This window comes from Rhinolophus sinicus, linkage group LG02 (assembly GCF_036562045.2).
Source record: "Rhinolophus sinicus isolate RSC01 linkage group LG02, ASM3656204v1, whole genome shotgun sequence".
Taxonomy (NCBI): domain Eukaryota; kingdom Metazoa; phylum Chordata; class Mammalia; order Chiroptera; family Rhinolophidae; genus Rhinolophus; species Rhinolophus sinicus.
In genome coordinates, this window is record NC_133752.1 from 171,107,035 (window position 1) to 171,388,651 (window position 281,617).

General features: G+C 37.2%; 1 protein-coding gene and 1 pseudogene across 3 annotated transcripts; one reads left to right on the forward strand and one right to left on the reverse strand.

The window, feature by feature from the left end:
• Positions 1-14,291: 14,291 nt before the first annotated feature.
• Positions 14,292-212,743, reverse strand: PTPRO (protein tyrosine phosphatase receptor type O). 3 transcript variants are annotated; one of them, XM_019744758.2, is made up of 27 exons: positions 212,300-212,732; positions 113,363-113,636; positions 101,900-102,058; positions 99,954-100,106; positions 97,742-98,185; positions 96,080-96,241; positions 93,427-93,623; positions 86,496-86,616; positions 85,807-86,000; positions 84,757-84,868; positions 81,282-81,433; positions 79,997-80,117; positions 58,547-58,686; positions 56,301-56,433; positions 54,249-54,369; positions 49,909-49,977; positions 47,389-47,472; positions 42,060-42,095; positions 39,368-39,449; positions 30,021-30,111; positions 28,855-28,931; positions 28,083-28,217; positions 27,731-27,853; positions 25,966-26,120; positions 21,520-21,655; positions 16,780-16,900; positions 14,292-15,518 (listed from the first exon to the last, which is right to left on the reverse strand). In XM_019744758.2, the coding sequence occupies exons 1-26, from the start codon at positions 212,372-212,374 to the stop codon at positions 16,796-16,798; spliced, it is 3,651 nt and encodes a 1,216-aa protein (XP_019600317.2). In that variant the 5' UTR covers positions 212,375-212,732; the 3' UTR covers positions 14,292-15,518; positions 16,780-16,795. The 3 variants fall into 3 exon arrangements, with proteins under 3 accessions (XP_019600317.2, XP_019600318.2, XP_074182081.1); XM_019744759.2 differs by lacking the exon at positions 47,389-47,472 and having other exon boundaries at positions 212,300-212,606; XM_074325980.1 differs by lacking the exon at positions 113,363-113,636 and having other exon boundaries at positions 15,379-15,518; positions 212,300-212,743.
• LOC109454287 (ATP synthase F(0) complex subunit g, mitochondrial) lies at positions 166,853-167,147 on the forward strand (annotated as a pseudogene).
• Positions 212,744-281,617: the final 68,874 nt, after the last annotated feature.

Sequence of the window (281,617 nt, forward strand, 5' to 3'; positions counted from 1 at the left end):
CATTTATTTTAAGTATTAATGTCAATATATTTATATTTAATTATATATTAATGTTATTATTTTATAATTCAATACGTCCGTTGTGTGTTGCAGTGGAAGTACTAAATGTGTCTGTCTGGCTGACGATCTTAACTAGGGCTTATTTTGGGGGTATGGCTTATATTACGAGCATTCTGAAGAATCATGTGAGGGCTTATTTTTCGGTTAGGTCTTATTTTGGGGGAAATATGGTAGCATATCTGATATTTTTAAAATTTGTATAATTTATAAGTATATCTCTATGCTATAAAATTTGAAAGGAAAATGTCACAGGGGTGGTATTTGTAGGAAGAAGTTACCTCCATCAGAGTTATGGGGACAAAGAGTTGGGATTAATGGAATTCAGAATCTTGAGGGAGAGGCACCACAGAGTTTGGATTCTGACACCTGGATCCTAAGGTACCACTTGGTCACTGGTACCTGAGAAGTTTGGAGGAAAGTCCCCACAGCTGGTAAATAAATTTCTGAGAAGGGGACACAGCCTAACTGGTGCTGTTGCCTCAGGAATTCAGAAAAGAATTCATGTGAGAGAATAGTTCAGTAGGTTGATGGAGCCGGGACCCAAACCTCTGGGGAGAGCATGCCAGCCAGCTGGTACTTGAATTTCTAAGGCTGCTTCTGGGAGTGTGGAGAAAACCAAACATGCCTGGGACATACTGGGAATCAATTATTACTTAATATGTTAAAGAACCGTTATTAGGGTGATGTTGATAGGAACAGGAATTAAAACAGGAGGGAGCAAGTCTTTCATTCCCCCTCTAGCTTCCCATTTCTCTGTTGTACACTCTTTAGGCAGCCTCTATTGGACAAAGCCCCACATCACAAAGATGAGAATAAAGGGGTGGATTTGAAACAGAGAAAAGCTCAATAACGCATTCCAACTCTGTCTACTTAACCTATATATTTATTCTTCTATACACATTTGAAATGACATACAATAATAAAATGTGTGCTTTTACCTAACAGGATGCAGTCATCCTCTGTTATTTAAACAGTATTTAACGTAAAGACTTGATTAAACAGGTATAAAAAGAGCACTGAGACATCACAGAGGTAGTCTCCTACCCCTCAGGCTGGCAGAACGCAGGGAGGGGTTGGGTGTATCATTATTTGGAAGGGTCATAGGAAGCCTGGACTCAGACTCTTTGGAGGAGGCACTGAGGAGCACAGAGGAGAGATACTCTGTTCAGCTGGGACAGACCCTGGAAGAGAGGAATCTGCACAGTTGGGGCTGGTATCTCTGAGGGGGTGAAATGATGGTGGTTCTGAAAATGTAGAGGAAAAACATGGAAATTAGAATCACCTACTGTTACCAGAATCAACTACCACTGCCAAAGTGGACATCTCTTCACTAGTGTTAAGCCATGTGATTATGGTGTGGCCTTTGTATGGTTTTCTTCGTGTTTCTTGTTCTTAGTGTTTATTGAGCTTCTTGGAACTGTGGGAATACAACTTTTATTACATTTGGTAAAATTTCAGCAATTGTTACTTCATTTTTTTTTTTTCTGTCCCTCCTGCCTCCTAGCCTTGGGAGACTCCAATTTCATCTGTATTAGGCCATTTGATGTTTTCCCAAGTTCTTGATGCTCTGTTAATTGTTTACTCAGTCTTTTTTCTCTGTTTCATTTTGGGCAGTTTCTATTTCTGTCTTTAATTTCACTAATCTTTTCTTCTGCAGTTTCTAATCTTTTAATCTCTTCCATTGTATTTTTCTTCTCAGATTCTAGAGTTTTCATCTCTAAAGGTTTCAACTGATTTTTAAAAATATCTTTTATGTCTCAACTGGCTCAGTATTTCTTTGACTTTATCAATCATATGGAATATAGTCAAAATATCTGTCTTAATGTTTTGTTTATTAATTTTCCATCTTCATAACTTCTAGGTCAGTTTTGATTGATTTTTTTTCTTCATTATGGGTCTATTTTGTTGCTTCTTTGTATGCCTGGTAATTTTTAATTGGATGCCAGACATTGTGAATTTTCCCTTACGAGGTGCAGGATACTTTTCTATTCCCATAAATATCATTGTGCTTTGTTTTAGAATGCTGTTAAGTTACTTGGAAAGAGTTTGATCCTTTCTGATCTTGCCTTTAAACTTTGTTAGGTGGCACCAGAGCAACATTTACATTAGAGCTAATTTTATCCCACTGTTGAATACCCTTCAGAAAACCTTTCTGAATACCCAACCTATTGTTCCATGAATTATGATATTTTCCGCTCTTGCAAGTGGTGATAAGAACTATTCCTGGTCCTGTGTGAGCTCTGAGAATTGTTCCTCTAATCCTTTCAGGCGGTTCTTTCCTCAGCTTGGTCAGTTTTCTCATGCCCAGTTTTCACATGCACTGATCCAAACAGCATCACTCTCTCTGGGGACCCTATGCAGATCTCCAGAGCACTCTCTTCATGCAGCTTTCTCCTCTCTGTTACTCTGTGCTGTGAATTTTAGTCCCTTGCCACACTGTAAGCTTTGTCTCCTTCACTCAGGGAGTCTGCTGAATTCCACATGGGTTCTCCTTGCCTGCATTGCAGCTTGGAAGCTATCGCTAGGCAGAAAACTATAGCAATCATAGGGTTTTTCTCAATTCATTTTCATCTTTCAGTGATCGCTGTCATTAATTGCCCAGTGTCCACAATCTTGAAAACTATTCTTTCATATGTTTTGTGTTGTTTTTCATTGTTTCAGAATAAAGGGTAAATCCAGTCACCCAGACTCCATCTGAGCTCAAACTTGGCATCACCTTGCTTTTTAAAGTATATTTTTCACTGAATATGGAACTCTAAGTTGCCCCTTTTTGTTCTAGAACTTTTAAAGTGTCATTCCATTGACTTTTATTGTTCCTGATGATAAGTTAGTCATTATTCATGTTTTCCTCTCTGGCTACTTTCTAGATTCTTTTCTATAGTTTTCATTTTCAGCAGCTTGATTATACAGATGTAGTATTGTGAAAAAAAGATAGATAGATAGATAGATAGATAGATAGATAGATAGATAGATAGATAGATAGATAGATAGATTTCTTGGTATTTATCCTAGTTGAGATTCAATGAGTTTCTGAATTTGTAAGTCAACCCTTACTCCTCCCAATATTTTTTTCTGCTCCTTTCAATTTTTCTCTCCTCAGGTTCCTATTACATGTATGTTAGGCCAAATGATATTATCCCAAAGATTCCTGAATCTCTGTTAATTTTTAAAAAATAATTTTTCCCATTCTTCAGATTGGAAAATTTATGTTAATATGTATTCAGGTTCACCAGCTCTTTTTTTCTTCCCTGAGATCTGTTTTCCAATATGCTATAAAGTTAACCCAGAGAATTTTTCTTTTCAGTTATTTTATTTTACCACTTATAAAATTTACATGTTGTTCTTTTATTTAGCTTCCATTTCTCTGCTAAGACTTTCCATCTGTTCACGCATTAAAATAACATTTCTCTTTAATTCTTTGAACAACTTTCATTTCTATAACACACAAAGGTTACTTTATAACCTTTATCTGCTAAAACCAGTATTTGGGCCATCTCAAGCTCTGTTTGTATTGATTGATTTTTTTCTTCCCCACTCTGGGTCCTAGTTTCCTCTTTTTTGCATGTGTAATAATTTTTTTTATTATATACTTGACATTGTAGATATGTTTTAGATACTCTAGAATATGTTATCTTCCTTTGAAAAAAAAATCTTCTAATAAGCAGTTCTGTACTGGCTGATCATTGTAGATCTTTGGTTTTATGCTTTGTTAGGATGAATCATGATAAGCTCACTGTGTTTTATAAGGTTTTCTATCTTGATGGGACTCTATCTACAAACTCTCTATCCTCTGCATATCTGGTCAGGCTTGTCTTTTAGGCTTTGTCTATATGTGTCAAAAGTGGTTTTCTTACTGTGGAGTTCTTACTGAGGGATACCTTTTTTGGGGTGAATTCCCGGAATATGTTGTATCTCATCTGGATGCCTAAGGTATTAAAATGTGCTAAACAGGTCTCTTCACTTTTGCTGGACTGGATCTCCACTGGTCCCCCAACTCAGCTACCTCTGGTAGCTCTAGTCCACGTTCAAGCTTGTAGCAGCCACTCTCTGGGAAGCATTGGGTAATTTTGCCCTATGTGAACTGGGTGGATTCACCAACAGATTTCTGTGGCCACTCTCCACACAGATGCGTCCACTGGTGCCATTAGCAATCCCAGCCACTTTAAGTGCCCTGAACTCTGATGTTCACCTCCCCAGTCCAGCAGGATTAACTTCCTCTGCTTGGATCGAATTCCTGCACTGTAGTCGGGGAATTATCCCCAAGCAAAGAGCTGGTGAGTGTCCTTATCCCAAGGTTGTAGTATCGTATTGCTTATAAAAGGTGAGCAGTAAATTTTATTCCTTTCCCTCCCCACCTGAATAGTCACTGGGTTATGGGAAGCTAATTTAAGAAATACTTAAATCACTTAAAACTCTTATACTTTTCTCTAAGAAAATTTGTAGGAAAATGTGAAATCCGCTTGTTTTCTAAAATTAAATTTATAGAGGCTACATTGGCGATTGGGTGCAGCTCTCACCAGCGTTGGGTCTTTTCAGTTTCTTCTCAACACTTGCATAAGGAACAATATTAGAAAGTTGTACAGACTCACTAATGGGGTTTTTATAAAGATTGGTTCTTCCTGAGTAGGAGAAAACAGCGTTCATTCAATTAACATTTAGTAAGTGTCTATTTTAAGAATTGGTGTTAAAAGAGAATCCTAGACATATCTTCTGCCCGTCAGGGAACATGCAATCTAATGAACTACACAGCTTTCCTAATTTTTCCCTGGAGCTAGCCTTCTTGATCTGGGGCAAAATTACACACCAAAACCAGCAGGGCTGATTTCCCAGAGGCTATGATTTTATACTTGTGATAGTTTTTCCCAAAGGAAAAATGCCTTTAACAGTTCTGAGTCCCAGACAGGAATTTCAGTCCTATTTTCCTATTGCTTCCCCCCACCCACTCTCTTCCCACCATCCTGCTTCCTAATCCCCTCTTTTCTGCAGGCCTCTCCAAGACCTACTCCCCCATCACCTGACAGCCTCCTTTTCTGGATTCTTTGTTTCTTTCTACCTTTAGAGTTGAGGAAAGGGAAGAAGCCAGTGCCCTAAGCTCAGTTTTATGAGAAGTACTCAGTTTTTGTTTTTGATGGAGGGAGTCATAATTATCAGGGGGGAAAAATCTAATACCCAAATGTTGAGGTTCATCTCATCACATTTGTGAAAGAAAGGTTCTAAAATGAAAAACTAGTAAAAGTCTGATATGATAAAAGACAGTACTAAGAACTATCGTATTAGGCTAAACTGAATTGGTGTAAGTACACTGAACAGGTGCTCTGAGGGAAGTAAGGTCCTGAATCCGGATTTCTGTATTAAATGGGATATGTTAACAGCTCAGATGCTCCCTGAAGAGCCTCAGGCAAACCATCTTTAGTTGGTGCTGGGATGAGGTGGGCAGTGAACCAGGGTTCCTGCCAGGCCCAGATGGCCTGGTCTAGGCTGGTCCCACGGCTTTTTCCTTCTTGACTGTAGTCCCAGGCACTTGGCCCAATTCCTGCTTCTTTTTAGGGCTGCCCTAGGTAGCCCTGAGCCTTCAGCCTTGTCCCTAAAACTAGTGGTAGAGTAGAACAATTTCTCCAATTTTAGTAATGCCAATTATCCCCTGAAATGAACACACAGTCTCATATAATGGAAAAACGGGGAATAATACACACACACACACACACACACACACACACACACACACACCAAAACAAAACAACAAAACAACAAAACAAAACAAAAAAAACAAATTAATATCTATAGAGGTCTTTCACAGCTTGTGTTTTTTATTCTGAGCTAATGTGATATACTAAGACCTCCCATCCTTTTATTTTCTTAAGACTTTTATAGCTAAATTCTGGTTTGGTGCCAGTGCTGAGCCTGGAGCTACTCAGCAAAAGTCTCAGAGCACACCAAGGCCAGTTGCCGCCTGCCTGGGGCCCACGGACTCCAATAATTTTCCAAAAGTGCAATGCAGTGGGGGCTGGCTACTGGCCAAGAAAGTGCCCCCGGCATTGGGGGAGTTAGGTCGGGAAGTGTCCCAGCAGAGCTCACCAGACCAATCAGATTCAGATTTGGCTGTGTGGGGGAGGGCACAACACAGGAAAGATGGCACCTGCCTGCTAGCTGAATGGGATGGACCCCCACACACTGAAAATGGCTACTGTCCTCCAGCCCTCGCTTTCAAGCCACACACCTCAGTCTTCCCCCAGTAAGTTTCCAATGCCCCCTCCCCCCAAGTCACCATCTCTTCATCAGGGTCCAGGGTGAGTGCCTGTGAGTGTGTGTGGGCACTTTAAGAGGAAGTCTGGGTTTCCTGCAACCTTCTGTCCCACCTAAATGGTCGGAATCCCCCATTTAGGGTGGCTGTTTTTCACAGCCAGATGTGGGGGCTCCTCTATTCTGGGCTGGGGAAGCCATTGTGGGGCTGGGTCTCTCACTCCTATGGGGGAACCTCCACGGTCGAGATAGCTTAACCTCCTGATTCTCAGCCGCCACACAGAGGTGTGGAGCTAGCCCGTTTCATGTCTCTGCTCCTCCTACAAGTCTTGCCGTGGCTTCTTCTTTATATCTTTAGTTATTAAACTTCTGTTCAGCTAGACTTCACATGGTTCTCCAGGTTGATTGTTCTATAATTTATTTGTAATTTTACTGTGTTCATGGAAGGAAGCGCGCACAGCATTTATCTTCCCTGCCATCATGGATCTGACTCCCATCCATCGTTAAAGAAATGGAAACGAGTTATGTGCTGAGAACTTTCACAGATATCCCCACTTTATCAATGGAAAAAATTGAAACTCAGATATAAGTTAAGTAGCTTATACAAAGTCACAGAGTAGGTGGAACACCTAAATTGGGACTCAGCTCTCTTGAACTTCTATATATCCTGCAAATCTTTTCTCTCAGATATCATAGGACAGTGTATAAAACAATTTTCAAGCAGATAAAGCACTTTTTTAAATCATGAAATTTTATATAGTGTACCACTGTACAAAATAGTTAAAACTCAAGAGCTTCTCTTGTTGAAACAGCAAAGACTGGGCTTGGAGCCTCATTTGGAAATCACTCGTCCAAGTCTCATGGATTGCCTGCTCTATGAAAGCCCTTGCAGGTGAACATGAAGGTTGTTTGGGAGCTGATCATTCCATGGCAACAATTAGACCAGGAAATACAGTTCTCCATCTCAATAGTCATTTACATCTATGGGGAATTTCAGAGGACTGACACTCCTTAGTTTGGATAGGAAAATGATCTTTGGCCATCATCGCAGAATTCCACATTTACACTTTGGAGTAGAAATTATATAAGATACCAACATGTCTGGACAAAACTTAGCTGACCCCAGTCCCAATCTTCCCAGTGAGAGCCAGGCCAGAACCAGGAATAGATATATATAGGCTGAGTTAATCTGTGGTGTTGCTTATTCAGTAGAGGTAACAATGACAGGGTCCTTTCCAGCTCCCAGAAGGCATGTGGTAAAAGGATCAATTGTTGGGTGCTAGTGAATGAATGAAAGTGGCAGTGCTATTGCCACAGGCTAAGGCAATTGCCATGATCTATTGTCTAGCTTACAAAAATTCAGCCCTTTGCAAAGTGAGAAGGTCTAGAGTATTAACTGGTAGCAACCCATTATCCTGCAGCCAGTAACTGAAGACACATTTCAGGTTAGAAAACGGCACAAGGAAGTTAGTTTATTGCCTCAGCTCTGCAGCCAATCTTAGTATAGGGCAAAATTTAGACATTTGGGTGATTTATTTCATTTGTCTTGCAGCAATAGAAAAAAAATGAGGAAATGACTTTTTATTTTATGCTTTGGTGTCAGTGCAATGGATGTACAAAATGCAAATTAAAATAGCGATCTGGAATTGCTTAGATGCTCCCCACCCCACACACACACTTCTTTCAGTATTTGTCAGACGGAGTTTCCCATATGCCTGTCAGACGTGTGTGCAGATCAGGCCTCTTACAGAATTGCTGACGCCAAGTTTGGCAACACTTCTCATGGAGGGCTGTTACCACTATTCTGGGGAGTGGGCCTCATGGATGGGGTGCTTGTGGTGAGTGCGCTCATGGGGTATCCTGGATCCAATGGGCATGCTCACTCTGGAGATGTCTTTGTGCCAGAATGAGTGGGAGGGTTGGGTGGTCCAGATATGCTGCGAGTGAGAGAGAGATTCAGAGAATCGTGCAGCATTCTTTCTATGCCGACTCTGCCAGGCCCTCAGCTAGCGCTTTACGTACTCAGTTCTGTGTTTTACCACAACTCCACAAGGTAGATGTCCGTGTGTGTGTGTGTGTGTGTGTGTGTGAACACTTAGTCTCAGAGGTAGTAGGTGCCTTCTCAAGGGAACACGGCCACTAAGGGTGAGAGCATGGGCTGCTATGACCCATGATGTCACTCTGCATCCCCAACCCACCAGGTACCACACCAAAGACTTCACATTCCATCTCAACACACCCCGTGGAGGAAGCACTTCTTTTTCCCACTTATGAACAAGGAAACTGCTCACAGAGGGAATTAGGTGATTGTCACAGGTGGCGCCAGCTCATTCTAAGCTTCTTTTCTTAACTCTACCCAGGCATACTTACATATTGCCATTTGTACACATTGGCTTGTTTGTCTTTGAAGAAGCAGGCTGCTTGTCAGACATAGTGTTAGTGCAACATTTTTGCACAGATTGCCTGCACAAGTGCAGACATTTTCACTGAATATGAATCAGGCCCTGGCATTGCTTTGCTGGGAAACCCTCTAGTGTGGGTTACGTGCATGGGATACAAAACACACATGTTGCTGATGTACTTGTTAATGAGGATCGAAGTAGAAAGCCCGACCTGGGCACCCCAGGACTCTGATCTAGAGGGTCAGCTCCTGCTTTGACACTGTATTCCTATGCTATGACACAAGAGTCCACACAGGGTCACAGACTACACCTCCTTTCTAGTCCAAGGTCTGTGTGACTGTGTGTTTGGAGGGGGGTGGGGACTGCTGTCACCCTGGGGAAACTGAGCCAGCTCAGCTCAGGAGCCAGTTGCAGATGCTCTTATCAAATTGAAGAATTCCAAGATGGCCCTTGGAGACCGTGAGAGGTTTGCTTGTACTGGGAGCCATATAACATACTAAGTTATTCCAGGTATTGTTTCAGCCCCTTACAAGTGTCTTTTTTATCTTCTTGAATCCCTGTGAGTAAGCTACCATCACTGTGTCCATTTCAAAGATGAGAAGACTGAGTCAGTCAAGTGCAGAGGCTTAGCTCAATTCTCTCTCCATCCACAGTCCCTCTTTCTAAACTCCTTCTGCTCTCCTGCTGGGCCTTGTGCTGTACTGCTGCCCAAGTTCAATGGTTACAGGAAGATGCAATCTAGTTTGGTTTTGAACATGAAGGAACCTTTCCAAGACTATTCTGTTTTGTATTTGTAAAGGCAGTAGCAGTTGCAGTTAACTTTTCCTACTTCAAACAGCCCTTTGGACTTTCTGATGTTCTTAGAACTGCACAAAACTATTTTGTGTCAGCTAGCTTTGAACTCCTATCCGCCGCCCTGGAACTCACCGTGACACACACAAGGCAAAGGCTTGCTTAGCATTGCCCACCTGCCAAGCCTCATGGCCTCTTGTACGATTGGGCTTTTATTGATGTGAAACACTGTGGGGCCTATTGTTCACAGGAATCCAGGATTCTGAGTCAGAGCCAATAGCCTCCTGTACAGCTAAAACATGCTAGTGGGTTTCCTAAGTAATGGTCTTGTTATGGAGTTTGGAAAGGAGTAACAGAGAGAAAAAGAGAGAGATCTGACTTGGAGGAAATCCACGTCTAAAGAAGAATGCCTATGTTTTCATAGAAAAGATTATTTATGAAAAGAACCATCATTGTCCTGTGGCCTTTTCCTGAGTCCTTGTTTGCATTGTGGGTTAACCTTGCTCTGATCTGTTTCATCTTTAACCTGTCTTCTGGGAATTGTATTGAGTAGTCACACACCACCACCCTGAAAAACTCCGATTGTAACCGAGATGGAACAGGGTTGTTAAGGTTGTCCTTGTGCTGCCATATTAGTCAAGGGCAGGTTCACTGCCACAGCTGACGATACCCAAATCTCAGTGTCAACACGACATTAAGTCGTTACTTGATGACATCATGGGCCAATCAATCAATTCCTCCTCCTGGTGGTGATTCACAGACCCAGGCCCCTTCCAGCTTTTTGGCCCCACCATCACTGTCGGGGGTTGGAGGGGAGGAAAGATAAATGAAAAGTTGCTCCTGAGTGATTTCAGGGACCAGGGACTAGGGAATGAACTGTTACTTCTGTGCACCTTCCATTTGCCAGAAGTGATGGCAAGTGGCTGGGAAATGTGCCCCCATGTGCTCTGTTACATTTACAGGAAATCCATTGACTTCTGCTGAGTAACACATGAGCTGGAGTGATCTGGGGAGGCCTGGAAAGAAGTTGTCACTTTGGACACAGCCAGGAAGAAAAGTTTCAGAAGGCAGGGCTGGAGGTTTGGTCATCCACGTGGGCCCCAATGACCGAGGGCATGGGTGTTTCATGAATGTTTGCTGAATGCAGGAACAAGTATACACCATTAGTATTCTTTAATGTGACTCCAGAATGTTTAATACTTCAATGTGGTGGTAGAGTCTTTCTTGACACATCACCTGGTCTTCTCTTGGGCTGCGTACACTGGATAATTTATGTATTTCTGTCACAGCATCTGTATAACACTTGGTTGCCCTTACTTTCCCTTACGATTTCCACTACTGGGATGTCAACACCTTGATGCAGGGACCTTGTTTCATCTATCCTCATAGCCCCAGCCCCTTCCACAGGGCCGTGGGATGTTAACAAATAAATGATTTCCTTAGAGGGTTAGAAATGTGCTATTCTCACATCAATAAGTTACCCTCTATATTAAATGCATAACCTAAAAAATATGAAGCTATTTATTCTATGTCACTTTATCAATAATAAATATGAGTGAGAAGCAGCATGAAGTGGTGGGGAAACAGGGCTTCTGGGCTGGACAGAACTGGGATCAAATCCTGCTTCTATCACTATAGACCCCAGTAGTTGTTACAATTTACTTCACTAACTGCTTCTCCATTTCTTCACTGTTAAATGGGTGTTCTTAAGAAATTAAAGGAATATGCACATAAACAACTTAGCATATTAGTAAAAAAAAACCACCACTACTCCCGTGGGTGTCAGGTATAAATGCCTAAGAGAGAAACCAGGCTCTGTCTAAAGCTCTGGACAGATTTAATTTAATTATTATGTTTCATGCCCTGGGTGGTAGCGTGCACACGGTGCCTGCCATTTTACCAAAATGGGGAAATAGATTTTGGCGTCAGGCCTATATCCATGAGAAGCATAGACTCATACATCCTTAAGGTTAGTGAGGTCCGAAGATGTATAAACAAACAGAAGACAGACATTCTTTCTGACAAATGAAGGTACGGGATGCCTCGCAAGGCGGCAAATCCACATGCTGGAAGTGTTCAGTAGAAAAGAATTAGCCATCCGCCAGGGAGGTGGCTGAGGAGGGTGCCGTTTTGGGTAGGAGAGTAGGCTTAGCTTGGTGCTTCTCATCAAGGAAGACGGACTGAGTCTTGGAAAAGACTTGACTCGTGTTTTCTTGGTCCTTCCAAAAACAACACTATGATTCCATAACATAGTTTTTAAAATCAGCCTATAGCACCATTTTTGCTTAGCAGAGTGGGTAGGATATTGCAAGTGGTCAAGAACTCCTTCACCAGTTGATTGAGTCAATCAACATGATTAGATAAATGAACATTTGTCAAATAAATGAATGACTTCCTTTCCTCCAGGCTTCACAGCCCCATTTTTCCCAGGTGTTGTTACTATGACTTGTTGTGTTCGACATCCCTCCCGGTTCCAGTGACTCTGTCCTGGACAACCTCCAGCTTGTTAATGTCCCTCTTATAATACGACGCCCAGAGCTAAACATTATACTCCATCTTTAATCAAGTGACCCACTAGGATCAGGCCTTGTGATAAGCGTCAGCTGAAACTGAAAACAAAAATCCTGCTGTTCTGGAAGGCGAGGCCTCAGAGATGTCATGGCTTAAGTTTCCTTCAAACGTATCCAAGAGGGGCTGTTAAAAACCGGGGGTAGAAGTTTGCAGTTTTCACATGTGTTATGTTTTTGTTGCTTTATAATCCCTTTGGCCAAAGTGGATGTTATGTGCAGTCCTGGGCATGGCCTCTGGACTCTGAGCCTGTGCCAAGCACCAGACTAGAGATCTGTGAGCTAGGAACCAAGCCAGCTCATTTGAAGCACATTACATCAGACATTCCCCGAGGTGGAGAGGAAGGCCTCCTTGCTAGAAAGCAGCGAGGATTTTGGCTCTTAGAGATTGGATTCAGTAACTTTAACCCCTTGGCTAAGGGCCAACTCTCTAGTGAGCAGCTATCATATGGTCTGCAAAAAAAATTCAGATGCAAAGCTTCCAGCCCTTGCTTTACATGTTAACACCACAGCCTTCTTTGAAAGATGCACACCTTTGGGGGCCTGAGTCAGCTTTTAGAAAAAGAGAAACATTATAAAATCTGATTAAAGATTTTATGAGAGATTAAATAGGTTTCCTAAGACATTTTTAAAAATCTTACATACTTTTCTAATTGTAAATTTTATTGGGGGTGGGGGCAATGCTGACTTTATAGTGGAAAATTATAAACCCTGAATTAGAATCCTATCCCCCCAAAAATGTTGTCATCCATCACTTTCTTTCTTTTTCCAGTTAAATAAAATCATATGATGTGCAGTGATGGATATATTGGTGTTAACTATTAAATTTATAAATCGGACCCTAATGGAAGTTTTTCAATTAACTTTAGAAATTGACTTTGTAACATATATGGTACCATCTGCACTATATAGGCTATTATGAGTTGCCGGTGCTAATGCCTCTGTGTTCAGTAAAAAACAGTACTGAGATAATTTAAAAAATGAATCAATAATACAGAGGCCCTGGCAGCTTCTCCTCTGAATGCTCAAAGTTGAGTCCTAGAGTAGAAATTAAGCTGGTTAGAGTGGCCTTATGGTCCATGAAAGAACAACATGCAAAGCACCTTTGACTGAATTATCGTATCTGACACAGCTTAGACCTACAAAACGTGGAGGTATTATTAAGTCTTTCCATAGACTTTTATTGCCTGAGACTCAGGAGAGATAATATCCAAAGTCATCTGTCCAGATTAAAACCCAAGTCTTCTGACAGACTGACACTTTTCCTATTATAAACTCACAAACTGAGTGGACCAATGTACCAGTGAACAATGTGAGAGAGACTGAGGAGTAAGACCCTGAAGGAGGGACCCACGAAAGTGCTTTAGTGTGACTTTCTGTAGTCTAAACTCTGAGTCTTCAGTCCGAAGTCTGGATACTTCATCTTGTCTTTTGGGAAAATTGATCTGGTACCATTTGATCCCTACCTTGAAGGGGTGCTCAAGAAAAACATGAAATATTTATGAAGTGCTTTAAGTTTCAGGGGAAGTAATATTCCAGTCTAAGAATATTGGAAATGTATTCTGGCATTCCCATGGATCTTATCGGCTCATCCAAGGCTGCACACTACCCTCCTGACCTGTCCCAGTGTGAAAATCTAAGAATGTCACCTTTCTTTTGCCTGCGTGCTCTTGAGAATGGAGTGATACGTTGTTAACATGGGCAAGATGGGAAATAAAGGGCTGGGAGTGAGAAGAGGAGGGGGCAGCAGGGAGGTGAGAAGGGGAGGGAAGGGAGGTGAATAAAACTGACAATGCCTGAGGAGCCCAAGCTGTTAACCTCCAGGCTGTGGGTATCCTCTGCCATTCCTGCAAGGGGAACCTGAGACTCACTGGCCAGGACTCACAAAGAACTGTGCCAAGGTCTGCTGTGGCCAGCTCTTCTCAGTGACGAGAGACAGTGGGGTGCAGAGCTGTTCACTTGGCATCCTTTACCATTACTAAGGTCACCGATAAAATATTAAACTGATCCTATGTACATGGCTTCATGAAGATGATCAGGAATGGAGGGAAGCCAGGGCAATGGGCAGCGATCAGATATACAGAGGGGAGCAGAGGCTTCTGAAGCACATGACAGCCACACTGCCACAGTGAAGCAGCCAGCTTGTGTTTACTCTCCGCTCAAAGCATTTTCCTTTGTATATCCATTCCATCACTTCTTATTTCTTAGGAAGGGACACAAAGTAGCAGGCTTCAAGGTGCCATCAATATCCATTTTGACAGCATTCATGTCACAATACACAATCATGTACTGTAATTATACAAAATATAAAGAATAGAATACAATGTTACTAGTTACACTGGTTAAAATGAAACTGACAACCAAAACACAAAAACAAAAACAAAAATAAAAAAATTTCTGTTGAAATTTATAGACACTTGACAATTTAAAAAAAAAGAAAAATAGCCAAATAATTGTCCTAGCATGCTGCAGTTCACTGCCGTAGCTTCACAAATTCCCAGCTCTTTAGGGGAATGAAAGTGTATTTTCACAGCCTAAAACACAGCCTATATAGTTCTCAAACGAATAGTTTTCGCAGGTATGCAGGTCAACAGAAAAAGGAATGCAAAGTCTGGGCAATAACATTGCTCAGACAGCTGTGGAATCTGAAGAATCAAACTTCAAACTCTGAACGAGATCTGGTTTGTTGAAAAAGAAACTGGACGATGACTTTAGTCCAAGAGGGCCAAAGAAGAAACACTTAACTGTTAATAAGGAAGAAAATCATCAAAAACTAGAACAATTAAGACTTAAAATTTTTTCTACTCTACTTTGAAGCTGAATGACGGCTTCTCATATTTGGAAAAGATAGGTGTTTGATCTGTGGGTAGAACCCCTCTCTCTTCCCCCACCCACCCTCCTTACTCTGGATCCAATAACTAAATGCTGGAGAACAAATATTTCTGGTTCAATGTTCTTGAAGTAGAATTACCATTTCTTCATATGTGGCCTTGCCCCTGTTTAACAATGACATATAACTTTATACTAACAATGCCTATTCCTTCCTGGGCTATGGGCTGGATCAACTGTATGGGCAGAAAACAATTCAACTTTTCTGATAAAATCACATACATACAAAAATTATTGCACTTAAAAACAACAACAACAACAAAATACTCAGCCCAACCAGCAAAGGGCCAATAAAACTCTTCTGAAGGGGCTGTGCTTCCCGCCCTTTGCAGAGTGCCTGGACCTTTCTGGTGTTCAGTCGGATTTGGTCCGTTATAAAATGTCCAGCAGCGAAAGAATCCAAAAGACACTGTAGGCTCTTTAAGGCTAAGTCTTCCTGGTGCTTCTATGAGATAAATTATCTCCTTGGCCACATATTACAAAGCGGGGGCACCTTTTAGCAAAATAGCTAGCAGGACCCCCAAAAGACTCAGGAAGCAAGGGAGGATGGGTGCACAGGTGTCCTGTCCTGTGAATAAGAGAGAGAGACAATAAGCAGCATGGGAGGGCAAAGCCACACATCAATAGCCCCGAGGCTAGAAGTACAGATTGACTCCACCCTGACTCCACCAGTAGCTTTCATTACATTCATTACAGCCCAGGTGGACATGGGTTTATCTGGGCATCTTTCTCTGTGCAATTCCTCCTTTCTGTGGGTCGGAATGTCTTTCCTTCTACCTGCAGACTTGTCTCTCTTTCCTTCTTCTTTATCCTTCCTGCATCCTTGTGATTTCTGTCTCTTGATGGATGGATGTAAAGGCACAATGCTGGTTCTATCCTGCTACCCACTGGTCCATATGCGACTTCTTCCATATTTCTCCCACAATGCACCCCTGTCCTCTCACCACCATCAATGTCCTCCCCCCTCAGTATATTCAGAAACATTCCACACTATCTACTGAGTTGAATGAGCAGTTAATTGTTACTGCAGCCAAGAGTATTTATACCTCCAGAATCTGATATTCTAGTCAAAATTTGAGCACATGGCATTGAATATGTTACTAATGTTTCCATGAAATTCTCAAGTAAATGCTCAAGGCATTTCTAGATTCTGCTATTCTGAACTTCTACCAATATTTTCTTCTTTGGGTTGTTGACTTTAGCTCATGTCTTCTTTGCAACCCCTTTACGACCCTTTATAAGCAATACCATATTTCCACAAAGTATCTACAGAGGGTGCCAAAAAATGCATACACATTTTCAGAAAGGAAATAACTATTAAAATTGTAATACTCAATATATACCAATAACAAAAGATGAATACAAGTCACGTTTGACTTCTGCAATTGCAAGAGGTGCTCAAAGTGGTTACCATCAGCATCCAGACACTTCTGATTACAGTGAACTACTGTTTGCACGATGCTAACTGAAGTGTCCATTTGTGTACATTTTTTTGGCAGCCCCAGTAGATAAATAGGGTGGATGGTAATATCCTGATGTTGCAGGCACAGAGCCAATATCAGAATAATTTAAGGTTCAGGGTAGAAGGAATGAAGGTCAAGTCATCATGAGGTACCAAAACTCCTTCATGTCACACCCACCAACCAAGGTGCCCTGAAGCTCTTAAGATCTGCTACGGTATTTGTCTCTCTCTGTGCCCATCTCCCTGTGACCACCTCTGCGGGGTCAGAGTCAGTACAAATGGCTTCTGCTCCCTTTTTTGTGTGTCCTATCATGTCCCCTCCCATTGTTCGAAGACCACACCCCATGATGGGTTCTTCCCTACTTACTGCTCTAGATTCCGAACTAGGACTTGCTGACATTCTCGTAGATGACGTCACTGATGCAGAGCTGCTTCCTTTTCTTCATCCACATCAGTTGCACACACTGGTGGATAAAAATGTACTGTTCCTGGAGCAAAAGACCAAACTAGGTTTCAGAGCAAGATATTTTTGTACAAATATATGCAAAGAAACACTATTTTAATATGGTGACAGTATTAAATATAATGATCTGATGTCACAGAAAATAATTTTCATTATTATGAGATAATTTAATAGCTAGCAGATCCAACTGTAAAAATGTTTTGAATAAGAATAGAGCTTAGACCATCATTACTTAATGCTAAAGGCAATGAACATTCAATCTATAAATCATGGGGCTATTTTGAAAAAAAAAAAAAAAAAAAAAAAGTCTGTCACTTCATAATACTCCAAAATAAATTCCAGGAAGTTAAATGAATTAAGCCATAAAAACAAAAAGGCAAATATAGGCTAATTCCTCTCTGATTAAGAAAAGATTTTCTAAACTTCGAAACAATGTAATAAATTACAAATAAAAAATTCAAACTACTGTATGTAAAAAAACAAGTGAAAAGACTAAAATAAAGGGCAAACCAGAAACTGGTAGGGAAGAATATTTTGTAGAATTATGACAAAATGTTGATACTTTTATTTTTGTTCAAAATTCATTCGAAGCAGTAATGTGCACAATTAAATTGACAAATATATAAATAAAAAACATCAACCACTAACCCAAATATTCCTGGAATCCATTGACTGTGCCTTTTTTATTCATAATGCCTAGCACTTAATTTGTGCTTATTAAATGTTTTTTGAAGGAAACTGAGGAAATAGTAAAACGTATGGAAAAAGGGCCAAGTAATCATAAATGTAAATTGAAACATTTTTTTCTTATAAAGTGAGCAAAGCTAAAGGAAAAAAGTAAAATTCAATAATGACTTGAGTTTTCTGAAGCAATCATTTTTTAGCTATCATTGGTAGAAGTATAATAAATAAAGTGCTAATAAATGACACTGTGGACACAGATAATCATAAAAAAGTGGAAAGGAATACAATTTACTATCCTATAAAAAGAAGAATGGTTTAAGTGATCAATGGCATATCCATAATAAAACACTATTCAGTCTTTTAAATGAGATTTATATAGTTTTGGGCAATTTGGGATAATACACATAGCAAAATTCTTAAGTAAAAAATTAGAATTTTAAGTTAGCATATATATGTATAGCATACGAGCAGAATTATGTTAAAGTTATAACTGAAGGAAGGCTGAGATGACATATGCCGAAATATTGAGAGTAGCTATCTTTGTACTATAAAATCAACGTAACTTCATGATTCTTTCTCCTTTGTTATATCCCAGACTTCTCTATAAGTAATACCATTAGAAATAACCTTTAAGTAAGAACCAGTCAAGATATCCACAGGAACTTAACGAACGTTTTGCATGCCACCTTTATACAAAGGAGAAGGTTAACACTTCAAAACTTACTGGGTTGATTCCTAAGCTTAACCTATATTTTTCAACAAGATTTAGAGAACAGATATGCCCTTATTTTGTGATAGTATCACATCATTAATGAGCTACCCCTTCTTATCACACATCACTCCATTGTTTCCTGTATTTTGTCAGATAAGGACTGAGACCGCCTGGTTTCTCAACCCAGAACTACTACTCGGTGGCCAAACTCTGCGTCAAAAAAAAAAAAAAAAAAAAGTAGGGAGACCACAGGAAAAGTAAATAAAGACTACTTGCGGACAGGTCCCTGAGAGGTCCTGAGCTATCCAACCTGCCCATCAGGAGGAGGAGCTACTCAAAGCAAATCCCTAACTGACCTCCAGGGAAAGCCTATTAGAGGAAAATCAAACAAAACATTTTCTAAAAATAGAAGACAGCCCCAGAGAGGCGAAGCACTTTATGGTTTCAAAGCACTTAACTAGATTTTATCGTTTCATATAACGTGTATTTTACCGCAGTTATGAACATTGTCATTCATATTTTACAGATGAGGAATGGCAGCTTTGAGAGGCAAAGTGACTTTTACGGTGGTCATGCTGGGACCCAGACCTTCTCCTAGGGTCTGGTCTGACGACATCTACTTTCTCTGACCACCCTTTGCTGCTCTTGTGGACCAGCCCATAAGGGGGATCTGATCAGGTGAGAAAGGGGAAGAGGGCACATTAAAAACAACCCATGCAGCTGGTTGCAATGACCTAAAATGTGCATCTGAGGACATGACCAATTTAATCAGTTCTATTTTTATGTTTTTATTTGTATTTTTTTGGGGGGAAGGATGGGGTCTCCATGAGCCTGAGTGAGGCTATGCATCTTCTCCTTGTGCCAGAGGACTGGAAGCACTTAACCTTTCCCACCATTTTTAGGGGGGGATTTGGGTGGTGGAATCCAGGTGATGGGCAGTCAGGAAGAGGTAGGAAAATTAGAAACCAGCCAGGGGAAGAAACCTGGTACACAATACACAGGTGGCTGATATATACACTCGTACATAGAGTCAGAAATCAGCTGGAGAATCATTCTGACCTCTTGAAAATCATTAGTGTCAAAGGGGTATGAGATGATGAGGCTGAAGCAAATGTTTCACTCTGCTCTTTACTTATTAATACCAGTAAAGCAGAAGGCAGCAGGACTGGCACGTGCGTGGGCTCAAGGAGTTTGGTTAGAAAATCCTAACATTCAATATACAAGTTGTATCACGAAACGTCTAACAAGAAAGGACAACAAAGGTAAATGGACAAGATGTTCCAGACATAAATAAGTAACTCAAATTACAGAACATCCACTGTAAAATCCTGAGGGAACTCAAGAGTGAAGCTCAAAGGTTGGGAAAACTACTAGTAACCTGTGGTGACCTCGCCTCATTTGCTGACTTTTGCTTTTCCCACAAGAGTTCAGGGAAGGGATATGGTGCTTTAAAAAGACTGTTTCCCTGGAGATGTCAACCTAAAATGCTGCTATAAACAAAGAAGTCAAACAACCAAAATTTGACGCAAGAAAGTTAGGGAGAAAACAACATTTTTGTCAGCTTTGCAAAGAAGTACATGGTGGCTCTTCTAGTTCTGCGATTACCACACCTGAAGAAAGATCGCGGCACTGAATTGAATGAAGGGTCTGCCCTGTGAAGGTAGTATTTAAAAAGGGATTAAGATTCTGTATCGGGAAAATCAAAAGCAAACAGGCTATAATCAAAGTCTATAAAAGTTATAAAAGGTATAAATTAAGTTAATGTGGTAATTTATCAAATCCAAAATGCTTAAAACAACGAGTGGCCCTTTGAAGGTTGGGGATTAATATATATAATGGGGAGTTTTAATCACATATTAGGATATAAATTTATGGAAGTGAAAGCCAAAAATATGGACCGATTCATAAAGCACTGTTTAATCATTAGGTAGTGGGCTTCTCTGGGAAAGTAGGCCATTTTAAACGTGTAAGAAGGCAATGTCCACCGCAGTAAATTACAAGGCAGCAGGCAGGACTGGGATGAGAGTGGGCTAAGGAAGTGAGGACACAGATACATGACTTACTTCCCAATCAACCATGAGACATCTAAATGTGGATGGGTTACTCTTTCCAAAGTGGTACGATCCTGCTTTGGCTCAGAAATAAACACATTGGAACGTCTGTGCCAAGACTTGATCAGATGAGAATGAGGAGGAGGCAGGATAGAAAAGTCAAAAGGGCCTAAAGGAGAAACCTCAGAAGCATTGAGACAGAAGCCATTCCTGCAGCCTTTTTGAGTTATACTGACATCTAGTGGTGCTTCATAGAAAAAGCATGAGGAAGACCAAGGTAGCTTTTAATCTCTTAGAACTTTAGTAACAGGTCAGGTCAAGCTGTGTTTTACTCTGTTCCTCCCACACATACTCCTTGGAAAAAAAAGGGGGATTATCGTATGCCCGAAGCTAAGAAACCGCGAGTATGGCTGGGTGACTAGGATTATGAACAAGCTATTGTGCTTAGGTTTTGGGACCCTCACAGGTACACACACACTGTTGCCCTGAGGCGGTGTGATGTTGTCTGTTGGCTCTGGCCCAGGCTGCCACTGGCCCAGGCTGACACTCCAGCCTGAGTACATTCTGAGATTTCAAGAAGGGCGGAGAGGACTTGGGAGAAGAGGAGGAAGAAGGAGCACATAACACGGCTGGATATTTCTGGGGATGCTCCCATGTTGTTATAATGTTAAGTACATAGATTTAGATCGAGAGAACTGTCAGCGCTGGTAGGTTGGGGGCTGGAAAGTCTTAAATCATAAAGAGAACAGAAAGCATAAATCCAACCCGTGATCATCATCTAAAGTGAATTGGGGCAGAGTATCACACGGAGGACAAACTAATGACAAATTTTGAATCAAATATAGCATTTAACATTAACTCCACAGTCTCCACTTGGTGGCATCTACCCAGATTGGCTGTTACCTGCACCAAACTCTCTCTCTGTTCAAAGAGGTTTTATTCTTATAGATATATCTATGTGCTACTAAAGGGCATATGAGGCTAGTAACAGTGCAAGTAGTATACAGTGAATAGATGTCTAGAAGCTAATATCTATTTCTTTTACACCTTGAAGCAGTTTGAACGTGCACAAGAAGAAGCTGGGGATAGCAGATGCACACAAGTTTTAAGCCGATTGTTTTGAAACAGTAGATGGAATAATGGGACGTTTTTCTAGTCAAGGACAAATTTAAAGATACATGCTGATGACATTCCTACCTCTGTCTGTACCATGGACATCCGGTATGACCGCATTTCTGACACCAGCCCTAAGATGTCCACAAACTCATGATCCCGAATGTGCTGCAAGAGCCTGTCCAGGGCGATGAATGTTCCTGTCCGGCCGACACCAGCGCTGCAAGAGTGTTCAGACAGCACATTACTCAGACAGTGCTTCTGCACTGTGGAAAACAGATTGGTGATTTAAAAACACCCACTCAGGTAGTACCATTGAGAAAAACAAAGACTAAAGTCCTGGCAATATTTTCCACTTAGCTGATTTTTTACGTATGCAATTGTGGTAGGTGTGTCTTCTAATGGCATATTTCTGACTATCACTGCCACTTCCCTTAAAGAGGTTGTGGGTCTGCATGGCCTTGGCCAAAGCCTCCCCTGCTCTGTCTGGGGTTTTCTGCTTCAATCTCCCAGTGATCTTTTAGGTAGTTACTTCAAAATCAAATTTTAATATTTGGACTCAGTCTCCAAATCCCAGTGTTCAGAGAATAGAGGGCAGTGGAGTGATTTGCACTGACCAATAGCCCACCACAGTTTTACATGTTAAAGTCAACTTTGCTTTTCTTCTGATCACTCATAGATTGAAATGCCAACTGGTTCCAAACTCTGAATTACTTGTATGATGAAATGTGAGGAAAAAGGAAGTAAAAACTAATTTATATGCAGAATTTGCTGTGAGAGAAATCCAATAGTAAAGGCCTGTAGTTCAAAACCCTAATTTGCTTTTCCTACTGGACAACTCTTTCCTCCTAGAACTTATCTTCTTGGATACAATGTCCTGCCCCTGGGTGAACACCTGTAAAGTCACATCCAGAACAGTTCCTGCTACCCACTGTGAAAGGAACCATTAGTTTGACCACGTGGTTGAGCAGCTTTATTTTCTGCTCTTGGAAGGAACTGTGTGATACTAGATAATTTCATCTAGTGAAGCAAATTTTTAACCTGTGAAGGCCTAAGGTGGACTGACAGCAACGATACCCTCCCTGATCAGAAAGTTGACAGCTTATAAAGCATTTTTCTTTCCTGGGAGACACATACTTCTCTCCCTGTCTCTTCCATCAGTGGACATTCAGGCTGCCCCCACACCTTGGCCATTGTAAACAATGCTGCAATGAACATATGGATACACATGTCCCCTCTAATTAGTGTTTTGAGTTTTCTTCGGGTAAATACACTGAAGTGGGATTACTGGGTCCTTCACTGTCTCTTCTTATAGACTTTGTTTTAAAGTTTATTTTGTCTGGTGTAAGTATTGCTACCCCAAGTTATTTTGTTTTTGTTTTTGATTTCCATTTTCATGAAATATCTTTTTCCATCCCTTTACTTTCTGTTTATGTGTGTCTTTCAATCTGAAGTGAGTCTCTTGCAGGCAGCATATGTAAGGGTCTTGTTTTGTTATCCATTCAGCCCTCCTAAGTCTTTTGATTAGAGCATTTAATCCATTTACATTGAAAGTAATTGTTGATAGATAGGTAGCTATTGCCATTTTATTATTTATAATTTTGATTTTTTTTTCCATCTTAAAGAAGAAACTCTAACATTTCTTGTAATACCGGTTTGGTGGTGGTCAACTCAGCTTTTCCTTGTCTGGGAAGCACTTTATCTATCCTTCAATTCTAAATGATAGCTTTGCTGGGTCAAGTAATCTTGGTTGCAGGTCCTTGCTTTTCATCACATTGAATATTTTGTGCCAATCCCTTCTGGCCTGCAAATTTTCTGTTGACAATGTTACGGGAGCTCCCTTTTAAGTTATTAGTTGCATTTCTCTTGCTGCTTTTAGGATTCTCTTTGTCTTTAACCTTTGCCATTTTAATTATAATGTGTCTAGATGTGGGCCTGTTTGGGTTCATCCTGTATGGGACTCTCTATGCTTTCTGGACTTGTATGTCTATTTCCTTTGACATGTCAGGAGAGTTTTCAGTCATTATTTCTTCAAATAGGTTCTCAATCTCTTGCTTTTTCTTTTCTTTTACCCCTGATTGAATATGTTACACTTGATGTTGTCCCAGAGGTCTCTTAAACTCTTCTCATTCTTTTTTCTCTTTGCTGTTCCAATTGGGTCTTTTCTGCTCCCTTGCCTTCCAAATCACTGATTCGATCCTCTGCTTCATCTAGGTTGCTGGTGATTCCTGCTAGTGCATTCTTCTTTTCAGTTATTGTATTCTTCACTTATGACTGGTTCTGTGTGTTTTTTTAATGCTTGCTATCTCTTTGTTGAAATTCTCACTAAGTTCCTTGAGCATCCTTATAACCATTGTTTTGGACTCTGTTTCTGGTAGGTTGCTTGTCTCCACTTCGTTTAGTTCTTTTTCTGTATTTTTCTCCTGTTCTTTCATTTGGGATGCATTTCTTTGTTTCTTCATTTTGGCTGCCTCTGTGTGTTTGTTTCTATGTATTAGGTAGATATGCTGTTTCCCAGTCTTGGCCGGGTGCCTTATGTAGTAGGTGTTTTGTTGGGCTCGGTGGCACATTCTTCCTGGTCACCTGCTCCGGGTATTCCAGGAGTGTTTCTTGTGTGGTTGCATGTGCTCTCCTGTTATAGTTGAGCCTTGATTGCTATTGGCACATAAGTTGGTGGGACTGACCCTCAGGCTGACTGGCTGTGGGGTTTGGTCATGTACACAGCTTATGGGCTGCTGTGCAGGAGGCTTATCCCACTGAGTGATATTTGCCCCAATGGACTCTGGTACCTGTTTAGACCACTCTTTGTGTGTGCCACTTGTGGGGCTAACTGGGCAGTCCTCTGTCGTGGTCTGAAGCAAATCTCCAAGTATGTTGATTCTGGGGCCTCTTGGGAGTTCTCCGGTGCAGACCCAGGTCAGCCACTGCCTGTGACTAGCCTGAGGCTACCTGCTGAAAGCTACAAAATGATCTGCAATTGTTTGCTGCCTGTGCTATCCCTGGAGGCACAAGGGAGAGGCCACACTGTGAGCCAAGAATGGCTGCCACCAATACTAGGGCTGAAGTAACTCTGCAAAAAGCCAGGACACCTGGTGGTCTGCTGCCACCTGCTGGCTCCCTTAAGGGTCAGCCACTGATAGAGTCTCATGAGGTACTCAAGTGGGCAAGGCAGGGTGTCAGGGAGTCACTAGAAATGGGAAGAGTTGTGGTTACCAGGTTAATACAGACTCTGTTTTGGTGCTGGTACTGAGCTTGGAATGACTCAGCAAAAGTCAGACAGCACACCGAGGTGAGTTGCTGCCCCCCCTGAGGCCTGTGGACTCTGATAGTTTTTCAGTAAAGACTGCAATGCAGGAGTGGCTGGCTGCATGAACTGAAAGTGCCTCAGGCAGTGTGGGAGTTTGTTGGGATGGGGTCCCAACTAAGTCAGCAGGGAAAAGCAGCTGAGCTCACCAGACCAATCAGATTCAGATTTGGCCTGTACGGGCGGGCTCAACATAGGAAAGATGGCGCCTGCCTGCTGGCTGCATAGGAGGCGGACCCCACACCATGAAAATGCTGACGGACCTCAAATCCTTCTCCTGAAGCCACACACCTCAGTCTGCCCGCTGTATGTCTCTGAGGCCCCCTGAGTCACCGCCCCTCCGCTGGAGCCCAAGGTGAGTGCCTGCGAGCAAGTGAATCTGTGTACAGGCTATGTTAGAGGACATCTGAGTTCTCACAGCTTTCTGTCACACCCCACGGTCGGAATCCTCACTGTTTTTCGCAGTGAGATGTTGTGGGGGCTCCTCTCCCACAACCAGTACTCTAGGCTGGAGAACCTGGCGTTGGGGGTTTGGGTCCCTCGCTCCTCTGGAGGGAAACTCCATGGCTGAGATCTCTCTTCTGATTCTCAACTGCTGCAGGGAAGGTTGGGGCGTGTTCCGTGTCTCTGCCCCTCTTACCAATCTCGATGTGGCTTCTACTTTATACTTTTAGTTATAGGAATTCTGTTTGGCTAGACTTCAGATGGTTCTCCAGGTTGATTGTTCTATAATTTAGTTGTAATTTTAATGTGTTCACGAAAGGAGGCAGGCACAGTGTTTATCTACTCCTCCATCTTGGATCGCCTATCTTTAATTTGCCCTTATATTTGGTGATGTTTCAAGCCACTCAGAGTCGTTGATAGGATAGGGTAATATCACATAGTGCTTAAAGGCATGGCCATGGAGACTAGTGTGCCTGGATTTGAATCCCAACTCCTCCACATCTGAGTCGCAAGAATTTGTGTTAATCCCTTAACCTCTCTCCTCAGTTTTTTTAATTTGAAAATGGAAATAATAATATCTATCTCATAGGATGTTGGATATTAATAGCCATCTTATAAGTAAATCATGTATCTAGAAGACATCAGTTAATTATACATTTTTAAAAGTCATAATTCATTTAATTGTTAATTGAATCTGATCAGGGGTTTATGAAATGGTGGGCTGTTTCCTTTATGAAACAAAGCTCATGGTGCTGAACAGACAACGCATTTGGTTAGGTTACCTGCAGTGCACGACCATGGGGCCTTTGCTCTTAGTAGCTTGCTGTCGGACCACATATACAAACTGTAGAATACTTTCTGCAGCATTTGCTGTAGGCACGCCGTGATCAGGCCATGCAGTGTAGTTAAAATGCATCACATCTTGCATCTCATCAGCCTTTAGGAGAAAAAGCCAAAACAAGCATTAATCTCTCAGTTCACTGTTAGGATGGTCCAGGCCTTCCACAGCAGCTCATTAATGGCGTAAGAAGGTAAAGACACATTTTATTCCTGGTCTGTATACTTCCGTTTCCAGCTCTGAGCACTGTGTCTGGCACAAAGCAGAACCTGAAAGAAAAAAAACAACTAACTGTCTAAAGCTTCAAATAGTAAAATAAATAGGTGAAGCCATGCCTCTGTAGAGATAAGAGCTTAAGCAGATTAGGGTTTGCTTCCTGGCTCCATCCACTATTTAGCAATTGCACCAGCTTTGGCCAATGAAGTAAATACTGTGGCAGGTACTGTTGGTGCTCCCTAGGGTCCCCTTTGCCAGGCTGCTGCACCCTTTTCCCAGCTGCTGCCAGCAGCAAATAGCTATCCCCTTCTCCTCTTAGTTGCCTTCCACCAAGGGGAGCCGCCTTGCCTAAGAGGTTGTGTTCTCCTGCTGAGGGCAGGCCACAGCTAACCAGTGACTGATACTGGAGTCATTTTGGTTGCCCAGAAAAGTTCATGAAAATGATCACTCTTTTCAAAGGCTGATGGCCAGCTTTGCACAAAGACTTGAACATTGTACGATATGTGTATGTACACATTCGAGCGCAGTTGATCTGAAAAGGTATCCAGCTAAACTACACAAGATGGTTCAAAAACAGGAAACACTTAAATTGTCATTAGTCTTTCTGTAGCTGCAAGGCAGAAGTCTTCGTAGCAGCATGATCCCTGTCAGCTGGATAGAAAGACATACACACGTCAAGGGAACAAACGAGTTAGTGTTGTTTTTTGTCTCCATCTCTTACTCAGTTCCTGCCAAGTTTCAAGTAGTAGAAAATGAAAAATTGTGTGTTATGGTCATTTTTCTGCTTTTTGTTAAATGAGAAAACTTCTCGTTACATCTTATTTAGTCATTCCAAAATTTCTCTTACCCTCATTTCTTCATTTATGTAATTTTACCTGGTTGTATTCTAAAGGTTTCCACATATCAATATGGAGGGAATAAAAAAAAGATATAAACAGAAAAGGAAATAAATAGAAAAACTTATTCATTAGCACACCACAATCTTCTTTTCGCAATTTAACCTTTATGGAGGAACTTAAATTTAGATTCCGTCTGTTTATGACCAAAAGGGGGCACTGTGGGACCAGGTGTTGCTTGTAACTATGGTATAAACACCTTGCCAGAAAACACTATTCAGCTTTTCATTCTTATGTCTCAAGACTTTCACATTGTTGTCATTGAAAGGTTAGTGTAAGTAACGAGAACGTGTTCCTCCTCAGTCAGGCCTGATGAGAAATGATTCACTGTGTCTTCTAATGCCCTGGACTAATCTGAGATGGAACAGTGTAGTCATTTTTTGCATTTCCTCAGGCCTGCACGACCAGCCATTTCATCCACACCGTTCTCGATGACACGGGACACAAGCACATTCAAAGTGGGATTTTTCTCTTGAAGGTAGAAGTGTTTCAAAGCCCAAAGTGTTCATGATCTTGTGTGATGATGGGTTGGTCTCCTGGCACCTGGGGGTTCCCTCAGCGTGAGAACAGCACCTCAACTTGTGCTTCATGACTTACATAGTTGATCCGGAAATGTCGACAGGCCCAGTCATCCTGCTCTTTCTCTGAGATCATTTCCACAGTGATGTCTCCGTATGCTATGGGGTCTTCTGTGAACGGCCAGTAATGGTCACATTTCACCTGAGGTGAAAGGAAGACAACATGTTCAAACAAACAGGCTGGGGAAGACGTGAAGTCTGTGCTCACTTAGGGCAAACAAAAGTCCTTGCGTCTGAAGAACTGTATATGATTATTGTGACGATGAAAAATGAAGGAAGGAGAATAGTTTGTGATGTACAGTGCACACCTGATCCATGGTAGTGTCTGATATGGGTTTTGCTAAATGGGGACCGCCCCATTACGTACTTACCCTCCTTTTCTCATTGCACTGGGTGAGCATGACAATAATCTGAGATTTCTGTTGTAGGACCATCTTCCAAAAGTCATTTCTGGTTTCAGGCAGTGGCCCCTGTGTGGCAATATATTCCTGGGGTGAGTTGTAGCCCTGAAAGATAGGTGACAAAGTTCTCACTTAAGGAGCCACTGTCAACACCAAATGGTGTTCCACACAAATAAGAAAAAACCAAAAATTTACTGATGATAAACCTGGCAAAGGATCACAAACCTATGTAATGTATTCTCCTTTTCTCTGATGGTGGAAAAGGCCATCAGAGTAACTAACCATATAGGTCTGTGTGATTTTAAGCACGGTTCTGGGGAAGCCTATAAAATCACACCCACACCATTTTTTTGGTTTGTTTGTTTGTTTTTATGATAACAACCACTATCTTCTATCGGTATTTTAAAAACACATGTGCTCAGATAAAACCCTTTGAGATTGGTTGCTGACAATATTTAAATCTTTAAATCCAAGAAAGAGGATCTTTAGTATAACTGTCTACTTTCACTTTCACTAGTCCTTTACAAGAAGTATGAAGACTAATCTCTGGGCTCTCTTTCCCTACCCCCCTTCTTTATTCTAAAATAGAATAATGAAAACTGGTTGTTTGGTAGGCGGATGGCTCTCTTTTTAACTCTTTGACACATTCCTATAGTCCAAATTGTCTTCCTCTGCCTGGGCTGGAATTTGAATGTCCGTGTTTTCCAATTTTTTTTATTTTATTACTATTTTTTTTACTAACAGGGATGTAGTTGGCATTGATGTAGTCTGCTCCTTCCTCTTCATTCATGGAGATTAATCTTACTCGACTAAAGTCATCTGTAAAGAATAAGAAAAAAATTATTAAAAATCAGAGTGGAAGAAAGAATTGTCTTGATCCTCTCTTCTGAATATCAAGTAAAATTGTCAGTGATAGAGTAGATAAAGTTTATTTTAGCTAGATATTTTAGCCATATGTCAATCTTACTTTCTTGCTTAAACAAATATATAAATATCTCCCAATCACTATTTTCTCCCACTAGCTCTCCCGTCCTTGGAAATATTATGTCCAGGTTTTGGGGGAGATTGTGCAAAATATTTACAGAAACTAAAATTCTGGTAGATTGTATGGAAGGCTATGGAATGGAGCCTAAATATATGATTTCCATTTCACGTAGGGACATCTAGAGAATGCACTACCTCTGGGAAACCCAGAAGAGAAGATGGAGTTACATGGGTGTTTTTGTAAATAGACTTCAAGTAAGAAAATTCAATTCTGAAATGTGCACAAATGTAAGGTGTTATAATGATAATACTAATCATCATTAATATTTTCTCAAGAAACCTTATTGAGGAAAACGTTCTCATCCTAGAGCTTTTTCAGCTGCCGTCTTTCTACTTTTCCTTTCTTTCTCAGCTCCCCGTAGAGTGTGACAGAGAAGAAAGTTAAATCTATATTGAAATATATTTTAATTGTCCTGTTAGTAATCTATATTATTTTCTTTAAATATTGCTTTTATTACAGAATGCTAAGCAACAACAGAACTTTCCAGAAGTTAGAAAGTAGAGATATTTTAATGCATTACACCTCTTTTCCATTTGCCTCCTTCTGATGTCAATGAATTAACTGAAAATATTGTATGAGGACACAAATTATCTTATCCCTAATTTAGTTAAGACTTTTTGATGTCCAATGGGCCAAATGGTCAGTGTTTCCTGTTCTTGTAAAATTCATTTAAAAGCATAATAATTATATCTTCCTACATAAGATAAAATCTAATGCCATCAAAGAACAAATATAATCAATGCAATTGTAGAGTCCAGACCACAACGGGTCTGGCCAGAGATTGGTGAAATTGAATAATTTGCAATAACAGTCCTTCAACCTTTGAAAAACATGAGTCGGATTGTCACTATTGACCATCTTACATGGTAGGATGTTTGTGTAACGATTTTTACATCGGTTCAGTGGTAGGTCTGCAGCAAAGTGTGGAATATCCAGTCCAATCAATTTCAACTCCTGTAAATGACAGAGAATAGATTTGAGATTTCTGTACACGGTGTGGACTGGATTATCGTTCAAATTGGATTGTTCTAACTGTAATAGAATTATAACCCCCTACCCCCTTGTCATATGATGTTGCAGTGCTCCCTTTTGCATTAGAGTGTGCTTCCTCCCAGTCTTGTCTACTTGCTTTGGCCAATGAACTTGGGTGGAACTCGTGTCCCATCAGAAGCTTTAAATATGCTTGTTTGGTTTAGTTTGCCCTCTTGTGCTTCTGCCATCTGCCATGAAAAGAACATGTGCAGAGAAGCTGCAAGTCCCTAAATGAGGAGACACAGGGGCAGCCATGACCTGACCCATGGCCTGAAGCAGAACTGTCCCTGCTACCCCACAGACCCACAAGTGAGAAAAATAAAGGTCGTAGGTCACTGAGATTTTGAGGTTGTTTCTTATATAGAATTATTGCAGTCATAGCTGACCAATATAATACATTAATACCTTGGATAGCTTAGTGATCATTTGCAGAAGGTGTATAACACTATTTGTGTAATAACATTCAGGGTGTGTAAAATTGGAAAACCAAAATCCATTTCAGATTTTTGGAGGTACAGGATAACTGAAATGTATGCAGTTTGCATAAATATTTCCTATTCTATGAGGACATGTAGGTCTTTCTCTTTCAGGCAATGAGCCTTAGAGAAGGTAGTAGAAGAGAGAGTGAGGAGCAAAGCAGGAGTATTTTCCATGTAACAAGACATAGGATTGACAGTCACTAAATATATGGCAAAGAAACCTCAAAAATAAGCATGACTCAATAGTGGGTAGGCAAACCCTTCAGTGAAAATAAGAACATCCAGATATCTGCCTGCCTGCGGGTATCAGTACACTTAACATCCTATTATCATCAGAAGATGCACTGATAGGAAAATTTTTATATAAACAGACAATCATCATACTTCACCAAGTTTACGTTACTGGAAAAGAGTTGCTCTCTCATGTGTATGACAGGAAACAAGAGGTTGAAGTCAGGCCACATGGATTTCCCTGGGGGCTTTTTTCACACTGAGGTCTAGGTGAATGGTACAATTCCCTGGGATTGTACAGTGCACGACAAATGCAACAGTTTTAGTTAAATTCCTGGATGCATTTGAGGGAAATATTAGTAAACAGCATTATAACCACCTATAAGTGGGGTTACCTATAGAATGCACTTTTCTATAAGACTATTAAATGAGGCAGTAGAGAAACCACTTGTAAATTTTACTTATATAGGATATTAATATTGCAAACAAGTTTTACTCTTCATAATTCCTCCCCATTATGACTTCACCGAATCATTAGCTGAAGGAATATTTCTCAGAGGGAAGACTTTTTGAGAGTCTGAAAGACTTTTGAAGGGAGTTGGAGAGACATTTGACTGTGTTATGAGAGATTGAACAGTGATCTCTCTTTCATGCCCTGTGTGTCTTGATTCAAGGGCTCTTTGCAAAACATATGCTTTAGAGGTCTCGTTCCTGGGACTTCTGCTGCTTCCACATAGAAGCTCCTTGGTAGCTCAGTGCGTGTGCTTGATGGCATGAGGGTGCAAGCCTGCAGTCAACATGAATGAACTGACATCAATTAATTGTTCAGATTGCACTCTTCCTTTGCTTCTGCATCACTTGGCTTTGCAAGCTCACAAAATCTCAAGCTCTTTGGCCTAAATTGAAGCCAATTGTAAGGCTAAACTATGCGAACTTTGATCCTCAATTCACAAAATTAGAAGTTTTTCCACGTTAGGCAAAACCTTTGCTTGCCAAATGCCTTTAAACAGAAACGTGCCGCTGTTACTTTATTACTGTTTTTTTTTCCATTTTAAAGGGTTTTCAACTACTGACTATATGGTTCTTGTAAGAAATGAAACTTAGTTTTAACAACTTGAACCAAATTAGTGTCATTTTTATGTTAGTCCCTTTTGGCAGCTATAAGCATATTTAAATGATGCTTCCATTGCTTAAAATATTTTGGAAATCTACCTCTTTTAGAGAGTGCCTTTATAGATAGTGTGTGACAACATCTGACTTATTTTGGTGTGCCACCTATAAATTGTATGGTCTTGGAAAAGCAGTTCCAGTCTCATTAACATCAGTTTAATTATTTGTAAGATAGGGCTGGTAATGTCTCCATACTTCACTGGTGTGTAGTGAGTATCAAATAGAGTGATTAAACTCAACATTTGATAACAGTTGTGAAATGTTTCTGTTATGATTCCTTGTTTGCTTTGCTTTGCCTGGCTCCATATTTTCTCCTTCCTTTGCCATTTGTACTAACAGACCAAAAACTCTCTCCCTAAGTCCCCAGCTTTGAGGACAGACTGATAAGCCACAGGAAAAGGCCTCAGATAAGAAAAAAAGAAACGGTGGAAACAGATTGAGGCTGAGAGCTGGAGTACATATGGAAACTGACTAGCTGATAGAACTTTAATTGTGTGTTGCATCCCTGCTGTAAAAGCCCTAAATTGATAAGAGGGATTTAATTGGCTGAACACTGTAAATGCAAATTGCCAAAGCAGAATTGCAGCAAAGCAGGAACTGCATGTATATACAAAATGCCTTGCAATCTTTTGTAATTCAGTCTGTCACTAACTGGAAAGTCGAATACAGAGTTTCCAGTTCAGTAGCTTTGCAGTTATTTTCTTTCCAACCATATGGAATCTCCAGAGGCTTAAATCTTCAGAATGTCAAAATATGAGGGAATGGCCTGAAACCAACATAAATCGTTTTTTAATTTTCTTTTGCCAGTTTCGTTTCTAATATAATTTATCATCGTGTTATTTTTCTAGGCCATGTAGTCATCCATAAGAATGGTGGTCCCCCAAAAGATATGTCCACATCCTAATACCCAGAACCTGTGAATGTGGCCTTATTTGGAAAAAGGATTTTATTCAGATGTAATTAAGTTAAGGATTACGAGATGAGATCATTTTGTGTTATCCATGTAGGTCCTAAATCTAATAATGAGTGTTTTTATAAAAGATAGAAGAGGAAGGGGTCATTTAAGATAGAGGCATACAAGTAGATCTGAGATATGCAGCTGCAGGCCAAAGAATGCCTGGAGCACCAGAATTGGAAGAGGCAAAGCAGGAGTCTTTCCTAGAGACTTTGGAGGGAGCATGGCCCAGCTAACACTTTAATTTTGGACTTCTGGCCTCTAAAATTGTGAGAGAATAAACCTCTTGTTTAAAGTCGCCAAGACTGTGGTAATTTGTTATGGCAGCCCTAGGAAAATAACACCAAGGTCCACTGGCAGTCTATGTCGTGTGGCTATGTTTGAAGCATGAAGATCTTGAAAAGCAAAGCACAAACATATGCTGTAGTAATCTGCTAGGGCTGCCATAACAAAGTCCCATACACTGAGTGGCTCAAACAACAGAAATTTATATCTCATAGTTGTGCAGGTTGAGAAGTCCAAGAACAAGTTGCTGGCAAGATTTCATTCTAAGGCTTCTCTTGGCTTGTAGATGGCCACCATCTTGCTGTGTACTCATGTGACCTCTTCTTTCTGTGCTGCTGGTGGAGGGGCCGGGGAGGAGAGAGCATGCTCATTGGTGGTTCTTCGTATAAGGGCACTAATCCCAGCATGAGGGCCCCATTCTCATGAACTTATCTAAACTGAACTGCCTCCCAAAGGCCCCACCTCCAAATACCATCACGCTGGGAGCTGGGGCTTCAACATATGCATTTGGGGGCACAGCGTCAGTCCATAGCATGTGCCATCACCTTCTGAGAAGAGCACAAGCTGTATTCTAGCTTCAATGTCAGGAAGTGACAAGTGCTCAATGTTTGCTTTGACATAGGTTGGACATCAGAGTCAGAGGAGCTAAATTACTAGATTATAGAACAAGTGAGTAGAAACAATGTGATCAGGGCCATTGACAGAAGAGTTTCCATCTATGGCAAATAAAAGTCCAATGGAATTGGGCAATGTCCGGTTATGTTTCAGGTAAACACTAAGGGAGAAGAAAGGATTTATAAGCAGGTGTTTAGTGAGGTTCTTCATTAGTTTACCATTCTGCCATAACCAAGTAGCATAAACTGGGTGGCTTAAAACAACAGAAATGTATTGTCTCACATTTCTTGAGGCTAGAAGTTCAAAATTAATGTGTCAGCAGGGAGATACATCCTCTAACCTATGTGGGAATCCTTCCTTGCTTATTTCAAGCTTCTTCCTATCTGGTTTGTTGGCAATTTTTGGTATTCCTACACTTGCAGGTGTGTCTCTCCAATCTCTCCCTTTGTCATCATATGGCAGTCTCCCTGTTTGTCTCTTTATCTTCACATGGCTGCCTTTTCATAAGGACACCAGCCATATTGAATTAAGAGCCCACCCTACTTCAGTATGACCACATCGTTAACTGATTACATCTGTAAGTGAGCTTATTTCCAAATAAGGTCACATTCTGAGGTACCAAGTGGTTAGGGAGTCAACATACTTTTGGGGGAACACATTCAAGCCTAATAAGTACTGTAATAGAAAAATGGGGTGCAGTAGTGATGGCAGTCTTGGGCAGGTGAAGAAAGATAACTAAGAAGAAAGTCAATCTCAAGAAAGTTTAGGAATAGCTCTAGGATGAGATTTAAGGGCAACACTCCAATCAATGAACCAATTACTAGTACTGGCACTTAGAAACAGAGACTAAACCTAGGAAATTAGAAATGAGAGGAAAGAAAATCAGGTCTGGGAACAACATAAGACCCCTGGTGTGAGAACCAGTGGAGAGGGTTCTAGACGACTTATTTCAACAAGGACTACAGGTAGGTCTCCAGTGAAATGGACTGAAAAACAAGTAAAAACAGCTGCAAATGGAAGCTATTACCAGAAATCAGAGGTCACCTCTTGTGAACTATGTGGCAAGTAGTATAGTTTTGTTTTCATCTTTGCAGACATATTTCTCAACAAAGATGGTGAGGGCTTTCACTAGCTTTCTGATCAAACACAAAGCACAGAAATTAATGGCAGAATGAACAGTGTATGTCATGGGCTCTCAAATTTCAAGCTCTAAAATCTGGCTTTTCAAAACCTTTCCCACAGGAGACAAGAAATGAGGAATTGAATCTAATCCCTGTGTCCAAACTTCCTTAAAAAAAGATGTATATTTTTGTGAGGATAATCAGTTTTTCTAGTAGATGCAAAAACGGATGCAAAATAAAAGGGGAATTTTTTCAGTGAATGCAAATTAGCAACTTGTATAGCTTCATGTATAACTTAGAGCTGTATTGGTAATATATGTAAATCCAGATATTAGTTTTAATTTACATAATGCTTATTAATGATGTAATTTCTCAATATGGGTGTGATATTTCAATGTCAAAATCAAAATGAATATAAGTATTAAGCATTAATATAAACAGAACAAATAACTGTTCATCTGCTGAATTTAGCTAGACCGGCTGATTCAGCCATCTTAACTAACACTCTGTTGGATTCCCATTAGAGGAAGAGATATTTTTTTCTTAAGCCTCAATTAATTATGAATTTAAGGAAAATTTGAGGGCTGCCATGTGAAAGGTCTGACATACACCCTGAAATCAGGTATCAAAGATGTACAATGCATCTTTGTAAATAGATGAGGATACCCTGACACTGAACCTGAGGATGTGGGGGCTGGTAGGGTTAGGGATTGATAATATCTGGGAACCTGTCAAATGAAAAAGGAAATGAGTCAGACCAGTGGGTCACTGCTGGAGCAAATGTTAGTCCTAAATAAACAATCTGAGCTTGTGATTTAAATAAAACAGACTTCCGGAGAGTAATTTGTATTTTCTTAACCCAACAAGAATGTACTATCAGGACTTGGCGCCAAATAAATTACATACAATGGTAGGCTGAACTAAATCAATGGTTCGCAAATCACATATGACCAATATTGTTCTAAGAACAAAGATATATGAAAAAGCTCCATAAAATAAAAATATTAAACACTTATTCAAATCATGGTGTGATGGTTAACTTTATGTGTCAACTTGGCTAGGCTATAGTGCCAAGTCGCTTGGTCAAACATCAAGTCTTAATGTTACATGTAGGTATTTTTTTAGAAGCAATTAACATTTTTAAATCATTAGATTTTGAGAAAGCAGATTACCCTCCATAACGTCAGTGGGCCCCATCCAGTCAGTTGAAGGCCGTCAGAGAAAAGACTGAAGGAATTCTGCTTCCAGACTGCCTTCAGACTTGAGCAGCAACATCAAGTCTTACCTGGGTCCTCAGCCTGCCCTGCAGACTTCAGACTCGCCATCTCCTACAGTCATGTGACCCAGTTCCTTAAAATAAATCTCTCCATCTCTCTCTAAATCAAATTATCATCTACCTATCTGTCTGTCTGTCTGTCTGTCTGTCTGTCTATCTATCTACCGTGTTTCCCTGAAAATAAGATGTAGCCAGACCATCAGCTCTAATGAGTCTTTTGGAGCAAAAATTAATATAAGACCAGGTCTTATTTTCCTATAATATAAGACCTGGTCTTATGTAAGACTGGGTCTTTATAATAATATAATATAATATAATATAATATAATATAATATAATATAATATAATATAATACTGAATCTTATGTTAATTTTTTTGCTCCAAAAGACATATTACAGCTGATGGTCCAGCTAGGTTTTATTTTCAGGGAAACAGGGTATCTATTATTTCTTATTCTGTGTCTCTGGGCAATCCTGACTAACACACATGAGTTATAAAGCTTGGATGTATCCTTGTCCCATAGTTAGTCCACTGTTTCTCAATGGAATACTATTGGCTTGGGACAATTCTTTGTTGTGTGGGACTGTTCCACTTATTGCAGAACATTTAACATCCCTGTCACTGTCCTCATTAAATACACTAGTAGCTTACTCCCAAGTCATTATGACAACCCCAAACACTCCCACATATCCCCAAACCCCTCCTAGGGAACTGCCTGGTACAGGCCCAGTTACAAACTACTGGGTTAGTTCAATCTGTATAGATGAACAAACTGAGGTGATGAGAAATTGTGATTTTTTTTCCAATTTTAATTAGTAACACAATGGTAGTGAGGACCCAGGTTTTTGGATTCCTAGTATAGTACATTCCTACCTCCTTTATAAATCCTATGAAATAAACCTAGATGTGTTCATTTATACATCGAATGTATAAACGCTCTCAGCATATTATAAACTGAGCATTTAGTAAATAAAATTTATGACTCTACTTTTCACATTTTTGAAGCATCTGCAGCTACGATATAATCACTTATTGTTTGGTTCTCCCAGTGTTCTCTCTTTGAAAATTGAGTTTGAGTGGACATCATGGCCCAGGCCAGCCAATCAGAACCCTCCCCTGTGATTTTTCAAACTATGAAAAAGAACGAGAGCAACTATAGGATGTGACACTCCGGGATTGGTGGTGGTCATGCTTTCCACTATGAGACAGAGGTTGGTTTGTAGAGAAAGAAAGAGAAGGCCAAGACAGAGTAAGAAGCAGAAATGAGAACTAAAAAGAGGGGGTTTCTGCAAGGGTCGTGGCCCTGGGTCCAGTCATTCTCGTGATGCAGCTGCTGCCCTACCCCTCTCCTGGTTTAGCTACTCATCCCTTTCTTAGATTATATGACATATATCTTGTTTATTTTTTTTTTACCAGAAAATAACTCATTGCATTTTTTAAAAATATATAATGATGCGATTTAGAAGCACAGAAATAGTTACACTGGGGTTTCATGGCATACACTGGGCAGTACACCTAATCCTCCCAGCCAGGGCAGTGACCTAGTTGTGCCACCAAGGTCATATAATCTTGTAGCAATTAAGAGTCTGTGGCTTCAGTGAGGTTGAATGTGCACCAACATCACAATTTTCATCACCATCATCAGAATTATGTAAATTTTTTTTTCCTGAGTTTTGGCTTATTTTTCTCCTTTCATTGATATACTTTTCTGAAATGCCGTCTTCACCATAGATCTCCAATTCAAATCAAATGTCTATTCTTTCAGATAAAGCATTTGGTGTAGCATCTATAATTCCTTATGTACCCGCCTGCAATGGGTAACTGAGCAAGGCTCTATGTGGAATTTCTCATGACACAGGTAGTTGTTAGGGGCTTTGTATTTGATATGTGTAAGTTTCTTCTCATCCTTAAATTCCCTGTTAGAATTTCCACACCGGGATTCCTGCTGTTTGTTACAGACCAAAGCTTTCCTTGGCTGATGGGCAGAAAGAAGAAATGAATATGAGTAATGAGGAGACAGCAGTTACATTCTATTAGGTTGGTACAAAAATAATTGTGGTTTAAAAGGTTTTAAAAAATTGCAATAACCGCATTACTTCTGCACCAACCAATACAACCTGGTGTTTCAGAGGAAAGAGCACCTTTGAGGGTTTTTAGAAAAATTCCCAAATATTTAGAAAAAAATCACTTTATTTGTCCCTTTTCCTTGGTTTCCCTGAATCACGAGCCGCTATATAGAAATCTGAAGAATGTGAAGCCATCCAGACTCTGTTATGTGCTGCGAAATATGTGTGATGGAAACCTAGGCCCAGTTGTACTCCTCATACTGCTGAGATCCTAGATTTACCCAAAACCATCTACTCTGACACATGGTCTTGGGCTCAAAAAAATATGTGTGCTTCAGAAAAAGCAGGTGTTGCCAATTGTTTCCTTCTACACAACCATATGTAACTCTCTTTCACAAATTTCTCTAAGAACACAAAACCTCACAAAGATTTTGCTTTGTCTTGTGCACCTAAAACTAATTAAAAAAAAAAAAAAAAAAAAAAAAAAAAAACCTCACAAAGAAATATTAAGTAGAATGCTGAGAGTCCCATAGCTATAAGAGCCCTACCTCAGACTTATATACCCAGAAGATACAGCCGTCCATTTCATCCACCCTTGCTGTAGCCTAAGTGGCATGAAAAACACACTAAAAAATCCCCTGAAAGTAAAATTCTGTTTCAGATTTCATTCCTCAGCTCGCTTTCCCCTGCACACTGGATCGCCTTGGTTTCCAGCAACGGCTTCTCCTATAACTACGTGTGTTCACCCCGGTACCTGCATCTCCTTTCCTTCCTTGGTGCCACCCAGGCCCTGACCTAACTAAGGGTTGACATCCTATCTCTGTACCAGCAGATTAGACACCCCTGAACCCAATTACCAAACTGCTCGTTATGCATCCACAGCACAAGCACTGTCCAATGAGCAGGGAAATGACGCCGATATGAACCTGCCGATTCCTATGCCCTATCCACCAGAAGGCAGAAACTACTTATTTACTCACCTCAAATTGAAGAGAAAATTTATAGTCAGAATCTTTGGCCATGTCCTTGATGTAGGTGTCAAAGTCATCCAGTTGAACTGGGCTTTGTTGGACACAAAGAAATGCATGTTTAAAAAATTCTGTTGGTTAGTGTTATATCTTGTTTAATTTCTCAAACATGAGCAATTTTCTTGGAGAGAATAGAAGTTTTACTTCTTAAAGGTTAGCATTTTTTTTCCCCCTCCCTCCCTCCCTCCCTCCCTCCCTCCCTCCCTCCCTCCCTCCCTTTCTTTTTTCTTTCTTTCTATCTTTCTTTCTTTTTGGTTAAAGTTACCAGTCCTTAATATATTGTAATTTAAAAGAGCCGTATAGAGAGGGTGCCAATAAAATGTATACAATTTGAAAAACTGTATTAAAATTATGCTGATGGTAACCTCTTTAAGCACCTCTTATGATTGCAGAAGTCAAACATGATTTGTGTTCATCTTTTGTTATCGGTATATATTGAATATAACAATTTTAATACCGTTTTTTCCTTTCTTAAGATGTGTATACATCTTTTGGCACCCTCTGTATATTAAACTTCCTTGAGACAGAAGAAACACACTATCGATCACAAATATTTGCATATGTCATCTTGCTCCATTGATGGCTGGGGTCCACGTGGCCAACATAATGTCATGCTCCAGACAAGAGAGCCAAGGCTAAGAGAGTTAGGTGAGTGGTCCAAGATCACGTGGCTACCGAGCCGTAGAACCATGGCCAGAACCCAGGGAAGATGATTCCTGGTTAAAAGCTTTCTCACTTCAAACTTGCCATCCTTCCAAAAATTGGCTAAATGTGGGACTCCCGTCCTGGAATGAACTCCATGAAAACTGCACTCACTGGGTGCTGTCTTTGAGCAGTGAATTGACCTTAAAGCCAGATTTAATAATTCTAGTTTTCATCTCAATAGCAGGAAAATGGGAGCATCCATAGGGAAAGCAAATGAGAAAATATTTATAGGCTAGAAAAAAGAAAAAGCAGAAAGAAGAGAAAAAAGGGAGACAGGGGAAGAACCAGGAAATAAAAGTATGAATGTCAGGGAGAGAAGGAGAACGGTAAGAAGGAGAAGAAGCAAGCTGCAAGAGAGCAGAGATCAGTAGGACAAAGATTTAGAGGGGAAAGAGGAAAGAGAAGGTGAATGGAAAGGTTGGTGGGGGGAAGGGCGTAAGCCCCTCAGAAAATGGCTTTTAGAGAAGGAGGCAGGATTAGAAAGAAAATGAGAGGAGGGAATGAGGAAGCTGTTTGACATGAGGTTTTGGCTTGTGGCCAGTTTCCATCACACTGCGCCCCACCCAAATTTTGTCCACATCCTGCTTTTCTTTTTTCTCTCTGCCTGGGTCTTGGGAGGAACAAGCCCCGATAGCGTATCCTCTTTTAGCCCCCAGAACCGATCCTTTACTTGCTGTAGTCTCTCTACCTCACTTAATAACCCAACCAATAATTTTGGGCAATAAAGTTTTTCTGTTCCTGTCAAATCACTTTTTCCAGGTGAGAATACCTCTCTCCGTTTAGTCTGGTCTTGTCTCTCTACATCACTTGATATATGCCAGTGGAATGTGTACTGATTTGAAATAGATTTTGGAAAAATATTATTCTGTTATCCATACACATACACCAAAAACTGTCATAATAAATTTCTATTTGTCAAGGATAAATAGAAATATTTTTGCATCAACTTTTCTTTTGTATTATGTACTTGATTTGCCCCCCATTAGCATAGGTGCCATAGATCTAGGTGGAACCCCTAATTGCCTCATATTAATTCACCAATATTCTATCCTAGGCAAGTATCAAGGATGAACTCTATTTATAAGAATGGTTCACTCTTCATATGTAGAGTTTTAACTACATGGTGGTGATAATTACACTTTTGAAATCAACTGACAGTTAATTTTCACCCATTAGAATCTTAATTCTTATGACTTAACAGTTCAGGAGATAAGTGAGAATACAGGACAGCAAGAGTAATTGTCTTTTTCTATTTACTATAAATATTTCCTGAGACAGCATTTCTCAAAGGGTTTATTATAACATCTAATATAGTAAAAGCCTTTCCTTGCAATAAGCACAGAACTTGGAAATACAAAATTGGCAAAGATTTTTATACAATTTTGATGTAACTAAAAATTAGATTTTTTTGTAGTTTCGAATAACAGACTTCCTTCTTCAAGACTTTTATAATTTTGAACAAGCCAGCTTTTCTCAGATTTCACATGGTGATCATTTATGTTATTCCGAGTTTCTGTGATACACTTTCTTAGTACTCATTGCCATCCATGTGTGTAAACACACCAACACATAATAGCTTAACTCTTTTAATATGCATCTGCCTCTTTCTTAAGCATCCCTTCTACTTAAATACAAGCAATCTTTTTGATTTGGAAAGGTAAGATCATTATGGAGAACATTTTTAAATACAATATTTTACAATAAAATAGTAAGAAAAACTTACTGTATTTATATACTTCAAAGTTGCTAAGAGACTAGCTCTTAAATGTGCTCACCACAAAAATAAAATGATAATTATGTGACGTGATGGAGGTGTTAGCTAATGCTTGGTGGTAATCATATTGCAATATATAAATGTATCAAGTCAACACATTGTATGCCTTAAAATTTACACAATGGTAAATATCAATTATAGCTCAATAATAAAAAAAAAACTTACTTAGTCAGTTTTCTCTTCTTTAAACCATTTTTACTCCTGAGAATTAAAAAAAAAAAATAAGTTTATCAGGGCAAAATAATTGATTAACATATAGATTAAAGTTGAAGAGTTTTAAATAATTACATCAGACACCTCAATTTTATTTAATTTTCATTAAACATATCTCAGGTTTGTTTACTTTTCCTTAAATAAGAAAATGATAATTTCAGATTCATTTTTTAAACTCTATTAGATTGCAGGAACATATCTTTCCTTTATATTTAATGTTTACCAAAAACTGAATTCTGAAAATATAATTTCCTGCTACTAGTGATTAAGTTGCTAAAGCATTTTGTAAATATATAGAAGTATCTACTGCGTGACTACTTCAGTGTCTACAGACAAGAAGTAAAAAATAGGGATAAAAATGAGAAATAATGGTGGGAGGATGGATATATTGGTCTCGTAAGGATTCAATTGACTGTTTTGGACGTTTTTGTTGGGCATGTGAATTTGTGCTATCAATGTTGCTTGTATCTTACATAATTCTACTATGGCATTGTTCTTACTCAATTTTGAACTAGTTTTTAAGCAATTTGAACAACTGGACCTACTACATGCTTGTTCTTCATTCATTATTAGTTTGTAAGCACAAATACATGTAATGCTAAGGTCTGCTTCAGTTAATTTAAGGGGGTATTTAGGGTAATTTCAACCAACAAGTAAGGAAAGCTAGCTAATGTTAAGATAATATCTGCTGAAACACTTTATTGTTGTATTATATTGTTTTATATAAATAACACATATTGAAACATGATTGTGTGTGAGTGACAATTTCATAAGTAATTTTCAAAGGTATTTAAATATGGATGGAAATATAAACAATAAACAATCTATAGTAAATAATTGGTTGTGATTTGGGTACTCTCATGTGCCAAACTATTTATAATGCAAATTATGAGTGTTTTGGATACCTCAAGTTCCAGAAAGCCTTTAGCAGAATGAAGCACTACTTCCTCTGTGCTTTCATAGCACTTGTGGAGTATTTCTCAGGTTGTCTGACTGTCAGGTTCACACACGCTCCCTGCAAGACCATTCTTTTCCCTTAGAGCTGAGCACAGATAATGGAACTCATAGTGGGTGGCCAAGAAATGCTTATTTAATTGAATTGAAACAGTTCAATGTTTGCTATGTTACCCTCATGATTACTTAATGATTCAATTAAGAATTTGATGCTAGACTTGGGCTTGTGAGGTCCCATTGGGGAAATGGGACTTGTGGCTGGAAAGGAAGTAATGCAGGATAGAAAATGTAGGGAAATACTATCCATAAAGGCAAGTCGTGTTTCTGGTTTTCATTTTTCCGATTTCCGGTAGTTTTTATATCTTCCCAATTCTGAGTAAAGACAATCCATTCAATAGTTTCTGTCTTATTTTTTTCTCCCTCATCCTCTCACTGTCTTCCATACTTGGGAATTAGAGGGAGTAGATATTCCAGTTTTTACTTTGCCTCTCCCTCATCCCCTCAAAACAAAACAAAACACAACACTGTGATATTGGACAGAGCTGTAGCATATAAACATTTGGGAACTTAAAGACATGACTCTTGAATAATTTGTACTCAGCTCTTGCAATGACAATTTAGTTAACTTTTGGAGTCCCACATTTACTTCGTGTAGCAGGAGTCAGTTACTTCAGTGCTTTATGAAAGCAGAATGTTAACATAGATAACAAACAGTTTTTGGTCAAGTCAGTAGGCTGCCAACATGTTTTGATATTGAGAGTGAATTAAAAAGAGAAAAAAAGAAACATTTCCTATCCAAAACAGACTTTAAGGGAAACTGGGAAGAAACGAATGTATGTGGGAGGGTGACAAAGAATAAATTCAGTGCTGAAATCTTAAGCTGCTACTATTCAACAGCTGTGTAGAAATCTGATTTATGGAGGAGAGGCACTTTTTTTTCTTTCAATCTCATGAACTTTAAATACAATATAAAATATTACCACACATTTTATATGACTTATTGTCATGTATTTATCGTCATAAATGTATGCCTTCATGATTTGTGTACAACTTTCATTGTTCTGATGACATTTTGCTGAATTCCTATAGACCCCGAAAGGTTCCTGTATCCTAAGGCTGTGGGCCATGACAGGGCTGAGTTATGAGACTCCACAGGAATACTGATAGAATTTCCTATATTTTCAATTGCTGTGCTAATTCTAAAACTAAAATCGGAAAATTCACTTTTAAACATGTAAGTTAAGGCTTCGCTAACAACTTTAGCTTCAGCACATTATGGAAAGAGCTAATGTATGTGTGTGCATTTGACAGTGAATATTTTGGGTGATATTTAGGGTATCATGTTGTCATTACAAAAGCTTTTCTGAATAACTGATAAATAACATACATCAGACATACAGTATATATGGATATAATATCATGCACTTCTTTTAGTTTTTCCCTTTCACTTATATTAGGTAAGGCTCAAAACCCAAATGACTTCAAGAAGTAAAGATACATTCTTCATAAGTTCTTCAGGGTTATGACACTCTTAGAAAGCCAGCCAGATTGGAATTCATTGCAAAGAAGAATATGAAGCAATGGCAGAGACATGGGACTTACGATGGTTAAAACAAACAAACAAAAAACAGTGTCCCCTCCCCGAAAAAACTCTAGATGTCCCCAATTTTGTAAGCACTACTTATTTTCTCATGAGCTAAATGGAAATCATCCCCAAATCTTTAAAAGGGTCTTTAGCGTTATGTCATTCTCCGAATAGAATGTGTAATAACCGTGAGTAAAGTTGTGCATTTTAAACTACGTGTTGCTTCATGCTTAAAATGTCAACTGCTGAGGATTTAAAATAGGCAGATGAATACTTGAGTACAACATGAGGGTGATTATGTTCGTAAGAAGGAGGAGAATAGTGACACTGAATCTAGATAGAGCTAGTCCAAATAAGATGGTTTTCCTTGAACAGGAAATAGAGTCTGAGATCATTCAAGTCAGAAATCCTGGCAGAATACAGTCTTAGACTAAGCCAGTTGAGCACTAGTGCTCTACACCGATTCTGCTACCATCCCAGGAGAAGATACAAGCAACAACAAAAGGGAAAGTCTCTTGATTTCCACATGAACCACTAAAGGCATCAGGAGGATTTTAGAAAGTCAACAGGAGCCTATCTTTCCAAGAAGTTGACAGTTTAGAGAAGCTGGGCAGTGCGTTAGGAAGGAGGTGGGTGGGTGGCTCTATTATTTGTGGCGGTTGTTAACAGGGTAGGTGAAATATAAAGACAAACACATCTAAAGGAGGGTTAAAAATGATTATTTTGCAAATGAATGCAAGGGAAAATATCCCCGAGTTATTCGATAAAAAGTAGCAAATAGGAAATCCGAGTGGCTTTGTGTGTACTGAGCTGAACTTGAAGGAGAGGGACCATGAATTGTACTTCTTTTATATCTGTCATGGCACAAACCTAGTGCTGAAAACATAGATTATGTTCAGTATGTTTTCATTGGTGGATATGTGTGGTTTACTGAAAGTGACAGAAAGCATGGGGCTCTGTTTTGCCTTTTTTTCTCACCTGGAGATAATCATTTACAGTTTCAGGACTGTTCTAAAAACTACCAGAGGTTTTTGTTTGTTTGTTTGTTTGTTTTTTACCTCTAACTTGGGTCTCATGTTATTTGATTAATACTATAAATAGTGGACCTTGAAGGGGTTGTTGAAACTGGATCTCGTGTTCATCAGAGGGACCTATTAAAAAAGACATGCAAATAAGCACAGGCCCACCTGATAGAAGCTTAAACTGAATGGTGGAAAATGAGACAGTGAGAGAATTAAGCAGCGAAATGAGTATAATATTATATGCATCTTTTTTTATTTTGTTGAAATTTGTGGAGGGTACATTACGAGTATTTGTTACAAGTATTCTAATGATAGTTAGAATATTGGAGGATGATCCAATGTTGAGTTAAAAGTAAATTTATATTTTGAAGGACAAAATGGAATTTGTGAGCATTTCTTATACCTGAAAACCATCTGATGTTAAATATTTAAAATATTGTGTTGATGACGGTGAAGCCCTATACTGAAAACTGTTATTAAAAACAAACTTGAAACAACATCGAATGGGTCCTCATCATCCAGTACACTCCTCTGACTTTATTATTTACACATTGGTGTCCACCATGTTTCAAAAGCTTTCCTCTAATCTCTCTTTTTAAAAGAAAATACAATTTCTAGTAATAATAATCTTGATTGTGAGGAAATTCTTTTTTATATTTCTTCAATTGCAACATCAAGTCCTAAACTTTGCCCACTGTATTTATTCTGTCCTCAGAGGAGCTGAAAGACATTTGATCAGTTGTGTTTTTGGATAAATAACTCTTCAGATTGCTTTTCATCTTTTCCTCTTCTGTCTCATTGGCCATTTTTTCCAATCCATGAACTATTTTCTGAGTCCTTTTCAAGTTGCCCACATTTCTGGATCTGTCTATACATAATCTAGTACCTAAACACCATGGACTAATACTTAAGGACAATATTTTTTTTGTCAGTTCTCTGGGAAACCACTACTTTTTTTTATGGCTTTAAGAAATAGTCCTTCTAGACACTTCCATCTCAGAATTCAAGATTATGATTATTATAATTTATAAAAATTGGAAAAAATACTCTTCAAGATTTGATTATTAAAATGATTTAAAAGCCAAGAAAATAAAAATTTAAAGGAGGCTGCTCTTTATAGTGGAAAGAGTATGTTTCAGAAAAACTTAGGTTTGGAACCTAAATTTTTTATATAGTATGATGTTAAAACAGTTGCTCTCCTTAAGCCTCTATTTCCATATCTCGAAAATGGAGTGATAATACCCTCTGCAGAGTTTTGAGGCCAATTAAATAATATAATTATACAGAGAGGCTTGCACATCGTCAGTTATTCTGTATTCATTGGGTTAGCATTATTATAAAAACATGGAGGCCCCAAGTACAGGGTATAGTACTCTGGGTTTCACTCTTTTAATGCAGTGAAACTCTCAAATAGATGGAGGTGATACGGAAAATGGAAAGCATCATTTATAAAGACGAGGGTCCAATGGATTGACTCAAAGAGAAACAAATGACTAGTAAAGAAGCATGCCAAGAACATCCCAAGACAAAAATTTAATTGGAAAACATTGTTAGCATCTTGGTACCATGAACTGCTTTAATCCATTTCAATGTATGATTAATAATTTTAGATGCTGCCAACACATAAAATAATTAAAAGAATTTTTCAGTTTTGTTTACTTCCTGAAAGCTAATTTTTAAAGACTTTGTGTTAGGTAAACATTTAAAAACAATCACTTACCAAGGATTAATATAAAATGCCAAAAGATAATCAGTCCAAAGACATGAGGGTAGCAGGGTTAAGAAAGCAAATATACTCCTACGCCTGTGAGCATTAATAGATAACAGATGTAAAGATGAAAAAGTGGCAAGAGTTAGTAATATAAACTGTGAACAGATATCAGTAAATTACTTACTGGGATCAATTAAAATAAGCACCTTAATTATAATCACATATTATTCCATTCTGTGAAATTTAAACCCGAGGGCTTAAGTGCTATAATATTGCCAAGAATCAGCTTTATTCACACACAGCCTTATTGTAATCAGATATATTTTTTTCAACTTATTTTGTGTTAATTAGTCTGCTATTAGGTGATTACATTTGCATTCAGCTAAATGAGGCTCTTAAGTGCCTCATTAGTTATCTCGAGTCTTATTCTTAGGTATTATCTTTGCAATGCTTATTTTAAGGAACCTGTATAACATCATTTGATAGCTTGTGGGAGGAAATATAAATGGCCAGTTTATACCATGTTTCCCTGAAAATAAGACCGGGTCTTATATTGATTTTTGCTCCAAAAGATGCATTAGGGCTTATGTTCAGGGGATGTCATCCTGAAAAATCATACTAGGGCTTATTTTCCAGTTAGGTCTTATTTTCAGGGAAATATAGTATATACTGATTCCGGTGAAAATTCTAAGTTTTTGGGACACATTCATATCATATAAAGCTGCACTACTGTGACTTTCTACATTAATTTTATTTTGACTTATACATCATTTCTAAAAAATAACCCTTAAAACAGAGTTATGATATGACACTTGGGTAACATTCACTCAAGAAAAGTAGCTCATCAACTGCCTAGTCTATAATACCAATATTTAGATGAGTGGAAAAAAAATTACTTAAGTTTCACTTTAATTCTAATTCAGACTGTTGACTTAAAATGCATGGTTTGAAACCAATTTCAGACATACAAACCGCTTGTAAAATAGAACATTCATTAATGCAGATTTAAAAACATCCCATGGCTGCATCTATAGTCATTCTGAGAATTAGGAGGAAAAATGCTATCTCTTGTCATTTCAGTTATGACAAATCTCTACTGAGACACCCATTCTCAGCCAGAAAATGCTGATGCTGACAAAACTGTCTTTGCCAAGAGCTGCAGGAGAATTTTCTTGATTTTATAGAAAAGGCCTGAAGTGAATTCTCTTTTGTTTCAGTTCTTTCATAACTGGTCTTCCATATTTATATAAGTTGTGACTGGTGTAGTTGGTCAATACACAGCTTTCCCAAGTCACAAGTATAAATGAATTATTTCCTACATGGGTCACTCATCACGACTTTGTGACTAGGCCTTTTATAAGGGTGGGCCAGACAAGAAACAAACATCAGTGTACTAGTCTTGGAAAAAGTGCTAATATATTTGAACAAACCTAGAAATATTTCCTAATTTTTTCACTATCAAGGGTTTATGGGTTTCTCTTTCTTCACAGTCAGATTACTTGTATTTTAACAGCAAAATTATATTCAGGTTAAAATTAAAAGTAGCACAACTTATTGTCCTGTTAAAAATAATCCTATTTCAACTAGAGTGAGCATCAATTTAGATGCCCACTTAGGGAAGTAGAATTTATATTTTAAATAAAGCTCTCCCTCCCATTGATTCTGTAGAGTAAAATTTCCAGTCTCAGATATCTATTTTTTTTTTTTAAGATTAACCATTTTGGGGGATTAGGAAAACAGAAAAAAAAAAAAAAAAAAGATTACTTACCAAGGATTAATATGAAAGGTATATATTTAAATGTGCTTTACGTGGTTGCTTGCCAAAAAGCCAAACTAAATCATGTAAGCAGTGCTGGTTTCATATTAAATGGTTACTTAATTAGCAGTTTTGTTGGGTATTGATTTTGATGTATTGTTAATTTTCATGTATCACCTAATTTAATCTCCTGACAATGCTTTTTTAATTCTCAAAATACCTCCTCCCTCCAGGTCCTTAATGCTCCAGCCATGTTTTCTTAGGGGACTTTCTTGGGTTTCCTTGATATTTATTTACCCCTGAGTATAAGAGTTGTGGGCACTGGGCTACAAACTTCTACTTGCCTTTTGAACAGAAGTGGTGGCTCATATCCCCAGGTACTGAAATGTGAGTTCTAAGTAGAGATGCTGTTCTGTGTAATGCTGCTTCAATGCTCTCCTGGTGTCTCAGCCACCACTTACTTGTTCAGTATGATACCTGCATTTAAGCCTTCATTGGCACAGTTACAGGCTATTTGAATAACTGATGATTTAGTCCTTTGTTTAATGTAGTAAATACAGAACAGATTATACAACATGTTCTCTACCTCATAATTGTATTAAACTAATATATACGAATGCACTCTGTGAAGATCTAATCTTCAAAAGCCCACTGCCAGAGAAATTATGAAAGGATAATCAGACAACCCCCCCACCCAAAGATAGTAAAATAACATTTGAAGCACACTCAGCATAGCTAAGATGTATAGAGGCTTGCTCCAAAAGAATACTCACCAGTTGTATGGAAGCTTTCCATCCCTCTCTAAGGATGCAAAATTGACAAAAGTTCCTGCTCCACATTCCCTGTTTGAAAGGAACCGAAAAATCAAGGTTACTACTTGATGGAGCACTCTTTTACTTTGATGTAATAGTCTTTACTGGCTTAACATCACAACATTAGATTTTTAAAAACACTGAAATAAGTTCCACATGTTCCTCTTGCACATACTATGCAAAATATGAAAATAAAGCAAAACAAAACAATTATTCACGAGGTCACACATCCCTGTATCAAGTTATTTGAGTCTAAAAGGTTTCGGTTCACAGTCCTTTCTGAAGGGCACTTATGATCCTAAATAAATCTTTGAACTGTTTGGGGTATAATATTTTTTTACAAAGTAAGGTGTAGAAACTCTCCTAGATAAACCGAGGGTTTTCCATTTTTAACAAATATTCTTTGTAGGGTTCTGTTTTTATAGCATATTGATTTCCTGTCTATAATTATTATGGATCAAGCTGGACTGTTTTCTTGCTCCAAAATTTTTCCCTCATGTTGGGATGCCCATATTATTCATCACTTGAGATGAGAATAAAAGAATGATACATATTGAAAAAGATTGGCTTTTGATAAGAGCTTCTTATCCAGAAGATTGCTTATTAACCTGTCATTAGAAAATACTGTTAAAGAAGTGAAGGAAAAAGGTGAACATATTCTCATGCCTTCTCCACCTCTTGCCTAATATCATGCATAAACAACATAGCTCACTGGGGCTCATAAATTTCATTTTTTCCTCTATATGAAATTGAAACAGATTTTGACAGGATTGGCACAATGTGCTAATTACTTCAATTATCTGCCAGTTGTTATTAGATGTTCTAAGAATAGTTTTCTTCATTTGAAAAATTAACTAATATATTATTATAGCCTATTGTATTTAAGTTACACATCAATTAATTTTCCTATGTTGATTTCCTATAACATATAGGAATTTATTTAAATTTAAATTAGAGGGATTTATTTTACTCTCTACTCTGGGGTCCAAGGATAGAATCTAGTGCTCTATGAACACATATGGGAAAAAGTTCATCTTTATTTTCACAACTTCTCACTGAAATTGAGCAGTTCCTTCAATTATTAAAGTAGACAAGAAGTCATAATATCATCAGTACTGGTGAAATTTGCTAACAACAGAAATTGCAGATATTTTTCAATAATAGACTTGTTGCAGGCATTGAAATGTTGTTCATATTCATCCCTATGGCGAAATATGAGAGTTATCAGACACCCTACTAATTATTGTTAGCTAATGTAGTAATCAAAAAGCATATAATGCATTTGGTTTTTAAATACTTTGATGACCATGTTTTAACATAATTAGTTCCATTTTCAATCCTATGTATTTTATTTTATGCCCTTGAAAAGAAAGCATTATTCTTGAAAGAGAGCCACAGGTTTCGTCAGACTACTAGAGAGAAAAGATAATGGCATAAAAAATGTTGAGAATCTCTGTTCTAAGGACCAGCTGGTTGAAGCTGAATCACTCCTCCTAAATATTTTGCTGTATGCACCACAGAGAACGCACCTGCAAAAACACCCTCATGAACACCACTACTTCCATTAGTGTATTACTACACCCCACACACTAATACTACTATGAGCCAACATTTAAGGCACAACTTCCTCTGAGTCGAGTATTATGCTATTACTGAATTATTGCTCCCCACTCTCCACTAATGCAGGGGCTCTTATCATCATCTTGATATCCATTCTTTCCCTGGCTTCCAGGCTACCTCAGTCTTAGTTTCCTTCCATTCCACTGGATCTCTCTTTAGCCACTATCTTTTTTATTTTCCATGAAAATTTTAGTACTAGATTGTTCTGGTGCTTAATCCAGGGCCCTATCTCTTAATTTACACTTCCTAGATTTCATCTAATCTACAGCTTTAAGACTATTTGTATGCTGATAATTCTCAAATTTATATCTTCAACCCAGACTTCTCTCCCAAACACCAGACTTCCATGTTCAACTGCCTACTCACACCTGCACTTGCAGCCATCTCTAGCTTAACATTTCCAAAACTGAAGTATTGATGTTCTCCCAACTCTGAAGCCCTTTCATCTGGAATCCTATTTTAGTTGGTGGCAATTCCATCTTTTAAGTTGCTAGGGCTGAAAAACCTTGGAGTTATCCTTGACTCTTACTCATATCGATTCAACATGCAATTTGTTAGCCACTCTCGTGGCCTCTATTTTCACAGTAAAGCTGGAATCTGATCATTTCTCCCTACTGCCATTGCTATTGCTCCAAACTGAACCACTGCCATCTCTTACCACCTCCCCCAGTTCATATGCCTGCTTTTGTCCTTGCCTAATTACAAACTGTTTTTCACATAAAAGTCAAAATGGAAATGTTAAAATGTAAGTCAGATATTGTTAATCTTCTGTTCAAACTCTGAAATGGCTGCTCATTTTACTCAAAGTTAAAAGTGCAAGTCCTTGCATGGGCTTATGAAACCCTACATGATCTGACATCATCTCCTGTTGCTAATCCCTTCATTTCCTCTGCTTTAGTGACTTAACTTTCCTGCTCTTCTGTGACCATGCTAGTCACGCTCCTGCCTTGGGGTCTTTGCACTGGCTGTGCTGTGCTCTCTACTGGGGACACACTTCCCCAGATAACGCATGGCTCACCCCTTCATGGGCAAGTCTTGTCTCAAAAGTCGCCCTTTCAGTGAGACCTACCACCTCCCAGAGCTTCTCTCTCCATAGTCCCCATACAGGTACTGCCAGCCTCCCTTACTCGGATTTATTTTTTGTTCTAGTACTATCTGCTAACATATGGTGCAATATTTTAACTTTTATCTTTATTATTTATTGTCTATCTTTTCCACTAGAATACAAGCTGTATGATGTTTTATATACTGTGATATCCCAAGCACCTGAAGGAGTCTTGCACAGAACAGGCATCCAGTAATATCTGTTAAATGAATGGAGGAAGTTTCAGTAAACTGCACAAGGTCACCTAGGTTGTAAATTAGGATTTGACTCCGAGGAGGGTAATTTCAGAGCTTTATACTGTAGCCATAAGGCAGTACCACTTCCCTCCATATCCTCTAAGATTTGTTCAAATGCCAACATTTAAGGAGCCTGATTTTTATATTCAGAACTGATTTCTTTTCTCTACTTTCATGGTATCTCACTTTTATCTCCTTCCTGGTACAAGTCAGTTTGTGCCTTTAAATACATTGATTTCTATACATCTCTCTAGCTAGGTTCTGAGTTCCCAGTGTACAGCTTGGACGTCTGATTTTTCTTTATACCCTATAAGACACATCATATACATTCTTATTGGGTGGATACATTTATTTATGAACAGGTGAATGACAGAACTCTGAGAAAGGGCAGAATATTGACTGACAATGCAGCAGGCTAACACTGGGCAAATATAAATTCGAACCAAATTTCCCAAACCCAGTAGTACTGAACTAGGCCAACAGTTTTTTGAGAGACTTGATGATTGTTCTGATCTTATAATGGACCACAGAAAGTTCTTGACAATGTGCTCTGGTAAGAAATGCATCAGTGGTCAAAGGAGTATGGAATCACCAAAATCATAAATCAAAAGGTTTTCTAACTGCAAGAAAAATGAAACTGCCTGCAAATCTGATCATAGCATCAAAACTAATAGGAGAACCTCTAACAGACCTAATCATAAACTCTACAAATCCTTTCTGATAAAACAGCTTCAACAGAACTAATGAGGACATGGATTTTTTTTCTTTCTTTCTTGTGGTCTCCATATATTTTAACTCCTTTTATTAACGATACTGAGTAGGCATAGATCAGGGGTGTCCAAACTTTTTTCAACGTTTTTCACCAAGGGCCATATGCGGTAAAATACACAAACAGCCGGGCCACTCACTCGAGGTGAAGTACGTATTGCCTCACCTGGTTTATTTAAGTAAACTACATGTATTTTTGGAATTTGCTGCAAGCCAATTAACAATGGATTGCGGGCCACAGTTGGCCCATGGGCCACAGTTTGGACACCCCTGGCATAGATCTTTCTTTTACTCCAGAACAAGTGTGAAAGTATCCAAATGTCAGGAATGGATGCCTGTGTTAAGAGGCCTGACTATATATAAGCCAGCAATCCTTTGCTTTACCATTTCAGTGATAGTGTTTTCTAAACTAATATTTCAAATCATCTTAGGAAACACATAAAATAGAAACAGACACTGAAACCTGATATCAAACTCACTACTGTACAATGTAGATCTGCAAACACATACATGTATGATAAATAAGAATATTTTAAAGGCTGTGGGGAAAGGATCAGCCACACTTCACTTACCTAGCCATCTGCAGATGCTTTTTCCTGAGAATGACCAGGGTAATGAGCAGCAGGCCAATCAGCAGCGTGCTCAGGATCGCCAGCACGGAGATGACCACCACATTGGGGTTCATCTCTGTAACTAAACAGATACGCCACACATTTTCATTACAGTTCCCATGACACGGACACTAACAGAACCACTCATTGTTCTCCATCTGATTTCGAGAGCAATGGACTTAGGAGGATGACAAGCAGCAACAATGATGTTTCTCTAAGATGACAATGACCTCTTCCTGGTCAACTAGAAGTTAGTAAAGTAGATTGAGAAACAGTATTCAAGGCTGACATTCGGGATGTTCTTGTAAAAGGAAACTATAAACTGTGACTAATTCCTGGGACATCGTTTAAATGAATTTGAAAACAAACAAACAAAAAATCTAGAAGTCATTGTCGTGTATTTTCATTCTTCAATATGTTCAGAAGCTTAGAGAGGGGCAAGTTCTTATTTGATGCCCATGACTTTAAAGTCAGAAAGCACAACTGTATATTTCGTTCACAACTAGTAATGTATATGAAAAAGGCATTAGCAAGCGACCATCTGCTGCAGCACTTAACACATCACTAGAAACAGGCATTCTGATGATCTGTAACCATATGTGGAGAGGTTTTCCATCCGTACAACTCAAGAGATTAAACCCATTAATAAATTGCAGGGCCCTTAAGAACAGGGGTTGTGTCCCTTTTCATTACTTTATATAATGATTCGTTTGCTATGGCACTTGCACATTGCCTAGTTCATCCTACTTCATGGAAGAGCATTAAAGGTGGCATTATATGTAAACTGTTTTATAAAACTCTTAGCAGTGGACCAGAGGAGAAAAGGAGAATGATATCATCCTCCATATTGATCATAAAATCATGGGACTAGCTGGCACATACAGTCCCTAAGCCTTTGGGATTTGTCACTTTCCATTTGGGACAACGTGGCTCCAGTTCATAGACACGGTACTTGAGTGGAAAGAACATTAGATGAGATCGGGTGCATTCAGGGTGGTATGGCTGTAGACAAGAATATTAGACTCATGGTCAGAAGAGCTTGTTTAAGTTTACTTGACTACCACCTGCCATTTGGGGAGGCTATTGTATCTGTCTCTCTGGGCCTCATTTTCTTCACTTTGCAAATAAGTTTAATAATATCATCTGCTTCACTGGCTTGCGGTAGAGATGACAAGGAATAATAAATGTTGAATTATGCTTAGTAAAATGTAAAAGGATAAAGAAATGAAAGACCACTGATATTCTTTTCAGGTCCATTTTTGTACTCTCTTCTGAAAAAAAAAATTGAAAAAACAAAAAACAAGACACAAAAAAGTCCATGCTATTCATCGTTGATATAGTGGCTAAATATATGACGAATGTTACAGATATCAAAATGAACCCAGTAAAAGGTAATGTGATAGTAAGCATGGCGTTATTTTAGGCAGTTTCATAAAAGATCTCAGATTGCAGAAACAGATTCTAACAAACAGGGGAGTAAAACCTATACCTCAGAGAAACAATATTATTCTAGATCTTTCATTAATTTTAAATTCCCCCACTTATTCTTTGTGCTTGATTGGAAACTTTTCTGCTTTGACGCAGCAATGGAGGCTTGCCAAGGCTTGATCAGTGACAGCTAAGGGCCAAGGCTGAAATAGATGAATCTGAGTTGATTACGATACTGTGACTACTACTGACAAGGGTGAAGAAGATGATGAGTTGATGATAACGACTAGCATTGTTTCTAAGGCGCAAAACAACTCAGCAGGTACATATTATAATTCTAGTTTTACAGAAGAGAAAAACAAAGGTTCAGAGGTAGCAAATATCTTCTCCTAAATCACACAGTCGGTAAGTGCAATTTGGGATTGAAATTAAGTGCTCGCTGACCTCAAAGCTTGGAATTTTCCAACAGAATAAACATGGTTTCCATTAAAAGGATAGATTGTATATATTTAAAAAGGAAACATAAGAAAATTTGGAAAGATATAACTTTCAAAGACATCAGCTTCCACTAATGCAAGTAATTACCCATTGTTGAGACGGCTATAAATGTAGGGACGCTAGGGCTGTCGTGGCTAAAGCTGGTGACACTACAATTGTAGGCAGTGGCAGGAAGAAGGCTGGAGATGGTCACAACATGAGAAGACACAGAAATCGGTTCCTGGAGATGCAAAAAAAATGAAATAATTGTTATGTAATCTTCATCTATTTTGATTTAAAGGTTTTTCATAGTTGAGTAGGTAATATATGGACAGAGTAAAAAATATAAATGACTAAAAAGGATAGGAGAAAAAAATAAGTTACAAACAATGCTACAGTGAACACAGTTTCACAATTATGGAAACATATATATATGTCTGCAAACACACTTAATATATGTATGTGTATATATAAACTTGTGTGTGTATATATATGTGTGTATATATATGTATATATTTCTAGCAGTTGAATTGCTGAGTTAAAAAGTTGTATATTTTTAATTTTGAAAGCTATTCACAAAGTGTCCTCTGTAGACATTTCCAAGTAGTTATTCACCTGCTATCAGTGTCTGACAGTGCCTGTTTGCACATACTCCTTCTAACACAAAATACTCTAACTCTTTGAGCTTTTCCAATCTTATTAGTGTAAATTGTACCTTATTTTACATTTCTTTCACCATGAGTAAATTGATCATCTTTTCATATGTTTAAGAAACTTTTGTATTTATTTTCTATGAAATATTTGTTTTGAGTTGTTGGCCTTTATTTTATTTTATTTTATTTGTAGTAGTTCTTTGTATATTAAGGACACTACTCCTTTTGTCTGCATTCTCAGGTTTTAGATAATATCCACCAAAGGCATAGGGACTTTGCATTCTTAGAAACATTTAATATTAAACTATTCTATGTAGAACAAATTGTTAATTTTGTGAGCCAATAGTCAATTGTTAATTTTGTGAGCCAACAAGTACAACAATGTAAAAAGTAGTGACAAGTACAATATAAACAGATGAGCCAGCAAAACACTTTTTCAAACTAAAGATCTGAAATACCCCTGCCTAAAGAGCTGAGAGGCATCAGCATTGGTTGTCCACTCCCATCTCTTTCACTATTCTGTAAAAGAATGCTTCTAAGGAAAGACTTTTGCTGGCAGGACGCAGTTGTAGTAAGTAGCTGCCTAACCATTGTTTTCTTAAAGGAAGATGAAACTGCAGTTGCAAAGAAGAAAATCCACTACTGGCAGAGCAATTATATTCAGAAAGGATTCTTAGAACAGAAAAAACAAAACAAAACGAACAACAACAACAACAACAACAACAAACAGCTGTTCCGTATTGATCAAAAAGAGGTAAGTTAGTAGAGGGAATGTTAAAAGGGGAAAGGAATAAAGCAAATGATCTTAACACTCAGTATGGACAGATTTGTACTCTCAGCAATCCTTATCGTTCTTTCTTCTCAATGAACTTCATTATTTTAAAAGCATCAATGACTCATGTTCATAGCACAAGTCTATACACTGTATTTCATGATATTCCCTCACAAACTTGCCCTTTTTCTTCCATATCTGATTGTGAACTTTTTTTTTTTTTCCCTTGCGCTTTGTTACCCTGAAAGCTACTGGTTCATCTCTTTCCTTCCATTCATTTTGACCGGGCAGACAACTCAGTTTCATCATATCTGCTATTTGTGATTCTAAACCTTTAATAGTCACCTCAGCCTTCATTTTCCCCAAACAAAGTTGTCCTCCTACTAACTAGATAGAGACAGTTTTATAAATTATCTTAGCCATACAGGTCTCTCCTGTGGCACTTATGTTTTACTTTAATAATTTCTAGACTAATGCAATATCCACAACTGTATGAAAAAAATTTTTCAAGGCCATTACTGATTCTACTATTTGTGTTCTTGTATACAGTGACTTTCACATAACTGGCAATTGGTTCATATTTGTTAAATTACGTTGTATATAACAGTGTCTTCATCTTCTCAATTAATTTAATGTCTAATAGGAAAAACAAACTACTTTAATTCTTTAGTATAAACTGGAGTGGCTAAGGATTAGGGACAAAAGATAAATATAAAGATGAAAATAAACTTAGCAATTTGGCAAGTTGGTTCTCATAACATATTTTTGGCTTATTCTAAGCATATTGTTAATGTCTATCACTAAAGCACAAAAGCATAAATGAAGAGTTTTCATTTCTATAGTTCAAAGAAATAAGAGATTTTCACTTTGCTCAGATAATTAACCTTGATCAAAATGAACTCAGAAAGAAATATCAAAATGTACAGTACCTGGAGTTTTGTTTCCTGACTAGAGCCAACTTGTTGACAGAAGACTTCAAAGAAATCAGCTACTCCCTCTTCCACCCACAGCAAAGTCACCGAAGTCTGGGTTTTATTCACCGCAAAGAGTGACTTTGGAGGAGCTGGTTCTGAGCAAAGAAAAAGTTTTTAAAACTAAATTCAATTTAACACATTCTCTCTCCTTTCATTAAACAGCAGGATAAAGATTTTATATTACTTTTGAAATCTGTACTTTCACAAAGGCAGTCATCTAACTAGAAAGGTAGAACATTTTTTCCTCCCCTTCTCTCTTCTATTGCACACTTCTCTTTTTGGAGCACTTCTGTTTTCTACTTCAGCTTTAATAGGCATAATCTATTAATAGTTTTTATGTCATCTATGTTGCAGTTAGCATTGCCCTGATAATACAGAAGTTTATGGGTGAGAAACATAAATCTGTAATTAAAAGGATGAGAAAAATGAAAGTGATGTGCTCCCTTCTAATGGAGTCTGGTGCTTTTCCAACAACCTGTCTTCCTCTCCCTGGAGACAATTTAAAATAATTTCATTAGGAATGGTTTCTTGAAAATATAGTCAAAATTAAAAGGGGTAAAGTTAAAAAGATGATATGATTTTTTTTTTAAGAAAAAGGTTGATGGAAGTGGATTGGATGTTTAATAAAATGTTAGAGGACCCATTTCTTCATCTTATTGTTTTAGACATTTTATCTTGATCAATAAGTTATTAATCCATTAGTCAAAGAAGCCATACTGTCCATGTTCAGTAGTTGAGTCACTGAACTTGTTGGCTTGAGACCAAACCCATGCCTGTTCTCTGGTTCTAAGAAGTGGTCTGCTGTCTTGTCCCCTGCTCCTGAATCTCAGCTGATGACCTCCCTGTGCCTCTGTCCTTGGGGTGTTCCTTTCCTTTGACATCCTCCAGTACACACAGTGTTATGCCTGAACCCAAGTTATTAAACCAGGGTCCCTGTTACCTGCTGTTAGACCTCCTTGACATTGCTTTTTTGGACATGTCATATCTTGCTGTTTGGTTCACATAACAGCATACTCTGCCCACCTGCATGGCGTTGTCAGGCAACTACTCATACTGTTTGTTTGTTACTTGGATTTCTTTTTATTCTCTTCCCCAGTCTCCCAAGTCTGTCTCCAGTTCTTAGCTTTTAGAAGTGCTTGCATGCAAAAGCCCTGGAGGCCATTTCACTTCTTTGACAGGTGTATATCTTTATGTAGGAAGATTTGGCCATCTTTGTAGAATAGCATCGTCATGGCCCTGCCCAGAACCAAGAAATATGTCAGATTCATCCTTGACGTGATTTATCGCAGGTAACTTAAATTTGTCAACTAAGGAGAGGCTTTTTTCTTTCCAGAAGCAACTTGACAAGGTTAGGCAGACGAGTTGAAGGAGCAAAGAGATCCATTAGTCTTGGGCAACCATAATTCACACAGATGTCAGGACCCCTTTTTCATTTCCAATGAAATGTTGACTCCTCCAGACATTGTATTGCCTCACTTCCCTTCTGATGAAAACTCTTGGTGAAACACAGAGGTTAACTTCCATTTGCCACATCCTTTATAACTGTCACTGGTAATAGGATTACGTGTCAGAGATGAGTGCTCCAGTGATTCTGACTTGGGCAGGACTTGGATCTTTGGAAGAAAATGTGAGGTTGTCTGGGGCAGAGATGAAGGATTTGTTAGGCTGAGCCTGGCTATCTCTTTTAAAAATACACACCACTGAATTGCTTCTCAGAGTTTGCTAGACAATGATTAGAATCCCTGGTCATTTCTCTCTTTATTTTTTTCTGATGGGTAAATAATATTAGTTTAATTATCCAATATGAACATTGCTCAAATCCTAATCTCCAGATCTGAGCTTTTCACACATGTATTTCTAAACATCTATCAGTTGTGCTTACTCAAATATCCTACTATTACCTCAAACTCCACATAGTCCAAATGGAATCTGGAGTCCTCACCTTCCTACAAATCAATTCTACTTTCCAACTACTCCTGATTCTCTCAGGAGCACCACGATTCTTTCAGTTGTCTAAGCCAATAATTTTGAGGCTCTCCTCTTCTCAGTTCCAGAAGCATCTTTTAATTATTCTTGTCATCTCTTTCTTTTATCTCTTTTTTTTATTATCTTGCATGTCCGGGGTTTTGTCATCACACTTATCCATCATTACAATGGTCCCTTACTCCTGTTCCCTGCCTCTAACTGGCTTTTTCTTCATTTGCCAATGATGGCTTAACTTGTCTTAAAACACCACTTTGCTCATGTTATGTTCTATCTGTACCATGATCTATTGTGATCAATGCCTATTGTGTCAAGTCCAAATAGGCCAAGTTTTGTAAAGATCGTACTTACACTGGCCACATGCTACCCATCTAGCATCACCACTTTTCCTCCTGCACAGATATGTTGCCCCTGGGAAAGCCAGTCTTCTCACTGTATTCTTATTTTGGAGGGGGTGGGGGGCAGTCCACATAGTCTCCTTTAATTGAGGGCCTATAAATCTGCAATGGAACTTCATGTCTTTCCTTGCCTGTATTTCTGTTAAAAGCAAAAACTTGGGTAGAATTTAAAATTTACATCAAATACAGATGCCCAGTTAAATTTGCATTTCAGATAAACAAGTATTTTGCATTATTTTTAGTATAAGTAGCCTGAAGTAATATGTCTTAACATGTGCCATAGGAACACACTTATTTTTTAAAGAATTTTATTAAAAATATAGCTAACATACAATATTACATAAGTTTCAGGGGAACACCATAATTATTCAACATTTATATAACAAAAGAAATGATCACCATGATAAGTCCAGTAACAATCTGACACCATACTATGTTATCACAGCATTATTGACTATATTCCCTATGCTGTATATTACATCCCCATGAATTATTTGTTTTATACCTGGAAATTTGGACCTTTTATTCCCCTTCATCTTTCCCCCCTTTTAAATCTTTCGATTACAGTTGATATTCAGTAGTATTTTATATTAGCTTCAGGTGTACAGCATAGGGGTTAGACATTTATAAATTTAAGAAGCGATCTGATCCCCCTGACTAGTCTAATACCCACCTGGCACCATACATAGTTATTGCTGATCTTTAACTATATTCCTTATGCTCTACCCTACATCCCAATAACTACTTTGTAACAACCAATTTGTACTTATTAATTCCTTCCCCTTTTTTCACCCGCATCACTAAACCCCTCCCATCTGGCAACCATTATAATGTTCTCTGTATCTATGAGTTTGTTTCTGTTTTGTTTGCTTATTGTGTTCCTTAGATTCCAAATATAAGTGAAGTCACATTGCATCTGTCTTTCTCTGTCTGACACTTCATTCAACACAATTTCCTCCAGGTCCATCTATGGTACCCCAGATGATAAGAACCCATTCCAATCCATGGCCGAGCAATATTCCATTGTATATATGTACCACCTCCTCTTTATCCATTTTTCCGTCGATGGACACCCAAGCTGTCTCCACATCTTGGCTATTGTAAACAATGTTGCAATGAACGTATGGATGCACATGTCCCCTTGAAGTAGTGTTTTGAATTTTCTTCAGATAAATACCCTGAAGTGGGGTTACTGGGTCTTTCATAGTCTCTTCTTATAGCCTTTGTTTTAAAGTCTATTTTGTCTGGTATAAGTACTGCTACACCAGATTTTTTTTGTTTTGTATTTGCATTTTTATGAAATATTTTTCCCATCCATTTACTTTCTGTCTCTGTGTGTGTTTTAATCTGAAGAGAATTTCTTGTGGGCAGTATGTGTAAAGGTTTCATTTTCTTTTCTTTTCTTTTTCTTTAAGAAGGACATTTAGAGGAACCAAAGTCCCCTCCCACCCGCACAAGTCAGGGCCTGGCATCACTTTACCCCAGGAAGAAGCGCCTTCTGCCTGCCTCCTTGAAATCAGGGCAAGGTAGCTCTACTTCTCACACAGTCGGTCTAGAGAGCCTCTCAGTTCCCCCTTCTACCCCCGTTTACCCTTTCCCCCTCTTCCTTCTTCCTCTCTTCTTTACCCTTTATCCTCTTCCCCCTTCTAGCCCCTTCCCATTCCCCCCTCACACCTCCATGCCCTTCTACAAGGTTTTTCTGGCACTGGGTGGGGGACTATAGTAGGAAGAATGGGCCCTGAGTCAGAGGGGTCAGGTCTGAATGCCTATTATTGTTGCTGAACTTGGTTCTCCATTCATTCAAATAGACAATAAACAGGATATGCCTGGCAGGACTACTTTAAGGACTAAGTGAGATGTGTCAAGAGCCTGCCCCCTGCATCTGGGAGGTAACAATGCAGATTCTCAGTACTCCTTAGACTTTTCCTTGTCCTGTCCCAGTCCTAGCATCCCTATTTCTTCCCAGCTGGGGCTGGAAAAGTACGTAGTCCTTGCTATACAAAGAAAACGAGGTGCTTTTGCCCCTAGAAGCTTTTTCAAAATGAAATTTCCCTACAGTTTCATGACTCCTGTTAACAAAAGATTGCTGCCACCAGTCTGATGTCAACAGGAGTGGAGAAAAAGGAGAAACTTTATACACATGAACAGTTCTCAAACCAGGGAAACACAACCTCTGATAGAAACCAAAAGTGCCAAGGTTTGGTTTTGTTTTCTTATCTATTGAACCCTCCTATGTTTTTGACTGGAGCATTTAATCCATTTACGTTGAAAGTAATTGTTGATAGATATGTAGTTATTGCTATTTTATTATTCATAATTTTGATTTTTTCTGTCTTAAAGAAATCCCTGTAAAATTCCTTGTAATACTGGTTTGGTGGTGATGAACTCCTTTAGCTTTTTCTTGTCTGGTAAGCTCTTTATCTGTCCTTTTCATTTTAAATGGTAGCCTTGCTGGGTAGAGTAATCTTGGTTGTAGGTCCCTGCTTTTCATCACATTGAATATTTTGTGCCAATCCCTTCTGGCCTGCAAAGTTTCTGTTGAGAAAGCAGCTGAAAGTATTACTGGAGCTCCCTTATTAGTTACTAGTTGCCTTTCTCTTACTGCTTTTAGGATTCTCTCTTTGTCTTTAATCTTTGTCATTTTAATTATAATGTATCTTGGTGTGGCCTGTTTGGGTTCATCCTATGTTGGTTCATCCTGTGCTTCCTGGACTTGTATGTCTGTTTCCTTCACCAGGTTAGGAGAGCTTTCAGCCATTATTTCTTCAAATATGTTCTTAATCCCTTGCTTTCTCTCCTCTTTCTGGTACCCCTGTGATTCAAATGTTGTTATGCTTGATGTTGTCCCAGAGGTCTCTTAAACTCTCCTCATTTTTTTGGATTCTTCTTCTTCTTCTTCTTCTTCTTCTTCTTCTTCTTCTTCTTCTTCTTCTTCTTCTTCTTCCTCCTCCTCCTCCTCCTCCTCCTCCTCCTCCTCCTCCTCCTCCTCCTCCTTCTTCTTCTCCAATTAGATCTTTTCTGCTATCTTGTTTTCCAAATCATTGATTTGTTCCTCTGCTTGATTTAGTCTGCTGGTGATTCCTTCTAAAGCATTCTTCATTTCAGTTATTGCATTCTTCACTTTTGACTGGTTCTTTATTTATGGTTTCTGTTTCCTTTTTTATGCTCACTATCTCTTTGTTGAAGTTCTCACTAAGTTCCTTGAGCATCCTTATAACCATTGTTTTGAATTCTGTCTCTGGTAGTTTGCTTTTCTTCATTTCACTTAGTTCTTTTTCTGGATTTCTCGCCCATTCTTTTATTTGGGACACATTTCTTTGTTTCCTCATTTTGGCTGCCTCTCTGCATTTGTTTTTATGGATTAGATAGATCTTCTGTTTCCCAGTCTTAGTAGAGTGGCTTAATGAGTAGGTTGCCTGTGGAGCCCTGGCACAGTCTTTCTGGTCACCTGCTCTGGGTGCTCCAGGAGTGAACCTTGTGTGGGTTGTGTGTGCTCTCTGGTTATAGTGGAAACTTGATTGCTACTGGCACATAAGTGGGTGGGATTCACCCTCCTGCTGAGTGGCTGTGGGGTTCGGTCATATCCACAGCTTATGGGCTGCTGTGTAGGAGGCTTACCCCACTGTGAGATTTGCCCCAGTGGGCTCTGGTGCCTGTGAGACCACCCTCTGTATGTGCCACTTGTGGGGCTAATTGGGCAGTGCTCTGCTGTGGTCTGAAGCAAACCTCCAAGTATGGTGGTTCTGGGGACTCTTGGGAGGCTCTTCAGTGCAGGCCCAGGTCCGCTACTGCCTGTGACCAGCCAGGGACTACCTGGTAGGAGCAACAAAGTGATCCAAAGTTGTTTCCTGTCAGTGCTATACCTGGAGGTATGTGAGAGAGGCCACGCTGCCAACCGAGGACATCTGCCACCAGTACCTGTCCTGGGGTAGCTCCACAGAAAGCTAGGACACCCTGAGGACTACCAAACTTTGATAGTTTGTCAAGGAAGAGTGCAATGTGAGTGGAGCTGGCTACTGGAGGAGAAAGTACCTCCAGTGTTGTGTGAGTTGGGTAGGGTGGTATCCCAGCAGAGCTCACCAGATCAGTGAGATTCAGATTTGTCCTGTGGGTGAGGCTCAACACAGGAATGGTGGCACACATCTGCCAGCTGCACAGAAGAAGAACCCCTCACAGGGAAAATGGCAACTGTCCTCTAGCCCTCGCCCAGAAGTCTCTCACCTCAGTCTGCCTCCCATATGCCTCCAGAGCTCCCTGAGTCACCGTTCCTCCACTAGAGCCCTAGGTGAGTACATGTAAATGAATGAGTCTGTGTGCAGGCTGTTTAAGAGGACTTTTGGGTTTCCTACAGACTTCCATTTCACCTGGATGGTTGGAATCCCCACTGCTTTTCACAGCCAGATGTCGTGGGGTCTCCTCTTCCCAGCACCAGTACTCCAGGTGGGGGAGCCTGGTGTGGGGCTGGCGCCCCTTGCTCTTCGGGGTTGAGATAGCCCTTCTGATTCTCAACTGCCACATGGAGTTTGGGGGCCCTTTCCGTGTCTCTGCCCCTCCAACCAGTCTTGACGTGGCTTCTTCTTTATATTTTTAGTTATAAGACTTCTATTTGGCTAGACTTCAAATGGTTATCCAGATTGATTGTTCCATAATTTAATTGTAATTTTAATGTTTTCATGGAAGGACAGGCACAGGGTTTATCTACTCCGTCATCTTGGATCTCTCTGGCATACTCCTTTTAGCCCATGTATTTCCCCTCAGTGTACTCTTTCTTTTATTCTGATCATCCTAAGGTCAAGATAAAGTCTTGATGCCTTATCTGATGACTCTGTCTCTTGATGACCCATGCCTTCTCTGACCTTCTATTGCCCTTACTATTTCCTATTTGATCTATGTGTGTGAAGTCCTGATTCTAGGAGTCCTACTAGATTCTTTAAGAACAGGGGCCATATTTTATAAAAAAAATTACATTGTTTTCACCTTGAATGAGCCACCTGTAGGAACTCATTATATCTTATCTATTAACAGATTTAAAACATAAATCAAGATTCATTAATCAGAGATATTAAGATTCAAGCCTCAGTCAAGACTAGACACACTGGGGTTGAATTTTGATAGTCTTTGCATTTTTATAGTGATCATGTTTATAAAAATCATCAGTTTTTGAATTATAAGTATTCTCAGTGCTCCAAGGAAAATGACTTGTATACTGGAATAGGAGTTTCTTTTGGTCTGTTTGGGAATGTGGATGTAGGTGATAGCTAAATATTGCTTAGGTAGTTTCATATGATAGGGGATACAATGACACAGAAAAATTTTTATAATGGTCTCTGTCTTCCTTACCTGTGTTCCCCAAAGTTCACATGTTGAAGCCCTAAGCCCCAGTATCTCAAAATATGATGGTACCTGGAGATAAGGCCTTTCAAGAGGTGATTAAGTTAAAATGAGGCTGTTAGGGTGGGCCCTAATCTAATATGACTGGTGTCCTTATAAGAAGAGGCTATTTGGGCAAAGAGGCACCATAGATGAACAGGTACAGAGAAAATATCATGTGAGGACACAACTAGAAAAAGGCCATCTAAAGCCAGAGAGAGAGAGACCTCTTAAGAAAACAAACTTCCAACATCTTGAACGTGAAGTTTGAGCTTCTAAAACTGTGAGAAAATAAATTTTTGTTGTTTAGGCTGCCTAGTCTGTCATATTTTGTTATGCAAATGCTAGCAAACTAATACAGTCTCTTATTATTCAAAATATCAAATACAGTCTAGCTCATAAAGGATATGGAAGGATAGGAAGACCTTCTTCATGTTATAAAAAGTAAATGAGCTTTAAGATAATGTATATAAAATGCTTTATATAACATAAAAAGTCATGTAGATCTTAGGTATAGAACATCTTCTAATATATATTTTTCTATCTCTCTATATCATATTTTAAATCTTAACTTCTCCAAAATTCCTCTACTTCATAATGTCAGATTTCCTTTTGGTTAAAATAATTTCAGAGTCTATGATATTTGATGTGAGAACCTATGGGTACGTGTAAAAGAGATAGACTATTTTTATAAAATGAGGTATAGATATAGGGTGTTTGCTTTTAAATACTCTCTAAAAGCTTTCTAACATTGCTGGTGTTGTAATCAACTTTTCGGCCCTCTCTATTTTCTTCTCTTTTTTCCTATTCAATGCCTCTCCTATGCATCTCCTATATGAGTTGGAAATCCCAGCTAATTTTATAAGGAAATCAAGTACCACTCACAGAGCACGGGCAGAATGGAAAGCCGAAAAGCTCTCTCTGCCATTTAATTTAGACTGGATTAGGAGGGGCTCAAGCTGTTGCCCAGTATCTCTGGAGAGAGAAGGTGACCTTGGATGAAGTACAAGCTAGTATCTGATTCTTAGTCTCTGCTCTGACAGCAAATCTCTTCCTTTCCCAGGGAATTCCAAAGGGAGCCATGTGGAATATTTAGCCTTGGAGCAGAATAGAATATATTTATTGTCTAAAATTCATCTTTCTCTGACAGTTATTACCTTATTTCTAATGTTAATATGACCCATTAGTTTAGCTGCCAATAGAATGATGTTAATGAGGTCAAGATTATATCCATAAGGGCCAAGCAGATTCATTCACCCTATATTTTATATCTCTAAACTTGGTAAGTTGTTTTATAAATGTGTTAACATTGGTAATAAGGGGAATTTAAAAGAAAAACACTTTAAAAACTGATCGACATGGCAAAATCTATTTTAAATCCTTACCCTCATTGATAGCAATTTGTTACTATCCTCTTTGTGTACAAAGGATGGTCTTTAACATCTATATTATATGTCTTTAAAATCTGTTTTTATTTTCCTCAACTCAGGCAATTCTACCTTAAACAGAGTCCATATAACATATTCGACTTGACCAAAGAGAACATCTGTGACTTAAGCAGTGTAAACTGCATAAATTATGTTCAGCTTGGTTAAAAACACCATCTGCAAAAAAAAAAAAAAAAAGCACTATTTGAAAGAAAAAAAAAAGTAGAGAAATTATTGAGGATGAGTTAATATTAATATGCAATGAAATTAAGAAGAGGCAAATTTATATTGAAGAGCAAGAAACCTTTGTTAGACCTAAAGTTTATTAGGAATATCCTCTTGTTGACTTTGGGAGATTCTTTTCAAGGATAAATTTAATAAGTAATTATACCATTTAAAAAAAAATTGGGAAATAAAAAAAAAAATTCAGGCAAATATTTAGCATTAAATTATAATTAGGCCTTATTCATAAACAAAACAAAGTTTTTTCAGGAATTAGAAATGCCTGTCATTTCCTTTAAATAAATTCTGTACGGCTTAATGATAGCGAATGTAATATCCCCTATGTGAGTCAGTGGGTGTGTTTATGGTTTTACCAGCTCATGTAACTTCTAAAGATTAGTAGAATTTTTCAGAAAAAGCTCTCATGTAACTTAGTTTTAAAACAAAATGTCTAACTTCCTCCTTTTTCTGGTTCCAGGAATATGTGATTTACTTAGCTTTTTTATTTAGTTAAGAGTTACATACTGTGCAATTCTTACAAAATGATTACTGCTTTTATTGTATCACTAATCTTGTTGCCTTTACTCTGAATTTAGTATGAACTAAATTCTAAAACTTGAAGGAAACTTAAAGATTATTTAGTCCAGACCCACATTTTATAGATGAAACAACTGAAATCCAGGGACCTGAGCCACTTTTCTAAGGTAACATAATTTGTCTGTGAGACTAAGAACTGGGATCCAAGCCTCTGCACCTCTGGTTAAGAGTCCTTCCTGCACGTGGCTTCCTCCCTAAAAATATGGGTGTTTACTATTAAGTTCCATATTACTGTGGATGATGAGGCCTCCTGAAAAGTTCTTTTGCTCAGAAGATCAACTTATCCAGAGTGGGCACTTGCTTGTGTATTTAAATCAATGCCAAACATCACAGCCACTGCCCTGTGAGTCCATCATTCAAGTTCTTCCAATATATTGAAAAGAAACTTGCAAAACATGCAAGTCACTTTATGGTGGGCAGGAGAAATGCTTTTAAGGAAGTGCTCAAGTTGTGTGGCATGGCTGTGGGCAGCTGGGAAATTGCAGTGAAATTCGAAAGACCGCAATGGGAAATGGGGGAGATGTATATTGAGAGGAGGTATCAGTTAGCCTCAAGTTCAGGAATGGAGCTATGGAACGGTGACACGTCTGGCAGCCTAACTGAGAAACCAATACTTGCATCGGGATGCTGGCCATGCAGGTCTGAATAGGAGGAGTAGCACAGCAATTACGATCCTCTGCAAACCTAAGGAGTATGCACATGTTTATAACAAGTAAATAGAAAAATCTTCCACGAGCTCCCATCATCACTTCCATCTTACTCACCTACCCTCATTCATGCCCATATACTCTATCATTCATCATCACGCTACAGATTTACCCAGCCTCAGGCCACCCTCTCCGCTGGCACCCTGGGTCCCATCTCCTCTGGCCCAGTCAAAGACATCACTCTGACAAGTCTCACCTATAACTATTCTGCATCATCAATTTTTCCTGCTCTGTTGAATCATTCTCATTAGCTCATTGACAAGCTGTTTCCATCCACATAAAGGAAAAAGAAAAAAAAAGAAAGAAAAACAAAACAAAATCCAACCAAACAAATTAATACTCTTGGATCCTTTCCTTCAGCTTCTGCTCATTTCCTCTCCTCTTTGTAATAACATTCCTCAAAAGTTTTGTTATTCCAGCTGTCTTCAGTTTTTCTCTTCAATCTAGCTTGAACTTTCAATTATACATTTTTTTCCTCACCATTCCATCCAAACGCCTCCTCCCCAAATCACCAATGACTTTTGGGTTGCTAAGATCAGTGGTCAATTCTCACTCCTCATCTTACTTGACTAATCAGCAGTCTTGACAAGTTGATCACGGCTACTCACTTAACTTTCTTTGTTTGGCTGTCAATACATCACATTTTCTGTGCCTCTTTTTACTTCGCTGGCCATTCCTTCACAGGCTCTTTTGTTGGTTCCCTCTCAGAACTTCCACTTCTTACAGTTGGAGTGCTGCTGGGCTTAGTCCTTGGATAGCATTCTTTTTTTCCTTATTCATTCCTCAGTAACCTCTTCAAGTCTATCTCCTGACTACCTTCATATTTATATTTCTAATCCTAAAGTGTCCAAGCTCCTACTGCCTGCTTAGTATCTGCTCTTTAATGTTTAATTGGTACCTTCCGATGATGACACATCCAAACTTGAACTTCTGATCTTTCCCCAAAACCTGCCTCTGCTATAACCTTTACCATCGATAAACAGCACCTCTAGCCTTCCCATTGCTCAGGCCCCAGATCTTAGCATCTCCCTAGACTTCTTTCACTCATTCATAAATAGCATCTAAATTCATTAACAGATTCTGTCAGTTCCACCTTTAAAATACAATTTTCGTCATCCTCATGACTACCACCTTGATACAAGCGAGAATCATCTCTTATCTGGATAGATCCAGTAGCCTCCTAACTTTAAGCTGACCATGTAATTTATCAAATGTCCAAATTATAATACTTTGGGGGGGAAAGGGGTTGCTAAAAAGGATGACTAGCTTTTAACTGATTGATAACAGGGTGTAAACTGGTGTTTGAACAACTCGGATGTATGGCCATCTTATCTAACTTGTTTCCTGCTTTTACCCCATCCCTGAATAGCCTAGTCTCACCAACGTGATCCTGTGAAATTTGCCAGGTCATCTGACTCCGCTGCTTGAACCATCCAATGAACAATGAAGTGTCATCTTACTCAGGGCTAGAATGTCTTTTCAAAAATCTTATATGATCTGCTCCCTTGTTACCTCTCTGCGTTCTTATCTATTACTCTCCCCCTTGTTCACTCCACTTCAGCCACGCTGCCTTCCTGACATTTTTGGAACTTGCCAGGCACACTGCAGCTTCTGAAGCTTTGCACCTGTGGTTCCCTCGGCCTACAGAATCTCCTCCCAGTTATCTGCTTGGCTCACTCCCTCCTTCGGTTTTTATTTATTTATTATTATTTTTTTTAATGTTTGGGATTTTTAAAAATTTTGTTTATTGGGGAATATTGGGGAACAGTGTGTTTCTCCAGGGCCCATTATCTCCAAGTCATTGTCCTTCAATCTAGTTGTGGAGGGCGCAACTAAGCTCCAAGTTCAGCTGCTGTTTTCAATCTTTAGTTGCAGGAGGTGCAACTCACTGGCCCATGTGGAAATTGAACCGGCAGCCCTGTTGTTCAGAGCTCGCACTCTAACAAACTGAGCCATCCAGCTGCCCCCTCCTTCAGGTTTTGACTGAAATATCACTTTTATAGTGAAGCTTATTCAATCCCCCACTGCAAAAATTGTACCCCTACCCCCCATAACACTTCCTTTCCTGCTTCATTTTTTAATAACACTTATCAGCATTTGACATTCTATATTTATGTTTATTGTCTCTTCGCTCCATTAGAATAAGGGTAGAAGTTTTTGTCAGTTTTGTTCATTTCTGTATCCTTGGCTTGTAGATTAGTGTGTAGCACATAGTAAATGCTAAATAAATATTTCTTGACTGACAGAATGAAGTAATTTTTTTAAAATACAGTACTTTAATTATTTTATTAGTTTCTTTCTGACTGGTGGCAGATATATAATTATTTCATTAGTTTTTTTCTGACTGGTGGCAGATATATATATATATATATATATATATATATATATATATATATATTTAAAATTTTTAAAAATTACGCTTTTTTTCCTTTCTCATTTCCTTCCTCCTTTCTTTACTCTGTGCTATATTGACAAAATGTATTCACTTTCTTATTTTATTTTATTTTTGGTGGCGGTAGGGAGGATAAAATGTTAGTCACTTTACTAGAAGGGGATTCAAGAAAACAGTATGGGTGGATAGGGAGGGAGAGGAACTTTAGGTTTTAGTATGCTATGACTCAACACTTAACTCACTTCTTACCAAAAATAAAGTCTGAATATACCCAAGTAACTATTTCCCAAACTGTAAGCTCAATGATTTCAACATAAGGATAAACAAATTTTCTCAATTGGGAGTGAGACCATGTGTAATGGCTGGGTTTTTATAAAGTTGGAAATTATATTTCATCAAAATGTATATAATTATTTGTAATCCACTGAAATATTATGAGAGAACAGATTCTAATGCCCCCCCCTCAAATTCCTAACATCTGAAAGTATTTTAATTCTTTGTTGTCTATAGCCAAATTATATTTTAAAGATTTCTAATCTATTTAAAAACTTTCGTGACTGAGATTAAGAAAATCAAGTCAATGTCATTAATACTCAAATTCCAAAACAGGAACAGAAAACCACACAAATGGATGTGAGGCTCCTCCCTACTATGCTACATGTGTCAACAGAAAAATAAAGTTTTTAGAAAAAAATACACCCCAAATCCAAAAACAACATACACAACAGAGGGATTAAAAAAAAAAAAAAAAAGAAAACTGGATCCCTGTTCTACACCCAGGTTCAACAATGAGTAAAGTGGGTCAAATTCCTCTACGTTCCAGCTTGCTCAAATAAGGACATTGCACAAAATTATCTCCAAATCTCTCTCAGGACTCAGAAATTATCTGATTACTTATCTTGGACTTGCCTGACCACATTCATGGTCAGGATAAGGCTGAAGTTGGAGAATGCTAGTGTAGACATTCTGTGTTTTGGCTTCCTCTCACCTCATTGGCTGTTCATTCTCAGTCTCTCTTGCTGTCTCCTCCTCCTCTGCTCAGGTTTTCAATACTGGGGTGGTACTTCTAGTTTAGACCCAGGTTTTCTTTTCTCTCTTTCTACTTACTACTTGATGATCTTATCCAGATACCCCCAAATTTATATTCCCAGCCTAGAATTCTCCCCTGGTCTCCATAGACTTACATCAATAATCTCTTGACAATTGCACTTGTATGTTTTCTCAATATTTTTATGTCCAAAGAAGAAGCCTTGGTTCTCATCCTTCCCCAAATTTACTCCTCTTTTAGTTTTACTAGTCTTTCAGCCTTGTTGAATTGTACTACCATCCACCCTGGTTGCCCAGGAGCAAAGCCCAGAAGTCATTCTTAATTTCTCTTTCTCTCATTTCCTCTTTGTACCCCATCAGAAAATCCTCTGGACACAACCTCCAAAATAGTGCCTGAATTCTATCTACTTTTCTCCATCCCCATTACTTCCACGTTAGTCAGTTACCATTATTTCCCATGGCACTTGTTTGAATTAGAATGCCGTTTTTTAGGCTAAAGACAAATACTCTCTTCTTTTTCCTTTTTTTTAATTTATTTTTTAAAATTAGTTTCAGGTGTACAAAGCAATGTAATAGTTAGACTTAGTCACTCTACCTTCATCGTTGACCCAATAATCCCTTTTCTCTTGAGCAACCAGAGAAATTATTTGAAATTTAAGTCAGATTATTTCTTTTAAATTCTCTAAATGGCTTCAAATTGCACTCAGAATAAAATCTCAACCCCATGCCATGCAAATCCTGCATAACCTGACCTCTGCCGAGCATGCTCTGTCCCAACCTTTTCATGGCTGCTTCTTGTTATTCAGATATCTCCTTATTGCCTCCTCAGAAAAAGCTTTTGCTCCACAGCACTCTGCACCACACTATCCTGTTTTCATGCTCTACAACACTTATTACCATCTCCTCCCTCACTAGATCATAAGCTCCTTGTGAACAGCAAGTGAAAGTGGCCTTTGGATTCATTACTACAAGTAGTCTGGCCTCTGAGCAGTGCAGAGAAGGTTGTCAGTATATACAGAGGGTGCCAAAAAAAATGTATACACATTTTAAGAAAGGAAAAAGCTGTATTAAAATTGTAATATTCAATATATACCAATAACAAAAGATGAATACAAGTCACATTTGACTTCTGCAATTACAAGAGGTGCTCAAAGTGGTTACCATCAGCATAATTTTAATACAGTTTTTTCCATTCTTAAAATGTGTATACATTTTTTTGACACCCTCTGTATTTGGTAAATGAATTAGTGACTGGCTATTCTATTACCCTAGAGCTATTTTATGATATTTCTAACACTTTCTCATTCCTATTTCTTTTCCTTTCTTTTTTTAAATTGGAAAAGTGATTCTCTAATATAAACATATCAAATTCTTCTAAGTTTGACTGGACTTTTAGGAAGATTTATAAAGATGAGAAGTTATGCCTGTTTGCTAGGTGAAGCCACAGTTGCATGCAGACCAATGAGTCCTCGTAAAATGACAAGTCTTAGTGCATATTTGATTGACATTTGTATTGACTGCCAAAGGGAGCTGACATCACATACCATCATAGCATCATGAAACTCTTGGCAACCTAAAATTCGTAATAGGATGACTGGCTCAAAGTCCTGAAAACAGCAATACTATTGGTACATGTCATCTTGTGGATGTTTAATGATGACATAATAATTGAAAATTCTTGGCAACTTTCTTGAGAGCTCTCCACCCTTGCACATGCCATCTTGGATTAATTTATATTATACTGGATTCATTGACAGTCTGACATCTTTCCATAGATGTAGATCTTGCCCTCCCTGATGGCAAATAGAGCCATTCCAAAGAGGCCTCTGTCACAGAGAAATTGACTCAGAGTTAGTGCAACCAGTTTTGGTCCTAGGTTCAACAACAACATTCTGATTCAAACAAGCCCTGAAAATCTATGTGCTGAAGTTGTAGTTTTCTGTAAAGTGGAATTAATTTGACTTCTACTGTGCCAAATGAATGCTGTAAAGAAACATAAAAGGACTAGAATGAAAGTTTTGTGAAAGAAAAAGAATAATTGCAATTCAGTTATTACTGAAGGAAAATGTTTTCATCTCTCTGAAAGGTGAAACTTATTTTGGTTAAATTTTTGACCCCAAACGTCTCCGTCCCTGTCCCTGTCCCCGACCCCGACCCCAACCCCGACCCCTAACTCGATCTCGAACTAAATCTCGAACCCGAACCCGAACTCGAACTCGAACCTGAACTCGAACAAAAACTCGAACTTGAACTCGAACTAAAACTTGAACCTGAACCCGAACTCGAACTCGAACTAAAACTCGAACTCGAACTCGAACCTGAACTCGAACAAAACTTGAACAAAGACTCGAACAAAACTCGAACCCGAACTCGAACTCGAACTCGAACTAAAACTCGAACTGGAACCTGAACTCGAACTGAAAATCGAACTCGAACTCGAACCCGAACTCGAACAAAAACTCGAACTCGAACTCGAACTAAAACTCAAACCCGAACTCCAACTCGAACTAAACTTGAATTCGAACTCGAACTAAAACTTGAACTCGAACCCGAACTCGAACTGAAAATTGAACTCGAACTCGAACCCGAACTCGAAAAAAACTCGAACTCTAACTCGAACTAAAACTCGAACCCGAACTCGAACTTGAATTAAAACTCGAACTCGAACTAAAACTCGAACTCGAACTAAAACTAAAACTCGAACCCGAACTCGAACTAAAACTCGAACTCGAATTCGAACTAAAACTCGAACTCAAACTTGAAGTAAAACTCGAACTCTAACTAAAACTCAAACTCGAACCCAAACTCGAACCCGAACTCGAACAAAAACTCGAACAAAACTCGAACTAAAACTCGAACAAAACTCGAACTAAAACTCGAACTCGAACTCGAACTAAAACTCGAACAAAACTCGAACTAAAACTCGAACCCGAACTCGAACCTGAACTCGAACAAAAACTCGAACAAAACTCGAACTAAAACTCGAACCCGAACTCGAACTCGAACAAAAACTCGAACAAAACTCGAACTAAAACTCGAACAAAACTCGAACTAAAACTCGAACTCGAACCCGAACTCGAACTCGAACCTGAACTCGAACAAAAACTTGAACAAAAATTCGAACAAAACTCGAACGAAAACTCGAACCCGAACTCGAACTCGAACTAAAACTCGAACAAAACTCGAACCCGAACTCGAACTCGAATTCGAACCTGAACTCGAACAAAAACTCGAACAAAAACTCGAACCCGAACTCGAACTGAAAATCGAACTCGAACTCGAACCCGAACTCGAAAAAAACTCGAAATCGAACTCGAAAAAAACTCGAACTCGAACTCGAACTAAAACTCGAACCCGAGCTCGAACTTGAACTAAAACTCGAACTCGAACTAAAACTCGAAATCGAACTAAAACTAAAACTCGAACCCGAACTCGAACTCGAACTAAAACTCGAACTCGAACTCGAACTAAAACTCGAACTCGAACTCGAAGTAAAACTCGAACTCTAACTAAAACTCAAACTCGAACCCAAACTCGAACCTGAACTCAAACAAAAACTCGAACAAAACTCGAACTAAAACTCGAACAAAACTCGAACTAAAACTCGAACCCGAACTCGAACCTGAACTCGAACAAAAACTCGAACAAAACTAGAACTAAAACTCGAATCCGAACTCGAACTCGAACCCGAACTCGAACCCGAACCCGAACTCGAACCTGAATTCGAACAAAAACTCGAACTAAAACTCGAACCCGAACTCGAACTTGAACTCGAACTAAAAGTCGAACTCGAACCCGAACTCGAACCCGAACTCAAACGTGAACTCGAACGAAAACTCGAACAAAAACTCGAACAAAAACTCGAACTCAAAACCGAACTCGAACTCGAACCTGAACTCGAACAAAAACTCGAACAAAAATTCGAACAAAACTCGAACGAAAACTCGAACCCGAACTCGAACTCGAACTCGAATTCGAACTAAAACTCGAACAAAACTCGAACTAAAACTCGAACCCGAACTCGAACTCGAACTCGAACAAAAACTCGAACTAAAACTCAAACTCGAACCCGAACTCGAACTCAAATTCGAACCTGAACTCGAACAAAAACTCGAACAAAAACTCGAACCCGAACTCGAACCTGAACTCGAACAAAAACTCGAACCAAAACTCGAACTCGAACCCGAACTCGAACTCGAACTCGAAACCGAACTCAAACAAAAACTCGAACAAAACTCGAACCTGAACTCGAACCCGAACTCGAACCCAAACTCGAACAAAAACTCGAACAAAACTCGAACTAAAACTCAAACTCGAACCCGAACTCGAACAAAAACTCGAACAAAACTCGAACTAAAACTCGAACTCGAACTCGAACTAAAACTCGAACAAAATTCGAACCCGAACTCGAACCTGAACTCGAACAAAAACTCGACCAAAAACTCGAACAAAACTCAATCTAAAACTCGAATCTGAACTCGAACCCAAACTAAAACTCGAACTCAAACCCAAACTCGAACCCGAACTTGAACCTGAACTTGAACAAAAACTCGAACAAAACTCGAACTAAAACTCGAACCCGAACTCGAACTCTAACTAAAACTCGAACTCGAACCCGATCTCGAACCTGAACTCGAACAAAAACTTGAACAAAAACTCGAACAAAACTCGAACTAAAACTCGAACCCGAACTCGAACCCGAACTCGAACTAAAACTCGAACTAGAACAAAACTCGAACTAAAACTCGAACTCGAACCCGAACTCGAACCCGAACTCGAACCTGAACTCGAACAAAAACTCGAACAAAACTCGAACTAAAACTCGAACCTAACCCCTTTCCTATGAACTTCGAACCCAAAAAAACCTGAAAGCCAGAGACTTAAACACAATCCCGAAACCTGAACCCCTAACCCCAAGCCCCTGGATTCTGTACTCCAAAACCTGAATCCAAATGTGAACCCTGAACCCAAACCTAAAGGCCAAACACCGAAACTGAATCCGGAACCCCTGAAACCCGAAAATCAGTACCCAAAACTCGAACACAAACACAAACAACAAAAACGAACCCTGAAACCGATTCCCAAAACCATAAACACTATAACCCGAACGCTGTACACTAAACCCCAAAATCTTGTACCCAGAAACTCAAACCAGAACAAGAGACACGAAACCAAACCAAATCCCTAACACCAAACACAAAGCCATAAACCTCAACCACGAACCCCTGAACCCCCAAACCCGAACCCTGAACCCCGAAAAACAGTTACCCCAAAACAAGAGCCAAAACACAATCCCTAAACAGAGCCTGAAACCGAAACCTCTATACCCTAACCCTGAACCCGTGAACCCCAAATTCATGTACCCAGAAACTCAAATCAGAACAAGATCACCAAAACCAAACCAAAACCTCTAATCATGATCCAGGAACCACGAACCCCAAAACTGTACCCCGAACACCAAAGACCTGTACCCCATAACAGGACACAACCACAAACCCAAAAATTAAACCTCAAAATGGAACAGCGAACCCCAAAACCCACACCCATAGCACGAACCCTGAACCCCTATACCATAAACCTCATACCCAAACAGCATCCCCCAACCAAACACAAAACCCTGAAACCAAACCCAAACGCTGATACCTTAACCCGAAGTTGGAATCCCTGAACCCCAAAACCTGAACCCGAACACCGACACAAACATGGACCCAAAACGGGAACCTGAACCCTGAATCCAAACCTCAAAACCAAACATGAAACAACAAAAGAACAAGAAAAAAAATAAGAAACAAAAACTCATAGACACAGACAATAGTTTATTGGTTACCAGAGGGTAACGGGGGGGTGGGGGGTGGTAGATGAGGGCAAGGGTGATCAAATATATGGTGATGGAAGGAGAACCGACCCCGGGTGGCGAACACACAGTGGGCTCCATAAATGATGTAACTTTTATGATTTGACTTTTATGAGCTGAGTCAGACACAGTATAAATTAACAGATATCTGGAACAGTGATGTAAGATGCAGGAAGTGTTTTGAAAGTATTTTTATTGCCATTCCATATAGCTTTAATTTTTAAAATATAAAAATGAGATCTCTGTTGTGAAAATTACATATCAAATTGAAAGGCATTTATTTTTGTGTTGCCACTGCCTCAAGGGTCCATCACACAACTTTTTGCCCGTCCATCTTCTTTTGCCTGCTGCTGATTATAGAATATCATCTTTGAGGCCCTTTGAACTATCAGAAACTAAATGTATCCCTCAATACATGGTAGATTATTGAATGTAGAAGATGTGTTTTGTGTTACATAGTCACTTCCTAGTTGTATTTCATAATATAATTATTTTGACAGTATTCTATACATAAATTTCAGCTTATTTTCAAGGATATCATACTCTCCTTATTTTCCCTCATCCACAGCCTATTATTCTTCTTGGCATGTTATCTCTATTTTAATTAAGGCTATTTCCCTCTTGCTTTCATTAGATGCCAATAATGTGTCGTCCGTTATTACTCTAATTCTAGGTTTTATTCTAGGATTCATCTATACCTATGCTTGCTCAGTTATTTATAATTAATCAACATGAGTTTGTTTATTCCTTCATTTATTTTTATACTTCTTGTATAGAAGAACTACTGATGGTTTTACTTCTTGTAAACTCAAACTTATTTGCTTTAATAATGTGTAGTCATTAGGCAATTTCATTATGACTTTTAGAAGAGTTGTATCTGAACACACACATGGGGAATCCATATTATTTTATTATAAATTATTTGTCTTTTATCTTGAGTTTGTATTACAGTTAGCACATTATATCAAATTCAAAATATCAATATGTGGGTTATTTTGCCTATGGATTTTAATTGAAGATATTAAAGGGACCATTATGTAATAGTTATATGAAAAGGGAATGGCATCTAATAGGGTTGAGTGTACTGCAGTAGATAATCTCTAAGGTCCTTCCATCTCTCCAATTTTGAGACTCCTTGGTTTCTCTAAACTTACTCTGAATGGTGAACACTCCTGTCTTCCAAAACAGTAAACATTGCACTCACAGAAACTTATACTTAAAGTTGAATGTACTCTTTTGGTAGTATAAACAACTATTTTGCACGTATAAAAGAGAGAGAGCCATTTTTCTGTTATTTCACTGAGTTGAGACGACCATGCTAAACCAAGAGACACAAACACTAGTTCTCCCAGCATGATTACACACACACACAGACACACACACAGACACACACACACACCCTTCTTACCTAGCTTGACAAGGCGGAGCATGGAGGTATTACTCCCTCTTTCAGTGCAAGCAGTTACTGAGAGATTGTAGATATCTCCTGGAGGGAGGCTGAGAATTGCTGTCATGACATTGCGTGTTACCTACAAGATCATCAAAATCGAGGGTTTAAACTTCTAGTGAACTTGAACTAGAATACCATTCCAAACAACTATAGGGCTATCACAGACATACCTTCTATTCTGTGCTGCAATCTACAATGGTTACAACCTTCCGGATATGTTATTTCCTCTGAAAAGGATATGAATTCCTCAACTGAGCCAAATGCAAGGTAGCTCTAAATGTGCATAATGCATATCAAAATATTTTGCAGTTAATTCCCTTGTTTGGAATAGGTATTACTCTAACATTTTTCCTCATGTTAGAAAAGGCAATTGCTGGGTTGCTCCTGATAGGTACGTTTTTCAGCCTTAGCTAAGACACTCAGAAGAATCTTAGCCATATCTGTAGATATCTGGCTTCTTAACTAATTACTGTATTTCCCAGCCTCCCCTATTGCTAGAGGGGACCATGTGACCCAATTCTGACTAGTGGATTGTAAGTAGGAAGTCACATGGGCAACTTATAGTTCTGTTTACACCCCGTAAGTGCTGAGCTTCCATGTCCTCTCTTTCCCCTTCCTGCAGGCTGGAATATTAATGTAATAATAATGAAGGTTCACCTGTGCAGATGAGGACTACATATAGTGACAGCTGGAGCAACAAGAGCGAACGGTTCTGGACCTCTAGACTATCCCTTACAGCAGAGGTGCCCTGATAGTCCTGGGCTAGTATAAGAGAGACATAAACTTTGATTTTCTTTGAGCCATGATCTTTTTAAAAGAAATATTACAGTCATTTAGTCTGTATTCTAATACAGTGTCAAAGAGCTTAATAAATCAGGAGAAAAGTAATCAGTATTCCCAATGTACCCAAATATTTGGATTTTGGAATATACAGAGAAATTATTGAAATTTAATAACTGTGCTTTTCTTGAAAATATTCTGAAAAAAAGATCAAATTATAACTTTAAATACAGGAAAAGTCAGTAGTTGCAACTATTACAGCTCACTAGTAAAGATTAAAAGGTAAACTCCATGAAAGAAGGAATTTCATTTTTGTTCACTCTCCTATCTCCGGAGCCTAAAACAGTGCCAACTGATATAGAAATATTTGTTTAATGTCTCAATAAATGTCTGCTTAATGGTTTTCCATAGTTTATGCAAATACATATTCAGATGCCCAACACTGGGATTCAAAGAAACATACGCTCTTTTTAATTTTCTTCTTTCCTTCTGCAAAAACCATCCAGTGCAGCATTCTGGAATGGGAGAGGTCAGTTGTGTTATCTCCATATGTCCAACTGATGTATAACAGACTGTTGAAATATTCCACAGAAGTGATTTCTGGAGCAACTGGGGCTATAAAGGAGGAAAGAGGAGCACTTGACTATAAGAGACTACTAATAATTAAAGTAGTTATCAATAGAACATGAAATCCCAGATGGAGTTAAAGAATTAAAATTCACACCACATGATGGTCCTGGGAACTCCTGGGTCTCTAGCACCATAGTGAAAAGTGTTGGTACAAGGAGCTTGTTTCATGGGATCCCACCTGTTTGGCTCAGACACAAGACAGCCCCATCTGACCTGAGGATATCAAAGTCTTTATACAAAATTCACAGTTATAATATTCTTAAAATGTTCACTTGTTTGGGTATGCTTATTGCAACAATAAATTAGTATTATTAGGTATTGGTGAACTTAGTTTCAAAGAAGTACTGGAAACACTGGAGTCCTGTAAATCTTTTTCATTGTGGTGCAGCAAAGATGTTTATGAGAATAAAGGTCAGTAGGATCGATGAGTAGAGGGACAGAAAATAAACATAATTTCCATATAATAACAAGGCAGTATCACTGACAGTGTCTAGTCTAGGGCTTTGCAGAAGGTAGGCTCTTAATAAATGCTCCTGAAGCAAGTATTAAGGGAGGAAAAGAAAAGACTTTTTATGATGCTACAATGCTAAATTATCTCTAACACTAAAGATATTATTTTATATTCTTACACATTTAAACTTTAAAAAATTTCCCAACTAGGGAGGAGAGCTCATCACAAGATTTATAATATATGAGCTGTGAAAGCATATGTTGATTATTTTTAAAATAACTGATAATTCTGAATATTTTAAGAAACAAATACACCACTGAATTAAAATTCCATGTGTATGGTGGTTTGAAGACAGGCAAGTGTTCCGTTCCATAACATAGCATAATTTCAAGTAAAATATTTGGAGAATTTCTATGAATCATAAAGAATTATTTTCTTTAATATATTCAAAATAAACATTCATAACATAACTAATCTTGAAATAGCAACAATAACATAAATCCACATTGTAGTTCAGAATAGTCTAATATGGAATAATAACCCTGGCTTCTTTATAGCTTCTTAATATATTCCTACACACTTCACATATATATAAGTACCTATGCTTATGTTTCTTCAGAGGCTATTTTCTTGTGTTCTAATTCTAGTGAGGATATGTTTCCTCGAAACATATTTAAAATTGGAAACCCAGAAGTATATATCTCCTCCTCATAGGTATGAGGTGTTCAGATTCTTATACTCCGTGTTGTTACTCTTAAATCCAGAATATTTCTGAAGGACCACAAGATGTCACTACTTGCTTATTAAACATTATCTGATTCACCAGTATAATTATGAACTTGACTTTACCTAACAAAAATAGAATTGAGGTCGTAATAAATCACACCTTATTCAAATATTTTGTTCCTGTTTCCTTTTATACCACACAATTTGGCAATTTGGGTCACAATTAAAAGCATAGGAAAGTAAAGTATGAGATCCTTATTTGCTTTAAAATTGAATTGAGAGAAGAAAGGTAAAAGAATGAAAGCTAAAATTTTAACTAGTTTTAAAAATAAGTATAAAAATAAAGCTCAGCTACCATTATGTTTTAATGGTGATTTACACTGTATAATTTAATTCTCACATTACCCTGTGGGGTACTATTATGTCCATTTTATAAATGTGAGAACTGAGACCACCTGTATCAATATGCTTAGATATGACTGTGGACCAACAGTGTCAGCATGACTTAATAGTTTGTTCCAGGAAAACGTAAGAAATTACCAAAACTCAATTTATTGGAGGCAGCAGACTGCTCACTCAGGCATATAGCTTGCTTTATTAACTACAGTTTACATATCTGGAATTGCTTTGTTCACCTAAACTGTCATATCACACTTTTTGCCTAGTCCCAATCAGTTCCCAAATTTGAAAGACACACCTAAACCACCTGAGTCCAGAACTCCAAATCCTGTTACTATTTCATTTCCAATGTTCCCCTTCTAAGACCCTGAAATGACTGCCAGGGCTGTGTTCTGCCTTACTGCAGTGAATTCTAACGCACTTAGTTTTGCTGTATTAGCCAGTTGGTAGGAAATATTTTGAGTTTTACAGCTGTGAAAATAGAAGACCAGAATCATTAAGATAATTTGCTCAAAGCCAGAAATTAGTAGAGCTAGGTCTGCTCAATCAAGTGTTCAGATGCAAAGTCTGGGCTTTATCAAGACACTGCTCTGCCTGAGAAGGAAAGAATATTCTCAGAGAGTTAATCCCAATAAAGCTAAACTGTATGAATTATTGATACAGTGAGGTTTAATTATAATTAAATATATGGTTATTAAAACAGTCAAAAACATAACACAGGGATTGTTTATAATTGGTATTTTCTCCTTTTTTGAACTAAGGGAGCTGGTAAGGAAAAGTGATGAACTGTATAAGTTGATTGTGTAAGAATTCACATGATTAGTTTCTTTCCATTGTTTTTTAATTTATTAATTTCAACACAGCAAAGCTAGATGTCCAGTGAGAAAAATTTGCAAAAATTATTCTTCATTTAAAATTATTTTTCTCCTTTCTTTTCTCAGTACAACTCTCATTACAGTCTCATAATCCAAGAAAAGTTCTTGGAAAATCTTAGTTCAAACAACTGGGGTTAATGTCTCTGATGAATTTCCCCTTTACATTGCTACCTCTGACCATCTCTGCTGTATCATGATGAACTACATAATTAAAGGCTCTGAAATCTAACACAAACAGTTTTTTAAGTTACTTAAACTTTGTGCCATGTATTTTGCTAAGCAGCTCATTTAATTGAGAAGTAATAATAGATAATAACAGATAATAGATACTATTATCATCCCCATTTTCCACACGAAAAAAAACGAGGCTTCGGAAGTTCACTTGCTCAAGGTTACATGTGGCATGCAGCAGGGCCATGATTCAAACCCAGGTCCACCTGTCTCCAAAGCCTGTTTTACCTCTTGCAGTGGACAATACCGCAGTCAGCCTGTGACTTTAAAAATGGCTTCATTAATAAGGAAATTGAGGCACTCTAGCAAATATAATCATCAAATGGGTAAAGTCAGCTGAGTGCAGCATTAAGCTGAAAGCTCTGCCTGCTACATCTCTATTCTAATCAATTCAAAACAGGGCACATAAATCAAGGACAGTGACTCAGAAAAAAAAATATTGTAATTTTTAAAGGCTATCATTTAAACACATAATGAATTTTCAGAATCAAGCCTATTATCTTCCATGACCTTGATGCTCCATCAGTCCTGAGTGAAGGACTAGCAGTTTCTGGAGATGTATTCCTTCAGAAACTCCGCAAAATAGTGTTCTCTCCTCAGGAAACCATTTCCCATGCACCACTCACCTGTTATAAAGCTTATGGTGGAACTGTCACAACAGCTCAATTCTGGGTCTCCCCATGTCACCATGGTCACTCGAAAGTTGTAGTACCATGCGGGCAACAGATTAGCTATTCTCTAAAAAAAAGCAAGGAGACAAAAGACTAAGGGGGAAAATCATATTTTTTGGAATAGAATTACTTCTATTAAGCTATGAAAAAAACTGATGAGTAATTTTTATTTTCCTTTCTGTGCCTTTTTAAATTTTCCATAAAACAACAACAAAACTTCCTTTTGGAATGAGATGAAGTGGAAATAAAATGATATACAAAAATACAACATAATTTAAAAAAACTGATTCAAAGGTACAGAGCCAAATATTTCTTCAATATTGGTTTCACTTTTCAGTGTCCTAAGTTATACTGCAAAATAAAACAGTACTTATTTGCAAGTGACTGTGTGTACACATCTCCCTATTTCTAAAACAAGTGACCTTTCACAACTCTGTATTCTCCCAGCTTGGACCATAAGCATGTGTCATCAACAGCATAGAGGGCAATTGTGTACTTCATGTGTGACCTATAGGTAACTGCACTTTAAAAATTATTCAAGCTTTAAAAAGAGGAGTCTTTACCTGCTCTTTTGAAATGCATTCTTTAGTAGCCTGACATTATAAGTATTTAATTGATTTGTAGATGTCAAGAACAGTCATCATTACACGTAAGCAGTGTCAACTAATTATTAAATGATGAAAGCTAATCTCTCGTGTTTTTCTCTTCCAGAGCAGAAGGAAACAATTAACACTTGATAGCGCTACTAAAATGTGAATTAACAAATAAACTCAATTAGGGGTGAAAGCTAGTTTCATGCAATTTTCCTTCTTTCTCTCTAAAAAAACAAAACTAAAAATAATCCTAAAAGCAAAAGCAACCAAACAAACCTTGAAAGTAGCAAGCTACCTGTGTGTATTTACAAAGCGATCTAATTTACAGATAATTTTACTGACATTTGGTACATACAGTACAGGCATATCTGTTTACACAGGAAAGTGTGACAGCTGGTTAAGAAAAGGTTACCACTGATGCAGTTAAGGAGACAGTCGCTGCTATTTCATAGTAGGTTGTCCACTCTGATGTCATTGTTGTAGGGTTGAAATAAAACATTTCAACCACATATTTTCTGAACACTCCTAAGTAAGGTCTGGTCCAGCTCAAAACCACTGCTGTAGGACCCAAGGGGTAGAGCATTAAATCCTTTATTCCAGTTGGAACTAAGAAGAAGGGAGGTGGGAGTAAAAAAAGAAAGTCAATAAGGAATGTTTAATATCTTAGCAATGGTTTCAAACTTTTACTTAACTAGGGTTTTCACTCTTCTGATCCAATCATTGAAAACTAAACATATTTGCCTCTGATATTTTCCCCCTAAGTAGTAAATGTTATGTATGTCCTCCAGCTATACAATTATACTAGTTTATTACTCTGAAGGCGGGTTATTGGGTGAACAAGTATGGGTCACTCATATATGATGATAATGACTTGAGCTTGGACATTGCACCCCTCCAAACAATTTTTTTAAGTTTATTGGGGTGACAATTGTTAGTAAAGTTACATAAGTTTCAAGTGTACAATTCTGTATTACATCATCTGTATATCACGTTGTGTGTTTACCACCCAGAGTCAGTTCTCCTTCCATCACCATATATTTGATCCTTTTTACCCAAACAATTATTTTAATAAAGTTATTATTCTTGTAGCTGGCAACTTACCAATGGCAAATGTCACGGGATCTGAAGGTGGTCCAATCAAAGGGCCTTTTCTTAGGTACATCACAACCTGGTATTGGGCACCAGGAACCAGATTTTCAATAATAGATTTGCTTGAGTTCACCTTTAAATCAAACACCCAATAAGATTCATTTAGAGCTGGGCTTTCAAGGCTAAAATTGAATTCAGAGATTCTGTGGAACCATAGATGACTTCGAAATCCAAAAACCTTTACTCATGTTGGGGAAGGTCAGATTTCAAAATTTTGATGATTTATAGGTTCTGTGAATACTGAATGTTAACAGCACATTCTAATTCTATGGCTGGATTTAATAAAACCCATGAACTACTTTATACCCATCAATGTCAATTGTAACTATGTACACTAGAGACACATCAGCTTCTAACCGTAATCAAATCAGCAATACCATAAGGATAGTCTGACATACTAAATTGTAGTGTCAGCTGATTGCATACAAAGATCAGTGCAGGAATGTCTTCAGTCCCTCGTCACTTAGAAGCATATAGTATCTAATTATAGAGATGGAAATGACTTCAGAGATCATCTAGTCCAAATCTCTCATTTAATAGATGAAGAGAGTAAAGCCAAAGACGGTCATGGTCCCATATTTAGATTCAGTGTTGGGACTAGAAGCCTAGCGTTGTGACCTCTAATCCACATTACAAGCCAGTTACAGGGCTGAGCATCGAGATACAGCAGTAAGCACTTTGCAAGGCTATTATGACCCATGAAAGAATGATGTAGAGAACAGTTCTCACTTAGATGAGCTCATCTTTACTGTCCTTTATTGAACTTTTGGTTATGTAGCAAATACCATAAAGAGAAAAATAGTGAGAGCAGATACATGAATAAAATATATCCCTTAAAGTAGAATGTTGGTGTGTACAAGGATTGATGATTCAACTAACAGGCTAGGAAGTATGCTGCTTTAACCTTTAGTGCTTCTAATATTAAGACAGGCTGCCTTAGTGGAAAAAACACCTGTTCTCTATTCAGACTGTCTGAGATCAAATCTTAACTCTACCCCTTATAAGCATGGGAATTTATTGATAACTTGTAATTTTAAAAATAATTCTTACCTTGGTTTCCTTATTGATAAACCATAGACAATACTATTATGTACCTCATAGAGTTGTAAATATGCTTAAACTGTAGTATAAGTAAAGCTAACTCCTACTACTCATCAACTTTTTGGCTTCTAGGGTACATAACATTGTAAAATTGCTGCAGGAAGGAGAATGAATCAGTGGCAAATAATACTGTTGACAGCTTGACTATACTATAATATAGTATTTTTTTTAGTCTCATCTCAATTTTAAGAAGACATACTACTGGTGATATGATATGATTTAAAACCTTTCCAATACCAGAAACAGATTCTACACAATAAAAATTGCATAATTTGAATTGGTACAACTTGCTCTACACATAAGTAGGGGGAACAGCATATCAAAATTTCTTTTCCATTTACTTGACCAAAATAAGATTAAACTGAATTAATAAGTTAGCATTTCTACCTTTCCTTTCCTATTTATACTCTTTTATATCAGGGTTTCTTGTCCATGTTTTAGAATTTAATTCTGCTACAAGCCATCTAGACAAAGCTAGTCAACGAGATATACTCAACTGAGAGCATTTCCTAAAAAAACAAACTATGCCCAACTACATGTATGTTACACACAACTAAGCAGTACTGTTTTATTTCCTTAAAATACATTTTTAAGTGATAAAACTAAGATTTGCTCATTGTAAAAATTTTTCACACAGAAGAGTAAATGAAGTAAATTGAAAGTCTTATTATACACCTCCCACTATTTGCAACATTTTGGTGGGCAATCTTCCAGGCTTCTCTCTCTCTCTCTCTCTCTCTCTCTCTCTCTCTCTCTTTATATACATATATATATATATATATATGTATATACATATATATATATGTATATGCATATACATAACTATCATGATATTGAACCATATAGATGTTACATTATCAACATTGCTCCAAATATTTTAAAAGATTTTTATTAAAAATAGAGCTAGCATATAATATTATATTAGTGTCAGGGGAATGCCATAGTTATTCAACATTTATACACCTAAGGAAGTGATCACCATGATAAGTCCAGCAACTATCTGACACCATACTATGCTATTACAATTTTATTGACTATATCCCTTATGCTGTATGTTACATTCCTATGACTTACTTGTTTTATACCTGAAAATTTGAACCTCTTATTCCCCTTTATATTCTCCCCCTTTTTAATTTTTCAATTACATTTGACATTCAATATTATTTTATATTAATTTCAGGTGCACAGCATATGGTTAGACATTTATATATTAATAGTTTAAGAAGTGATCCCCTGACTAGTCTAGTACCCACCTGGAACTATACAGTTATTACCATATCATTGAATATTCCTATGCTTTACTTTACATCTTCATGACTATTTTGTAACTACTAATTTCTACTTAATGCCTTCACCTTTTTCACCCTGCCCCAACCACTTCCATCTCTCACCCCAACAAATCTAGTACCCTTCTGACACCAGACATAATTATTACAGTGTTATTGACTATATTCCTTATGCTATACCCTACATCCCCATTACTGCTTTGTAACAACTAATTTGTATTTCTTACTCCTGTCCCCCTGTTTTATATCCACACCGCCAATCCCCCCTCCCATCTGGAAACTATCAAAATGTTCTCTGTATCTATGAGTTTGTTTCTGTTTTGTTTGTTTGTTCATTTTGTCCATTAGATTCTACACACAAGTGAAGTCACATTGAATCTTTCTCTGTCTGACACTTCACTCATCACAATATGCCCCAGGTCCATTCATGGAAGAACCCATTCCCTTCCATGACTAAGCAATATTCCATTGTATATATGTACTACCTCCTCTTTGTCCATTCTTCCCTGTTGGATATCCAGGCTTCCTCCACATCTTGGCCATTGAAAACAATGCTGCAATGAACATATAGATGCACACAACCCCTCGAAGAAGCGTTTTGGGTTTCTTCAGATAAATACCCTGAAGCGGGATTACTGGGTCCTTCATAGTTCCTTCTTATAGCCTTTGTTTTAAAGTCAATTTTGTCTGGTATAAGTATTGCAACCCCAGATTTTTTTTTTCCTGTTTCCATTTTCATGAAATAAATTTTCCCTTTAATTTCCTTTTAATTTCCATCTTTGTGTCTTTTCAAATCTGAAGTAAGTCTCTTGTAGGCAACATAAGTAAGGGCTTTGTTTTCTTATCCATTCAGCCCTCCTATGTCTTTTTCGTTTGTTTGTTTCCTCCTGTGTCTTTTGACTAGAACATTTAATCCATTTACATTGAAAGTAATTGTTGATACATAGGTAGCTATTGCCATTTTATTCATAATTTTGATTTTGATCTTTTTTTTTTTTTTCCTGTCTTAACGAAAACCCTGTAACATTCCTTGTAATACTGGTTTGGTGGTGATGAACTCCTTGAGCTTTTTCTTGTGTGGGAAGCTCTTTATCTGTCCTTCAATTTTAAGTGTTAGACTTGCTGGGTAGAGTAATCTTGGTTGTAGGTCCTTGTTTTTCATCACACTGAATATTCTGTGCCAATCCCTTCTGGCCTGCAAAGTTTTTATTGAGAAATCAGTTGACAATCTTGTGGCGGCTCCGTTATAAGTTACTAGTTGCCTTTCTCTTGCTGCTTTTAGGATTCTCTCTGTCTTTAACCTTTGCCATTTTAATTATAATATGCCTCGGTGTGGTCCTTGTTTGGGACTCACTGTGCTTCCTGAACTTGTATGTCTATTTCCTTCACCAGGTTATGAAAGTTTTCAGTCATTATTTCTTCAAATACACTCTCAATCCCTTGCTTTCTTTCTTCTCCTGGTATGCCTATACTGTGAATGTTGTTACGCCTGATGTTTTCCCAGAGGTCTCTTAAACTATCTTTTTTTTTTTTTAAGATTTTTTTTCTGTTCTAATTAGGGTGTTTTATGCTAACTTGTCCTCCAAATCACTGATTTGATCCTATGCTTCATCTAGTCTGCTGGTGATTCTAGTGTACTTTTTGTTTCAGTTATCGTATTCTTCAATTCTGATTGGTTATTTTTATGGTTTCTTTGATCTTTTTTATGTTTGCTCTCTCTTTGTTGAAGTTCTAAGTTCCTTGAGCATCCTTCTATCATTGTTTTCAATTCTGTCTCTGGTGGATTGCTTGCCTCCATTTTGTTTAGTTCTTTTTCTGGAGTTTTCTTCTGTTCTTTCATTTGGGATGTATTTCTTTGTTTCCTCATTTTGGCTGCTTCCCCGTGTTTGTTTTCAAGTATTAGGTAGATCTACTACGACTCCCAGTCTTGGGCAGGTGGCCTTATGTAATAGGTGTCCTGTGAGCCCTGGCACAGTCTTTCTGGTCTCCTGAGCTGGGTGCTCCAGGAGTGTCCCTTGTGTGGATTGTGTGTACCTTCCTGTTATAGTTGAGCCTTGACAGCTGTTGGCGTATCAGTGGGTGGTATGGACGCTCAAGCTGACTGGCTATGAGGTTTGGCTACGTCCACAGCTTATGGGCTGCTGTGCGGAGGTCTTAGCCCATGGAGCTGGATTTGCCCTAATGGGCTCTGGTGCCTATTGAGACCATCCTTTGTGTATGCTGCTTATGGGGCTAATTGGTTGGTCCTCTGCTGTGGTCTGAAGTCAGCCTCCAAGTATATTGGTTCTGGGTCCTCTTGGGAGGGGCTCCCAAGTTTTGGGTGGAGGCCCAACTCAGCCACTCCCTGTGACTGGCCTGGGAGTACCTGGTAGGAGCTACAAAGTGATCCAAAGACCACAGTTGGTTGCTTCCTTTGCTATACTTGGAGGCAAGTGGGAGAGTCCACGCTGTGAACCAAGGATGGCTGTCCTCAGTAGAAGATCTGGGGTAGCTCCCCAAAAAACCAGTACACTCCAAGATCTGCTGCTACCTATTGGCTCCTGTAAGGTTCAATCACTGATAAAGCCTTCTTTGGTATGCAAGTCGGGTGAGGCAGGGTCTTAGTGTCAGCAGAGTGGAGCAGCAGAGCTCACCAGGCCAATCAGATTCCGATTTGGCCGGGGGGGTGGGCTCAACACAGGAAAGATGGCACCATCTCGGATCTCTTCCCAGTTTTTGAGACTTTTTGAACTGATGTCTCCTCATCTGATACTGTGTGAACACACGAGTGTGTGTGTTTGTGTGTGTGTGTGTGTGTGTGTGTGTGTGTGTAGTGAAGCAATGGATGATGGAGGTATAATAATAACACAATCTCCAAAACATTCTTGTGGTAATTGAGATAACACCTAGCACAGTGGTTTAGTTCCTATGCTTCTTTTTAAATATTGGCTTCCTTGCCTATAGTCCTTAACAGTTTCATGTTTGCACTTCATGAAGGTGTTGTCAAAGTACACTTAGATCAACCTTTTCTGGCTCATTTATAATTTATACTATCTATACCTTTAGCCTTTTGCTTCTATGCAAAAGATGTGTAATTTGTACATTGGATGGGGCAAGGAAGAAATGTACCTTTGAGCAGTCAAGTTCAAGGTCACACTCTGTAAGAGAAACATTTTTCTGTCAATGTAGAAAGCCAGTCATCTTTGGTATGCTCAGGGAGGGAAGCTAATAAGCTACACAGTGAGCCATGATTACTTGTTAATTGGTTCAGCATATTTACTCTGTAATTTAATTCAAGTCAAGGGGTGGCCCATCTTCAAGTAAGGGCTTATCTCAGCGCTCTAAGGCTTTCTAGTGCTCCAAAGACTACGATTCCTGAATTCATTTTATCATTTTAAAATTTCTTACTCTTTGAATTTCAGCAAATGCCTGACTTTTGTGGGATAAGTGGAAACATCCCAAACAGGTTTCATATAGCAAACATCTTCTTTGAGTATTATATTTCCAGTGTATTCCACATGAATTGATAATGTTTTTGCCTTTAGGGAAGTGAATATTGTGTTTCTAAGACACCAAGAATCAGTAAATTTGATCTAACAAAACAATAAAACCAGGTTTTCAGAAAATAGGACTGGGTTCCAGGCTTCCCGTGGGCATTCAGGGCATCAGAGAACAAGGTCTACTCTTGGGCCCAAACTGTGTGGTTTCACTCAGGACTGATGACTGGCTTTTGGCACACATTCTGGTAGCCACGCCCAGAACTACTGATTTGCACACTGTTTCCACTTGCCTCTCACACTCTCTTGTGCTTAGCTAACTCCTATTCATGTTTCAAAACTCTCCTCAGTTGTGATTAGTGAGCCATGCATACTTTTAATTTTTGAATTATTTTTTCAGTGAGCATGCATTCATTTTATAGTTAAAATAACAAGAAAAAGAGCTCTGCCCCCCACCCCCAAATAAAACAAACAAACAAAAACTGCCTCAAACCCTCTGCTTGGTTGTCACCTCCCCTGCGGGAAGTTTTTCTCACCAGTTTCTCAATGCTCTTGACCCAGTCCATATTTACTCATGCCTAGCTCCTTTCTATGAACTTATATGATCCCTCGATCACTTACTTTTAGCTTAGGCCTTATTTTATACTCTGCAGTAATTATATGTCCGTTTTTCCAATGTTCTCACTAAACTGTAAACTCTGCAAGAGTGGGACATATAAAAATTATCTAGATTCCCCAACACCTACCTTAGTACCTGGCACACCATAGGTGCTCAGTAAATTATATTGAATGAGGAGTAAAAGTGAAAGGAAGATGGCCATCCTCAGAGGGAAAGGAAGATGACTAACCACAGACCCATGCATACTCATTTCCCAGCTCCTCTCGGACTCTGGGTATCACTGCTTATAATGCACCCTGGAGACCCGAGCGCAGCTTCTCGCAATGGCCTCCTCGCATTGCCCATGAGGCTGGGCTGCAGTTGGTGAGTGAGCGAGCCTGGCAGCGGTTCCTTTCCTTTACCTGAGTGCAGTACTGTTTTTCTAGCCTCTGGCTCTCCTTTTGTTTCTGGCAGGTGAGTGACACCACAGACACGATGGTGCCATTGTAGTTCTCTTGGGAAGATGTCCAGGACGCCAAGGCTGTGGTTGGGCTTAACACATGGACACTCACGTGCTGGGGCTTCTCAGTTAGTTCTTCCATCCACTCTCCTGAAGGGCCTGGACATGTCAAATGAGAACACAAGGGATGTTTTATGCTGAGCTGGTTGTGATAAAGCATTCTAGTTTTAAAAGGAATGTTGTTTTCCTTTGCCCTTACAAAGATTTTCACAGTAAGACTGGCAGCCAGACCGGCAGGCTGTACATTCTTGGCCTAGTGGCCTAGCTAGCATCCTCCATTGCAACGCTCACCATTCACCTGAACAATAGCAGCAGCAACAAAACCAGTTCTACTGAGAGGTGGAAGCTCCACTTCAACTGTTACGTGCATCTGAGATTAGTCTGGTAAACTCTTCACCATAGAGAATTTACTTCTCTTTTAACAGAGTAGGTCTGGCAGTGTGGTATTTCATCAATATTTATAATTTCTTTGCCGTTAGGATCTTTGGTCTCTGGAAATAATTACTTTGAAATTCAAATTAGCCTCTACTACAATTGTGGGGATGGGGGTGGGGGGCAAGCCAAATGAGAAAGATCAGAAAGATCAAAGAGATAAGGTGTGACTATATTAGACCAGACATGGGCAACAGGCCTTGTATTAAGCTGGCTGAAACTGGGCTGATAATTTGAAGACGGGGCGGTTCCTCATGATAAAATATCTCCATGGAAGTACCTGCCATTAGCTTTCTTCTTTTAAGTTTCTAAAGTGGTTATTAGCACAGTGCCTGGCACATAGCAAGGACTCAAGAAATGTTAAGGTGACTATTACTACAGAAACTCCCTGTCACAATGCAAATGTGCCACTTCCTTTTATTTGTTTAGAAAACATTTCTGAGTTCCTTAATGGAAAGCTGTATTCCTAGGTTGGAACCCAGGAGAGGAAAAGGAGAAAGTGGCTCTGATGGGGAAAGGCAATCTCAGGCTCACTGTAAATAGAGCAAAGGAAATATCAACAATAAAAAATGATAATAATGGTGATGGCAAAGAGATACAGCACTCGTTATGCACTAGGCCCAGTTTTAAGTCTATATGTGTTTATATATTTCAATCCTTTAATTTTCGTAACAAACCTATGAGATAAGTACTAATATTAATCTCACTTTTAGATGAGGTAATTGAAGCAGAGATAGGGAAACTAGAGCTGAGATTCACACATAGGATGTCTGGTTCCAAAATCCAAGCAGGAGTTCAATAAATATTTGTTGAATGTACAACAGAATTAATAAGTACCCAAATAGTACAACCCCAGGCTAGGATTTTATAATTTGCTACGAGAAGCAAGATAACAAATAAAATAAATCTAGAAAAATACCACACATATATAAACTGTGTGTTTGGTGTTATGAGCTATGAAACAGTAGAAACTTAGAGAAAGGGGCCAGAATAGTTGAAGGCATTTTCCTGGAAGGCATTAATACTTGCTGTGGATCTGTATGAGCAGACAAGGAAATCTTTTAGTTGATGAAACATTTTTAGCCTCATAGGAAGAACTGAATACTAAACTTTGTTCTCAAGTGGTCATTCTCAAGTGATCTCGGGTCACAGTTGAAAGACATACAAGGCATTTTTGAATATTTCTGCATGCCTAATGGATTTTTCAGGCCTTTTATCACCGGTGGTATTTGTGGTTTCTTTGGTAAAACTGTTACATGGGACATTTTCAACATTCTTAAACTCCTAGGTAAACTGATCTGCACCCTCTGCCCTCCTCATCTTTCTCCTGCCCACCTTTTTGTGAACTCTTTGATGAAAGGTGGTATTTTGCCTTTGAAGTAGGTGGTCATCCTTTTCTGAGAGAAATTTTTATCTATTACCTTCCATTTTTTTTCCTTTCTGCTGATGAGAGGCACATTTAACTCCTGATAATCTACGTAATTGATTTTTGGCTTCTAAACTTCTGGTAACCATAGTCAGATTAGCTAAAAATGTTACAGACATGCACTATTTGAGCAGCTTTTAGAAGCTACTTATTGCTCTGTTATTACTCTTTATGGAATCAATATAAACCACCTTAAGTCTTGACATTGGAGCTGTGAGGATGCTCTAGCTTTGTCTTCTTGTACCAATTTTATGGTTACTACCTGGGTCTTACTACGCTTCAATCTTTGTCTTTCTTTTGAGCTCTGTAAGCTCAATACTCTAATGAAACTTTCCCATAGTTCAACAATATCAATTTTCACCACAACCTCAAGCAAAAGTCGTATTTCCCAAACTGTGTGTTCATGTCCTTTGAGAGTTTTGGGGACTAGTGTGAAAGGTCAGCTTAATAACTCTGCAGTTATCACAATAATAATAAAAGAATCCTTAAGTTAAATGTCTGAATATGTTTGTGACTATTAAACATAAACGTATTTCCTCTGCTGTCAAAATTTCATGTATCTGGAACTCTCCTGACCTTGAAGAATTCTCAGGATCTCTAAGGTTTGATGAATAATTGCAGCCTGAGCATCATTAATCTCACTAGTTCCATTGTTCTAGCTCTCCTGTAAGTACAAAATAGTCTCTTTGGTACTTACTGATATAAAAACTGAGTGATTTTGCTGACTGACTTTTTCGAGTTTCACAGGATCCCGAGGAACTAAAGGTTGTCACAGATAACTTATATTTCCCAGGCTCCTTCAGTTCTGCAACAAATTCATGTGCTTCTTCATCCACTGTCAGATATTCAGTAAAGTTTTCTAAATTATATATAAAAAAGAGAATACATATGAATTGATAACTAGAAAGGCTTTGAATACAGACAAGATAATTAATAGAAAAATGTATCTTTTTATATTGTCTCCTTTCTTTTATCAAATTCAATTATACCTATAAAGGTACTATAAGTGAAAAATGACTAAGGGTTCAAATTTATTTTCACAATACTTTTAAATAATCAAACTAAAATATGGTGTCTAAATCCATAAAACAAAGGTGAGTATATATGCGCATTCTTACACACTGTCATTCAACAAAATTATATGCATAAAATAGAAGTAGAATACTTGGAGGAAAAAGCAATAGTTGAATTTCTCATTTGGATATAAGGGACAAAAAATAAGCAACAACAAATATCCTTTAAGTTCTTTGTGGTATGACTAAACATTCAACAAATAACTTAAGATATATTGAATTATTTCTAGTTAGAAATGATTCCTCTGGATATATTTTCTGACACTTATAATATTTTTTCCTTGATAGTTTGCTTCCGGAACTTTTAAAAGTAAATATTTAGGTATGATTTACTGGTCTATCATCTAGCATAGAGGAATCTACAGCTTTTGTATCTCATTCTACTGAATAAAATAGGAGTAAACAATATATAATATATGAGACTACATGATCTTAATGTCCTACCTTGAAAATAAAGCGGTCATTTGAATTTTGACAACTTGACAAAGTTTACCACCCAAACTACTAGACTAGAAAGTTTAAAATGAAGAGTTATTGTAAAAACAAAACAAACAACAAATAACTATAAAAATCTACCAAACAATTCAGATATGATTCACCTAAGTTTACTGACTGTCATGGCCTTGCTTTTTATAAATTAGTGGGCTGAAATATAAAGAGTGACTCTCAGATGCTGGATACATGAATACAACAAATAATACAAGTAGCTATAGTGGAAATATCAGTTGCGATGTGTTTTCTGTTTTACTACCAATTTGTCTTTTGAAAAATATGAGTGGTGCTGGTTCCAGAAGAGTACACCCTAAGGGAAATAAGTAAGAATGGCTATATAAGCCAGACACAGGCTTGATACTCTTGGGAAAATAGCCATTGTGTCAGGCAGATTCTTTTGTTGTACGCTTCACAAATTTATGAAAACAGAAAATTTCTCCAGGATATTTTATAATTTGTGATGCTTAGATCTTTAGTTCGAAATCTTTCCAAACATAAGGATTCCCTCAGTAGTTTGGGGTATATGAAATATTGGGCAGTGAAATGCATACAGTTGCCAGTACTTGCAACTTATGTACTACCCAAACCTGCAGATTCTGACCTGTTCATTTTCTTTTCTAGTCTCAGCTCCCATTGGATACTTAATTCAATTCCTCTCTTCCTTTATCACTTTTCTTTGGATATTAACTGTCTCCCATCCATCTTTCTTCCTACACTTAAATTTTAAAATGTTTCAATTTCCTTTTCTTTGATTGTATCATTTCTTATTTCCTCCGATTTGCTATTGCTTTTACCTTCTCTTTCTATGTGGACATGGAACCCATCAAAGGCAGTGGGTGGCTTTGGTGGTAACCAACTCAATATCATTTGCACAGGGAAAAAAGAGAAAGAGCCTAATGTCGACTTCTCTGTTTCACTGAGTGTATTGTTATTTTCGTATCCAATGGGAAGTACACTGACAAATTCATCTTCACTTTCAGGAGTTGCAGATGCACTGTCCCACCAATATGGTGGGGATGTAGTTTCGTAGTCACTGCTGTTAATATCAGGCCAACCAGAAGAAATGTTGCCAGAGGGGATTTCAGGAGTTTCATCTGTAAAATGGAAGAGTTTGTCTTTTCCCATTGTATCTTGTGATTTCATGAACGATTCCTCTGGGAAACTGCCACTCTGTTCTTCCCAGTTGTTTTTGTTCAAGTTTACAATGCGAACTGAGATATTTCGAGGTGGATAAGGGGCTGTAAGAGACAAAATTTTTATTTTATTTTATATTTATTTTATTTTAATTTCAGTAATTTTTAACTCTATTATCGTGATTACTTGATCTATTGAGTCAAATGCACAAGCAGATTTACAAAATAGGATTTAGTTTCACTTCTATATTTCTATGTTCTAATTTACATCAAGAACAATTGTGGTTTGAAGCACATGTACATCTAAGATTTTGTGCATAATATGTACACATTAGTATATCACCAGTCACACCTCATATACATTAACTTGTGATACTACGCTTGTTTAAGTGGTAATTTAACAATTTTCAAGGCAGAGTTATGTAAATATTCTTCATCTTATCACAATCTCCTTTAAAAAAAAAACAACTGAGTATCTGTCACTGGATCTTTCTTACAAAAAAAAAAGCAATTACATATAGTGTACTTATAGTGACCCAGACAAAAGTACTACCTGGGACGTAGCTGCACTTAGGAGTGTCACATATATGAGTTGTCTTTAGAAACATTAACACACATGTTGGAAATATGGCTTTACTCCATGGCGTATAAAATGAAACATATACGCACAAAATGAGTCTATGCATTATAAAAGCATCCTTTTCTAGAGGTAGAAATTTATGAAGGCACACTGCATGGTCTCTACCTATAACAGTTTCCACCTATCCTTCAAATAGCATCTCAAATATCACCTCTTCCATGAACTTCTAATAAAAATTAATCTCTCCCTCATTTGTGTCATTCTATAACTTTGATCCTCTTTTCTAACATTTACCATATTCTGTCTTATATTATTGCCATTTGTATAGTACTTCTATCATTTTTAAGGACAGGGGACCTGTCTCACCAGTCTCTGTCTCCCTCTTTCTCAGTACTTAGAACAACTCCCATGTAAAAATGCTCAATTAATGTTTCTTTACTTGAACTGAATAATGAAAAATACAAATAGAATCTTAGATGTTGACATGAGGTGAATTACATAGTTTTTTTGTCTGGGCCTAATTAATGAGAATTATGACACCTTAGAATTTCAATTAGAAGGGTCCCAGGAGTGATCTAATATAACCCATTTCCAATATTCATTTGAATGCCCTCTCCAGAATTTCTACTGAGTACTTAGGCACATTAGGCACAGACAATTATATTGTGTAATTATATTGGACACTTATGTTGTTATTGATAATGGATATTTAGTAGGTGTATATTTTACACATCTGTTCTTCCATCCATCCATCCATCCATCCATCCATCCATCCATCCATCCATCCATCTATCCATCCATCCATCCATCCACCCATCCACCCATCCATGTATCCCATCCATTCATCCATCCTACAATAGTGCTTCATATTAGTGATGCTACTAAAAGTTAGCACTACAAGTTTTATTTATATATGATTCCCAATATTTTCCTTTAATAACCTGATAATATGTACTAGAACTTCTTCCATCTGTTTTTCTGCTATGTGGGCACATGGAATAACAGGTATTTGTCTAGTTAAGTTATTTAATTCTAACTTTTTGTAGTCTCATGTATTTTTTATTCAAAGATTATAAGCCTATGATTACATTAACATATTTTAGATTTTTCTTACTAAATATTTTCTTCAGTTCTTTTTACACTGATAGAAAATTTGTTTGGATTATTAAAATGTATATTTATTTTCTTTCTTAGCTCTGTAATAGAATTTTTCTTAGAACGATAAAAAGTATTATGCAACAACATATAATTTAATTATTTTTTTCACTAAATGTTATTCTTCAGATGACTTACCAGTTCTGTGCTGTTTGGGTTCATGACTGACACCACTATACTCCACAAGAGTACTTTTATTAAAAGTTGCCTCAGATACCAGCTGAAAGGTGATATTACTATAACATATTCCTGGCAGCCAGTGATTAAATACTGTTTTTCCCTTAAAGAAATCTGAGAAGAGAAAAAATCAATTATATTAAAATTTTGGTCTTTAAATAACACATACTTCTAAGAGTTCTAAACAGTATGATTAAATAGCCATAAATTAATATCTCCTTCAACTGCTGGCATGGACAGTAACTAAAAAATGGCATAAGGCTAGAGATGAAAATTTGGATCCCTAGACTCTAGTCTTGAAAGGCTTTTTCTACAAGAATTGGATAAAGTTGGAGTTAAATTTTTATTATAGGAACATTTGGTGTATTAAGTGGAAAAGTTCATATATAGAAATGCTATATATTAGGTTTATGTTAGCCATTTACTTTAAGATAAAAACCCAAGGTATTTTGCTACTTTATGATTTGGAAAAAAATATAAGTTTTACAAGAAATGCATTCACTAGGCTCACTTGTAAAAACTAGCCTATTTTAAAAGTAGAATGATTTATTTGACAGTTGGCAGACAGAACCTGCTCAAAAAAAGAAGAGATAAAAATTTGTATTTCATTTGGAAAACATTAAAGAAAGTAACAAATTTAGAAACCCAATCAAAGTTAGAAAAAAAATGAGGGAAAGAAATGAAAGTACCACTTACTGAATTAAAAGCCAAAAATAATTTTAAAAATTAATTGAAATAAAAGAGAGCATATTAATGTACTTATTTTAAAACTCGTGGCTTTTAACTCGACAAAAGTTCTAGTGATTGCTTTTTAATCACTCATAAACTTGTATTTGCATGTGATCAATAAGCAAATAAAGACCTACTTATTAATTTGCAGATAATGTTTTCATTGAAAATAAAGAATGCAATGATTTGTGGAATCTATGTTTATGTTTATTTAAATGTTTTAAAGTAAAAACAACTGTAAAATTCATTGCATATGTTTTAAACAGCGTCACACAAAAAAATAAGTAAGAAAAGGAAAGAAAAATAATCTATGGAAGAAAGGAATTCGTAAAAGTAACAAGTCGAAGTGACATTTTTCTGGATACCATGCCCTGTATGCTTCAGTATGCATTCTTCACACCATACATGTTTCCAGTTACAACTAGTAAACTTTGACACCATCACCTGAGCCTCCTGCACATCAATGTCAGGGTGTTGTGTCCGCAGAGTATTTCAGTTCCTCCATTTCAATTCACTTCCCAATGAAGCTGAATGCCCTCTCTCTTTCTCTCCCTCTTCCTTTCCACCCTTCCCCCTGATCCCTCACTCCACCTCAGTTTGCTCAGAGAAACTGACTTGGTTCTTCAGAAATTATTAATTCCCCTGGGCTCTTTTTACCTCACAGGTTCCCCATCAAACCGGTAAAAATAGTGAAATCAATTTTTGTATATTAATGCATTTAGCTGGTCATAAGATAAACGTATACAAAGGAACCAGAAAGCATTGTGTTTTGCATTTGAGAAAATCTTGGACCATCTCTAAATAAAACTTTGTGAAAGGCATCTCTCTAGCTTCCCAGTTCTAGAATTGCTCTTGTAACACATCCAGAAGGAAATGGCTAGGTGGAGTGTTTCTAAAAGTTTGAATTTATTTCCTGCACCTTTGGCAAGAATAACATGTAAGTGACAATAATTTGAATACTTTTTATACTTACGCATGGTACTTGACTCTAAATTAATGAACCAGAGTTCTAAGGGTCCTGATAACAAGATTTCCATGAATCCATAACTATTTTTAATGGTTCATTTATGGTAAAATAGTGAATTATAAGATTTCTTTAGAGCAAGAGAGAAGACCATTTGGCAAAAATCATGTAAAAAGTCAGGCATCGTTTAGTCAATCTTTCTTTCGTCTCTTACCTTTATATAACATTGTCCGGAAGTCTTTACCTTCCCAATAGCTTATGTTTACTCTTGTGAAAACATTATATTTTTCTGGATAATGAATTTCAAACAGGACTCCTGTTTCAGGAGAAGGTTTATAGTCATGTATTGAAACACTGGTTACAGGCAGAGGTCCTGCAGAAAGAAAGTAAATGAAGAAAGGGGAAATGGGGCAAAAGAAAGAAAGGTCATTATCCATACTTGGAAGTACCAAGGATTACACCTGTCAGAACTTTAAATGTATTTTTATCATTTGTGAGCACTAAATTCCTTACTACTCATGAGTTGAGTGTTCTTAGTAGTAACTGAAGTACATTTACATGGTGTTTTCTGCCTTTCAAATAATTTTCATATTTATTCTTTTATTTGCCTTTTGCAACAACCCTGAGATCTAGGAAACCCAAACAAAACAGATAAAAATAATGATAACTCAGAGACTTGAAATTACTTGTCAAAGGTAATTTAACAAGTATGTGGCAGAGTCTGTATCTCCAGATTCCTACTCGTTTTTCTTTTCCCTAAGCCAATAAAATTTGATATTTATAACACTAGTAACAGAAAATACATTTTGACTTAGACGAAGAATAAATGTTTATGTGATCGTTTATTTCTTTGAGTGAATTTAGTGCTAATTTTTCTATATTGAGTATAAGATTACAAACTATCTTATGTTGTGAGAATTAGTTTATGGTGTTTATCAAGCTAGTCTTTCTCCAGAATGTTTAATTCTGTTTTGCTTGAGTTGTTAATTCATCACAAAACTTTTTAAATACTCATTTTTAAAAAACTGTGATTGACGTATGTCTGTATCTCCCCCACATCCCATCCCTCAGTGAAAGTCTTGTAAAATGACAACTCCCCCACCTTTCAAAGTAACTATTGGATAAGTTTTACTTACATTTATTTTGTTCAAGAAAATATTTTAAATAATTTGGTTTGGAGTCAACTGTTGTATTACAGAAAAAAAATATTTTATTCAAAGTTTTAGAACAGAGAGGATTCTTGGACATAATATATAGACTAAATGAACGCAATGTCCTTAGTTTAAATTTTACACTTTTAAAATTTCAGTTTCAATAACATAGGAAGCCAAAATTTGGCTTAATTCATTCCACAAATAATTATCGAGTACCTAGTTTGTCTCAGTATGTAGCTAAATATCTCTTATTTTATTCCTTAGGATCTTAACCTATGTTTGCTTTTGCTTTTGATTGAGGAGATCCAGGAAAGATTGAAGCTGCATGTTAAAACTATGAGTTTTTCCCCTAGAATTTTCTTAAAAAACAAGCCAACATCTATAAAAAGTTAGGGAGGCCTTTAGATTGTACAATATATTATTGTCATATCCCTGTAGACTATGTGCTATATTCTGTTAAAATATTTCTATTTTATTTTTGCCTCCATCTTTGGTCTTCTTAAAGGTAACAGTTACAGAATGAACTCACTTAGGTGTCACACAAACAAACAACCTCTTGAAGGTTGAGTATTTCTCTTTGAATAATCCCAAAGAAGTTTTGAACCACTGAAGGTCTTTCTTTCAACCCAGTCTAATTACAAACCTAAGGAGTCTACCAAATCCAACTATTGACTCTGGATCTACACGAAACAAAACAAAAGCTAACAGCAAAAAGCAGCTACAGAGCATTAACTCTTCCATTGCTGCAGTCCAGTTTCACATCCTCACCAGGGATCTGTCTATAAGCAAAGCGCTTAGAGGTCCGTCCACTCAATGTTTCATGTCCGGAGACCTGAAACCTGTGCGTCAAAACCACAGTCCAACTTTGAAATTCAAGAGATACATGACGATTAGAGCACAGATATTTTATTTTGTGATTTGTTTTACTGCAGCAAGCTACTTATATTTAAAACAAAAAGAATTTTTTAAATGCCCACTTACATGTTTGCTTCGTATATTTTCCTCTGCTTCAGCATAGTGACCCAGGTCAGCTGTAAATTTTGAAGTCCAAGCCCAGGCATTACTGAAGCATATTTAATCCAAAATTTACTGTTTTCAATGGAACTCAAATGCAGTCTTTAAAAATATTTTACTGTCCAGTTACTTCCCTCATTATTATTTTAGAAATTAATGATGTGCCATAAACCAGAGCTGTTATTACTCATGTGTTTTTCAGCGATAACAAGGTTAAATCTTGACTTAATTCATTACTACTTTCTCTGCCAGCCACCCTATTACAGTTCTATTTCTTGTCTTAGGATATCAGGCTAGACTGGGCAGAGAAATGCACTTGTTAGAAAATATAACTCATTTTTTATCTTTATTACTTTTTTTGGTTTTCAAAAATTAAGCTTTACAGACATAATTGAAGCTCCCCCATATAATTTACCCAGATCCCATTTGCTTCCCACCATAACCAGAGGAAAATTATTACTCTAATTTGATGTTTATCTTTCCATGTATGACTATATTTTTTTTGCTTTTATATTTGTATGTGTCCAATATCCATATGGAATGTTATTTCACATGTTTTAAAATATGTTAATAGCAAGATATATATCATTTTGCAGCTCACTATTATCACCTAACTTTGCTTTCAAGATTTGTCCATTTTCACGCTAGCATCTCTGGAAACTTTATTTTAGTGTTCATTTTACAACTACAAAAACTACAATTTTGTGCTATTCTTTTGTTAGATTGGTTTTTTCAATCATTCATTTTTGCAAATAATGCTGCAATAAATGTTTTGGGACATGTTTCCTTAGATTGGAAATTCTGGATAGTAGGGTAAACACATCTTCAACTGTAAGAGATATTGTCAAAATGTGTTCTAACTTTATGTCAATTTACATATTTATCAAAAGTATATGATAATTCCTCTTTTTCCATATTATTTTCCAACACTTGCTTATATCAGCTTTTTAAATTTTTTCTACTCTGACGCATGTGAACTTCTGTCTTTGCTTTATTTTCTTGTTCGTGAAGGATGTTGATTGTCTTTTGACATATGTCTTAATCATTCATCTTTCCTTTTCATCACATTGTTTGATTCTTTTGCCTGTTTCTTGGGTTCTTTTCCCATATTTTCCTGCAAATTTGCTGCGCAACCTTCATCATATACCGCATTCTCATTGTAACTTTTTTTACTGTGTCCAGTACCTTCCTTCCGGATTTACCTTTCTTCTTAGTTAAGTTAGAATATGGGTGTTAAATTCTCCTGGCATTGTATACTAGAAAATTTCTTTGTTTTATTTTTCTTCTGGTTGTAGTTTAGCTGGGAATGAAACTGTATGTGGACAGATTTCCCTTCAGTACTTGGAAGATAGAGTTCCACTGTCTTCTCCAATTAATGTGGAACAGAAAATGTCTGTCAGTCTAGTAGTTATTCCTTTGTAGGTACTATGCTTTTTCCCCCTTTGGTACCTTCTAAGCTTTTTATTTATTTTTGCTTGTCCTTGATAATCTGCCATTTCACCATCACATATCTAGTTGTGTGGTTTTATTTTTGAATTGCCCTACAAGGTCCTGGGACTACTTTGTCAATCTATGGACTCATGCCATTCTTCAGGTCTTGGAAATTCTCATAATCATCTCTTTGAATATTGTGTCCATCATTCTCCCCATTTTCTTTTTCTTGAACTTTTAACCTCTTAGTTAGAGCATCTCTCACCTCCACACTTGTGAACTGTCTCACTGTACTAAATTATGAGGCAATTGAACAGTATTATCTTTCACTTACTAACTCTATTTAACTGTTATCAGTATGAAATTTATTCCATTTAACTGAAGTTTTTCAGTGAGTTAACTTTATTATTTTGTTACATTCAGGAGATTTTATTTTTAAATTTTATTTTGTTTATTGAGATCAATTAGTTAACTTTAAATTTAATTAATTAAATTAATTTCACCTACTTTACCCAATTAAAATAATTAATGTAAATGATTATATTTTTTATTTCTAAACATTTTAATTTATTTACATTTATTTTATGTGTTTGTTTTACTTCTGTAAATGTTTGCTTCCTTATCTTTTGGTCCTTTTTAACATTTATCACTGTGCACATTATAACATAGTATTGATTTTTTTTTTTTAGATTGCTATATAAAACATAATCTGAAATGTTAGAGCTTTTGTTTTGATGTCTATCTTTTCTTAGCATAGATTTCTTCATGTATTTTGAAATATGGACCCTCGGTTAATTTTATATAGTATTATCTCCTAATTTCTTGCTTATTCTTTGCTGCTTTGAGGTAGTTTAGCATTGCTTCTTTTCAGCTCATCAGAACCCCCTAGCACCAGAGCACATAACATTATGTTGGGGTTCTTGATATTGTGGATGATAAAGTGGCTATCACAAATTCATTCCCTGAGCCTGAGGGTTACTGAGCTTGGTCTTTGACAGCAAGCTTGAATGTGTGTTCCCTGAATCCCCAGGTTTCCATATATGCTTCTTTCATAAACGGGAAGAATATTTGCTCCAAGCAGAGAGTCTCTCTCTGTGCCCTATCTAGTGTGAAGCATTCCAATCCTTCTTACTCGACTAGGGCCCTGACTCAGCACTTTCTTTTTCCAGATGTAGAGCTCAGAGGCACCGTGACTTCAACCCACTTTCCCACTTTGAGTTTCTGTTTTGTTTCTGATCCATAGCTATCATGTTTATTTTGCACCTAACAATATATTTCTGGTTTTCTGTTTGCTGTGTCGTAATAACAAAGAGTGTATGACAAAGCCAAAATTTGCTGCATTATTTGTACCAGAAATCTTAATATTAAATTCCCATTTTTTCTTTTAGTGAAAAATTTTTATATGATCATTTTTTTCTCATTAGGTGTTCCACTGAAAACGGGTGTTAAAATTGAAGAATATTTTATATTCCTTAATTACTGTTGAACCATTCACAATAGATCATGAATAGGAAGATTTTTAAAGTTCTGGATATGACAATTTTAGACAGGAGATAAAGAAACAAAAGCAAATGTGAAGCAAATCTGTGGAAAGCAAGCAGAAGTAGCCCTGCACTTATTAGCAACTGCTCAGTGCTAAGAGGTGCTTCCTTCTAAGATCACTCTGTTTTGATGGGTTAAAACTGAAGATACTATTGGGTCAGTGATCAGAAACCTTTGCTTTTGATGTGACTCTTCTGACATAGTCCTTTTGAGGGAGAGAAACCTGGGTGCTGACCCTCACTTCTGATGGCAGGAATAGGAAAATGGGATCAATCCTGGGTTCCAGGCCAGAGCTCCTGACTTGTATTTAGATGATGATTTGAGACCTGACTTGATTCCTCATCTATATCCAAGCAGGTCACTGAGGTGAGCTGGCAGCAGCAGCCATGCTCAGTCCAAGACAGGTTACTCTCACACCCACCACTTTAGTTCAAGTCTCCATCATTTCTTTCCTGGAATATTTTGACAGCTTTCTAAATTATTCTTCCTGCCTCCAATCTCACCTTAAATTTCTTACTTGTTTCTCAAAACTTCTAAGCCTAGAGACTACCTGAGACTCTTACTATTGTCAGAATCAGTCTTAAACCGGTCACCTCAAGCTTACTGACTTTTCTCTGCCCAATCTGTTTTGATGCTCCTTTGCTCCCAACCACTGGAGTAATTTTCTATTGCTTATATTTATTGATCATACATGGAGATATACATTTTGTTAAGGAGTTTTTTTTAACTTTTTTTTACATTAAAAAAATATTTACATTATTTTATAGCACCCTATACCAAATTAAGCAAACTACAGCCTGCAAGCCAAATCTGGCCTGTCACTTGTTTTTGTATGACTTGTGAGGTAAGAATGGCTTTTGTATTTTCAAATGATTGACAATAATTAGCAGAAGAATAATACTTTATTACACATGAAAATTATGTGAATTCAAATTTTGGTGTCTTTAAAATTATATTAGAACATGGTCATGTTTGTTTGTGATTGTTTGTGGCTGCTTTTGTGCTGCAACAGAGCAGAGTTGAATAGTTGCAACATAGACTGGATGCTCCACAAGGTATAAAATATTTCTTATATACAGAGCAGGAGCTCGAGGCCTTTACAGAAAATGTTTTCTAACACTTAGACTAGATTATAGATTAGAAAACTAATATTTCAAGGAAGTAATAATCTGCCAAAGGCTACATTACAGTTTCTAGATTTCTTTGGCTCTAAAGTTCGTGCTTTGAACCACTACTCAAAATATCTTCTTGGTAACTAGTCTATTCCAATGCAAGAGTCATGAGCCTATGGCTCGTAGCTCTGTTACTAGAAGAAAATGTCCCCCAATCAAATTATTTTATGTCATTTCTTTGTATAAGACCTGACATCATTCCTTATCACTTATAGATTAAGGTTTAAACTCTGTTGTAAAGCACTCAAGGTTCTTCCCAACATTTCTAGTCACCTTTCCTGTTATTTTCGAGAACCATAATGCCTGCAATCTTAACTCCTTGCAGCTCACAAATGTGCCATGCTGTGCAGTTTTCCACTTTTTTTAACATGATTCCCTTTCACTCTGACTGTAACACTTTCCAATCTTTATTAATTTGGCAAATTTTCAGTAATTTATCAATGATTTTTTTTTTTTTTTTGCTTGTGGTTCCTTCCATTGTTCCCAAAGAAGGCTAGGCACTCTTTCATAATTCTCATATAGCAGTTATCATATTTTTGTAGTGACTTGTTTATTTGTCTTTTCCACTTTAGTATTCCATCATTGAGTGTGGGTATTTTTATTTATCTTTATTTCTCTGGCACCTAGGACATGGCATAGGGAATGTAAATAATATTCATGAATTATTTTTATTTGTAATCGATGCATTTGTGTAGAACAGTGTATTTGTAGAGTGTCTCTATGTGTGTTCTTCAACATTTACTAACAGGTCTTTACTAACAGAGGAGATAGCTGTGTGTAAAGAATACTTTCCAATTTCTAAGCAATTGTTTTCATGTATTATTTGATCTACTGAGAAACTACTCCTCTCTAAAGTATGCACAATATACTGAAGGTTCTCAATCAATTAAATATTAATCAGATGTCAGAGCCTAAGGGTTATGAAGTTCTTTTGAACTGGCCAAACAACTTGTTTGTGCTGAATTTATTCTTTGCCATCATTTCTCAGCTGTTTCTGAGAGCACCGGACTCAGAACGATAGAGAAATATCAAAGGATAGCCCCAGGCTCAATTGCTTTGTCATTGCTGATTCCATCAAAACAAGGATCCAACACACGATAAATGACTGAAACGAATGTATCCTTATATTCTCAAGAGCAATGTGTCAACTCTGTGGGTAGATACTGCAAATGTTTCCTAAATTTTAAAGAAAAGCTTCCTGTTAGAAAAATAAAGATGGCAAAAGTACATCATTAACTGACAAACAATGGTAATTTTAGAGCTCAAAAGTAATCTTAGTCATCATGTATTTTAATTCCCTCTTTTTTGAAGAGAAAGCTGAATCCAAAATGTCACCTCATGCCTGATGTCACAGAAATATTTGTGCAATAATCCCCAGTTTCTTTATTCTCAACCTATTATCCCTTTCAAAATCTGAGATGATGTAATTGAGTCTTTAAAAATGGGATGAAGAGGAGAGACGATAAACCATAATTCATTTTTACTTTCTAGAAATCAATGCAAATTTCCTCTTCTGCTTAGAATGTAGGAAGTGGCAAATCAATACAACCCCCAACACACAAGAAGAAGAAAAAGCCAAAGAATCCACCAGACCATAACTTTTCTTGCATCTTTCAGAGAGGAGAGATTACAGGACAACAAAATGAAGTAAATTCCAGAGTGACAAGCCCCTCTGAGGACAGAAGGGACACACTAACTGTTTTACCAGTAGCAGAGCATGGCAGGAAGAAGGGGGCATAGTTAAAGCAGGAAAGAAGAAATCACCTAAGATTTTAACGAATTCATAAGGCCAAGTTTGTTTCTAAATGATGGTTTAGAACTTCTCTGTCCAGTGCGTCAGTTGCTAGCCACTTGTGGCTATTGAAATTAAATTTATAATGAGTGAATCAAAATTCAATAAAATTAGAAATAAGTGGCTACTGTACTAGACAATGCAGATATAGAACATTCCATCATCCTAAAGTTCTAGGACAGCGCTGGTTTAGCGCGATGGCAAGTCCCACACAGAGGTGAAGTCCACACTCTCCAGCTCTTGTCATGAGCCTTGAGCAAGTGCTCATGATAAATACCAAGGGCAGAGAGCCACCCTCTGAGGAGCAGGCATGCAGATCGGCAGCCACGAAGAGATCAGGGAGAAACCTTACTCAGTTCCTTGCGCCTTTCTTTCTTGAATACAAAACAGAAACCTTAGGCATTTGGACAGGGCCAGAAAAATCTTTCCCTCCAAGTTCTCAGGCGAAGATACCCCCCTTCTGAGGGATGGGTCAAAATGAAAGGCGTCTGTTCCTGGAAGAGTTACAGAAACTCTCTTGGGCCCATTGATCGTGCACTGATACAAAGCAGAGTTCTGCTACTACTGGTGAAGAGGTAGAAAACTCTCCAACTCAAGACCTACCACAGATTGAAGGTGGACTTTGGCTGTCAGTGTAAAACAAGGAGTAGGAATGCTGAGACTGCCCCACTTAGGTTTACAAGGTCTGCCCAAGCCTGAGGCTGGACCAAGAACCTCCCCTGTCCACACCAAAAACTTAGCACTAGTAAAAAACAACAGTAGCCCATGGCTAGGGGAGGGGCAAAGTCATGGAGCTCTTCTGTGGAGCAGGTGTTCAGGGCTTGCTGAGCACAGAAGCTAGAAGCAGAACACTGAGAAATACCCTCTATCACTGCTGGCAGCCTGCCTGTGGAAGAATTGAAATCTGTGATGAACTGAAGGAGACTAACACTTTAAGGTCAGTCCCATTATTGACTAGATTGACTCACCCCTGCACACTAACAGCCTCTCAGTATGGTAGATCTAAATGAAATTCAACAATATAAATAACTTCATCAAGTATAAAAGCTCTAAACTTACACTGTCAAAACTGGTAGCTACTAGCCACTTAAAGTGAAGCTAGTATAACTGAGAAACTGAATTTCCAATTTCATTTAATTTTAATTAATTTATGTTCAAAACTAAAAAAGTATTATTTTTATATTGATTATATATTGAAATAATATTTTGAATGCAATGGATTAAATAATGTTATTAAAATTAATTTCACTTTTTTCGTAAAGTTTTTTAATGCATCCATCAGAAAATTTTTTATTGATATGTGATTAACATTCAATTTTTATTGTCTAGTGCTGGTCTAAACACTCCAGTTAAAAGGCAGAGATTTTCAGATTGGAACAAAGCAAGATCCAACTCTGTGCAGTTCAAAAGAAACCCATTTACATACAGAGACATCAGTAGGTTGAAAGTAAAAGAATGAAACAAGTCTACCATGACAATACTTAATAAAAGAAAGCTAAAATGCCTATATTAATATCAGACAAAACAGACTTCAGCACATGCCAAATTGTTTGGGATAAAGAGGGACATTGCATATGATAAAAAGGTCAGCTCATCAGGAAGACATATTCACCCAAAAGGTGTTTGCACCTACAACATAACAACAGGGCTTCAAAATACGTAAAGCATAAACTAAGAGAAGTGAAAGGAGAAATAGACAAGTCCAGAGGCATAGGTGGAGACTTTCACACCCCTCTATCAAGCACTGTTAGAACTAGTAGATAGAAAATCAGTAAGGGTTCAGAAAACTCAACAATCAACTTGACCTAATTGACATTTATTAGAATTTCACCCAACAAGTGCTCAAAACATACACACCATGATAGACCATATTTGGGACCATAAAACAAATCTCAAAAATTTTTAGGTAATTGAAATCCCACAAAGTATGTTCTCTGATCACAAGAGCATTTGCCTAAAAATCAATAAAAAGATCTCAGCAAAATTGACAAATTTTTGATCATTTAATAACACACTTCCAAGCCCACATGTCAAAGAAATCACAAAGGAAAATACAAAATATTTAAAATGGAACTCACTATGTGTGCTAAAATTTCAATGAGATATTCTAGAAATCTTCTAATCATTTACTTACTTATCAAATGTCTTCATGAACCATTAGCTAAAGGGCTGACTCCTCCAGCTTTGTCTGATCAGCGGTGGCTGAGTGCATGCTAATAAATGCTGAGTCAGCACTTCACTACAGTTCTACTTTGCTTTGTGTCTTAGTCTTTTTTTCCTGGCTCTTTCTCCTATTACTTGCTCAACTAAATTGAATTAATATTTATTGATCACCTATTAAGCACAAGACTCATTTAAGATGCTTATAAAATTATGAGTAAGGCAGAGCTTCTGATTTCAATGAGTTGTGTAATAAGCATTATATACCTAGATCTGCTGCCTGGATCTATTAACTCGCAATTCCCCTTTTCTGGAACTTGTTTAAGACAGTATTTTACCCGGTAAGTTCTTCCTTTGAATCATTTAGGTCCTAGATTTGTTCATTATAGCTATAAACTTTGAAGGTCTTAACTCTGGGCTGGTCCTAATTTTTAGGAATCACCAGTGGGAGTCTGCCTGGGAGTCTGCCAAGGGAAACCGAAATTAATTTTTGACAGACATGTTAAAAGTATGTCCTCTAGCTTGATTTTGAGTTTGAGCTTTCTTGGTGTTTCTCTTTCCTTTTATCCCAACAGACAATATCACTATGTTCTTTTCCTTAACTATTGCCAAAATGATCATATACAGCTGATATTCTAAAAAATTGCAGCCTCTGGAAAATTTGTACTGATGAGCAGTGAGCAAAAATGACTTTGCTGAGCCATCAAATTGCTCTAATGATAAACTCTATTGTATAGATGACAGTTTTTCTTCCATACCTCAACATATACAGGAGAACTGCCTCTTACTTTGAGATTAGGTATTCAAGTCAGAGTAAAGTGAAAATCACATATAGTTAAAACCACTCCTAAAAAATACCTATATCAGCATTAACTCTTTGGGGCTGCTGAAGGTTAAAAGGCCAATGATTTTTTTCCCCCGATTGGGCAGTGGAAGCGAAGGGTATTTTGAGGGTTAGATTAGGAGTTGTGACTGATAAATTATACCTTTTCTTTCCCTCATAAAAATGTATAATTGAATTTGAACAGACTAAATATGAGTATAAATTCATTGTCTCAAAAACCAAATTGCTTAACATAAGAATATGTGTTATGGAAAAAATAGCTTAATTATGACATATTACTAAGTTACACAGCATGGTCAAATCACGAATCTAAAATTGTCATTCAGTCTTAAGATATTCTATCTCATTGAGGTTTACCTTTTTTGGCTTAAAACAAATTTTTGTTTAACAAAACACTATCAAACTTCAGCAAGAACCTTTATTCTTAATATGAAGCAGAACTTGAATTTATGTCACTTCACTTCAAGGCAATTGTTCTTGCCATTCTGGGTTGACTCTCTTTCAGTGAGAGTCCCACGAGAATACACCCAAAGAAGAAAACAGAGGACATATTACACATGATGCTTACTTGTTAACACAGTGATTGATCTGGATGGCTTGGTAACCACATGTCCATTTACCACTACAAGAGTGATTATATAATAAAGGCCATGATAACTGGCCTTAAAGATAACAGGAGGAGGCAAAGTACTGTTGAATTGCTCAAATTTGAAGAAGTAATTTTTTGATTCACCAGTTATCTTCACAACATACATAGATGATGGACTCATGACATCTGAAGCTTCTAAAGAGACAACGATGCTATTATCATCTTGAACAGTTACATGGAATGTTGTAGCATTCTGTTTAAGAAAAGAGAAAAAAAGGAAATGGAGGTCAAATTCAGATTATTGACAATAAAATTATACTGAGATAATTTTTACAAAGCTAATGTTTGTGGTAAGCATTACTTTGTAAAATAGAGTTACATAGCTTACAAGGAAAGGCAGAAAGAGAGAGATTAATGCTTATGTCTAATGATTTTCTCAGGATTTTACTTTCAAGATTCTTCTCCATTGAAGAGTTGCTCCCAGTTCATGGGTGTAATAAACACAAAATCAACATCATGGAAATAAGTAAATAATGAATGAATGAAAAGTATCTTGGCATCCAACTTCCAGAGAAGTCCTTGGTTTCAGCTATGCTGGAGAAGATACATGGTTTGAAGAAGCATTGTATTTTACTTTGGAGGAAGAAATGTTGTGATAGTCCTAGGAGAATTCTAGAAGAATGTTTCAAGGCAGTTATTTCCTCTCTCACTTCTCACCTCCCATTTTTGGAAACACACACACACACACACACACACACACACACACACACACACAAAACCAGCACTGAGAAACCTGTGATAATCGTCCTCATTAATGGTGAGCCAGTCCTTAATAATAGAAGCTAAGAGGCTCTTTGAAGAAGGGACGAGATTGAGCATCTGTACCATCCAAGGGAAAGTGAGCTGTTAACAGATGAAAAACTATGCTCCAAATCTCCAGATAAATGTTCATGGACAGTATTTGAAAGAGCATTTGTGTAATTGGTTTAAATAAGTTTTCCTCTCAACTGCCCACACTCCACAGGCAGAATCAAACACCTCATACACTTTGTACCATGTGCTGCTTTGTTTTTAATTTATCTTCTGGGTATGCAGTACGCTGGGCAAGTAATTTCATGACTCTGAGCCTCAGATTTCTCTTCTAAGAAAGTGGGACAGAATAATTGCTGAAACTTGGTAAGGACTTGTAAGGACTCAGAAACGAAGCCAAGTAGTCTATAAACATAATCATCTCATTTAGTATTCAAATAACCCCATGAGACAGGTAGTATTCTCAATCTCAGGTTGTAGTTGAGGAGACTGAGACTCAGAAAGATTAAGTCACTTGCCTAGGGTCACACATCTAGTTTGGACTCTTACCCACTGATCTACACAAACACCAAAATTGAGCTCCATTATTTTTCCACCTGTCTGTTTGTCTTCCCCTCTTGATTTATTTTGCTAATCCTGAGTCTGACTCACAGTATACAACTGGTGTTTGTTAAATGAATAAAAGAATTACTGACTGTATTAATTATAGGTGAGCTTTTGCCTCTTAGAATTAATCTATTTATGGATTTTAGTACCTTACATATTGCCAGCAGACAAATCAAGCCTACAATACATATCAGTACCCTAAAAGAGACTATGAGGTCTGACAATTCAGTTTGCAAACTTGTTGCAATGCTGTTGCTAACCTTTTTTGATATCAAAGGGATTATTCATTATGAATTTGTACCAACTGGACAAACAGTTAATCAAGTTTACTATTTGGAACTGCTGAAAAGGCTGCATGAAAAATACGAAACTGACCTGAACTTTTCCCTATCAATTCATGGCTCTTGCATCATGACAATGCATCAGCTCACAAGGCACTGTCTGTGAGGGTTTTTAGCCAGTAAACAAGTAACTGTATTGGAACACCCCCCTTACTCACCTTATCTGGCCCCCAATGACGTCTTTCTTTACCGAAGATAAATAAATATTGAAACGAAGACATTTTGATGACATTCAGGACATCAAGGGTAATACAACAACAGCTCTGATGGCTCTGAAGAAGAGTTCCAAAATTGCTTTGAAGGGTGAACTAGGCTCTGGCATTGGTGTATAGCTTCCCAAAGGGAGTACTTCGAAGGTGACCATAGTAATATTCAGCAGTGAGATATGTAGCACTTTTCCTAGGATGAGTTCGCAAACTTAATTGTCAGACTTTCGTATATAGGCCTAAAAATGTACAGATAGTTTTTCTTATTATATAATTCTTTTAGAAATCTAGTTGTATAGGTCCTAGTATTTTTAAATATTATCTCACCATTAACAGAAGTTTAATTCTATGTTAACATTTAATGGACTTAATTGTGTTCATGATATTCTAAGCACACTAGACCCAAGTCCTCTAAGGGCAGGGACTGTGTCTTGTCTCTAGCTCTATCTCCAGCTCCAAGACCAATGCCTGGTATATGCCAGGTGTTTTGTGAGCTGGGTAATCTTTAACAGATTTCTGTAATGTGGGATAAGTCAGTATGAGCTGGCTTTTAAAATGTCCCTTTATCCACATGGTCTCATCCTCAGACACATGGGCAGGTTTCTAATATTGAGTTCTATACTTGTTGGGGGTGGTTATCGAGAGGATATGACCATCGTTGACCCTCATGCTGGACCCCGGCATCTGGAGGCTCCTCACCCACTCCTCTGTCCTTGGAATGTGCATTCCACTTGCCTTTCCCCTTGCCAGAAGCTGTCCCGACGTCCAGGCCTTGAGCTAGAAATATGCTGCTGAGACCATGTCGATGGCATGTGTGACTGATCCCCAGTGAAAGCCTCCTGTGTATGTGCTTGAACTCTGTCAAGGCCTCTGTATACACTTTTAAGATTTGATGGGCTGTGCAGAGATCTGCTTGTCTTGTGTCACCTAAGACAAGCTTCATAAACAAGCTTCATAAACCTAAGTGAGTCCCTTTGCTTATGAAACTTGCCACTTATCAATCTAGAATATTCTGTCTTTTTTCCCTCTCTGCCTGCCCTCCTTGTACACGCGTTGGTTTCAGATTATACCAGGGTGGTTCCTGGCCAGTTTATAAACCAGCAGTACTTCTGGGATCAAACATAAAATGTGACCCATTCTATACAGTCATGCACTCCATGATGACATTTTGGTCAACAACAGACCATGTATGCAATGGTGGTCCCATAAGACTATAAAGGAGCTGCAAAATTCCTGTTACCTGGTGATGCCATAGCCATTGAGCTGGGAAAACCGCAACGCATTGCTCATGTGTTTGACGTGATACTGGTGTAAACACATCTACTTTACTGCCAGTCGTATAAAAGTATAGCACATACAATTACCGTGTTTCCCCGAAAATAAGACCTAGCCAGACAATCAGCTCTAACGCGTCTTTTGGAGCAAAAATTAATATAAGACCTGGTCTTATTTTATTATAATGTAAGAGCAGGTATAATATAATATAATGTAATGTAACGTAACGTAACATAACGTAACATAACATAACATAATATAACATAATATAATATATAATATAATATATATGACCCAGTTTTATACTAATTTTTGCTCCAAAAGATGCATTTGAGCTGATTGTCCGGCTAGGTCTTATTTTCGGGGAAACAGGGTATGCACATGAGAATGATAATAAATGACTGTGTTACTGGTTTATGTATTTACTATACTACACATTTTATCTTTTAGAGTGTACTCTTTCTACTTATAAGAAAGTTTGCTGTGAGACTGTATGCTATGCAATGCCAGCAGCAGCCTCATACACCATTTTCTCCTGCGCTTGATTTAATCTCATGGTTTTTGGCACAATATCATGCTGTACAGACTTGCAGCCTCGGAGCAATAGGCTGCACCATATAGCTTAGGTGTATAGTAGGCTATGCCACCTAGGTTTGTGTGAGGGCACTCTATGATGTGTGAACAACAAAAAAATTGCCCAATGACACATGTCTCAGAACATATCCTGGTTGATCAGTGGCACATGACTATTATTATCAGTGGTCCTGGTGGAACTGGGAGGCTAAACTAAGCACTGAATGTCCAATAGCATTGAAATCTGGCTTTTATTCATTAGTGATTATAGAAGCTGATTTACTAACTCAGAGAACAATAAGTTTACAAACATCAAAGTCACAATTATTAAGAATGTTTTGCTCTATGTTTTAGCAGCCAATATCTGAAAGTTTTTGTGATGATGAAAAGAAGAATAAATAGATTCTATTTTGTTAAGTGTTTAAGAAATATATGTCTAACGTGCCATGATACTTCATAGATAGTGAATCTTCCAGAGAAAGGGGCTAATCTTCCAAAATCTAATGACAGCTTGGGGGATGATTGTATCAGCCATGAAAATAAGCACGGGCCCAGGTGCTCCCAGGTTGCCAAAAATAAAGCAGGGTGCGCTAATCAGATTCAGTCCCTGGGACTAATGAGAAGGCAGCCGGCCAAATGAGATCCAGGCAGTATGCCTAAAAGAAATGTCATCTACGGGATGCTATTTCTTCTCTGTTCTCTTTGCTTCAGCTTTTCCTGGAATCCATATTAAGGAAAAAATTCTGAATGTACGCTGCAGGCATGTAATCCCTGCTGAGAAGTAGAGCAAGAAGGAAGAGTTAAAAATAACAGAAGTGAATCTGACAAACTTAGTCAAGGCCAACACTGATTTACTTGGCGAATAGAAAAATACTTAAACCTTTTCTTTTTTTCCTGGGACTGGGTATTGCTTGACTCTGCAGTGAATATATTTTCACTAAACTTTCCTTTGCATAACAAGCTTTAATATAGAAATTTCTCCGGTCTAACACCCTCATTTCACACTTGATGGAACAGTGGTGCAAATGTCACACAGCTAATAGATGTCAGAACGAGGTCTGGGATCCACAGGTCCTTATGACTATTGGCATTTCTCTGTCCTGAACTATAGGTAAGCTGCTTGAGGCAGTGAAAGGGGCCTGAGTGCAGCCAGGAAGGGGGAACCCAGGAGTCTGTTACCTGTTTCATAGCCAGTCCGGGAGGCAATAGAACATACTGGAGAAAAAGTGGGCATAACTGAAGAGTAGAAACTGAGGATAGGTCCCTGGGGTGTGGGACAAAGAAGATACATACTAGTCAGAAATCCTGGGAAGTCTTCCACCAGCCCTGATAAATGTAGCAACTATTATCTATTGATTCCCTAATCTGGACCAGGCTTTGCACTGGGCATTTTAATTATGTTTTTTCTTTAATTCCTTATAAGAATCTTCAGAAATAAGTGTTATTCTCCCCCATTTTACTCAGAGAAGTTAAATAATTTGCTTAAGAGCACAGCAATAGACTTGGCATGACAGAGACTGAGTTTCTATTCCTTCTCTGCAGCTTATTGTTACCTGTGAGAGCTTGGGGAAGCCCAGGGACCTCTTAACTTCATCTTAATTTATAAATAGGGGTAATTCCTGTAACTCATGGGACATAAGCAAAAATCCCATGAGTTACAGGAATTACCTGTATTTTATAAATGGCTTTTATTAAAAATGCTAATAGTATGAACTCCGTAACTATTAGTTATATTACAAAGGTTACTGTGTTTTGGTTAAGTCTTGAATCACTCAATGACCTTTTAATTATAGGGGTTCTATAAACATCCATTTAACTAACTTCAAAAGGCTATGAAATTCTGTAATTATGTCACTGGATATTTTATTCACAGAGCATTGGAGAGCTGTCCATTTATTAATTCAACAGCAAACAAACATTAGCTAAGTGCCAACTTGGCATCAGGCATCATGCTAGGTGTTGGAGACAGGCAGATGAGTAAGACACGGTACTCAGACTGCAGGCACTCAGGTTCTAATGAGAGAGGCACATCAAGCGCATAATTATAACACGATCTGAGTGTTACTATACTAGTTACGGACTTTGAAAGACTGTCCTGTTAATATCTGTTTTTTGTGCCTGTCTGGAATCCCGTCTAAGATTGTACCCTCTTCTTTTGTAGCACTGCTTCTTTCCCACTATATAGCCAATAAGGGGTCCTGATGGGGGTTGCTAACTATCTGCCCAACTCCCAGGTCAGAGCAGGAGGTACTGTGACTCAGTCTGGGTGAATCACTGTATCCAGTCCCCTCCCCATGAATACAAGTACAGGGATGCAGCTATAGACCAAACCTGACAACCAGAATACTTGCCGTGAAATTTTATAACTGGAGTTAGTGGGAAGGAGCTTTCTTCTCTAGTTTCAAGTAGGTATGGATGCAAAGCTAGATAAATCAGCATCTATTAGGTTGGTGCAAAAGTAATTGCAGTTTTTGCAATTATTTTTAACCTTTTAAACCGCAATTACTTTTGCACCACCCTAATACAATTTCTTCCCCATGAAGGTAGCTGCTTGAGGGAGAGGCTGCGGTCTCCATCATCCTAAGGCCCAGTCACTGTGCAGTGTGTGGACATGAGTGAATAAATCCCAGTTTACAGTTTAAGTTTTCTAAGCTGTACTTCCAAAATGTGCAGCCAGAGGTGCTGGTCAGTACAAGAGAATTGTTCAGTGCTGTAGACATAGGGAGAAAGAAGCAATAGATTCTGCTTCTGCAGATGGGTGTGAGGGAAGGCTACAGGGTAGAAGTCATGCTTGAAAGGTGCTCAGGAATTGACCAGGGGGACAAAGGTCAGAAAAGTCATCTGGAGAAGTGGGAAGATACCCCATACTCCTCTCGAGGGGTTACGTAGTGGGAGGATGCTCCGAGGAGAGGGTTGATAGCCCTGTCCAAGGTGTGCAAGGAATTTGGATATTTTTGAGGCCAAAAGAAATCATGAATTGTTTTCATGTAGAAAAGTGACATGATTAGACAGATCACAGTGTAGAAAGACCAGCAGAGTTAGGAACTGGCTGACTGGACCCAGCTAAGGTCAGAGGACAGTAAGAAGGCTGTTGAAACAGCTCAGTTAAGACGTGATGAGGGTTCGAGCAAGTGCTGGCTGCACCGAATCTGCCTGCGTGATATGTCTCCAGAACATTATTAGGGCTCCAGCTGGCAACTCAATCAATGATTAGACTTATTAGAGGGCATTATAGAAGGAACACTTAGAAAATTCTGCTGTGCTAAGGTTACCACATGAGAAGTAATGGGATGCTCAGTTCTTTTAAAGAGGAATATGACTGATGTCCGGTGCTTACATAGCACTTACAGCCATGAGCCTCTGTAGACATTATGTAATTCATCCACTTAGCCTCCTGTCCAGCTCCCAGGAAACCTTTTCAAGCAAGATATCCTTTCCTTTTAGTTCCTTCAGGAAGATCAGAGTCCCGCAGCTGCCTTGTCAGGGCATGGCTCCTCTTGACATTTGCTTAGAATTATTCACAAGTCTCTTTCAAAAATTTTCAGAGCAGAATTTGGATGTTGCTCTCAAAGGCTAGGAATAGCCTCCCCTAATTTTCCATTATTTATTTAGTAGTTCTTCAGATATGTTTTGAGCAACAACTGTGTATCAGGAACTTTGTGGGACTCTGGGAATACACTATTTCTGAGTAAAGAGAAAGACATGTCTTATGTGCCTTTGTCTTTCCTAGAATTGTGTCTGGTTAATCATAATAGCAGTGATGATGGTAAGGATGATGATGATAACATAATAAAGAACATTTACTTATGCAGTTCTTCTTATGTGCTGCCAGGAACTGCTCTGAAGCTCCTACAACAGGCTCTTGATAAATGCTTGCTCAATGGGTGTATTTGCAATCTGCTGTGTAATACCAGACTTGTTTATATGTGTCCTAAATATATCTTTTCAGGTAGAATATGCCAGTTCTCTCTTCTTGCCTGAGTTCACATGCACGCCAGCTCTGCCTTTCATTTTTGACATGCTCAGATATATTCATTTCTGTCTTTATGATTTCTTATACGGAGCCTCCATCTCTTATGCCTATCATTTGGTAACAGGGTCCCAACTCAAATGTCAAGCAGGTAATATAACGGTGAGAAGCAGTCAAGGGTAAGTGGATTGAATGATGGAATAGTTGGAAAATGAGAGGGTAACTGCATTGTCTACCAGCATCATTAAAAAGCACAATTACAACAAAATAAAGCTATATGGGCCAAAGAAAACACATTTACAGTCCAGTCTCAGCCCACAGCCTGTCAGATTACAACCTTTAAATTTGTTGCACTGCCTTTTCTTTGATCAAATTGCTCGTTTTAGGACTTTCACCTTCTAATCCTACTCTATTTGCTCTGCCCAACCAGAATATAAAATAACAAAATTCTGCTACCCATTAAGTACTAATTTAAAATAAATACAAATGATGTTTTCTTATCAAGTTGCCATATGAATGTGTGTAAAATGTAATTGTATTATATATATATATATATATATATATATATATATATATATGTAAATTCAGTAATTATTTCCTGAACTCCAGTGTGGACTTGGAGTGGCAGTTCTGCAGAATTCCTAATTTTTGGAGATTAAAGAGAATATGATGGAGGAAAGAATTCAACCTGGCATTTTTAATTCAAAAGGAACTGTTACGCTAATGAGATATGCCAAGATTTTATGTGATATGTAGGATAATAATATCAGCCATATATCATATTTTATGTTTTATACAGTGTTTTCAAATACATTTTCCCATTTGATTCTCAAAACATCCTATTATCTTCTCAGTTCACAGATGAAAACACTGAGGTGCAAAGAATGTTTCTCAAGGCTTCTCTATGATAACATGGAGGAGCTGGCACTCAAGGCAATTCTTGGGCTACATATTTTATGACTGTTATAATACAGTCTCCATACTAGAAGATCCTGGAGCCAAAATGATTTCCCAAATGCTACCTTTCATATCTGTACTTAATTGATGGTGCGCTTACTCAGCACACACCATGACTTATTCTTCTAGGACATGATTGATAGATGCTCATACAATGTGCTATCACACAAAAGACAATTTTGGAGATAGAAAGAAATTTTAGAGCTAGTGGAACCTGGGTTCAAATCCCACTTAAGGGATAGTCTTTCATTTGAATCCTTGAGGCTCAGTTGCTTGAGGTAAATTATGGAAATACTAAAATCTATTATGACTAGATTTTTGTGGGGAACAAATGAGATTACATGTGTATATTACCTACCCCAATATCTGATATTTAGTAGATCCTTCAAAAACAATAGCTAATTGTTACTATAAAATTTATTATCTATGTTTTCTCATTGATTTTTTGGGGGACATGTAAATTTTAGAAGTTGTATATTTTTGTGTATCACTAACACCATGATTCATACATGGTTCAATGCCATATATGACTTTCAGTCTATTCTGACTTTTCAGTTCATTCTGACTTTCAGTCTATTTACTCAATAATCAGTATTACCCCTTTTTGTGGCATCATGAACAAGAGCAGCCAGGATTTCTTTTTCTATTATGCCTGTGTATTAGAGGCTGAGTTAACCTATTTGACTGAAGGTTACCATGGGAACACTTTCTAGGACCTACTGTGCTGAGAAGTTTAGGGGCCTGTGAAGCTGTGGCTGGCTGATGACTGACTTTGAAGGAGGTGAGTCCACCATCCAGAAAGCCACTAAATACATTTGTTCTCAGCAGTTCAATGATCTGGCAAATTCTAAAAATATGCAACATTTTTTCTGGCTTAATGTGTTATGAAAAATAGGGGTTCCTGACAGATTAATTCTGCCCATGAAACAAGTGTTATTTTCATAAAATGAAGCACTTACAAACATAATTTTGCCTGAATTTTTAATTCCCTGTCCCTCTTTTCTATCCTTACCAGTATTTATAGTTTTAAAGTGGTTTTACCTCAGAAAGATGCTTGTAAAAATGTAGCTGCCCCACTTATTGAAAGATACTGTGAAAGATGATGGTGCTAATCATTTATTTAGAATGGATGAGTTCCGTCAAATTTCCCCACAGGCATGAAGTGTCTCTCCAACTGTGACACCAGTTAATTAAATTCTGGTGATAGCTAACAAAGAATGCAGTCTCCTTACTAAACATGCAGTTCATAGCATATTTAGGTGTGACTCTTGTGACCTTTTGTAAGCACTGCCCTTTAACTCCCCTTGTTGAGGAGTTGCAAACATCATCAACACTGTCAGACGTTTAAAACAAATAGTTTCTGTGTCCACTGTCACTGAGATTTTGTGATTTTCCTAGAGGCTGATCCCTCCATGCCAGATAAATTAAAGCCCAGAAGTTAAGGGAGATGAAGTAACACACATGCTTTGCTTAATGTCTACCTTCACGGAGTTTTTAAAAATTGAGTGCCTACTGTGTTCTTGGTGCTAAAGGTATGTTGGTTAAGAAAATAATTTAGTCCCTGGTGTTTGTAGTCTAAGCAAAAGAGAGGAAATATAACGTTTTAAATAATTACAAGTAGAAAACGCGCTGTTAAGAGGGGCATGATATAGAGAATAGTCAATCATGTTGCAACAACTATGTGTAGTGCCAGGTCGGTACTAGACTAATTGGGGGAAATCACTGCATAAATTATATAAATGTCTAACCATTATGCCATACACCTGAAACGAATATAAAATAATATTGAATGTCAACTGTAACTGAAAAAAAAAAATAATTAAAAAATAAAATAAAATAAAAAAGAAGTGCATGATGATGAAAGAGGGCCTTAGCAGGAGGATCCAAGCTAGAGGAAGTAAGAGACTACACAGGCTCCAGTAAGAGTTGGCCTGATGATGCGTTGGAGAAAGAAGAGGATCTATGAAAAAGAATGTACATGAAAACCTGAGAGCTGGTGAAAGCATAATGTATTGGAGAAATCAGAATAACACCAGCATGGCCAATAGTGGAGACTAAATCGTGGGATACCTTGTAGATCCTTGTAAAAAAGTTGAGGCTTATTGCTACAGGCAATGGGAAGCCACTTATGGGTTATTAAGCAGGGGAGTAAAATTAGATTTGCATTCTGTAATGGAAGAAAAAAATGTATAATGGTAACTGCTGGCTCCCAAATTTCTATTGGGGGGAACTTTTAATGAAAACTACATGACGATGAAGCATTTGGAATAGAAGGGAACACGCTAACGGTGTGAGCAGAGGAATCTAGGCAAAGAAAAAGACAGCCAAGTTAGTATTCAAGTTACAAAGAAAAGAACGGCTTTATTTCAGAAAGTAAGCAGGAGAGACAAGAGGGGAGGGGCTAGAAAACAACATGGAGAGAAGAGCCGGCAAGGTGTGGTGATGCTGGGAGATAGAAGGGACAATCAGCTAATGGAAATATCCAGATGGTGAGGAGGTCAAAGAGCATTTTAAAACTGGAAATGCCTAATGTTCCATTGAAAGTGCATTTTGAGTAGCAAACGCTTCTCTCCCTCCCCAAATCCCAATCTTTACTAACGTTTGCTACACCCGCAAGTGCTTTGTGTGAGTGGATCACTTGGGGAATTTGGTGAAGGGGCTGAGTTGCACATCCATGTGTTAGAGCACAGAAGTGGTATTTATGGAAGCTGGAGCCTGAGGGAAGAGGAAATTGTGAGAATTAAAACCTCCCTCAAATTGACAAAAATTCCAAGGGGATTTGAGCTTCCACTGGCGATGGGAAGGGATTTAAAGCCTATTTCATTTAGGTTTCAAGGGGCAGAAAAATCCTCTGGTTACAGTATGCAGAGCTGGTTGGTAAGGATAGGCAGAAGTAGGTGTGATGGATGTATTCTAGAAAAGAAATGATGGCGGTGGCTAGGACCAGGATGCTGTAAGGAGACAGTTAGAGGACATATTCCTCAGAATTTAGTGAATTGAGATTTGATTGGCTGCCGTATTCATTTTATATACATATACACTAATCATCATCATCATCATCATCATCATCATCATCATCATATATATAGAAAAGACTGCAGGTAAGCAGATATTAACAGGGTAGGAATAAGGGCTATGTGTATCATTAGTTCAGTTTGCTACATAACAACTGTGAGATGCCTGTGGGATATACAAATGTGAAGGCCAAGTAGGTGATCAGGAATATGCATCCAAAATTCAGGACCTCTAGGAATATGCATCCAAGAGAGGTCTGGATCTAATATCTGGAAGAGAATGACTCAAAGATGGTTAGCCAGAGCCCTGGGAATTGAATAGATACCATAGTGTGGCAATACAACTACTACTATTAATAGCACTTGCTTTTATTAACACATTGCGTATGGCAGGGTTTAAATCCCTCGTGAAGATTCTTGTGATCCGTACGCAACGTGTTAAGTATCTACTTTGTGTTAAGAACGTTTTAGGCATTACTTTGATTAACCCTCTTAAAAACCATCTATAATAGATATTACTGTTATTTGCATTCACAGAGTAGTAACTGAGCCTCAGAAAAATTAAGTAACACCCCTAAGGTCACATAGCTTTTCAGTGGTGGACACTATAGTTAAATCCAGGTCCCTCTGATTTCAAATCTACGCATTAATATTGATGCTACACTGCTCTGTAACTGCCATGAGCTGCGCTTCCATTTTGTGCCACAGGCTATCTTTTTCTTTATTCCTTTGCAACCATGAAGCATAAATGTCACTTTAAGATCATCCGTCTTTATTACATGGGAAGTGTCAGGGCATTCCGGTATAGTGGAAAGAATAGAGACTTAAAGACAAGTAGAGCTGGATATTAACATCAGTTCCATCACATACAGGCCATCACTGAGAGACCTCTCTGAACTTTCCTCATGTATGAAATGGGAAAAGAATGCCTACCTGACAAGGTTGTTCTGAGGTTGAAACAAAAAAAAAATATATTAAAGACACTGGCCATATTTTATGCCTCGCACATACTAAGTGCTTAATTTTGATGGAAATTATACTTAATGAGTCTGGCTAAGGAAGCCGTTGTTGGGTGCATTGCAAAGCTTTCTGAAAATCACGAGAAACCTAATAGACAATAAAAGAAATTTAAGTTTTTGCTTGCCTATGAACCCTCAACATCATAATAAAATTCTAAAATAATAATCATGCAAGTTTTCAATATGCGTCCTTCAGGAACAGTTGTAGCTCAGATTAGCTGTTACCTGAACTAGTTAGAAATAGAATTCAATTGAAATATTAGTTTTCATTACCTTATTAAAATCATTTCTAGACTAGTCGAATTCTCTCCTGTTTACCCCTTCTTCAAAATACTGAATTACGAAAAGTAACAGAATTATGAGGTTACAGGATCTTGGTAAAACAGTAGGATTATGAAAACAAGATTATGAAGAGTAAAAGGCATAAAATTTAGGGTAATTTTTTTTTCTTATTGAATTGTTGAACATAGTCAAGTTATATAGCCTTTCTGAGATAGGTTTCTCTTCTATAAAATGGGGTTAATACTTTTTCAACTATACTTTTGTGATGACTATATTGGATAATGTTTGTCAGCTGCCTAGCACAGCTAAGGTGCTCAGGCAAAGCACAGTTCTGATCATGTGAATGTTCTGGGTTTACAATTTGGGGGAAAAGTCACTGAGATTCTTATTTGTTACCAAATAAAAACCAGGTTCTTTAGCTTGATACACAAAACCCTCCACAATCTATCCCCAACTTATCCATCACTGCTTCTCTGTCGCGAACACCATGAACCCCACCAAGTAGTCAAATTGCCCACTCCATACGCCCCACTGCTTTCTTCTCTGTGGTTCTATTTATGTATTCTTTCTGACTGAAATATCCCCTCGCCCACCTCAAATATCCAACCCTATCTGATACAACATCTCTATTAAATGCCACCCTCTTTGAAAAGCCTTTATGACCACCCCAGAAACAATCAGTCTCTTCCGGTAATTCCACAGCCCTCTATCTAAATGTCTCCCAAGACACGTCACTGTATACGGGATCGCATGGACCTAGTTAACAGGCAGATTGCTCTTATAGTAAGAGATGTAAATAATTTTAAATGGCTCTTCACTTTTACCAAGATCCTGCTTTCCTCACATTAAATATTTATAGCATCTACTTAAACCATTTGAAGTTAACATTTTGCATATTCATCTTCATTTAACAATATTAACTTTAAATTGTCACCATTTTTTACTTTCCACTGTATGAGTAATATGTTCAGCCAGCACTGATGCTATTTTGAATTACCAGAAGGCTGAAGCAACAATCTGATATTTATGTTTTATAAATGAAGCTCAAAAATATCTTTGTTTTGGGGAACAGCTGTAAAAAGACAGTATGCAATTTACTGCACCAAGTGAAAGGATTCTATTCTTCGGGAAAGGATGGCATTTATTAATATATAAATCATGCTGTGGTATTTGGTAAGGAAATACCATTAGTTTTACTTGACATTACTGCATTTATTGTTAATTGGCATTTCATCATTAAATATTTTTTATTGCCCTGTACAAGGTATATTTTAAAAGGTTAAAAATAGAAATGTTTGCATCATTGAAATAATTTTAAAAAGTGGTTTTTACCATTTGAAAGTTTTGATGGTACAGAATCTAATCACAATGGTGAAAATTTTTCATAGGATTCTTTAAAGAAATGTCTACATCTCTTTTCACACCTTTGCCTATTATTTTAAAGTTTCCATTCTTGAAGGCAGCAGCTGTTCTTGGTGGCCTGTCACAAGTACCTTACTCCAATTTTCAATAATCTACAGTTTATGTTAAGTGATCTTTACTTATGAAGCTTTTATTCAGTTCGTAATGAAAACTTAAAAGGGCATAGCATGTAGTACTTTAACTAATGGCTGAGTGTGGAATCCATATGATTTTTTAAAACCAATGTCAATATGCTTTAAGTTCTGAAACATGCTTTTCCTATCTTGAATACTCTGAAATACTTATAATCAATATTAATTTTCCATTTGCTAACTTCTCTATTTCTCTTTTCTCCTCCTGAATAACATTTCCCTTTTCCTTTTTTCTCTACCTCGTTTTTGTTTTCCTCCATTTTTAACTGTCTTTGTATTGCTTCTCATGGTCTGCTTTGTGCCATGTTTGGTTAGCTCTAGATAGAGGTTTCTGGGTAGATTTTAACCTCAGTAAGGACAGAGAAGCAGATCTCCTTTATTATCTGTCAGAAACACTAACACAATACTTTATTTGAAACTTAATAAATATTTGTAAACTTAAATCCATACATTCACTCATCCACCCAACTATCCATGTATCCTACGTTTATCGAGCCTTTAACCACATAATCTTACTGTGTCTGTTCAGCTTATTCTTATGTGTCAGAATATTCATTATTATTGCTCAATTCCTGGATTATGAGGGCAAAGTCATATCACTGTATTATAGACATAAAAGAATACTTGGCCAAACAAAGAGAGATATTAGGGAGAGAGGCAAGGAGGTAAGAAGGGAGAGAAAAGCCATCAGTCGAAGAGGAATGACTAGTAAAGAAAGAATGAATGGAAGATGATGACAATTTTGTAAATTGAGAATAAGAACAATAGTGAACAATAAAACAGTGACAGAACGAGACTGACATTTTGTATCTTTGCTGGTCATGACTACCTGTGTTATTATTTAATACCTGACAGAGAAAAAAATCAAGCTATATTTTGATTACTATCTTAATTGTTTCCTTATGCACTGTCCATCTTCTTTTTTTACCCCTGTGATTATATTAGAATTTGTTTCTGATTTGCAGAGAATGAATTCTTAAAGACTCATAGATAAACCATTAATAAATCATATGTTGCTATGGAAACTAATAGAGATTTAATCGTCTAACTGCCCATGCAGAGACCTTCCATCCACTTGGCTAACATGGTGCCATGGAGATTCAAATATTAGATGGGAGTTTGTACTTTAGGACCTCTTTCAATTCATAACTTTGAGGAGTTATGAATTAATAAAAACTGAGCCTATAAGTAATTTCTAAGAATATTAATAGATGCATGCCAGATTTCCTTTTAGGTCATAAGTATCCAGGATCTGTTTTCTTCAAAATGACAATTTCTCTCAAGCTTTTACCATTAGCTTAAGCTTCAGGAAACAAATCATAGAACATTTACTGGAAGAATTTAACAGTTTATGATAATTCAATACAATATTTTCTAAATATGTTGCTGAATAATTTAGAATATGATAAATTACATACATTTAATGTATAGCAATATGATTCTCTTTCATTGGAATAAGAAATAACCATTAACCTGATGCATTTTTGGTTTATTAATGTGTCTATTTCTTTCTGTATTCCCTTTAGCATCCAAAGTGAGAAAGAGATTTTTAGTTATCAGGTAATTATAATTAAGCCCATACTAACTGCTATAATTAAAGAGAGAAAAGACTAATAACAATAGTAATGTTACTAGCATATGTTAAATGTCTCATATATGCCAGGGTTTGTTCTAGGTGTTTTTAGAATAATTATGCCTAATCCTTAAAACAATATTTATCTTACTATTACTATAATATTATCAATAAGTAGGAACCAGAAGGGAAGCAATTCAAAGAGGAGTCATTCAAACAATAACTTGCTGTGCTTCCTCGGTGTTAGCTACAAGAGCATGATTGTGAGCAAGGGAGAATGGGTTCAGCCCTCAGGAAGATTCATTCTAAATGAGCAGGAACAGTAGGAAGCATCTAATACTATGACAAGAAACACAAAGTACTCTTGTAGCAAGAACATCTGAAGACGATGCTGGAAAGATGAGCACGACTCAGCTGGAAAAGAGGCTGGAGTGTGAGGGATGTTTCAGGCAAGAAGAGCTGGGAGCAGCAGTGTGTTCAAGGACAGAGGGCAGCGCAGCACCTTCAAGGAACAGGAAGGGCCTGGAAGGTCATGTCGAGGTGTTTGGGCATTATCTTGGGGATGACATGTTCTAAACATGATGGCCATGGTTAGATTTTCTTTTGAGAGCAAAAAAACTAGGGGTAGCGGAGCTGGATTGGGGGAATGAAGCGGAGGTCAATTAGAGGGCCACAGCAGTAACTGAAGCAAGACTTATCTGGACTTTCCAGTGGTGAATGAGACAGGGGGCCAATGACAGATCTAGGGAGGAAGTATTAGTAGTGTCCCAACAAGTGCCCAGCACGGGGAGGAGCCTTGGGGATTATATTGTCCAAACTCCTTAATGCATATGAAGAAACCGAAGGCCCAGAAGTGGGAAGGGGCCTGCGTAAGGGTGTGTGGCTGGTTAGAGGGTCATAAATGCAGGTCTTCTTGAACCCATTCCAGTGATATCTCTATTACAATGTTTTCCTTCCCAAACCTACCAGATCAATTAATCTTTTTTTTTCTTTCTGACATAAGTAGATATTATTTAGGTCAGCTTTCTGCGTGTGCTATAGAGGTTACAAGGCAAATCATGAAGGGTGGGAGTTGTGAGGTTATTGTTTTAAACAAGTGATTGCTTTCCAAGAGGCAATGAAGACTCCTTTCAGAGTTTAAAATTTTCTGATTAAAAAAGTAAACAAATTAAAAACAAAAAACAAGGAATTGAGTTTTTCACTGCATTTAGTCACAAGCATACTAAAACAATTATTATATCATAAGAGAAGTATCTTAAATGCATACAGTGCTTTAGATTAGGGCTTTTCCAACTTAAAAGGCATATGAACTCAGGTGACCTGAATTCGGGGGGTCTGGGAAGGGGCCCAACATTCTGCATTTCTAATTAGCTTCCAGGTGGTGCTAATACTGCTGGTCCACAGAAGACACTTGGAGCAGCCAGGCCCTCGCTTTGCAAAGCTCTACTCACAGGTTACAGGGACGAGTAGTTAATCAACTGGATAGACTAAGCCAATTCTGAGCAAGTCAGTCCCTCTAGATAGAGTGTCAAAACAGGTGAGAGAGCGGGCAAAGTAATTTGCTGGTAATCCATTGCGAAGCATTATCTTCTGAGGAGGGTGGCTTCCCCCACCAGAGCAACACACAGATGAGGCTTTAAATGAACCATGGGAAGTACTAGCCAAGTGCCACCACAGTTGACAAATCTCCTGACACTCTGGGTGTCATCCTGGGATGTCATCCTGTGTGTCAGCCTTTGCTTAGGTACCTGAGTTCAAATCCTATTACTTGCTTTATGACCTATGTATACCCATTAAAGATTTTGAGCCTAGTTTTTTTTTTACTCAATTTTATATTTTAAACTTCAGTTTTTGTCAACATTCTGTTTAGAATTATTCAGAAATGGTAATAATATGCATGGGAATCATCTATTACATAAGAGTGTTTCCCTGAAAATAAGACCTAGTGAGACAATTAGCTCTAATGCGTCTTTTGGAGCAAAAATTAATATAAGACTAGGTATTATATTATACTATATTATATTGACCTGGTCTTACATTATATAAGACCTCGTTTTATATTATATTAAAATAAGACTGGGTCTTATATTAATTTTTCTCCAAAAGACGCATTAGAGCTGATTGTCCAGCTAGGTCTTACTTTGGGGGCAACACGGTAGTAGGTGTTTAAAAGATTTAGAGGAATGTGTATTTGAAAATTGTGTGGGGTGACTCTTTCAAGCTTGGATCTAAATATTCTCTTCCTCCCCCTTGGTCTGGAGAGTACATGAAGCCACTTCCATATCAGGCAGATAAATGTTTTGTCTCTTATCACATGAAATGGTATATTTATTAAAGAGTCTGAAACGAGTGTTGCACCAGTACGTTTCTGGGTTTATATGGATTGCAAATCAGATTTAGATCCAGACAGAAAGGGCACCAAGCTGATTAATTCATGTAGCAGAGGCAGAAATCTTGGACTTTTAGAACTAAACGTTTATCGAACAATTATGGTCAAAAAACTTGTGCACTTGGTATAACAGCAAGGTTTCTGTAAGGCAGTCACATCATTATGGCCAACATAGGAAGAAGGGCTGAGGTGATAAAGGCAGGAGAGGATCTGAATTAAGACTACCGTGTTTCTCTGAAAATAAAACCGGGTCTTATATTAATTTTTGTTCCAAAAGATGCATTAGGGCTTATGTTCAGGGGATGTCATCCTGAAAAATCACGCTAGGGCTTATTTTCCGATTAGGTCTTATTTTCGGGGAAACACGGTAGGAAAGAGCCATTTCCCTAAGCTCTTCTGGCTAAGGATTTCCAATACCCAGGGAAGGAAAAACTGGTAAATAAGCTACAGTATAAAACTCCTGCATTTTCAAGGGTGTTGCCTAGTAATTCGCTGCAGTTCAGTAATTAGAGGGAATTTCCCAAATGCAGGGTACTGTTGTGGGGCTGGAGGAGACACAAGGTACAAAAAATTGCAACATTGCTCAGAGAACTTGCAAATACAGCAGGGAACATAAGACATGGACAGAGATCTGTAACGTATAGAATGTGACATAAACAGGAAGAGAGGGGAACTAAACAAGAGAGATTATATTCAGCTAGGGGAATCAAAGACTTTCAAATAGGAAGTGGTACTTGAATAATAAGTCATTAAATTTAAAATTAGAAGAGATCTTGCAAGTAATTTAGTCTGATCCTTTGGGTTGGTGAAAGTTTGTTAGAGGCACACAGTATTAAGTATAGACCCATCAGATAAGTTCAAATTTTTTTTTTCAGTGCTAGCATATGGTACATAAGAAGAAAGAGCATGACACAAGGCAAAAAGCTAGGTTAGAACAAATGAAGAAGAGCCTTGAATACCAGACTAAGAACTGGAACATTCTTAACAGGAAACCAACAAGTGTTTGCTGAGAACCTGTTGTGCAAGGCTGTCTACAAGTGCAGGCAGGTAATGCCAATTCTTTATTCCTTACCATCCTTCTTTCACAATCAGTCCCTTTTGCTAGGCAGCAGAGGAGAGAATAGGCAAAACTATAACCCCAGATGGATTCTTTTAGATAAGATTCCTAAGGAAAATTCCTAGTATTAGACAAACATCTTTTTTAACAGATGCTGTAACCAAGTTACGTTGTGACGTGCTACGCAGGGGAAGTACATACTATGTATGTATTGTTTGGCATTTCAATATCTTACAGGCTAAAGACATGAGCTATACATCATATGTCTTAGAGTAGTTCTCCATTGCGATAGTATTACTGCAGATTTTGGACTCTCTTATAATCACCACAAGTAAACACAATCTGTAATTTTTAAAAACTGATATTCTTAATGACAATGGAAACAATTTTCACTTGTTCCTGTAAGGCAGCTCAATTGGAATTATACTTGGAATAAAATAAATATTTCCTGACAAGACTGACAAGAAATCCATAATTTCTCTCTTATAAATGGCATTCCTATTGAAAAAAACCTGACATAAGATACTGAATCATTAGTTTCAAAAAACCCAGCAATCCAAAATATCTGTAATTGTCCTTTTTGTTTGAAGACAATAAGATACAACCCACTTATGTAGCTGGCAAATTTAGCTCTCAAAACTTTGCTTCTTAGATCTTTTGTGTGTGTGCGTGGGTGTGGAAAATTATAGTTATAAGGCATAGGTTAGTGGCATATTCAAGAATCAACTTTTAAATGGATCCATCAGGAATTCTACCAAAAACGCATTAGTCGTCTTCATGTTTAGTAATTCCTTCATCACGGAGTGTGCTTTTTTATTCCTAGAGATAATTTTGTGTCAGTGCTCCCTTGCTCATCCAAACCTTCTCCATCTTTCTTAATGGAGATCAAGTGAGATCAGTCAAAGCTGGTGGTAAACAGTTAATCATAAATGCAATAGCATCTAAACATAAGGTGGCAAATTCCTGCTGAGCTTGATATCTTGCTTTTCACTCACATTGCTTTGCCTTCTTATTCTCTGCAAATGGGCTGGGATTGAGCAATAAACTCTGCTGTGATTTTTTTTTTTTTTTTTTTCAGATTTACTTAAGCACAATTTTGGAGCTGAATACTTATTCTTTTATGACATTTATACTTTTTACTGCTTTTCTTTCCTGAAACACATTCACAAAGAGAAAACCATGACATTTGCTGTTACCCTATTTCACTCGTGTGCTAAGAACCAACCATCAATCCATGGGGCTGGTTCTCTAACTGAAATCTTATTCTTTCCAGGCAGCCCTCTGCTGGGGGCTGGATGACTCATACGCTGAACGTAGGGTGCAAGAAGCAAATAGGAAAGGAGTCACTGGAGGTTGGGTGGCAAACTGTGTGCCAACATGCAGAGAAGGGGGGCGTGCAAATGAGGCATGTTAATTACCCCAAGCAGGAGTAATGTAGGATCCTTGCAAGTGTTCCTTCTGGCTTTTGTTTGCATTTTTGTCATCTAGTGATAAAAAAAAAAAAGAAAAGAAAAGAAAAGAAAAGAAAAGAAAAGAAAAGAAAAGAAAAGAAAAGAAAAGAAAAGAAAAGAAAAAAGCAAAGGGGAAGTACAACTTGGCTTACTCTTCTCAAGCTTCCTTACACAGGAGAGTCCTTTCCTTAAACTCATCATTGGTGCAATGAGATGGGTCTTTTCCTACTTTGTCCTTGGGCCCTAAGGAAAAAAGAGAGGTCTGTCTGATTCTCCCATTATTTTAGCTGTTTCAGCAGCTGCTGCTTTGAGTACCTTGAGGGCCCCTTTGGCCCACCATCTCTTTGGTGGGCAGGAGAAGAGACTAACTAAAAGATTTTGAAAGGTATATTTTCCTGATTCTGCTTTTTCTAATAATTCCCTTCACTCTGACCAGGAGATTTTCATTACACAGATGTGAGTGTATTAGTAAAATGTAAACCTCAACATAAAATACATAATTTTAAATGCAAGCACAAAAGCATAAAGGAAAGGTTTGGGATTATTATTATTATTATTTTTAATGGAAGAACACTAAAATAATCTGTGGAGGATGTGTACTGCTCTTATGCATTGTTCTAAACAGATTAATGCCATATTAAAGAGGCATTAGAGTACTAAGTGATTTGCTACTTTAAAAGCCTACGTATTTAGTACTTTTTATTAATATGCTACAAATTCTACTTTACAAATATCAATTTCATAAGTGCTCTCTGTCCCAGAAAAAATAAATTCATCTAAATTGGATTTGGCTGATATGTTTCAGTTGAACTGTTTCTGTCCCTCCCATTTTGACATTTCACTGAGTTTTGTTCCAGATATGTCAAAGGCCTGCCCTAGGGTGATAAGCATTAATTAATTGAAGGTAACTTGCAATGCAAAAACCAAGCAGAGATTTTCCGAACTTGTTGTTCATGTCAGTTCAAGCTGGTTCATTTAGTGAAGCACTTTTTTTTTTTTAAATGGAGATGCCAATGTACATTTTGTAAAATAGAGAAAAGTAATGATTATCTATTTGTTATGGACAAATAATTAAGTGTTACTTAGAAAAGGAGGAGAGGAAATATTACTTAGATATAACTCCATTTACTATTAGGTTAAGCCATATGAAATTGCTGATATTTAAGCAAATACATCTTTGGAACTAAATACTTTGAAAACAAAAACGAAATAATATCAGCCTTTCTATGTCTATACAATAAACGCTTCTTGGGTAACTACATTTTATCATATTCTAAGGCTGTGTACTTTATTTATGGGGGTTCCAATCCAGCCACTTATCAAAGCTTATAGAGACACAGTGATAGACCCTGAATTGAAATATAAACATATTAAATGATTAATTTAAAAATAATAATCCATGTCCACAAGTCCTAATATTTTAATAAAGGAAATACATGATCATGGTACACAAATTAGGAAATATAAATAAGAAAATATTAACAACAAAGGAAAAAATATCCTTCCTAAATCCATCACCCAGAAGTAACCAGGTATACTTCCTCTTTCATCATGTTACCGTTCTCTAATAAAAATGAGATCATACTTTCTAACATGCTGAATACTACATGGGAAATATCTCTGAACACCAGTAAATATTCTGTGCTTGTATTCATTTAAAATGATTGTATAGTATTCCACTTTTGTGTGCTTGAAAATTTTGAGTGTTTGTCCTTACAGAGCCCACAATGCTAGAAGCAATCCTGTGCAGCTCAGTCGTTACCACCCAAAGGGTGGTCTGTGGAACAATGTCAGTCTGAAAACTGTTTATTAATCATCTGTGACCGAAGTAAGCACATCCATTAAGGGTAATCATTAAGGGTAATCATTCAAATCATTTAGAGTAATTTGTCACGGTATGCTATGACTGCTGTCATGTAGTGATAACAGACAAATTGGGACTTACATTTTAAATGCCTGGTAAGCCACGCTAGGTAATACAACTAGAACTTTTTGGTCGGAAATCACAGTCTGAGCCAATGACTGGCTGATAAGAATATGCTTTCAATGATATAGCAACTGAAATATGGGGGAATATGGGTTAGTACTTTGGGAAGCAGGTGCTCTGCAATCCATGGTACTGAACCATCACTTCTCACTAGAGCATTCTTATGTCTTCTAACCTTGGCCGGCTGGTTACCCCAGACCAACCTTTCTCAGAAATTCTGAGTCAGGATAGAGAAGAAAAAGTGGTGATATAGAAGTGGGAAATATGGAGGACAGAAAAATTGATAGAGGTAAAAAGGAATTTCACAGAGAGATTGCCAAGAAGAAAGAGATGCTTTGCTAATTCATTTACTAAGAAACTACACTCAACCTTAGCCAAAATGCCAAAAGAACAACAGATTTACATACCATGCAGTGCAAAGTTGCATTGGGATTGACATTAATAAATAAGTTCTTTCTAAAAGAATGACAAAATACTAACAAAGTGAAACTGCATGACCCATATGTCACGTCAGTTCATTTACACAAAAATTTTTATATTTTCTTTTAGTTTTCAAGGTAGATTAAAATTGCATTTTGTAAATCTATCCCAAGTCATATAAAACCATGCCTTTGGAGTCATTATTTGATTGGCTTATTTCACATATTTTGAAAGCTCTGTCTTATTTTGGATAGTTACATTACTCTTATCCTTTGATAGTTGGGAAAGTCTATTATCCCATATCAGCTTCCTGCCTATATGTTATGATCATGGGTGATGCTCCAAGTATGATAGTGACTGATAAAACTAATCAGAGCTTCTCTGCTTATGTCAGTTATGTTGGACAGAAACTAGGGACCCTGGTATCTTCAGGAACTATATCAACGGAGACCCTTGAGAAGATAGAATGAGAGCTAGGGATATGTCCTGTAGTACAGCTGCTAATGCTTCTTTGCAATAACTCCTTTTTTTTTTTTTTAATTGGCCATCTGTGTCTAGTTCTTGTAACTGAAAAAGACAAAGTCATAGATATACTATAATTTATTTAATCAAACGTCTATTTTTGCTTATTTAGGTTGTTTCACATTTTCACTGCTATAATTTAGTATTGAGATTCTGAACATGCCTATAGCTAAATTTTTGCACCCATTCACTAACAGCTCTTCTAAATTTCAAAGAATTCTCAGACATTCACCTGATTGAAATTTTAGAAGTTATTGAGAGAAATAAACCCAATTAGGTCAGCTTATCAAAAGGCTACCATAAATTGTATTTTATTAATCATAATAGCACTTACAAAAATTGGGAGGGAAATCCCATGTATATATGTGTGAGTAATACTTTTTTATGTTTTCTGTGAGCAATGCTTGATGCTTAAATGTATTTGCAGACTCCTGGCTAAAGTATTGTTTTCTTCTTTTCTCAACTATGGTAAAAGCTACCATAGTTACCTATATGGATAAACCCAATTCTTCATTCATATACATGAATGTATATAAATAAGAATGGATAATGAATGTGTCACTGGAATTTTAGGATCACCTACACCTTCATGTTAAAGGAGAAAGCTAATCAAACAGAACTAATCTTAGAGGAACCCAAAATAATGCAACAACACAAAAGAATTTAAAAAGACATAGAACAAGAACAAATTGCTATGAAAGAAGAATAAGCTGACATCAAGAAAAAATTCTTAGACATTAAAACCATCATAGTTAACATTTAAAATTTTAATGAATGGTCTAAACAATAAATTGATTTGGCTAAGAAAGCTACCAAACATAAGACATACAAGATAAAAACATATAAATTTAATAGAAAAATTAAGAGAAATGCAGAATAGATTCAGAATTTTCAATATCTGTCCTTCCAGAAAACAAGAACAGAGAGAATAAAGGAGAGGAAAAAACAAAAACAACAACAAAAAAAAAAACACGCTACCATTTTTGACCTAGTCTATTATGGAAGCATTTTAGAGCCTGAGACACCACCAAATTAAGAACAGCTTCTCTGGGGGATAAAGGTAGCACTATATTCAAATTCAGAATGGTTTTAAGAACTAGTTTTCTGACCTAGTACAAAGTGTCAAGAAATATTAAAAGTATCTCTCTGAGCTGAAAAAGGCCTTTAGTTCAAAGAAGCCCACTAAGTGCCAAACAGTAATGATAATAATAAAAACTGTAAGTATACCATAAATATTGTCAGATTTGCAAATAAAAATACATTTGAGACAGAGTTTTAATTCATTGTTTATCTAAAATTTAATTTAAGTGGGTGTCTGATATTTTCTAACCACCTTGACTCCAAATCTATATACATTTAGATGAAATTGAGATGAAATATTTGAACTCCAAGGATGAAAACAATTCTAGAAACTATCTATGAAAAGAGTGGAGAACCCTAACAAGTTACCACAATGGAATGACTCTCAGATTGGCATCAGACTTCTCCTCTGAAACACAGGATAGTATGTTTGGAAAGATGTTAGAAAGTTGAGACAAGGGATTGAGAACCGAAAGTCCTCTGCTAGCCAAAGTGTCTTTTGAATGTGTGGGTGAAATAAACTACTCAGAATAAAAATCAAGCTTCTGTGTAAGACCATTCTAAATGATGAAACATTGGAAGAATTTCAATTAAAATCAGGAAATAGATAATTAAAAATATCATCACCAATAATTTTCATTATGCATACATACATACAAAATGAGACAATATAATTAAAATGTATAAATATTGCAGTGTAAGAGATAAAGCTAACAATTTTCATGAGTAAGACTAAGAAAAATTCCAAGATAACTAATTAAAAAACTATAAAACTAATACAAGATTTTAATATGGCAATTACATACAAGAAAGACATGGAATATTAATAGTTTTTCTATATATCAGCAAGATCCAATTAGAAATTTTAATGGAATTTGAGATCTCATTAAAAGTGGAAAGCAATGAAAAATGCTTAGAAATAAACTTAGCAAATATAATTTAAAACTTTTAAAAAGAAAATTAAAAATGGAGTGAAGCATCAGAAAGGCTTTACTAAACGGAAAGACACACCATATTCTAGTATGGGAAAGATAATCATTTTGATGTTTTCAGTTTTCCTCAAATCAATTTATAAGTACCTTTTATCCCATGTCAAAATGTACCCCCTCAAAAAAGATTTATAGAACGTCGGAAGCTGATTCTATATATTTTTTTGGAGGAGTGAATGCATAAGAGTGACAAATATTTTGTAAAAAGAAGACACTTACTCTAACATTTATCAGCATCAATGCTATAAAGTTACAGTAATTAGAACAATGTGGTATTTGTGAAGGAATGAACAAATTAAACAATGAAGTGAAATCAAGGAGCTATAAAGAAACCAATGTATATATGAAAATCTATTTTAGAATAAATTTATTGTTTCAAATCCATGAGGGTAACCGTACCTAGTACTATAAATTATGTTGTAACATTTGAGGGAAAAGGGAGATTTCTAATTCAAATTGTGCAAAAGTATGAATTACAAATTGATTAAAGTTTTAAACCTGAAAGTCACAGAACCATAAAAGTATAAGTATGTCTTAGGAAGTAATTTTTATAATCTCTCAGTTGGACAAGTTCTTATTTAATGATATAACACACGGGCACAGTAAAGGAGAAGAGGGTCTAATTTTAAAGAAAGCAGCTTAACATAGGCTCACAGCACAGGCTCTGGGGTGTATCCTGGATTCACACTGACTGCCAAGTTCCATAACCTCTCGTGGCATGGCTAAGTTTCCTTCCTTCCTTGTAATTTGGGGATATTAATACCTTCCCCCTAGAGTTGTTATGAGGAGTATATGTGCTAACATTTTTAAAGCACTTTAGAGTAACCTAGTATAAGTGTTTGCTAACCACAGTTTAAAAAAATAAAGCTTGTGTGTGTACAGGATGAAATCATAGACAAAATAACAAACAAAATACTGTTAAAGCACAAGCAAAACATAAAAATGACAAAGGACAACTATTGGTAATTGTAAAGAGCTTACAAGTCAAAAAGCAAATAGCAACAAATTATGAGAAAAACAGGTAAAAGATATAAATCAAAGAAAATGAAAGCCAAGTGGTTCAATCTTACCATAGTCTCTGGTCATTAGGAAACAAGAACTGAAATAACTGCAGCCTCAGGAAGGAAGTACTTGAGGCCTGAAGGACAGGGACACCTATCTACCCTGTTTCCCCGAAAATAAGACCTAGCCGAACAATCAGCTCTAATGCGTTTTTTGGAACAAAATTAATATAAGACCCAGTATTATATATTATATTATATTATATTTATTATATTATATTTATTATATTATATTATACTGGGTCTTAATATTACAATAAAATAAAATAAGACCAGGTCTTATATTCCCAGATGAGACCAGGTGACCTGTGGGGTAACAAACATCTCACTGAATGGCCTGCCCAGTGGAGCTCCAGCTCACCCTCACCATTACACTTGAGCTGCCTTGGCCTGTCAACCATTCCCTAAATATTCTGCATGCCTCCTTAACATCTATTGCTATTTCCACTGGCTGAAATGTCCTGCTTCTGTTTCTTCATCAGGGACTGTTCTCTGTGTCCCTCAAAACTCAGCTCAGATATTTTCTCTTCTGGAATATCTTCCTTAGCTTCTCAGGAGAGATGAAGTCCCCTCTTTCATGTTCCCATTATTTTTTTGTTTATATAACAACGATGGGTTGATCACCATCTTCTGATTTGTTTTATTATTCTCCATGCCTGTCTCCCAAATGCTCCTTCAGGACCAAAGCCATTTTATTTCCCAGAGTTTATGTCTCTGGAACCAACACATAATAGGGAATTAATAAATCTTTGTAAATGATGAATGAATATTTACTTAAAAATACTTCCTTTTTATTTTCAGGAAAAATTACAAGTTGTTTCCATTATCTTTAACAGATTTACTCTTACTTAAAACATAATCATATAATATAAAAATATTAAATGTTAAAGAAAAATGACATATTTTCAACAATCGATGTCATTTTTTTCCATCTTCATACTCTAGTGGAAAAGGCTCTTAAGAAAAAAACTATCTTGTCAAATGTGTGAATTTCGAAGTTCTATAAATACAAGATTTAAAATAGAAAGTGCTGTATGTAAATAAGAATATATGTCACTGAAAAGATAACATATATGCTACATTTCATATTTTTGCAATATTTATTTGAGAATATTCAATTATAACTTAAAGTGCTGGAAAAATGCTGATAATCGGAAATGCTGTCTTGGAAGTCAGAGGTACTTCTCCTTGTAGATTTGTCTGTCCCATTAGCCTGTCATATTTTGAAAGAATAATGAATTCCCTTTTGATGGCCACACTTTTCTCTAACTTTTGCCCTTAAATTCTCAGCTAGAGGAAAAGTAAAAGCCAAAAAGACAGGTAGGAACTACAATAAGTTTTCTCTCTGGCCTCATCTCTTATCACCAGAATTCATGGCATTGACTCTGGGTCATCTAAACGCGTTAGAGAAGTAATTAGGATATTGATAGACAGAAGCAAAGAATTCAAGAGAACTTATGATTGTCCTATTTCTTGCCTTTTTCAATGTGATGTTGAAAGCAAAGAAGCAACTCTAAAACCAAATAAACCTGAGATGTCATTGCATCCATGGAGAAAATATATCCTTGTGTTACTTGAATCAACGTGTTTGCATTCATCTTAAGTCTTAAGCAAGTAGTAAAATTGGGTTTATACACAGAATGGTGAATAACATCTAATTTTAGAAAAATATTTAAGTGCTTAGTAATTTCTAGCTTTTTTTTTCACAGGCTGGTCTAATATTGATTTAACTATAACCCACCTCAGTTTGCATTTCTACAAGAAAGAAGCTATAATTAAATATGGAAAATATTTCTGATAGCAAGCTAATTCATGTTTTACCATTTTATTTCTTCCATCTTAACACCTCGCAAAGCATCCATTTAAAGATACCTAATGGGCTAATTTTACAACCTCATTAAATTATAAGAAGTCTATGAAACCTCGGAGAACATCTAGTGCAGTCATCTTATTTTATCCACGAGGAATAGGAGGCCCAGGAAAGAAAAAGGATTTACGCAAGTTTCACAGCAGTTAGAGGGAAGTAGGTCAGGAGCTTGCTCTCTTCTGTCCCAACTGGGAGCACTTTCCACCAGGTGACCCTTCCTTCCACCTAGTCTTTGCTTTAATTTTTCTAACGTGATTCTCTCCCCAAATATGTCATATTTTCTTTCTCACTTCCCCTTAATAAGGTAAGCAAATAAGTAAGAAATTCTCTTCACATATCAGTATGATCATAACTCTTTAGACTTTAGGGAGACGGAATGTGGGATGGAATGCACAGAAATTGATACATGGTAATTATCTCATTACATGGAGTAGACATGTTCTTTTCATTATGTGACATAGATCTCACATGTTTAATCCATATCTTGTGCTAAAACAGTGGCATGCTTGGTGCGGTCTTTGATTCTCCACTAAATATTTACCTTCTTTTAAATATTTAATATCTTATTACCCAGTCTTTCATATACAATAGCAAACATTTCTTACATATTGTATTATTTACATGACCGAGAAATATGCAAAGAACGTTGGAATTAGCCACTGATGACGTGAGCCCCCAAACCTGAGCCCACATCCCCACGCTGTCACTTAGTAACTGTCACTTAGTAATGTTGTGGTTTGGGCAATCTCTCTAACCTCTCTAAGCCCTGATTTCCTTCCTAAAAAAAATGAGAACTCTACTATTTGGAGGAATGGAAAAAAAAATATTTAGTCTAAACCTTATTTCATGGTCATTTTCTCAGATTAAAAATAACTCTGAAAACATTTGGCACATAGTAAGCACGCAATTATATAATAAATGAAATAATTATTATAATTATTTGTCAAGCTTTTTTTTTCTATTTCATTCATTAAAAAGCTGCCTTTGCACCAAGCCATCCCCTTAATATTTATGTAGTGAGTCCCTGTGTAAGTTTTTAAGATTACCTCAAATGCCCTGAAAAACTATTAGCCAAAAAGAAGTAAAAAGTAAAATCATTTCATGTAGTGATAATGTCTTCTCCCCCCCTTTGCAATCACATTTGACAGAGGTGAGAATGAATTACAATCGAACAGTATCTTAAATCCTCAATTTGGCAGTATCCAAATTCTACTCCCTGGGTAAATTATTTTAGAATTGCTGCAAAGCTTTTTTAGCAACTTTGTGGCAGGGAAAGCATCTTAAGTGGAACCATTTTTTTTTTCTTAAATGGAAAGCTTCACAATTATTTCTTTGTTCTCTTGTAACTAGTTAATAATACTAGCCAAATTTTATTATTTTTTTAATTCTTATTAAGCAGCTATGGTCCTACTCTTGTCATATACTCTCGACAATCCTATGGGGTAGGTGTTAATACTGTTCCACTTTAAAAAATAAACAGAAGCACAGAGAGTGATTTGCCCAGGTCACAGAGCTAGTCATCTGAGTTGCTCCATCTTCTGGCATGTACTCTTGTCCGACAGTTTATAGATGCTCTTTTTAATGGGCAGCTTTACTACTATATCGACCTTTCTCCAAAAGTCCTGAGTCTGAAAAATGAGATCACATCATTTAGTCCCTCTCTCAGCATTACTGCAGCGCCTTAAAACGATAAATAAACTTGTTGGCGAGAATGAAGAGAAAGGAGGCTTTTCTCAAGGAACACGTGAACACCTGCTAAAAATCATAACTAATCTGTGCTTATTCAGTCTATGATCCCAATTCACCTTTGTTCTTTCAAAATTGCATCTATTTTGATCTTCTGTGTGCTTTACCGTGAAAGTCTAACTGATTTAATATGCATTTGTAACACTCTAAATTTTACCTTGTAGAAAATATGTAATCAGCCATGCAATATCTTACTATTGAAGCTTTCAAAAGTATCACAATTTTTCTACTTTTGTTACAATGTTTGATACTTTTGTATGTGTGTAGTGTGATAGGTCCTTACAATCACTTCTGCTGAAGGCCCTTTAAGCATGACTAACCCTATCTATACCTCAGGAAGCTCATAATCCAAGCCACGAGAAAGAAAACAACAACAAGAACAGGAGTTGAGCCAGGCAATTCATTCATTCAACAGACATTTATCGAAGCCCATCTCTGTTCCAGGTTCTGGGAATCTGGATAGCATTGAATACAATGGACATTATGGGATTTACAGAGAAGTCAATCTATATTAGTAATTAGTTTGTGCCATAACGTGAAGAGCTTGGAATGATTAAGCATGTTCACATGATAGCAAGTAGAGAGACCCTCTGCCTTTAATCTCTTTGCCGGTGCTACTCAAAGTTCTCGTCCACGAGGACGGCTGTGAACTTGTGCTTGAATGAAAATCGACACATGGCTGCCTTCATGGAGAAAGTCTTACTAAGAACAAAATAGCAGTTGAAAGGAAGAGTGTGCTTTGTAATGTAGGTAATTTACATTCTGGCACAAGCTCCTTATCTTATCATTCACATTCTACCCAGGTCCTTATCTGGCTGCAGACTAGGAAGAAACAATTTATGGATGGGCAGCCCGTCTTCTCAACTCACTGTGGATTTCATTGCTCTAGATTATATTCTCACCCTGTTGAGAGCTACCAACTGTAGACTCAGTTCACAACGGCTGTAATTTGAGTGCATTCTTAAGGAAAGACTAAGTCTTAGTATGAAAGGCTCTGAAAAATCCAAGTTCTGTGTAGACTTTGGGGGCAGCACAGTCACAAAAGAGAATTTAGGACAGACCAGTGATCCTGTCCTCTGATCATATCCCTTTAATCACACTGCTTAGGACGCTACCATCAGTTCCTTTGTGAAAAGGAATTAGAGTGTAATCAATCCATACTATGTACTCTTTAGTGGAGCTTCTCAACCATCACATGCATACAAATCTCCTGGGAACCGTGTGAAGAATGTGACTCTGAAATAATAAGGCTGGGGCATGCCCTAGTTTTGACATTTTGAACAAGCTTCCAAGTGACTCCAATTCTGCAAGACAGTGAGTCACATTGAATAGTGCAGCTTGGTGCTTGTGGTATTTACAGTTCATTGTACGCATCTTTACAGCCAATTGGGTTCAGTCATTCTCCATACATTCTTTTGTTGTTTTCATGAAGACATGAATTAAAGTTCCTCTATCTAACTATTGTAGTTAAGATTCTTCTGTTCAGGGATGTTAAAAACATATGCATTGAATTCATGCATTTCTTTCTTAATATCTTATATTTGCACAGGTAGCATTAATTATGTAGTTGTGTGTTTTTGTTTGTTGTTGTTTTTTTTACCTCGTGCTGGGTACCTTTGCCTTTGATGGACTGTGTAGGAATAAAGGCCCTGACATTTACCAGAAAGTTACTCAGATACTCATAGTTCCACAAAGCGTGGAAGTCTAGATTCATGTGCCTCTCGGGAAGGCACAAATAGGACTAAGGTGAATAAGAATGAGACTCTGAAATACTTCCACTCTGTATAAATGTGTACAGACAGGAACTTAATGTAGAATTTATATTTCCAACCACTTTCCCACTTCTCCTCATATGGAATATTGATTTTGTATTACTGTTTATCTCTGGACAACCACTGACACAAGGGCAAATTCCCAAAGATAATTAAGATAAAGCCAGGGAACTCAAGTGTTCTTGTTCACAACTTACAGAAAAAACCTGCAAAACTCCACTTATCACAGAGAAGAGCACGTTTGTTGCCAAGGAAAGAGGAAGTGGTAAAAATCACACCCAGTATTTAAAGAAACTGCTCACTTCCTACCAGAGGGCTATCGATAAAAATCCTGGGAAACTGGATTAACCGAGAGGAGTCGAGATTTAGCTTGACCATTAACTATGGCATATGGGAAACGTTAAGTAAGCTTGAGACTCATGATTCGTTCATTCATTCAACATCATGACAAGGACATGGCACTGGGAAAGGTTTCAAAGTCTTAATCGGTGCCTTTTGGTACTGCTCAATCCAATGTGTTCCCTGAATATGAGCTGGACACTGTACACGTGCAGGAGATACAAATCTACATAAGAAATAGTCTCTGGCCTCAAGTGGTCCACTGCTTATGGGGCTGACAGACAAATACATGAGGGATTAAAATATATGATAAGTGGTGTTTGTCCCATGTCTGACTTATACAATCCCCGAATTTAAATAGGAGACTTGACTGGGATTCTGACTTTAAGAAAACTCTTTATCATATTAGACAAAGATTTTTCTCTCTGTGATTGTTAACTGTTGATATAATTTTGGTTTTCTGTAGCAAAGAAGAAATGTTTGCTCTCTTCTTCATGACAGCCTTTCAATATTTGAGGCTTGCTATCATAATTATATTTAAGTAGCCTTCAAACTAAATACATATCATTTTTCAAATAGTAGACATATAGTTAATTCTTAGCAATTATTTTACTTATATGACCAGTAAAGTGTATAATACATTCACTTCACCCAATCAAAGCCCTGATTTATGTAAGAGAAAGGAGAGAGAGAGAGAGAGAGAGAGAGAGAGAGAGAGAGAGAGAGAGAGAGAGAGAGAGAAGCTGGGGAACAATGTAAAATAGCACATCTTGCTTACCTTTTCTTGAGCAAGCTGCTGATTAGCTGGAAGATTGCAAAGAGGTCTGTTAGGGCATTTGCCTTTGGGCAGCTAGATGTATCAGCAAAGAAAACAATTTAGGTTATGGATTTTCCAAAATCTAGGAAAATTTGAGTGTTTGCCTATGAAGTATGCATAGCAGCTGTCTCTGTATTCTGTCTCTCGGGGTTCTTACTTAGCCTCCCCACCCTAGCTAGGCCAGCTCTTCACCACTCTGCTTATCAGAACTTCTCATATACAAAAAGCTTCCTAGTTTCTACACCATCTTGGTGGAGTTAGCTTTTGAGCTTTTTCTTGAAGGAATTAATGGGCAGTATTGGCCTCACACTCTCCATGGTAACATTATAGGCTTAAACAATAATTGAGTAGATTTAGACCAAATTAGCATGCAAAAACAAGTACACATCCAGAAATGGTACTTTTCTAAATGACTGTACCATTTTCTAAATGGTAGTTTTTCTAAATGACTACATTTCCTTTCCAAGAGAAAAATAATCACATCCATTTTCAACTTCTTTGTGCTTTTTTTAAAAAAAAAATTGTCAGTGGCCACTTTGTTTCTCTCACACATATACAGATAACTGAGTTCCTGGCCACAGTTATTGTGAGGAAGAGACACCATTCTAAAAGGTAATTTATGAGTGTGATTGAAGCAGCTAAATAAATTAAAATGTAAAATAAGTACTGTCAAAAGTATGAATCAGACCATTATGACTCAGGATACTCAACAGAAAGGGCAAACACCTCCAACACAGCCAACATAAGTGCTCAATTTATTAGGGTAAAATAAAATAGTTTCTATGCAGAACTGAGCCAGGGCAAAGGAGAATAAAGGGGGAAAGAAAAGGAGGTGTTTTATGCTCATGAGCCTAGCTCTTCCGATTGAGCAATAAGCATTTAGTGAGGACCTGCTGGCTGAGGGACCCTGTGCGTACTTCTGGAAGGGCTTCGCTACTCAGTGAGTGGCCTGCGGAACAGTGCAGTAGTATCCTTGTGATAAGTGAACCTAAATCTGCATTTTAACAAGATTCCTAAATCTTATAAATATTATGCATATGGAATTTAAAGTTTGAGGAGTATACCTCTAATACCAACAGCCAATCAACATTTCCTAAATGTATGTCACAAAATGTTAAATTACTTCTGGGAACAAGTGTTTTAACAAGGGACCTCGGAGAGTCTTATGATTAGCCAAGTCTGGTAAATATTGAACTAAATAAATATCTGTGCAAATGCAGATGAGGTAAGGATCAGTTGTTTCCTTTCTAATTATTTTGTAGTTTATGTTTTGTACTTATTAGATAAACAGAAATATCTATTTAGCATGTTGACACTTAAACATGTTACTTGATCTCAAGTCAGTAGTTTTAAACCTTGGTGTTTTTTTGGTTTGTTTTTTTTAGCTATGGAATCATTTGCTCAAATGAAATATTCTTCCCACTTTAGATAATCATTTAAACATTTAAAAAAATATTTTAATCTCAAAAAGAGATTTAAAATCTATTAGTATATTCTTATTCAAAGCTCATAGTCATCTACTATAAAAATCACACCCAATCATTAGTTTTATCAAGGACATCTATTTGCCTGTTATTTCAATAAGTACTAGAGGTGTTTTATAAAATGTAATACTGTTTCCAGTAATTAAGAGCTAGCGCTTGAAAGTGTAGAACTTTCAGGAGACTGCAAAGATCATTAAATACTCATTTGTAAGGAGATACAGAATAAAACATTATCCAAAACAATTACTTAGGTTTGTATGTTGTTGCTTTCCTTTAATGACTCAACTAGTTATTAATACGATGACAAAAAAGAACAGAAAAAAACCCACACAGAAGTCACAGGAATGTTAATAATTAAGGGTTTTCTTTATCCCAAAGGCAGCAACAGCTAAACAAATGTCCTAACAAACAGAAAAAACATTTTTGGTGACATCCAATGATCCCATGATAGAGTTTCTCACAGTGAAATATCTTATTTTATAACATTTAAACAGGCAGATTATAGAACTGTTAATAAGAAAAGAGTCTTGTCTTAAAATATGTATATAATGTTGTAGCTGACATTGTACATTGGTTTAAGAACCTATAAAACATGGAAAACGTCTAATTTCTAAAGATTGGTTTTCAAAAAGAACGGTATCCTTTAGGGCAAGAAATAATAACACTTTGTGCTTTAAAATATTGGAAGGCATATTTCAAATGCTATTTTCACCAGAAAAATTGGCATTTCCAGAGTAAATATTCATGGTGTCAACTGTGTGTGAGTGACCACAAAGATATTTTGTAATTTTGCTGACAGGTGGATCTGAATAGGGCTCTGGGAGGGAGCCTGGTAAGGAAAACAATAGCATGGTTAAGTGATCTTGGCAGAACATCCAACACGCCCCCTCAGAGACTCTCTTTTTTTCTTACTCACTGATAAGTATTTAGAGTGTTTTTAGACTGCCTGAGGCATACCACTTGGCCAATGTAACCTATTTTCCCACAAACTGTGGTAGGGCTAGGTTAAATAAAGTAAAATGACCCAAAATTTATCTTCTGAGTCTGTGGTAAATCATAGAATATGTGAGGATTAAGGTCTTTTAAAAAATGGAATAACATGAATCACATTCCAAGAAGATTGTATCCCACATGCCTAATTTAAATATCATGGTAGTATTTAGTATTGTCCTTTAGACTCTCCATTTTAAAAATCAAATGTGTCCACCAATCTCTTAGGTCAGGGGTCAGGGTAGAATGTGCTGAGGTGTCATGCTCAGACTTGGGAATGGTATGAGCTGTATTAGAGCATTCTGTATCAATACATAGTCAAGGCTGATGACATGGAGATCCTAGAGCCTCAATACTTTGCTTTCTACTTCTCCCTAGGCATTCACACCTTTTCTGTTCCCTTTCTAAAGGTAAGGCATACACCCAGGAGAAGTAAGGAAAGTAGATTATTTAAAGAATTAAAAATAGGACTGCATTCTCTGAAGCAAATTTGCTTCAGGAAAAAGACCTACACATAACTCTCTATTTCATTTTTACATGAACAACACTTGTGTATAAACAATGGAAAAAAATACCCCCCCAAATAAAATTAGGCAAATAATGAACTTTGACCATATGTAGTTATTTGAATATACCAATTAGGACATGGTGGGAATAATTGCTTTAATTGACTCTAGGAGTAAAGATACATTCTGAATTACCAAACATCCTTTTTACTTTTTAAATTAATTTGTTTAAATTGCGAAATGACCTAAAGGGCATTCATTATCTTTAAGATACAGTTCAAATATCATTTTTATAATAATCAACTTTATATTTCTCATAGCAGTTTACTTCCTCAGACTTTAATTTAGGGAGCCAACATTTCCTCATTACCAAAAATACTGCATAATTGTCCATGTAATTCCTTTAGGAAGTTTATTGCTAGCATCCTGATCTCAGCTTGGAAAATTAGCTGTCAGGGACACATAATTTGTATGTGCCAAGATTTAAACTACTATCTTTCTAATTTTATTGGCAAATATGAAGAACTATGTTAGATGAAGTCAATAATAAATCACTCCTTCAATAAGGAACCTGTGGTTTCCTCATCAAGAATGATCCTAAATTCCAATCCCCTGACTATAGTATTCTCTATCACAAGGCTTACATTTCTAGTACCGTCTTTCCCCGAAAATAAGACCTAGCCAGACAATCAGCTCTAATGCGTCTTTTGGAGCAAAAATTAATATAAAACCCAGTCTTGTTTTACTATAATATAAAACCGCGTCTTATATAATATAAGACTGGGTCTTAGATAATACAACACTGGGTATAATATAATACGGGTCTTATATTAATTTTTGCTCCAAAAGACGCATTAGAGCTGATTGTCCGGCTAGGTCTTATTTTTGGGGAAACAGGGTAGGATGCAATAATACTTTAACAATTAGCAGGATTTCCATTAACTGATGACAAGCAGATTTGAATCTCATTTATAGACTATAACTCTTACATAAAATAACTTAAATTTATCTTTGCATTTATACCTGGAAAATATTAGTGAAATCTATTTTTAGCAGAAGTATATATAATTTAATTTATATAGAATATATAGGATGATATTGAACTTCCACTTGTTTTTACTAGCATGATTTTTGTTTTTTTCACTTCGTTTTTTTCTTTGGTAAAAAGGATCTAAAAATATGTGTCCTTACGAGCTACAAAGGAGTGATTTACACAGAATCACTTCTGCATGTTTAGGTCATGAAAATACCTTGAATATTTACAGAAAATACCTAAACTCATATGAAGTAAATGGTACATAATAAATACTACATATCAGTAATATTTTGATGATATTATCTCAGTTTAATTAATGAATAGATATTGATGATGTTTACATTAGAAATGAAACTAAGCAAGCATATTTACCTTAAAGAATCTCTCAGAATGCAATGTTATTTATAAACCTTACTTATTAACTATTTCAAAAACATTGCATTATCCACTCCTCCCCCCTCCATGCCCCACCCAAGACCTACCCTAGCTGTTTAGCTACTGGTTCAAAGGAAGTCTTCAGGTACTATATATATTTGGTTTCTAATATAGACTCTTGCCATTTCCCCCTAAAATTTAGATGTGTAATTCAATTTTCTTTCTCCAACCCACCCCATTCAGAATCTACGTGCCTTAGTTCTTTGTTCTTACGATGTATACCCCAAGCTGGATGGCAAACGGGGGAAAACCTGGACCTGGGGTTCAGGGATACTCCACCCCTCAAGACTTCGCCCACAAAGAAGGTGGTCCTTACACTTCAGAGGGTGTCAGATTCCCCGGAAAGTAGATGTTATAAAAAGGCAAGTTCTCAGTGTTATCCTTGCTTGATGTAAAAATGTCCTCCAAGAGAGGATGGTCCTCTAGTGGCTGAGAAACCCAGCTCAATGGTAAGGAACAACAGTCCCGCCCTCTTGGTCCCAAAGCCCTGCCCCAACACCCCCACCACACCCCACACCCCAGCCCCAGCCCACTTCAGACACCAGCAAACTTTGCAGAGTCTCAGGGACATCCCAGCAGCAAGTCCTTCGTACTCACTGTACCCAATACCCGGAACTTCTTCCTTCCTTTCCTTTTCCAGATGCATCCTTGCCCCCCCCAACCCACAACCCCCAACCCCCAGAGTAGGTCCCCTTTATAGTACTTCCAGCTCTTTAGTTTTCCATCAAAGCACTAGTTCAGCTCAAAACCCCAGCAGATATTACTTGCTGCCCCTCAAGTAATAATCAAATGCTAAATAATCAAAGCGCTAAATGTTATTATTATTTAAATCCAAATTCCAAAATTTCTATACAAATCCAACACAACAGGAGTCACCACATTGAATGTCAAACACCACACAGTTGTTTAAAAATACTCTAAACCATCAGTAAGAAAAAAAGTTCCCATTATTACATTAGGATACTGAAAGAGTAATTTGCCATGACTACACATTAAGAAAATGAATAAGAGATACTTGATTCAAATTCAGGACAATCAATCTTGGCATACTTTGTTCTTTCTCCAGACACACTGATTTGCAATGGTAATGTATTCAATAAAAATCCTATCAATATAATTATGTGAAGAAAAAAAATGGTCATGGAGTTTAACTGTTTTGTGACAATCTGATTAACATTTGCTCTCCAATCTAAAAAGGAACAAAGATCTTGTTGTACTTAGGAAATTGTTTTCCTTATGTGTGTTCACTGTTTGTGTTTATTGATTTGATACTTCTTATGTCAAATTGTGCCATTTTCATGCAAACGTATATTTCTTTTTCATACCTTTCTAAATCTTCTTTCCCTTTCTTTCCATGCCTATCTGTCTCTCTCTGTTTTTTTCATTATCCTTTCACTAGTAACTGGTCTACCTTAATCAGACAGGCCTCATTGCCATGAGGCTCTCTCTTCTACTACATTTTCCTGACCTTATTGAATCTAGTGGTCTCTACTCTGGGACTAAGAGGGAGAGGAACAGCTTCTTATAAGCACATGGAAGGATACTGCCTGTGGGTTGTTGCTACAATCAACTTCACTTTTACATCCTTGTCAACTACTTACAAGAAGTATCAATGTTGCATTGACAAATTAAAGCAAATACTCTCTTGGTTTGTTCTATTTCCTAACTCTAAGTGCCAGGGAACACTCCTGCATAAACCCACGTTTCTCAGCAGAGGTTACCAACACTGCATGGGTCTATGTAAATTGGCAATACCTCTGAGCCTTTGGCATATTGAATCCTTATATGCCAAACTTAGTTCTTTGCAAGTATCTAACTCTCTTAACTACCCAAGGAGATTGATATTAGTATTGTCATTTCATCGTTAAAAATAAACAAACAAACAAACCTAGGGCTAACAGAAATTACAATGCGATAAATCACTTTTAAAGTGGAAAATAAAGCATATTTTTGTTTACTTTCACACCTCAGAGATAATGTTTATGGGGCTCCACATAGAAAATTTGACTTCTATCAAGGCTAAAAACACTTTTTCAAGATGACTTAAAGAAAGAATGAAACCTCACATGACTGATCCACTCTCCAATACTTGGTTATTTTATCAAATACAGGATGTCATTGATTTTATTTGGGGAGAGATACTTTATAAGACAGCCTTACACAGAGTATTAAAGTAAACATGATGAGATTTATCTCTCTTTTTCTAATCTGAGATAATGAAAAAAGAATAGCAATGATTCTAGCAGAGACCTGTAATTACTAACATTATTAAAAATCCCCCCACATAGAGAAGCATCCAGGCATATCCAAAGGAGGGAAATATTTATATGGTTAATATGAAATACGTACTTTTTCTTGGAAAAAATAGCATCTCAATCTTAGAGACTGAAATTAAATAATGATAAAGCAGAATACTTAAGAAAGTAATCTTGAGCTAGAGTCTGGGCTTTTAAGGAAATCAAGTCAGTCCTTTCCATCAAATGCTCCGTCCCATCCTATCAGCGCCTGCTCTCTCTCAAAATTTAATGTCCTCATCTTGTAGGAGAAGTCAACTTTGAAATTGCTAGGAAGGCAAAGTGAATGAACCTGATAAATAAATAGATTGTATCAAGACTCTCACAAAGATCAAAGAAAAATTTGAAGGAATGGTCATCTATATGCTTTTCCTTTCTGGTTTCCATTTTCCCCTCATTCTTTTAAAAATTCTATAGGTCTAATTTTCATATTTAACAAACATAATAAAGAAAAAGATGAGGTAAAAATGGTTTAGGTGTTCACCACCCAGAGTCATTTCTTCTTCCATCACCATATATTTGACCCCCTTTACCTTCTTATACCACCTCCTGTAAAATACTTCATGTATCAAAACCACTGACTTTCCACATCTTAATTTAGCTTCTATTTTAATCAGGAAAATACTGTGTAATCTCTAAGTCCACTTTAGTGACTAGAAAAAAAAAGACAAGAAAAGTGAAATATTGTACTATGTCACTTTATGTTGATACAAAATTGTTCTAGTAATATGATTGATTTTTGGTCCTTATCCTGTTTTGTCAAATGTAAACTAGGAGAAAGCAAAGAGAATATTATATTGATTCTTTCTCAGCCTCGTCATTTATGTGGCATTTTGTGCACTCTCTATAAGCATGATAACATCAGGACACTTTGAATTGATAGCATCTATTTTTTACAGTGACCTGATTTCAAACCCTTGAGAAAACAGTCGTAACAAAACTTAATCTAAGGCCATGTCATTATTACCTTTGTTTAACCTAGGAGGTTCACTAAAGAAAAAAATGCATATAAAACAGTCTAATCAGAAAGTGAGTAAACAAAAGGACTATGATATCAAAAGAAGATTAAAAATTAGTATCTAAATTACTTTCAAAAATGAAAATTTTTCAAGATGGACAATAGATGTAAGACTCTAAGAAAAAAATTCATTCTGATCAAAGCATGCTCTTGAACTGAAGTTTCTGGATTCATGGTTGATTTGGCTATGCCAGAAACATGAATTTCATTTGAAGTTTCATGGCTTTTTATCTTTTCTGGGCTTATAGAAACCATTTCCCTGCATGTAACCTTTCATGTGTTGTGCAGTTTGTTTGAACAGTGTCCATATTACAATGACTGTGTACCCAGTGGCCAGCAGAAGATGGACTGTATATGTAACTGTGATAATTACAAATCAAACCATCCTGAGTTAGAAATAGTGAGTAATGGTTACATGAATATTACATTGGACTCAGGAACCCTTGAATTCTGGTCCCAACAGTACCACTAACTTCTTATGTATGGTCGGCAAAAGACAACTCAGCTGAACCAGAGATTAAAATAAAATAATTAAATTATCCAATAAAAATTAAATTTAATGACTTTCATATCTTAATGTGAAATGAAGTTCCCTTTCGCAACTATACAGAGGTATTTAGAATTTGCACTTGATCCCATAATTGTCAGTATCATATTCATATCCTATTCAATTTTTTTTTTCACTGTACCTCATGTCTTGCTCCTTCAGTTCTGCTCCACTGGGAAGACTATAGAGTTCCATCATTCATGAGGGAATGGAGCAGTTCGTTATTAACTCATCCGCTAGTATGAAAAAAAAGCTTGAAGTTCAGGATGTATTATTTAGAATAATAATAATTAATTGACTTTCAATAAATTGAAAATGAAAAACAGTCACTTTGGAATCCTTCCTTTTCTTAAAGTGCAATACTCTGCATAGTGAAAGGAGAATAATCTTGGATAATGGTTTACCAATTTTTCCAACAAGGGGAATACTATTGATTTTCTTCTTCCCTCATGGATTCTATATTATTAAATATTTTTGTCTACCTAGTAGGTAATTAGGAAATAATGCATTTTCCCATTTGTATTTACCAAAGATACATAGGACTATCAATTAGAGTTTTTGATTAGTATGGGATATTACTGTTACCAGGCTGAGGTGGTTAAAAAGTTGGCCCAAAGCTCAGAAACATAAAGTTCCAGTTGGCCCACACAGTCTTAATGCAAGTAAAAGAGCAATTTCCATTAGAAACATCAGGACAGCCTCTCTAAAATTTAGAGTCCCTGGATGCCTAGACCTTTTACCAGATGTCATTCATGATATATTCATGTGAATATGGCAACAAAGTAATAAGACTTATTTATTCCCTCAAACATATGCACAGAAATACATGTTTAGCCAACTATTGCTGCCAAACACTGAGATATAATGTGTCTCTAAATGTACAGAAGTCGAGCTGACATGTAGAATGGAAAAAAATATGGATTTTGAGTTAGATAGATCTTATTAAACATGAGTCGTGTGTAAATTGCTTTCTCTTAGTCTCAGATTATTCACCTGTGGATTATGATTAATAACATTTACCTGAAAAACATTGACAACTTTCATGTCATAAAAAGAAAATATTGGGTACCAAAAAAATCATAAAATTTTGAAAGCCACATTTTAAAAATACACAAAATGGTTAAGAAGTCAATGTTCTGATTACATGAATAACACACAAATAAATGAAAAGATTCCTCGGTAGAAAAAGTGGACAAAGTATATAAAATTCACTAACAAAAATACTGATGGCCAATAACCATTTAAAAATGTCCCATGCCAATGACTAATCAGAGGCAAATTAAAACAATAACATGCTGCCTTTCACTTACGAAATTAGAAAAGACTTTTAGAAAGATAGTACTGGAGACTTAGTCGGGGATGCATTTTGTTATTCAATCAAATACTATTTATTGCATGTACCAGGCACTCTTTCAAAATGGGGATAAAATGAAGACTAAGAAGATGGGATCATTATAATCATGGACCTTACATTCTGGAGAGGGTGTGTGTGTGTGTGTGTGTGTGTGTGTGTGTGTGTGTGTTGGTGTTTAAGGGAGTCAGGCAATAATTAAGTAAATAAAATACAGAGTTATAAATTGAGCTAAGTTCCATGAAGGAAATGAATAGGGGACTCTGATAGATAATAATGGTAGAGGTGAAAGGGAGGTCAGGGAAAGCCACTCAAAAAAATGTATATTAACCTAAAACTGCAGAGAAGAGAAGTAACTAGCTTTGTTTAGAGTCTGAAAACATCTCCAGGCAGAAGACACACCAAGTGTGAGTGCACTGAGTTAAGAGAGAGTTGAATGTGCTTTAAGAACTGTCAGAAACACCAGTGGAACATAGTGGACCAAGGGTAGTGTGGCAAGATGGGAAGGGGCCAGGCGGAAAGAGGCTAGGTCATTCAGGGCCTTACTGATCATGGTAAAGGGTTTGGATGTTATTCTTAGTGTAAAGTCAGATAGAAACTCTTAAATGAATAAGAAAGCAAATGTTTACTGTACGTAAAGAATACAAAATAAAAATTTAGCAATCAAATAGAAATAAAACTACAAAACTAGTCAGATTTAAATTGTCAACATTGATATTGGTTTCATTTGGAAGATCATCTTTGCTGACACTACATTGCACTTGCTGTATGTATTTAGTACTGAGTGTGACAGGGCAAGTTCTTTTTAGGGATACATACTTATATTAACATCAATTCTTATTTTAGGTATTTTGAAACTATCCTTCACTTAGCTCAACTTTCATGTCTTGCTTGGTTTGAACCCACTATTTTCTTATCCCATAACTATTTTCTTTCATCCTCTACATCAATAGTTAGAGTTACTAAACTAGTACTGCTTGGTGACAGTGAAATAACAGACATCAGGATAAGAGAAATTCGTACTCCCATATTCACGATAGCTAAGATGTGGAAGTCACCTAAATGGCCATCAACAGCTGAATAGATAAAGAAAATATGTCATGTGCATACAATGGACTACTACTCAGCCTTCAAAAAGGAAATTCTGCAATATGCAAAAACATGAATGAATTTTGAGCACATTGTGCTAAGTGAAATAAGCCAGACACAGAAAGGCAAGTACTACATGATTCCACTTAGAGGGGAAATCTAAAATAGATTCATAAAATCAAAGACTGAAGTGGTATTTACCAAGGGCAATGGGAAGAGTGACATGGGGTGTTATTAATCAACAGGCATAAAGTTTCAGTTAAGGAAAATAAATAAGCTCTAGAGATCGGCTGTACAACACTGTTCCTGTAGTCAAAAATAATGTGTTGTAAGAGGATAGATCTCATGTTGTGTTCTTACCACAATAAAAAAAACTTTTTAAAAAAAGTCAGATGAAAAAGAAATATCAGCGTTTATCATCTTGATTATCTAGAATATTTTGTATGTATATCTATATTTGTTTATATGCATTTGAATTGTTATCAAACAGGAACAAAACGTTTAACAATTTACATAGAAAACTCTCTGTCTCCCAAGAGTATGTCCAGACTCCAGGTGGGAAGCCCTGCTCTAAGGCATAGTACCGTGGACAGTTCCTTCAGAGAGGGGCTCAGAAGTCTCAGAATTTGTAGTTGAAAATCCCAGTAAGCTGGGGCAAACAAATTTCACAAAACTCTTACACCTCAAGGAGGCATTCGTATTGGATTTTCTTACTGCTGTGGCGAAACCTTCTAATTTAAGCCCCCAAAGCTCCTTTCATGTCCTAAATTAAAGATCGAATTCAGTCGAACAAATACCAAATCCCCATCTGGGCACCAAAATGATCCTGACAATTCTTCCACTTCATGTTGAAATAAAATGCTAGACCTTTTCTGTGTTTAAGAAGCATAACCCATAGTTAGGATTCAATGAAATATGAGATACAATTTATACTCTAATAGAGTTTAACTAATTTTTAATTAAATACAGAAAATTGAATGTTCAGGCAAAATACAAAATGATAGTTGGCAAGGAGAACAAAATGTGCAATAGGTTTTGCTTTTCAATCAGCTTTGCAGAATGTGTGTAAATCTGATTTGCAAAGCAGTGCAAAAAAAAAGGAAGTGTGAACTAGTCTAATGAAATCTAACCTATGAAATATTTTTTGGTTCATTTGAAGAATCAATTTTTAATATATAATGAATTCTCAGTTGTTTGCCTGTTGGATATCTGTTTTATATTTTGTGCACAGCAATTTTGTCATCCCTGGTTGAATTTAATCAAGCTATGAGTAGATGATGTGAGCAGAAGCAATGCAAAGTAATTTTATCATTAGCCTAATCTATACATACCACACACATCATACAAACACATATATATCACAGTAAATTCGCACAGAGAAAGAGACATGGCTTTCACCCATATCACAGTTACTCTTTGTTATGATTCAGTCATTTCCTCAAGTATTAAACTCTCTCTTTCTCTCTCTTTCTCTCTCTCTCTCTCTCCCCCTCCTTACCTCCCTCCCTCTCTCATAATGACCAGCAATATTTGAGATGGTGGCTGTTCTACTGAGCTATATGACTGTGATGGAAGAGACCCCAGTCACACAGAATGATCAAAAAATAAACCTGCATTGCCTTAAACCACTAAACTTTCCGGGTTGTTTGTCTCTCTGTCATTACCCAGGCTATTCTGACACAAACGATGTCTAACACATTGTGTTAGGTGCAGGAGACACATCTGTGAGCACAACAAAAAAACAGTCACTGATGACAGGGTGTTTGTATTTCAGTGAAGACACTTTGCACTGCTAAAGTGAAAACTGCAGGAGGGCAGGGATTTTTGTACATCTTCTTCATGACTGTATCTTAGGGTTAGAACAGTTCCCGGTGCAAAGCAGATGCTGATCTATAAACATCTGTTGAACAAATGAAGAAGAAATTGAATGAGTTAATTAAAATATTGATACTTTCCACAATGGAAATGTATCAAGTGTGATGACAGCCTGCGATGCTACAAGGCGCTCTGTCCACCTAAGGGGACTAGAGGCCACATCTGTATTAGAGAGTGATTTTTGAGAAGTGGGAATTAACGGGTCAGAGATGGCAGCGTGGGAAAGGAGAGCATGTCCCAGGCAAATTGAATGGCATGTGCAGAGCCACTGACATGGGAATGACGCTGGCATGAAGAAGAAATGACCGTGATGTAGACTAAGGGTGGGCATGATAGGCACAGAGATATAAGATGTGGCAGGTCAAACCGCTGGGGCCCTGGGGTCTGGTTAAGGATTGTAGGCTTCAGTCCGGGAAAACAGGGAGATGGTGTGTGAAGGGATTCAAAGTTACACTCAGGTTGCTGTGAGGAGAATAGACTGGGAAGATGAAAAAATAGGAGTTTATGCAGGGTGTTGTTTCCATTTATTGTTGCTTATAAGTCAGAATCAAACACGATGATTTGGAGCTTAGCAATTGCCTCAACCTTCTAATGCATAACAATAAGAACTGACTAATCACAGGGAGAACCTGCTGTCTGCACAGCTCCCTGCCTCCTAACGAGACTGGGTTGATGCTTTCGTCTCACATTAAGAAGCACTATAGACAAGACGCACACAGAATGTTATGGAAGACATTGTTCATTTCCTTACCATGAAGGTCTCTTTTGAAGATCTTTGGAAGAGATTTCTTCCTAGTTTGATACTAAGAATAAGTTTGCTTCTCCTTAACACTGTTCTTTTTTATATTTTAAGGACTGGTAGAAATCACAACTGATCAATTTCCCTTACTCTGTGACTATGGAAAAGCTTAGAAAAAATGTGTGACCCATTTGAAGTACTTGTATAGACTAGCATGTATGTTTCTATTAACCTGTCTCTGTGGTATGTTGCTGCCCTTGGTTTTGCTTTTCATTCTTACCTACTTCTAATTTAAACCATGTTTTATACACTTGTGTAATGTCATCTTAAAGGTCTTTTGGTACTAAGTATCTATAAACAAGCATTTCTGAACCACTTCTTACCTCTAATCAGGTAAATAATAATCTTGGTATAAAACCTAAGTGACACTCTTTTCTATGATATACCTTTTAAAAGACATCAAAAATAGGGACCAAATTAATCTTCAAATCATTTGCAGGTTAGCTATTATGTGTTAGTTACCACAGATTCAATGGTGAGAATAAATAGCTATGGTCTGTGCCTCCAGGAAGCTTCTAGTTTAATGGAATAAACTGGATCTATGAGAAACAGGATTGTGTTGTGTGAGGCACTTGTACTGAATTACAGGATGTCGAGCTGGACTGCCTGGGTTGGAGTTTCAGCTCCATCACATACTTGGCCTTAGGCAAGTTACTTAACTCTTCTGTGCCTTAGATTCCACACGTGTAAAATAGGGATACTGATAGTACCTAGCTTATAGAATTGTTCTAACTTAATTAAATGAGTTCATGCCTGTGAAGAACTCAGAATATTATTGTTAGATATTAGTATTACCTATAAAGAGACTTAGGGGTGGAATAATGCTTAAAATGTCCCTGTGCAATGGGAAATCAAGGTTCCTTTTTCTTATTTGCTTCTAAATGAAGCACTATATACTGTATAGAATTATGAGATCATTGAGAGAGAAGAGACCTTGGAAATCATCTTAGACAATTTCCAACTAATTTAGAAATCTCTACCACTTTCTTGATGGATGCCTCCTTGTTAACATTTGCAGCTATTTGGAGCTTACCTCTGAACCAACCAATCTATTCCATTGTGTAGCATCTCTAATGGTTAGAAAGCGTTTCTAGGTTTGAGACAAACTCTATAGAAAAAAAAAGGAAAATTCTAAGAAGACTGGGTTTCCATCTTGAATTAACACACTAGTAGTACAATAATTTGATGTGCCTAAAGCATGGTAACTGCTAAGTTGTCCATAGTTACTTTCATTAAGCATATTATATTGAAAATATTTGAAATATGAAATGAGAACATTCAATCCACAAGTATTTAGTGAGGACTTACTTTGAATCAGGAACATAGTTATAGTTCTATAAAAGATTACATTCATATTGGTATTGAAACAGAAGAGATATTCTAGGGATTTAACTAAATTTACTAAATGCCTACTTAACGTGCCAAGCAACTTAAATTTCATGTAATTCTCCCAACTCTGTGTGATAGGTATTATTGTTCTTATACTAAAGATGAAGTATCTAAGAAACCAACATTCAGAGAGTTATTTTTCTGAAGAAATATAGATATATCTAGTATATAAATAGCACACCTAGAATTAGAACACATCTCTGTCAGTTTTTTCCACTGTACCTAGAGGATAAAAGAACAAAAATAATAAGAGAAAGTAAAACTGCACATGGGAAGAAGACACAGCTTCAGGGTGCCAAAAACCATAGTTTAAAATAGTAGGCCAGAGAAAGGGGCGGGGTGGGAATTATTAAGAAACTGTTTCTGAACATGTGAACAATGCTGTGTTTCTGTGAACAACTGATTTCACCCATACAATAAGCAGTCTATTTAATGTGATACTAGTGATATTTTTAGTACTTAAAGTGTCGCCATCCACTTCCAGCGGTCCCACTGTGACCACTTTAGATTTCTCTTTACCTCTCTCATACAAATATTTCTCTTCCCAGTAGAGATGGGAGTAAAACTGTGTTGAGAGCGTCAGTTAATTCTTGCCTTGCCCCCATGCTGCCATTTTTATTGGACATTGGTTTTGATTTGTGGTTTATTCCTTTTACTCTTACTTCTTCAGGGTAACTAAAAAACAGAGTTAATAATGCATATTCCCAACTTCCACAGGCCTATGTTAAAAGGATTTAAGTTCTTAAATGGGTATGTTTTTGGTTATATTGGTCAATTAGCATTCAGATCTTTCTTGTGTATCATCGGCACCTCCCCCTCTTCCTTCCTACAACCCAATAGACTGCAAGATCCTTCAGGGCTTGGACGGTTTCTGTTGCGTTCCTAGCTCCTAAAACAGTCGATTGCACATAGATGTTTAATAAAGTACCATTTGGCCTTCTCAAGGGATGGCATTGAAAGTTGTGCATATTCATATTCTCACTTAGAGGTGAAATGAGCTCATGAAATCCAAGTTCATTGAAATGTGGCTATTTTGAAGAACACTGGATAACTGAGGACAATTCAAAATAATCTAACTGAAGTAAATCCTCATTCTGTCTGTCAGCCCAAGGTGGGGCTATTCAATCGGCAAGATCAGGCATAGAATCTAACTTCTTTATTGTATCATCTCTAATATGCGGATAATTGTATTAATCTCTCAGTGTTAAAGCAAGGAGTAAACAACACATGTGAAAACATATTTCACAGTGATTGGCACATAGTTGTTGCTTAATGAAAGCTTATTTCTGTTCTTTTGTATAAATAAAACACAGTTGTTAGAGATATAAATATTATCAGTTGCTTCAATCTTGATGGCTAAAGAAAGCAAGTCTAATTAGAAAGAAATGTAATCTTTGTGTTAATAAATTTTGACAGTAGGCTAATGACTAAAATATTATACTATTTCAGTGCATCACCATACCTTTCTATCGAGGGCAGTTGTATGGCTTCGAATTTAGTGATGTATTATAAACAAAGAGAAAAATATCCAATAACTCATGCTAATGCCCAGCTCCAAAAATGGCAAAATTCCCCAAAATTGCCTTAAATATATCAGTAATAAAACTCAGCCACTTGCTAGGAGAGTAGTTTCTAAAAACACTGTCTACATTGTGTGGGTCCTTCTACAACTCTATTTTCTTTTGTTAGACTTCTCATGGGAAACAAAAGATTAAATCTGTTTTATTGTAAATGCTCAAAGGGCCATTTTAAGAGGAGTAAATGATCTAATAAAAATGCTCCCTTGACTTCCATTTTATTTTCTTCTTCTACAGAACCATAAACGCTCATCCCATGTTGAAGGGTGAGCCTATGTCAGATGAAAAACATAATGGAATGAGACACTACATACCTGATCTGACTCTATGAATTTTTGTTTCTGGATTCTTTGTTCAATGAAGGGTTTCCTTTTGATATTTTCTTAATCATACATTATTATTACATCATGCTAAAGATCATATTTTGGATGTAAATTTTTATAGTTAGTTCTTAGCTATATAAAAAGCATTGACTCAAAGCAATTTCTTTCCAGTAACTCCAATTTAAAAATATAGTAATTCAGTAACATTTAAGGCTATACTATTACTAAGGATATCTGTTATTCTCAAAATTAATCATTCATGCCTAACTAAATTATTTTCCTGCATTTTAAAATCGCAATTGAAGACACAAGTGTGATTCAAGTAAGTCCAGCACCTATGGTTAAACTTAATTTGTACATGCAAAAATACAAATATATATACCCAAATATATACATTTACATATATAAATCTGTATAATTTATGTGCAAATTCACATACACATGTGTACATCCCACATCATGTATTCAGATACATTTCTATGGGAACACATCCAAAGAGGCATCCTAGTTGTAGAAAGAAATAAAAAAACTTCTATAGCATATAGGACCTTCTAGAAATGGTATACTACATACACACACATTAGTGTTCTGTGTTCTCAAAGGTAAAAAAGACTCAAGAGGAATTAGACACCTGCTTCTGTTTATAACCTGAAGTAGTCCCAAAGGCCTGGTTACTTTGAAACAACTATGTACTTGCCTTGGTTCATTGCTTAATCAATCTTTTCAGCCACACCAGAATATCCCATTTTCCCATCCTATGGCTTTCATCATCAGCGTGTGTGATCTTTAATTCTGCAGTGCTGTCATATATTGAGAGACAATGAAATGAAATAGGCTGTTATCTCTTAAAAAGCACTAGTAATTCAAATGTGGACAGCTACAATTTAGGCAAGGTAATTGTGGAAATATGCCTTCCTTCTCGCATGCTGCAGTCTAACATTTAATAGTTTTGTAAATCTTATTACACTAAGCTACAGGCAATAAGAAAATAAAATTAAGATGTTGGTCATAAAATGAGCCAATATAAGAGACTAAAGATTCAATTCCAAGAGGGGAATATGGAAAGACTTTTTATTATTCACACTAGAATTGGAAGCATGAAGGCTTTTATGGAGACAGACGAGTATTTTTTCACTCTCTTATATCTTTGATTTTTCTCTGTCATCTGACTAAAACTCATTCATCCTGCCCCAATCATAAACAATAACAGCCACCACCCAGCTCTGCTCCTTCTTCCCCTTCAAGCCATCATCCTTTTACTCTTTGTCTTTCCAAGTGCCAATTTATTAAAATAGTTTAAATCCATTGCCTAAGTCTCCTCAGTTTCCCTACATTTCTCAAACCCCTGCAATCTGACATATGCCCCTGCTCTTCTACTGCAATTGTTCAAGCAAAGTATAATAATGTCTTCCTATCTTTATATCTATTGGCCTCATTTAATTATTAATTCCATTGTTATTCTCAGCAATATTTCACATTGATGATCACTTCTCTCTCCTTAAAATATTTTCTTCCCTAGACTTATGACTATTGCTCTCGCTTTATCCTTCTTTTTGATCCCTCTTTCCATGTCTCTTTAACTGCATGTTTTTCCTTTGCCTCCATTTTTAAAAATTTAATTATGTTTTAAGATTTTTATTAAAATATAACTAACATAACAATATTATATTAGTTTCAGGGGTACACCATAGTTATTCAACATTTATATACCTAAAGAAGTGATCACCATGATAAGTCCAACAACCATCTGACACCGTACCATGTTTTCACAATATTATTGACTATATTTCCTATGCTGTATATTACATCCCCAAAACTTATTTGTTTTATACTTGGAAATTTGAACCTCTTATTCCCCTTCAACTTTTTCCCCCCTTTTCAATTTTTCAATTACAATTGACATTCAATATTTTTTATAGTAATTTCAGGTGTACAGCATATGGTTAGACATTTATATAATTTATGAAGTGATCCCCCTGACTAGTCTAGTGCCCACCTTGCACTATACATAATTATTGACTATATTCCCTATGCTTTACTTTACATCCCCATGTCTATTTTATAGCTACCAATTTGTACTTCTCAATCCCTTCACTTTTTTCACCTTGGGCCCCCAACCCCCCTGCACATTGGCTACCTGATTAGGGAGTTCCAGCCATTGCGATAGGAAAGGCCACAGAAAGCTACTGAAATGGCATACCTCCTCGCCACCTCCTGCAAAGATAGCAATCAGAAATTGAACTTCATGTCCAAAGAATTTCAGACATTAACACCCCCATTAAAAAGTTAAGACTTGCAGAAGTGGAGATTCTTTATAATTCTATTTAATTAATTTGTCTGACCTTTGAATGAACCAGATCGCTCAGGGCATATGACAGTGAGCGATCCAAACTTAAGCAAGTGGTAATCCTAATTACCACATGTTGGAGGTGGTATCTTTTTTGGAACAGGTTAACTCAGTCTCTTATGCTTGATATGTAGCTACTACTGATCTGGTGAATGTGTTCTCCTCAATCCTCCTCAGTAAGATAAATCAAAACGATCACTTTTACGTGGGAAAGACCACAATATACATCTGTTGTCTTGCCTCAGAACCATATTAAATCTCCTGTTCTCTGTCATATGTAGTCTGCAAAGACCTCGATTATTTTTATGTTCTAAAACATATCACAATATTAGTGACCTAAATGGTCATTTCACGTGACTAGCAGGAAGTGGCCAGCAGTCTAGGCATGCTAATAAGATGCCTATATGCCAAAGGGCAAATCTCAGGAGGAGACTCACAGCAAAAACCCCAGGGTAGTACAGCAAGTCCATTCCTTCTGTAGCAGAGAATTTTGCACCATTTGGAAAAAAATAATTTCCATATGATACTGGTTTCTAGTAGAGGCCTAATGCCCAATCTTGAATTACCAATTGACTATGGGGCTAGAACTGTATCTTATCTAATCCATGGAGTCATAAGCTTGGGTAAAAAGAGAAGCAATTTATTATGAATGTATCATTCAGGATTGGGCCTGAAAAGATCCAAATAAGATTCAGCTGTCCGTTTGAGGCCACAGACTTTCCATCCTAGAACCATGGCCCAGTTTGTCCATAACCTCACAGAGAAGGCCCAGGCTATTGTGACTTATTCAAAGCCTTCACTGGTCACATTTTGGCACTATGCCAAGGTTGAGCTGGTCCCTATAATCCCTACTGAGATTCCCTACAGTGATTCAGATCTTGAAAAAGTAGTCAGTAGTGCTCAAACTGGAAGCTTCAAATAGCTTACAGGGAAGCTCTGCTGAATAGGTTTGGTGGCCACTGACGTGTGGATGTGGTTTTATGTTGGTGAGATCATAGGAAAGTGGCATCGTTGGCTATAATGTTTGAAGACCAATCATTAACATCCATTTCTTTTGGATTTATTATTTAAATGTTGTTGGACCATGTTTGATCAAACTAGTATTTGGATAAAATGTGTCAAAATCAGTAGTTTCTATATCAAACACTGCATGGAAGGTCACATTTTCTCTTGACACTAACTTGGATTGTCTTTTGCTTTAATAGTGTTAATATAGTGCTAAATGCATGTCTTTGCTTAGCCTGAAATTGGAAAGGATATATGTGAATATACAAACCTGGTATATATATGCATATTTATGAGGATAAAATTTTAATTTAAAGGTTGGAAATAATGTATTTTACTTCCAGAAAAGTTGGGGAAAAGGCCTTGAGAAAACTAGTACTTGCTACAGTAGGAGGAATAGTAATACCATGTACCAAAGTTAAATCATGTCAGTAGTATAAAGTAAAATTTTAATGGTTTCTCTTTGCTAAAATCAGAGAAAGAACTTTGATAACATCTATGTCTGTAAATGTTGGGATACTTGCTGGTATTCTGTGTATCTATAACATCTTTAATGCCAGGACAGAGTGACTGAGAGCCATGACTAAATTTTTAATCGAATTTTGATATGTGTATTATTAATCTATCTGGTTGTATGATTTTTAGAAATTATCATTGCAAAAATAAAACACCCTATGGATATTTAAACAGGGTTATAACTCAGTATCATCGATGGGTCTAAAAAGCACATTATGTATTATGCCCTGAAATAAATTGAAGTGATTAGTTATAAAAAAAACAAAAAACAAAAAAACAATTACATAACCAGGTGGCTAAATGCCTAAATCATCTAGGTGGTACCACACATCATGGGCTTCCCTATAACTAAATGAGAAAGGAGACAGTTGAGGTCTGACTCACAGATAACTTGGTGTGATTTGTTTCATGTTAGATTTACTGAATAATTGTTACACTCTAGGCTCATTTAGGGATGGCTCTAAGGGACATGGTGAGGGGAGTAGATCTTCAAAGATAACATTCGGAAGTTTACTTTCCATGGAAGGATAAGTGGCCTGCATTTGGGCTCCTCGGCAGAGTGAATGGTTTGGCTAATTGTCAGGATTCAGAAGGAAGACAATTAGAAGATAAGAGACAATGAAATCTTAGGATGGTGCGTGAGACTGGATGATGGGAGTGGGCACAAAGTGTTCATTTGTTTGTGTCTCATGTTAATACCCACCATGGAGCATTTACCTCCAACGAGGCACTCAGTAACCAAATAGATAAGAAGCTTTGTCCTGTGGTGTCAGCTACCCTTTCTGTGGCAACTCCAGTGCCAGCAGAATGGGACCATGAGCCGAGTGACCACAGTGGCCCAGATATAGCTACGTAGGCTCACTGGCAGAGCTCCCTTTATCTAAAGTTCATCTAGCTATCGCCAACTAGTCAGGAGCAGAGAACATGATTGAGCCCACGTTATGACATCATCCTTCAAGGACCAGTCAGACACTTGATAGTAGATTGATTTTATTAGACTCAATCCCCTTAGAGGAGCAGAAATTCATCCTTTCAGAATTGATACCTTCTCTGCACATGTATTTGCTTTCTCTGCCTCTAGGGCCACCACTAACATCATCATCATCCTGGGGCTTACCCAACATCTGATACATATGTTCATGGTTTCTCACAGTCTTATCTCGGTTTTATGATATAGGTGATTGAAGAATGGGCACATAAACACACAGCCTACTTGTCTTATCAGATATCTCATCATCTAGGAGCAGAATAACTGAATGGTCAGAGGCCCCATGAAGACACATGTTAGGTATAAGCCCTTTGGGTTGGTGCACTGTCCTGTAGGATGTGGTATATGCACTAAATCGATGGCTGATATGTGGCGCTGTCTCCAGTAGCTAGCATACGTGGGTTCCAGACCCATGGAGTAACAGTAGAATTGGTTCGTCTTATCATCCTTTTCAGGGACTCTTTGTGGAATTAGTGCTTCTTTCTCATCTCCACAAACATAGTTTCTGCAGGATTGGTGACCTTGATTTTGGGAAAAGGATTTTTTATTTTATTTTATTTTTTTTTACCAGAAGACAGAGTGAAACTACTTACTGTATTCAACTTTAACTTGAAATAACAGCTACCATTTGGTCATCTGCACTGCCATATCATTGTAGCAGCCAAGGTGAGGAATTACTATACTGGTAGAAGTAATTGACTCTAATTTCTACGAGTGCTGGGGTTGTGCTACATATGGGGACAGGGAGGAGTGTGTATGGAACCACAGCATTCATGAGGGATAAATATTTGTGTTTCTGTGCCAAAGCATAATAGGAATGGGAAATTATAATAAATGTTGCCCCCAAAAGGAAAGGCAACTAAGGGCTCAGATTTCTCAGGTGTGAAAATCAGGGTCATCTCAGCAGACATGAAAACTAAGCCAGCCAGCGAATTGGCTAAGGGTGAGGGAAATGAATAGAATGAATAGTAAAGAAGAGAGATGATAAATATCAATTATGACCTTGGTACTGGCTGCAAGAGCGAAGACTGGAGTTTGTTCCAATAACTCCTAGAGTTAAGCCTTTTCACAGGTTAATGTTGATCATGACTTTGAAGAGGACTCTGTGACAGGTTGTACTTAACAGAGAGGATGGTAGATTGGAGTGGTTAAGTGATGGGCTGTATTGGCCCCTTCAAATCCTCACAGCCCATCTCTTAGTTCAACTACTGTTGTACGGACTAGTTCAATGAAATGTTTCAACAAGTTTTACCCTGGTTTAGCCATATGGTACCTCAGTTTCAGTCTAGACTATGTAACTCTTACTTCCTGCCATGGGACTTCTTGGCACAATGGTGTGGGATACTCATAAGACCATATTTGGTCCTAATGTATTCACACCCAGAAATGCATTGCTTAAGTTCCAACCTTAAGTAATAGGGATGGAGAGCAATGTATGGATGCTTCCCCTATTGCTCCCAAGACATATTTTATAAGGCCTCCTAGAAGAGCTTGTGAGACTGAACAATGGTTTCTTTTGTGGCAGCTTACCAATAATGCATTTTCTTTCTTTTCTTTTTCTTTGTCTTTCTTTTTCTTTTTTTTTTTTTATCAGTTTCAGGTCCACAAAACAACATAATGATAAGACATTTTTACAACTCACAAAGTGGTAACCCAAACAAGTCTACTACCCACCTGATACGATACATAGCTATTACAATACCGTTAACTATACTCGCTATGCTGTACTTTATATCCTGTGACTACACATTTATTTTTAGTTAGAGTTGACATTCAATATTATTTTGTATTAGTTTCAGGTGTACAGCGCAGTAGTTAGGCATGTATAAAATTTATGAAGTGATCCCCCTGATAAGTTGAATAACATGTTTTCAAATTGTGTTTTCTTCTTTCCATATTCAAAACCATGGCCCCTCATGCTTGTTCTCTGGTTATATTTCCAAATAAAATAAACTACCTTTATACAGGCCTTGATCTCCAGCTCTGTTTTGGGGGGCAACCTAGATTAAAACAAGACTTCAAAAAGTTTTTGGAGAAAAATTGTATTTGGAGACTCTAGAAACATGAAATGAAGGAGCAGCTGGGTTCTGTCAGTTTCCTGAACCTGGATAACCAACTGGCTGTGTCAATGGAAAATAGGAAATGTTGCCAGGGGAGCTACTTGTTGGATTGGGGAGATTAACAGTTTAATCTCAGATTGTAGAACTGAATATAGAATTCTCCCAGAAAGTGTTTGGCATTGCAAGCATGGATTTAAGGTGAAAGAATGGAATTGGATAATAGTCAATGCTGTGCAAAAGAATGAGTTTATCATACTAAATAGATAACAGCAATTTACTAAATGAGACAACAATAGTTGGGGAACATGGGTAGACCAAATTTCTTCATTAATAAACTGAGTTCCCTGAATGTGAAACTAGAGAAAAAGTTGTTCTAAAAGTCATTCTTCACTTTCACATTCACTGTACCATTCACTCTGTGATTCTTGTTAACCTGGTTATTTAAAGGTTCCCTGGAGGGGGGAAAAACTGTCAAAATAGATCTTTCTTTAAAAAGGCAGAAAATAGATAGGCCTTTTTTATGATCAGTCAGTGAGAGCAAGGAAAGAGGTCAAACGAGAGTTGATGTTTTTCTAGGATGGAGAAAAGAATGAACACCTCTTTTGGATTTCATTTCTTTGAAAGGATATGATATGTCTTTTTAAACATGAAAAACTTTCAGTCAATTATGGCAACAATTTCAGAGAATAAAAGTTTTTTAGGAACTTTACTGTTAACACTTTATGGATATGCTCACTGATAAAAAAAAACACTTTTTAATTCCTCTGAAACTAATCAGATAGAGCATTTTAGAGTAACATAAAAATTTCCACTACATTTACATTAAAATTAGACACGTTGTTATCTATCCTACTAAGAAAAGCACATGATGTATCTATTAATCACCTCTTAAGGTTGAATACTAAACACGAACTTTTTCCAATTAAAGAGTTATTCAGTTCAGACACAAGTACCTTATCATTTTAGGTGTTTCATAATTCTTTTGACATTTGTTAATGGCAGGACTCTGGCTATTACCAACAGTCTTTCAAATCTTATAATTTCTGAGAAGTTTAAAGTATGGGAAGAAAAAAGCTTCAATGCCTTTTTAATTAAAGCACTGAATTTTACAAAAAAACTGCGAGTGGGTGGGTGGGTGGATATCTCTTCTATATTATTCAAAAGGAGTGTAGAAAATTTATATGTAATATTTATTCTTGAATTCACATAAGTTTTCCTTCAATTTGTTTTAAAAATTAAAATTTTCTGGGGTATTCATATATTGTTTCCTCACAATGTGGAAATTAATCATACTTCCACCAAGAAGACAAACCTGCATGTTGTTGTTTTTTTTAATACTATTGAATGCACTTTGCTTTTGGTAGTTAAAAAAAAATATTCTGTGCTTGCAAGGAAAAAAATTGACTCTCTCTTTCAGCATTCCCTGAGGCCCTCTGCATTGGTCTGGCTGGAGGTTGTTCTATAATGAGCACTGTTTGCAGCTAAGTGGATCTCTTTTTGCTCTCTTTAGAGAGCACCGCAATTCACATAAATCAGACTGTGAGATCAGGGGAATAAACAGCTGTACGTCTACAGCTGTAGTCTCTGGAAGAACTAGGAAAACCCGTTGAATTTTGGGATAGCAAGAGTAACACGGAAACTATTCTTCAAAGATTGGTATTATCAGGGAGATACGCATTTGAGTTTGCAAACCACTGCTTAAGATTTTTCCAGTTTGTTATGCAATAAAATATTTATGTTCCAGCATTTATTTCCTTTATTTAAATAACTTGCATTATTGGCCTTTTATTCATTTGTTTGTTAGTCCGTTCATTCATTCAGCAGAGATATAGAGTACCAGGTTATGTTCTAGATACTGGCATACTCAGATGGCATGACCCCTGCCAAAAGTGAATTTATAGTCAAATAGGAGACGCAGGCAGAGATATGAATAAAGTATTAGGGGAGCATAAATGAAAAAGCATCAAACTCTGACAAGGATGGCAGAGAGGGATTCACTAAGGAAATAACATTTAAAGAGGAAGAGTAGGTATCGCCAGGTGACACCTTATAGGCACAGGAATAGCATGAGAAACAGCATGGGAGGCTGGAGCAAGTGAACGTGTGGGAAATTAGGACTTCTGTGGGGTAAGGGAGGTGTTCTCCCCAACTTTTTAAACAACATGTTAAGGAGTTTGGACGTTTTCCTGTGGGCAGTAACATCTTTTACTGGAGGAGGCTAAGGATCAAATTAATTTGGAGGTGGTAACGGATGGCCATGCGCTAGATGCTTAAGTTACTGGGGTGTAAGATTGGACATGATAACTGGAGGCAGGTTTAAGAAGAATCTGAGCACTGGATAAAGGAATCTAGATTGGATCATGTAAGCAACGAAGATTTTTTTTAAATGTTTGAGCAGTGGGGTAGCATGATGAAAGCAGTGTTTTCCTTGGTATATGTGTATACACGGAATAATTTTTCTTTAGGTTGCTCATGTTATTTTAACTTGGAGTCAGATTTGGCTTACAAAAGTTTTCATGGGCTCTAGAATTTGAAAATAGAAAAGCTTTCTAATGGACATTTCAAGACAGTCTCATCTTAGGTGAATCTAATATCAGGAGTTACTAATACTTGGTAACCCAAATTATAAGGCAAGGAAGGCATAGCTATTTATACAAGCAGTTTCTGGAAAACTAAGAGCCTTTGGTCTTAGATCCTTGTCTGTTAGGGAGGAAGATGGGGAGACAGGCGAGTGTCTGACAAAGCCAGTTATGTACTGAGCATCATTATCGTGAGCAGAGCTAAGCTATATAACCTTGTGTGGGGGTTCTACATCCTGAAAAAAAGTTATTATTATATAGGCTACTCGCTATGGGACAAAAGAGAATCTTTAGAGAAAAGGTGTTTTTTTTACCTTTATATGGAAAACTCATAATATATAGTGGATTTGTGAAATCTAATATATGCAGATTTGTGAAATTTGTTTTTGACATGCAAATCGGCAGTCATATAGTTCAAAATAACGCACGTGGACACACATACACACACATACACATAAACTTTGAGACAAATCAAACAATGATAATGCTCTTGTGATGAGACTATCTGAGGAGCTCAAAACTTGGTCTGCCCTGTCCATGGCTCCAAGGCTGTTGGTTTTCAAGGCTACTTGAGAAGTGAGGAGTGGAGGATGTGTGCAGTTCTATTAGCTATAAACCTTGTTCTTACTGAGGTTCAGCAGTTTTTCTTGAATAAACATTCTTTAGATTGTCACAAGTCTTTGGTAATTTCTAGAGCTCTGAAGAAGTTGATTTGGATATTTTTTTTTCCTGCGTTTTCATTGCTTCTTCTGGAGGAGTGTATTTATGGAAGTTCTCACTCTGACAACCCAGAAGTTCCAAGTCCCTTCAGTGACTCTTCTTTTTACCTTACTTCCCAATATTTTAATAACCCAGTTTCTATTAGAGGGAAAAAAATGTCCTTCCTATGGATATTACACTTGCCTTGGAATTCTTCTGTGCCGTTCTCTAACTAGGCAATAAATATTCCGTGTTTAAATATTTTCAAAGCACACTTATTAACAGAAGTCTGTACCAAGCAGCATTTTTTTCTAACTTATTCGGTATTTTCATTCATTTTCTTTAATCAACTGTTCTTTGCATTTTGGAGGTGGTAGAATCTTTGAAAAACTATGATGAACATTATGGATTCTCACCACCACGTATGCGCATGTGAGTACAAAAACACACTTTAAAAAATGTGTTCATAAACCAGAATCTCTAAGATCTCTCTGGAACACAGATTAAGAATTTCTCTCTCTCAGAATTTTATACCGCATTTGTTTATAATCATTTTTCTTATGTTTTCTACCATCTTTGTCTCTGACAAAATTTATCCATGGTAGTAAGTATAAGAAGAATAAATCAACATTTATTGACTGTTGATTAAATGCCAGTCACGATGTTATACAAAATAATTTGTGAATAATAGGTGCTTAATAATTACACTTTAAATAAATACTACTTTACCTATATTATTTCACCATTCCTGTTTCGTCAACTTACAATAGATAAACATTGCCCTCAATAAAAAGCTAGAACAGTTTGATAATATGTTACACTAGAGAAGCAGCAGAGTGATGGGGAAAAAAGAGGAAAAGTACTACTGAAATTGAGAATAGATTCAAAATAGACTTTGGAAAGCTGTAGAAATTTCTCAATTTCCACTACTCCTAAGATCTTCCTCTCCAAGATATCCTTCAGTATAAAACAATATAAAACCACTGATGAAGATTTGTTCTCAGGGGCCTCAGTTGTGATTCCAATCTCAGCACAGTCAAATTAGTTTCCCCTCCTGTTCTATTGTGTTCCTCTCACAGGACAATTTGCCATCATCATGCTAGCATTAATGTCTGAGACAGCAAAGCCTGAAGTCAACTTCATGACTTCATAACTACATTTCTACAAAAGCCCTTCGCTTCCATTATTTAGCATTTTAGATACAGATCTGACTACGGTAACAGCTTCTTGCAGTTACTGTAATTGTTTCTATTTTAATTATTCCATGTATTGTAAGAAGATTCCATGTAAAACATCTGGAAACACTAATTATTGCCTGTCCTGTAAACTTACACTCCAACTTGCCCTTGTGACAGTCATGTCATTAAATGACTCAGAACCAACTCTAATTAATCAACTGACACATAGATGGTCCACCTCCTGCACCAGTTTTAGTCTGCATCCAGTACAAAATAATCCCCGGCAGCACTACCTGTGAAAAGTCTTGGCACTGCTAAGTCTAGTTATTTCTCAGGTTAAATTACAGAAGAAAACTGAGTATTTTCATTACATTTCAAAATGAATATCTAGCTTACCTTTAGTGATGGGTTCAATTCACAAGCCAGTAGGGAGAGTCCTATGTATCTTCATGCCCATCCCACATCCCCAACAGTTTTTGTTCTTTTAATTATAGTTTATTGGGATGACAATGGTTAGTAAAATTACATAGATTTCAGGTGTACAATTCTGTAATACATCATCTATATATCACATTGTGTGTTCACCACCCAGAGTCAGTTCTCCTTCCATTACCATATATTTGATCCCGTTTACCCTCAGCTTTTTAATGTAAGCAAGTTCTTGCGTGGTATTTTACTTTCAAGTACCTAGCTTTACTATTTGGCTACATTTCAATCTGTACAATTACACTGTTCTTCCTCTTAAAGAAAATAAAATAAGTGATTCATTAGAAATATATACCCATATTGGTATATCACAAATACTCGACACACAGAAGTTTTGTGGAGAATTTGGTGACCAAAATGTCTTTTAAAGGAGCTCACAGTTTAAAGAATTCTGCAAAATCAAACTCTCATAAAATACAATATTAATTGGCAACAAATATAAAAGCAAAATCTAATTCCTCTTAAATCTTACCCTGGGAAGCATGTTTCTTTTCTTACCCTTCTTTCAACTTTGTCTCAAACTCAGACTCTATGCTGAAATCTTTACATTTCTTTAGCCAAAGGACAAAAATTAGGAGTCACAGCATGACATACCAATAGCCAAAAGCAGGATTTGGAATCAAGATCAGAGCTTGCCATTTTCCACAGGGAGGGCTTTTCACTTCCTGTAGCGGCCATGGAGCTTGGAAAGCACTAGTTAGCAAGTGGAGAAGGTGTATGTGCCTCGTGTGGAGGGGAACTGGGGCTCATAGGATGAGCGTGAAGTGAATCTCACCATCCGGGGATTTGCTCACCTACTTGAAGCTATTTTGTGTTGAATCTAGTTTAGCTTAATGAATTTTCCTTAAACTGTCTTTCCTTTTAATGAAAATGTATTATTTAGAGAAAACACAATTTCCATGTGTTTCCATTAACCGAAGGTAAAGTCTTGCTTTTTTCAGAAGATACATATATAAATAGTTTTTCAGTTATTTTAAAAACATTCCCTTCCACTTAAGCAAAAGAAAAAACATGTGGAAATAAGCAAATTTTTGAATTCCAAAGACCTGAACACATTTCAGACAGTAATATTCAATAGTCTGGATTGTTTTTAATTTTTAAAAACAAAGTTTTCTATATTTTTGTTTGAAGCTCACTTACATAAATTGAATGATCGTGTGGATTGGCCAGGTTGGGAGAAGGGGAGAAGGGATGGAAGAAGGAGAAGAGACCAGGACAACCAGAATCTAGGGTTCTTCCAGACTGCCACTGAATGGTAAGGGGATGTGTCCAGTGTAGAAAAATATAGTCAAAATTAGATTCAGAATTCTTGGCAAAAATAGAAGCAAATGGTCAGAGCTGGAGAAGTGATGCAGAATGGAGGCAAAGCTTAAATGTGAAAAGGAAAATGAGTCAAGGTCAGAAGGAGAAAATATAAAGAATAGGTCAAAATACAGAAGTCAAGAGATTTAGCAATTGACCTATTAAAAACTCAGACTAGAACATGTTCGTATTGTCCAATTAATGGGACCAGTGATTCTAGAATTCCAGCGTATGGCTCAGCAACATCAATATGTACCATTGGATTGCAGAGCAAAGTTATTCAGTCTTTTCTTTATCCAGCCAAATATGTACAGAGACTGCAAAAATTCAGGGAAAGTTTTTGGGCAGGTATCCAGCATCCCAACTCCTTCCCTGTCAAACAAAGATAACTCCCCTCTACGTTTAATTAGTCAAGAACCTAGAATGAAGGTTGCTGGGCTGGTGTGTTGAATGTGCTTCTTTCCTTCTAACACAAGTGTTCTTTGTGACAACACTGTTTTGACCCATCACTATATAGTAACAGAAAACTCTGCAATTACAATGAAATAGACAGAAAGATTATAAGTGAGGTTTTGGACTAAAGCATTTAGGAACCCACAGAAATCAATTATGGTAAATATTTCCAGAAAACCCACCTAACAGTCCTCTGTTTCTACTATGGTGATTTATTTGTAGAGAGAGAAGCCAAGAAAACACTTTTTCCACCTGGGAAATGTACCGATTCTTCAATATTGAATATTCACAAAGGTCCTAATGACCTCTGTCTTTTACACAGGCTTTGAGGTTTATTTTATCTCCTGGCACATGTGTCATTTTGCAATCTTTATGCTCTGGAGTGAAGCCTCAAAAATGTCTTATATGTCATATTCCAGATCCTCTTGTGATTTTTAGGTAGATCATATTTTTCCTTCTGTATTGTACAGCGGTAAGTTGTCAGTGTTTGCCAGAATTCTGAAAGTAATATAGATTTAACAAGTGTGGCCTAAGTTAAACGTAATTCTACAACATAATCTCATTTTAGCTGAACCTTGTTTTACTAATTTATGTATGGGTATATGCTAATATTTTAATATGCACAATGTTCTGATGCTACCAGGTATCTACGAGTTTAAAAATTCTGTCATAAGAGGAACACTTGGAGTTTTAGTAAAACTAGTAAACTGAATATTATGTCATTCAGATCCTTCGATCTCTGTTTGAAGAAATTTTAAATTAATAGTGATGGCATTTGTTTACAAAGAACTTTAAGTCCTTTGCAATTAATTTTTGTGTGTCAACCTATGTTAGGTCTTGAATATGATGGCTTTTGCTTAAATATTAGGTTGGTGCAAAAATAATTGCAGTTTTTGCAATTATTTTGAAACTTTTAAACTGCAATTACTTTTGCACCAACCTAATAGTATGAATTCACATTCTTTTTTTGTTGTTGTTAATCAAATCAAACCACTGACTCATATTTAGCTTCCTGTCAAATAGACTTTTTAAATTTTGTGGTTTTTAATTCACTCTACTACTCTGCTGCTATTAAGTCATATCTTCCCCACTCTGTTTGCTCACTTGGTTTCTTGGACCCAAGTCTAAGATCTTACATTTATCCTCAGTAACTTTCATCTTGTTTTCAGCCTATAGCTGTAGCCCGTTAAAATCTTTTTGAATAAAGATTCTGTCACCCAACATATTCATTATGTTTTAAATCTAGGCAAGTTGAAGGAGGTGTGTTTAATTTGTAGCCCAGCCAGTGTTGCACAGCTGTTCTTTGAAAAATAGAGCATGATTAAACACCACATGGAGGAGAGGTAATTACTTTCTTTTCTCCCTGGAGAAGATAGTTTCAAAGTCTTGCAAAAGTAAGATACTGAGGAAGCTCAAAGAATTAATCTTCTAAATATTTACTTTTATTCCATATTAATTTCAAACTTCATCCCATAAAGAAACTAAGCTCTGTTTTATTTTGTTAAGAGCCTGTTTTCCTCCCTGGACATATTCAAGGTCGGCATAGAAATTAAATTTCTGCCATCTTGAATTTATAGCCTATTCCTTTTTCTAAGTTTCATTCCAATTACATTTAGCAAGGTATTCCAAGCTTAGTTTGAATAATTAACCTTTAAAAGCTCAAATAATAATTAAAAACATACGATTTTAAAAAAATGTGTCAACTGAAAACATTTTGGTAACTAGGTTTAGCTTTTCCAATTTGGAACTAGAAAGTTCTGTACGTATTAGTCTATAAAAATGAGAACACTTAAAAATTCACATTTTTAAAAGTTTCATATAATTTATTAATACCTGTTGAGCATGAATGTCAAAATTTCATTTTTGGGGGGAACTGGAATTTATATTATAGTTTAAGCCACTTCTAGATTAGATCATTCCTTCTGGCATATTGGTTCCTATTTTACTAGACTTAGTTCCTAGTTCCCAATTCATTTCCTAGTGAACTCTAAAACTTTATAAGCTATATCACAGAAGAAAGGACATGTGGTAATAAGATACATTAACCTGAGAAAATACTCTGTAAATATCAGGTATTTCCGATGTATTGTTTGCTCTCTAACATATTCAGAGTAAATCTAACATAAACAAATATTAGATAAAATATATTTAGAAACATTTAAGGATAGATTAACTTTTAATACTGAAATTATATTGCATTTGTAAATTAAAATTAAACTAGAATACTACTGTACAAAACCTGGCATCTAGGTCTGATACATATGGCCAAAAATTATGCATATAAACTAAACATCCAGTACCTTATTTACTGTCCAACCAGGGTTACACTTCATTTTGCATTGTTTCCTCAGAAGTTGCTGGTGGCTTTCACAGATTCTCGTGATTCTGGAGTCCTCAGAGATTTTCAGGGATGCTTCAGAAACTTGGGGAATGGGATGCAATAGCAATGTGTGTTCCAGTAATAATAACACACATGGAAATGTCCCCATAAATGGGGTCCACGGGCAGTTTGTGCTTATAGGTTATGTTCCAGAGGAGCATGATATGAGTAGTGTAGGGATAATGAAGAGGGAGTTATTCTCCACACAGAAGTTTGATTTAGTGTTGAACACTAGGGGCAAAATAGTATATTACAACACAACATAGCATCTACATGGTGACAAAATTTCTAGGACTTTTTTTTTTTTACATTTTTAACTATTTTTACATTTTTAACCACATAACTAACAATGCTGGATACTCAATTCATTTATTTGACTGATCAGAATAATTTGTTTTTTCTGTGGCAGATACAGGGTTCATTAACAGAATACTTTGTTAATGAACGTTGACCAAATAAATCCCATTCTTCTGCTATTCTGAGTTTCTGAAGCAAGTTATTCCAGATCTATATACTGAATACTTATATATTGTTATATATCGGCATATGTTTTTAACATATAACTATATGTTGTTGATTAAAATATATGTATATGACTAAATAGATTATAAACTGTTTAAATTCTGGAGGCTAATAACGTTGATTTTTGGTGTTTCTGCATACTACTTTGAGACAATACTTGGAACAGAACCTTTTGCAATTATTCTTTGTCATGGATATTCATTATGATTATATATTATTTGTGTTCTTTAACAATGGATACAAAGTGTATCACTATATGCTTTGAAAATATATATTCTATGCTATAACCAGAGATCTTTAGTCACTAGGCTCAGATCACTCTTCCTGTCTTCTTCTATTTTCTGAGCCCCTACTATTTGTCAGACACTAGTCCAGGTTCAGAACAGAGAACAGTGAGCCACCTTGGTAAGTTCCTTCCCTGATGAAACTCATATTTTAGTGTAAATAGATAAGTAAATAAAATAGTTCTGGCTTGTGAGCCATTGTATGCAGGATATAAATGTGATGCTGGGGATTTTAGAAAAGTGAAGTAGAGGGAAAGCCCACTTTTGACTGTGTGGTCAGGAACAACCACTTTGAATATATTGATTTTTAAACGGAGTCTTGAAAGATAAAGAAAAAAGAGCTCACCACTTGAAGAGTTGGAGAACATCTGAGACACAGGAGACAGGAAGAACAAAGGCTCTGAGTAAGGAAAATGCTTGGAGAGTTCTAGGAACTATTTAAGGTCAATGTAGCTGAAGCAAACTTCTGTGCAAGAGTAGGTGAGGATGTGGAAAGACAAACTCTTTGAGCAAATGAGAGAGTTCTACAGTGATGCTGGACACAGGATCAACATAAAAAACAACTCTGTTCCAGTAGGTCAACGAAAACAAATTAGAACAACGTGATGGAAAATAGATCTATTCACAATAGCAATCAAAACTTTGGGTATCCGAGAACAAATCTAACAAAGGCATTGAAAATTAATAAGACAATAAGGGCCTGAAAGAACGCTGCCTGAATAAATGGATAGATACATCTATGTTATACATGAATGAGAATCAATATTATTATAAATGTTTGTTAACTTCCCACCCAAATCTACCCATTAAAATACAATTTGCCTCTAGTGGTCTCTGAGGTAATGTACTCTTTCTTTCAGAAATAGCAGGCTGGATCTTCCAGAAAATACGTGATCTTCTTGCATCTCATTTGTATCAGACTTACTTTGGAGGATAGCCCAGATTCACCTGAGGTTCTATATTATAGAATTCAACCGAAATCTGGAAGCACCTAAAATTCAACTTTGACTGCACAAATATGTAAATTGTGCATGATCATTTTTGTCTCACTCCATAAAATATATCAGGAGAGAGTAAATGAAAGTGATGTAAAGACGCCAAGGGCCTTTTGGGAGATTCATGTAAACTGAGCATAAAATTGTTTAGCAGGTGTAATTAAAACTGCACAGCCGTTCTGGCAGTGACAAACTTTCATGTTGACCTAGGATTTGTACCTGCCACCAACAGCTTCTGTACACATTTTGTCAGCAACATCTGTGACATGAATTAACAGGTAAAAGATAGAGACAATAAAGGCAGAAAGCAAACTAGATCAACGAGGGGAAACGGGTTTTTGCACTGTCTTTGCTTTAATTGCTGTGAGAACTTGAACAATTCATTTAATGTTAAGTTTCTTTCATTTATGCAACTTGGAAACTGGATTAGAGATTATCTAAGATCAGACTGGGCAGAGTTGACTGCAGTATGAAGGAAGCCAGATCATGGTTGCGTCTTGTCTGAAATGTTTGGAGACTTGGAGAATAGCTAAGAGTAGGGATGGAGTTGAATAATCATCTTGACCAAGATCAGGCAAATTGGACTCAAGTATGGATAAATGGTCTTAATTTCTATGATGGTCCCATTTCCCTTTATACAGAGTCAATCCACAATGAACATCGGCTGATTTGAAAATATTTTCTTAATGCTCATTTCCATTTCGTTTAAACCATTCAGCGTATTGAAATGAATCAGTCAAGTTACTGCAGACATCATTCAGGGGAGTGAAGGCAAGATGAGTAGAGCTCCCCTGAGCACAGTCTGAAACAATCACCCAGAGCCATCAGCTGTTGACAGTAGCAGTCAGAATACACTGGTGGCACGCAGTAATTAGAGATGGAGAGGCACAATTTCTACTAACATGTTCTATTATTAGTGTATTTCAGCAGCAAAGCTGCTCAGAGAACAAAGACAATAGGCTGTCTGCTTACAGTGAATTACGTGGGACAGCAGGACCTGGTTATACTCTGCAGTAGGTCAGTGTTCACACCACATGTGCTGAGCAAAACTGCTGTCACCAAGGTGACGGCCACCCCCACAGTGACTAGAGGGATAAACAGTAGAATGAGGGCAACAAGGAAGCTGGAAACATCTCTTATCTACAGGCTTGACCATGACTCCTGAAACCTCTCTAACTAAAACCACACCTTCTACCTGTCTAACATTGTACGGGAAAAGGGATATATATATATATATATATATATATATATATATATATATATTTATTTATTTATTTATTTAAAATTATCCCTTTTCTTTTATTCATATATCTGTGTATATATATATATATATATATATATATATCTGTGTATATAAGAATAAAATAAAAGGGATAATAAAAATAATAATAGAGGAATGAAACAAAAAAGGGAAAAATATTATTTTGTAGCAAACACTATATTTAAGATTTAAACGTGGATTACCCTATTTCATCCTTTTAGAAGAGTGAACTGATTTTCAGAGAGGTTTTAAGTACCTTCCTCAGGTTACAAAGAAAAGAAAACACTTTGTTTGATATGACACATAGGGAACAATGTGCTACACCATTCAGTTAATAAAAGTAGAAGAGAGAAGGGGAAGTAGAAGAGAACAATATCACAAGAATTAAGTGCTGCTTCATTTCTAGTGAATCCTAATCTCATAGGCAGAAACATTTAGAGGGGAATGAACTCCAGGGCCCAGGAATACCCACCTTCCCATTTATGGGCATTACTCTACAGCATCAAAAACAGAAAAATCAGCAAATATGAAATATTTTTTCTTCATTATTGAGCCCTTAGGATCAAAATTTAAATTGGGAGTAACTTCTTTGCATAGAATGGAGAGAAAAATTGGGAAAAATAATTTAATTCTTAAAGGTGTCTCTGGAAAATTCACACATGTGGAACATTTCTTTCTCCAAGACAAAGGCACATGCATGAAATATTTTGCATCAAGTTCAATATAAGATGGCTATTGTGTGCCATGATTTCTCTATAAAAGTTACATTGATTTTAGTTAAATTGTATTTGGCTGTTTAAAATTATGAATTTTAATTTTATTTTAGTCACTATTAATATCTATAGAATTTTGAAACCAAACCAAAAAAACACAAAAGGCTATTTATTAATTCAATGAGTCTCTGAGCAACATTTTTGCCTATAACAATATCAGGAAAAGCTCCAGTCACAACTTAACGCCTGTCATTTTCTGTAATTAAAAGTACACAGTCATATTTATGCATTCTGCCTTCTAGCAGCTGCAGTTAGATTAACTGTGAACAAAGAAAACATTTTGACACAGTTAATTATATGGCAGTTCTCCTTTGCTAGCAAATATGAGCTACCTCCTCAAAGGAATAAAAGAACTTTTTTGGTTATTTTTCTTTTATATAATAATATAAATAGCCATGAAGAGCTTCATTTTAAACTTGCAAGGAGTTTTAATCCTAACACTTCAGTCTAAAAAAACACTAAAGTATCTGGTAACTTTTAATGAAGACATAGGATTATCAGATTTAGAAGATCTGGCCAAAATGTTCTCTGGCGGGAGATATTTCTAGCACTTTGTTTGTTTGTTTAATTTCAGATAAGGAGAAAGAAGAGAATATGATTTAGTTTTCACAGTTGTACTAGGTTAGAGATCACAAATAAATTCCTACATCCCTTGTCCTGCATATGAGGGCAATGCCGCTTCTCAGGCAATGTATGTCCACACCGGAAGTGTTTTCTTAATAGTGGGAACTGAAATTGCCCTTTAAGAGCTGTGCTGTTACTGGGCAGAAAAGGGAGACTGGCAGCTGAGTCATCTGCCTAAGACTGTGTGATAAACATGGAAACCAGTGGAAGAGGGAGAGCATAGTTATAGTTTATGACATGAAACCCCAAAGGATCTGTGACTAATGATGACAAAGATTGTTTCCGGTCACCATCTTCAGTCCTTTGTAGGAAAAGAGAGTGGGGAGTGAAGCACTGAGAATTGTGCAACAGGCACTCAACCCAACCTGAAAACGTCCCATCTCTGATGACAGCGTTAAAAGGAGGCAGAGAGAAATGTCACCAACATGAGTCAGAGTTGCCTTCATTTCTAAATTCATTTTAATCTGTGTTCTCATTCCTTTCATCCTCCCTGTCTTAAATTTTTTCACTACTAAGAATTTCAAAAATAATAGAATTGAAAAGCTCAATGTAGACTAAAGGAGAATGTATTGGGGAAAATATGTAGAACAGTGAAATGGCTGTGCTTATAATTACATGCAGAGAGAATTTTGGTCTTTAGAGATTCTTTATAAATTTCCATTAATATACATAACAATGTACTGAAATTTACTACGTAGTTATGAGAATGGGCTTCGGAGTCAATCCCCTTTGCTTTGTTACTTTTTATCTTGGAGGCTTGTTTTTCTTGTTTGCAAAATGGGGGTCAATTTACTTTTCTCATAGGGCTGTTATGAGTATTCAACAAGATAATGTGTGTAAGGTGCTTATTAGATCATATAGCATGCCCTCTTTAAATGGCCCCTTTTATTATTAAGTAATAAATAAATGCACACTTTAAAATGGAAGAAAACTTAGCTTTCGTACTACCCCTATAGTCACATAAACGCTTATGATCCTCTTAGATGAGTAAAACTACTTAAGCTTTAACAGTTTTTAGTTTTACGGTGTGTGTGTGGGGGGGCCAAGCAGACTTCTATGTCTAATGGATACTGTAATCTGCATATGAATGGGAGTATTAAACTGAAGCCCTCTACTTCGGGCACATCCTGAGAAGGCAGGGTTCTTTGGAAAGAAAATAATGCTGGGAAACATAGAAGGCAGCAGGGAAAGAGGAAGACCAACTATGAGATGGACTGAGTCCATAAAAGAAGCCATCGGCATGAGTCTGCAGGAACTGAGCAGGACTGTTGAGGACAAACACTGGGGACATCACTCATTCATAGAGTCACCAGGAGGCAGAGTCAATTCAATGGCACGTAACACATTAAGGTGAATATCTGGAAAATGAGCTATTGTGTGTGAGAAAACACATATTGATAATGATGCTAGAAATCAGACCAGACTGAATGCAAACAATTTCTTCAACAATCAAATTCCTTAGGAAGCAGACAACATTCATTCCTAACAATGTATTTTCTGGATGACTGATGGAATCTATTGCACAGAGAAACGATTAAGTTTCTATGTGCATTCATTGCTATGCTAAATGAAAGTAACTAAACCTGTTTAGATAAGCTCTTCTTCCAATTCATGCGTATCAAGGCTAAATCACATTTCCTCTATCTTTAGGATGATCTGAGTAGTACACCTTCACAATGGTAAAAACCCCACCATTCCCTCTGGGTTTTTCACCCTTCTGAAAACCCCATCCCCTACTCTCCATCCTTGGCCTGAATTTCTCTGAAAATAGTGGCGTCTGTAGCTACCAACTATGAACAGTTCCTAACTTTCTCAAATAATTATGGAGAACTGATGTAGTGATGGTAGCTGGTCAAGTGGAAGGAGCCCTGTAACACACTCTCCCTATTGTTGGATCCATTATCAGGGCTACGTGCTGGGCTCAGACCCCATCGGGGTGCTCACTGGGCAGGAGCCGAGAGCCAAGACAATGGGGTGCTTCCTCAAAGGCATCCACAAATAGGGGCTGCCTCTTTCCCCGTACAGCAGAGATGTGAAGCCACTGCATGCTTTTTATTCCCTTTTAGTGTGCAGATCATCTACAATAATTTGCAGATGCCATGTTTCCCATGAAGTTATTTATTTAGAAAAGTTTCAGTATGTATAGAACTAGTGGAATATGAGGGTTTACATGGGGTGAAAAAAATACATTTGTTAAATCTCTATAGGTTACAAATTATAGAAGCTCAACTCAAACAAGCTTAAGAATAAAGGGGATTTATTTTCTTTCATATTGGGGAAATCCAGTAAGACGTGACTAGACCCAGGTACTTAAACGATATCATCAAAAAATGCTTTTTCTTTAATATCTTTACTTTCCTCTCTGTTGGCTTCAGTATTTTTTCTCACGTTTTCTCTGCATGGTAGGAAACTGTTCCCAAAGAACTAAAAGTTTTGTAGCTTTTCATCTCCTGATGTCTCATGTCTCCATTTCCCTGTGTCCCTGTACTCTTTGAAATAGTGCACACTGATTATCTTTCCTTGGCTCATATGCCCAACTCTGGACCAATTTTTGTGCCCAAAGGATTGGATACCTTGATTGCCCAGCCTGACATGTGACCCTATAATGGAGTCAGGACTCTTGGAGACACCAGAATCACCTGGACTAGAGAAGGAGCAATTCCTATGATAAGAATATAAGGTACATATTCATGACAAGCTTCAAATATTTACTGGAATACGTCATGTGTAAATTAAATGTTCGACTTGAGAATTTGATGGGTTCAAAGTTGTTTATTTATATTTCCAGGGTGACTGTGAAGCCAAACTGTTAGCCTGTACCCTGGGAGCTACAGCACTTACATGAAACTATTTTGTCAAGTTGTTGAATCCAGAGACTTGGAAGGTCTTAGTGTCTCCAAATCCCTCATGTAGTTTATTGAGTGCGAGGAACCCATTGCAACCAGCAATTCCTCAAGTTTCCATTTTGTATTTCAAAGCCAAGATAATGAGATAAAAAGAAAAAAGAAACCAAGAACTCTTCTCTAAAAGCTCATATGCTAAGGGATCCAGTTCTGGTTGTCAGAGTGAGCAAAAGAATGCCAAGCCTTGCAGCTCAGTGGGCCAAATTCTGTTCTCAGCCACATGCCTGGAGCTTCCACTGATATCAATGGGGGTTGTGTGCGTATGTGAACTGAGGACATAAGCTGGCTGTGTATAAATAGCTCTGCAATGGTGAAAATCTCTTCTTGTGTGTCTGGTACAACAGAGGTAGTCTTTTGCAGTTAGTGGATGCTTCTCCCTCTAAGAAAGTAATCAGAGAGTTTCAAGAAATATACCAGAATATTTAATGGTAATGATTTTATTTAAAATATTTTGGTCAGGGAGCATGGAACAGTATTTGCCCTACATTTTTCTCATGTTCCACTAGCAAACTCAGCCAGGTTTAACAATTCTTTGCAAAACTGTTCTTCACTGTTCCCTTGGCTGAGCTGTCAGTCTGCTAACTGACTGATACCCAGCTAACTGGGGGGTGGGGTGGGAAGTCAATATGTTTATTAAGGGGTTACAAAGTTACCTAAAGCAACTGTGCTTCTTACATTCTCTTTGGCTGTCAATGCAACAGAGCTGCATGGCACAGAGGGCCTGCCATGGCAGCTGGGCTCTGGCCCCATCAGACAGGACTCGGGTAGGATCTGAGGCCCCTTGGTCATCTGCCATTCTACGTGCAGCCCCAGTCTGGAATTCAGCACACTGATGTTAAGCTGAGCCATCTTCCAGCCTCAGATGAAAATTTCTCTCTGAGCACAGTCTCATACACTATCCCCTAGAAACAGGTTTCTCCAAGATTTTTATAGGAAATATTCTAGTCAATGCAAGTTGCCTATAGGTAGATGATTTTCAAGTCCTCATCTTCAATCTATGTCCTAGTTCTACACTCCACATTCACATGTAACTGGCTTCCGGACATCATTACTTGGATATCCTGTTCACCCTTAGAATTTGTTTAAAACTTAACTTGTATCTCACCCTGCCCCTGACGCAGAAAATTTCTACTGCAGCCTCTTTATCTAATAGCACCATCTTTAATCTAGTAATTCAAGTCAGAAAACTGGTAGTAAACCCTAACTTCTCTCTGTTCCTTGTTACCACATCTAATCAGTATGAGCCCGGCTGATTTCACCTATTCAATTTACTCATTCTACCCTCTTATTTTGGTCCACTGCTCCTGCCATGGAGAGAGATTTGAGTGCAGGTTTTAATCCCACTGACAACTGCGTTTGAGTCCCATTTTTGTTACCTCCTTGGGGGATATATCTTTTTGGAGGGGGCATTTGTTTAAGCTTTTGTTTCTTAATCTGTGACTTGGAGATGACATGTACTTCACAAGGCTGATTAATAGGGAGTAAGTTAGTTTATACCTGTAAAGTGTTGTTATAGTTGCTAACACATAACAAGTTCTCATAAATGATAGCTATTGTGAAGCAGAGACTTCATCATGTCTTAGTAAGAATATTGTAGCATTCTCCCTGAATGCAGCCTTTCGTCTTCTCTATTCTCGAATCTACATAGGATGGCTAGAGTACACTTTCCAAAATGCAAAATCTTTCCACACTACTCATCCAAAAATATTTTGTATAATAAATAAGTCCTTGTCTCATTTACCCATGTACTTACCTCATCTCACCTGGCCTCCCTTCTTAGTCCAACATTTTACCAACTTGCACACTATCCATTTATTCAGCTATCCAATTGGACAACTAGCATTTATCCTCTGAAAATTTTCTCTTCTCTGAAACTTTCCCCAATCTCATTCCAAATAGAATTGACTCCTTTCTTAATTCCATCACTGGTTTTTGAAGTAAAAAACTTAACATAGTTATATCATGGGTTTAATTGCACTGTACTGGCCTTATTTGTCCATAAATGTGTTTTCCTGACCAGACTATTCTGTGGTCCTCTAGAGTGCTTTGAATAACAGACTATAATTAAGAGTATGCTTAATTATTTTTATTTCCCAAGAATTTAGTCCAGTGCTATATTAGTTTTCTATTGCTGCCATTAAAACTTTAAAACAACACACAATTATTACCTTACAGTTCTATAGGTGAGAAATCTGGTATGTATCTCACTGGGCTAAAATCATGGCTTGGTGGCAGGGCTTCCTTTCTGGAGGCTCTTGGAGAGAATACCTTTGCTCATTCAGGATGTTGGCAGAATTCACTTCTTTGCAGACATAGGATTGAAGTTTCCATTTCCTTGCTGGCGGTCAGATTATAGACTCTGCCTGCATAACTTGGCTTGTGCCCCCTTCCTTCATTTTCAAAGCCATCAGTGGCAGAGTCTCTGACTGCATCCTGCTCTATTCTTCTACCTTTTGGTCCCAGTTTTAAGGACTCATGTAATTAAGTTGAGCCCAATTGGAAATTCCAGGATAATCTTGCTATTGTAAGGTCTTCAATCTTAAGAACATCTGCAAAGTCTCCTTTGTCATATAATGTAACATATTTATAGGTTCCAAAGTTAAGGTGTAGACATCTTTGGGGAACCATGATACTGCCTAGCATATTTTAGGTGATCAATAAATAGTGCTGGTTGAATGACAAAATAAATGTATGCAGGTGACATTAAGTATTTAGGTCTTTTGAGTATATTAGTTGGCTTTATAAGGCCATAGGTAAATTAGGTAATTTGAAATTCTTATCTGCTTTATTTGCCATAACTTTTTTATAAGAATCCTAAATATTATGTTTTCTAGATCTTTGTCCCTCACGGGATCATACGTATGAATTTTAACCAAATAGACCAAATGAATCTTTTTATGATCTCTGATTTACCATAAATTACAAACATTATTAGTACTAAAAGCTAGGTAAAGCCATCAGGAGTCTCTTGTTTTGTCCTTCGTATGACTCCTTGCAGAAATATTTATCATTTGTATGAAGTTCATATGGACTCATAAATTTATTCTAAAAGTGAATGTCTATATGTGCCAAGCTTTGTTAAAGGTGGTAGGTAAAAAGTGGTAAATAAAACATGGTCCCTCCCTTACGTGGCTGACAGAGTAATTGGGAGACAGATAATTAAAAAGTAATTACATCTGTAGGATGAACAGGTAAAAAAAACATGTTTTGGGATACAAAGATAATAAAGATATACTTTGCTCTAAGACAATCTCTTTTCTCAAGGTGTTAATATTTTGTTCTTGTATTTGTATTCTGGTGTGGAATATGAATATATGGACAAATATACCATTACTGTGTAATTAAACCAATAATAGACATATCTTCAAATTATAGTGATGTATTAAAGAGAGATTCTACCACACTTGGAGTGAGTCTGGGATGGTTTCAAAGGAGACAAGATTTTAAGTTATGTCTTGAGAAATAAACAAGGCTTTTCCAGATGAACAACTAGAGATGGAGTTGGGAGTCGTTCTAGGGAGAAGGGAAAATCTTCCGCACTTTTCTCCATTTGGGAGGAGAGAAAATCAGGAATGAGTTTGTGAATAAAGGGTCATTTTAGCTGAGACCTGGAGGATGAATACACACTTGTTATGTTAAGGGGATAGTGTAGGAGAAAAGAATTTTCCAGGCAAAGAAAATGGCATATACAAAGGATTGGAGGATGGTGAGCATGAGTATCAAGTTTGAGTAACTAAGAAAAGTTCAGAATGACCAAAGCATAAAAAGTGAGGAAAGGGAAAGAAATTATACTAGAGAAGTAGTCATAAACCAGATCAGGAAAGCATGCCAAGCCCATGAAGGAGCGTGGATTTTATCCAAAGAATCATGGAAAGCCATTTATGTGTTTAATATAGGGAAATGAGATGACATCCTGCTGAATTCCATTATCCATTGACTAACTGAATTAGCTGGCAGTTCTCCCATCGCCATGCTGGAACTAATCTATTCTTCCTACATCAAGAGGTTTCTCTTTCATTGATCATCTCATTTCTCTTCTCTTGCACAACAAATAGAACATGCAGGATTCTTGGGAAAGATTGGCTGATAGTCTTCTAGTCTATAAAATCACACCTGAGGGAAGCATTAAACTTGTCTGGGATCAGTATCAGATTGGGTTGAGCAGAGATTGTTCCCTCAAGCTCCTTCTGTCTCTGACAAGCTGTGGATTACTTCCGATGGCTCCACCTCTGAGAGAATGAGAAGTATGTCTCCACATATATAAAAATGCTGCGGTTACACTGTTATCATATCTAAGTTGGGGGTGCAATGGGAGAAATAAAATAATACATAGGATAGCATTTTGAAAACTTAAGTAAAAAGGAAATTTGAAATACAGTTTCTGGAGGCAAATTTCTATGTGATTCAGTTTGTTCTTACAGTGGTAGCACATCCGTGATAGTCAACTACTGCTAAATGAGAAGAAAAATCTAGCAATTAGGCTTTGTATTGGATTTAAGGATTTAACAATATGGGTGGTTTATAGTACAGAGGCACTAAAGCCTGAAAGTGAAGAAAGAGAAACGAAAGCAAAAATTTAAAAGCTAAACTCCAATATGTTAAAAGAAAGATGCTCAAGGCACCAAAGAAATGAGAGCGATCATATTTGTGACAGTTTCTGACTCACACTTTGTTCTTTAGCACTAAATGGCTGGGAGATTTATAAAACTTATGAGAGGAGCTCAGAGGGGAGGAGGAGGGGAGGGAATGGGGGAAGATATTCAGGTCAGATTTGATCTCTAAGCAGTAAAAAACAGAGTTCTTTCCATGTCCTTGTCCCCCGTGACTTCTCCAGTGCCCCCCTGATATCTATGAAGACAAAAAATAAGGCCTAAGAGCCTCTTCATAGGCAGTAGTAACTTTTAAATACGTAGTTATTCTATAAAATAATTGACATAGGCAATTCAATTTATTTTATAAGATATAATCAAGATGCATGCTAGATTTAGGAAGATGTTATCCCCACCCAGAGCTCAAATGTGTGTAGTTTTATATATATGTATCTTCATTGGCATGTATATATATACACATATATATGTGTATATATGTACACACATATATACACATATATATGTATGTATATATATATATATATATATATATATATATATATATATATATATATATGCCAATGAAGAGAAAGAAAGAAGACAGGACTCTCTCTATAGAAAATATAGACCACAGAATAGAGAGAAGAGAAGGAGTAAGACGAGAAACTGTGGAGGGGATGACAGGAGGCTAGTGGGTGCACACAGCTGAAATCACTTAATTCCTCTGTGCCCTGAAACAGTTCAGCACCCAGTTGAAATCATATCCAATTTCAGCCTTGGGAAATGAAGTGGATAATTATGAACTGGCCTTTCATGCCATGCGCTGTGGAATTCTTCCTAAGTAAGAACATTGTATCAAAGCATTCCAGGATTTATCATGGAGGTATGGTGCCATGGAAGCGAGAGGTTGGTATGCGAGGCCATCTGGTGAGATGCAACTTGTCAATTTCCCAGATGGTTCGTGAAAAGAGAGAGACTTGATATTGAACTGAGATCAGCATATGAAAAGAGCCATGAAATCACAAACTTAAAACCCATTTTTTCCAGATAGAATTTTGAAAAGTTTATTAAGGAAATTTTATATAAAATTTATATGACCTGAAATATCATATATAAAAATTTTAATTTATAACATGGAACTACTTCAATAGTATATACCACATTTGCTTTTGCCTCTTTTAATAGGTGTTTTATTAATCTTAAGTTACTGAGTTAGGAGGAATAAGTTGATATTATTTTCATAGATTTACTTGCATACATCCAAGTTTTATAAGACTTGTGGAGGAGGTCTGGGTCTGGTAGAATTTGGCTATCCTGAATGATTCCTTTGAAAAATCATGCTCTAAAAAGTGCCATGTTTATGAAATACATTTTATTACTTGAAGATAATCTGTTCTTTGAATTTAAATTTCCAAATAAATGTATTTTTAAAACCATTTGGATTACGTTCATCAATGATTCTGAAAATAATATAATCAGCAAGCATTACACTCACTGTATGACACATTTCCCATGTCCCCATAATTCTGGGATTTTTAACATTAACAATGTTCAAAAGTAGGAATTTTGAAATGGCACAAATTTCTTCCTATTTTCTTTTTTTCAAGACATAAAACCTGGTTTTTATATTTACCATCTATTTGAGTTAGAACATGAAAATGATTATATAGACTCAAATAAAAATTCTTCCTCAACTTAGGATATGTTCATAAATCAATAAAGCTTATTTTTAAATGTTAATTGTGAATTTACGTAAAACAGCTACTTACTTGGGACATTTAATATAAAATGCAAATACTTTTGAGATAAGTAGAGGTTTTAATCATTTGTAATATCTCAATGACTGTGGACTTTTGAAATAAATGCCTTGGGTACAGTATCAAACCCAAATAAACTTTTGACTTTCTATTTTCATATTCAATTAAGATGTCAAACTTTGATAAAGTTTATAAAACAGTATGAATTTAATATAGGCTTTTTTTCTTTCTTTTTAGTTAGGTTGTCTTCATGTTTTTTTAATCTTCTTGTATATATCAAACATTAGATTATTTCACTGTCCACCAATTTATTCAATTTCACCACAAAGTGAACAAGGTAAATTAGAGGAAAATCTAATTAGATAAGTAATTTTTGCTGCTGTTAATGTGATGGGGGATAAGGGAAGGAAATTCCAGCTTTTGTCTGAATAGAATTCAGGCATGCTGGAAGAATTAGTGGCACAAGAATTCCAGAAATCCGTTTGCTCATAACTGAGAAGCTCCCAGGGAAAAAACAATAACAACAAAAAAAGAAAACCAAAATAGAATCTTGGTCCAGTAAGAAAGCCTTAGTTATCAAGTGGAGGGAAAATTTTGAGTGCGTCCGGGAAGGTGTTGGGGTTGGCAGGGGTAGTATCTGGTGCAGTGGGGGAGATGTCTAACAGGGGAATGTAGGGCCTGGAAGGGCAGAGGTAGCACACAGGGGTTCCATGACAAATGCCCCACTGGACATTCTGAAAAATACCTGAGTGGGCACTTTACAGGAAGAAGGCTGATGCCTCGTGCATACTGATGGGGCCAACTGCTCTACAAATGGAGTGATTACTGTAAATACATACTCGTTTATACCCACAGATGAGTGAAACCAAAGGAATCAGTGAATGATTAGCACAGTATTTGGCATAATTTTTGCTCAGGAAATGTTCATTGAATAAACTGATGGTTGCTAGATGGAAGGTGGCTAGGGATGGGGAGAAGGATAAAGGGATTAGAAAGTACAAATTGTAGTCACAATATTGCCACAGGGATATGAAAGACAGTTTGGGGAATATAATCACTAATGTAAAGATTTTGTAGAGTGTCAGATGGGCACTTGTCTTATTAGGGAGACCACTTCATGGACTGTGTAGATGCCTGATCACAGCGCATACTTGTACACCCGAAGCTGAAGCTGAATAATATTGAATGTCAATTATAAATATATATATATATATATATATATATATATATATATTATATGTGTTATATTTATATTATATATAATATATGTGTATACATATATACATGTGTGTATATATATATATGTGTATATATATATATTTATATAGTCACAGGATGTGGAGTACAGCATAGGGAGAATAGAGTCAATGGAATTGTAGCAGCTATATACGATGTCAGAGGGATAGTAGATTGGGGAGGGGTTATCACTTTGTGAGGGCTGTAAATGTCTAAATATTACATTGTTTTGTACACCTGAAATTAAAAAAAAAAAAAAGTTTTAAAAAAATGAATGAATTATGGTTGACCTAACATAGGAAAGATGATAATGGTCATAGACATAAATGTATGAATTTATGTCAGTATTATATGTATGAAGTTAGGTGAAAATCATTTTTATAGGAATGAACTGATTGCTATATAATAGATGAAGCTGAGCTGAAAGTACTTTTGCTATTAGATATAAATATTTTATAAATATTATACATTAAGTCATTCTAGTCACACAATCAAGCTGTGATTTTAAGTGACCCAAATTTAACTTGGGTATGGAAAACTTTATTTTTAAAAAAAAACAAGAGAGAATTTACTGCAGTATTAGTTATAGCCCTCCATGACACACTACACACATGGATAGATACACATACATGTGGAACAAGAAAACACCTGTATATCGGAGCAAAGGAAAGAGGGGGATACAATCATTTTTCCTAAGATAATATCATGTACTTAAATTGTGCTTTATAGTTTACAGAGTGTTTTCACAGATGATCTCACAGACTACACAGTAATTCCGTAAGATAGAAGTGACTATGATTCTCATTTTTACAGACAGGCAAGGTGACTAAGTGATTGGGGGCAAGTTGCCTTTCCTCTATGCTGTCTTGTTTCATTGTAGTGGTTTCTTTTTGTCATCAGATACTTGGTTTTCTCTAACCTGGGGCATATACTATACTTTATTAAATATCTATTTAAAACTTAGAAAATATGCTCATTCAAAAATTCTTCCCAGCCATCATTTTGCTTCGAAGTGATAGAAATCTGTAAAGGCAGTACACCTTTAATAATAGCACATTTTGTGATGAGCTGTCTGTTCCTTCAAAAATTATCATGAAACAGATTGAGAGCTAAATATGAAATGCTAAACTCGCCAGTTAAAGCAGAGACTTCATTTCATTCAGATCAACTCCAGACAGATCAGGCAGAAAAAAAGTAGCAGAACAATTCTTCTATTTTTTCAGTCATGGCAGTGCACTTCCCAGCTCAAGACTGAGTCAATTGATGGAGAGAATGGTACAGCATAGTGCGCTTGGCTAATAACGTTCTTGGCAAGACATGTCCTAAAGCAGTAATAGTCGCATTCTGGGGACTTCCTTCTGCAGAAGCATCATCATTTTTATAATTTTTATATACAGAGTTTAGTATCTCATGACCAAACAGAAAAATTTTTTAAAGGAAAAATAACATACCCTTGGGCAAATGAAGTAAGCTCCTTAGAATAGTGCTAACAGTTAATGTTGTTCTTTCACATCGCTTTGCAGATACTAGAATAAATTAAATAAAACGAAAGGGAAAACAAATAAAACTCTTATCTTCAGGTATGCTTTTTCTTTACAAAACTAATTTCACAGAACAGTTAGATACGTAATAAGGGGCTTCTTGAAGATGTTGTTCTTTCCCCAACTTGATATGCAAGTCATGAGTAATTAATTATGTCTTCTATTTACACTTTGTCAGAGAAGAGTATTAAACAGAAGAGCTGAGAGGAACACAGAACACTACCATTAACCTGTTTAATTTGCAAATCTAATGCAATCAAAAGGAAGACATTAGTGTCAAAATTGTTTTTGTCCAGGTGGTATCTTTCATGGAGAGAAAGGCACTTCGGAGGTGTAAATGTCGCATAAAGCCTGCCAGCCTTCTAAAGCAGGCTTTAAAGCCAGGGTGGAAAATCTTCCTGGGTACTCATGTCATGGAGTGCAAAAGTTCTGGACATACAAAAATTGAAAGCACAGGTTCTCTGTGTCGGCACATTACATTATGTTCAGCTCTATGCAATTATCTAACAAAGTGCTAGAGCCCCAGAGCCATTAAAATGAAGAAGGTTAAACACAGGTATAAACCAGGCACTCATGATTTATGGGAATCCTCTGACAGCAGGTTTTGGTCTGGGACTATGTGATGGACAGACTGACAGAAAGGAGAACCTGCAAGAAAGATTTATGATGAGCAGGAACCAACTGTAATCCAGGAGTAACCCATACCCCATTTCTGTCCAAGTGACAGACACCCCCCCCCCCCCCGCCCCTGAGGACTTAAAAACTGATTTAGTTCCCTATGCCTCAGGATATTTCTAGAGGAAGAGGAAGAGACAGAAGTTGCGAGTTAGTGAATGGGAAATCAAAGCCATGTCAGAGTTTTCACACAAAACAGTATGGGATATGTGCACAGGTTCTATGTTCAAACAGACCAGGGCTTCATTCCTAACTCCTTCCATGCCTCTCAAACTCAGTTTCCTCATTATTGAAATGGTGATAATGATATACAGAAGCATATAAAAATGGAATAAGATCCTGTACCGTGTTTCCCCGAAAATTAAGACCGGGTCTTATATTAATTTTTGCTCCAAAAGACGCATTAGGGCTTGCGTTCAGGCGATGTCCTCCTGAAAAATCATGCTAGGTCTTATTTTCCAGTTAGGTCTTATTTTCAGGGGAACACGGTAGATAAAGTCCCTGGGACCGTCCCTGATAAACAGCAGCCACTCAATAAACGGTAGTGATCGTCAGTATCATCACCTTCATCTCCAGTAAGGCAGTAAAGTCTGGAGGAATTTATTTTCTGATTTCTGTCTAAGATACTTGTACTGGCTGTTTCCTTTCAGACACACACTGTATGTACAAATATGGCATTATTGATAGGACCTTGATTGCTGAGTTGGTAGGATGTTTATGTACATAAAAGGATTAGATCGTCTGTTTAGTTTCGGCTAGCAAAAGATAATTTCAACTTGTAGTTTTAAATAAAGTATTAAAGTGTAGAAGAAATTCTACAAGTGTGGGAGCATATATATGTGAATTATAATTACTGTAATAGACACGGAAATTTGTAGTCACATGCAGGGGATATAAATTTGAAAGTATGCTGACAGTTACAATTTTTCTCTGAAAAAAATTCATTTATTTTTCATTTATCTCTAAGAGTGCATATAGATTCATGCATAAACAACATGATCCAGGGGAGTTGAAATCTAGGGACTAATTTACTGAACTACCCAAGCAACAGAGGATTATTTTATCTAATTAAGACAGAGCACACGTACTTACAATTAAGCATTTGCATTTAACAGCAAATTCAAAATTATAAAAGCAATTAAAGCTAAAACGAGGTATGATAATTTTTTCCTGCACACCACTGCTGAGCTAAAGCTCATTTTAATGTTTGCCTTTGTAGCACTATTGAACAGAAGGTTATGAATAGAGAAGCTCACGGCTGGGCAAAACCACCCTTTCCACCTCATTTCCAATCCCTCATCCTCCTCAGGACCTGAATCCATCCTTTCTGTTATTCAAGCCTCTTAAACATGACTTGTATTTTCTCATATTTCAACTTTTGATCCTCTGTTTCTCTAATCTAGAATGTTTTTCTTAACCTAGTTCATTTATCTGAACTCTGATCAGGCCAGATTCAGATTGAAATGTGTCCTCCTTCATGAAACCAGGGTTCCTTCAAGACTAAGAACTCCCTCCCTTATCTGAAAGCAAAAGCATTTAGCAGAGTATCATTGTCTAATCTCATTCATTTGCAAATTAATACATTATTACTTCAGGCTTCTCCTACAGTATGAAGTCATATACTGCCCTCTAACTTGTTACATGTTTATGTTATTTTCCCTTATATTACAGCCTTCTTGATGGCATAACTTTGATTTATATTCTTAAAAATGATGAACACAGTACCTTCCTTGCATGTGCGGTTTAATACATGTTTGATGACTGACTGGTTGAAATATTTAAACATCTGTTCACCTTCATATATCATCCATTCACCTCCCCTGTTTAATCAAACCTCTTCAGCTTGTCTTACAAATTCCATTTCATTCTAATTTATTTACATTATTTCCAGATATGTTACTTAATAATTGCTAAGAGAATAAAAGAATTACATTACTTCACCAATCAATAAAGTATTTTGTCCTTACCTCCCACAATGGTAATTTCCATGACTCCTTTTTAAACTGATTCTCTAAAGAGTCATTCAAATGTTTTCTTTAACATTGGTATTGTGGGAATTATGAATGGGAATGATTTAACATTTAGTCATTTCCAGAACTCAGTAGATAAATCTCATAAGAGTATAGTTCAATATACAACCTTCCTCATGATACACTTGAGTTTGCAGCTAATGTCTTATTGAGGTCCTCGTGTATTTTGTGTACTTTCCTGAATTCTTCCACATTTGCTTAGATAGCCTTACTTTCCCTGCAAGTGTAATTATCTTTCAGACAGAGTCCTCATAAAAAAGAGGCTGTATCTGTCAACTAGTCAGTTAAAATACTTAGGAGAGTGTCAGGCACAAAACAAAATATAACAAAACAAGATAAAATAAATTTAATAAACTTTTAAACCTTTTTTGAGACAATTATAAATTTATAGAAAGTTTCAAAGAAACATATAGAAAGGTCCCATGAACTAACTCTTCACCTTTCCTCCCAAAATGTTGATATGTAGCGAATCTCAACAAGAAAATATCCCAACTATGAAATTAACGTTGGTATAATCCATAGAACTTATTCAGATTTCACCAGTTATATATGTACTCGTTTGAGTGTGTGTATGTTAGATCTATATACTTTAATACATGTATAACTTCATGTAACTATCACCAAAATCAAGATACACAACTGTTCCATTATCGCAAAGCTCCCTCACGCCACCCCTTTTTACAGTCATGTATGAGTACATGTCCTCAACACCCCCACCCAATTTCTAATCCTTTGCAAACAAGAATTTGTTCTCCATCTCCATAGTTTTGTTCTTTCAAGTCTGTTATATAATTCACACAGTATGGAACCTTTTGTGATTGGCCTTTTTCATGCAGCATAATTTTCCTGAGGGTCATTCAAGTTGCTGTGTATATCAATAGGTAATTCCTTTTCATTGCTAAGTAGTACTACATGGTATAGACGTACCAGTTTAACCATTCACTTACTGAAAACAATTTTCATTGTTTTCAGTGTTTGGCTAATATAAACAAAGCTGATATGAACATTCCTGCTCAAGTTTTAGTTTTTGATGAAGATAATTACAATTCATGTTCCATGGCTAATTCATCTTGTTTGGAGCAGAGGTTTTCAGAGACGGATAAGGAACTAGTGACTACATACTGCATCAAACATGTTTGCTAGCATATTCAGGATGGAGTAACCATCTGTCCTGTGTTTTCTAGAACAGGCTGATTTATGTCTGTTGTCCTGGCATAATGATCTCTTCACTCTCAGATGTGTTCTGGTTGTTATGATAAATTATATAATCACTCTGATTCAGATTAAAGATTCCAAGCATCTCTAATATGCCTGCTCAGCTATTATGAATTGAATTGAATTTTGGTGGATTGCTGTTTTGTAATCTTTCTGAGTACCTGTGAAATGAGTCTCGGGAGCCTGAGAAATGAGATAGTCTTCTTGCAATGAAAGATAATCTTGCTAAAGTCTCTACTGTCCCTACCTTTTCCTTTTCTGTGTTTTCTTGTGAGTCATTTTTACGGTTGAGCACAGCTTCCAAGCTCATGTCTTAGCTCTACAACTGGAGAGGAGTGTACTTTTCCCCACTATTGCCAGTTTGAAAACAATGGAAGGATAGATTCTGATAGGTCTGTCTTAAATCTCATGCCAATCTCAAAGACCGTGGTCAGTGAGGTGCAGTCCCCAAATGCGCTTAGCTTGGGTCACAGTTCATCCTAATTAATCACTCTGTCCGGGGTATTGAGATCAAATAGGAGGACGGTATCCCCCTTTCAGACCACATGGATCAAAAAACAGGAGATTTCCTCTAAGGATAGCAGGCGGTAGAGAAGATGGCAGACTTGGCCACTGGACGAATGGTGATCTGCAGCCACTGTAATTTGTGCCTCCTATGAAGAGGTCAGTATATTGCCAAATGCCACACAGCTAGCAAGGAGCACAGCCAGAGTTCAATCCTATATCTTTTTGACTACAGAACCTACATTATTGAGGGTATTAGTATTGTTATTATTATTATTTTGCAAAGTATTTAGCTGTGGAGAAATAAGAAATAAATGTCTGTCAATACAGCATCTGAAGATTCTCATTAGGTTCCCAATTAGCCTTCAAAGAATAAATAAATTAAAAGGTTTTGCATCAATCAAATGAAAAAAAAACAAAAAACTAAAGATACAGCTGTCTTTTGTTAGTTGAAAATACAGTTGACCCTTGAACAACTTGGGTTTGAACTACATGGGTCCACTTTCATGTGTGGATTTTTAAAATAAATACTATAAATCTTCTTCTCTGCAGCTTACTTTAAGTTTTTCTATGTAACTAATAGTCACAGTAATGGGAGGCACACATACAGGTGATGGTCCCCAACACACTCATGGTCATGATCGGTATCTATGATCATCCATGTCCTTAACTGATGCAAATACAATTGGGAATTAGGTACAATTTACCCACAGACCTATGGCTTAATGTTCTAAATTGCAGAGAACTGAAAATGTTCAGGTCTTGAAAAAATTATCATAACACATTTAAGTGAAAAGAGCATGTTAAAATAGTGGGACAGTTTTTTATTTCCTTTTTACATACACAGTCAGATACACAGACATAGACAAAAACTGGGAATGATAAATCCCCAGATGGTAGTTATTTTGGAATGGAGTGTGTAGGAATGACTACTTCTTCTTCTGTCTGTTGTATTTTATACATTTTCCACGTGACCATGTATTAGTTTTCTAATTCTAAATACATGATTATAAAGTACTTGTGTATGATGATGCATTCCTGATTCAGACTTACTTAAAAGTTTCAAATTAAGAACTCCCTACTTGAGAACCACAAGAGGCCACACAGTAAAAATGCTAATTGAAGGCCACAGCATAGCAGTAAGAATTTCAATAGAAATATTCTCATTAGATCCCCAATTAGCCTTCAAAGAATAAACAAATAAAAAGATATTGCATCAATCAGAAGAAAAAAGACTTTACAGGTACAGCTGTCTTTTGTTAATTGCAAATACAATTGACCCTTGAACAACACGGGTTTGAACTACATGGGTCCACTTATACGCATACTTTTTAAAATAAATACTATAAATTTTCTTCTTTCTAGCTTACTTTATAATACGTATGATACACAAAATATGTGTTAATCAACTGTTTTTACTATCAGTAAGGCTTCTAGTCAGCAGACAGCTAATAGCAGTTAACTATTAAAGGAAGCACCCTGAGCCCCTCTCAAATGTGGCTGATTTTTAGCAGATTTAACAGTTTTAGCTAATTTAAAAGAAACAACTTATAAACTAAGTTTCTAGATTAAAGTCCATTGTACTTAATTCTAAGTCCTTGCCATCATTTTAGCACAGTTTTGACAATGCCAGAATTTCCGTATTACAAATCCCAAGTATCTAACCGTTTTGAGTGAGGCCTATGGTCATTTCTGAGAGACGAATTAAAATGTATAATTTAGTTACGAGAAATTGTAGAGGAAATCTCTCATGATGATACAAAATAAACTTGGCCAAATCACATCACTATATTTAAAGGTAAATAACTCTATTGTATCAATGCACTTCATAATAATCTGTTTTTTGTTTTTTGTTTTTCTATAATCCTTTAAGGGAGGACCAAACAACTCACTGTTGAACAATACATTACAGACAAAATACAATTCCCTTGGCCTTTTATTATTCACCTTATTAATCAACTTAACATTTAGAACCTTTAGAAGCCAATTTTCTTCCTAAATAAATTCTAGGAACTTTAACTATATCCAAGTAACGAGATATTTCTTATGGAAATGGTGTAGGCACTTATAGCAAACATGATGCTTATATGTTGTGGTATTTGGCAAGAACACTTCCATTTTTATGATTACATTTTAGTTTTCAACACAATATCAACGTAAATAGAAATCCCACAGAAACATTACTCAAATGTCTATTTTATGGACCACGAACTTGACGTAAATAGGAAATTCCTGGTTTATCTGAGAGAAAGGATGATGTATGACAATTAGCTTAATTCTGATGAAGCAATGTAAAAATGGAAAGAGAATCATATAAATATGTTCTTGGAACTTTCCAGAAACTTTGATTTGATATTAAAAAATATTAAACTTAAGACAAATAATTTATTAATCAGATTATTAATGTTATTTTTATACTCTCCAGATGTACTTCTTATCATCAATTCATGGAGGGAGGCATCTCCTTTAGCCATGTATGTGAGTGTATAATTGGATTAAAATTTGTCCCCTATTTTTGGCTCTAGAGTGTATACTGATTTATCAACAAACAAAATTAAAGCTGTAGGAAAACAGTTGTCTGAGCATAGAATAACCACCTCTCTGCTGATGGTAATTTCATCATCTATGACCAATTGGCAGTAATATTATAGACAAGGTCTAAGTACCAGCTTAAGTTTTAAACTAGATGATCAAAAAGTATAGTTTTATGATTCAATGAAATATACTGAACAAAATATATTGTTCTTTTGTCATATATTAAGATAATCATATTGGGAAAAAGTGTTAAAATGAATTTCCCATCTTTTTAATACTCAAAGCCAAAGAAATGTTTTGTGTGTACAATTATCAAACCCAGAGTCAGCACAATCCATAAAATAAGGAGAATATGTACACTGTTTTTCCTCTAAGAGAGTTTCTTGAACATCCGTCCTTGACAAGAAAGTTGAGAATGGCTTTTGCTCTCCTTCATGCAAATTCTTCTGATTCTTAGATTTAAATTATAATTGATCTTGCCGCTATGTTTTCCTTATCGCTAAGGTTATATTTCTCATTTTAAAAAAGAAAGAGGTAAAGAATATAAAAAGCATCCAGTGTACAAGCATAGATATTGATTCTTGGAGTGTATTCACTATTTCCATAAATCACTTTTAGGAAAAGGATTCTCCAGTCAAACTTGGAAAATACTATACATTGTAGTTCCTTTTTGGAAGACATACTGCATACTAAACACTGAGAAAACCTGGTACAAAAAAAAAAAAAAAGTGAATTAACACTGCAATAGTTTAAACAAAGTTAAACAAATTATTGCCCACATTCACGTAATAACATCTGCTAACATTTCATGTCTCTAAGGTCCACTGACCTCATTTTAGAAGGTGCAGCTATATACACATTTTCATTGTTCTACCTATTGATTTTGCTTTGGCAATTTTTACTGTCCTGTTTCTTTCCTTCTTTTTTTTATTTTTATTTTTGCATGTAACACTGATTGAGAGCTTACTGCATTCTAGGCACTGTTTAAAATACGTTATGGTTACTATCTCACTTATTACTGATAATAATCCTCTGAAATACATGCAACAGATCAGCAAAGGGGCCCCAGAGAAGTGAAATAACATTCCCCACATGTTGCTGCTGGTAAATGGCACAGCCGAGACCTGAGATTGAAATCAGCTCTCTCTGACCTGATGCCTATGCTCTTAACAAATAAGCAGCCAGTTCTTTACTCCTCAGCTCCCAGAAGCATGCTACTCCTTTCAAGCTCCACGGAGACCAACTGCCGACCCAGTTCCCAATCCACAAATGTCTTCCAGACCTTAGTTTATAGGACCCCTCTGTTGCATTTCATGTTGTTGGCCAATCTCCCCCACTTGAAATTTCCTAGACCCTGGGTTTCTTTGATTCGGCTTTCCTCTTGTTCCTTCCTCCCTGGCTTTCCTTCTTCATCTTCTTAGGTTCCTTATTAAATGCGGGTGCTCCTCAGGCCCCATCCTGGCCTTTTTTCCTTCGCCTTCTGCTGGGACACCCCCATTCACATCTCTAGGTTTGCCTGTCTCGTAGACGGCAGATCATATTCAACTACTTGTTTTTAGGCACTTCAAATTCCAGAGGTCCACCACTAAACTCATCATGTCCTATGTCATTTAGGGTCTCAGCAGGACACTCAGTGGAAATCCTAGAGAGTTTAATCATGGTTCTATTGATAAAGGCGTGCAGCAGGAATAATGGTACTGAGCAGGGATGGAAAAGTACCCAGGGACAAATAGCAGTGAGAAACTATTACCCTAAAGGGACAAGGGGAGCAAACTGTTTCTAGAACTTGACCAAAACTTGTCCCTGTAAGAGGGGCTGGGCTACAGGATTGGAAGAGGAAATGAAGCCACTGCTTAGCAGGGGCCAGCCTGGTTGGAGACTGAGGGAATAGTGCTCTGCTTTCTCTCTCCTACCAGTAATCTTCTGCCAGTGCCTCCTATTAGTCAAACTCACTACAGGCCAAAGGGCAAGGGAGCCTGAAGAAGCAGTCTTTATAGGGAAGCTTTCTGGCATTAAGAGAGTGGAGAAGGGAGTAAGCTGATCTGGAGGGGAATGGACACAATCTAGTACACACACTATCTTTAAACTGCAATATCCCAGGCAAAGGTGTCTATTACCTGGAAATTACCTTCAAGTCGTCTCTCCCCTATTTCCCATATCTAATCAGTCCTGTCGATTTAGCTTTTTTAACATTATCACTCTTCCTTTAGTTCCTTTTCCCATCACCCTAGTGTCAACAGTTGTCATCTCTTAATTGGACCATTATAATAAGCTCCTAGCAGTTATCCTTCCAGGCCTGCTCCACCTTTGGGATAATTTTTTTTATTTTTTTTATTTTTTTTTTTTAGCCAAAGGCTCTATCTAACATGCAAATCTTACTCCATTGAGCCTTGATTAAGTCCTTCAATAATCCTCTTCATCAGGGAATAAAGACCCTACTTTCTGGGACAGCATGCGTGAGTCTCCCTGGTCTGGCTTCTATCACTTGATTTTCTTTAGTATACATTTGTATTTTCTTAAAACTGCTATGTTTGTACAGCAGTGGGTCTTTGCTAATGCAGTTTTTACTGCCTGTATGTCCATATTTTTTAAACCTAACGCATATCTATGTTTTAGGACTCAGCTCAGACCTCATCTCATAAGAAATCATTTCCCAAACCATGAGATATAGTTAAGTGTTTCTCCTCTAATACCCCAAATTTTCCTCAATTAAAACATCAATAACAACAAACATGACCCCATTTTAATGACATTTTCTTTTTCTATATTTATTTTTCCACTATGTCATTTATAGGGATTCAACTGATTACATTTCTGTACCTACAATATCTAGTATAATTCCTGGCACCCAATAGAAGCTCAATAAACGTTTGACAATTGAACGGAATTAGGCAATAAATCATTATCCTGGGATCCAAAAGATAGTATTGAAGAAAAAAAGTAACTTCTCAATATGGCCATTATGGCTTTGGGGAAAATCTGGTCAGTCAAGAAAGTTTAAAGAATGCTCAAGAAAATTATAAGGCAAAGAGAGATTAATTAGAAGTTGAAACAAGTATCAAAAAGCAAGAAAGCTAGAATTAATCAGAGTAGAATCCTGATTCAGAAAGTAAGATGCAAGGAGTTAGGAACTAGACCTTAGATAGGACCAAATATACAAAGGACACTGAAGATTCTGTGCAAGGTTTAAACAGCTGGTTTGTATATGCTAATCACAAACTCCTATGGATGGAACCAAGAGGGAATCACAATGGGGACCAGGACACAGGCCTATAGTTGGTCTGCAATACAGACAAAGGCAGCAGGGACAAAAATTCCACTGCACTCCATTTGGTCAATAGGGAGGATCAGAATGAAAGAACAGGATTAAGGTCGACTCATGATATTTTCTCACACATAAATCATCTATTTAAAAAAAGTAGGTGGGCAGAAAGAGACAAAAGTAACAAAACTGTCAGTTATCTGAAGAACACTAAAATGAGATGATAGCAAAAAAAAAAAAAAGGAAACATTCATCATTTAAATCACATGTACAATAGTATTAAAAATATAATTCTGATTTGAGGCCCCTATGTTGTACATTGTATCCCTCCTCCTCTTTGCTGCTAAAGTACAAAAATCACCAGCTTCATTTGGTTTTAATTCACTTTATGATAGGAACAGTGTTGTTAGAAAAATGAACTGTACAATATTTCTATTTAGGAAAAGTGAAAAACCAAATAAACGAAGAGTATTTGATGAGGAAATACATTTATTGGCATATAAATAGGAAACTAACAATACATTTGTTTTCATGAAACTTTGTTCATTTGATACCCTAATTTTTACTATATTCATTTTCTTACAGAAATGTCCATACATATTTATAATTTATAACACAAATCTCATTCAGAGTACAGAAGTTACAATTCTGATTCTCTGTTTCTGAAATATTTTCCCAAGTGTATATCATTTTTCTCTCTTTCACATCAATTTTCTGAAAAAAAGCAAAGGAAAAACCTTCATATCATGAAATCTCTACAACCTTCTTTCAACATCCGCTGTTTAGTGGTTTTAATAGATTTCAGCAGTAAAAGGAGTTGGCTTTCTAGATAACCAGAATGCCTAAGGAAAGTAGACATGTTTCGCCGGAGAATTAGATTCTCAATGAATGAGTTTAGGATGATTTTTTTGACAAAGGAATAAGATATGGTTCTACTTATATAAATAAATTTGAAGGCACCATGTTCAGAGTTAAAAAAACAAAACAAAACAAACTAAGGATGAAGCTTGCAAAGGCCAAGCTGACTAATAAGGAGTAATTAATGATCACAGATTACATGAGAGGTGTTTAAGAAAGTTATTCACATATTCTTCTGAGTGGCTGGTAGAAATAATATGGAACCTGCTGGAGCCAATAGCACCAGGAGTGAAGAGGACAAGAGTCTTGTGTTCTGTCTCCAGTTTCATCCCGCCCCATTTGCCTTCTTGCTCATTCTACTTGTGCCATATTAACCTTGTTTCAGGTCCTCCAATCAATGACAAGAGTGCACAAAGAAGTCTCTCACATATTTATTTAAACGAAAGAATGGATACCAATGGGTCTCTAAGGCCCCCACAGAAGAGTTCTTTAAGGCATCGGGTTATGCCCTTGGATTAAATACCACCATAGATATAAACAAAACCAGGGTGTAGAAAAAGTTTCATCTCTTAAGAGCAAAGTTCTGGCAAAAAATTAGAGGGGTTTCTATTAAAGTAATGCAGAAATCTTTGTCAGTTCTGGTTGATAGTGGTCACAAAAGAGGGATAATATGGAAGAGGAAGCAAGAACATTACCTGCATATTTCGGTATTGGCTGAAGTTGTAGGTCACATATAGAGGTGAGGAAAGCTATTTCCCCTAGTGTTTCAACTTTACTTTTTCATTGATGACAGTAAATAGCAGTTGAGGTAATGCTGATGAATAAATGAGCAATTAGGAGTTATTTCTTTTTGGGGAAAAATAACATATCAGTATTTTGAATATGATTTTAATAAGTTATAAACATAAGGAATGGTAACATTTTTTAGTGTACTGATTGCATTGTAATTGTAAAAATTTAATTCACATAACAATAATTTTCTCCTATTTTCCTTAAAGATGTGTTCACAAGTCAATATTATAATATTTAACACTTCTCAGTCAGAAACTATTTCAATAATGCCAAAAATTTGAATCCTGTTTATTAAGCTTCTCTTACATGCCTAATGCCACACACTAGGTACAGTGGAAGACAAAAAAATTACAATAGACATTCCTTTATTTCACAAATATTTACAACATATTTGGAGTAATTAAATGAACACACTACATGCTTTCCAGTAAAGCTCATCATTGCATTGGGGCTATGCCTCTGAAAAGGCAAGAGCATTGGAAGTATGTAATGAAAGGTATGCGTATTAATTTAGGAAGAAAATCAAAAGTAAATATCTGTGGTCATTGCTGTTAAGCCTTCTATTTTGCTATACTGCTGCCAATCACAATATTTTATATAAGTATACCAACTATATCCAACAACAAAGATCTTTCGCACACCTTCAAGACTCAAGTTAGAATTATATTTATGAGACTCAGGAGTCGCTGCGCTTATAAGTTTAAATACCTTTAGTTGGATATTTAGATGCTAGAAATAATGCTACATTTAAAAATAAAGTACAACTCACATATTGCTTTTAATTGCCTATGTATATAGCTGTGTATTTTTTTATGAGCCAAAATGAGGCCAAGGTATAATGTGAACTTTCTATTCTTTCATACAACAGTAATATTTCACACAACAAAGAACAAAAACAAATAGGTGTGCACAGTGGGAAAGATTATCAACAGTCCCCTGTAGAAACCCAGTGAATCTTTCTCAACATACTGGGGATGTACATGTAAAACGATTTCTCTAAAATGTTGGCAACAACACTTATCAAAGGAGTCACTTGACAGAGAGCAAACTGTATTGCTAGGAGGATGGTCTATGCTGCTCAGAAAGACTAAAAGATTATGGTTCATCTGCCAACATCGTATAATGTAGAATGTGGATGAACCCTCAACGAAGAGTGAAACATCTTGTGTGTACGTGTGTGACAGAGAGAGGGAGAGAGAAAGAGAAGGAAGCGGCAAGAGAGAAAAAGAAAAGGACAGCCAGACACAGGGAAGTGGAGAAAGACAGACATAGCCCATCACTAAGCTGTGGATAAGGAATGTTACACAAGGACATCCATGGCCAGGCACGCTGGGGCTACCTCAATGAAACTGCTTATAGCCAATCAAACAGATTCAAATTTTCAGACTTTCCCACCATGTAAAGCAAGCTACTTGTTTCTGAGTTGTGAAAAACATAAACCTATAAATCAAGCCTCATATTTGAGTTTCTCTAACTTTATGGCTTTTACGGATTTTCATTCTTATATGGCAGATAATTCATATGGAGTAGTGAAAGATTAATTGACATAATGAGAACTACAAAGATTTCTGGAGGGTTGGGGGAATGGTTTGTTTCTGACTCAGCACACATAGCCCTTTTTATATTTTACCATTGAGATTCAATTGACAATTTGGTATTTAATAATGGGATTATTTTCATGTTCTTATCACCAACTGCATGTTAGATCTATTTTACTGACACTTATTCAGGACCTTGAATGTAAAAGTATCTCCAAATTATGAAGAGATTATCTATGTACCAAATTTACCATGTACTGTACTATTGCCAAAATGTAAATGCTTTACCCAATTTTCCACTTTGAACATCTCTTGTCAACTTTATCAAAATAGGATTAAATGAAATAACACATGTAAAACACCTGGAAGACTGGCACATAGTAGGTATTCAGCATACATGTCTATAGATATCTATATCTATATCTATCTATCTATCTATATATATATATATATATAGATATATATATATATGTTTTTTTCTTCGTCTGGCATACTTTCTATTCAAGTGACATAAAACACTATATTTATATAAAATACAGAGTAGTTATTTGTCTTATTACACTACATATTTAAATGACAAGCTTTATCAATGTATTTACTATGTGATGCAGTTTACCATAACTGACACTAATCTGCAAGTGTGCAGGAATACACCCATTATGTGACCAAGATGAACCTCTATTACAGTCACTGAGTATACCATTATGTCATCACTGACTGTATTTTTTCATTCCGATATCAAGTTTTAATTAGAACTTTTATCACATTTTTTACATTTTAGTTGCGGCACTCTACCCCAACTCTCAAACTCATTATATGACCTTTTCTGGAATTCTCATTAAGAAGAATTCAAATAAAACCCTGCAATTGTGCCGAAGGTTGGATTTGGATCAGATGTCATACATATATGTCTTAGCTATTACTTAGTAAAACGTGTAGTGATTCAATTTGTCACTTTGGATTCATGACAAGTGTTGCATGTACAAATAGTCATGACAGAATTTGACAAATAGAACAATTAATAGAAAACTTAAGTCTAATACATTGTGGTGTGTGCTAAAAAAAGCAGCAACCTTCCAGAATGAAAACATATGACCAAGCTTATTATTTACCAGATTTTAAATAAAATTATTATTTATAACTTAAGAAAAAATGTAAAAATATATTAAATACAATTTAGATTCTTCTTTATGCACTCTCTTGCTGTTTCTCCCTGAAAATATGGAATATATAAAATTGACGCTGTTCTTAATTTATTGGTCCTGTTTCACAATCTCCTTGTCAAGCATTCATAATTAATGGTGCATGCAAGCAATGTTTTGTCTTTGATAAGAAAACATTTGCACCCATTAATGTTTCATCCATTTCTAAGGAAGACTGACACATAGTGGGTATTCAGTATATGTATATTTCCCCCCTTTCTCTGGTATACTTTATATTCAAGTGACATAAAACACTGCATTTACATAAAATAAAGAGTAATGATTTGCTTTACAAAATTATTTGTCCTATTACACTATTTATTTAAATGACAAGCTTTATCATGTATTTCCTATGTGATGCAGTTTACCAAAATTGACAGTAATCTACAAATGTGCAGGAATACACCTATTATGTGGACCAAGACAAATCTCTATTACAGTCGCTGAGAATATCATTATGCCATCACTGTGGTGCTGAAAGAATAGCTCCCTATAACCAGTAGACACTTGAGTTTGCTTTGCTGAGAATGCAAAGAAAGGACTAATGACAAAACTAAAGTGGACCCACTGAAGACACAAGCAGTAGACAATTACCTCATAAGTTCACACCACTTTCCAATAAAACATCCAGCTTACATTTCTTTAAAAATTTTTATGAACAGTATAGTTGTCCAACTAGGATTTTTTTTTTTTTTTTTTTAAGCAGCCCCTTTCCTTTTCCGTTTCCTTTTCCTCAAAGTAAAACCTGACGCAGGATATTCCAAAGAAGACACGAAAAAGTTGATTACACAGATTTTTCTGCCATTGAAATTTAGAGGTAGCATCCTCTGTAAATACATAGTAGTGAAATTAGGGAAAGTCTAGAGACTTTGTAAAGGGTATTCTCAGGTTGAAGACGAGGACTTCAGAAGGGAGAGGAGTCCTCTCTAAGCTCAAGCTGACACTCCTTTTTAAAAGAAAACCATGCTCACGACCCACCCCCATCAGTCCATTGGCGGCCAGGGAGCTCAGCCCTCGGTGTATGATTCCAGCAGAAGGTAAATTAAGACAAAGCAGGCGCACACCCGGTTGGGGGAGGACGGAAAGGTTAAGCAGCATTGGGGTGCAGTATGTACCGACCAGAAGGAAAAGTGACCTCCTTTTGCCCAAGAAAGCATTATCCAACAAGTCCCCACTGATGTGGATACCAGCGGCGGTAAAAGAGCACAAAGGGTGAAAGCTGGAAGCAGCAAACTTCCGTATTCTTCCACACTATCCCTTAAGACCGCGGGGAACACGCACACGCAAGGACAACAAAGCGTGCGCCAGGCTGCACGGTCGGAGCTACGGGCGGCCCGGCCATCGCTCCCCGGGGCGCGTGGTTCCCTCCAGGCAGAGGGAGGGCGCGGGAGAGACGGCTCAGGCAGGACGCCCCGGTGGGGTTCGGGGAACTCCCTACCTTGAGCAGCACAAAGAGCCCGAGCAGAGGCAGGAGGCGGTGGCCGCCGCGCGTCCTCGTGGGCAGGTGCCCCATCGCGGCGCGGACTTGGACCCGGAGGGACGGTGGTGCGAAGGCTCCCCGGGCGGCGGCTCACAATGGCGAACTGGGGCTGCAGCCTCAGACCTTGGGCGCCGAGGCTGCTCCCAGCGGGCGCATGCTGTCGTTCCAGTCCCCTGGCGCCTGCTCCCTTTCGTGTTTTGAGCCCGGGGTCCTCCGGGAACGTGCCAGGCGCTGCTGTTCTATAACAGCTAAGGATGGAGAGGGTGGGGATTGGAGTGGGCGAGGCTCTGCCGCCGCCACCGCTGCAGCCGGAGGAGGCGCGGGGTCCACGTGGTGAGCGAGAGGCGGGGACCCTGCGCGCAGCCGGCCCGGGCCCTCTGGCAGCAGGGATATTCTCCTCCGGGCTGCGGACTCATAAAGTGACAGCCGCCCCGCAGCCCTCCCACCAGGGTCCTCCCGCCGCCTCTTATCGCTGGACAGCCCCTCTCCAGGCTCTGCCCCAACCCTTTCCACAGTTTCAGGGACTCAGGAGTTCTGTGGGGTTTCCCTGATTCCTGTTGAGCAAGACGGGGATCAGATCCCAATCCCCTCTTAATTTTCCTACATCTACTCTCAATTGCGGTTATAAAGGACTAGTAACACTTGGAAGGGAGTATTGGTTGTAACCGTAGTGATGGAGTGCATGGTGTGCCTGTGTGTGTGTGTGTGTGTGTGTGTGTGTGTGTGTGTGTGTGTGTGTGAAAGAGAGAGAGAGAGAGAGAGAGAGAGAGAGAGAGAGAACCTTCCCCTCTTCCATTCTCTCCATCCCATTTAAACACTCATTCTCTTCATCCCATACTCACCAAGGAGGAAATAAAACAAGTATATACATTTTCCATTTGTAATCAGAAGTTCTTGTAAATTTCAAGGATTACTCTTTGGTACCAAAGTCTCAGGTCACCTGAAGTGGAATATGGGGAGGGGGGAAATCAAAACATATGACATATGTTTTTAAACAGATATACTTTAAAAAGTGTTTGTTTGTTAAAGAAACTATAGAACTTTTCCAGAGTGGTTATGTCATTTTACATTCCCACCAGTAATGTATGAGTGGGGGAGGGGACAAGGAGGGTGTGTAATTAAAAAGCAGTAATGTTAGGGCTCTTTGTGGTGATGAAACAGTTCTGTATCTTGATTGTGGTAGTAATTTAAAAAATCTACCAAGAGGTAGATTGCACAGAAGCGCACACACGTGTACACACACACACACACACACACACACACACAAATGAGTACATGTAAAACAGGTGAAATCAGAATCAGGTCTGTGAACTGTGCCAATGTCAGTTTCCTGGTTTTGATACTTCACGAACTAGGTAATGGGTAAATGGGACCTTTCTGTACTATTTTTTTTAATTGAGATATAATTGACATATAATATATTAGTTTCAGGTGTACAACACAATGATTCAATATTTGCATATATCATGGAATGATCACCATAGTAAGTCTAGTTAATACCCATCACCACACATAGTTACAAATTTTTCTTGTCATAAGAACTTTTAAGATTTACTCTCTTAGCAACTTACAAATATTTAATACATTATTACTAACTATAGTCACCATCCTCTACATTTATTGTATAATTGGACATTTGTACCTTTTGTCCATCTTCACTCATCTACTTTTTAACAAGTGTGAATTATTCATAAATAACTAATATGTAACTTTTTAGAAGCTCAGGCAACTACTTCCAAGCTATGCATCCCCAAATTAGTTATGTCCCCTTGTGTATTTTTGAAAGATACCTGTCAAAATAAACTATGGAGTACACTATTCAAATATAAACCATTCCATACTATAGTATAAATTATCCTTGCTGTGCCTTGCCAAAAATGGGACTTTCTGTTTGTCTTGGGGACGTGCCTGGGCACTAGGAGACAGGCACGGTGACGTTGGTCACAAATATAGGAGTTTAGGCTACAACTTTGTCTCAGTCACACAGTTGGGGAGTAGTGGCATAGAAAGGGACTCAGAGCTATGTTTATTCACCCTTATGCTAGATGAGCAGTGACCAAACACTAATCACTTGGTTCCTATGTATATGTGTGTCTGAGAAAGGTTTAGGTTGGATATATTTACATGAGTAGATACGTGTACTGAATCCTCATGTGTATAAATATAGAATAACGGTCTGAATTTATGTGAGAATAGTGCCTTTGCTGTCTTCTTTTAAAAGCTTCTTTTGTTGTCACCTCCTCTTTCCTCATATGCTCACTTTAGTGTATGTATACCCACTCTTTGTTGGCTTGGACCTTCTCTTTCTTTTAGGAAAATATGATTTGCTTCTCCCTCCCTCTGGGTCCGACGCATAGGCTATCTGAAAATTTTATCCTTGGGACTGAACTTGTAGGGGCTTTGGTTTAACATATTTTCCTTTTATGTTGAAGCTCCTGAAAGCAGCATTCTATTCCCACCCACTCCCAAAAGTGGCACTAAAGTCATCTAATGTCTGGAACTAAAGATATGTTTAGACCAGTGGCAAAATCATACATACTAGTTGCCAATAATTCCTCTTTTGAATAGAATTTGATTTTAAAGTAGGTGGTGCCCATGTTGTGGATTACAGACATACATGAAGATATTCATGTTTTTCTGTGACTTGCATGTGTGTAGATGCATGGATCTAAGCTTAACTGATATATGTAGGACATTAGAAAGCAATTCCGCTGATCATACATTCACCTTGTGAATTCCAAAAGAACTTTCACAGTGATGCATATTTTTATATAATTATATTTTGCTATGTCATCTTTCTATATTTTTATCCATCACTTATATCAAAATTTGTTTAGCTATTTATGCCCTTGAACATATAAACATGTGGACCACTTTTAGGGAACAATAACAGTGAACAGTAAGCAGTAAAGCGTTCCTCAGTGAAGTATTAGTAATTAGCATTATTAATACTTCATTAAGTAACACTGTGATTAGATGGCAGAAGACTGAAGGTATTATTTCATAATCACAGAAAATTTTCTCTCCAGAATAAAGTATTTCACATAGCTGTTGCTGGAAAAAATAGTTCCTTTGGTTTTATTGCACTTAAAACAATAACAGTCTTGTGAATTTTCCTAGGAGAGACTCCCAAAAGAATGTGAATGCTGTATCATCAGCAGTATGGAGTTTTCAATCTACAGAGTGTGCTGTGTGTTTCTTTGAAACTATTGACTGGTTTTCCAATGCAATAATTCCAAAGTATGGTAAATCTTATGCTATTGTCAAGATTCCAAATCAACAAGAATGGCCATGGGCGACATATAATGCAAATAGTAATGTATGCTTCACCAATCGCTTCAAAATGTTTGTTCTGATTTCGTTACTCCAACAATACTGTCAGAAAGAGGCTGAGATTATTATCACCAACTATTTTCCCCATAATGCTTGTTCTCACGGAGAAAAGATAAATGCAGAAAAAAACAGGGTCTTTTACATGCCCTAAGACAGGCGTTCAAAAGTGAATTCTCACAAACTGAAATAAAGCTCTCTATTTCCTTTGGAAATAATAATAAGGTTTTTTAATGATCAGGAGACTGGAAGATCTTTTTTAAATCTGTAGGAGGCTTTGTTTTTGTTAGGAAAAGCAGCCTTTTCCTAAACATCTAAAACTGTACCTATGCCTGTGTAGTTCCTTCGCACCTATCTTTTCTATGGAAAGAGAAGCAATACTGGCAGCAAGCAGGAGACCTGATCCCTCTGAGAGGTTTAATGAGGAGTCAGATGGAATCCTTGCAGTGCTCTTGCCCATGAGGCTCCATTCTGTACCCCAGGGACCAACTCTAATGCAGTTCGATGTGTTTAGCCCTGGCTTCCATGACTGAAATCGCCTACGAGGCTGTCAGCAGTTCCGTTACTAGAGAGTTGTATTTATCAGGGTTGCTCAACGACAAATAATTCACTTTCTATGGAGCGCAGATAAAAACCCAAGCCATCGGTCTCCAGACTATATTCCACTTGAAAAGCCCAGTGACTGCCATGCAGTTTGTCATCCATAACTCACATATGACAGTTATTATCACATATGAGCTGTAGATGATGTGTAATAGATTACGAAAATCAGATAACCAGGCAGCATTTTCATTTTCAGTTCATTGGAGCATTTGTTTTTGTTTTTCTCTTGATGAACATTGGGTTCTCACTTAAAAGGTATGTTCACAATTCATAAATTCTGTGTCTTTCAAAATGGGAATAATTGACAAACGGCCCTCAGGTGAATAGCATGTTTCAACTGCCAGCACATAGCATTTTTGCCATTTTTGAGAAACAGTGAGATTCACTGTAGAAGGTCATTTTTGCTTTTGGAGACTCTTTTCCCATTGCCTCTTTTTTCTTCCTAAAAAATTCCTACTAAGGGATCTATTTAAAAAAACAACAACAATTCTTACAAAGTTTTAAGGAAAATCAAATAAGAATATTATATTACAGGGCATAGGTTTTATGACACAAAATCATCTGCTCAAAGGGATAAAAGAACTTCAGCAGGTGTTTGTCACTGGACACCAACTGCAAGCTGTAAAATGAATGACCCTAAATTAGGAAGGCAGATAGCCAATTTTCAATACTATTCCCTCTTTCAGGTATATCCTAGGATTAATGTGTGTTGTTAATTTCCATACAAATGTAAAAAATTAAAGACATTCAGTAGCCTTAAGTTATGCAGGTTTATCTCATATTTTGTTTATATGTGATGCATTGCCTAATTGGCTTTTATAATATTTTTTTTCTGAGCCATTCCAGACATTGTGATCGTTCACTCACCTAGCTTTTCTTCATAACTAGATTTCTTGACTGATTATAATTTAAAGCATTAAGATTCTGCATGGGAAGGATTCACTTTAGCCTGGCAAAAAACATGACTGGAACCTATATATAATGTATCAATAAAGCAAGACATGTCGTTTGCTAAATGGAAATGGTGCCTGCCGAGCCTGCCTTCTTTACTTCCCTTCAAATTAAAGATGTAATGCAACATTTTCTGTCCACTGTGTGTTACACATAAAGTCTACATATATATCTTTTAAAAAGTGGTTTCAAATGTATAATTATGGAATCGGTCATGGTGATTTCATGTGCTATGTAGGAACTATGAAAACATTAATCACATATTTTGAAAATGCATTGCTTTGACTGGTAAGAGTTTTACAAATAGGCATAATAACTTTGCATTGACAATTTTACTTCCAATCAATCACACCAAATCAATATTCATGCAAAAAATTACAGAGTTAATAATATTCTCAACTCTGTGAGCACAGGGGTGAAGATGTCTACAGTCTGAAGAGGGGCAGGGGATCCACTGACAGATTGGTGCCGCTACCTGTCTTAGCAGAAGAATCTAGAGGAAACATTTTGAAGAAGACATGAGTATTCTGGAAGAAATTCCAGTGACCAAGGAAAGAACATCCTCCTCATTAAGGGTCATGAAAAAAATGCGTAACTGGGAAGCTGTACATTTCTAAAAATGCTTGTATAGTGTGGATATCTGTAAGAAGAACAATTTGGGAGAGGAAGTTGAATGTGGAGATTCCATCTGTTCTGTTTGGTAATTTGATAATGCAGAGAAATTATAATGGCAAGCATTTAACATATGTATACAGGATGATTTGAATGAAATCCAATCAGGGATCAATATATATTAAGCCTCTGGTCTTTCTCTGATAACTCCCTATTTTATGCTAATAAGGGTCATTTCCAACCTTTTCTACTCAGCTCAAACCTCCAAACCTTTGCCTGCAGATCCCTTCAGTGCTTTGGCTTCACCTTCTAATTTGCAAAGGACACAGAGGCCATTAAGTGACAACTTTTTTATCTTCCCTCGCTCATAGCCCCACTCATATCTGTTCCCATCTTTCTTACTAAAAACAAGAAGCTCTCTCTCACTAACCATCTAAGACTAATTGTACCACCTATTTTCTAGAGCCTATTTCTTTCAGCTTTCTCTGCCCCCCTATTTTTAACCTCTCCCTTTTAATGTATTCCATCCCTTGGTTTTTGAACCATGTTCATATCTTTATAATTGAAGGAAAGAAAACCTTCACTGAACCATCCATGTCCTTGGCTGCTCCCTTATCTTTCTCCCCATCTGTTACCCCCCATCACTGGGCCTTTGCAGCAATATTTTCCAAAGTGTTGTGTATACTCTCTGTCTCCATTCTTTTTCATTATCTACCTCTTCAAAACACTCTGGTCTAGCTGCTACTCCCATCATCTCACCAGCATGGCTCTCACTAAGGTCACAGGGAATCTCTTGGGAGCATATATACTATGTTGGCTACTCCCTCCTTCCTGACTCTCATCTCTGCCTCCATAAACATGCACATCCATGGTTTTTCTTCAACATTTCTGGCTGTTCTTTTGATATCTCTGTTGCTCATCATTTTCCCTTTCCTGTGCATTTAAAGTTGAAATTTTCAATGCTTAATCCAAAATGCTCCTATTTTCCTCTGTGTTCTTACCTTAGCCAGTCTAATCTATGGCCATGTCTTCAATCCCTACCTATGCAGACGATCCACAGGGCTATATAAGCAGACTTCACAGAGCAGTCTTTTGATCCATGTAGACCCATATTGTTCGAATGTTTAAAACAACTCAAAATTTAAAGGTTTGGAACTGAATTTGCAATAATTGCCCCATAATTTCCTATCTTCATAAATGATACCAACACCAAACCATATGCACAAGCCAGAAAACAGGGAGTCATCTTTGATTCCTTTTTTTCTTTACCTCCAATGACATCATATCCAATTTGATTCAATATCCTGTCATTTTACCTCTGAAATATTTCTTATATCAATTCACTTCTCTGTATTCCAACTACCTCTATCCCAGTTCAAATTACCATTATTTTTTGCTTGAACAATTGCAACACCTTCCCAATTGTAAAAGTCTACCTGTAGCCTCTTCAGCTCACTCTATTTCACCCTGAAGCACAACAGAAAAATATTTCTATCTGCAGCCATTTGGCACCAGGTTTTGAAACTTAAGTCTGATCGCTCTGACTCTCTTATATAAATCCAACCAATGGCTTCCAAATACTTCTGGGATATTGATGAAAACATCAGTGTGGCCAATAAGGCCATCAGCCCTTTATCTGAATCTCAAGTCTCTTGTCACACCTCCATCTCCTTTGCTCTCTGGACTTCTAAAAGTCATGCATACCATGCTTCCTCCTGACACTCAGACATGTGCTGTTCTCTCTGCCTGGAATGCTCTTCTCTCTTTAATCTGATCTCTGCTCAAACTTCATTTCCTCACCCTAACCCCATAGTTTAAGGTTTCATAGCCCATCTAGTATTTTTATTTCTGATTCTTTTTATCACTATTTGCTTAATGAATGTCTCCCTCATTAAAATGTAAACTCTGCAAGCACAGGATTGGAATCCTGGAATCTGGAAAGCCCAGTGGGTGTCCTAAAATAAGAGTACAGTTAAAGAGTTGGGGTAATAAGATTGATGTGCAGAAAGTCCTTTGTTCAATAGCTACATCTGTTTCTTTTTTCCTGGGAGCACACAACTATGTTCCATTTCCCAGTTTCTCTTGCAGTTAAGTGTTGAGATAAGTCTGAGTCGGACCAGGGAATGTGACAGAAGAGATGCCTATTTCCAGGCCTGGTCCATAAAAACCTCCATGTACAATCCTCACTGTCTTTTTCTCATCCTAAATAGAGAAGACTCTAAGTACCTACAGAAGTGAAGAACCGCAAGATGGAAGAAGCCTTGGTTCCTGCTCATCTGCAAGAAATAAAAGAGCACCTGCCAAACCACTTTAGACCATGATCTGAAAATTGGAAAGGTATATTTAGACTAGGAGATCATCTTCAAAGGCCCAGGTAGGGGAACTGGGTCTACTGAACTATTTGAAACAGAGGAGTGACATGATCAGAACTGAATCCTTTGGAAAAACTGGTCTGAGTGCACTTCTCAGTAAATTTGATTGGAAAATAAGATCAAGGGATTGAATGTTCTAGTAAACGTAGAATTTAAATGACTGGCATATTTGGAAAGGAAGTTAGTGAATACAGAAGAAAGATAAGATTTGTGAGGTTAAGGGCATGCTCGAAACTTCTCTGAGCCCTTAACAACTTACTAACACCCAAGAGCCATGCCATAGACAGCATGCTGGCCACATGTTGGCACCAAGAGAAACTCTCCAGATCCCTCCTCACACCTCTAGAATCTACTTGCTCTGTTGAGATTTCAAGTTGTCTTATACCTGCTCATAACCTTCACACTGTCTCTCACTCATTTTGTTTGTCTGCTTGGTTTTCCCTCCATTGCTGCTTCACTTCTACACACTTAGTTCATGTCTCCTGGAAATCCATGTCCTGCAGTCACAGTCCAATCCCATCCCTCAGCTCCCCAAACCCAGTCAAACCCTTTTCTCACAGTCATTCAGAGAGGAATAAAGCTGCTCCAAACACTCATGTGAAGGTCTTTGTGTGAACATAAGTTTTCAACCCAATTGGAGTTGAAAGTATGTAAGTATGATTGCTGGATCATAAGGTAAGAGTATGTTTACCTTTATGAGAGACTGCCAAACTGTCTTCTAAAGTGGCACATTCCCACCAGCAACGAATGAGAGTTCTGTTGCTCTACCTCCTTACCATCATCATTTGGTATTTTTAGCGTTTTGGATTTTCCCCATTCTATTAGGTATGTGGTGGTATCTCATTGTCTCTTAAATTGCAATTCTTAATGAGATAAGATGTTGAGCATCTTTTCATATGCTTAATTGCCATCTGTGTATCTTCTTTGGAGATGTCTGTTAAAGTCTTTGGCTTATTTTTTAATTTGGGTTGTTTGCTTTCTTATTGCTGAGTTTTAAAAAAATTTTGTATAGTTTGGAAACAAGTCCTTTATAAGACATGTGTTTTGCAGTTATTTTCTCCTGGTCTGTGGATTGTCTCTTCATTCCCTTCATTGTGTGTTTTACAGAGCAGAAATTTTTAATTTTAATCAAGTCCAACTTACAAATTTTTTCTTTCATGGATTGTGCTTTTGGTGTTGTATCTAATAACTCATCTCCAAAAAGTCGTCCAGATTTTATCCTTTTAATATCTTATTATAAATTGGCATAATTATCCTTTTTGATGTATTTATTGTTGCCTTTTAGATTATATAAACCTCTTCAATGTTGTTTCTGTGTCATTTTTATAGGACCGCATTGATCTTTGATCATGTTCTTAAGTTCTGGTACTGTATGAATAATTTAAATGTCTGTCCTTTTGATAAAGCAAATTCAATTAACATGGATCTTAAATTACAATTCTTTAAGTTATTTGACAAATATCTATTGTGCATTTACTGTGTGTCCTAGTGCTCAGAATCCAGAGGAACATTTAAGCAGAAGGAAGAGAACCTAGAAAGCAGTGATGTCCCTAACGTATTTATGAAACAGCAAGGAGGCCAGTGGTGGAAGTTGTATGGGGACATTGGTAGTACATGAGAGTGGGGATATTCAAAGAAGATTGCAGAGGACTGTTGAGATCAAAGGTTGTGTAAGGACTTTGGCTTTTAACTCAAGCAATAGGAAACCAGTTGAAAGTCTTGAGCAGAGGAGTGATGTTATCTAACTTACATGTTCACTTGGCTTCTGTATTGGGAACATGCTCTTGGAACACCAATTAGAAGGCTGTTGGATAACACAGGTAAGAAATAATGTGTAGTGGGGATGCTGAGAAAGATGAGTCTAGGTAGGTTATTGGAGGAAGGAAAACAAGATTTGCACAAGAATTATATATGAATTTGATAGAATGAGTAACAGAGAGAAATTAAGGTGACACCCAGGTTTTTGGCCTAGACAGATAGGATGGCCTTGCCATCTTTTGGAAAAAGAAAGACTGAGGTGGTCCAGCTTCTCAGAGATGATTAGGAACTCACTTTTGGACATGTTAATTTTGAATTTTTATTAGACACCTAAGTAGAGATGTTGAATAAGAATTACACAAATCATTCTGAAAGTGAGGTTACTCCAGTCTGCATTGAAGTAATACATTTAGGCGTCTTAGGTATATAAAATGGTATTTAAAATTGAAATTGTCTGAGATCACCAAGGGAGAGTGTACATACAGAAGGGAAGAAATCTAGGGACTGAGATTTAATCTGAGTTTCATCTTCTGGCTTTGCAGAAAGCAGCAATAGGCTCTCTAAAAACAAAAAATCCTTCTTTAAGACAAGCTTTCTACCTGTACATAAGTTTGTGGAGAGCTTCTCTTTAACATTTATTTATGATAGTATAATCTTTTTAATATCTATATGATAGTATAATCAATTTATAAATATCATAATCTAACTTAATGGAGAGCAATCTGAATATGTACATATAATATGGACCAAAACAAAACTTTTTATATGTATATATGCTTTATTAAACACTTTGTCAATAATGTCTTCAGTCTTATTTGGCTTTGTATTTATTTTATCATTAGCTAATCCTTCAGTAGACAAAAATCTCCCACTCAGTTCATTTATTCTTTTATCCAATAGGTATTTATTAAGTGTCTATGTATCAAGTATTTCTGGCTAGGTCCTGTGGTTATAAACATTATTCATTTTTATTATTTTTCTACTCTGTATGTTTTGAAAAACTCTCATTTGGATTTTTTATCAGAAAGCAAGTGTGAAAACTATTTTTAGAGACTTGAAAGTACACAAAAATGAAACACGCATGCATCTATTCTGTTTTGTAACCACAGCAATATTAGCAAAATTTCATGTTCAGAAACTGTGTTATAAAAATGATTTTTAAAAAACTCATTACTAAGACATCCAAAGATTGTATAAAGTCAAAAGAGTTAGTTTGAGTTTAGGAAGACAATTAAATATTGGAATCATGGGGTCCTTTGGCAATGACCTTGAATAGCTAAAAGATGTCCTGGGAACCTCACTGCTTTACTCTTGAAGCTACTAATTCTTGTAGGTCTCCACTGATCCATATCAAACATTATTGGGTTCTCCATCCTAAACTAAATATACTGGCCTATCCTTAATACTAAGAATCCTTGTTTTCATTTGCTTAAATGTAAAATCTCAGAGTTACGTATAGTCATTTTTAAGACGATAACTGCAAGGTGAGGTAAATGTTGAAAAAAAAAGCTGTTCCACCTCATTGGTGATCAAGAGCATGCTAATTATAGTGTGTGTATTAAGTATATATTATGTGTCTCATTAATTTAAATGACATTATCCAGAGTTTCTAAGGATGTAAAAAAACCTCTTATAAACTATTGGTTACAATGTAAACGTGGGGATCATTTTGGAGGAATTAAAATATGAAACATTCATACTCTTTACCTCAGCTAATTTACATTTATGAATCTGTCCTAAAGATCTTCTACATATACACAAGATGGATGGAAATAAATGGTCTCAGCAGTGTTGCTTATAATAGTCAATTATGGAAAGTAAAGGGGAATAGAGTCTGCCACCCAAAATATGCCTCTTTGGGATATTGACTATTTTAACCGGGTTGCATTTAAGAAACAAAAGACTCAGAAAGAAACTTTGACCCTCCCCCCTTTACCTGCTTAAAAAGGATTTAGACAGAGGACCTACTCCAGGAGGGAAGATATATCACAGACAACTACATTTTAATACAAACTAGTACCTGATAGAGAAGAACCTAGCATGGCCCATTTGTTCAAAGTCCTCTCTCTGTGTCCCATTGTTAAAGGTGGCCCAGCAAACATTTACCAAACATTTGCTTTTTCATCTCCATGTGAATTGCCTTCCTGCCCTTTAAAGTCCCAAACCTTCACCCACCTTTTCTCCTTAACTCCAGAATGGCATAGAAACCTCAACCGCCCAATGCATCTTTAGGTCTCATATTTTATGGCACCCCACATGTACATCCATACGAAATTTTGGACATTTCCTCCTGTTAATCTTTAACATGCTAATTTGATTATCAGCCCAGCCAAAAGAATTTAGAAAGGTGGGAGGAAAGTTACTTTTTGACCCCCACAGAAAAAACCCATATGGAAAGCAACCCAAGTTCCATCCCAGGGAACCGATCAAATACTTAGAATATCTCATATTACTAAATTGTTGAAAAGAATGATGTGCTGTTAAATATACCTAAATGTAAAGATTTCCAACATATTGTTAAGGAAAAGAGCAAGCTGTAAAACAGCATATATGATATAATCCCACCCATGTACAAAAACATACACATATGTAACAGATATGAAAACTTGCCAGGCGTATTGATTTCTGAAGAGGGCAGTATAATACACAGACTGGATATACAAGTAAGTTTTCACATTCATTCTGCATACTTTTATAATGCTGAAAAAATTTGCATTGAAAATATGTTTAATGAGCCCATTAGCTTTATAACACATAAAAAATTTACACAAAACGTGTTTCCCGAAAATAAGACCTAGCCGGACAATCGGCTCTAATGCATCTTTTGGAGCAAAAATTATGTAATACCCGGTCTTATTTTGCTATAAGACCCGGTCTTATCTAACATAATATAAGACTGGGTCTTATATTGATTTTTGCTCCAAAAGACGCATTAGAGCTGATTGTCCGGCTAGGTCTTATTTTCGGGGAAACACGGAAATAGTAATATACAAAAAGGCCACCAATTTAAAAAAAGATTTGTAACATTACATATTAATTTTAGAATGAATGGATGAATTACTTACAAAGACATAGAAATATTTGGGATAATTGGTAACACAATGAATGCATTTGAAATAGATATTAAAATTTAGTCATATATTATTTTTATCATAACAAACAATCTAGAAAAAGGTCCCTCAAACTAGCTCCATATTACTAAGAACAATGCCATTATCTTAGTTGGCCAATTACATTTCAGAAGCTATAACAAAATACAAGTATAACAATGACTATAAATTTTTGAGTTGTGAATAATGTAGTCTCTGTCCGTGTTTAAAAAAAAAAGAAAACATTGCTGCAAAATATTACATTGGGATGGTGATAGTTTAGAAAATATATGTTATTCTGTATAATATCTAATACATTTAATTTGTTGGTCCCTTGGAATAAATTTCTGTCTATTTAATAATATTAATTATGTCAGTATCAGACATATGCACTGTGTAGTCTGCAATAAGCTAGAAAGATCCTTCATTGAGTTTACTTTCCCTCAGGATCATGAATTTCATTAGAAACTAACAGCAATTAAAAATATGTCTGAGAGAAGTTAGTGACATCTGTATCAAAATAATGGAGCTGGGAAGATGTCTCCATTAACCTATCGTAGTTAACAGAGATAAGGATGATAGGAATACAAGAAATGCATCTTAATTGTTTCCTTTCACACAAACACACCCAAATCTATACATGATTTGATTTCAAAACTTACAGGAATCAAACATTTTTATATTTCTTATTCAAGCAAGCACAGATTTTTTTCTCTAGGACATTCTTTGTGTGTGTGTGTGTGTGTGTGTGTGTGTGTGTGTGTGTGTTTTGTCATTTGTCCTTTCTGATGTTCTAAATCTCAGAGCATGATAATTTATTCCATCACAAAGAGAGAGAGTTATTCATTTATTATCCAGCCTCAAATCGCATCAGAGAAAATTTAAAGTACTTTGACATATATTTATTTATTTTTATTTTTTTTTATTTTAATTAGTCTCAGGTGTACAAAACAATGTAATAAATGGACATTTATACCCCTCACAAAGTGATGACCCTCCCCACAATCTACTACCCCTCATCATCTATATATTTTATGTGAAGTAATGTTTCTAGATAATTAACAAAACATTCCATAAAATTGGTGCTGAGAAGTGAAAGCATGTATATAGTTTAGAAACAAGTGTAATGTCGCCAAGTTTTCTTTAAAAATAAATATTTAAAAATCCTTCTACATCATTTAGTCAGGTTGTTGAAATGGACTCAGTTTCATTTGTAGGTGATGTGTCATACCCTAAAGCTTGATAATATTGTGGGTCATGGAAACTTGAATCTGAGCAATTGTATTTCTGGCCACTAGAAGTAACTAAAATCAAATTCCCAAGTCGCCTTCACAATAGAACAAAGTAGAATGACCATTAGGCCCTTTATTTGATGACAGCCTGGCAGTGTGTGTTGGTGAGGAAGAAATGATCCGGTCAACTGATGCTAAGCAACGTCAGAGCCCAGAGGTAGATCCAAGGCCTCAAAGCTCATATGATTTGGGGAACTTTTTTAAAGAAAAAGAATAAAAACTGAAAATACAATGTTAAGTGTAAAAGTAAATATTTATTTAGAATGAGAAAAAGAAATCACAACAAATTACAAAATTTTAAGTTAATAATTGGCAGAAACATTATAAAAATCCAGAAAAAATTGTACACTTTAATCTGCCATGCATTTACAATTTTTTTCTACAGTTTTAGTGCATATTCTGGTAGCCTCTTTATTTGAAAATAATATTGCAATATCATTTTCAATTGAAGAATAGAAATATAATTCAGCATGGCTGATCAAAATTTATATTTTGTTATTAGTATTTGGCATGCATAAAACATTTATTTCCCATACATATTTACCTTATGAGTGTGGTTTCGTTTGGACCCTAAAAATAACAGAAATTCTAATTCCATTTTGCTTAATCCCCATCAAAAAAGAAAAAATGTATGATCTGTTTATAATTGTGTAAGCCACATTTTAAAAACATTTTTGACAGGATATAACATTCATTTTAACAAGGTACTGAAGATATCTGGAAGCCATTCCTATGAGGTCTGACAATTATGTTCACAAACTCACCCTAGAGAAAGTGCTAGATACCTCATTGCTGAGTATCACTATGGTCACCTTCAAAATACTCCCCTTGGGAAGCTATGCACTGATGCCAGTGCCTAGTCCACCCTTCAAAGCAATTTTGTAACTCTTTTTCTGGAATAGCCATCAGAGCTGTCATCATATTACACTTAATGTCCTGAATGTCATCAAAATGTCTTCCTTTCAATATTTACTTTATCTTCAGGTAAAGAAAGAAGACTTTGGGGGCAGATCAGGAGGGTGTTCCAATACAGTTATTTGTTTACTGGCTAAACACTCCCTCACAGACAGTGCCGTGTGAGCTGGTGCATTGTCGTAATGCAAGAGCCATGAATTGTTGGTGAAAAGTTCAGGTCAGCTAACTTTTTCATTCAGCCTTTTTAGCACTTCCAAATAGTAAACTTGGTTAACTGTCCAGTTAGTACAAATTCATAATGAATAATTCCTCTTACATCCAAAAAGGCTACAACATCATTGCAACAAGTTTGCGAACGTAAGTGTCAGGCCGTATATACCGACCATGGCTTTCGATGTCATGGAAGGGACTGTGACCTACATAAATATGTTCCTGAATCCAAACTAAATGCCTCTCCAGCTCAAATATCCCTCAGCCAGATTTCAAATATACCTGAGGTTACTCCCAAGCCATGCGAGATGATGAGTAGATTGTATGACGGAGAGGAAATCAGAGTGGAAACAGACAGTTGTTGTAACTGATTAAATTTTAAAATCTTACTTTTGCAAAATTTGTAAGAACATGTGACCATGACAACATGTTAATAGGACCCACCCCAGAGTTTTGGAAGGGGTCTTGAAGCTTAGGTTTTATTAGTTTCAGAGCCTCTGCCAGTTACCCAAGCCTGTAGTCAGGTGATACCTTCCCTTTCTCCCCCCACAGAGGGGAAAAGAGCTGGTGTCCCACTACAAGGCCTTCCTCCAGCTCCCTGTGTACTCTTTGGCTGTAGCCCCCACCACCTCAGTTTCCTAAAAAAAATACTGGTATGGTTCGTAGTGGTTAAAAGCAGGTGGCATAACAGAGTGATCACAGGTGACTTTTTTTCACCCATGACTGTGCCCAGCCATCATTTTAAAAATCCAGAAAGCATTCATCAGGACCCTACAGAATATATCACCTTCAATATTTCAGTGAAACATCTCCCACTACTATGTGTGCCTGTATGTGCCAAATATTTACTATAATCTGTTCTGTGACTACATGACAAATAGTTGTTTATTACAAGAAAAGGCCAAGTGGAACTGAACTTAGTGAGGGCATTTCACAGTTCAATTAAGTAATAGCAATCACTACAACTTTAATGCTAAAAATGGTCTTAATTTTAGATCTTTATCCATTATTTTCTTAAAATAGTTCTGCCTGCTACTCTTTTCAAGTTACTTTTATGGCTACCGTATAAGGAACATAGAATAAAATAATTTCTGAACTACTGCTGTTAGGAAGCTAGATAATAAGAGTACACAAGGCATGGCATGGAACTACACAACTGAAATGGATCAATTTTCAGCTTGATCTCCAATGAGGAGGTAACCTTTTCAAGCACCAAAGGGAGCCAAACACATTCTTTCTTGCTTCACCTAAGCATCATAGAAAACTCTCATCCTTCAGAGAATAGAGACTATGTTGGAAATGATATAAAGAGAAATTAATATATATGATATATAAAAAAGATAGATAACATTTGGACCTAAGGAAAAGAAACCAATTCGGAGAACAAAGTATTGTTCTCATGCCTGACAGGATGGGAGTTCCAATGTGATCAACCTGCCACCAGGTAGCAAGTTCAAAATGTGCACACTGGTGCCATGTGAAGGATTCAGCATTGACCGTATACAGTGGGCAGGTTGGGCACTCAGCAGTGGGGTGGCAGCCAGTAGCCAATCTTGGGGAAGGGACAGCTTGCTTGTTGAAACTGCATAACCTCTGTCCCTGATGAATTTGTAGAAACAGCTCCATAAATTGTTTTTTGATTGGTTGAAGACATATACCATATTCCATTAGACAGCATCCCAACATCTAAGGGGCTGTCTGCCAGCTGGTGCCATAATGAGTGAAGAGGCAATTCTAGTGCTTGGTGTTTCTGCGTGATGGATACATAAAACACCACTGAATTGTAGGAATAGTTCATTGCTGCATTTCCTAGGCAATAAATGTATCCCGTTGGATGTGATGTTGGATAGGATATCAAAGCAGTGAATAAGGTTTTTTAAATCTAAAATTGGTTATTGGGTGGAAGCCCTGCAGACAGAAACAGCATTTCCATATGCAGAATAGCTGCATATTAGGAGCCAATGCTACATTCTAGCACAGCTGTAATTAGCGTCACCTCCTGATTAAGTCTGCAATAATTCCCTGCCATTCTCTCAGAACCTGTTTTCTGCACCAGCCAGACAGGCAAGTTAGACAGTCAGAATTACACTCTGCTCCCCACCAAAGCTATATTGAAACAATAGATGCTCCTAGTACTTTTATCAGTTGGGAATTGACAGGGTTTGGGGAGCGTTGTGGACTATCGCCAACCCTGTGTGACTATTGACTATTGATTTTTTTAGTCCTTTCAGGTGGTTTTTCCCAGAAGTGGGTAGTTTCCGCACATGAATGCACTGATAATGTTGATCATCTATGGATATGTGCTCTGAAATATTTGAGGTCCCCTTGCTTTGAGCTCTCCTTTCTCTGCTACTGTTCTACAAACTGTAACCACTCTGGTCTCCCCAGACTCTCAGCTGGTTTTCTCAACTCAAGGTCACTTGACTCCATCTAGCTTTCTCCCACTTGAGCTGCCAGGAAACTCTCTTAAGGCAGGAAGCAAGCTGGGGTCGTCACAGGCTTACCTTATTTCCCATTTGTCATGAATCACTGTTCTTTATGCCTGAATTCCAGTGTTATGAAAACCATTGTTTTATTTATTATGTCTATTTTAAAACATAATTTGAGGCTGGAGGGTCAATCTGGTTACTATTACTTACTCTTTGGGAGAAGTGGAAGTTCCCAAATACAGTTTATTTTGAAAATTGATTTGAATGGCTGTCACATCTGAAAAAGATCCCCTCAAATATATAGATACAAATGAATGAAGTACATAGTTTTCCATGTTTATTATATTATGACATTGATTTTTTCTATTCTATCCATCAACTGCACAAAACTGTTTTGTTTAAATGCAGCTATCATATTTCTATCTTCCCAGATGTCAATTCATTGTTCATCAAAATAAGCAGAAAAATGTTGCATTTTTATATTTTTTAACAAACTCAAAATCCATCAAATCTGTTTATTCGGAAATATTGGGAGCAGTTTAAATAAATCTGTGGTCATATTTTTAAGTGTGCAGATAGGGTTTTCACAGATGACACACCATTTTCAATAACAAAAACACAGTGATGCAAACATTAGCAGATAGCAGTTCTCACAATGTGCTCTGCATGACAAATTCTTTTTAAAAGCAGGTAGGTTCTCACTCTTTGTTAAAATCTCACCTTTACCTTGAAGGAACAGATTAAGTTTATTTATTTTGGGAAACATATCTTATGGTAGCATATTACTGAGAGTCACCTGTTCTCACTGAAAAGCTTAGCAAATTGGGTTTCATGAGGTTTGAAACATCAGTGGAAAAACTCATAAAGGTTTGTCTGCATTTTCTAGATGCTTAAATTCTAAATGTCTTACTAATGTGTGATGGTTCCACATTATCATTAGCTAACAGTTCAAGGCAGAAAACATACTTCATGTAAGATTCCAATAGCCTGGATAATTTTGAATTATTTTGGTTTCCTTTGCATAATACCTGATTACATCCTCTTTGTTTCTGCCTCTTGATATGCTTGATAAAGACCTCAAACAAAGAACAGAAGCATCTGCAAATTTTTAATGTTTACCTATGAATTATTGGTATTATGTTTAGGCCAAGTTCTTTTTTAGAGGATGGCATGAAGTGTCTGGCACGAAGTCATTACTATCACCTCCTCTGTACTTAAAACTACCCTTCCCTCTGGGCCATGTGACCTGTGACCTGTGCCTGTCTTACAGAGTATATTAGGGCACCTATATCTATCTTTATGGAACATGTTAGTAAAGCTTCATTTCCTATTTTTAAATTTTAAAATACATAATTAAAAGTTCTGGTATTTTAATCCACGTTCCACAACCCAGAGAGGACTGGATTGGCTTTTGGGTATGGCATTTACTTGGCTAAATTAGCCGACTACAAGAAAGGAGAGAATTAGATTCCCAAGGCCATAACTGTTGAGTGAGGGAAGCAAAGACAGACCACTCACAGCACTGCTGCCACAATTAGGAGCTTGCAAAAAAAAAAAAAAAAAAAATCCACCCAGGACTGAAACCTTAATATGAGGACATTTCTGGAAATGAACAGATAAAGGGATCATACTGAAAATGTTAAGCTTTTGTAACTACTGGAAATAAAAATGAATCCCTTATAAAAGAAAATTCATTCCTAATTCAAGATGAAAAATCAGGGTAAGACCAAGATGATATATTTTTGTGCACCAGGAAAATCCACAGCCAAAGATATTAATTGATATATTGATGAAGCAAGTTTGGCTGTCAGCAGAACTTACCATTTCAATAAGGCATGCACTGATAGACAAAAATGTCAAGTAGTGTATTTTTTAAATAGGCTTTTATTTTGGAAAGAATTTGAAGATTCAGTTAAGTAGGAACTCTTTTACCTAGGCTGCACCTCATTCCCTTGACCTATAGATGCTACTTTTTCTCAATCTGCAATTTTAAATTTGTCCCATCAGTTGTTTCGACATGTATGATTTTGGTAATCTTTGCAAGTGTATAAAGCTTGCTTTTCAAGGTGTAGTGGACCTCAGGCTTCTATCCTCTCAATACTAAATTTTTTTCAGAGGGAATGTGTGAAGGATGAATGGTGGAGAAAGACCACTATGCTGGTGATGAGATTCAAAACTCTGACCCTAACATATATTGTTGAAAATTGGCTCATCACCTTCCACATTGAAATACTCTGTGTTTCTCAAAGGAACCATCAGAAAAACCAAAGTCAATGTAGTCAAGATGGAAGAAAGCAGGAGGAAGACCCACCATCTCAGATCCTGTGTTATCTGCATGTCTTTGGTCTCCCACACCCCTGGTAAGTGGTCCATAGTGCATGCCTCTCTTTGAAGATTATGTCCTTGACATCAGCCTCCGTCTGTGAGGATCATGTCTCCAAGCATGCATTGTGATTGCATTGCCACAGCCTAGAGGAAAAGGGTGTGTGATCTCAAGAGTCTGCACTAGGCTGTCCAGTAACCTGAGCAGACGGCCACTGAGGCCTCTTCTTCCTCTGCGAAAAGTGTCTGAGCTTCATGATGTCAGATGATCATCCTCGCAATAAGCGTTTCAAGTTTCTAGAAGCCCTCCTTTCCTTACAAGTAAACCTCAATTTAATCATTAAGTGAGCAAAGTAAATGAACAAACAAAATGGAAACTGACTCATAGATACAGAGAACAAACTCATGGTTGCCAGAGGGGAGGGGCATTAGGGAGCTGGGTGAGAAAAAGGTGAAGGGATTAAGAAATACAAATTAGTAGTTACAAAATAATCATGGGGACATGAAGTACAGCACAGGGAATATAATCAATAATGTTGTAACAACTATGTATAGTGCCAAGTGGATACTAGACTAGTCAGGAAGATCACTGGGTAAATTGTATAAATGTCTAACAATTGTACTGTACACCTGAAACTAATATAAAATAATAGTGAATGTCAACCGTAACTGAAAAAAAAAATGTTTTAAATATGGATGTAAAAAAGCAAAAAAAAAAAAAAAAATCATTAAGTGAGATGTTTCTATGTGACAGGAACATGTTGTCAGGTAATCCCAGAGAAATCCAAATATTAAAGATAGAATGCAGATACCAAAAGATTTTTTAATTAATTCTGCTTATTAAAAATAGAGACTTCCTTTCCTCTGTTTACTCCAACTCATGAGAGTCTCCCTTAGGACTATTGGCAAGATCAGAGGCTAAGATGAAATAAGAAAATATTTATTGAATTTTAAGAAATCAACAAGAATTTATTCTATGTCCAATATGAGCACAGCTCTGCACTAGTACTATACAGCAATGAAAACAGGGTTTACAAATCAGACAGAAACATACTGTTCATTTTATCATGTTTTTAAAGATGTGACCCATGTGCATATGACACCTGGAGGTTGATGGAACGATATTAAAATGAACACATATATTTTACTGTGTATTAAAATTTTAATTAGCACCTCAAACTCATGGTTTCAGAAATATTTTAAAGGGCAAGGTTTGTTTTTTTATCTTTTTGCTTTCTCTTTTTTTTTTTTTTTTAATTTAATATAGCTAGCATACAATGTTATATTAGTTTCAGGTATACACCATAGTTATTCGACATTTATATACCTAAGAAAGTGATCACCATGATAAATCCAGCAACCATCTGACACCGTACCATGCTATCACAATATTATTGACTATATTACCTATGCTGTACACGACATCAGGTATACAGCACAGCAGTTAGACATTTATATAATTTAAGAAGTGATCCCCCTAACTAGTCTAGTACCCACCTGGCACTATACATAGTTATCATATTATTTATTATATTATCTATGCTTTACTTAACATCCCATTGACTATTTTTGTAACTTCTAATTTGTATTTCTTAATTCCTTCACCCTTTTCACCCTGTCCCCAATCCCCCTCCCATCTATCACCCAACAAATCTAATACCTATCTGACACCACACATAGTTATTACAATATTATTGACTATATTCTTTATGCTATACATCCCCATGACTACTGTGTGACAACCAATTTCTTAATCCTTTCCCCGTTTTTACCAACCCGAAACCCTCTCCCATCTGGCAACCATCAAAATATTCTCTGTATCTATGAATTGTTTCTGTTTTGTTTGTTTGTTTTGTTCTTTAGATTCCACTTATAAGTGACTTCATATGACATTTGTCTTTCACTGTCTGACTTACTACACTCAGCACAATACCCTCTAGGTCCATCTATGTTGTTACAGATGGCAAGATTTCATTCTTTCTAATGGCTGAGTAATCTCCCATTGTATATATGTACCACCTCTTCTTTATCCATTCATCCATTCAGGGACACCCAGGTGCCCTCCTATCTTGCCTATTGTAAATAAAGCTGTAATGAACATATGGATAAACACGTCCCCTCAAAGTAGTATTTTGGGTTTCTTCACATGAATACCTAGAAGTGGAATTACTAGGTCCTTTTTTGTCTCATTATAGGCTTTGTTTTAAAGTCTATTTTGTCTGCATAAGTATTGTGACCCCAGCATTTTTGTTTGTTGCCATTTTTATGAAATAACTTTTCTCATCTCTTTACTTCCAGTCTATGTGTCTTTTGATCTGAAGTGAGTTTCTTGTAAGTAGCATATGTAAGCGTCTTGTTTTCTTATCCATTCATCCCCATTTATTGATTGGAGCCTTTAATCTGTTTACATTTATTGCCATTTTATTATTCAGATTTTTTTTTTCATCTTAAAGAAGGCCCTCTAACATTCCTTGTAATAGTGGTTTGGTGACGATGAACTCCTTTAGCTTCTTCTTGTCTGGGAAGTTCTTTATCTGTCCTTTGATTCTAAATAATGGCTTTGCTGGGTAGAGTAATCTTGGTTTCAGGTCCTTGCTTTTCATCACTGTAAGTATTTCCTGCCAATCCCTTGTGACCTGCAAAGTTTCTGTTAAGAAATAAGCAGACAGTTTTATGGAAGCTCCCTTGTAGGTAACTAATTGCTTTTTTCTTGCTGCTTTTAAGATTCTTTCTTTGTCTTTAATCGTTGGCATTTTAATTGTGATGTGTCTTGGTGTAGGCCTCTTTGGGTTCATCTTTTTTGGGACTCTCTGTGCTTCCTGGGCTTGAATATCCATTTTCTTCACCATGTTAAGGAATTTTTCTGTCATTATTTCTTTAAATAGGTTTACAATTCCTTGCTCTTTCTCTCTTCTCCTTCTGTTACCCCTATAATGTAAATGTTGGTACATTTGATGTTGTCCCAAAGGCCACCTGTTCTTACTTTTTTCTTTTTATTTTCCTTTTTTCTGTTCTAATTCGGTATTTTCTGCTAACTTATTTTCTAAATCAGTGATTTGATCCTCTGCTTCATCGAATCTACTGTTGATTTCCTGTAATATATTCTTCATTTCAGTTACTGTATTCTTATTTCTGACTGGTTCTTTTTAATGTTTTTTATCTCCATTTTTATGTTTCGTGTTTCTTTGTTGAAGTTCTCACTGAGATCATTGATCATCCTTATCACCAGTGTTTTGAACTCTGTGTGTGGTAGGTTGCTTTTCTCCATTTTGTTTAGTGCTTTTTCTAGAGCTTTGTTCTGTTCTTTTATTTGGGACATGTTTCTTTGTTTCCCTATTTTGGCTGCCTCCCTGTTTTTGTTTCTCTATATTAGGTAGAGCTACTGTGTCTCCTAGTCTCAATAGAGTGGCCTTATGTAGTAGGTGTCCTGTGGGGCCCAATGGCACAGTCTCCCTGGTCACTAGAGCTGGGTGCTCCAGGTTTGCCCCTGTGTGAGTTGTGTGTGTCCTCCTATTATGTAGTTGAGCCTTGGTTGCTGTTTGCACATCAGTGGCAGGGATTGACCCTTGGGCTGATTGGCTGTGAGGACTGGCCTGACTACAGTTGTGGAGGGACTGACCTTATAGAGCATGATTTGTTGTAGCAGGGCTCTGGTGCCTGCCCACTGTTCCCTTTGGGTATATCATCCTTGAAGGCAGCCAGGTGATGCTCCAGCTTGGTTTGAAGCTGACCACTGGGCATGCCAGTCCCAGGGCCACCTGGGAGGGGACCTACTGCAGGCCAAGTTCAACCACAGCCAGTGCCCTGCCCAGGGCCACTTGGTATGAGCCATAAAGCAATCTGCAGATGGCCACCACCTGCACTTTGCTTGAAGGTGCCTTGAGAGGCCAAGCTGTGAACCAAGGCCAGCTGCCGCTAGTGCTAGGCTTAGGGCTGCTCAGCCAGAAGTACGGGACACACTGAAGCCAAATGCTGCTTGTTTGCATGTTTTGAACTTTTAAGGGTACTTTAGGAGAATCTGCAGCATGAGCCAAGGCAGGCAGTTTGTATGAAAAAGCCACTGGTAGCAGCTTAGATGAGCCTGAAAGTTGGATGGGGTGTGGCCTCAGAATCATCAGGGTCAGGTGAATAAAAGGCATTAGCCAGGTTGATGGAGACTCAGATAATGCAGCCACCTGTGTCTGCATGCACAGAAGGGGAGGGCTCAACAAAGAAAGAATGACCTCCACCAGCTCCTCCCTCCCTGAGAAAGCTGCCCCTCCAGCCCTCACTCTGAAGCAGACAACTCAGCTCTTCCTTTGTGTCCCTTTCGCCTTGCAAGCTGCTGCACCAGCACTGGAGCTTAAAGTGAGTAAGTCCGTGTGCTGACCCTTCCGCAGGAGCGCCTGGGACTCCAGCTGCCCTCTGTCCCACTCAACCACAATCTCCTCTGGTTTTCACAACCAGAAATTATGGGGACTGTGAGGACAGAGCCAGGAGTGCAGTTTCCAGGCTGTCGCCCTCACGTGGAAAAGTGCTGGCTCGGGTAGTAAATGGCCATCAACTGTGATTGGATGGCCATCAGCTGTAACCAGTGAGCCATTGGCCACTAATATAACTGCCATGGCTATGCTAGCAGAAAATGGGGGCTAGCAAGAAGATGGTGGCTGAGCTAGCAAGTGGTGGAGTGTGGATTGCAGATTGCAGAGAAGCGGATTGCTAGCAAGTGAGATTGTTTGGCAGAGACAAGTGGATGGCGGGTTGCGGATAGTGGGACTCCTGCCCCCTGTGCTTCCAACCCAGCCGCCAGTGAGACTATAGTGGTATGACTCCCCTATCTATGGCTCCGTGGGTGTTCCTTTTTGGACTCACCATGTCCTGCGTTCTTATGTGGGGAGCGGGAGCACAGACCCCGCCTGACACCCCGCACGACACATGGCGCAGCGAGCAGGGTCTCCCTCATGACAGGGACTTCTCTCCTCAGCACTGGAACCATGGGCTGGAGAGGGGCTGGAACCCCTCGCTCCTCTAGGGGGTATCTCCACAGCTGAGATATCCCTCCCAATTTTTAATGGTCATACGTGAGTGTGGGACCATCCCATTCCGCATCTCTGCCCCTCCTACCAGTTTCAAGGTGGCTTTTATATGTCCTTAGTTGTAAGGCTTTGGTTCAGCAAGATTTCAGGTGATTCTCAATGATGATTGGTTTGTAGTTTAGTTGTAATTTTGATTTTGATGTGGTCATGACAGATTAAGCCACAGCATTTATCTACTCAGCCATTTTGACCAAGAAATCAGTTTTATTTTTTGTTGTTCTTTTTTAAAACGGTATGAAAACTATCTAAAACAACTATTAGGTACATAGTTGTGTAAGTAATATATACCTATGAAACAATAATACATAGTATTTGATTTGTGAATAGCTGAGGATTGAGAAACATTGCATAATATTGCTTATAGTACCATGTGTATAACTTATGATCTCTGTTGACAAAGATCCTACATGTTGTTTTAGGCTGGGTTCCCAGGAAGCAGAGCCTGAGGCAGGAATTTTTGTATAGGTGACTTACTGATGGACGCTTTCAAGAAAACCCTATAAGGAAACAAGGGAAACAGGATAGGGCAGGAGAAGAAGCAAAGCAAAAGCATGATTTTAAGAGAATATTAGCTTCAGACTATTCCCACAAGTAATTTAGGTGTATAGACCCAACAGAAAAGCTGCCCTGCTCAGAGGAAAGGAGCTGAGCTGTTGTAATCCCACTTGAGTCTATCATTGACCTTAGTATACTTGGCGGTGGGGGGGGGGGGGGACAGCATAATTTCCCAGGCATCTCCTGGTGTGGTGGCCATCCTCTGGAGAAGAAAGCAACCAGTCACAGAAACTGGAAGATAGGAACATTGTCTTGGTAAGGAGAATCTGGAGGGGACACCAAGAGCATCTGCCACATAATCTTACTCAGGAGAAAAAACTACTCAAGACAACAGTAAACACCCAAAGTTCATTGACGTAGCCAATGTCAATGGTTATAGTCCAGGCAGATCTTGAAGCCAACTGGCAACAATGACAACACATCATTTGTGGGAATTACTGGCAGAAAAGGAAGCTTATAAGTTCTCAGGGTCATCTTGACCCTCTCCATACTGGTACCCTGTTTTCCGTGCCAGCCTCCCTGGGTCTGATGTCATCAGATGACTTTAGCAGTGCTGTAATGTAACATGCCATAAGCAGGGGACTGGCGTTGTCTGATGGGTCCCTTGCCTGAGTGCTCCATGGAGGCGGTCCTGCTAGCTTATACTCTAAATCTCTGTTCACTGACACAAGAAAGAAATATATCCTCTTAGAGAGTCTATGATTTAGGGATAAAAGGTGCAGAACCAATTGCATGTGTGGCAGACAGGCAGAGGAGAGAAAGATTAGGTTTCAACTTACAAGAGACCCGGCTTCTGGCAAAGGCTGGCCCACTTCACGCCATGCCAATTCATTGCAGTTGACCACATAGTTCCACCTCATATCTTGTGAACACAAACCGGATGCATCTGATTAAGTGCTCCCAGTTCTGGCTGTAATAAGTGACTCACTGGCAGCATGCCTCCTTGCAGCTATTCTGGGCACTAAGCTTGGAACTGCTGAGGTTTGGCATGCTCACCTCAGAGGCTCTCTCAGCTGGGCCTGGTGCCTGGCAGTACCCTTCTGTATTCACTCATTCTCCTCCTTTTAGCTTCTTCTCCCCTCCCCCCACCACTTTTCCCTCCACGCCAAGTCTTGCTTAGCAGACCTTTCCCCACTTTGTTCTTTTACTTTTTAATTAAAAATTTTTTTCATTTACAGTTGACATACAATATTATATTAGTTACAGGTGTAACATAGTGATTAAACATTTATATAATTTACAAAGGATCACCCAATAAGTCTAGTACCTATCTGACCCCATACATAATTATTATGATATTATTCCCTATGACTATATGGGATTATGACTATATTCCCTATGTTGTACTTTGCATCCCTGTGACTATTTTTGTAGCTGGTAATTTGTACTTCTTAATTCCTTCACCTTTCTCACCCATTCCCCCAACTCCCCTCCTATCTGGAGACCATCAGTTTGTTCTCTGTTTCTATCAGTTTGTTTCTGTTTTGTTTGTTAATTTATCTTGTTCTTTAGATTCCACATATAAGTGAAGTCATATGGTATTTGTCTTTCTCTGTCTGACTTAATTCACTTAGCCTCACTTTGTTCTTAATAGATGCTACATATCTCCTTTTGACCCGGCTGCCTAATTTAGCACAGCACAGAGAACTCCACGCCAGGATCATATGGAGCTCTACTGGGAGTAAGAATGTTTAGTACATTTGGTCAATGACAGCCAGTTTGGGTCCCTGACAACCTAGTCTGCATGGAGTATTTCCTGTTGGACATAATGATATAGAGTTTGGTGATTAACAGCACAGGCATACAGCCAGCCTCATTGCAATTTGGCAATTTCACTTATTGGCTATGTTACCTTGAGCAATTTACTTAATTTCCTATGCCTCAGAATGATCATCCATAAAATGGGAATAACCACGTCATGGTAGGTTATTGCTACTATGCATACAAATGGCTAGAAATAGTTCTTGGTACATAGAAAAATGCTGATGAAGTATTAGACATTTTCATTATTAGCTCTATAAGAAATATAACTTTCACCATATTACTTTTATAGCTAATATAATTTATGTTATTTATATAGCAACTCTATTCTAAGCAACTGAAGGCCTCTAAAACCTTAGCTGATTAATTCACATCATATAGTGTTTCCCCGAAAATAAGACCAGAACTTATATCAAGTTTTGCTCCAAAAGACTCATTAGGGCTTATGTTCAGGGGGTGTCCTCCTGAAAAATCATGCTAGGGCTTGTTTTCTGGTTTGGTCTTATTTTCAGGGAAGCACGGTAATCCTGAATTATTTGTAGAATTTCTTTTGTGTAGACTGTAGAAAAAGGCTGTGTTCAGCTTCCAGGTTGGAAAGGTGAAGAGACAGGGTCTTTACTTGGAGACAGCCAGCATTTGAGTTATACGTACAGATATATGGAGAAATATATGTATAGGGATACACACACACACAGCCCAAAAGTTGGAAGAACACACCTCAGACTGCCATGTGGTTACTGGTGGAAAGGGGGCCTGGGATCATGGAGTAAAGAGGCTTCACAGTTTAAACTCTTTCACTCCCTGTAGTTCTTCTTATCTACCTATCACAAGGAGTGTGTATTCATGTTATGTTGGTAAAACACGCAAACAAAATGCTTCTGTCTTTCTAAGAATTGCTGAGCCCAGGATGTCAGTATTACCCTTAGGAAGCACTAGGGGCCTGAGGTGAACAAGTGTCTGCTTTCGGTGCCGAGCACAGGGTCTCTGGCCTTCCTAATATGTCCTGCTAACTTTTAGAAGGCATTTGACAGAAGTACACCTAAAGTTCTGTGATCAACAATTGTATGCCAGGCACACTCACTTATATCTTCCCCTCTGATATTCTTATGCACTTCCGGAGCTAGTCACTGCAAGCTCCATTGTGAGGATGAGATGTTGGGGCTTAGAAAAATTTGACTGATTGCAGAAGGGTCACACAGCTAGCCAGTCCTGGAGTCTCTGTCAAAACCCAAATGTCTCTTTTGTTGTGGTTATATTCTGTTTTTGTTTTTTATTCCAGTCTCAGTGTTCTCCTCATACGGGGTCCCAACTGGCTTACAAATGTTAAATTTCCAACTATCCAGGGTGACTTCATTTTCTAGTCTTTTATTTTATCTCAGTCCCCTTTTCTTCTTTGTCATTAATCCTTGCCTGCTGCCCTCTTTATTCTTCACCTACCTGCAATTTGGCCAATTTGTTTCCCAATTGTTCCGTACTTTGTTGTGTTTTGTTTTAGTCTGGGTGTCGTATGAAAATTTTATTTTTCTCTATCATTACAAGGTACAGTCTAATGGACTAATTCTTTGAGGGTAGAACCATGCCTTGTTCATCTATCCATTCCTGGGGAATATCACACTGCTTAGTAAATCAAAAGTTTTGAATAAATATTAGGTGGATAAATAAGTGGATAAATGTGTTAGAGCTGTATCAATGTTCATGGTTTTCTGCCAAGCTGGACCCACTTCTTTGCTTACCCTTCATTCCCTCCAAGTGTGAACACCCTCCTCTCTCCCACAACCTTTTCCTTTATCTCTACCATCAAAGTTTGCCTCCCTTCCTTTGTCCCCAGGTTGTCCTGTGGGAGCTGCAAAAGTTGTGTGTCCACAGTGGCAGCATCACTTGCTCTTTTGAGAAAGTCTTAGGAAAGGAGAACAGCATGCAAGTGTTTCACCAGACCTCATCCAATGAGAGAGCTGAGAGACCCATTAATAAATAAAACCAGAGACTTTCCCATAGCTTTCCATTTGTGGATGCCAACTATATTACATGCATGGCTGACTCTTGACATTTTAAAACTATAAAACATAAGTCCTTGAGCCATATTTGTATTTCATTTATGAAAGTGTGAAATATCTTGGGAGGAGAGAATCGTGCAGAAATTACTATCTATTAACCTTGATAGGGAGAGGAGGCCCTCTATCTGCAGGAATGTGCTGAAATCCTGCCATCTTGTGGACAAAAGGACAGTTGTTGATTTTTCTAAATTCTAAAACCCGGAGTGGGGAACAACAAACAGCAAGTTGACATAAATTGCCTACTTTAGAATCATTCTTCACCACAATGCAGGACAGACTAGCCTATGTCCTTCCAGCTCCACCTTCTGAGGCTCAGCGTCTCTTCTGGGGAAAAAAAAAGATTTTAGTCTTTCCAAAAATATGTTTCTCCTGTGGAAGATTAGATCCTCAATGCATGTAATCAAATGAATTTTGAAGGTGTATGGTAGGCTTGCTCTTTTTTCCCCCCACAAACATTTGAGATATTTTGGTTCCTTTGAATCTTAGGAAACCAAAGCAGGCAATGAATTTCTCACGTGTGTTTTCCTTCACCTCCCTTTGTCTGGTTGTACTCTCACTTGAAACATTTCTAAAAACAAATATAAACCAGGATCCTAACAAATCTTTAACAGAAGGAGGGTAAACAAAAGATAAATAAGTGATGAGTTGGTGATTCTGCAATGAGACTGTGGAAGACCTAAATGAAACTATACTCTTGGATCTCAACTGATGTGAAAACCAGTCTTAATGGGTCTCTCCCTGCTGCTTTAACATCCTTGTTTGTCCTAGTAAGGCTCAAAAAAAACAGGAGGAACTTTTCACCGAAAGCCACTGCCACACACCCCTATAAATGTAGAAAACAATGAGGACGCAGGAACCACTGATTTGACATGCCCGTCAGTAGACAGAGTGTACAGTGACCAGGTTTCCTGCAAATGCAGTGGGTCTAGCATACATTTATTATAATTTAATTACAGATTTGGTTCACTTTGTTCATACCCTAGAAATTGCATTATTGTTATTTTTTTTAATACAGCAATTGAGTGAATATGAGCTATGTATCTGGCTAATTTTTTAAAACAACCCTAAACTGGTCAGAGGAATCAAAATCCTTCTAGATGATTCAAATGGTTTAGTAACAGTTAGTCATGTCTCTTTTCCACACTGATAAAAGCAAGTTCTTAAACGCAATAATAGAGATGGGGAATTGTTCTGGGTAAAGTGTAGTCTTTTTTCTTCTCTAATGTGTAGCAGTAATGACCTCAAAGGACAGGAAAATCAGGTTGCCAATGACACATATTTGATGGGCAGGATCATTTTTCTTAGTAAGAAGTCCAGTTGCTTGTACTGGTTGTACCTAATATGAATGACTCACTCTTCGGACTCATAATTCTGTAAATACCTGAGTTGATACAGGATTTTCAAGAAAGAGTTTCTATGACATTAGAAAGGTACACTTTGCTATATCTGTGTCAGGAGCACTCGTGTGTGTGGATTCCTGACCCCAGGCCAGACCTGTTGGACCTGACTCTCTGGGGTCCACATTTTCAAGTTAGGTCAGATGATTCTTGTGCTCATCAATATATGAGAACTCTTGCTCTAGAACAGTAGTTCTCAACTTTCTAGAGGTTTCCTTTGAAATGATTTTTTAAAAAATGCCTAGTCCTACCCCTGAAATTCTGAATTATTTGGCCTGGAACGTGGTTTGGACATTCGGAGTTTTAAAAGTTCTCCAGGTGATTTTAACTGTAACCAAGGTTGACATCCAATGCCTTAGGACAGGGATTGACAACTTTTTTTTTCCATAAAAGGCAAGATAGTAAATATTTTAGGCTTTGCAGGCCATATGGTCTCTGCCACAGCTACTCCACTCTGCTGTTGTAGTTTGAAGGCAGCCATAGGTCATATGTAATCAAATGGATGTGAACTGTATTCCCCCCAAAAAAATATTATTTACAGTAACAAGCATTGGGTTGGGCTTGGCACGCAGAAAGGAGTCTGCTGACCACTTGTCTCCAGATTAAGGCAGATGCGTAAGACCCACCGCAGGCCTACTGAATCAGACTAGGCATTTTATCATCTGTCTGCCCGTAAAGATCTGGAAAGCACTGCCTTAGACAGCACTGCATGGTGTAGTGACTATATAACTAGTCTTTGTTACACCATATACCACATTCATGGCAGATATTCTGTTAAGTCATGGCACCCTCTTCAGCAATGTCTGCAAATGATTTCAGCAGCGTTCTTGGCACAGCATTGCAGGCAGTATCACTTATTAGCTACGTAAAATGGGACATAGAAGTTGAATGCCCTGTTTTCTCATCTATTAAATGAGAGAGTCTACAAGATTCCTAAGTTTCTCTTTTTTTTCTAATGTTCTGTAATTCTCACTAAACATGGCCTAAATGATTGATATAAATTAGCAAAGAACTAAACTAATTGAAGAAGAAACCAGAAAATATTATTTAATTCAGTAATAGAGAAAAATATTCTAGTGCCCAATTACTAGAAGAAATTAGACAGAATGTTTGGAGTAGAAGTTGAAAACGTTCTCTGAAGAAATCTAACTTCTATCTCTTAGAAAACATCACATAACTGTCAGGAGACAAATAAAGAGGATGTTGGAGAATCCTTTATTAAATATCAAAAAAGAACTCTTCCAAAGGATCAAAAGGGAAATGCATACACAGGTAAAGGGACACATTCCCCAGCAATGAGGATGGAATTTGAATACATGAATCTAACTTAAAAAAAAAAAAGTTTTGTCCACATATATGGAAGAAATTTGCTATTTCCATATTACAGGTTAACTGTCACGAAGTTCATTGATTTATGGTTCCATAAGCAAGCACCTTCCCTACTCTTCAGCAGTTTGGATTAGAAACCAGACTACACAAAACCCCCTTCAAGTGTAGTTCATGTTGACCTAGGTCAAGGCTGTGTGGTAATTCCAGGCTGACTAAGGTTTGAAGAACCAACATGTGTTCTCCAACCTAAGTGCTAAATGTGCATGGAGATTTAGGTGGGGCCCGTCTTACAATTGCTATGATTTTCACAGGAAGGAGTATTAGAAATTGAAGGACCTTTTGGTCACAATAGGACTATATTTGAATCCTCTCTCTACCATTTCCTATTGCTTTGACCTTGGCCAAGTCACTCACCATGTAGGATCTTCAGTTTCCTCCACTGTAAGACAATACCTGTGGATTGTTGTGAGAATTAAAGGGAATAAAGAGGACGTTTGCCCAATTCACAATACACATTGATACACATTCCCTCCTGGGCCTCTTTTCTTAGTTTAAAAAAAAATAAAAAAATTATTTTCCCCTGGTGTGTGCCCAATGATGAATATATAATTTATACAAATTTATGAATCTAGCAATGATGTAAAGAGACCATAATGCCTACAAGTAACCAGTATAGTGAATGAGCTGAACTTTAAATGCACAACCTAAAAATCGCTTTCTATTTTTATTCCAACCACCACCTTCAGATTTGCTGTGTCTTATCTCTCTCTTCCCTATTCCTTAATGCTATCTTGGGTGGTTCCACAGTTTTCCAGTCACTCTTAGGTATGATATGAACATAGTTATTTTTCAAGTGTGAACATGCCCAGTCAAAGCTAAATAAAACTGTAATCTCACCTTCAGTTCAAAGCTTTATTCCTTCTCCCAGCTCAGCCCTGTCTCACGGCTTGGGGACCCACAGTGGAGAAGGGGGTATGATTGGGGTCACTCCTAGCACAAAAATCACCTTACGGTGAATTTTCAAAGGTGACCTTTTTGAGGCTGCCCCCAGTCAAGATGGGTCAGGAGGAGGGTTGGCTGGATTTCAGCCATTGCTGGGGCCACCTGACCAGTCACCTTTGTGTGCAATCTATGCACCTGCCTGGGGTAGTGTTAAATGCATTACTTTTCTCATAATTTGTCCTGGCTCTTTCACTCCTTCTTCTCCATTTTCTCTTTTGCTTCTGGCTCCTTGGAGTAGTAGGAAAAGCGGATGGTGTGTTTTCAGAAAAATGCAACTCGTGTAATTCAGCTGAAAGTGCCCTCTGTGTTTCATAGGTCTAAGGGTTGCCTTTTGGTGTGGGTTTCGATGAATTTTTTTAATGTTCTGCACTCCTCAGGCACAATTCCAACTGAACTAATCTCTGAGGATTCTGACTGAGGTGATGCACCCTCTGCAGGTGCTCAGGCCCTAGTAGGACCCCCTCAGCTTCTCTATGTTATTGTCTCATTCTAGCAGGATGCATTTTTGACTGGGGTCCTATTTGTCTTCCAAGATATCTCATTGGTCCTTGGGACAATATGGCCTCCTTGCCTTGACAATGGTTGAAGTGCAGTTCGACTATCTGTTGTTCCCTCTCACACTTACCTGTCGTCACAGAGTCCATCAACCTCCTGCCTTCAGGCTTCTCTAGGCAAGAGACAGGCACCACTCTCTTTGTTCACCTATGCTCAAGGGGATACCTGCCAATTTTTCTCAAGAACTCTCTCATTAAGTTCCACTCTGGTATCAGACAAAAGTAAGCCTAAAATGTCTGCAACTAGGAACTTTTCATGACCTCCATTCTCTGCAGTAAGTTTTCTCACTGACTTGTGATGAGGTGAGGGAAGGCGGGTCCTATCTTCTCCTCACAGGGCAAAGAATGACAATAACACTCTATCAGTGGCTCTCCCCAGTGACTTCTCTCTAGGTCCTTGTGGTGTTTATAATGGAGCTGACTCTACCCATGACCACAGGAATATGTGAACCAGGCTGCCCAATAAGGGTCTCATGTTCCCCTGAATACAGTGCCTGGTTTGTAGATGAGGCGTTATCCTAAATCAGGGCCACCAGAACTAATCCTGGGACTTGGAATGACATACTTTGTATAGAGGTACTCTTTTTTTCTATTATGTTTGCTGAGAAGATGGAGCTATTGGTAGTCATCTTGCTACCATGAAAAGAAAGCTTGCCTGAAAATAAGGTCAATGCAGAAAAAAAGAAACAAAAAGAAAAGAAAAGAAAAAGAAAAGTAAGAGGTGAAGAGAATCTTGACAATATCAGACCAGCACTTGGATCCATATACACGGTAACTCAACCTCCTTGTATCTCCCAGTAATATTGGTTCTGGCTAACACATACTTCCATGGTAGCACTGATTGAATTGATTATTATTAGAATTTTATCTAGTTCAATGTTTGTTTCCCTTACGAGACTGTAAACATGCCAAGGATCTTGTCTAATTCATCCTTATTTCCCCAAAGGCCAGCAGAAAACTTCTCGGTTGTTGGAAATTCAGCATATATTGAATAAAAATTTTAAAATTTAAAACATTGATTTGAGTAGTACCAAATGTCCCACACTTTCACATTATTACATTTAAAGTCATTCTTCTAGAGTGAAGAAACTGATCAACCAAAAGATGACAGAGATAGAAGAGGGACAGATGTCCATGGTAAGCTCAGTTAAGGCAAGCACACGGAACAATTTTAGAGGGATATAGACTGCTGCAATTACCATCACTCTTCCTTCTGCCAGAGAAGTGAGAGCTCCTAAAAGAGAGCTAGATTTCCATATCTTTTCCTACTCCTGAGTTGGTGAACAGCATGGCAAACCTAATGTCCCCCTTCTTTGAATGCACAGGACAATTGACAAGTCTGAAAACCCTTCCCTCACCATCCATAACATACACATTAATACTGGTGACTGTAATCTAACCTTATTTGTTAATCAGAGCCTAGGTAGGCATTTCAAGTGCTGAAGCAGAGGAAGAGGCTTTGTATATAAAGGGATAGCTTAAGACCCTGTGCATTTGGGGTGGACATGCAAAAATTCCAAGTCAGATAAAAATAGGTCACGATCTTGACAGGGCATTATTTTAAAGGATGTAACGTGGTTCTCCCAACTTCATCATGAGTTCACATGGAAACAGGACTCAAGCACAGAGATCAGAACTCAGCACAGAGCTAAAGCACCGAGAGAGATGAAAAAACAGTCATTCTGAGATAATAGGCAAAGCAAGAAATTCGCATTTTCCAGAGCCTATTGGAGGAAGCAAAGCCTTATAGAGCTATTGATGACAAAGTCTTGAAGCAATTAAAATTTTACATACTGAGAATCTTTTACAAATTGTGATAAAGGTTCTGATATAAGAAAAATGGTATTGCAGCACAGACCAGATGAGAACACCTGGGAAACCTGGAGAAAATAAAATCTCACTTAGAAAGCAAAGGGGAAAAAAAACAAATGCAGGTTGGTGAGTAACTAACCAAGATCTTCTCTCTGCTACATGATATTTTTACTCATTTCTGATTTATCAGGAGTGAACAATTTATTTTAAAACCTCACTACATATAGTGAGGTTTTAAAATAAATTTTATATATATATATATATATATATATATATATATATATATATATATATATATATATACGCTCAACATGCTTTTTTGCACACTTATTTAATTCTACATGCATTTTTTTTGAACTCTGACTCTATGCAAAGTCTTTCAGTAATGAAGCATTTTGGAGGAAATAAAGCTCGCAGCAGTAGGAGAGTTAAGGTAGATATCTGTAGTGACAGTTTGAGATAAAACATGCACGTGTGTGTGTACCTAAAAAATGAATATAACTGTTTTTCTTTCATAGCAGGGATTTGATCTTTTTCAACCTTTCTCAGGATATCACTATTTTTATGCTATCAAGTCCCACATTAATGAACTCTTCCAGGTATTGTTATCAAATGTCTGGATTTGATAGCGGTACCTTGAGTATTGCAGCCTTAGTCTAATAGCAGTATAGACAAAATTGACATTGAATGGAATGTTCTTAAAACAAAGTGTACATTATTCTTTGCTGGCAGGATCTCACTATGTATTAGTTTTGTACTGCTGCTATAACAAATTACCACAGACTTAGTGGCATAAAACAATATAGTCTGATTATTTTGCAGTTCTCTAGATTAGAAGTCTGACATGGGTCTCACTGGACTAAAATCAAGGTATGGGCAGGGCTGTGTTCATGTCTAACGGCTCTTGGGGAGAATCTGTTTTATTGTCTTTTCCAGGATTTGGAAGCTTTCCTCACTCCTGGACTCCGAGCCCTCATCCTCCATCTTCAAACCAGCAGAGTCATGTTGAGTCCCTCTCATGCTCCCATTTCTCTGGTTCTCTTTTCTGATTCTCTCTTTTCACTATTAAGGATAATTGTGATTACATTGGGCCCACCTGCATAAACCAGGATATTCTCCCTGTTTTAAGGTCAGTTGATAAACAATCTTATTTCCCCTTTGCCATGTAATATAACATCTTCACAGATTCCAGGGGTTAGGATGCAGACATTATTTTGGGAGCCAAAAAACCCAATAAAGTGTTATCCCATTTTATACTCGCATGAGTTTCAAATACATGAAATTTATACAGGCCAGCTTCTTCATTGTGAATCTAAAACCACTGAGAGGTTTTTTTTGTGTGGTTTTTTTTTTTTTATGTTTTTAAGACTAGTGAGGTTTCTTAAAATGGAAGATATGGTATCAGGACTATTAGGATCAAGTTAAAGTTTCTGCTGTCTCTTTATTCCTACCCCAGGTCATTCAGTGTTATCCTTTAAAGAACATTATAATTTCTTTTAATTGGTTGTACACAAGCTTGAGGTTCTTAAATGGCATTTATGAAAAGTAGAACATAATGTTTGTGGAAGATGATGTTTGATAAACCTAGCACTTGAATACTTTTTCTCATCTGATGCATTACATTTGATAAATTAAGGACTACTATACAGCAGGAAAGTTAACTTAATAACAAATTGTTTTTAAAAATCATAGACTTGCCTTTTATGAGCATATCATTATTCATACAAAGCATGTCATACAAAGGAAGAGAAATTCCATTATATTGTATCTTAATGTAATCAGAACGTATGCAACAGGGTGATTTCCAGCCTAGAAAAGAATAATTGTTGATCAGAGCTCCAAAGAGAAAAGCAGCTCGTTAAAACTATAAAATTAATTGATTCACAAACTATGCTTAACATTGTTTTTTGCACATCTATGTAATTCCACAGGCATTTTGAACACTGACTCTATGCAAAGCCTTTTAGTAATGAAGCACTTTGGAGGAAGCAAAGCTCACAGGCAGTAGGAGAGGTGGACATGTATAAATGATTCCAGTATGAACCAACTGTAATAAATACGATGACAGAAACAAAAATTCCCCTAGAACACAAGCTCTACGAAGACAGAAATTTTTCTAATCCCCAAAACTAAGATATATGCCCAGTAATACGAATGAATGTGCTATGGGAATATGAAAAAGGAAACACAAAATTCCAGAACACTATCAGGGAAGAAAAGAAAACTTTAGGCACCACCATGATTTCTTTAAATTTCAGGCCTTAAGCACTTAAATATCGGGAAGAGCGTCATTGAAATGGGTTTCATGCCCTCACTCTGGCTTGACTTCTGAAAATGTTATTATCCCTCTCTAACAGTAGGTGGCACTACAAATGCAGGCATTGACATACGCATAAAACCTTTTCAGAGATTTGTGATTACCTACTACTTAGAATGAGATTCATTTGTCTCTTCTGTGGGTCTTTGCCCGACTTAGCTTGAACTAGAGGAAGAAAAATACTGAAGGGAGTAATACAGGGGGCGATTTTGTGCAAGAACAGGAATTCCAGCAAATGCTTCGGTTTTCATCAATATTTCTTTGATTAAACTTAGCATTTCAAAATTAAATTTTCTTAAGACTTTAAGTTTGCATTATAGATATTATTTTATATTTAATGCGTAGTAATTGGGAAAAATGCTTTTTTGAATTTGACATATCAAATCAAAATTTTTTTCAAACATCTAACATCATTAACTAATCAAATTGCCTTGGACATGTTAAACTACGACAATTCTAATACATCTGGATTATCTTGACTGTTAAATTTCCTAAGCATACAGATTTTATTAGAATCACCCAAATACAGATCTAACAACATCTTACTAAGCACTGAACTTATAAATAAAATGAATCAGATTTACAAATGTAGATCAAATTCTTGTAAGCACTTCAAATAGCTTGAGACCCAGACCACACACAGACTGTCATAATGATTCTCTCCTAATAGGACTAAGCCAGCCGTGTTGGTGTGGGCTCTTTTGCATTGTCACATTTTTTGATTGTCACGTGAACAGAAGCTTTCTAATATTCTGTCTTTTCCTCTGAAATTAGTTACTTACATTTATTTGATTGCAACCCAGTGCCTTCCCCCAAGTAATCAGTCCCCTAAATTCAAAGGGGATTTTCAAGTTCTCGGATTTAAAATCCATTTTTTGTAATTATTATGTGATGGAATTCAGAACCTCTTTCTTGGGCTAGGGTTACATGTCTTTTCACTTTCATAATTTATGTGTCTCGCTCACTCCCACTTTAGACTCATTTCATTGACACCAGCCTGAAACTTCCTTTTTGTCTTATAGCAAGAAAGTACCTTTGTCTCACACTGAGTTCCTGACACCAGACACTGGAGTCAAGATATGCAGTTTTGAGTCTTTGATCAAAATTGTGCCAGACATACAGTCTTAGCTCTTAGGTTATGGAATATAGTGACAGTCAGATGAATTCCTCTTCTTTTCAACTCACCTCTGCTTTCATTTTCATATTGTCTATTTGCCCACCATGACCAAATGAATCAGAGAATTTTATCTGAACCCAAAGTATCAGACACTGTCAGAGATCATAGTCACTCGATGCCATAGTTTTACATAGAAGGAATGCTGAGGTTCCTCTGTTGACTTGACCAAGGTCAATTAGCTGGACAAGGACAGAGCTGAGCTAGTACCCAGGGGTCATTCTCTTCCTCTGAAGTTCCATTGTATGTGATGTGTGTTTCTGATGGGGGCAACCTGTGTCTTATGTAGTTATAAGATTCAGGGAGTCATTTTATCTGATCCACTTATTTTATGGAAGAGAAATCAATAACCTCTAGCACACATAACTAGTGACCTTAGAAAATGACTTTATTTTATGGACTTCTATGATAGCTACTATTTTTAGAATAAGTACCATGCACCAGAACTGGAATTGCTGTTTTCATGTATTAAAAAAATATATTTTACAGAAGGTATTATTAACTAATTAAACATCTGAGGTAACTGAGACTAAAATGTTAAGTAACTTTCTTAAGGTGAAACATAAAATCAGAAATGAATTTCAGAAACATCTGCTCCCAAACCAGTGTTATTTCTTTGGCATCGGAAGGCCTCTTCATTGTTAGCATTTTTGTTTAGTTCTAGTGTTTCGCCTGCTTTTTAAAAAATATGTGAGACATTAGAATTTTATTGTTCAGTAAGAGTTTATTTCAAAATTGCTTTTGAAATTATCATCTTTTATCTGATATATTACTGATTTTAAGTTAAATCTCAAATGACTGTTGGTCAGCGATTTATATGACATAGGTTCTAGATGGAGCCCTACAATCATGGTTTCTGTTTCTCTCCTTCTAGACAGAGTGAAAAATAATTTTTGAGAGCCAATATTTTGGAAATACTTGATTTTAGGGGGGTAGCCACTGCAATTGAAGGTATGCGATGTCAGGAAACCAGAGGTAGGTGGTCCCAAGCTAATGCAGTCTTGCTGGTAGGACCAGGGTTTGGTCCAGATTTTTGCTCCACAATCTGTGGTGTTTGCTTTAGTCCTCATGCTTCTGGCTTCAGAGTGGAAAGCTACAACTGCCAGCATCTCTACCATACCCCATACAAGGAGAAGGTCCCATTGTATCAAGAAAGCAGTTTTCCAAGGAGCCCCAGGCAGCAGACTTTCTCTTTGTCTTTCTCCATTCCCATGAAGTCATCCTTAGACAGAATGATACTAGGGGAAGAGGACTGAGGATAACTGTTGGCTGAAATAACCCACTGAAGATGAATCACCAAAAAACCTCTGGGACTTAGAGAAAGAGTAGACAAGGGATGAAAGCTCAATGACAAATCCTGAAAAGTATAAGCCCGTTATAGCTTCAGGATTTCAGCAGAGTCAGGAAATACTTCAGGGCCTGCCATGCTCCAGAGTGCTATGCCAAGTTGGGGAAAAAGCTAAATCCACAAAGAGGGATCAGCTGCATCTGTCTCCCAAGGATTAGTGTTAAAGTAGGCATATTTTCTCTTGAAGCGCCTTTAGAAATGAATCAAGTTTACCACTGACATATTAATTCTCAGTAAGTTCAACGTAGCAAATTTCTACTTCAAGTTTTGGAACCGAGCTTTATATTTGGTTTACCACCAGATGAAATAGTTGGCTTTCATTTATGCACATTGTTATATGAAGAAAAATATATAACTTTAAAACTATAATGGCACTCTAGTATTTCAAATGATGGATAGCACACGTGTAGCAGACACTGCTAACTCCTTCCCAAATACCTGTTTTCTTCTTTCTCCTTAAACAAAATCACATTGTTGTCACTGTTGTTTTATTTTACCCTCTCAGACTCAACTAGGGGTGGCCACGTGACTCATTTCTGACTAAAGATTGAAGCCATTGAGTGAAACCCCCAAAACCCCCCCAAAATTAGGTATTTTTATTGTAAAATGTCATTAAATACAGAAAACACATAATGTGTACATTCAGTTTAATAAATAATTATAAAGCAAGCCCCTGGGTAACCATACCTATCACATTTAAAATTTCTGTTTGGAATAGTCATCCATGTTTTTTGTTTGTTTGTTTATTTTCTTGTCACTAACTCTTTTTTTTTCTTTCACATTTTTTTATTAGTTTCAGGTACACAAAATAATGTAATAGTTAGACATTTATCATTTATATCCCTCACACAGTGACAACCCTCCTCCCCCATCCACTACCCCTCTGACATCGCACACAGCCATTACATTTCCACTGTCTCTATTCCTAATGCTGTACTCCACTTCTTGTAACTACATATATATATAAAATTGTAGTTAACATTCATTATTGTTCAGCTTCAGCTTCAGGTGTACAGTGCAGTGATCAGGCATCTATCTATGTCATCCCTGAGGTTTTTATGCCACTTTTGTCCATTTCTTTTCATTGTTGCAAGGTGTTCCATTGTATGAATATACCCTGACCTGTTTATTTGCCTATGTCTACTTTGTTTCTCATTTTGCTTCTTATTACACACTCTATTTATGTAAAACCTAGTGTATAGAAATCATTAGATGCATTGATTAACTAAAATATTATATACTTAAGAGTGGAATTGCTGGATTAAGGACTTACGGATACATTTAACTTTACTAGATGATATCAAGTTGTTGGTCCAAACTGTTTGAAAGTGTTTGTCAGCATACTGTATGATAGTTCCTATTGTTCTACATTCTCACCATTAATTGGTAGTGTTGCACTATTGCCAGTCTCATTGGTGTGTAGCAATAGATCATTACTATTTTAATTTTTCTAATTATTAGTTTGATCAGGTTTTCTTTGGTTTGTTGACCATATATTAGTTTGCTAGGACTGCTGTGACAAAGTTCCACAAACTGGATGACTGAAAGACAAATTGATTGTCTCGTGGTTTGGAGGCTAAAAGTCTGAAATCAAGAATCAGCAAGGGTGGGTGGGTTCCTTCTGAGGGCTGTGAGGGAGAATGTGCTCCATGACTCTACGGGTAGTTCACCAGCAAATCTTTGTCTGATTTCTTGCTTTGAGAGGAAGGTTAAGACCGAAATTTAAAAATGTATCCATGGAGCTCCAAAGAATAATTTTCATGAAAAGCAAACTGGCATAAAAGATTCCTAGAAATGTAGCTTTTGCCTTTTGAAACATGACCATGTTAAATCAATTATATAAGAATGCAAGAATCTCTTCCTGTGCCAGGGATGAAAGGGTTGTCTACCTGCCCCAGATGCTTAGATCTTTTGCTTCACAGGAGAGAAGATTTCAGAGAAGTGGGTGATGATTTGTGCTTGATCCCAGACACAACCAGTCACCTCCTAAATGACAGCACCACTAAGCAGGGGAGTTTGCTCCCATTTCTTCTCTTTCCCTTAATCTTCCTCTCAGCAGAGGGCCGTGGAAAAGACCTAGCATATGTTCATGGATTTTTCCTTTGTCTGAGTCCTCCAGTTATTCCAAACTGATATGCCAGCTGAATTCAGCTTAATAAATAAGTCTAGGCACCAATAATCAAACTACTTTCCGATTGGTGTAAAATCATCTACGATAGGAGTGAGTCATTTATCTTAAAATGCCTTTTTGTCATAGATTGGGAAATTATTAGGGTTAATTTTATACAGAGATTCAGTAATAACAAAACTCATTTATTTATTCATTCATTTAAATTTCATTTAAAAATTCACTGTCTGCCCATTTTCTGCCAGGCATTGTTCTCATTGCTTCGGATACTATTTCCCGATATAGACATGACTCACTTCAGCTATTTCAAGTACTTACTCAAATTTCATTTTCTCAGTGTGACATTCCCTAACTCTTTATAAATTGCAAACTACCTTACTCCTGATTCCCTCTTTCGTGTTTTATTTTTTTAATATATCACTTAATATGTTTGGTAATCGCTTTTTTAAATTCAGTATCTACACATTAGAAAATTTGCTCTTTAAAGAAATGAATGTGTGTATGTTTTGGTATTGCTGTATCCCAAGGTGAGTGTGTGTGTGTGTGGGTGTGTGTGTGTTAGATCTTGTAAGGCCTTGTAGTTTATTGTAAGGGTCTTAGATTTTACCCTATCTAGATGAAGAGCCATTGGAGGGTTTTGATAAAGGAGTGACATGATCTGAGGTACATTTTAAAGAGATTGCTCTGACTGCTTTATTGAGAGTAAACTGCAGGGTCAGAGGGAGTGGTTAGGAGGCTAGGGAAACAATTTAGGGAGGGAGATGGTGGTGGTTTATACCAGATTGATGGCGATGGAAGGGATTATCAGTAGATAGAGTTTGAAGGCAGTGCCAACAGCATTTGCTGTGGAGTCTGGAAGAGAAGAGATGGCAATGGTGCATAGGAGAAAAATGTCAAGAATGACTAGAATTTTGTCTGGTGCAAGCTGAAAGACAGAGTTGCCACTAAATGAGATAGAGAAGATTGTGGGTAGAGTAGATGTAATGAAGATGAGCAATTAGTTTTTGACTACATTTTAATGAAAAAACATATAAGCTATCCCAGTAAAGCTATAAGTAGAATATAAAAGTCTAGAGTCTGTAAGGGAGGTCTGAACTGCTGTGGGAATAATCAGAATAGAGGTAACATTTAAAGTCATGAAACTGATGAGTGTGCAAAGAAGAGAACAGATGTAGAAAAGAGAAAAAGTCTAAGAACTTAAGCCCTTGGGTGCTCTAAGTATAAAAATTAGGGAGAAGAAGTAGACCCACCAGAGAAAATATGACCAGTGCTTTAGGGACAAAAACAAGAATGTATGTATGTTCTGGAAGCCAAATGAAGAAAGAGTTTCAAGGAAGATGGTCTGTGCATAGTATCCATTGCTGCTGGTAGGTTAATTATGCTGAGAATTGACCATTGTTTTGAGTTAGCAATATGGAGGTCATTGGAGAGAGGATTTAGAAGAAAAGGGAAGAGAGGAAATAGAGATCATGAGAACAAACAACGCCTTGTGGAAGTCTTGGGGGAAAAAAAATGAAGCAGAGAAATAATGTTTTGTGGTTATAGAGTATTTAACAATCTTCAAAGTAATTTCTCATTTCTTGTTTCCGTTGAAACTCTGCATAAGACAGGGAAATGATTTTCCATTTCACAATTAGGAAATTAAATCTTAGGAGGGTGAAGTGTCTTGAACATTATTATGCAGCTTGCAGGTGACAGAGCTGGAAACAGAATCCAGTTCAGACTTCTAGGCCAAACTGTTCTAGAACGCACAGCACATATGCCATCCATGGTGACAATAAATCCCACCTGCTTAATGGTTCTGCTTGAGGCCATGCGCAGCTGGGCTCATTGTACATCTTAGTCCACTAGCTGATGTTTCACAAGTTGATGAAGTAATTTGTTTGTTCAGCTCCAGGAACCCTGTGCATGTTCAATACGTGTTAATTCATTGATTGATTCTCAGAGGAGAGTTGTAAATCCCAGCATGTTTTCTTTATTGAAGGATATAATCACAATTCACACATAATCACTAGAATCACATATTTACTCCTCAAACTGAGATCCTTTTTATTTTCTCAATGACAGCTGGGGACGTCATTTCAGTTGATGCTTGTAGTGTAGAATCATCCAAAGGGCCATTATTGTCATAACTAGCACATAAATTTAATGTAATGTTTATAGCTGGGAGAGGAAGTTATTCAAACACATAATATTCTTCCGTGGCCCCATGCAATTTATTTTTACAGGAAACTAGTTAAGTCCAAATTAATGGCCATCAGATATGGATGGGATGTTTTCCAGAGATATGTGTAAATATGCATTTATGTCCTTATGTTACAAACAAGGCATTTATGAGAGTCCATCAGACCACCAAGTGAAATTGCTGGCTAGGTTTTTATGTTGCTGTACTCCAGCACAGAGAGAAGCCATATATATATTCCTGGAATGAAGGGCTCAGTGATACTGGGAAAATGTTTTAAAATGATAAATGATAACGGTATTGAAAAATAAATAGAATTATCCCCATAAAGAATTGGAGAGAAATACATGAGGCCCTGCCACAACCCTATGGGTTCCCAGGTGCTAAGATATGAGTAATTGGACCTCACAACGTTATAGAGGCTTGTAGTCTACCTCAGAGAACCACGGTAGAAATATTTCAGTAGAAATGCACTATGAGTGGGGTCAGAGAGCTGAAATCAAAGAGCTCTCCTCATCTTCTAAATAGCTGGAGGAGGGTGGGTATTAGAAGTCTGCAAGCACACAGGTTCGGGAAGAATTCCTGACCACTAGTGATGTTCATGACACTTAAAAGGGAGACAGATGTTTGCTTGAAAGAATGTCAATGTCCATATGCAATTCACAAATATCATGTATATGTGGATTCTATAATCACCTATACATATGTAAACATACATCCTATGATTACGTGTTGTTTTCTATGTGTAGCTCTTTATATTCACAGTCTTTGTAGAGGGAGTGTGAGTTTCCTGGGCAAGAACTGTTAAATTTGTTCTTTGCTTGATTAATTTAAGTTCTAATTCTAAGCTCCTAGGCCACCAGCCTCTCTCACTACATCCTAAATAGTCCTCCAGGATTGTGCAGAGGTCCTGGGGTTTTATGCAAAGCAGATATTTGAGATCCACACTGGGATCCACACTGGATCCAGTATGGCATCCACACTGGTTCCCGCTCAGATGCCCATTGTTTATCAGCCGTCTTGGTCCTTTGAAGTCCAGAGCCCTGATGCTCCTTTACAGGCTGCAGCATGGGGTCGTGGCAGGTACTGCTAGTGACGACAACCCCAGGGCACCACCAGAAAGCAGCGCATTCCCATTCCTCTTGCTTACTGGGCTCCATCCTCTTTCTATCTTGGGAGACACTGGGTTCTTTCTTCTCACTCTTGCTCTCTTCTTACAAAGATCCTTCTCCCCTCCACATTCTGGAAGGATATGTCTTTGATGAGTGTAGGCTTTTCTAAAGCACAAGATTGATTGGGTTCATACAGTTTCTACAATCTACCAGTTTGATTACAAACTATCTGCTTGGAGGCAGGGCAAAATAAACTGCCATAAACTGCATGGTAGAGCGAGGATGAACATTGTGAATCCAGTATATTAGATTTTCTAGGAATGCTTGGTGAGATTATGAGATGAAAGGAATATCCTATAGATTAGTTCTGAGCTTTCTATGGCAATAATATTTGACTCAAAGGCTGTGTATTTTTGTTAATCCCCTCACAATAACTTTACTATGGCTCCCTTTTAAGTGTCTTTATTTTTTTATTTTTTTTTTGAGGTTGTGGGGCATGGGGAGAAGCAAAAGAAGGATTCCAAGGAGATAGAATGTGAGCATGGGAGAGGGAATGGGACGGTCACAGAGAATTTTTGTGTCCAGTTACTTGCTACTGAAATCCTAGAATGCTGTGCTATAGAAGCGTGAGTTGGAAAGCTCACTTGCATTTCTTCCTTTTGCAATGCATTTTCAGGTGATAAATGATAACAGCCAAAGGGGAAATAGAGAAAATGAAAAATGTTACAAAATTAGAGAAGGAGGAGGTAAAGAATATTCTAACCTCTCTGAATCTTTTGGGAAAAAAAAATGCTGCTGTGAGTTGTCTCTCTGTAGCCTTCCTTTTTGTCATCTCACTTCTCTTCCTCCTCTTTCTTTTGCTACACACACACACACACACACACACACACACACACACACAATCTCTCTTTGCTCGTGTCCTCCCTGTCGCACTGCTGTCTATCTCTATCTTCCCTGATTTCTAGAATCTTTCAACTGTACTAAGTAGTCATAGTTTTACTGTAATATATTTCTGAACACTAAAATGAATAATAAAAAACAAATTCTTAATTTGTAGAATTCTAAATACCTTCTCTATTTTTCTATGCTTTGGTTTTAATCAAATCTTCAACCAAGTGGATGAGAAATCCAAATATAAGGACCCAAATGTGTCTGGATCTTGTTTTATTTGCTTGTAGACAGACAAATTGCATACTTTCTTCATGTGGAAGAGAAAACTAACTCCAAACTAACATTGACCAAAAGCCAAATGCGGTTGAGGGAGGCAATCCTTCAGTTGATCTCGAACAAAGCATTTTCTTATTCCTGTGTATTGAACCACTACAATCAAACTGAGATAAACCTGACTGATTTTAACTTGCTTATCTTTGTTTTTTAATGACAAGGAGCGTTCCCACCAGCTCGTGCTCAGAAAAATGTGTAACGTCACTATGTAAACATTTTATTCCTTGTTTCTCTTAATATTTGTTTTTCCTATTGCAAGCTGATTCACTAATCTTTCTAAATAATGCTTTAAAGAAAGAGGTCTTATATAATCTGGGAAATGTTCGGCATAAGAAGGTGGGGATGCAATTTTACTATGAACTGTAAAGAAATTTAGGTACAAGTCAATCGGTCATAAAAATTTTTGAGATCATGATCCATTCTGGGACACAAGAGCATTTTTATTTAAGAACCACAGTATATGTTCATTTTAGTTAAAATAGCATTTCAAGCAACACAATTGAAGAAACCTACAGTGGTTGGCAGTATGGTGATGAGGAAATTGGCCAGGTAGGTGGGAAAAGAGTAGGTGCATATAGTTGGATGGTGTGGGAAAGAGAACATCAGTGGGAAGGAGACACATTATCAGCTCAGAGAATCCAAATTGTGGAGTTGAGTGCTTATATGCTTATTTTATCCTCTACCACTTTATATAAGGGATTTCAGGCCATTTACAGAGAATATATAATAATGTACTAGCACAGTGATTCTTAAATTGTTTGTGGTAAAGAGACAGCTTTCTTTCTCTTTCTTACTCCCTTCCCCACCCCTCCCCCTCACTCCTCTCCCCATCTTCTGTCCCTCCTTCTTCCCTCCCTCCCCCACCTCTTTCCCACACCAACACAGACTTCTACTTTTGAAAAAACAATAAGAATGAATTACCAGAAAAATGAAATATAAAGAAAACACCGAAACCAGCCTCTTCCTTTTTCAGCCGGTTGAGTTCACTAATTATATGCCTAGATGTTATGGTGATACCAAATTGCTCTCAATTTTAAGTGCTTACTCTCAATTTCTGCACTGATTCTGCCACGGACCATGCTTTTAGTAGCACTGTACCACTCAAATATAAATTAAAACAAACAAAATGAAGCTGACAGACAAGCAATAACTCACAGCCCCCAGAAAGACACATATTAGAATAGGATGTGCCCCTGCTGAGTTTGCTCTTGTACTTGGTTTTTGACTCTGTTTGCATTTTTATAAATCCCTGTGCTTTATATGCAGTAGTAGTCACTATTTTCTGGTTTGTAAATGTTGGAAACTTAACTAAACTGATTTCAGTTGGAAAGGCGTTAATTTATGTAAGTCCTAGGAAGACCATGGTTATTACTGATTTCAGAGATTCTTGGAACCCAGCGATGTGGTTATCACATAACCTCTATTTTCTTTTCCTTCTCCTTTATCCACAAGCTTCTGAATGTATTGGGGGAGAGGAAGCAGGTGCAGGAAGAGCACCTGGACTTGGATAAATGGAAACTTCCCCAGTGTTGGAGTAGCCCTGTGCTGGAAATAAGGGGTATCATGATTTAGAGGGAAGTGCATGTTGAGAGCCTTCACCCCACTCTAGGTTCTCAGTTTCTGAGATGTGAGGAACTTGGATCTCACAGTTCCGTGTAGAGGTGCCAGAGTTTTGGAGAAAACATGGGACTGTAGGCTTGTCAGGGGGTTGGTGTGGAACGTTGGGCGTGTGTGCCATAAGGACATGCAGTGGGGCTGCTGCAGCCGGGTGACAGCCAGGAGATATGGCTGACTGTGACAGGGGACTGTCAGCGTCCAGGAGAGTGCTAGCACCTGTGCCCTGCACGGCATGGACAATGAGCTAGAACATTAGCTACCAAGCGAACAAGGAGATGGTCTTGCAGAGGCAGTCACAAAGGAGAGCACTCTGCCACCCTCGTCTCTTGTCCTTACCCAGATCCAGAGAGGACAGAGTCAAGAAAAGCCAGAGGCCCTCCCTCCACTCAGAACCATGGGGAACTGCAAATGCCACGTGGGCTGGTGGGGTGGGGAGGACAGCTGCACTGGGTACAGGTGAAAGCATTCCAATAAATAGCATGGAGTCTTAGAAGCTGAATGAGACAAAGTGATAACATGTGACTGAAAACTTAGGGAATTAGGCTGAGATATTGCCCGGGAAAATGCAACCTAGCAGGAAACAGTGGCTTAGCAACTATTGGGAAAGGAAAAACCTGTTTGTGTTTACACCGTAAGCGTTGAGACGCGTTAATAAAATGGTTACATAATTAATCACTGTGGCTGCTACGTTGAAAGATTAAGAAAGGGCCACCATAGATGTGGAGAGGCCAGTTAGGGCACTATTTTAGAATGATCTGTGTGAAGGGTAATTGTGCCCCAGACAAGGCTTCTAACAGTAGTTACGGGTACCATGAGGATGTACTTTGCAGATAGAATCGACAGGACTTGCTAAAATATTAGATTTTTATGGTGGGAAGAGGAAAGAATCCCTCTTGGCTTTTTTGGCTTGGGAGAGGGGATGGATGATAATAAAGCCTGGTAAGAAGATGCGAAAGGCTGGAGGAAGAATTTCATCAATGTTGAAGGGCTACAGTCAAGTTTGGGACCTGCTAAGACAGAGATGTCTACAAAACACCTAAATGTAGATGTCAAGTATTCAGCTAAACATTAAAATCTAGAGCTTCTAGGTGTATCACCTCTAAAGTCTTCACCTCTAGGTGTATCATAAAAGTGCAAACCATTATTTGGAAGGATCTGCACCCAGTTAGATAAAAGTAGGAAGCAGTTTATACAGTTTCCTTAACCTGTCTTTTTAACTCCTTTCTGTTAAATTGTTCTTTCCCTCCACTTGAATGGAGAAATCTCATATGTATATGTATATTTTTTTCCCCAGATTAGTATCAGGCTACATAAAAATTCATTGTATTTTCCAAGCTATTAAAGTTCCAGATACTCATCCAATGTGAAATCCCTGCTCCCTCCTATCTGTCCCATATTCAGACTCTGAGCCTTACAGTAGGGTCTGCCTTCAATGATTATGATTGTTCTGGGCCTCTGCAGGACTCCAAGGAGCTTTAGTCATAGATGAGAAATAACTGGTATGACTGAAATGCAGCATCGGTGCCCTCTGGGGAGGGTGGAAGTGAACAGCAGCTATCCACCGAGCCAATTCCTGCAGGAGTCACTTCATTCCTGGCAAGGAGTCTTCCTGAGAAGGGCCTGTTTCAGGACGGCTCATGAAGTGCACATTTGACAGCTGGAAAACATACATCTTTACCCCGAGTTTGAGAGTTTGCAATCCATCCCACTGCCACCTTCTTTTCTCTATCTCTAGAGCTCTTTATGTGTCCTTGGAGGGAGTCTAATACTAGTCCTTATGTGTTTCAAAAGTTGTTCAGCTAAATGTTTAGTTAGTTTTTTCACTAAATGGTTCCCACAGATAAGAGGGGAGTACCCACCAACCCTAATGGCTGAGTGGAGAACATGAAGGAAATCTCTAGCATAGTGACAATTTCCTCCAAAGAAACCCTATACTACTGGCTGCTGCAAATTCCCATGGATCTACTGCCTTCCTTTGTAGATTCTGAAGGCAGGCAATGGGCTAATGCTAGTAGTGCTGGTTTTACAGTCCCCCAGCATGACTTCCCCAAGTGATTTAGTCTCTTCTCTAGGCTATGGAGGTCCTTGCAAAGAATTGTGTTGTTCTCAGCCTCTGGGGCTGGGGAACTTTACAGTTCTCATAGTTTATGTAGACGCAGGCATCATCTGCACAGAGATAGCATTTAAACTAGGACTGCCTGAGAAAATTTAGAAAGAGAGACAGAGAAAATGAGGGGCCCATCTAACGCTCTAAGGAGCACCAATATTCAGGAGTAAGGTTGAGGAGGAAACTGCAGAGGGGTTTGGGAGGGGATGAAGACAGAGACGAGAGGAAAAATAGATAATATCACATTATTTTAAGGAGTAAAAGGTAGAGTTCCTATCTAGATTTTTCTCTACCAGAGATGAAGTTTGCTTTTGCTGTTGTTCCTTGACAGATGTAAATACACTAGTCAATGTTGGGATGTACTATAATTTATAATAGGATTAAAAGCATTGGTGAACCAAATATCATAAAATGACCTTTTAAATAAATTGCTTTTAGTTAATTTGATCAATAACAAAGTCTAACCAATGGAAAGTACTAGTGAGCATATTTTAGTTTTAAAGTTTTGTGGGGCAAGAAGGAGAATTTAAATAAGAATGCAAAAATTAAAATAAAAACAGAAAACCCATCAATCTACCAATCTACCAAAAAAAAAAAAAAAAATTGGGAAAGCAGCCAGTATTCATTTTTAGTCTCATATCTAAATACTAGAACATAATAGCTGATTCTTTTATTTGGTTTTAAGAAGTTGACATTTGAGCTGAGACATCCATTTCTAGGCTGAAGCAGAATAATCATATTGTACACTGACATTTTTACTGTTCAAATACATTTCAAAGGAGTAATCTTAAAAATATTTGGCATGAGTAAATATATAAATGAATTAAAAACATATGTAATAATGTATTGTTGATTTAAGAGCATCCAAACCTGTAGAAAAATTTTATACGAATTTATTCGTTTATTTGAGCCAAACAGAGGTTACACCTATAAGCAAGATTTCAACAGACTGAAAAAAATCGCTTCCCAGAATGACTGTTTGCAGTTTCTTTTATGCATCTTAAATTAAGGAGGAAATGTAAGGAAGATTACATGAAGGTGGGAGAAACCAAGATGGGGATTGGATTACAGGACAGTTAACAAGATTATGTGCTCTCTTGAGTGTGGTTAAACCTCTGAGAGGTCTGAAAAAGAGGCTTTGTGTTAACCTAGATGCACAGAAAGAATGGATAGGGCTTGCTTAAGGCAAAGATAAACCTTTTTCTAAAGAAGCTATAGGCCTGGGGAATGGCTACCCACCATGACCTGCCTGGTTAGGAATTTATGATCAGCTCACCCTGTGAGGTTACTTACCTTCGTTTAGATTTATTACAGTGCCCCTTTTTCATCCTCAGTACCATCCCCCAAATAGCATGAAAATTTGAGAATGTATGGAAAGTCAAGTTAATATTTCTCCACCTGCTTTCCAAACAAGGCATCATGTTTTAGGTAAGGAATGTGCTATAACTTATCCTAATATAATCTATGCTCTAAAAAGCTTTTAATTGTAAATTTTGTTTTGACTTTGTAGTTCAAATTATTTTAACTTCTGGTGGAGACAACAATTGTGTATATAATTTTAAAGGGAGGTTTAGCTGTTAGGGTTAAGAATTAATTTTTAGATTTGTTTAGTTTTAGTCTTTCCCTAAAATAATTTTATAAAGACTCAAAAGTAAGACAAAAGGACTTGAATGATATTTTATACATTACTGGAACAACAATTGTCTGTGAAGTTATTTTGGACTAAAATATAATTTTTTTGCTATTTTCTAAACTCTGGTAAACAACTTTATACCTTGGAACCTAGAAATTTTAACTATATCAACTCTTTTTCTGAGCAGTGGTAATAAGAACTTTGCCAAGTAGAAAAGGGGTTTTCTGGCAGAAAGATATGCCTTCTTAATCATATAACGTAGTAATTATTTTCATTCAAGGCTATTTTTAAGTTGTTTGCACCTGCTTTCATGTTTGTGATAATCAGTCCTGGCCACAGTGAAGCTGGATCTAACTAGATAGATCTAACTAGATAGATTAGTTAATAAAAATCACTAATGGCTTGCTCTGATAAATGTGAACAGAAAAAAAAAAAGTGATTCCTGTTTTCTTTAAACTTCATCGTAGGAATTCACATTTAAAACGTCATTATCCTTTGTTCTCAAGCCACTCATTTGCCAGTGGGACAGCTCAGTTTACTTCTGCAGATTCTGTACACATGTGCTGCACTGGAGCCAGTCATCCAGAAAGCGTGGCTCGACTTTTCGTCTCGCAAGAGAAGATCCAGGCACAAGCAGCATATTGGAGGGGGTTCTGGTCAGTGCTTAGTCCACCTGGATGGTTCAGTTGCCAGAAAATGAGGAAGCAGAACCATGTCACAGTGTTGTTTATTAGCAACGGAACCAGGGTCAGTGTCCCCTATGGTTGCTAGGAGTCACTCCAGTGTCAAGTCACAGGGAGTCAGGGATACCACACTCACAGGCTACAAACAGCCAAGAGTGTAGGTAGAGCAGCAATTCTCAAAGGGCTATGGGATCTACTGGTCACTTTTTGTAGTTTTATTTAAGTTTTTATATGTTTACAAGTAATTACATGTGCAAATTAAAATACTCGAAATGTATAGATGGGTATATAATGAAAGGTAAGTACTTCTCCAAGCCGTCAGCACCCTGCCCCAGAAGAGACCACTGTAACAGTAGCTTGTGTATCCCCCTTCCAGAAATGGTCTATGCCTGTGTGAGTAATCTTGTACACGTGCATAAAGACAGTAAAATATACAAATTGTGTCATTTTGCTCTTTCTTTTCATTCAACGACATATCTTGGAGTTCATTCTTTATCAGTGCATAAAGAGGTGATTTATTCCTTTTAATGACTTCTGCTGTCTTTTCATTCTATTAATTAGGGCTCAGCTTAACTTTATTTTATCTAACTCATTTCACTTACAGAGTCTTTGCCTTATGTTTAAATAAAATCAGGTGGATTAAGCACCTAGGAAAATATCTGGCATGGAGCAAGCTCTTCTGCTTCTATTTGTGTGACATTAAGGAAGTTATTTAATTTCTCTAAACTGTAGTTTCTCACCTATGTATTAGAGGTATAATAATAATAGAGATACTATAAGAATAGATCTGCTATCTACCTAGATGATGTGGCCAGTATGACTGGCTCTCTATCCAATGTGTGCTCTGTCTTTCAAAGTACAAAGTCATTTCTGGAAAGAAGCTGTCTAGTCAGAGACTGCATTTCCCAGCTCCTGTTAGACCTAGTGTTACCATGGAACTAAGTTTTGCCAATGGGAGATAAGAAGTAGTAATACCTATCAATTCAAAGCAATTAGAACTGTAACTACATACTAAAGCATATCATTGGGGTAAAAATTAAATTCAATAAAATAACATAAGGAAAGCATTAAGGCATATTAGTGCTAAGTAGCATCTATTATTTATATTATAACCCTATGGCTCTCCATATGAATAATACATAGTTTTTCCTGTACCGGCTTTAATAAGGACACAATACTTGATCAGGTGCTCCAAAGTTGAGTGCACTTCAGAGAAGCATTAAGGAGCAATGCAGATTTTAATTGAAGAAACAAAGGAGTGAATTTACATTGCATACCTCATAGCAATCAATTTATTAATAATCTCCATTAGACGTTCTTTCTCCAAGAGTGATTCTTTAGCCAATAGGTATAATAGGTATACTAGTCAATAGTCTTTCTTTCTTGATGTTTTTCCTATAAATTTCTGAATTATTCACTAGTGGCCCAACAAATTCAGATTCCACCTAAAACTTACATGACCTCACTTAAAGAACTACTCAGGGTAATTGGACCTGCCCTCCATAAAAGGCAATTTATCAGCAATACATTGTTACTCAACTTGCCTTTTGAGAGTCTCAGCTTTTATTTAATTATATTATTAAAATATTCATCCAACAAAAGTGAGTCTTTACCTAGAAGGAACTTTTTATGCTAAGGAAAATAAGATTCATTTCTCTTACTCCCAACTGGAATTATAAAGAGGTGTCTCATTTGACTAATTGCATTCCGGAGATTAGGAAATACTCTCCTCTTTTAGACTAGAATCAACAGGCCCAGAGAAAGCTCTCAAGGGAATCCTTGAGTTATCCCATTAAAGGCAACAACTGTCAGCCAGCTACAACTGTCCTTGTGAGATTCACCACGGCTTTTGCTTCTGACCCTTTCTTGGCAACCCTTCACCCTTCTCTATGGAATGTACTCTATGGACTCTGCCCCTGCATATGCTGAATTTGGTCCCAATGACATACTCCTCCTCCCTGTCCTATCTTGGGCAATTCCACCTTTGTATTCTTGCTCATGTCCCCTTCTCTAGGCCTCTGCATTGGAACTCAGCTTCAGAGACTTTCCATTTCACTGAACCTCTGGGACACTTGATTTCAATCCCTGGAACCCTGAACACCACAGCCCTGTTTACAAGTAGCTGATGACTTTGTTCTTCCAGAAGTTACCATCCTAATATCCAATGAATCTGGGTCTACCAATAGGTTGTGGTGCACCAAAGGAAGGTGGAAAGATACAGACAATCTCTGTGACTAACCAGGGTGCAAGTGTGAAGAAAACTCCTTGAAAGTGTTTTGGAAGAATGGAAACATGTTCAGTAACTGTCTTCCCCCAACATACTGTAAAATTCTTTAGGAGATGAACTTTGAATTATTTCCTGAAGTCTCCTAAGAATCTAGCCCAGTACTTTGGATATATCAGGCCCTCAATATTTGTTAAATACATAAATGATATAGATAACCTAGAAGTAAAAGATGACATGGTCAAACATATAGTATTTTGCAAAGCCAAATCCATATTCCATATTTAAGAAAATATAGCTAAGTAGTATCCAATAATTACTATTAAAGAACAAAATTTGAAGATCTAATTGGTTTTATTAAGTCATTCATGAATCAGGAAACATCCCATTTTGCAACTAGAAGAGACTTTGAGGGGTTGTACAAAATGGAAGGTTTTTATAGGCAGAAGGGTGTGGTAGGGGAGTTGTTAGCAAAAGAAAAGAAAGGATTATTTTTAGACCAGGTCATCTTTGGGGGCAAAGGAATGCCAGGGGTTTTATCCGGCAAATTACCTCACTAGTCCCCAATCAGGGAATTCCAGACTGATTAGTTTAAAATTCCACTCCTGGGAGAGGCTGAAGCTCCTATGAAGTTAGTTATTAAGTTTTAGCTTGGTGATGTAGCTTAGCAAAAGTGACTCCATTTTGGCCTGTTGCTTTCTTTTTTTAGCATTACTAACTTTGTATATTTAGACAAGATACTCTTGAGTCTCACCTTCTTTATTTCTAAAATAAAGCTAACGGTAGAGTGAAAGAAATTGCAACATCAGTAAAGTGCTATCTGAATGTCAGAGCCTATTGTTTTTTCTCATATTGGCAATACGAGGTTGATAATCTGGTTGTTACAGTCTGAGGATATTAATCACCTGGAAGTTTGTTGTATTATAATAAAAATAATGTGTCTCAGTGACAACTTTATAGGAGCTCATCTCCCGACTTGCTGCCCCTGAGATGCTGGGCACAAGAGGCATTCCTTAACTTTAAAATAAGGATACTGCTTATCTGCTTCCCTGTTAAGTTACATGTATTAATTCAAGGATGTGTATCAGTTCATCTATCCTAAGATTTTTCTTATCCTGGAGCAAGAATGTGTCTGTGGTTAAAAGAAACAAGCAATTCTTTTAATCTGTTATCTGTGTTTTAGATTTTAAGCCTGCTGTTTTATATCAAAATGTAGAAACAACTGTTAAAAACTTTATGAAGTTTATTTAATGCAGAGATGAAAACTCAAAATTAAATAGTTCCGTATTCTGTTCTTGCTGTTAATAAATCCTCGTTATGTTCATAAATAAACTATTTCCTGAACTAAAAGAAACTTAAGTGTATTGTCACAACATATTAAAAGCAAAACCTTGTAATGGTTTTCATCCGTATAGGGTAAACCTCAGGATACTTCCATAACTAATAAGTAGCTCTAAAATGAAGGTCATTTCATTATTAGGTGAAGATTTAGATTAGTAATGGGCAATGTCTTCCAGGAAGCACTCAAATCCCAAACTCTTTTTATTCCACCAAAGTTGCTAGAGAATTTTACATCCCTGAATAGCCTCCCTTACCACAGCAATGGAGAGGACAATGGAAAATCTCCCTCCTCATAACTATGAAAGCTTCATGGAAAAAGGAACACCCTAGTCTCCTAAGACTAAAGGTCATTTCTTACGGAATGTTTCAAGATAATGGATAATGACGGAAGTCAAATTTCAAAAGTTTCTTGAAAACTGCTGTTAAAAAACAAAATTCAACAGAGTAAAATTTAAAGAACTTATTGGCTTTATTCAAAGGTTCATGAATCAGACACCCGCCCATCTAGCAAATAGAAAGGAGTTCTGAGGAGCTGTATGAAATGGAAGGCTTTCATAGGCAGAAGGGAGCAGGAACAAGGAAGTTATACTAGCAAAAAGGGGATGGGTTGTGGCAAAGTCAACTTCCTTTAGGAGATGGCAGGGGTCTCTCAGGCAGATTATTACCTAACTAGTACTGACCAAGTAATGCCAGATTGACTAGTTTAAGAGTGCATTCCTGGGGGAGGCTGAAATTGTAATTAAATTAGGCTTTAAATCTCAGTTTGGTGATGTGGGGCTTAGCATAAGTGACTCAATTTTGGGCCTGTAGTCTTTTTTTTTTTTTTAGGCACCGTGCTAGGCTGAAACTTTGAACAGGGGCCAGCAGCACCAGAATCCCTGACCCCGGCACAGGGAGAAAGATGGGTACTCTAAACACTGTATCTTCAGTATACACAACTCTCATACTGCTTATAGATTTGATTATTTCATATGTTCCAATATTTTTTTTATATAAGTCAATCTTATGTTGTAATGCTTCCTCGTAAGAAAAGATGCTTAGTGAAATAATTCCCACAGAAGAACAATACTAAAGTTGATATCCCAGCCTTTATGTCATGGAGTGACCGTAACAAGGCTCATACGTATTGCAAGCAGCACTGAGCTGTCCCATGGAAAGCTTGAGAATGTGGGAAATAAATTTGCCTTTTGTGAGTTACAGTAGTGAAATTGGCAATAGTAAATAATAGATGTGAGAAGAAACCAATAGATTGTCTATAATTGGATGATGAGAGGATTTTGAAAAGTATTTTACCTCTGAACTGGGGATAGAATTTGATTGTAACTTAATAGCAAACTGCCTAATCAAATTTATCATATCCTCTCCAGGGAAAGAGAACAGAAGAGAGTAAAGATAAAAAAAAAAGAAAGGGCTGGGTTCTCTTTTCTGGGTATATGGTGCATTTTAAATATACAAAGAAATCTCTCCTACTGCATAAACACAACTGGTACATATTTCTCAATTTAATAAGAAAATAACATAAAAACATAACTAAAAATGAAAAAGAATGAAGTATAATGTGCCATGGTCTACTCCAGATGAAATGTTCCCTTGTGCCAATTTTATATTATTTGGAATCCTAGTGAATATTATTTTGCTCTCTAGATACACAAGAAAGAGAGTGACCTAAATGGGGAACTCAAACTTTCTGGTCACAAGAAATTGATGTGCACCATTAAAATTTAATAGTCAGCCCAACGTATGTGTGTCTATATTTTATAAGTTTCAAGTAATGTGAGTCAGCTGAATTCAATCAATTCTGAGAACTGAAGTCTGAGAATTAGACCATGTTTTATTGTAAAGTCTAAAGATAATGCTACTCTTAGAGGCCACTTCCTAAACTGATAACTAGAGTAATTTTGATAACATCCCAATCTCATTGCCTCCCACTTTTATTATTGCTTTTTTTTACCTTTATAAACATTTGAGTGGTATTCAGCTTCTATTACATGCACCATATACCTGACGCAAATGATCAACGTCATAGATAATTCACCAAAGTGAACTAAGACTCTTGCTCTCTTCTCTTTCCTAGAAGAACCTGGGTTGGGAAATAGTCCCAACTTCTCTATGGTCTGTAAAGAGCTAGATGAGGAGAAATGGCTTCCAGTTTACATTCAAATTCTGCCCGTGGAATATTGACTAATGTAAAGCCAGCTCTAACCATCCCTGCCAATTCCACGGCTTTGCCCGCCTACTGCCAGCTTCTCAAGGTTCGGAACGGTGCCTTAATCAACCGAGATTTCTCAATTCTTGCCCAGTTCCCAATCCATTGGAATTTTGTACACACGGTGCCTAAGCAGTGCCTCTGTCTCACAACCAGTTTTGCGTTCAGGCGGTCAGTCCAGATGTTCCCATTCCTCATGGTTTTTTCTCTCAAGAGCCTGGTGATCCTTCCTTGCCTTTACAGCTAGTGGCCTCTTTGAGCTCACCCACGTTCATCAGTCAGGATCAGTAACTTTGAACTGCAAAAGAAATGAGGTCTAATTCATAATGCCGTTCTCCCCTGAAGGCTCCATTTACCTCTATTTTAAATTCATGGAGGCAAAGAGATCTGTAGGGGAGACAAACTTTATGATCCCTATGAGAGTAACTAAAACTCAGCCTCTTGGCAAGTAAAAATAAGCAAACTTACAATAAACAAACTAACTCCTCCCTTTAAATTCTTTTCCCTAAATCAACGCCTTATAATCCAAAAGACTTCTTAAGTAGTTCTTCCTAGAACAGAAGGAATCGGCCCCACTGATGTCGCCACAGAAAACTTTAGCAACTTTAATTGTTAGCTTCAGCTTCTCTCCCTCCAAGAAATAATTGAATTTTGATCAACATCCAGAAATCCATTTCATAACTTATCTAATGCAATCCTCACAAGAATCTTATAAAACAAGTATTATTGTCCTCATTTAACAGGCATAACAACCTATAGCCCAGACAGACAGCTAAGTGGCAAAGCCTAGATTCCAGCTTACGCTGTTCCACATCTTATGCATGACGCTATTGTCCCAATTAACACCTGGCAGGAATTAATTTATCAAAATGCTCTGTCACTGAGCCAGGAGATAAGAAATTGAGACATCAGACAGGTACATTTGATAGAGGTATAAGTGAGGAAAGGAGGACAAATGGCAATGAGCCACGCAGGTGTTCTACTCAGAGAACGGACTCAAGTTATATTGTAGTTGAGAACACGTGGACTTGGGCATCTGGGAGGAAGTGGAAAAGAGGATTCCAAAAATAAACAACTGTCAAACAGAGTATTTAGCGCCTACCAGCTTTTACTTTTGCTTATCTCTGGGTCACAGATTCTTGCTTCTGTATTTTGACTTTAATAAAATGTGCCTCTCTGTCCCCCTTTGATTTGACAACTCCCCAGGCCTCAATATCTGCATATTTTCACCTTGTTTTGTCCTACCCACTCTACGCAACCCTAATCTCTGCCAAGGTTCTCTGGTTGGGCTGGCAAATCAGTTCACATTAGGTGAATGTTTCCCTAGCTTTCTGTCGAATGCTGTAAGAATAGATACGTGCTATAATACAAGGGCTTCTCAGATATGCCCGCCTCTTCTCATCTACCAGCCGGGATCCGCACACTAGAAAGCCTCTGAACACACAATTTGCCTCTCTTGCTGTGCATTCATCAGAGTATAGGATGCAAAATCACACAAACTTTTTTTTTTTAATGTTTAAACATTTTTTAAAAAATAGTTTTGATGAGAGATCTGTTTACTTGATTTGCAGGAATTTAACAAAAGGGCTAGTGGGATTTTACCTAGTCTAGATCTTCTAAGGAGGTTCTTTAACTTGAGACTTTATGATGAAAACAAAAATACGTAATCTGAGAATGACTTATGTTGTAAATTTATGAATAATCACATACATTTGCATATATTACACAATAGTCTTCTGACATTACTTTCCAATTTATTCCTGCTAGGGAACTAGTTCAAGTTTTAGTGGCAGCTTGGCCAGGAGAACCAGCTCTCCTTCCTTGGTTCCCAATTTATTACATAATCCAGATTCTTCTGCCAGTATTAAGTTATTACTGTTCCATTCTTAGCTGACAATCACTTCTTTGTATCGGAACTAAAGAATTCTCAGTTCTTGTACAATTAAAAGTTCACTTTCATTACAGATCTTTAAGGTACTAAAATGTGAAAAAAATTGCTTTCTTCCAATGTTTCTGGTAAACACTTAGAAATAACTCGTTGGTCTGTTTTGCTCACCTCTGAAACGCTGAGCTCTGTGCATATGAAAAAGTAAATTGTAAATGTGGGGGTTTGCTTTCCAATAGGCTCCAGCAATACTACCTCCTGATAGTACCTTCCTAGCTAACAGGAAAAAAGGGGGAAAGGCAAGTTATGTGTGAAATGTAGAAAACTAAAGATGACTGCACCGGAATCAGGCTTTTACAAAAGTGAGCCCTTTGTGCAGTCAACCCCGGGGTAGCACTAATATGCCGTGGACCAGCAGGACTGACAGCATGGCTCTCGCTCCCAGTCCCAGAGTCTGACATGAATGACAGCTTCTTTCAATTTACTTTCATGCCTTCCCATCATCACCCTTCATGAGCAAGCTGGTTACAATGTTATTCACAACCACCAGAGAAAAGTGTATGAGGCATCTTGGCAGCGTTCGTGTAAGAGATAAGACTCTGCAAAATCCAACCATTTATTCATTTTTACACTGATGATTTTGCTGCAGATGGACCAATTTTCCTTGACAAGCTTTTCCAACTATCTCCAGAATACATGTATCAACTTTAGAGCTCATATTTTCTTTATTTTTTAAATAAAAATGTAATTTTTATTTTCTAACTAGCACATATATCTTCATGATATGGTAAACTAAATAAAACAAACTAAAATATTACAGATAAGCTTAACACCTTTTTATTTACCAGCACCAACCTTAGATGTCTCCCAGGGGTAACTGCTTTCATGTTTTTGCTTTATATCCTTCCTATATTTTCTATGAAGTCATGTGTATATGTGTATATGTCCATATAGCAATTAACATAGATTGTTGTTTTTTACACAAAGGATACCGTATTTTATATATTGCATCTTGTTTTGTGTTGGAAATATTTTTATGTCAGTATACATGGATTTATTGCATTTTTAAAAGATGATGGGTAATAGTTCTAATTTTAAAATATATTGTTTAGATGGTTAAATAAACTAAATAATTTGTGCTTAGTACATAGTTCCTTAAAACCATGACAAGGTTGCAATCAGTGAGGCACATGCATAGGTAAGACCTGAAAAGATCTCTAAAACAGTGGGAAAAAAAACAACAATTTGTAGATTAGGATCCAGTAGGTAAAATTTTTTTTTAAAATGTATATTTTGATGTATGTGTATTCATATGTGACTATGTTAAAAAAGGATGAAAGGATACATCCTAAACTGTTAAGTGGTTGGTTTTATTTTGCTGTTGGCTTTAGATTTTGGTGTTGGTGTGAGCTTTCATTTTTATGACTGTCTTATTTTAGTTGGAATTTTGGAGACACTTAGCCAAGGACAGCTAATCAGATAAAATACATTAAACCAGAAATTACTATATATTTATCATATGCTTAATTATCCATAGATTATACATATACTTTCTTTGTTCTATTTATTTTGATCAACAATAATGAAAATGAATTGAGTTCCATTTCAGTGCCAGGCACTACATTAAGCTGTGGATAAATGGTGAATAAAGTTGTAATATTTTTCTATAGAAAACCTTCTATAGTTTTCCCTAAGTTAGCTGTTTATCTTAATCAGGTGGTGGCTGTTATTAAATTTTAAAATTTCTAGTAGCTGGTGAAATATTTTTAGCCTTGAACCCCTACTCACTCATTTTCCTATTTCACTATTTTCTCATTCTAGTCCATGGCCATAATATCAACTATATTCATAAAATTATTATTTCATTTAAGAATAGTTTCTTCTTTCAACCCAATATAAAACAGAACAGCTAGGAAAATGACCGCAGTGCATATGGTTTCTTAACCTTTTCTTAACCACAGACCACATGTCTGGTTATTTCATTCTATTTTGTGAGGTTTTAAAAATGTTCCAGTTCAGAATTGTTTTTCTGTATCAAGGTAAAGTGAAAAAGTGGAAAACCCGGGGACTTTCTTAATTTAGCTTTTTACATTGACTATGGTAGGCCAGTTTTCATTATTAAAATGTTATTTCAGGGTGCCTCAAATTGTCAGAATTTTGAGAATGTGTTTCTAGTTTCCTGCCTGTTTATTAGTTAAAGATCATCTTATATCATCTGAGCAGTATTAATATCCAATAAAATCTTCTGCTATTTCATTTGAATTTAATAATTTCTTCAAGTCCAGCATATATAACTATTGTAGCTACTAAAGTACATTCACTGTGAACAGATAATCTCTCTCTGTCTCTCTGTCTCTCAGTTTTTCTTTCACTATTAACCTGCATACACACAAATAATCTTAAAACTGTTCTACTGCCCACTCAGAAATAAGTAAAGACAAAAGTGAAAGAATTCAAGAAAATTTTCCATTTTATTAGGACAATTTAATCTCCTGGTCTCAAAAAATAGTTTAAATAGAGATGGACTGCTGAGAGCTAAATTTGGTTCAGGGATTATGGTTCAAAAATCTGCTCAACTAGAAATTTGCTTTTGTAGCCACATATGGTCATTCACTGCATTTTCCATTTCCTAATAAAGGGGGATATCATTACAATAATCCTGCCCATCATGGCAGGGAGGGTGATTTAGACTGAGGAACCTATGCAAAAGTGATACAGAATTTTGGCCATAGCTTACTTTCCTCTAAGCATCCTCATTCCTAGTATTTTTGTTGTCATGCCCAGAACAACACAAGCTAGGGAACTGAGAATGGAAGAGAGAATGGAGGAAATCAACCTTGGCCACATCAAGGAAATCTTACAAAAGGAGATGAACTCAGCAACATTATAAAAGTACTAGAGCATAATGATTGAGGACATGGGTTTTAGGCTGACTCTCACGTATGTAGTGGTACGGGGGAAAGCTCAATTGCAGAACTGCCCTTTCCTTTTGATTACTGTTTTCATGGCATAACATTTTCCATTTTTTACTCCCAGTCTATCTGTGTCTTTATATTTAAGGTGTGTTTCTGTAAAATACACACAAACACACACACACACACACACACACACACACACATATATATATACACACATATATATATTTGTATCATTTAATTGGGTACATTTTGTCATTTAATTAGTGCTTTTAGTACATTTACATTTAATGTAATTACTGATATAGTTAGAATTTAAATCTACTATCTTTATTATTTGCTGTCAATTTGTGCCATCAGTTTCTTTATTCCTCTTTCTTTGCCTTCATTTTTATTAATGATTTTTATTTCATTTAATCTTCTCTATTATTATATTTTGGGATCCTTTTAGTGTTTTCCTAGAAATGGCAAATGCATTTTTAAATTATTAGTGTATCTTAAATTAGTAATTTTGCCACAGCCCAAACTATGGAAGAAACTTTATGCTTTCCCACCTTGTCTCCTATTGTCATATATTTTACTTCTGGATATTATTTTACTTCATAAGACACTTTAATGCTTGTGGATTTTTTTTAATGCTTGTGTATTTTAATAGTCAATATTCATTTATTTTTACCCATATATTTACCTTATCTGAAGTTGCTGATCACTACTTAAATTCTTTTATTTCCATCTTAAATAACTTTCCTTTTTTTTATTGTTCTGTCAATAAGTGCTCTCAAATTCTGTTTATCTGAGAATGATTTATTTCAGTAAATACAGAATTCTAGTTTGGCACTTTAAACATGTTATTCCATTGACTTATGTCTTTGGTAGTTTGCATTGAGAGGTTATTACTCATTTTTATTGTTTTTTTTTTCCTTAAAAATAGTGTGTCTCTTTGTTTTCCTGGCTGTCCTAAATATGATTTCTGTACTCTGGTTTCTGGTAAGTTGACCGTCATGTGCCTAGGTGTCATTTTCTTTTTATTTATCTTGCTTGGCATTCAAAGAGCTTCTTGAATTAGAGGATTACTGTCTTTCATCAGATTTGCAATTTTTTCAGCCATTATCTCTTCACCTATTGCTTCTATCTCATTTGTTTCCTTTCTTTCTAGAACTCCAAATGCATGTGTGTTAGACTTTTTGACCATGTTCTTCATTTTTTGTGCTGTTTAGCTCTTTTCATTTTTTCCCTCTGTAGTTTATTTTGGATGTTTTCTAATGGCATATCTTTGCATTCCATAATCCTGTCTTCTGATCTTTTCATCTTCTGTTAAACCCATTAAATGAGTTTTTACATTATATAGTTCTAAAGTTTTTTGGATGATTTTCATAGGTCTATTTCTCTGTTGAAATACTCAAATGGATAAAAATGTAATAAATATGTAGCATTTTATCTACTTTTGTCTAAATTTCCTCTATTGTCTTCACACAATAATCCTAGAAATTTTGAAGTCCTTCTCTACTTACTGCAATGTCTATATCATCTGTTAGTCTATTTCTATTGACTTTTATCTCTTTATTGTTGTTGTTGTTGTTTTTCATGTTTCTTTCCTGTCTAGTAATTTTTATTCTATGTGTTATGGATGGAATATTAGTATCCTTCCAAAATTCATGTTGAAGCCCTAACCCCTAATGTGATTGTACTGGGAGATAGGACCTTTACATAAGTAGCTCAGGTTAAATGAGGCTGTAAGGGTGGGGCCCTAATCTGATAGGATTAGTGTCTTCATAAAAAGAGATACCAGACAGTTTGCTTTATCTCTCCGAATATACAAATAAGAGGGCATGTGAGCACCCAGCAAAATGGCAGCTGCCTGCAAGCCAAAAAGAGTCCTCAGAATAAAACCTAACTTGCCAGAACCTTGATCTTGGAATTCTCAGCTTCCAGAACTGTAAAAAATAAATCTGTCATTTAAGTTACCCAGTCATTTATGGCAGCCCAATCTAACTAATATAGTATGCTTGACATTATAGGTGATAGTTATAGTGACTTTGGATTATGTTATCTTTTTTCAGGAGTGTTGAGTTTTGTTTTGGCAGGCATTAATTTACCCATGGATTAACTTGTTCCTGTCAAGGCTTCATTTTAGTCTTTGTTTGGGGGATAGGGTGTATTTCAGATTCAAGTTATTCCTTGATAATAGCCCTTACTCATATTCTTAAAATACATGGTCCTCACTCCTAGAATAAGATTTTTCTGAGGTCTCATTTGAACGTCCAGGCTGTTCACAAACTTCTCTGAACCCTGGCTAGGCTCAAGTCCATTGTCTTCCCAGGACTCAGAGATCTCTGGAATCTCCACTTATCTTTCAGATCCTAGGAAGCTGCTCTTTTACTAGGTCTCCCAGAGACTCATCAGGCAATGTGCAACCCAAGAAATAGCCAAGGTCCTAGGGGCATTTCTAGGCAAATATCTGGAGATGTCTCTGTGGATAGCCTCTGGGATACTTTAACTTTCTGAACCCAGTTGCATTAGTAGCCCTGAACTTGAGTCTCTTACTGCTGTGCAGGCTCAACTTTCATAGACCAGGGCTCTTAAAATGTCCCCAAGGAGAAAACATGGGTGAATGTGGGACTAAACTCAAGTGCATTCCCTCTGTCAGGGATTACAGCCCTGCCTTGGTTTTTTTCCAAGACTTCCAAACAGCTATTTTGTATATTTTAGTTAGCTTTAATAGTTGTTCCCTGTCAGAGGGACAGTCCAATCATGGTCCAAATCAGACTTCTCCTTTCCTAATATTGAACTAACTAAACAATAACAGCAGCACACACACACCTCAAGTCAAAACATAATCATTAGCAGCTACAAAACAAGGAAAGGAGTACGATTTCTTGCCATAAAACTTCAAAATGAAACTTCTAAACAAATAAAAGATCATGGTATAGACTGCTGTGTCTTCTAGAAGCAGAATTAATGAGTCATCAAATCCTGAGTATTCTTTCTCACCAGTAATGAATACCTCCAAATTTGGAGTGAAATAAACTGAGCAACTATCTTTATCCTTTTGTGGCAGCAAGAGGGAACAGAGGAAGTAGTTATAATGAAAATGGCTTAGGGTTCCAAGAATGAATGGGGGGAGCCATCTCAAGCCTGAGAGAATCTTTTCTTTGGAAATGTTGTCTGATCCTGACTTTCTACACTAGATCCTGGCACAGGGTCTTTAATAAAACCTCAGAGAAAAGCAGATCATGTAACCTTTAACAGAGGCCACACAGAGACTCAGATGATCTCTCCTCTTTGCTTTATCTTCTCATCTCAGGAGATACACAGAGCAAAATGCTCAGCCCTCAAATCCTTGCTTCATAGACAAAACAAACAGGTCTCAGTAAGGTAGGAGCAGAGTCAAGTAGAATTCACTTATTATGCATGACTGAAAATATATCTGATTAGAAAATAACCAATATAATAAATACAAACTATGTAGGAAAAAGGAGGACTCATAGTAAGCAAAAGTAAGATAAAGACAAAATAAATTAAAAACAACAAGGAAAAGAAGAGATGAGTATTCTCAGTTATACAATACAGCACCTATAAGACCATGAAATATTACCTAATGAAGAAATAAAGGGATTAATCAAAATAAAGAATCAGTAATAGAAAAACTACAGTAAAATAATTAAATGAATTTATCCCACTTAAATATAGAACTAAGTTTAGACCACTGGGAATTCGAACTACAAAACAAATGTAAATATTATAAATCTTGATGAAGAATAAATAATACAGAAGTAAAAGTATAGGAGGAAGGAAGGGGGAGTGAGAGGCATAAGATGAGACGTAATTTCTTTTTAAATAGTAAGAAGTCAAGTGATATTGACTAAAACAAATATATGGCTAAATACAAACCATATGAATATATTTATGTGCATATATATATATATATATACACACACATATATATATATATAAAACCATGTAAATATAAACAAATATATGGTTAAACATAATGTATTCAGATCTGAGTTTATGTAATAAATTTAACTGTAGAGGAATCTTTAGGGTAAAATACCTCATAAAGTAAATAAACACCTAAAGTCTTCACATAATCATTAGCAGCTGCAAAGTTCAGTCATCTTTTAAGGTTCACTTTGATTTCTTTATCTTCTGCTTAATTAAGTGTATTTTTAAATTTAAAATAGCATTTATTTACTTAAAATGGTATCATAGCACTTAGCATAGCCATATACCATTTAATATATCTATCGATTCTTCTATGTTCTACAGATTCTGGAATGATTGTTCTCTCATGATAACAATGGTTATTTCTGGGGAAAAAAAGGTTATTTCTGAATACTGATTTGGGGGCTGATTTTCTACTTCTTTGCATTTTTTCTACTACTTGAATTATTTACAGTGAACATGATTAATAACTACAGATACACACACAATTCTAGTTTTTAATGTTCTAGGGTTGTACTGACTCTTCATCTACAAGTTTGTGTTAGAAGCTTTAGCTTAAGCCTAACGCCAGGCTAAGAGACTGGAGGACGACAAGACCTCTCGCCAGGGGAATTCCTGCCAAGTGAGCAGATATTGTGAAGCGCTAAGTGCAAAATGTTCTCTGTGCTTCTTACCGATCCATGCAGTAGGCAGTATAAGGGAGAGTGGTTGCTTTTTGCTGCTTCAGAGACAAAGGAAATACTACCATTGAATGTAGGACACGTACTGAAGCTATAGCACTGGGTATCAGGCTCCAATATAGTTACTCATCTCCCTTGGTATACCCATGAGGAACTGCAGGCTGTCAATGCAAATACTTCCCTAGTAGAGAGAGGAGTGCTGGGCTAGATGGGCTCAGAAGGAAAATGGAGAGAAACAGGTTCTATAGACAAGGTTCCAAAGAACTGCTACAAAAGGGGACTGGCTTGAGCTTTCTTCAATAATTCTAATTAGATAAGCATGGCAAAGTCAGAATTTCAGCTTAAGTCTCTGTAAATAGGAGATATATATATGTATATATCTATCTATCTATATCTATCTACATATCTATCTATCTATTCATAGATATTTTGTGTTAAATCTTTCCATGCATACATGAGTTGTTAGGGAAAGAAGGTAACATGTGAGACCTGAACATCTTAATGCCACAAAATTCTATGTAATTGGATTTCTATAAAATTCTACATAAACATCCTGGGCAATTCTTTTAATATACTCGGCTTCAAAGACTTCCTGCATGCTGAGACATGAAATCTCTTTTCCAGGTTTCTTTTCTGAACTTCAGACCCATATGTTCAACTTCTTACTGGTTATTGTATCCCCAATGCAGCATGTAGAAAAGTCAAACTTCCGCGGTCACAATTTGTTCTTTCTCTTCATTCTACTATTTTTTGAATACCCACTATGTGTCAGGCACGATGGTAGAGGCTGGAAATACAGAGATACACACTATATATCCCTATGTTCAGGTGATTCAGTTTTAGTGGAGAAGACTGGGAACTAAACATAAGCACAATGCAGGCACAATGGTAGATAACAGGGTGCTCTGAGACATAGAATCGGGCCATCTGATTCAGGTGTGTGTCGTGGGGGGAGGGAGATAGCTTAGTGATCTGGAAAGTCATACAGGATAAAATTTGAGCTTTCTCAAAGAATTAGCAGGACAATTCCCGGACAGCTAGGCAATTCCAACATCTGCCACACATCTAGCTATTCCATTCAGCCTGGACCAAACTAGTGGCTGTGGTGTATCTCCAGGTCAGCACTGGCCCTG

What these genes read in the sequence shown, in the direction of transcription:
- PTPRO (XM_019744758.2), bottom strand. Translation starts at nt 212,374, where the DNA reads ATGGGGCACCTGCCCACGAGGACGCGCGGCGGCCACCGCCTCCTGCCT. An exon ending in AAAAACAGTACTGCACTCAG is followed by an intron (nt 86,617 to 93,426) that starts GTAAAGGAAAGG and finishes TTTGATTTAAAG; the next exon opens with GTGAACTCAAGCAAATCTAT. An exon ending in GACATTTCCGGATCAACTAT is followed by an intron (nt 26,121 to 27,730) that starts GTAAGTCATGAA and finishes TTTCTCCTAAAG; the next exon opens with GCTGATGAGATGCAAGATGT.